This window comes from Lithobates pipiens, unplaced genomic scaffold (assembly GCF_037356315.1).
Source record: "Lithobates pipiens isolate NorthernLeopardFrog02 unplaced genomic scaffold, aLitPip1_a1.2 Scaffold_4, whole genome shotgun sequence".
Classification (NCBI taxonomy): Eukaryota; Metazoa; Chordata; class Amphibia; order Anura; family Ranidae; genus Lithobates; species Lithobates pipiens.
In genome coordinates this window covers 2901153-3189510 of record NW_027507852.1, presented here as the reverse complement: position 1 = coordinate 3189510, position 288358 = coordinate 2901153, and the positions used below count along the sequence as shown (strand labels likewise).

At 44.9% G+C, this 288358-nt stretch overlaps 1 protein-coding gene across 2 annotated transcripts; it reads right to left on the bottom strand.

Moving 5' to 3' along the window:
- Positions 1-118957: 118957 nt before the first annotated feature.
- Positions 118958-228567, bottom strand: LOC143956699 (uncharacterized). 2 transcript variants are annotated; one of them, XM_077466896.1, is made up of 19 exons: positions 228465-228567; positions 222387-222522; positions 212423-212584; positions 202340-202646; positions 192488-192615; positions 175715-175764; positions 165193-165351; positions 165029-165114; positions 151416-151548; positions 150757-150845; positions 149258-149297; positions 143566-143645; positions 142827-142866; positions 137444-137529; positions 135757-135796; positions 132281-132336; positions 127577-127604; positions 124894-125058; positions 118958-124792 (listed from the first exon to the last, which is right to left on the bottom strand). In XM_077466896.1, the coding sequence occupies exons 3-19, from the start codon at positions 212557-212559 to the stop codon at positions 124407-124409; spliced, it is 2010 nt and encodes a 669-aa protein (XP_077323022.1). In that variant the 5' UTR covers positions 212560-212584; positions 222387-222522; positions 228465-228567; the 3' UTR covers positions 118958-124406. The 2 variants fall into 2 exon arrangements, with proteins under 2 accessions (XP_077323022.1, XP_077323023.1); XM_077466897.1 differs by lacking the exons at positions 150757-150845; positions 151416-151548.
- Between the last annotated feature and the right edge of the window lie 59791 nt (positions 228568-288358).

Here is a 288358-nt window from a genome sequence, read left to right as displayed (position 1 = left end):
TGGGGAAGATCTTCTGCCCAGAATTAGGCTCACCAGACCCCCAATGTCCAAGGCCTTTGGCCTTGGTAGAAACACCCCGCCTTGAGCCGTGTCGATGACCATACCCAGGTACTCAAACCTGGTAGCAGGCTGTAGGGACGATTTTTCTAGGTTTATAATCCAACCTAGGTGTTCCAGGAGGTCTAATGTTCTGGTAACACTGTGGTTCAGGAGCGCTACTGTTTTCTCTATGAGAAGCAAATCGTCTAGATACACCATGACGGCTATACCCGGAGCTCTTAGGGTTGCCAAGAGAGGGTCTAGAATCTTTGTGAAGACTCGAGGAGCCGTAGCAAGCCCGAACGGCAACGCCACAAATTGAAAATGGCGCCACTCCACCGTGAACATTAGATACTTTTGGTGTGTGGAAAATATTGGCACATGAAGATATGCATCCTTGATATCTATTGATGCCATAAACTCTCCCCCTTGCAGGGAGGAGACCACAGCGCGTATTGACTGCATTCGGAAGGACCGGATGCGTAAAAACCGGTACAGATCCTTCAGATCCAGGATAGGTCTGACACCTCCATTTGGCTTTGGAACGGTGAAGAGATTCGAGTAAAAGCCTAAACCCTGTTCTTTTGGGTCCACTTCCACTATCACCCCCTGGGATAGTAAGTGATCTAAGGCCAGGAATAGTAGTCTTACTGGATCCCTGGGGATCCTTGACCTTAGAAAGCGAGAAGGTGGAATCTCCTGAAACTCTAGCTTGTAGCCCAGAGATACCGAGGAGACTACCCACTTGTCCCGGATCTCTTCCCGCCAGGCTCCCGCAAACTGCAGGAGCCTTCCCCCCACTCGGCTGAGCGGGGGCACCCCTTGACAAGGAAGCTTTGGGGCTCTGCTTGGCAGGCTTTCGCCCCCAAGTCTTTTCCTGCCTCTGGGCCCGGCCTTGAGCCTTTCCTGTAGGGGGAGGTTGGGAAGGCCGTCGCCACTGCTTAGAGCTTGATGCTCCGGGAGAGAGAGAACGCCTAAATGATGGACGTTTGCTCCTTTTGATTGGAAGGAGAGTAGATTTACCCCCTGAAATTCTTTGGACGAACTTGTCTAATTCTTCTCCAAATAAACGTTCCCCCTTAAACGGGAACCCAATCAAATGCTTCTTGCATGATAGCTCAGCTGCCCAATTTTTTTGCCATAGGGCCCTTCGCATGTGTACCAAAACGAGAGACAAACGAGATGCTTGTTGGACAGAATCCAAAATCGCATCAATCATAAAACACAGCATTTGAGGTATTTCTGTATAGTTCTCCACTTTCTCACTGGGAAGGAGGCCAAGCATCTGCTTAACTTGTTCCTTGAGGAACTGACACAACCCCACGGCTGCGACTGTAGGTTGCACTACTGCGCCAGTCATGGAAAAGGAGGCTTTCAATAAAGTTTCCAGCTTCTTATCAGTTGGATCTTTAAATACCTGAGCATTATCCAAAGGACAGGTCAGGTTTCTATTCATGCAAGAAACAGCCGCATCGACAGATGGGACCCCCCATTTCTTGGCAAAACTTTCCTCCAGAGGATAAAGCATAGAAAACCTTTTAGGAGGAGCAAACAGTTTAACGGGATGTCCCCAATCCTCATACAACAAATTATCCATTAAGGGATGAATTGGAAAGGAAAAGGCAGTCTGTGGGATTTTCCTGATTCCCAGGGAAGAAACAGAGGACGTAGCGACCTTAACAGCAGGCATTCTGAATGTGGTACGCACCAATTCAGTATAATATTGCACCTGTTTTCTGAGCGCCTGGGAGGAGGGGACTCTCTCCTCTTCCTCTGATTCATCCGACTGCTCATGATCCCTGTCCCAAGATAGGGATCTCTCCTCATTGTCAGAAGTGTCATCTGAGAGAGGAATCTCAGCAGAGGGAGGGGATCTACCCCTTTTCCTGCTATCTTTCAGGGAAGCTGAAATAAAATTCATGATTCTCCCTTCAAAACCCTCCAATGTAGCCCTAAGGGAGTCCTCAGTGACATATACCAGGGCTGAGACATTAGGAGAGGCTGCAAAACCTGACAGGGGCACTGACTCATCCTGTGAGGCTGGCTCCAGTCTTGCGGGGGGGATGGTAACCTACAGGCATTTTTAAAACCCCTAGACCTAGGCGGTGATTTACCAGTGCCCTTGTTACCTCCCACTGAGACCCTCTTATGAGGAGACATAGTCCTAAGCTACAAAGCAGAGGTACTAGTACAAAGTGCAATCACTGTTGTGCTCAAAGTCTCACAATAAATATATATGCTTAAACTGCACAACCTGATGCTGAGTAGGTGTCTTAGGTTTGCCTGGATCCAATCCCTTGGGATGCTTACTGCCCACAGCTCCTGTGTCTCCACTTACAGCCCCCGGGCGCTCTGGGCTTTTTTTTTAATTGCCGCCTGGCGCCTGCGCAGTAGAGCGCCGTGCACACCAACGTGCACGGCTTGCAACCACACTCCCCCCCTCCATTAGCATGGGAGCGCGCTTATCGCGTGTGCACGAGGACCACCGGATGTCCAGGGGTTAAGGGGACCACCATCGGAGCCGCGCGGGACCCCCAGACTATGTGGGACCCCTGTATTACCTTTATTGTGGCGGGGATTGCAGTGGAGACGTGAGCCATCTGGGAGAACCAGGCTTCACTGAGCGTGTGTATCTGAAAGGCATGTAAGTATGCATCATGCTGCTCTTACTCCCTCTAGTGGTGGAAACCAGGTAAGACATAAAACTACTCAATGAAGAAATCCATAATATACATTTATATGGGATTAACTTCCCTTACCTGTCCTCGCCGCAGGAATTGCTGAAAACAGACAGATTCCAGCCTTCACCCATCACGGCGGGCAGAGTTGTGCCAATCTTCAGTTTTTTTGGGGTTCCTTCTCAGAAGAACCTCCTACCTGGACCTTGTAAAAGACTCTGCCAGAAACTTTCGTGCCACTATGTAAATAGCATACCAAGTCTGGTTTTCCCAGAGCCCAGTCTTCCAATAGGAGAGGACTTACAGGCAAAACCTTGTTTCTTCCGATGACGAGGCCCGGGTACCATACCATCTTGGGAGTCAAAATATCGGCCTGAGATATGGTTCCGGTTTGTTGTAGCCCTTAGGCCCCCGCAGGGACCTGCACAGAGCTTTCTTCAGAGCACATGTTTTACGTGACCAACCACCATAGACACTGGCGAAAAAACTGAGGTGCCTCCCAATTGGGAGGGGTTATATAGGGGAGGAATTCTCCTTAATTGGGGGTTAACCAGTGTCCAATCACCAGAGGTGCCTATATAACCCACTATGTAATGAAGCTCCTGTGTCCCATGATGTATGATCAAGAAATAAATATTTTTACATGTATGTGTGAAGTGTCAGAATTGGCTTTGGCAGCTAGTGGTTAAAGCGGAAGTAAACCCGCTGACTTCTTTTTTTTACACATGTAAAGGAAAAGACATAATAAGCTAGTATGCCTTGTTCTAGTATGCCTTGTTCTAGTTTTTCTTTCTTTCTTTCTTAAGCAAATTTTAACAGGTTTCGGCCTAAAACACCAGCAACATTTTTTTAAAGGAACATTTGTTAGTTTTAATAAAAGAAACATTCTTTGTTCTTGTTACTTTCAAGCAGTAGGTTATGACAGCTATGCACGTCTCGGTTTTCACATACTTGTAATGGCAGTGACAGAAGTGTAGAGCTGCACATACCTAAGGCATTTTTACTTTTAGTAACCATCCATCATTCCCACACACCCATGTAGTGACAATGGGTGTGAACATGGCATGGGATTTCCTGTCTGAGGGAGCCATGAGAGCCAATGAGTAGCTGCAGCTTTAGTTAATTAGTTGGGTTGATAAACAAACCTTGCGTCTCCAGTATCTGTGCCATGTACAACATCATCATCAGATTCATGTTTTTTGGATTCGAACCAGAGCAAATCAGATTTTGTTGTTGTGGGACAATAACAAGAGTTTCTATAGACTTGACAAAGTGAGCCTGCAGGTTAACTGGTAAAATGGAAAAAATGTGTTCCTCACAATATGCAAACACAGTGGTATCACTCTGTAGGCAGTTGCAGTCTGCTTCTTCCACTGTAGGTGGCACTGAAGCGGCATCATAGCTTAGAGAAGAAGTCAGGATAAACTTGGTTTCTCTGTGGTTTCCTGGTTCCTGGAGACAGTGTTCTGGTTGGCTGTGCTACATAAAAATAACCCTTTGGCGGACATCTTGGGTCAGCTAAGTTTTTTTAAATCCCTGCTCCCCAGGCTTTGTTGTGCATTCGCACATGATTAGTGTAGGGACAGGTCTCCAGCCTGTCAGGGACATTCACAGTGGCAGGGAGAGGTTCCAAACAAGAAGGGAAAGCTTTGGGCTTGCAGTTGCCTTGGACATCTTCCCGTGTGGATACAAGACAGCCAGGCCACATTCTGCCCCTCCAATCAGTTTGGCTGATACTTGCTCCGCTACACACTGTTGGCATTCGTGAGTGCTTCAGGTTGGGTCCTCTCTCACCAGTTTTGTTGTGAACTATTTGCCTTGATTACAATACAAGTTTTGCCTTTTCTGCAATGCAAGTTCTGCCTTTGCTGAAATACAAGTTCTGCTGATTGCACCTGGACAGTGTGTGAATTATTACCATTGTACCATGCTGCCCCTACCCACAGCTGTGTCATTGGCACTGTCTGAGCACATCAGTGGACACTGGGCACCGTTCAGGAGCAAAGCACTGTCATAAACCCTAACAATCTTTCAATATGGAATAATCCAAACCTAGCAGCTAACACTATGGGTGTGATTTATGTAGAGGTGCCCCAGTAGGGGCTGCTGAGTGTAGTAATCCGTCTGTCACCCTGCCCAGCCAGGCACACAGTTTTCAAGCATCCAGAGACATGAAAGCAGTCCTTGCACTTGCTTTTTTTTGTATTTTATTGAGGGGGATTTAACTTGGATGGGGATGGGAAACTTATGAGATGTCCTGGTAATTGTCAATCGAAATGGTGGACCAACTATACACACCACGGTATATACAATTTCCTCTTCTCCTCCTGCACTTCCTTGCTTGCAGACTATCACTCCTCACTCCTCCAGCTCATCACTTGCTTGCACTTGGCAGACTAGCAAGCACTGTAGGCCTGACACTGGCTCAACCAGGCCATCTTAGTCCTAAGACTAAAACTAAATCAAAATTTGCTGCCAAAATTAACACTGGCCCTGAATAAATGGTACAAAAACATGCTCAGGCTCTGAGAACAATTTCTTCTAACCATCTAAGAACAGATTGGTGAAGAACAACAATGCCTTTTCCAGCATTATGGATCTCCTTACCATAAGGCAAAAGTGATAACTAAGTGGTTTGGGTAGGTGGGAACAAAAAATTTAAATTTTGGGCCCATGGCCAGGAAACTACCCAGACCTTAATCCCATTGAGAACTTGTGGTGGACCGGTGGTCATGGCCAATCCGACCTCAGGAGGCTGGTGAGTGAACCAAAAAAAAACCCACAAATTCTGACAAGCTGCAAGCATTGATCAAAAAAGACTTAAAGCGGGAGTCCGCCGGGAGTCCGCGTTTTTTTTTTTTTAAAAGCCAGCAGCTACAAATACTGCAGCTGCTGACTTTTAAAATAGTGACACTTACCTGTCCAGCGCGCCCGCGATGTCGGCACCCGAAGCCGATCTCTCGATCGTCTCTTGGGTGCTGCCGCCGCCATCTTGGGTATGGGAATCAGGAAGTGGAGTCTTTCGGCTTCATTTCCCGGTTCCCTACTGCGCATGCGCGAGTCACGCTGCGCAATAAGGATGGACCCGCTGCCTCTGGGATCTGTGTGTTTCCCAGCAGGCAGCGGGGGACTTTCGGAAAGGGGCGTAATCTACGCCCCTTTCCGCAGAGAGCTATCCCGGAAGTGGGTGCAGATACCTGTACTGTACAGGTACCTGCACCCCCCTCCCCCCTGAAAGGTGCCAATTGTGGCGCCGGAGGGGGGGAGGATTCCAATGAGCGGAAGGTCCACTTTAGGGTGGACCTCTGCTTTAATCAGCATTGGCAGATGCTGTCAAAATGAATATTGGTGTAATTTTGGCCATAGCTGTACAAGTACAGTGCCTTGCAAAAGTGTTCACCCCCTTGGCTTTTTACCTTTTTTGTTACATTACAGCTTTTAGTTCAATGTTTTTTTAATCTGAATTATATGTGATGGATCAGAACACAATAGTCTACATTGGTGAAGTAAAATTTGAAAAATATATACATAAAACTATTTTTCAGAAATAAAAAAAAGATAATTGGCATGTGCGTATGTATTCACCCCCTTTGTTATGAAGCCCATAAAAAGCTCTGGTGAAACCAATTACCGGTACCTTCAGAAGTCACATAATTAGTGAAATGATGTCCACCTGTGTGCAATCTAAGTGTCACATGATCTGTCATTACATATACACACACCTCTTTGAAATTTTGTTAACCACTACAGATCCGCGCTATTGCCAAATGACGGCATTAGCGCGGACCTACATTTCCGGGACTACGTCTATTGGCGTCGTCCCGGTTACGAGCGGCCTGCGCGCCCCCTGAGGGGCGCGCGCGGCGCGCTCTGTGATCGGCGAGTCCGTGAGACTCGCCTGATCACCGATCCGTGTAAGGGGTCGATCCCGACCCCTTATCACGTGATCAGCTGTCAGCCAATGACAGCTGATCATGTGATAGAACGGAGCCGGTAATCGGCTATTATTCCTCCTCGCATTGACAGCGCGAGGAGAGAAAAAAAAAGCCGATCGCCGGCGGCCGTGATCGGGACATGAGTCCCGATCACGGCCATCAATACAAGGGACCACCTGCCACCTGCCTGTGCCCACCTGCCTCCCGCAGTGCCATCCTGAAGTAAAATAAAAGCAAAAGTAAGTGCCCCCCGTCAGTGCCCCCGTCAGTGCCCATAGTGCCCACAGTGCCACCCACAGTGCCACCCACAGTGCCACCCCACAGTGCCACCCACAGTGCCACCCACAGTGCCACCCAATCTGCCTCAAAGGTGCTGCACCCCAGTGCCGCCCATCAGTGCCCAGCAGTGCCGCCCATCTGTGCCCAGCAGTGCCGCCCATCAGTGCCCAGCAGTGCCACCTATCAGAGCCACCTATCAGTGCCACCTATCAGTGCCCATCAGTCCCATCTATCTGTGGTACCTATCAGTGCCCATCCGTGCCACCCATCCGTGCCACTTATCCGTGCCACCCATCCGTGCCATCTTATCTGTGCCCATCTTTGCCCATCAGTGCCGCCTTATCTGTGCCCATCGGTGCCGCCTTATCTGTGCCTATTAGTGCCACCTTAACTATGCCTATCAGTGCCCACCGGTGCAGCCTATCAGTGCCCACCAATGCAGCCCATCAGTGCCCACCAATGCAGCCCATCAGTGCCCACCAATGCAGCCTATCAGTGCCGCCTAATCAGCGCACTTCAATGAAGGAGAAAAATGACCCGTTTGCAAAATTTTATAACAAACTATTAAAACATGATTTTTTTTTTTTTTTTTTTGCATCTTTTTTTGTTTGTTCAGCAAAAAATAAAACTCCGAGCTGTAACTAAATACCACCAAGGAGCGTCCATCTTCTTGGTGGCTCTCGCTGCTCCGGCGCTGTGATTTGCCGGAGCCGCGATGACGTCACTCCCGCGCATGCGCATGGGAGCCGACACTCGCGGCATGTCGCCGCGATCTGCGGCTTGCCCAGTGCGCCTGCGGGCCGCTATCTACGGCTCATGCCCCGTAGACAACGGTGGCTGTCTTCAGGTAAATATCTCCTAAACCGTATAAGTTTAGGAGATATTTCTTGGACCTACAGGTAAGCCTTAATCTAGGGAGATCGTAGTTGCGGTGTGTCAGAACAACGATCGCCGCGATTACGCGCCACCGGGGTTTTGATATCCTGATCACGTCATATGACATCCGGTCAGGATATTAAAACCACTTTGCCACCGTCATTTTGCTATATGGCCGGCGGCAAGGGGTTAGGAATTAAACACCCCAGCTCTACGTATCTAAAGAGATGAACTAAAACAGCTAGGTTAACCGTCAAACGATGTCTATAATTCAATTGCCTCGGATTCAATGTGGTCTGCCTCATGGACTACTATCTCATTCAGGGGAGCAATATACCACACACTCAATGTGGGAGAGGGAGAAGTTCAGGTATAATGGGCCATGGGCATGAGGACCAACCGGCCCATTTGTGGGTAAATAAATGCATAGTGTCCATAATCGTATGGTGAATGCGTTCCATAAGATGGATGGTTTCCATCCTCTGGAGGACATGGGGCCAGGGTACTGACTGTGAGCACCAGTTCAGAGCTATGGTCCACTGGATAGTTTAACCAGCTTCTGGGTGGGAGGGGGTACTTCTGGAATTGGAGCGAATAGTAGGCATGTTGGTGCTGTTAACGTGATACTGGACCCAGTGATCTGAGCAACCCTGGAGGCTGCCAGATTCCAAATGTGTTGAAGGTGTGGGCAGCTCCAAAAAGTGTGGAGCAGGGTGTCCGCATTCTGGCAATCCCTGAAGCACGTATCTGATCTGAAACCCTGGGGTAGAATTTGTGGACTCTGTCTGGGGTGAGATACCAACGTGTGTGTAATTTTACAACAGTTTCTTTTACGGCTATGGAACAAGAGCATTTGTGTATGTTTAAGAGCATGTCCTGCCATTCCTCTGTTGAGAATTCCGTGCCCAAGTCAGATTTCTATTGGCTCATGGCTGTGGATTTCCCTGGTAAATGTAATTCGTTAAGGTATCCAGGGCTCGAGTCCTGCAGGAACGCATGGGAACAGCGTTTCTGTACTTTTTCCACAGCAGAAACACTTCCCTTTTGCATCCCTCCTGCAGGACGCAGCTGCTATAGTGGCCTGGTGTACCGATGGGGGTGCGGGGTGTCGGTCCACCCCGTGCCACACATTGCGGGGATTGTCAGGCTGGGCAGCATGTCCAAGAGGGGAAAGTAGCCGGGCAGCTCCTTCAGCCCTCGTTGCTCACCCAGCCACCTATTTGGTTCAGCAAGCGAGACGGGAACTACCCATGTGACCATGAAGGGGGAAGGAGCTGCAATGGATCCCAAGCCTTTTGCCTGATGTCGCCTGACCGGGAAAAGGGTGAGTGCTCGCCCGTGCATCAGCCCCCCTGTATGCATAGATAGGAGGAGCGGTGGGACAGTGTGTAAGCTCTGGTGTCCACTGGCGTTTAGACAGGGGGATTATTTCACACTTGCCCCATCCCATACTTTACAGTGTTCAGGCATGCTAACTGACTGCTCAAGCCTGAGAACTGTTACACAGCTGCTCACTCTCGAGTCCCGCCCAGTGCTCTCCAGTTCCACCCTGCTCTCCATTTCCCCCTGCTCTCCAATCCCTCCTCCCCAGTGCTCTCTAGTCCCCCCTGCTCTCCATCCCCCAATGCTCTCCAGCCCCCCAAGTGCTCTCTAGTCCCCCCTGCTCTCCAGCCCCCCCAAGTGCTCTCCAATCCCCACACAGTGCTCTCTAGTCTCCCCCTTCTCTCCATCCCCCAATGCTCTCCAGCCCCCCCAAGTGCTCTCCAAACCCCCCACGGTGCTCTCCAGCCCCCGGTGCTATTCATTCCCCCTCCCAGTGGTCTCTAGTTCCCTGCGGTGCTATCCAGCACCCCCTCAGTGCTATCCAGTCCCCCAGTGCTATCCAGTCCTCCTCGTGCTCTCCAGTCCCACCCTGTTCTCCATTCCCCCTCTGTGCTCTCCAGCCCTCCCATGTTCTCCAGTCCTACCAGTGCTATCCAGTCCTATCATGCTTTCCAATCCTCCCATGCTCTCCAGTCACCCCCCAGTGCTCTCTAGTTCCCCCCTCCAGTGCTCTCTAGTCCCAGGCCCAGTGCTATCAATTTCCCCCCAGCCCCAGTGCTATCAATTCCCCCCCAGCCCCAGTGCTCTCCAGTCCCCCCCAGCCCCAGTGCTATCCAGTCCCCCAAGCCACCAGTGCTATCAAGTTCCCCTCCAGCCCCAGTGCTCTCCAGTCCCCCAGCCCCAGTGCTCTCCAGCCCCATAGTCCCCCAGCCCCAGTGATATACAGTTCTCCAGCCCCAGTGCTATCCAGTCCCCCAGCTCCAGTGCTATCCAGCCCCCCAGTGCTCTCCAGTTCCCCCCGGTGCTCTCCAGTTCCCCCGTGCTATCTAGTCCCCCATGCTATCTAGTCCCCCTGTCTTGCACCCTCTCTTCCTCCCCCTCCTCTTCTCTCCCCTCCTCTTCCTCTCCTAAAACCCCTCCCCCCACTCCTCCTCCCTCTCCTCCTCCCCCTCTCCCCCTGTCTTGCCCCCCTCTCTTCCTCCTCCTCCTCTTCTCTCCCCTCCTCCTCTCCTAAAACCCCTCCCCCTCTCCTCCCCCCTCTCCTCCTCTTCCCTCCCCCTCCTCCTCCCCCACACTCCTCATCCCTCTCCTCCTCTCCCCACTCCTCCTCCCTCTTCTTCTCCTCCTCCCCCATCTGCAGCCACCAGCCATAGCCGCTGCAGGGCAAAGGGGTGGGGTTGGGGTAGAGCCAGGGGGTGGCAAAATGATGTTTCGCATAGGGTGTCAAAAATCCTTGCATCAGCCCTGCACAGCAGTGCCATTAATTGTTAATGACACCCTCACCCATCTGCTGAAATGTGCCTTGGCTCCGTGTGATTTTGTAAAAGGGTTTAGGAGTTTCTTCTGCATTTTAGCAAATAGAGCAGCCAATTGAAATTAATGGGCTGCTCTACACAAGAACTACATCTTTATCCACCATGTGAGTACACCTTTGCATTCTTAAACCCATGCTAACCTCTGCACCCCAAACTTCCCCCATACTCTCCACTCCCCCTCCCCCTCCCCTTTAACTCTACCTGCCTCCTCTGCTCATCTTTGCACCCACCTTCCTTACCTCTATACATCCACTCCTTGCTCACCTGTGCACCCAAACTATAATTCCTTCTCTGCCTACCTCTGCACACCCCACACTACCCTCCCCCCACCAATTTGCTTACCTTTGCAGAACAGGCTGATGATAGGCTTAATGACCACAGTTGTAGGAAGGACTTTCAAACATGCCCCTTTACCTCTCCAGTGGGCAGCATTCAGTATAGGTGATGGTGGATATGACCTCAAGGGTGCATGATATACATATGAATACCACATTTATTTACATATGAATCCTGCCGGTCTGACGCTATTTACATATGAATGTTATCACTATTTACATATCAATGTCGGTATTTACATATAAACACAGGGTTTGCAGATGAGTCATCTGTACACAACAATTGGGCAGAGCTGGGCAGTATTATTAACAAAACTTCACACTGAGATATCAGGACACAGCACGGGACTAAAACCCCAAGGGACAAGGGAATTTAAACTGGGATAGTTGCCAAGTTTTAGGCAGTTGCTTTGGGCCCAACAACAATGACAGGGCCCAGGACAGCTTCCCCCTTTGCCCTGCCTTAAAAACAGCCCTGTGTCCCACACTATTTGGAAGACCCCTCGGGGGAACGAACAACCTGCCTAGGTGTTTTGGAATTGGTTTGCCAAGATATGCAATAGTTACTCTTTCCCAGAGAGTGAGGACACGACTGATCCTCATCTATCCTTTAATTCTGTCTCTAGGCAGTATGGAACTCAGTATGGAACACAAGATTGCATCTTTTAAATTCTGTAGGGTTTCCCCTGCTCTAATGTACTTGAAGTTTGAAGTAGGCGCCCCGACCTCGATAAGATTTCAAACTCTAAAACTCTAACATTAAATGTGAGACCTCCATGTGAGCCTTCACTTCTTGGTTTTCAGCATCTAGATATAATTTGTCTGACTTTGGAAGCCACTGTTGGCCACGCTGTATGAGGTGTTGGATCTCAGAAAGGAGAATAGGAGGTTCTCGGATCTGAGACTGTACCTGCAGATATCATGGCTTGCAAGCCACCGGGCAATTATTGTCCTCATCACCACTGAACGACTGTGGATCCTGATGATAAGGATCCTGGAGACTATTAGGTCTGTTCAATATACATATTGGCTAATCTGCAGACCCAGCTGAATATCAGAAATTTCACTGCTTCCACCTCTGGGAAGCCACCAAGGTTACTGTCAGATCAATATCCTGATAGCTTTATTTGTTGCCTAATCCTTGAAAGGCTCGTTGGTTTGGAGACCATCCCTTGACTTCCAAAGTCTTTGTACCTTACGCCGTCTGGCAGGAAGTTCTAGGAACCCGAACCTAAAGGGCTGGCAGACCTGACTGGGAGATACCTCTGACAGAGATTGACTAGTCTTGCATTCCTTCATAAAACGAAGATAGGACTTACCCATTTTGCTGAGTCTTTGCAGCATAGCTGAGGCTCTATTTGATGCGTTTTGGAAGGAATTTAGTCTGCGACCACTGTAACTGTGACTTTGGACATCTTGTCCTCCATTGGCATGAAATACTCAACAACTAATAGATTGTGATGACTGGTATGCCTAGTAGCTGATAAGCTGAAAGATTTGTTAGCTTAGCTCCCTTCAAAAAAAGTGACTTGTCTCTGTGGAGCCACTGTTCCTGGTGCAGGATGCAAATCTTCCCTTACTACAAAAAACAGGTAATACCGTTGTCAACCTTCCATTGGGCCCCTTGGACCACAGGTTACTACAAGTTAATTCCTTACCCTTTTGCGACCGTGGGATGCAACCAATGGGAAAGAGATATAATTTGTTGAGATACTTATACAGGCAGGCCAATGCTGTAATGAGTAGTTGGTCTCTCGATGACGGCTCCTCCCATTTCGATCAGAGTCTGAACTAGAACTTTTTTTCCCAGGACCTGGAAAACATTGCACTGGGTTGTTGCCCCAACAAGGCTCACCAGAAGTCCTTGCTCCCACAAGACGGCCACTACTGGACCTAATAGTGGTAAGGTCACAGTCTGTCAGATGATCTCCTAGTGAACTCGAACGGCCAAGCGAAGGTACTTGCAGAAACATGGGTGTCTCGAAGTGTGTATACAGTACACACACACACACACATGAACACACACACTTGCTAGGTCTAAAAACCATCTACAATCTTCCCCTAGGCTTCCACTATTGCGACCTAAAAAGTAGTGCGAATTTGATGAAACCTTTATGAGAATTGAAGCAATGCCTGTGTATTCTTGCGGTCCATGGCCCCAAGTCACATCAAAGTGGGATCAAAGTAGTGCAGGGACTACTTTGACATCACTGCGATTTGAAGTCACACCACTAACGGTACTCCTTGGAGATAATGGGGAACAATCTGTGGAAGCCAAGCCTTACTGATGGCTGGAGAGATTGCTTGCAATAATGCCATATTCGGTTTTGGATCCTAATCCTTCTGCTTGTTGACCAAGTTCTACTTTTAACTGAACATGCAGTCACAAACCTTGTGCTCTAATGCGTCATGGAGGGAATGCAATGAGTTTCAGGAGAGGAATGAAAAATTCCAACGGCTTCCTTAATGCACAGGACCCACGGATCCTAAAGCTCAGATTTTACATAAAATTCTGTCAGCTGACCCTACTGGGCGACTTAGGTTTAGGTAAACAAATAAAGATGATTATTGATTCTTTATTCTCCTCTATAGTTTTCCCAGGTTTTAACCTGTCATTCAATCTTCGTTACTTTCTTTGGTGATTAACACAAGGGATTAATCCCCTCTTCTAGATATCACCGAACAGTCAGTCACCACTCTGACTTAAAAGCGGTATGATACTTGTGGGATGAGCCATAAGGGTTAACTGACCACAACAGATTACCAGAGAAACAGCATAAAGTCTTGTATCCACAGTGGCTGAACTGCATCCCTGGCTACTTCATTTTCACTCTAGGATCCGCCATCATAGAGAGTTTATCACTGACCAGAGCCCTGATTTCATCTTGTCTGGGGTCCTGACAGTCTGGCTACCGAAGTGAGCTCCACCACAGGTCACAAAACACTACTTAATAGTAGTATGAACCTTCTTCATCTCCAGATCCATTCGCTGTCTCAGGATCTCAGCAAATGATATTGCTTTTCTTCTGGTGGAATGGCACCCCTGGCTAATCTGATGAAGCCTGGTTGACTTAGTTCCTGCGCATTATTGCAATACAGATCCACACAGTCAGTTTGGACAGAGTTAAAAAACATCCACTTTTTGCTTCTGATATGCCAACTTGTCATAGCAATTTCCTAGAAGCAAGCTAAGGCTGACCAATCTGGCCAGTCAACAGCTTCTGAGGTAGAGGTTGACTTTAAATAAACACAGCTGTTTGATTTAGGCTTGGTATGGAACCATTAGTGGCAGTAATGCCGCATACACACAATCAGACAATGTGATCATGTGTGGGCTCCAGCGGACTTTTTCTTACCAAAAGTCCAGCGGACTCAGCTTTCGAGCGGACAATCCGCCCGTCTTTGTGCTAGTTTGCCGGACTTTCCAAATGAACGGACTTGCCCACAGACTCACTCCGTTCATTTTGGACACGACTTCAGGTACGACGGGACTAGAGAAGCAAGTCAATCTCGCTGCCTCCATCGGCGAGATTGACACCTTGCGAGTCCCGTCGCCTGGTATGGGCTTTAAGGGTAACCCCTACGCCAAAAAACAGCGTGGGGGGCCCCCCCTAAAGTCCATACTAGACCTTTATCCGAGCACACAGTCCAGCCAGTCAGGAAAGGGGATGGGGACGAGCGAGTGCCCCCCCGAGCCGGACTAGGCCGCATGCCCACAACATGGGGGGTGGGTGCTTTGGGGAAGGGGGCGCCCTGCGGCACCCCCACCTCAAAGCACCTTGTCCCGATGTTGATGTGGACAAGGGCCTCTTCCCGACAACCCTGGCCGTTGGTTGTTGGGGTCTGCGGGCGAGGGGCTTATCGGAATCCGGGAGCCCCCCAGATCCCTGCCCCCCACCCTATGTGAATGAGTATGGGGTACATTGTACCCCTACCCATTCACCTGAGGGAAAAAGTGTCAATTAAAAAAAACACACTACACAGGTTTTTAAAGTAGTTTATTCTCCTCCGCGCTTTCCGGTTCTTCTAGCCGGGCTCCTCCGCTATCTTCTGCTCTTTTGCCGCTCTTGTGCTAGCAGAGGAGCCCGGCTTTCTCCTTCGTCGTCGTTGCCATCTGGGGGTCTTCTTCCGACTTCTGGTCTACCGATGTTGACACAACGCTCTCTCTCGCTGTAATACCATGGACACGGTGCACGGCGACTTATAAAGGCATAAGGGGTGGGGTCACCGGGTGATGTCACATGGTGACCCTGCACCCTTATGACGTCACAGTCCCGGGGCATGCTGCAAAGTCCGGCGGATAGTCTCTTCCCATTTGCCACTGCCTCTGGCCTGCAACTTGGTTTTGCATTTTGGCCTACACACCAGTTATCACCAGTCCAATATGATTTTTGTAGATATTTCCTTGGTCTGCCTCTTCTGGCAGTTAAATACATAGTGGTTCCTTCGGGGCTAAAGAGGATCTGTCCCTGTTGCAGAAGCAGGCTGACTCTCCTCTTGCTGAGAAGTGGTGTTGGTGTTGAGTGCTGGAGAGATTTACAATCCATTATGCCCAGAATGTGCACTCTTTTATTATATAGAATATACCTACCTGCCCTTACCTTAATAAACGTTGCTGGTCTCTAGAAAGGCTGATTGCTACTGGTCCACAGAAAGACTGGATTCATGCCTGGGAGTATTTGTTTAAAAAAAAAAATCCATCAGTAGTAACCAATACAAATAGCAAACCACATATCCCTCAGTGGTGTACCACAAATAACAGAAGCAATTACACATTGCTAACAGGTAAGGATTAAATAAATATAACTAAGCAGATCCTGATTTTCATTTCAGCATCAAGGTCAGCATGTAAATGCAGAGAGATAAACGCATAACAGTCATAGTACTGTTGAGTCAATGTAATCACAGGTTAATAGCCATCAGACAATTAGCAGCACTAGCAGGTTAAACTTACCTTAGACACATGTACAGTCAAAAAAAGGTCCATACAACAACCAAGCATTAAAGAGGAAGTAAAAGCTCCCACTCTGATGTTTCTTTTCATTTAGACCATTACAATAATTATCAAACTATAGCCACTGTAATTCAGCCCAAATCGCATATTACTTACTGCTTAAAGAAAACGTATTTCTAGGGGTAAGGCAGCGCCATCTTAAGTATTGTCTTCTGAGTCCACAGTAGAGTGTATTTCTGCCCTTACATTGAGCACTTCCTGTATTGTTAAAGCCTCCTTCTCAATCAAATGTTTCTATGGCAACCCTGCTTCCCTGCTCATAGCTGACTTGTTTAATTTCATAGTATTTACTTGTGCCGATTATCTAGTGTTTGCCTATGTCAGTCTTATCAGCTTCAGCTTCAGTGCTGTCCAATGCCTTTTTTTCCACTCCATGTGAGGTCGCATGGTCACACGCGGAGTAGTAGGAAGCTCTGAGTGATTATGCAGTCTCGTGGGATTTCAGTGTTGTGCCGTAGGAAGTCCTGATAATAGACAGACAAGCGTGCCGTAAATCATGGGAGATCTGGGCATGCTCAGCGACATCATTCTAAAGAACAAAAAGGATTACAAAAATACTATGCAAGTAAGGAGATATCTACAAGCAGTGTTCATTAGGGTTTTTGTGCTGATTTACATGGGACAAAGTTGTGGGGGACTGTTTACAACCACTTTAATACACAGTAAGCCCAGCCTGCAAGTCCAGGCCCTGCGTTAATAGGAAAGACTCGGCATATGGTTTGTGTCTGCAATACTGCTAATGCTGATAGCAGGTGTCCTGAAGCCTTCCAATTAACTCAGCGAGGCCTGGCCCTACAGGCTTGACTTATTAGAATAGAGATTTCGGAGTGTGGTCCCCAACCAAGACCCACCAAAGAAAAAGAGCACTTGGACTATCTCTGTACAAATCAGGGTACTTTTGTATAAGAAGAAATATATAAACAAACATAAAAATTTAAATAATTATTAAGTGGACAGGAAGAAGTGAGGATCAGTGATGAAAAGGAAAGGCGCAGGAAGGAGTCACACACATAAGAGTGTGCAAGAAAATAATCAGGGTGAAAAAATAGGTGGAAGGGAAAAGGGGGGGGGGGGGGGGACCGGCAAAGCAAGAAAAGGAAGGAGGGGGGAGAAAAAAAATAGGAAGAGGGATGAAAGGCAATGAATGAGAACATAGGGGCATGAAGGTGGATAGTGAAAAAAAAAGGGGGGAGGGGAGAGGTCACACCGCAATATTAAAAACACTGGCACTGATGTATGGGTAAGCAGCTGCCTTCATGTTATTATGTATATCTCCTTGTTTCCCCTAAACGACATATATTGTATTATCTATGCCCTTTCACTATGAATGTTCTTTTTTTATATATATTGTTCAGATGTATTTCCTGTATTTCCTGATGAAAACTGGTCTAAATACTACATCCTCTGTAATTTTAGAAATAGTTTTTCTTGTATTAATAAATAATTAAAATTTTTATGTTTGTTTATATATTTCTTCTTATACAAAAGTACCCTGATTTGTACAGAGATAGTCCAAGTGCTCTTTTTTTTGGTGGGTCTTGGTTGGGGACCAGACTCCCAAATCTCTACTCTAATAAGTCAAGCCTGTAGGGCCAGGCCTAGCTGAGTTAATAGGAAGGCTTCAGCACACCTGCTATCAGCATTAGCAGTATTGCAGACACAAACCACAACCTGTGAGGCAATAGTAAACAGACTGAAACTTATGGACATATGTGTGACATATGCTTGCAACAGTAACTGAATACTATAGATTTGTGCACCATGTGGTGCCTTACCACCTGCATGCTTCATGATCCAACCGGAAGACCAATGAGTGTCCATCCATTGAGTCATGATGAAGGAGCAATCTCTAGAGACCAGATACCATTACCCCCCTTATCCTGGATCTTGGGGGGGGGAGTCTCCCCCATATAGGTGTTCATGTCTGCCCATGCAGCTTCCTCAAAGGAGAGGCTTGAACCTGTGTGGCTTGGCCAGATCAATCCGGCAAGGTGAGGGAAAAGAAAAATCCTGATTTCAGCAGTAGCATAACTGGCTGTAGCAGTGAGGGAAACAAAAGAGAATGTGGCCTGTAGGGAGGAGACTTACTTACATAGTGTAATCAATCCTGGAATAGGGCAGGGGGGTGGAGTCTACCCATACATACTGTATATGCTGTCATGCTGTGTCAGGAAAGGATTTTTGAGGTTACTATATTTATATTATGCATGATGGATAAAATGGACCCTCAAAGAAATAAGGAAATGCCCATAGAAAAAGCTCTGGTGAGCTTTTTATTATTACTCTTTTATTATTTTTTTTCAAATTCTTTATTTATAAAGAGAAGGTAGCCAACAAACTGCTTCATTACAGTAACAGCTGTAATGTCACACAAAGAATGTCATAAATGGGAAGAACATAAAAGACGTGCAAATATAACTGTATGCAGAGGTTCCAGAAAAAAACTGAAAGATGACCTCTTTAGAATGCAGATAAAAAAAATGAGAAAATGCCCAGAAGCTCAAACTGAGGCGCTCATGAGTGTAGAGGTTACTCTGGAGAGTAGCTGACAGCAGTGTCAAACATCACAATGAAGGCAATGTACAAAACACTATAAGGGATAAGACACTTCCCCCACTACTGTACTGCGTAGTATAAAATCACAATAAATGTACGAGCTGGAAACTTGTTTTTTATGTGATAAAGCTGAGGAGAAAGGAGGGAGAAAGTAGGAAAAAAACGGGAACAGGAAGTGATTACAATGCTGGCCAGTGTGACCCCAAGAAGGGCAGGGAGAGGTTAATTCCCAGGACAGGTTTTAAGGAAGTCACATTATTGTGTAGTGTTCCTGCCTGTTCTGAGCAGTAAGCACTAAGTCTACCATAGTGTTGGTCTCTTCTACCTTGTTGAACAAGATAGAAGAATCGATCGGAGTCTTTCGATTGCAAAGTGATACAGGCTTTGGAAGCATTAAGTAAATGAAGGAGGACCGATCTCTTAGAGGTCTCAGGCTGGGTTCACACCTATGCGAATTGGATGTAGTTTTCACCACATCCAATTCACATAGCAGGAGAATGTGGCCGGCTCTCTATGGACCCGGTTCACATATCTCTGGGGCAGCTGTGGAGCAGTTAGCACAGAAATGCTGTGTGTCTTTGGCTTTGTTTCAGGGATGAATTCAGGCAAAGATTCGGCCCTGATTCGTCCCTGAAATGGAGAACAGGGACACACAGAATTCCTGTGCGATCCGCGGCCGTTTCCAGTGTGAACCGAGCCTCAAAAGGAATGTCAGAACAATGGCAAAGGAAGAAGGCAGTTTCCTCTGGAACCGGATAATTTGTAAACTTTTATGTAAGTCTAGGTACTTCTTTCTAATAATGGGGTAATTTCAGACAAGGCCAGAAAATATGTAATAACGTTTCCCCGTTCCCCTCGGCACCTCCAGCATCAATCCAAGATTTCAGGGAAATAATGTGCAGTACCATCTGGTGAGCAACTTATAGTTACTTTCTTGAGTGTGTGTGCATATGGAGAATTTCAAGGGAAATTGCAAGATGTTCCGACTACTCTACCGAAGTCTGCTTCCCATTTACTAAGGCATGGCCGCTTAAAGTCTTTGGGGGCGGGGAGATCAGTAAGGAATACATGTTGGAAAGAGTGTGAGAAAGAATCCTGCTATCTGTACAATATGACTCAAATGTTGTTAGCGGACGTCAAAACCTTGCAGGGGATCCTAATGCACAAAGAAAATGGTGGAGCTGTAATGCCTTCCAGAAATCCAAGGTGAATTGTCCAGTTGGTTGCATCAAAGACTGCTGGAAGCCAAACTGTGGGGACCTTGAGTGGAGAGTGAACAAGTCTTGCTTTTTGACTGCTGGTGATTGCTGGGTTGCATTTTTAGGTTCTTTTTGGGGCTTTTCCTTGTAGCCTTTTAACACCTTTTTCTGATACTTTTTAAACAGCTTTTTTTTCTTCGCTTCCTTCAGCCTACTAATTAAGGGGAGTGGTTAATTGGTCACAGGTGCTTGAGGCCTGTATAACCTTGTGCAAAACTCATTGTGAGGCTGCTCATCTTTGAGTCTGCTCGAATTCTGTCCAAGTGGAACTGGTCTAAGGCTGGATTCACACTTATGCAGTTTTAGTGCTTTTTACATTTTGCAGATTTGCACTACAGTCCATTTAACATGGTTTCCTATGGAACGCGTTCTGTAATGCAAATCTGCAAAAAAGCAAAAAGCACTAAAAATGCATAGATGTGAATCCAGCCTTAGTGGTGAGTTAAAAACCAGAGTTAGTGGAACTGGTCTAAGTGGTGAGTTGAAAACAGGAGGTTGTAACAGGGGTCATAGTACCTGTGTAGTGTGAGTACCTGAGTGTTGTCTGAGTAATGTGTGGATTGTTAGTACTTGTGTATTGTGTACTGTGTATTGCGAGTGCATGTATGTCTGCGAGTACACGTAGGTCTGCAAGTGGTCTACGAGTGCACGTAGGTCTGTGATTACACAGGTCTGCGAGTGGCCTGCGAGTGCACGTAGGTCTGCGAGTGGCCTGCGAGTGCAGGTAGGTCTGCGAGTGGCCTGCGAGCGCACGTAGGACTGCGAGTGGCCTGCGAGCGCACGTAGGACTGCGAGTGGCCTGCGAGTGCACATAGGTCTGTGAGCGGTCTGCGAGCACACGTAGTTCTGCGAGTGTACGTAGGTCTGCGAGTGGTCTGCAAGTGCACGTAGATCTGCAAGTGCATGTAGGTCTGCGAGTGCATGTAGGTCTGCGAGTACCTGTGTATTGCCTTGTTGAGTATAAAGCCCCATACACACTCAGATTTTCTGCTGATTTTTATCTTCAGATTTACCAAAACGATATAATATAAGGTCAAACCTTAGGAGTTTCAATTTGTATGCAATCAGGCAGGCGCTTGCACTACATGGTTTTGCTAAAGTTGAAGACAAAAACCAGCAAAAAATCTGATAGTGTGTATGGGGCTTTAGTGTCAGGAAGCTAGTTGTTAAGTAATTTGGACAGGGTATAATCCTCAATCCTCATTAAATTTAATAGGTACGATGCCCGGCGGGTGTGGTACATCTTGCGGAATGTATGCGTTCCTTGATCATTCGATCGAGGGTGAATACTGCTGTGCAAAATGTAAGTGCATTGTTTCCCTGGAAGTCCAGGTTCTAAATCTGGGGAAGCAACTGTCAGCACTGAGAAGTCCCTCCATACTAAAGGAGAGCCATGAACGTACACGGCAGGTGCCGGCTGGGGCCAGCATAGAGGCGGGTGGAAACAAAGAGGTGCAGGCACTAGCAAAGAGTAGATGGGTGAGAGTCAGGAATGGTAGAGGGGGAAGTGCCAAGAGGCCGATCCAGGGCTGGAGCATTCCAATGAGTATGCTCCATTGAGTGACATTGGTGAAACCAGTCAGGGACCAGCACTGCTGGAGCTGAGGGACTCTCCTAGCTGCCTTGGGAAGAACTCCTCCAGTGAGAGTGGGAGGAAAAGGAAAGGAAAGACAGATTCTGGTGGTAGGGGACTCAATTCTTAGAAGGACAGTGAGGCCAATCTGCAACAAAGACCTGAGGCACCGAACAGTATGTTGTCTACTGGGCGCTCAGGTTCGGCACATCACAGACCTGGTGGACAGATTACTGGGAGGGGCTGGGGAAGACCCAGCTGTCAAGGTGCACGTTGGCACCAATGACAAAGTCAGAGGCAGATGGAGTGTCCTAAAGAATGATTTTAGGGACTTAGGAGCTAAATTGAGGAAAAGGACCTCCAAGGTAGTATTCTCAGGAATACTAACGGTACATCGAGCGACACCAGAAAGGCAGAGGGAGATTAGGAAATAAACAAGAGCTGGTGTAGTAAGGAGAGGTTTGGGTTCCTGGAAGACTGGGCAGACTTCTCAGTCAATAACCGGTACTATAGAAGGGACAGACTTCACCTAAATGTGGAGGGTGCAGATCAGCTGGGAATGAAGATGGCCAAAAAGTTAGAGGGGTTTTTAAACTAGAAGATGGAGGGGAGGGTCCAGAGGTAGAGATAGTCAGTGCGGAACATATTCCAGAGGGTGGTATTGGGGCATTAGTGGTATTGGGGCATCAGGAACGGCCTCCCGGCAGTTAGCGTCCGCTCTGCAGCCGTATTTCGGCTATAGGGCGGGCGCGAAGCGGTTAATATATACTGTATATTTTGTTAAGGATTCTTTCTGTTAGATGAGAGAAGTAACAAAATTCTATCGTCATAATTTTTGTGTTTCATGGGGAAAAAAATGAAAACAAAATAAATACATATATGCCAGAAGTATTAGAGCTGTCATTGCTGACTAGATGTTAAGTTTTTATTCTTCACTTTCTGGTGAGTTGCTGAACTGTAAAATCTGAAAATGCTGAACTCTAACTTGCATGCTTCTTCTTGCTCAATGTCAGTGACTATCTGGAGAGACTATTCTCTCCAAGGTAAAGGTCTTCAGAATTGGATAAATTGACACATAGCAGCCTCAATACATTGGCAGTTCCTGAATAAAGTTTATTTGCTATATTTACACCTTCATGTTTCTTCCCAGATCTTCTTTATCCCAGCATACCGTATATATCCACCCTTAGACTGTCTCCTGGCAACCCCGGCTATTTGAACAAACCACGACAGGAGTGCTGCCAGCATCGTTGTTAGAAGGCTGCATAGAGGGAGCCGATAATGATTTCCACCTGTGCTCCAAAAGTCATCAAACACCAGACAAAAGAAAAGAGTGAGTCACACATCTACCATCCCTAACTTTGTATTTTACCCAGTATTGTTCTAGTGTGCTTCTTTTTTTCTTCCCAGGGTCCAGTTGAGAAATGTTTGCCTCTTTCTAGTCAATAGCGACTTTCTGCTTTGGATAGTGTGGACGGAGGGGTAAGTGTAAATCAAGTCCTATGCCTACTCCATGTGAACAGATTCTGGTGATTCTGGAATGTACTGAAGAAGATGGTAAGATAAAAGAACACAAAGGTCATTAAACATTTCAGTTTACTTAGTGTATACCTGTTTGTTTATTCATGCTAGTCATGTCATGTAGCTTCAGTTAATGTATGCCTGTCAATGTAAAATATTAAAGAAAAACATAAAATTAAGAAAATGGGATATTCTATCCTATGTACAAATGCATTATGCTGTATGTATATGTAGCACGGTCCCCTTGAGGACTTCTTGGATTTACTTATTCTTCTGCATCGCCATGACCTTGTGAACATTCCAACCCACCTGACAATCTGGGTTCAGATATCTTCCATAACACCTTTAAATGACATGTCACACAAGTCAAATATGTTTATAGTATATACCAGTGATGGTGAACCTATGGCACACGTACCACATCTGGAACACAGAGCCACCTCCAGGGGAGGGCTGGGCCAGGGGGCAGGGATGCAATTGCCCCCTGGGCTGCTCTGATATGCGGTGGCAAAGGCTGCTGTGTCGTCAGCTCAAAACCGCAACATGCACAGTTCTTGAGCTGGCCGAGTCCAGTACTGTGAGCCAGCGATGTCTTCATGTCAGGGCTGACAGTCTGTGTTACACAGCACAGCCCTGCCCAGCCCCTCCCTACTCCATGCCATTGGCTGGCAGAGGCTGGACCTGCTCTCTGCTCAATCTGAGCAGTTGGCTGGAATCCAGTGAGGCTCCTGGGAGGCTGGGACCATCCAAGTAAGTGAGCTCCTCCTCTCTCCTCCTCTCTGCAGCCAAATAGTTTTTTTTCTATCAGCCTGTGCCAGTACCTTGCCCTCCTAGGGCTAGGTGGTATGATGTGGGCTCTCACTGACATGCTGCAGTTTGGCTGCAGTGCTGGTGTACTGGCAGTCATGTTGCCCCTGGGACATAGAGGATGCACATTTTTACTGCATGTTCTGAAAGTGCACAAAACGTCCTGCATGCTGCATGTTTGGTGCACTTTCAGAACATGCAGCAACAATGAGTAACCTAAAAGAAGTCTGAGGGGGTGTGACACCCGCCAGTACACCCGCACTGCAGCCAAACCGCAGCACACCAGTGTGAGCCTAAATGCTTGTATTCACTTGCAGCAGCCATGGCCACTCCTCTGAAAAGTGATCCATGCTCAGGTCACTTTTCAGAGGCATTTGACAGGCAGTGAATAGTTGATATCACATTTCATCCCTGCCTGCTTTAACCCCCCTAAATGCCAATCCCTGCAGGTAATGACACAGTTCACTTTGAACTCCACCTTATTTCCATTACTCTCTGTAGGTATTAGATGTGGTCTCACCTTTTTGTTTGCACATCTAATACCAAAGGGTACTTTCACACTGGGGCGATGTGGGCGGTAGTGGTACAGCGCTGCTCGTTTTAGTGGCGCTTTATCATTGTTTTAGTGGTGCTAGCCATGTTGCATTCATTTCAATGGGCTGGGCACCTCTCCCAAACCGCCCCAATAATGCTGCTTGCTGGACTTTTCAGAATGTCCTTCAAGCGCACCGCCCCAGTGGGAAACCTGGGGTGGCATAAGAAGAGCTTTACAGGTGCTATTTTTTAGCACTGTAATGCCTGTACAACGCCTTCAGTGTTAAAGGACCCTAAAGAGAGTTCTGGAAATAAGGTGGAGTTCAAAGTGAATTTCTACACCTAAGTGGAGCCCCCCTTTCAGAAGATTTGAGGATATTATTAAACCCAGAGACTGGTGGACTTAGGCCACAATATACAGATTGAAATTCTGCCGGTTCAGCAGACATTTCAATCTATCTCTGTGCAGACTGGTTGTACAGAATTTGACTCCATCAACTGACAGTACAACCAGCGTGTCTTTATGTTTTTTAGCGATCAGTGCTGGCTGCTATAGCTGCCAGCAGTGATCACTGTATTCTGATGGCTTGGAAACTTTCACCTCAGAGCACACACCGACACACAGCTCTTACGGAAGCTTGGTAATTCAAGTTCTGGGCTTCCCTAACATTACAGCCCTGTGGGGCTGTCACCAAGTCTGGGCAAGAGCTGGGATATGACATTACTTACCTCATATCCCTGCCACTCCTAAACCTGCTCCACTGCAGCACCAGGCCCACAATGCCCTTAATCTGTCCGGTGCTCCGGCATGCGCCTGCATGTGCATTTCTTACTATCCGCAATTGAGACAGGAGGAACCTGCACCCTGGTGAATCTGGTGTTCATGCCGGGGAGACAGCAGGACTTGCGTGTTTAGCCTGCTGCGCTTACTGTGACTCTCAGCTACTCTGCTTGCTTGGCTTGCCCAGTGGTGTGGTGCTCACTCACCAGAGAAGCTCCGGACTCCACAGGTAGTGCTTAGTGTGGTGACAGTGACAGCACAGTCTTTAGTCTTCATCTTCCTGCAGTCTCATTGGTCTGTGTACTGGGTGTGGGGAAGGGGCAAGCTCTTTTTCTCAGTCTCTCTGGAGGCAATCATGCAGTCTCTTTCTGAGAGACTGCTCCATTCTCTGAGAGACTGCTCCACTTCACACTGCCTGTACAGAGACTGACTGCTTCACAGTGCCTGCACAGAAAGTGACTGCTCTCTCTGTGCAGGCAGTGTGAAGCGGGGTCTGTGCAGGCAGTGTGAAGCGGGGTCTGTCTCTGTGGAGGCAGTATGAAGCGGGGTCTCTCTCTGTGGAGGCAGTATGAAGCGGGGTCTCTCTCTGTGGAGGCAGTGTGAAACGGGGTCTGTGCAGGCAGTGTGAAGCGGGGTCTCTCTCTGTGGAGGCAGTGTGAAGCGGGGTCTCTCTCTGTGGAGGCAGTGTGAAGCGGTCTCTCTCTGTGGAGGCAGTGTGAAGCGGGGTCTCTCTCTGTGGAGGCAGTGTGAAGCGAGGTCTGTGCAGGCAGTGTGAAGCGAGGTCTCTCTCTGTGGAGGCAGTGTGAAGCGGGGTCTCTCTCTGTGGAGGCAGTGTGAAGCGGTCTCTCTCTGTGGAGCCAGTGTGAAGCGGGGTCTCTCTCTGTGCAGGCAGTGTGAAGCGGGGTCTCTCTCTGTGGAGGCAGTGTGAAGCGGTCTCTCTCTGTGGAGGCAGTGTGAAGCGGTCTCTCTCTGTGGAGGCAGTGTGAAGCGGTCTCTCTCTGTGCAGGCAGTGTGAAGCGGGGTCTCTCTCTGTGCAGGCAGTGTGAAGCGGGGTCTCTCTCTGTGCAGGCAGTGTGAAGCGGTCTCTCTCTGTGCAGGCAGTGTGAAGCGGGGTCTCTCTCTGTGCAGGCAGTGTGAAGCGGTCTCTCTCTGTGGAGGCAGTGTGAAGCGGGGTCTCTCTCTGTGGAGGCAGTGTGAAGCGGGGTCTGTGCAGGCAGTGTGAAGCAGGGTCTCTCTCTGTGCAGGCAGTGTGAAGCGGTCTCTCTCTGTGGAGGCAGTGTGAAGTGGGGTCTCTCTCTGTGCAGGCAGCGTGAAGCGGGGTCTCTCTGTGGAGGCAGTGTGAAGCGGGGTCTCTCTCTGTGCAGGCAGTGTGAAGCAGTCTCTCTCTGTGAAGGCAGTGTGAAGCGGGGTCTCTCTCTGTGCAGGCAGTGTGAAGCGGTCTCTCTCTGTGCAGGCAGTGTGAAGCGGTCTCTCTCTGTGCAGGCAGTGTCAAGCAGTCTCTCTATCTTTGGGGCAATGTGGAGCAGTCTCCCTCTCTCTCTGTATGGGGAATGTGGTGTAGATGAGTGGTGAGCTGATTCAGTGGTTCGATGGGCCACTTGACTGGACTTGCCCCCTAGGCCTAAGGGCTGCCAGCCCTCCCCTGGCCACCTCTGTGGGCACGGGAGAGAGTCCAGGTTGGTGGCGGTGAGAACACAGTGGCAAGGTGCAGGAATCTATCTGCACGAGTGAGTGGGTGGCCCCGCAGCCTCCGCAAACCTCCTCTTCAACAGTGGGGCCTGGAGAACAGGCTGACTGGGGCCCAGAATACAAGGACAGGTGAGAGGCGCAGGCTGTGAGGGAGCCCCTGGATGGAACAGAGCAGAGAGCTCCACTGGATCAAGGACAGAGACTTGCATGGACGATAAAGGGCACAATTATACATAGACTACCTGCAGACAAAGACTAGGGCAGGGGGGCAGAGCAGGGACTGCAGATAGGGACAGAGCTAGGGGTCTCTCTCTCATCTCCCCTCACTCTCCTCTCACTCTCCTCTCAGCCCCCTCTTTGTTCCCCCTCTCTCTGTCCCCCCTCTCTCTCTGTCTTTTTCTCTCACACCCCTCTCTCTCTGTCTCCCTCTCTCTCACCCTCTCTCTTAGTCCCCTTCTCTCTCACACACCCCTCTCTCAGACCCCCTCTCTCTCAGCATATCTCCCACACCCCTCTCTCTCACACCCCCCCTCTCTCTCTCTCAACCCCTGCTTTCACACACACCCCTCTCTCTCACTCCCTCTCTCTCTCTTTCACAACCCCCTCTCTTAACCACCCCCTCTCTCACACTCCCCCCTCTCTCACATCTCCTCTCTTTCTCTCTCACCCCCTCTCTCTCAGAGCCTCTCTTTCTCAGCACCCCCTCTCTCTCTCATTCTCCCTCTCTCAGCCCTCTTGCTCTGATTCTCCCTCTCTCTCTGCCCCCCACCCCCCTCTCTCTCTCAGCCCCCTCTCTCTCTTTCTCCATCTCTCTCTCATTCTCTCTATCTCTCTCTCAGCCCCACTCTCTCACTAATTGCAGTTCTGACACTTTGAAGTATAGAAGTTGGTTTGGTGTTGCAGTTTGGGCACTCGGGCTCAAAAAGGTTTGCCATCATTGGTATATACACTTTTACTGGATTAAATGATGTGTTGTCGTTACACAGAAAGAGGGAATTGGTCAGCTGAATGCTGGATAACTGCCCAGACTCAAAAGAATAATTTTCCTAAAATGCAGCTTAAAACAGTACCACAGCCCAAAAGCACAATTTACACATATATACAACAAATTACTACTTGAAGCATAACCTGTAAAGGCAGTAAAAGGTTAGCTATCTAGGACAGGCAGTCTAACACTAAAGGGGAACCCCAGGCCGGCCTATTCAACCTTTATATCCTAATGAGAGATCAGACGAAATAGGGGATAGAGTAGGGCCCTTTATATGGTAATGACAGCAGTGTGCAAGATGCAGGCCTGATAGTCTTCAACGGCAGTTGGAGCTCATTATATTGTATTCAATAAGACACAGTGGTGTGGTAATAGCCGAGGGGCTTAAACAAGCTAGTGATACTCCTTGAAGTTGTTTTAAGTAAAGGTGTCTATGTACAGTGTTCCAAACAGTAATGCAATAAAGTGTTCCCAAGGTAAAGATGTCTGTACACGGTGTTCAGATATAGTAGCAAAGATGGGTTGCAAAGGATGGGCAATTGCCCTCTCACCAACGACCATATCGGCTTAAACCTTGCAGACATCAATCCTGGAAGAGACATCTTTCAGCAAACAACCAGCGATGACGATGACGAACTGCAGGCAGGATTAGCCCCTGCGGAGCCAGGTTGGAATCACTCATTTACCGAGTGGTAGGCCGCAGCCTCTTCCCTTCCTTACGGGGAAGATGTGCACACAGCAAGGCCCAGGAAGAAGAGAGCCCAGTGTGGATCTATGGACCCTTTTATAGTTCCTCCCAGAAGTCTCTTCAGGTTGTAGCAAGGATCGTTGAGATGTGTGGTCCAGCTGTCATGCAAAGGAAACGCTGGTCTGAAAGACTACTAATCCCACAATCCTTTCTGATAAGGCTCACTGATATAATGACAGTCACTGGCCCCCAGCACTAGAGGGATATGTCTATAGGTAAAGAATGATGGACAATTATACCATGTTATGACTGTAGTCCACATCGCAACATCCCCCCCCCCCCCACTTAAAAGTCTTTTGGTCCTTAAAGACAGAACACAACCTGTAAAATCACTTTTTCAAGTAAAGTCATATCAATTTCGTTACAGGCCAGTAATCGATTAGTGGCCCACCCAGTAGTGTCAGGAGATGGATCAAGGTCATCCATCCTCCTAGCAAAGGTTCAATAAAGGATGCAAGTGCGTGACTAGAACATTGAGCGGTAGGAATAAGTTCATCAGAGTTTTCCCCAAAGGTGTCGTAAGTCAATCTCTTGGGAGGGCAGATCTTCTGTCTCAACCAGAATAGATGTACTCCAATGGCTCTGGTCCTTGCTCTGATCCCCAGAAACTACATCCAGATTCTGATTCAGGCGTGGGTTCAGGTTTAGGCTCAGGGCCAGGTCCAGGTTCAGGTTCAGGCTCAAGTTCGGGTTTAGGTTCCTTCCAAATTTCAAAGACCCTCTTACCTTCTACTTCATCACCATGGGGAGTTGGGATTTCTATCACCTGAGGCACCCGTAGATGGTCATTGGACTCTATCTTAATGCTCTTGTTTCCTCCCAGGGTCTGCCAATTGGCAGGGTGGTCTTCATGGAGGGAACCCATAACCATTCAAGGGTTAGTTCTTCCTCTTCGCTTTTCTTATCTGGAGGCAGGGGTTCATTGCCCGGACATCTCCTAGGCCTTAGAATAAGAGACTGGTAGGCCTCTGAGAAGGGGGGTGGAGGCACTCAAACAGCCTCGGATATAAGGCAACAAAGGATTTTGGTAACAAGTTTTCAAGGAGCCAGTCTTTCCTTCAGGGCGGATCTGATATACTGGAAGTCCTGGTAAGCGTCTACAGACAATTTAGGGCTGGGACTGCCATTGATCAGCCAACTTATGCTTTCCGGGCACTCCTAAGTTGCGCAATAGCACCTGATCTCCAAGTTGCAGGTCCTGTACCCTCACTTTAAGGTCAAAGTTTTTCTTGTTCCTCTGCTCCCTGGTGGTAGACGCTTCCTTAGCCTTCTCATAAGCAGTCTTTAGGCTCTTCGGGAAGTCTGTTGACGTACCTTTGGTAGGAAGCCTGGGATGTGTGATCTAGTGAGGTCCCAAAGGCCAAGTCCCCCGGCAAGTGAGCTTCCCTTCCAAACATCAGCCTGTAGAGGGAGTATCCGGTTGAATCATTCGCTGTACTATTGTAGGCATTAACCATGGCAATGTGGTCTCCCCAATGTTGCTTCTTCTCCAAAGGAAGGTTCCCTAGCATGTTCAGAGTACGGTTAAAGCGTTCGGCTGCGGATCCCCCTGAGGAGTAGTTCTTGACTTTTGAAAGGTTCAAGCGCTCACACAATCTTCGGATGAGTTTACTCTCAAAGTCTCGACCTTGATCCGAGTGAAAAACTTCTCCACCAGGGTCTTGGCTACAGTACTGGCTTGCTGATCTCTAGTGGGGAAGACCTGAGCGTAACGGGTAAAATGATCTGTCATGACTAGGACATTACTCCACCCACTCAGGTCAGGTTCCAAACATAAGAAATCAACACACGCCAATCATTGGTCCCTGACTCTGTAGATGGCCCACAGGTGGTCTTCCTCATCTCCCTGGGAATGTTCCTGGGCTGATTCCTCCTGGGGCTCATCCCGCTGGCTGCACGACAGTCTGAGATTGGAGTGTCCATCTGCCAGGCTTTTCCCGCATCTTGCTGAAACGATCATTGTTCATCAGTGAAGACACAGAGGGCTCGGAGGTATCCGAAGATATCCCTGTCCCCACAGAGGGCTCAATCTGCTGTGCGTTTGACTCTGCTCTTAAGGGGGTCCACCTGTTCTGGTAAGGGTTCCCACTTATAGAGTGTCTTTCTTCAGATTGAGTCCCGTCTTCCTCTCTCGATTATTCTCAGTGAATGGTGATGGACATTGGAATACACAACCTTAAAGGACTTTGCCGTTCATCTATATTAATTTCTTAATTTACTAATTCATTTTGTACACTTATCACCATTTGATCCTTGCACATATGGACATTTGTTTGAACTGTCGTCATTGGAATAGTTGCTATCCTAATTTTGTGTCACTTTAAGCGTGATTGTTTATTTTTAGCACAACTTGTTTTATAATACTTATTTGCGCCATAGGGATATTTGATGGTTTATGTTGCAGCTCTTTTGTAATTTTTGTGTTTTCTAGCGTGGTATTTATTTATTTTTATTTGGTTACCTCAGCACATAGACTAGGCCACCAGAATTGTTGGGAAAAGGCCCAAAAGAGTTGATTCTTCTCAGGGTAGCCAGCAGCCTTGGGAGAATGGTAAGTCTGGAGCATGGCAGTATGGAGACTCTCTGGGACAAAGCAGCGGTCACAAGGTTTCTGAGGAGGAGCATGGACCTGAGCAGCAAGAATTTTGTCACCCAAAGGAGAAGTGATACTGGTACAAACCATAGTCAGAATACAATCAGGAGGAATCACAGGAACTGGAACCAACTCCATGTTGGAAGTGGAGGAAAATTGTCGTGACAAAGCGTCAGCCCTTGCATTCTTAGTACCGGGTAAGAATGAGACAATGTAATTGAAACTAGACAAGAAAAGAGTCCATCGATCCCTTCTGGGAGTAAGGCATTTAGCCTCAGACAAGAATGTGAGATTCTTATGGTAGTAAGAATGAGAACCCGCACAGTTGTACCTTCGAGAAGATGTCTCTATTATTTCAGGGCTAAAATGATCGCTAAGAGCTCTCTGTCACCAATCTCATAATTGCACTGCACAGGTGACAATTTCTTAGAAAAGTAGCCACAAGGATGCATAGCACTCTAATGCCACGTACACACGATCAGAATTCACGTCGGAAAAAGCTCTGATGGTTTTCCTGTCGGAAATCCAACGGAATTTCGCTCAAATTGTCTCACCTAAACATGGTCACACCAAATTCTGATGGTCAATAACACCGCTACATACAACACGTTTGACGGCACTATAAAAGGGAAGTTTAATGCTTCCGAGCATGCATTGAATTGTTTCCGAGCATGCGTCGGAATTTTGCGTGTCGGAATTGCATACACGCGATCGATAAATCCGATAGAAAGGTTTTCCGTCTGAAAAATTAAGAAAAGGCTCTCAATCTAAAGACCATCGGAAATGCCAACAGAAAAAGACCGATGGGCATACACACGGTCGGAAAATCCGATGAAAAGCTCCCATCGGACTGACTCCATCGGAAATTCCGGCCATGTGTACGTGGCATTAGAGGTAGGACATTAAGAGGGAAGGGCGCCAACTTCAGTCTCAGAACCATGAACCTCAAGGATAAAAAGGAACGTAGGATCAGGATGTGCCAACACAGGAGCAGAAACAAAGGCAGCCTTGAGACTCTCAAAGGCCTTAATGGACTCCGGAGACCAACTCTGTGGGTTACAGTCCTTTCTGGTCATATCAGTCAGGGGCTTGACCAGAGATGAGAAGTTACAAATAAACTTCCGATAATATTGGCAAAGCCAAGAAAACCCTGCAGAGGATGTAAACCCATGGGTTGGGGCCAATGTAGGACTGCTGAAAGTTTCCCTGTGTCCATCGAAAAACCAGCAGTGGAAATGACATAACCCAGGAATTTAACATGTTCACGATGGAATTTGCACTTCTCCAATTTATAATAGAGATTGTTCTCTAGGATTTACAGATGAAAATTGGAAATTGCGTCTGCAACATATTCCTCCATGGTCTTATCCTCCAAGACCGACAAAGGGTAAACCCAACCACGGAGGGGGTATGGCACCAGGTTGAAGGTCAATTGCGCAATCATACGATCGGTGTGGAGGCAAACTACCAGCTTGACCTTTCTCAAAGACATTGCTAAAATTGCGGTACTCCTCTGGCAGGGAGGAGAGTTAAGAGGTGCACAGTACCTTGGCTACCTTCTGGAGGCATGTCTTACTGCATTGTGGCGACCAGGAGAAATAACTTGGAATTGGATTATCTTATGGTGAAAAGCCCCTATGGCCATGAACAATGGAACAGTCTCATGAGTCACATGGGCAGGCTGTAGAGGTCTTCCATCAAGAGCCTCAATGGCAAGTGGAGTGTCACGCAGCTGCAGTGTAAACGAGTGCTTCGATACAAAGGCAGCATCAATGAACATGCCTGCAGCCCTAGAGGTGATTAGAGTCTGTATCTCGACGGACGACTCATCCCAAGAAAGGGTAACCGAAACCAGGGGCTTATCCTTGTGGATAACTGTGGATGAAACAACAACACCTAAGGTCTGTCTGTAACAGGACTCCAAGGTTTGGGCATTCCCTGGATGGGTAAGACAAGACTTCAAAAAGTGACCTGCCTGGCCTCTCTCCCTCCACCTAAGGGTTCTCTTATCCACTTATCCATTGTTGTAAACAACCTCTGTGGCCAGAGTACGGAATTCAATGGCTTAATTGGCATCAGTTCTCGTACTCTGTTTGATGGCCATGAGGGACTTGGCAGCAGAAGCGCAGCATGCATGAACGTCAAATACCCTTTTATAAGAAGTCACAAACTCAGGGTAACTCAAGACAACAGGTTTTGCGTCTCCCATAGAGGGTTTGCCCAGGCGAAGGCTCTCTCAGAAAGCAAAAGATATCACAAAACCTACTTTGCTTCTGCACGTGGGAAATACCTGGGGCAGCATCTCAAAGTATATCTCAACCTGGTTGAGAAACCCTCTGCATTAGACTGGATTGCGCCCAAATCACTGTTGGAAGCGGAGCAGAACCAGACATACCTTTTATAGAGGTAATACTCGGGGCAGGTGCCTGCACAGAGACTGGAGCAGCAGCAGGGACAGCCTGCAACACAAGTTGTACCGGAGCATCCACAGTGGGAGATTCCAGGTGAGTCGTACTCAGGAGTGTTTGTAATGCCATGGCAAACTGATCCATACCATTACAAACGCTCCTGAGTCGCACGACTCACCTGATCCATGTGGTGGGTGATCCTGCTCATCCAATCTGGAAAAAATATTACCAACAAGTGGATTGACTCCATCTTCTGAATTCATGGCCTCCGCTTACTGTCAGAAACCATGAATCAGACTGAGACAGAAGTACAGTTAAATCACACTTGTTTATTAATAATAATAATAATAATAATAATAATAAAAAAGGTAAACAGAGTAAACGTAGTCAAAACATAGCCAGAGTTCAGGAACCGGAACGGATAGTCAGACAAGCCAAAATGTTAGGGAGCCAGAGATGAGCGTAGTAGAACAGCAAGAAGGCTCTTGAGCCAGAAGGAATGTCAGCCAAGCAAGTCTTTGACAAGAACACAGGAGAGCGTCTCTAGAGATATGACCAAGGCGAAGCAGAGATCATCTGGACTGGATGGCTTAAGTAGGCAGAACTGACGAGCAGGCTATCAACAGGTGAGTCACTATTGAGAGATAGGAGCTAGCAACTAGTTGACAGCCAAGCGGCCAGCTTTGAGAAGGAAGGGCTGAGCCCAACCCTGACATAAACCCGTCATATGTGCACTTTTGAGTACCAAAAGTCTCCAACTCTCAAACTCTTTTAGTTTACACAAAGGGATGTGCTTTAAGTACTTGTTGTAGAAGTCCTAATACAGCAAAGTCACTTGAGCTCCTGTATCCAGCAAAGCTTAAGTATAGATACCTTCCACTTGTATCAAGACTATCGGAGAAGTAGAGTCGGTTTAGTAACTCGGTCAGAAGGGTGTGCATTGATTTCTCGAGTCTGTCTGTCCATCCCTGAGGGTCTAGTTTTTCTTTTAACAGGCAAGGGAGGGGGGAGGGTGGTAGACAACTCCTATTTCTTCTTCTTAGTTTTAGAGCGCAGTTTTCCCTTGGGACTCCCAACTAGCTCCTTCCCTGAGGTCCCCTGGAGTTTCCCACCGGCTTTTGGAAAAGCAGCTTCTGTAAGGCTTTTAGAACGTCAGTGAGTAGTCGGGGACTGATTCCAGCCTCGGGGCATTCAGCTTGAAAGTGTCCAATTTCTCCACAACTATAGCATTCCTTCTCTCGCACTCGGGAGAGATTTGATCCACCTTGATTAAATCCCTGTTCTTGGGCCTCTGCCTGGGTTTCCATTACTCGCATTAAAGAATGATATATCTGAGTTTGGGCTACCTGGGTCATCAATTCAGCTGGTCCGAGTTCAGCAACAGACTTGTTAGTATCTGGGACTGCCAGCCCAGCCTGCTATGACTCGGTTTCACTGTCCTCAACCGAGAAACCCGCTTCTACAGTTCGGGCAACTACTTTCTCCCTCTTAGTAGCAATAGAGCTTAATTCTCTCATTCCTTGACTCTTTTCTTCTAGTAGAGCTTCTTCTTCCCGTACTTCTCTTATCAACTCAGGATACGTGAGTACCACCTTGGTTCTCTTCAGAAGTAACTTTAAGAAAATAGGATGGTTCAGTCGGGCCCCTTGCAAGACCCGATCTAAACGAGCTTGGTCAGCATCTTTGGGATCGATGTCCTTTTTAAGAATAATCTGGTTCAACATTCTGCCTACTCGGGAGATGTACCCAGAGAGGCTCTCCCCCTTTTGTTGATGAGTGTGACTGAATTTGTACTTCAGATCTGCAGTTGTTTCCACTCTTCCGAATACAGCATACAAAGCATCTATATAGTCCATAGCAATACAGGTTCTATTTCCCATTCTCAAGTTACGGATTACATCGGCAGCAGGGCTCGAAGACTCTCACTGAGCCGTTGTCGTTTCACAGCCTCAGGAACACTCCACTCCTCCATAGCTTGAATGGCCTGACTCATCCAGGTCTGAAGCTCATCTTCACCGATAGGGGTTGGCAACTGCCCTGAGAAAAATCTGAGCCTCCTGTAACTCTGATTGGCATTCCCCGATCCATTCCCCACTAAGTTATCCACTAGCTGGCTCATATCAGTGTAGAATTAAACAGGTGGCCCCAGTGGAGTCTGTCCTAACCAATCCTAAGCCCCTCTCCTTTGTACTTGATATTCCCCTGTGTAGAAAGTGAGTCACCATAACCTGATGCCAATAACTGCTGACCTGTATAGATTGATAACTCTTTCTGTCACCAACTGATATATTATTGCACTGTTGCTTACTCTTTCTGACAATATACTTTACTTGTACTCAACCAGTCTGTTGTCTATTTTTTTGGTGTCCTTCTTAGCAGTGTGCAGGATATTCAAATTTGTGTGTGTGTAGGCAAGTTGGAAATAACCAGTTAGGTGCTGTCCCAGATGGGAGTGTATGAGTTAATGCTTTCTCAGTTCTTTGATCTTTTTACGGCGTTTCCTCTGCGCCTGACCCCCTAATCCAGTCTTATATAAGAGGGACAGTGGTCCGGTACAAGAGTCTCCCTAGCAGAGAGTGCCCAGGAGGGGAGTCCAGGGTAGAGAGAAAGAGAGCGACCCAGTGCCCTTAAGTGAAGAGACCAAGAACAACACCCGAGAGGAGCAGAAGAATGTCACTCATTAATACCTGAAAATAATGTAATCAGAACTTGGGGTTCGCCCAGAAGACACCAGCTGCTGGAGACTGTTTATGAGACTTTTTTCTCTGTATTTAAATGAACATTCCCTTTGCAAGTATGCTGGGGCAGCACATAGCCTGAGTTAGGGTTAGGGATGTAGGAAAAAATTAGGTATCTGAATGTTGGACTTTGTAATGCCTTTTGCACTTTTTTCAAGTAAAGTTTTGAAACCTTGTTTCTGCCTGGTCTGAAGTTACCAAAAATGTGTAATGCAAGTAACTGGCATTATCCCATGGTTCAGGTCACTAAGGTATTTTGGGGTATGAAGATGTCCATACAAGTTAGTATGCTGTGAAGACACAAGTGATTACCTAGGGTAACAGAAGTCTAAGAAGCAGCCTGTCAGTACTGTGTACCTGGTACAGATGCAATGGCCTCTCGCAGCAAGGGAGATGCTGTCGGCACTTCTTCCACCAGCAGTCTGTCTCCCAGAGCAACAGGAGCAGATATGTGTCGTAGAGGTTCCCATCGAGTACAGAGGTATGGAAGTTCAAGAGTTGAGTGCACTTGTGGAGACCACGCTAGGTGCATGAGGGGGCCTACGCCGATACTGAGAATGGTAGTGGAAAGCGCTGGACAGGTGGATGTGGACAAGGCTCAGCATGTCCCTCCCAATTGCAAGTTAGCGTGAAGTTGTACACTGTCATGGGACCCGAGAGTTAACTGGAGAATACCTATGGTGCAAGGATACACAGTGTACATTCATCTCTAACAGCAGAGGCCTGTCTTGAAGTCAAGTATTCCCCCATAGCAACCTCAGCCTTGTGTCATGCCACAGAAGAAAAGTGTGTAGTATAGTGATCCCATTACAGGTGCCTAGCATAGCCCAGAAGAACCCATCCAGGGGTAATCCTCTCATGTGACTCTTGCTTGGCACCCAACTAGGAGGGAAACATGGAGAATGTCAATTCTACCTCACGATCCTACCTCCCCTACCTACATGTGTACAGGTTCTTGCAGCAATTCTCCACTCAGCCAGGTGTATCAGAAGAGACAAACATATTTGCAGTGTTGTGACAACAGAACAGAGAACCTGATACATCCAGCAGCTCCTCTGGGGGTAAGCACTTCACCTTTCTGTATTCATTAATACGTTTGTTATTTTAATGCAAGCAGCATTTAATTAGACTCTTCAGATCGCTGTAAATCAGATCTCAGTGGTAGTAAGGAAGAAGTAGCACAAAGTGTCAATCAGTTGCACTTAAGTGCGAGGAGAATGCTGATAGGAGGAGGGAGCAGAGTAACAGAGATGGGTTCATCAGTCTGCTGCTTCTTATTTATTGCTGAGTCACAGGTTGGAGGTGGGAATAAGACTTGTATGAGGTTCTAAACTACAGCAGTGTATCATCAAGTTTTATTTTTTGTGTGCAGTGCGACAGAGCTATGTAGAAATGGAAGGACAATAGGCGCTAAAAGAGGCGCTAAAAGAGCTTTAAAAAAAAAAGGCCCCATTCATCTCTCTAGATTCTTGTAATGAAGTAGTTAATTCTCAAAGATCCCCCAAGATAACAACAAATACTTTGAAGTTACAGTAAGTATCAGACAGTTTATAACAGCTTAGAAACACCTTTTTCCCGTTTTCTGTATATTACTGTGCATAGCTCTCCACATTTTTTGGGGAGAGATTTGTAGAATAAAAACAAAATTTATCGCCACCATGTGCCAGATGTGTTAGGTACAACATCAAGAATACAATGTGTACATATATATATATATATATATATATATATATATATATATATATATATACACACACACACACACACGCTATATAAATACATGCTTTCTGTATTTACCCCACTAGGAAGATTCCCCTACCGTGGAGACACAACAGGAAATGAGAGGAAATCCCTCCAAAGTCAATGGAATTCCCATATTAGATTTCCCTTTATTGGAGGATTTTCCTTACCTCTTGATTTGTTGACAGCTCAGCATTTACCCCTCATGTTTTGTGTCAGCGACAACGGTCACCCTACAAAAACAGGAATTAATCTCCCTAGCAGGGACACAGACAACTATAACAATTTGTCAGAGGGACTATCCCTTTCCTACTCTATACCAATAAAAAAAAAAAGATGCCTTTACATACACTTTAAAGAGGAAGTAAAACCTGATGAGATAAGTTACGGGATGATTGTGTAGGCTGGCACGGTGAAGTGTGATACATTTAGATATTGGGATCAGTTTCTGATTTAGGTACGCTTTTAAGGGACATATGTCAAGAAACGTTAATTTATCATTTTATAGCAGGGATAAGCAATTAGCGGACCTCCAGCTGTTGCAGAACTACAAGTCCCATCATGCCTCTGCAACTGGGTGTCATGCTTGTGGTTGTCAGAGTCTTGTTATGCCTCATGGGAATTGTAGTTCTGCAACAGCTGGAGGTCCGCTAATTGCATATGCCTGTTTTATAGTGTCCCATGAGTAGTGATGGCCGAACGGTTCGCCCGGCGGTCGTTTCGCGGCGAATTTCCGACTTTCGCCGTCCGCGGGTTCGAACGCCTTTTTCCGTCGTTCGCCCCGGCGGACTTACGTGTTTAATGTATACAAGAACTTTAACCTTTCGTGACACGTTTATCATGTGTTACAGGACAACCAATTGAGACATGACAGCTCATGGACACTTGGACATTCCCCCTAACCTATAAATACACCCGATCCGGTGGCCATTTTACATTCTTTCTTCTGTCACTGTAGGGAAAGGATCCTGTGTGGAGTAGGGACAGAGAAAACGCTAGCTATTTGGTACACAAAAGTTCTTTTCAGGACTGGTATAGGTGTTAGGTCAGCAGCCTGAGTTTCTTTTGTCAGTTTAGATAAAGGGACAGAGCGCTGTATGCTGCTATTTTAGGGACAGCTCAGCCAGATTAGTCTTTCTTCATCATCATCATCATCATCATCATTAGCTGTTACTATCAGGTCCACAAAAGAGCTGTTCCAGCTAATCGTTCCAGCCTACTCTTTTTTGCCAATTTGTATAGGGACAGGCAGGAAGCAGTGTGTCAGGCAGTGAGGATAATTTTAAAGACTTGCTGTTACTATTAGTTCCACAAAGGTTCTTTTCAGGACTGGTATCAGTGGTACGGTAATAGGCTTGTACACGTATAATATTCTTTCTTCCAAATATAGAAAGAATATTATACTTGACTGCTGCCCTTCTGCTGCAGTCTGCTAATCATTCACAACTCACTTGTTCCACAAAGCTCTTTATCAGGACTGGTAACTTGGTCTGTCTAGGGTGCTACGGTACATAGGCTTGGGTGCGGTACAGTCTGCTGTTCTGTAAGGACCGCTATCGGTCCACAATACATAGGGTTGCCGTGCACTACTGCTGACCGCTGCCCTATACTGCAGCAGTCCTTCATTGGTATAGGGACTGACGTACAGTCTGCTAATCACTAACACACAACCTGCTTGGTCCACAAAAGTTCTTATAAGGACTGGTAACTTGGTATAGGGTGCTACGGTACATAGGCCTGAGTGCGTTACAGTCTGCTGTTCTGTAAGGACCGCTATCGGTCCACAATACATAGGGTTGCCATGCACTACTGCTGACCGCTGCCCTATACTGCAGCAGTCCTTCAGCGGTATAGGGACTGACGCACAGTCTGCTAAACACTAACACACAACCTGCTTGGTCCACAAAAGTTTTTATAAGGACTGGTAACTTGGTATAGGGTGCTACGGTACATAGGCCTGAGTGCAGTACAGTCTGCTGTTCTGTAAGGACCGCTATCGGTCCACAATACATAGGGTTGCCGTGCACTACTGCTGACCGCTGCCCTATACTGCAGCAGTCCTTCATTGGTATAGGGACTGACGTACAGTCTGCTAATCACTAACACACAACCTGCTTGGTCCACAAAAGTTCTTATAAGGACTGGTAACTTGGTATAGGGTGCTACGGTACATAGGCCTGAGTGCGTTACAGTCTGCTGTTCTGTAAGGACCGCTATCGGTCCACAATACATAGGGTTGCCGTGCACTACTGCTGACCGCTGCCCTATACTGCAGCAGTCCTTCATTGGTATAGGGACTGACGTACAGTCTGCTAATCACTAACACACAACCTGCTTGTTCCACAAAAGTTCTTATAAGGACTGGTAACTTGGTATAGGGTGCTACGGTACATAGGCCTGAGTGCGTTACAGTCTGCTGTTCTGTAAGGACCGCTATCGGTCCACAATACATAGGGTTGCCGTGCACTACTGCTGACCGCTGCCCTATACTGCAGCAGTCCTTCATTGGTATAGGGACTGACGTACAGTCTGCTAATCACTAACACACAACCTGCTTGGTCCACAAAAGTTCTTATAAGGACTGGTAACTTGGTATAGGGTGCTACGGTACATAGGCCTGAGTGCGTTACAGTCTGCTGTTCTGTAAGGACCGCTATCGGTCCACAATACATAGGGTTGCCGTGCACTACTGCTGACCGCTGCCCTATACTGCAGCAGTCCTTCATTGGTATAGGGACTGACGTACAGTCTGCTAATCACTAACACACAACCTGCTTGTTCCACAAAAGTTCTTATAAGGACTGGTAACTTGGTATAGGGTGCTACGGTACATAGGCCTGAGTGCGTTACAGTCTGCTGTTCTGTAAGGACCGCTATCGGTCCACAATACATAGGGTTGCCGTGCACTACTGCTGACCGCTGCCCTATACTGCAGCAGTCCTTCATTGGTATAGGGACTGACGTACAGTCTGCTAATCACTAACACACAACCTGCTTGGTCCACAAAAGTTCTTATAAGGACTGGTAACTTGGTATAGGGTGCTACGGTACATAGGCCTGAGTGCGTTACAGTCTGCTGTTCTGTAAGGACCGCTATCGGTCCACAATACATAGGGTTGCCGTGCACTACTGCTGACCGCTGCCCTATACTGCAGCAGTCCTTCAGCGGTATAGGGACTGACGCACAGTCTGCTAAACACTAACACACAACCTGCTTGGTCCACAAAAGTTTTTATAAGGACTGGTAACTTGGTATAGGGTGCTACGGTACATAGGCCTGAGTGCGTTACAGTCTGCTGTTCTGTAAGGACCGCTATCGGTCCACAATACATAGGGTTGCCGTGCACTACTGCTGACCGCTGCCCTATACTGCAGCAGTCCTTCATTGGTATAGGGACTGACGTACAGTCTGCTAATCACTAACACACAACCTGCTTGGTCCACAAAAGTTCTTATAAGGACTGGTAACTTGGTATAGGGTGCTACGGTACATAGGCCTGAGTGCGTTACAGTCTGCTGTTCTGTAAGGACCGCTATCGGTCCACAATACATAGGGTTGCCGTGCACTACTGCTGACCGCTGCCCTATACTGCAGCAGTCCTTCAGCGGTATAGGGACTGACGCACAGTCTGCTAAACACTAACACACAACCTGCTTGGTCCACAAAAGTTCTTATAAGGACTGGTAACTTGGTATAGGGTGCTACGGTACATAGGCCTGAGTGCAGTACAGTCTGCTGTTCTGTAAGGACCGCTATCGGTCCACAATACATAGGGTTGCCGTGCACTACTGCTGACCGCTGCCCTATACTGCAGCAGTCCTTCATTGGTATAGGGACTGACGTACAGTCTGCTAATCACTAACACACAACCTGCTTGTTCCACAAAAGTTCTTATAAGGACTGGTAACTTGGTATAGGGTGCTACGGTACATAGGCTTGAGTGCGGTACAGTCTGCTGTTCTGTAAGGACCGCTATCGGTCCACAATAGATAGGGTTGACGTGCACCACTGCTGACCGCTGCCCTATACTGCAGCAGTCCTTCAGCGGTATAGGGACTGACGTACAGTCTGCTAAACACTAATACACAACCTGCTTGGTCCACAAAAGTTCTTATAAGGACTGGTAACTTGGTATAGGGTGCTACGGTACATAGGCTTGAGTGCGGTACAGTCTGCTGTTCTGTAAGGACCGCTATCGGTCCACAATAGATAGGGTTGACGTGCACCACTGCTGACCGCTGCCCTATACTGCAGCAGTCCTTCAGCGGTATAGGGACTGACGTACAGTCTGCTAAACACTAATACACAACCTGCTTGGTCCACAAAAGTTCTTATAAGGACTGGTAACTTGGTATAGGGTGCTACGGTACATAGGCTTGAGTGCGGTACAGTCTGCTGTTCTGTAAGGACCGCTATAGGTCCACAATAGATAGGGTTGACGTGCACCACTGCTGACCGCTCACCTATACTGCAGCAGTCCTTCAGCGGTATAGGGACTAAGAGTTTTGTCACAGGGTCATTTAAAAAATGACATGCAGAGGAAGAGGCAGGCCCTTCCGCAGGGGTGGTAGGGGTAGGGCAGGAGCAACAGGCTTGAGCCAAAGTGGGAAGTTGCAGAAGGTGCGTTCAATTACTTTAAAGGATGCACCAGACTTGGTTGAGTGGCTCGCTCAGCCTTACTCTTCTGCACCCTCCTCATCCTCTCGATCTGCACCCTCTTCTTCACTCTCTGCTATGTGCACCCCCAAAGACACTACCACCAACAACACGACCACCACCACCACCACCACATACCTTCCGCTTGAGTCACTGGAATTATTTTCCGATCCATATCAAGAGGACATTTCTGATGCGCAGCCACTCTTGGTATTGGATCAGGAAGAGGAGGTAGCAACAAGCGCTACTCAGCAGTCTGACGCCAGTACCCAGATCAGCCCAAGGAGGAGGTTGGTCCCCGGTGTTGCTGCCTACTCTACTTATAGCGGTGGGGAAGGTGACGTTGATGATGACGTGTCTAGTGATGTCACGTGGGTGCCCACAAGAGAGGAAGAGGAGGGGAGTTCAGAGGGAGATATGGACCAGCAGATAGGGAGGAGAAGCAGCAATGACTTACATTGCACAGCAGGGACAAAGCAGACTGCAAATGTATCAGGAGCGAGTCATCGACCATGTACGGTCACATCTGGCGCTCCCAGGACACCGGCACATGGCTCCGCAGTGTGGGCTTTTTTTAACGTGTCCGCTGCTGACAATAGCGTTGCCATCTGCAATCTTTGCAGTCAACGCGTTAGTCGCGGTAAGCCCAATACTCACCTAGGGACGACCGCCTTAAGAAGGCACATGAGCAGCCATCACCGAGCCCAGTGGGAGCAACGGAACACACAAAGCCACACTGCAGGCTCTCACCGTCCAGCCTCGTCTTCTACTTCTCCTTCTCCTCTCTCCTCACAATTGTCCTCCACTCCACCTTCCATCACGCCAAGCTCACATTTTTCTGCAAAAAGGCAGGCTTCCGTGGGCCTAATGTTTGAGCGTAAAAAAATGATGACGCCGGATAACCCTCTTGCCCAACGGTTGGCGGCTGGCTTGTCAGAACTCATAGCCCGCCAACTACTGCCATATAAACTGGTGGACTCGGAGGCCTTTCGCAAATTTGTGGCCATTGGAACACCACAATGGAAGGTCCCAGGAAGGAAGTATTTCTCAGAGAAGGGCATCCCAGAGCTATATGGCCATGTTCAGCGGCAAGTGAATGTATCTCTGGCACACAGTGTCGGTGCCAAGATACATCTGACCACAGACACGTGGTCTAGCAAACACGGGCAGGGAAGGTATATCAGTTTTACTGCCCACTGGGTGAACCTTCTGACGGCCGTCAAGCATGTAACCCGTGGCACCCGTGTAGATTTGGTTTTACCGCCACGGATTGCATGCAGGCCTGACTCTTCTTCTCCTCCTCCTACTCCATCCTCCTCCCTCTCCTCCTCAGCTGCCTCCTCCTTTTCCGCTGCTAGCGTCTCTTCCACTGCACCGCCCAAGCTCCCCAGAACCTATTCCACATGCCAGGTGAGACGTTGCCATGCCGTGCTGCGTCTGTTGTGCCTGGAAGCAAAGAGCCACACTGGCCCGGCACTCCTTTCAGCTTTGCGTTCACAGGCAGATGAGTGGCTAACACCGCTCAATTTGACAGTTGGTAAAGTGGTGTGTGACAACGGTGCCAATCTGCTTAGCGCATTGAAACAGGGCAAAATCACGCACGTGCCGTGCATGGCACACGTCTTAAACTTGGTCGTGCAGCGATTCCTTGTCAAATACCCTGGGGTCCAGGACATCTTGCGGCAGGCAAGGAAAATCTCGGCCCATTTCAGAAGATCTTACACGGCCATGGCTCGCCTTGCTGACATTCAGCGGCGACACCATCTGCCGGTCAGACGTCTTATTTGCGATTGCCCGACGCGATGGAACTCAACCTTCTATATGCTTGATAGGCTGCTCCAGCAGAAACGTGCAGTTAACGTCTACCTGTATGAACTCTGCGAAAGAAACGGTTCTGGGGAGCTGGGTTTTTTTTCACCGCGCCAGTGGCTGCTCATGCGCGACACATGCAGACTTCTGCGGCCATTTGAGGAGATCACCAAACTGGTCAGTCGCAGCCATGGCGCCATCAGTGACATGGTACCTTATGCCTTCTTTCTGGAGCGTGCATTGCGTCGTGTCATTGATCAGGCTGTGGAGGAGCAGGAGCGGGAAGATGAGGAAGTCGCAATGCTGGATGAATTCCCAGGGGGGGCTACTCTATCTGAGACAAGTCAACAACAGGAGTCTGATGAGGAGTCAGAGGAGGATGGTGCCGGGGCGGATGAGCAGGAGCAAGAAGAGCATGCTTTAAACCTTTCTGGGATCCCTGTTGTGCGAGGATGGGGAGAGGAGAATGAAGAGGACGACATTATCCTGGATGATGAGCAGGAGCCAGGCCACCACACCGCTTCCACTTTAGTGCAAATGGGGGCCTTCATGCTCCAGTGTTTTAATAGGGACCCCCGTATAAAAAGCATGAGGGTCAAGGACCAGTACTGGGTGGCAACGTACTTAGACCCCCGGTACAAACACAAAATGGCGGAAATGTTACCGCCGTCGCAGAGGGCTGTCAGAATGCAGCACTTCCAGGCCTTGCTTCGAGAAATGCTGCATTCTGCTTTTGCGTGCGCTGGCAGAGGAGCAATTCCCACTCCCAGAGAAGGATTTGCGGGTACCAATCCAACAGCGCCTGCAAGAAGAGGCCGGTTTGAAGATGTGTTGGTGACTTCGGATATGAGGTCATTCTTTCAGCCGACCCATCGACAGGTGTCATCCGGATCCAGCATCAGGGAACGCCTAGACCGTCAGGTGTCCGACTACATTGGGTTAACGGCCGATGTGGACGCTCTGAGGAGTGATGAACCCCTAGACTACTGGGTGGGCAGGCTTGACCTCTGGCCAGAGCTTGCCCAATTTGCAATCGAACTGTTGGCTTGCCCCTCATCCAGTGTCCTGTCCGAAAGGACGTTCAGCGCAGCAGGGGGGATTGTGACCGATAAGCGTACTCGCCTAGCTCACCACAGTGTTAACTACCTCACATTTCTAAAAATGAATGAGGCATGGATCTCGGAGGAATTCAACACATGTGATCAGTAGACCATGTATATGTCTATAAACAATTTTTGGAATCAAGCACACAGACCTTCTTAATTCATTTGGCTCACTTCCCTGACCCAAAAAAGCACACCGTACTATATGCCCCTACCCTCCTCTTTGAAGAGGTTGAGCGGTGTCATATTTCTACTGGGGCTGCTTATTATGAGGGGTTCCCACCATCCCTGTGCTGTGCTGACTTCCTCCTGGGTGTTCTTATTATGAGGGGCTCCCACCATCCCTGTGCTGTGCTGACTTCCTCCTGGGGGTTCTTATTATGAGGGGATCACACCATCCCTGTGCTGTGCTGACTTCCTCCTGGGGCTGCTTACGGTGCTGCTGTCAGCGCTGTATGTCACGGAGCTGCTGTCAGCGCTGTATGTCACGGAGCTGCTGTCAGCGCTGTATGTCACGGAGCTGCTGTCAGCGCTGTATGTCACGGAGCTGCTGTCAGCGCTGTATGTCACGGAGCTGCTGTCAGCGCTGTATGTCACGGAGCTGCTGTCAGCGCTGTATGTCACGGAGCTGCTGTCAGCGCTGTATGTCACGGAGCTGCTGTCAGCGCTGTATGTCACGGAGCTGCTGTCAGCGCTGTATGTCACGGTGCTGCTGTCAGCGCTGTATGTCACGGAGCTGCTGTCAGCGCTGTATGTCACGGAGCTGCTGTCAGTGCTGTATGTCACGGAGCTGCTGTCAGCGCTGTATGTCACGGAGCTGCTGTCAGCGCTGTATGTCACGGAGCTGCTGTCAGCGCTGTATGTCACGGTGCTGCTGTCAGCGCTGTATGTCACGGAGCTGCTGTCAGCGCTGTATGTCACGGAGCTGCTGTCAGCGCTGTATGTCACGGAGCTGCTGTCAGCGCTGTATGTCACGGAGCTGCTGTCAGCGCTGTATGTCACGGAGCTGCTGTCAGCGCTGTATGTCACGGTGCTGATGTCAGTGCTCTGTATTACGGTGCTGCTGTCAGTGCTCTGTATCTCCTGCACCCTCTTGTTTGCCTACCCTGGTCCCTGACCTTCCCTCTCCTCCATTGCCTTCATTAGCTCCATAGTCCTGAATTGTCAGAACAATTTCCCAAATAAAAAAAAAATGCTTGTAGTTATCGATCCCAAATTCACCTCATACATGTATTATGCTATTGTCCAGGTGGTGGGACTACGTGCTACCCCCTAATAATTACCCCGTGGCCGCAAATTCGACCTAAAGGTTTGCGAAATTCGCCTCCCATTGAAGTCAATGGAGCCCGCGGCGAACGGTCGTTTTCGCGAACGTTTGTGTCCGTTCGCGTTTCGCGTTCGCGAAACGTCCCGTCGGAAGTTCGTCCATCACTACCCATGAGCAGATAAATATTCAAACTCACACATCACTGGGCACAATAGGTGATTTCTTCTCCTCACAAGTTACTGGATAGATTTGCCTTTTGTTTTAGTGATATTATTAGGGCTCAAAATAGGGCTCTCAATTATATCCTCTAAATTGGTTCCATGGGTTACCACCTCCTTTGATCTTTTTTCTCTCAGTCACTTTCTCCCAATGCACCATCATTGGGATTTAGAGAAAAAACTCTCATAGCATGATACTGTAATTTGCTTTTATTAAAAACCAACCCAACTTAAAATGACACTCACAATGACATAAAAAAAAAAAAATGATGCCCATCAATGTACCAGATAAGCCACAACATCAGAACCACCAATACCGGAGGGACCGGTGAATGTGGCACCCATGTGTGGATTGTGTCACATCCAGCAGGTCACTTCCAGATTGGCATCTGGCACCCCTTCCATTTGCCTTGCAGACTCACCCTGATGTTTTTTGTCCTTAAGACTTTATGAAAAGGGTAAGGTTTCATGACACGACAACCAAGAATCTCCCTGGAAAAGCTTAAGCCCTTCACTATTGGTGGTCATAATGCCACCATAGACCACATTATAAAAAAACATTTGAAGGGGCTCAATCCAACCAGGAAAATCCACCATTAAAATTCATTACAACCAATTGTAGCAAGGTCTCCGGCACTGTCCAGTCTAACGAGGATCTCCAAGGCCAAAGACAGCTGATATCCTTCAATATGTAGTGGGTTGTGAGGCATAGTGGGTGCAAAGATGGTGAAAGTCATTGGGTGCCAGACACTTCTTAGATGTAAAAGAGGAGTTATTTATTTTGAAAATCCTTTTTGCATTTTTGGGGGAAAGAGGGTTAGGGCCAGGACACACTTAATCAGTTATAGATTCAATTAGCAGACTCCGAGACTTCAATAGGAGGACAGATGTGCAGGGAAAGGCCCCAGAAAGTGTAGGAATTCTGTCTCCTATGGCAACAGTCCTTTAACAGTTCCTAACTCAAATGTAACAGTACTTTCAGCTTCACTACAACTACCTCATATAGTTCTTCAACACTGAGCTCCTGGTCTCTCACTAGACCCTCTGATTCACTAAGTCTGAATCCCTTGGGTTGATGGTGGTATCTCCCTCAAGCATCACCCACGCTTCCTTGCTGGGTCTTTAGCTTGGCACTCCATATTCTTCTCAAGCTTCACCCCTGCTAACCAGCGAGGTCCCTGGCTTGACTCACAAGACTGCCCTGCAAGCGTCTCCTCCCCAGGTTGGGTCCCTGACTTGATCACCGCCTGAAGTTTCCTGATTCTCCACTGTGCCCGTTCGGCAAGAATATGGTTCCGGTACTTTCTTCAGTTACTCACTGTGGTCCCTGGTAAAGGTGGGTGGTCCCTTTGTGGCGACAGCTTCCCTTCTACCTCCGACCACTGACAGGTTCTCTGGCCAACAGGTTGAACTGCAAGCCGCAGTACCAACCCTGTGCTGCCCTCTTACTTCTGGGTAGGCCCTCACACAGCCTGGCAGCCAGATGCCCCTGGGATAGGCCCAACCTCTGGCCTAGTAGCCCAGGGCATGCGACACACGTGCACCTAGACAGCCATCCAGGTGGCACAGAACAGCGATCACCTTACCTCACCCGAATATATAGGTTCTCTCAGCGGGCCAAGGGATTCAAGAAAACCCCTGCCCATTGGCTGAGATACCCCATATACCCATAACCTGGCCTTGGGTTGCCCTTCTCATATCTAGTACCACCAAGTTCCCACTACCTAGTGGTAGAAGAGTGTAGTGCTGGCTCCTGATGAGCATGTACTATATGTTTTTGAAAATTAATATTCCTGAAACCACAGTTGGGTTTTAGGGCTAATTTTACATTTTTTTTTACAAAATTATGATTTCAGTACCAGTCCAGCTGGGTTGCACTGGGTTCTCCTTGGCCGCAAGTGTCGCTGTCACCGCCGGCAAGTGGTAGACCGCAGTTTAGCTGGGTGTATTAAGTTCCACATTTTCTCGGAACCAGCCCAGTGGGAGTATTCTCCTGCTGTGCATTCTGGGAGGTGGTATTTAAGGTGCCGACATCACGTGTTACAGTGTTCTGTGCCAGAGGATTTTCTGTCTGTTTGGTTCTGGTCCTCCTGACCAGCCCCCATGGCCCTCCTGGCCTGGGGTGCAGTTCCATGCATTTCCAAGTCTCGGGGCTGGATAGCCCGAGGCGAAGCAACTGCAGGGACAGGCCTGAATGGATGTCGAGGCCTGGTGATTCAAGGGTGGTCCGGTGCTGTCTCATCTAGGGAGAGGTCCAGCAACTGGAGCATCCAGTGGAGGACTCTTCAGGAGAAGGCTATGCACAAGGCTGGCTTCTCTGAAGGAGCCTGGAGGCTCAGTTGAAGGATACTTCATGGATCCACACTCATACGATATCGCCGGACCGGCTGAGAGATACTGGTACCGTATGCTCTATAAATTTGTCTATGTCCCTCAGTTACACTCAAGTCTGTGGCAGAGACTTTTTCTCAAGTATTCTACGCTCAAGTCTGTGGCAGAGACTTTACTTTACTTAACACCCTACTGGCTGCTAGGCCTAGTGAGAGGAGGTCTATCTGGGGGCTGTGACAATCCAGCCGTGAAACAGTTATTCTCTGGATTCTTTAAAGAAAGACTTTCAATTTTTGACAGTCCAAAGTAGCTGAACTTCCTCCTAACCATCTACCCTAACCTGAGAGATCTTTTTCCTATTTCAAATAAATAACCCAAAAGAAGATCCAGTGTCAGTTTCTGCATTTCTTTGGGCCATCTACCACCGGAAACCCTAGACAGAGATGAGGTCAAGAAGGTAACGGTAAGCCCAATAAAACCAGCAGTTTTACATGTACCCTCACAGACTGCAGGGCCAGCCTGTCCACAGTGTCAAGTAAATTACTAATAAGAGTGCAGCCAGCCCCCTGTCATCCATCTCAGTGTCATCTGTGCTGCCACTAACACCACCATACCTCATATCAGTGTCCTGATCTCCACCATACCCTATACCAGAGTCCTGATCATTGCCATACACCCCAAAACCAGTGCCGATCACTGACATATGCCATACCAGCATCCTGATCATCACCATATGACTTGCCAATGTCCTGATCACTGTCATATGTCATACCAATGTCCTGACCACTGTCATATGTCATACCATGTCCTGATCACTGCCATGCACCATACCAGCATCCTGATCTCTGACAAACTTCATACCAGTGTTCTGATCACCACCATATGCCATACTAGTGTCCTGATAACTGCCATTTGCCCTACTACCATCCTGATCACCACCATATGCCATAAAAGCATCCTGATCACCACCATACCCCATACCAGTTTCCTGATAACCGCCATGCCCCATACCAGCATCCTGATCACCACCATACAGCATACCAGCTTCCTGATCACTGCCATACCCCATACCAACTTCCTGATCACCGCTATACCCCATACAAGCATCCTGTTTACTGTAATACCTCATACCAGTGTCCTGTTCATCGCCATACCCCATACCAGTCTTCTGACCACCACCCATACATCATACCAGCTTCCTGATCACTTCCATACTCCATACTAGTGTCCTGATCCCCACCATACCAGTGTCCTGCTCAACGCATAACCAATACCAGCATCCTGATCACAGCTATGTTCCATACCAGTTTCCTGATTACTGCCATACCCCATCAGTGGGGTCACTAGGGTTGGTGTCACCTGGTGCGGTAAAATATGGTGTCACCCCCCTCCTGCCTAGGCTGCCCACACCTTGCAGGCAGAGCGCGGTCATGGGGCGCACCCAAAACCAGCCCCTGTAAATGATAGTATAGGGTGGTATAATGACAGGTTGGATTAGTAATAGAGTGGTATAGTGGCAGGTTGGGGTGGTATGGGGTAGGTTGGATTGGTATATTGGCAGGTTGGGCTGGTACAAGGCAGTTTGGAGGTGGTACAGGGTAGTTTGGGGGAGGTACAGGGCAGGTTGGGGTGGTACAGGGCAGGTGGGGGTGATGCAGGTTAGGGTATTATAGAGTGGCATAGTTGCAGGTTGGGGTGGTAAGGGGTAGGTTGTATTGGTATATTGGCAGGTTGGGGTGGTACAGGGAAGTTTGGGGTGGTACAGAGCAGGTTGGAGTGGTACAAGGCAGGTTGGGTTGGCACAGGGCAAGTTGGGGGTGGTACAGGGCAGGTTGGGGTAGTACAGGGCAGGTTTGGGGTGGTACAGAGCAGATTGGAGGTGGTACAGGGCAGGTTGGGGGTGGTATAGGGCAGTTTGGGATTGTACAGGGCAGTTTGGAGGTGGTACAGGGCAGTTTGGGATGGTACAGGGCAGGCTTGGGGTGGTACAGAGCAGGTTGGGGTGGCACGGGGCAGGTTGGGGTGGCACAGGGCAGTTTGGGAGTGGTACAGGGCAGGTTGGGGGTGGCACAGGGCAGTTTGGAGGTGGTACATGGCAGTTTGGGGTGGTACAGGGAAGGTTGGGGTGGCACATGGCAGGTTGGGGTGGCATAGGACAGTTTGGGGGTGGTACAGTGCAGGTTTGGGGTGGTACAGGGTAGGTTGGGGTTGGGACAGGGCAGGTTGGGGTGGTACAGGGCAGTTTGGGGTGGCACAGGGCAGTTCGGGGTGGCACAGGGTAGTTTGAGGGTGGCACAGGGCAGTTCGGGGTGGTATAGGGCAGTTTGGGGTGGCACAGGGCAGTTCGGGGTGGCACAGGGCAAGTTGGGGGTGTCACAGGGCAGGTTGGGGTGGTACAGGGCAGGTTGGGGTGGTACATGGCAGGTTGGGGTTATACAGGGCAAGTTGGGGGTGGTAGAGGGCAGGTTGGGGTGGCACATGTCAGAAACCATGAAACAGACTGAAACAGAAGTACAATCAAATCACACTTGTTTATTAATAAAAAGAAAAAGGTAAATAGAAAAGAGCGTAGTCAAGCATAGCCAGAGTCCTGTAGCCAGATCGGATAGTCTGCCAGTCCAAAGTTCATTAACCAGATCGGGGTAATCAGCCAGGCCGGAAGTCAGGGATCCAAGGAGAGCAACTGCAAGCAGGATAAGGTGGGATGTCAGCAAGACAGTCTTGAAACAAACAGCAGGAAATTGTTCCCTGTGATGTGACCAACGCAAAGACAAATGAAAAAGTGAGCAGGAAGGCTTTAAATAGGCAGGTCAGACGAGCATCATCGGGAACAGCTGGTAACTTTGGAAAGAGAAGAGAGCTGGCAGTTAGCCGACAGCTGAGTGGCCAGCACAGAGGAGGAAGGGCTAAGCCAGCCCTGACAGTAACAATTCCCCAATGGAGAGAGGCCCTGGACTCACCTGTCTATGGATTTCATTGTGGAATTGCCCAACTCCCAAGGCAACACTGTTATCCTTATGGTGGTTGACCGGTTCTCAAAGATGTGTCATTGTATTCCACTTAAGAAGTTGCCCACCTCTAAGGAACTGGCTTCCCTTTTTGCTCGGGAGATCAGGTAGGTCAGTGTTTGTAAGGTAGGTCAGTGTGTGTCAGGTAGGTCAGTGCATGTCAGCCAGATAGGTCAGTGTATGTCAGATAGGTAGGTCAGTGTGTGTCAGCCAGATAGGTCAGTTTGTGTAAGGTAGGTCCGTTTGTGTCGTATGTCAGACAAGGTAGGTCAGTGTGTGTCAGGTAGGTCAGTTTGTGTCTGTGTATGTCAGATAGATAGGTCAGTGTGGGTCAGATAGGTCAGTGTGTGTCAGGTAGGTCAGTGTGGGTCAGGTAGATCAGTGTATGTCAGCCAGGTAGGTCAGTGTGTGTCAGGTAGGTTGGTGTATGTCAGATAGGTAGGTCAGTGTGTGTCAGGTAGGTCAGTGTATGTCTGTCAGCGTGTGTCAGGTAGGTAACACCCCCCTCCATGCCACCCCACTGCCCACTGCACCACCCCCCCCCCCCCCCCCCCCCCCGGTGCTCTGTCTTGACCTGGTCTTTTTGCCACCTAGCAACGCCCCTGCTGATCACCAACATACATCAAACCAATATCCTGATCACCACATTACCAGTGTCCTGACCACCACCGTACCCCATACCAGCATCCGGATTTTTGCCATACGCCATACCCTGATCACCGCCATATCAGCGACTTGATCACTGCCATACCCCATACCAGCTTTCTGATCACCCGCATACACCATACCACGTGTTGATCACTGGCATACACCATACCAGCATCCCGATCAGTGCCATACCCCATACCAGTGTTCTAATCACTGCCAAACCCAATACCAGTGTCCTGATCACAGCCATACCAGTGCCCTGATCACTGCCATACCAATGTCCTGATCACAGCAATACCAGTGTCCTGTTCACTGCCATACCAGTGTCCTGATCACTGTCATACCAGTGTCCTGATCACTGTCATACCAGTGTCCTGATCACAGCCACACCAGTGTCCTGATCACTGCCGTATCAGTGTCCTGATCACTGCCGTACCAGTGTCCTGATCATAGCCATTAAAGTACCAGTGTCAGCAGAGGCAGTGTCCTCAATTATTCCCACTATCCCCCAAAAATGTAATAGATTGTCAGGACATTAGATGCGTAATGTTTTGCCCCTAGAATACCTTATGCCACGTACACACGATCGGAATTCTCGTTGGACAAAGCTCTGATGGTTTTCCCAACGGAATTCCACTCAAGCTGTCTTGTCTACACACAGTCACACTAAATTCCGACTGTTTAGAACGCAGTGACGTACAACACATACGACGGGACTAGAATAAGGAAGTTCAACAGCCAGTAGCCAATAGCTTCCGTCTTGTAGTTGAATCTGAGCATTCATGATTTTTGGCGTGTCAGAATTGCATACACACGATTGGAATTTCCGATAGAAAGTTTTTCCGTCTGGAAGATTGAGAACATGCTATCAATTTTTGGCTGGCTGAAATTCGGACAGCTAAATTCCGATGGAGCTTACTACCTGTCGCATTTTCCAATGAAAAGCTCTCATCGGTCTTTTTCTGGTCGGAATTCCGATCGTGTGTGTGCGGCATTGAAGACAGCAGGCCCCTCTGTGTGGCTAGGCTGTGAAAAAGTCTCACATATGTAGTATCCTCATAATCAGCATGAGTAGCAGAATGTGTTTTAGGGTGTAATTCTAAGTATGCCCATGATGCGTGTGAGAAATATTATATTGACAACTACTGTATATGTAAACTAAATAATTTTCATTAACCATTTTCCAAAAACTTGAAGTCTTCAAAAGACTCCTTATACCTCATAAAAAAATTGCCTTCCAAAATGTGATCATTTTGTGGGTGTTTCCACTGTCCCGGTGCTCCAAAGCCTTCAAAAATGTGATAGGTAGTCAGAAAGTAAGATTGGTAATTTATAGGCTGTAAAAAGTCTCACACGTGTGGTTTGGGATGTATTTCTGATGCCGCGTACACACGATCGGACTATCCTGCGGACTTAGTCCGCTGGACTATCCTGCGGACTTAGTCCGCTGGACAATTCGCCCATGTGTGGGCTCCGAAATGTCTGGCGGACTTAGAAAGAAGCCTTGACTCAAAATTGTCCGCCGCGTCTGTGTGCTAGTCCGCCGGACTTTTCAAATGAGCGGAGTAAAGTCCGTTCATTTTGACCGTGATGGGACTAGCGAAGGCAGTCAATGCCGCCGCCTCCATCCCCGAGATTGACACCTTGTTTGCCCCTTTGCCTGGTATGAATGGGGTTATTTTGTTGGTGTTTCCTCTGTCCTGGTGCTCCAGGGCCTCCAAAAATGTGATAAGTAGTCAGGAAATTTTAGATTTTAAATTTATATCCCAGGAACTACCAAACGTTTTGGGACTCCTTCTTCCGAGGTGTCTTTAATATAAGTATATACAACTTTCCAGATTTTTGAGTGATAAATCATATCATGAAGCTTAAGAACATCAGTGGGCCATGCGTTATTATTCCCTGACACCCAACCCAATGGGAACAGACCCCCGGAGAATCCCCCAGGATGCGGTCTGAAGAGACGGGGACTGTGTGATGATAGAAGATGGATATAACCTCAAATGGGAACTTGGATCAGTGGGACCACTGTATAGTGCAGAAAATCACTGCACCAACATAGTCCAGACTGAAGATAGTTGTTTGGTGATGAAGCCAGGTGGTCAGTATTTCCAAGCTCAAAAGCAAGTCCACACCTGTTTGAGCTTGTAATTGTACATAAGCCCATGCTGTGTGCAAGAAATAACTTGTTTAAATTACAACTTTGTGAAAAAAAAACACATTTTATTTAATTTCTTCATTTTCCAAAAAACTGTGCCAAAATATTACAACTCCAAAAAGGGTTCATTTTGGGGGTATGTGTACTGTCCCGGCACTTTAGGGCCTCAAGAAATGAGATAGGCAGTCGGTATGTCAGGACGGACTGATCAATTTTCAAATATACAGTATCCCACAAAAGTGAGTACATCCGTCACATGCTAGATCGAGGTGAGTGAGACAGCACTGAGCAGGACACCTGGGCAGGCGATGGGCAAATGATGCACCAAAAAAAAAAAAAAAAGCCAACTAATCCATATGACTCTTACCCTATATATATATATATATATATATATATATATATTTATATATTATTACATGTCTTTGGTATAAAAATAGGATTTTTATAACAGCTTACCTGTAAAATTCTTTTCTTTGATGTACATGTACATCAGGGGACACAGATCCATAATAACTATGTGGGTTATATTGGCGTATCAGATGCTGGACACTGGCACGCCCCTTAAAGCGTGTACTTCCCCCATATAACCCCTCCCATTACTGGGAGTCCTCAGTTTTGTAGCCAAGCAATACAAGTGTATAAGAAGAAAGAAGAAGGGAGGGACCGCTGTGTCCTCTGATGTACATCAAAGAAAAGGATTTTACAGGTAAGCTGTTATAAAAATCCTATTTTCTTTTCTTACATCAGGGGACACAGAGCCATAGTAATAACTATGTGGGATGTCCCATAGCAATGGCAACTGAAGGGGGGAGACAGAAACAGGAGGCCAGAGGACTCATACTGCAACCTGCAGTCTATGCTGTGCCCAAAGGCAATATCCTCATGACCTTTAATATCGATTTGATAAAATCGGATAAACGTATGATCCGAAGACCAAGTCACGGCCTTACAGATCCGAGCCATAGAGGCCCGATGATGCACCGTCCAAGAGGCAATAATCGCCCTAGATGAGTGTGCTCCTAATATGAGAAGGAAGAATTTTCTTCTTTAAGTTGAAGCTTAAATAATCACTTGACAAATCCATTTGGAAAATAGTGGATCTTGACGCTGCCTGTCCACATCTTGGACCCTCTAGCAGAACAAACAAAACCTGCGTTTTGTAAACCTGAGCGGTCGCCCTTAAGTATACTCTGATCGCTCTTACTACATCAAGAGAATATAGTGCTCTCTCTTCCCCAGATAAATGCTCTGGGGAAAAAGAAGGAAGAATAATACCTTGGTTTAAATTAAACACTTTTGGCAAGAATTCAGGATGAGGACATAAAATCACCTCATCCTTATGCATGATGAAATATGGCTCTTACAAGACAGGGAAGCAAGAGGGCATAGGAAATGATACTGACAAGGCCTGGATCTGGTTCTTGATAGAAGTCAAGGCCAGCTTCATTTCAGATTCCATGTGCAGGAATCAGGAATCCAGCCTATTGACATACAGTACTTCCTGGGGTGCCAACCCCTGGATCCATACCAAGAAACCTATGCCTCCCAGATTCTAAAGTAAGTGATTCTGGAAGCTGGCTTCCTGGCCTTAGTCAAAGTAGACACTACCGAAGGAGATCACCCACAATCTTCTATAGAGTGGGATTCAACAGTCAAACCTGTTAAACTCTATGTCCGTAAGGTAGGATGAAATATCTGACCTTGTGCAAGAAAGTCTGGCTATAATGGCAGAGTCCAAAGGACTCCTACTGCCATCTTTATGATCTCAATAAATTAAGATCTTCTGGGACCCACTGGGGCCACTAGAATCACCTCCTCTTGTTCCTGCTTAATCCTGCACAACCGGAGGAAATGCATAGATCAGTGAAAACTGATCCCCTGGGAAGACAAGTGCGTCTGTTCCGCCTGCTAGCGGATCCCTTGATCGACATAAAATTGTCGATCTTATTAATGAATCTGGACGCAAATAGGTCCATGTCTGGAATACCCCATCTGGCATATTGCTAGGAAGATGTCGGGGTGAAGAGATCATCCTCCCGGAAATAATTGTTGGTGTCTCAAGTAGTACGCCTGAAAATTTTGAATTGCCAATGGGCAAGGAGTGTTGTGTTCTGCCAAAGCTAGAACATTATTCACCTCCTTTTTTGGGCTGCATGACTTCTCGTACCTCCCCTGGTGATCGATGTAAGCCACCACTGTGGCCCTGTCAGACTGAATCCTGTCAGGACAGTCCCATAGTCTGACCGCTAAGAATCTAGGGCCAGATATACTGTCTGAAACTTCCAAAAAAGTTGATAGGCAAGGTCCTCTAACCTGGACCATCTCCCCTGGACAGAATCTTCTTCCAGGGCTACTCCCCAGCCTAGAAGGCTGGCATCTGTTGTTAACACCTTCCAGGATAAAGATTTTCCCTCTTGCTGGATAACAACCACCAATTTAGTCTCTGACCTCTGTCAGGAGTCAAGCATATTGGAAATAAACAAGGCCAGAATCTTCTTTATTACAGACCGACAGGATGGTGTCTTGAAGCAGTCTTTGAATAAAAATGCGCGTAAGGGACGGCCTTGAAGGAGGCCACAATTTCCCCTAAATATCTCCTGCAGCCGAATGAAAGAATTTTCCTTTATCCTGATAAGTTGAATTAGTCCTACAATGGAACTGATTCTTGTCTGGGGTAAGAATACCTTCTTCTGTATGGTATCTATAACCAGCCCCCAAGTAACCTCCTTGATGGTTTTAAGGAGAATCTTCCTAGGCTGGGAATCCAACCTAGAGATTTCAGATATCTACAGCTGAGATCAGACTCTGGTTTTAGACCTGAGCCTGGATGATCTATTAAAAGCAGATCTTCTAATAGGCTAGGACCGTTATGGCTTGAGCCCTTAACCTGGCTAAAGGAGGGGCCAGAATCTTTCAGAACACTCGTGGTGCTGTGGCTAAGCCGAATGGCAGTGCCACAACTGAAAAAATAATTTTATATTACACAACGCAGACATTTCTGGTAAGCGGGAAACTTTGGCACATGGAGAAATGCAACTCCCCTCCTTGCAGGATGGACACAGCCGATCGAATTATGAAAAGATCGGATGTTTAAGTGGCGATTCAGAGCTCCGAGATCTAGAATGGGTCTTACCTCTCTGTTTGGCTCTGAAACCTCAAAAGGTTTGAGCCAAAACCCCCTGTTCCACTAAGGGAAACTCTGATATCCCCGACTGGGATAACAGCTGATCCAGAGGCCAGAAAGAAAGACCTCTCTTTTTTTTTTTTTTCCTGGAACCTTAGGAGAATTCTCTGAGGAGACGGATATAAAGACTGCTGCATCAGCAGCCCCAAGGACCCCACAGGCAGTACCCAAACAGGGACCCGAACTCCGGACCCTCAGATCGAAAGCTGACTGAGCCATCTGGGCTCTTAGAACTCTAGATGTAACCTAGAAAAAAAAATCGCAGAAATCCCTCTGCTCGTAACATTGTCACTGCCAGACCTTGAGAATCGCAGGAGCTTTCCCCTCACCCAAACGAGTGGGGTGCTTCTTCATGAGAAGGCCTTAGCTTTCTGCTTTATGGATCCTGGTGCTGCCCTTGGGAACTTTCTCCTGAACCTGACGAATGAGACCATCAAGACTGCCTAAATGCAGATGCCCCAGGCATAGGAGAGGCTGCGCGATTAAAGGAGACATGTGTAACCTCCTTTTACTGGTAAAGAGAGCTTTACCCCTTTTGGATTTACTTATCCACTCTAAATAGCCATACCCCAGGAAGGGACAAAAACTGGCTAAGGGTTTTCACATGGTGCTTCGGCTGATCAATATTTCAGCCACGGACCTCTGCGAGAATGCACTAGTCCAAGTATAAGCCATTAGTCTTTAAACGATAGCAACTGTGAGACACATTGCGCCAAATACACCAGCCCCTTGCCGGGCCTGCTGATCAGGCAGAATTTTCAGGTATCTCACACCTGTTCCTTAACCCCATTGGAGTCCACATTTTCCAATGCATTGGCGTGACTCAAAATGTGCTCCACCAAAATAGCGGAGCAGACGTTAAAGAGTTAATGGGCTGAGCTACTCCAATTGTAGCAAGAACTGCAAAAGACATCCTGTCTTTAAAAGGAAAATCCAACCTTAACTTGCTGGATCCTTTAACATCAGTGCATTATCCACTGGACATGTGAGACTCTGCTCAGGGAGGTGATTGCAGCATTAATAGCTGGAACCCCCCATTTCTTCATAGAAATGTTCCCATTCAGAATACATAGCTGTGCATGAATAGGAAAAAAAACATTCCCAGGTGGGGGAGGTTCAAATGAACCTTATTAGGAGGTAGATACCGCAACAAAAGGGTTAAGTAAGGGAGTAGACAAACACCTGACTTGTGCGGCTTCTCCCTCCCTGTTAGGATCCTTCAAAGAGGAAAGATAAGTATTTTCCAATATTTGGGAAGATCTACCTGATGCCCAGCCTCCTGCACCTCAACAAAAGAGCCCAGAGGACTAGATGGGAATCTGCTATGTTTAGTCCTACTATGGAGAGACATCATAGCAATAATCTTTTAAATGGTAGAAGAAAAAAACAGTTTTATTGAAATACACAGGGACAGAAGTGTTCTACCCTTGACAGCTCATCTGACTGGCCATATACCTCTCAGGTAGGGTTGCCATCTCATCCCTTTAAACCAGAACACATATGAATTACACACCTTCTATGGCTAATTTAATGCAGATAAGGCACCAAGTGATTTTAATTACCACCTTAATCAGCCACAGAACCTGCGTAATTAATATGTGTTCGGGTTTAAAGGGATGAGGTGGCAACTCTACTTTCAGGGGAGGATGACATTCTTTTGGAAGGGTTTTTAGATTGTTGTATACCATTAACCCCTTAGAACCCTTAGAGGGGTTCCTGGTCCCTTTGTCATTCATAGCTTACAGTACAAAGCAGAGGCAGGACCAGAAAAAGAATGTTTCACTTGCTAGGCTATAGTACAGTACAATAACTGCTATTAATCCTAGCTATACAGTACAATGTTGTCAAAAGGGAAATGCCTGTGTCACCAAATCTGACCAGCAACCACTCTGCTCTGTCCCTCCACCGCCAGGCAGCAGCTTCTCTCACAGGGCTTTACAATGCTTCCTGCACATGTGGCCGGCGTCTGACGCCGTTAGCCACGCCCCCTGCACAGAATACGCCCCCTTTCCTCTTTCAAAAAAGGAAGCCAAGTCTCCCGCGCGAACGTCTTGCATCATGGCAGGGGGTAAATCCTCCGCTTCAGCGAGCGGCCGCGGCCTGCCAAAAACATTCTTTTTTTTACAAAAAGAACATAAATTGCCACCACTGTGCCATCAAATGCAGCTACTGTACTCATACATTTCTGCCAGTGTGCCCATCAATTGCTGCCACTGTACCCATCAATTGTCACCACTGTGCCAATCAATTGCTGCCAGTGTGCCCATCAATTGCCACTATTGTGCTCATCAATTTCTGCCAGTGTGCCCATCAATTGCTGCCACTGTACCCATCAATTGTCACCACTGTGCCCATCAATTGCTGCCAGTGTGCTCATCAATTGCTGCCAGTGTGCCCATCAACTGCTGACACTGTGCCCGTCAATTGGTGCCAGTGTGCCCATCAATTGCCACTACTATGCCCGTCAATTGCTGCCAGTGTGCTCATCAATTGCCGCTACTGTGCCCATCAATTGCTGCCAGTGTGCCCATCAATAAAAAAAATGTGCATTTATTATTTTTTGTTGCAGAAGCCTGTAAAGCATTACACCAGCGATCAGCAGATCACTGATTCCAGGCTGGTCTCATGTACACTGTCGGTGTATCGGCTTATAAGCGGATACTCCCTGACAGCCTACTATTAAAGTTCATATGCGTGTAAAGGCAGGCGTCCCAATACTTATAGCAATATAGTATATATATATATATATATATATATATATATATATATACACACATGCATGTGTGTTTGAGCTTTGGTGTGCACAACTATGGGCTGTGTGTTGATTTATATTGAGGGGACAGCAAATTTACAGTGTTATACAAGCTGTACACTCACTACTTTACATTTTAGCAAAGTGTCATTTCTTCAATGTTGTCTGTTACTGGTGAGGAAAGATGTTGGACCGCCCAATTAGATGGGTATCCTTTGTAGCCCAAAAACATGCCCCATGGCTCTACTTCTCTTTACACCCCCCGTCCTTGAACCTCCCCCAGATGCCACCATACAACTCAGTGCCGCTGGAGCTGCTTACTCGATTCCCCATGTTCCTGGGAGTGTCAAGTGGGTACACTGTGTGACCTCATTACTTAAATTGTATGTGTGAGTCACACTGTGGCGTGCTAGCTGAAGGACACTCTTACCATCCCACCGGCACACCTCCAAAAAAAAAACTTATGGAGGGAGCGCCACAGGACGAAGGAAGTTCAGAGGAAAAATGCACTGCTGATCCTAGGACTGAAAAAACGTCACTATTATTTATTTGTTATAACTAACAATTCCGAATAGATGTAATCCGAGAGATTTCTTTATGGACTATGGAATGTTCTTTTCTGCTAGAGGTCGGGGTTTAGCACATTACTTCATTGGACTAGTAGATAATCAAAAGATAGCTTCACCTTTCTTGATATGACATATGAAATTTGCTACAAAGGCCTTTTTTTTTAATTTTTTTATTAAAATGTATACTTTTCCATTTCCGTCTACTGCCAATGCCTTCTTTGATTGTTTAATATTGGCAAAAAATATAAATTTGGCTTTCTGGTAACCATGGGAACAGTTGAGCATGCTGTATTATTAACCTGTGTGCCAGACCAGAACTGTTTTGTAAATATAGCCTTATTGTTCCACAGTGTGGTATGGGGAAGGATGGAAGCTCCTTACCTTCTCCAACATTTTAGCTCCTGTGTGCCTCTGCCTGGGGTGCCATCTGGAAGAGGGACAGAGAGCCAGAACTGGATGATGTTGAGACCCATGGTTGCCAACCATCCCCTTTTACTGACAAAACTCAAATATCACAGTATATCTCACTTATATACTAAAACAACATCATAAACAGTTTGTAAATGTTAAAAACACATCCAACCCGTAAACCGTTTTCCTTTTTAATGATAAAAAAAATACAAAGCATAAGCCTATTAGTTATTTACATTGCAACATACAGTATGCCACAGCTTGTGTACCCACAAAGTACTCCTGATTTCTGCAACACAAGTTACAGTCCTACAGATGAACACCAATTTAGGGACAAAGGATCAGTTATTTTTATTATTAACCACTTGCCTACTGGGTACTTAAACCCCCCTCCTGCCCAGACCAATTTTCAGCTTTCAGTGCTCTCACACTTTGAATGACAATTACTCAGTCATGTAACACTGTACCCAAATGAATTTTTAATTCTTTTTTTCATACAAATAGAGCTTTCATTTGGTGGTATTTGATCACCTCTGGGGTTTTTTATTTTTTGTGCTATAAATGAAAAAAGACTGAAAATTTTGAAAAAAAACAAATTTTTCTTTGTTTCTGTGATAAAATTTAGCTAATTATTATTTTTTTCATGAATTTTGGCCACAGTTTATACTGCTACATATCTTTAGTAAAAAATAACCCAAATTAGTGGATATTATTTGGTCTTTGTGAAAGTTAGAGAGTCTACAAGCTGTGGTGCGAATCATAAAAAATTGATCACATCTGCTGTACTGGTGGCCTATCTCATTTCTTGAGACCCGAACAAGTCAGGAAAGTACAAATACCCCCCAAATGACCCCTTTTTGGAAAGTAGATATTTAGTAAGGTATTTAGTAAGAGGCATGGTGAGGTTTTTGGTGTTGTCATTTTTTCCCACAATTCTTTGCAAAATGAAGATTTTTTCTATTTATTTTTTCCCCCACAAAATTGTCATTGAAGTAGGTTGTTTCTCTCACATGGCCTGTGTATACAACAAATGACACCCCAAAATACATTCTGCTACTCCTCCTGAGTATTACAATACCACATGTGTGGGGCTTTTTCACAGCCTGGCCACTTAGAGAGGCCCAACATGCAGGGAGCGCCGTTACATGTTCTAGGAGCATAAATTACACATCTAACTTGTTGACTACCTATTACACTTTTGAAGGCCCTGGAGCACCAGGACAATGACACGTGACATTGACGTGGCACTGATGCCAGATGGCACTGATGGCACGTGACACTGATGACAAATGGCACTAATACGTGGCACTGATGACACGTGACACCGATGACAGATGGAACTAATATGTGGCACTGATGACAGTGAGAGACAGAAATATAACAACCAAAAAATCGATTGATTTGCATTTTAATGAGTGAAATAAGTATGTGACCACTTTGCAAAATATGACTTAGTACTTAGTGGCATAACCCGTGTTGGCAATCACAGAGGTCGCTACACATATTTTCTATGGGATTAAGGTCTGGAAACTGCCTAGGCCACTTCAAGACCTTAATGTGCTTCTTCTTGAGCCACTCCTTTGTTGCCTTGGCCATGTGTTTTGGGTCATTGTCATGGTGGAATACCCATCCACAAATCAATTTCGATGCCCTGACTGAGATTTGATGGTACATGGTCCCAGTCCCTTTGATGCAGTGAAGTTGCCCTGTCCCCTTAGCATAAAAACACCCCCAAAGCATAATGTTTCCACCATTATTTTTGACTGTGGGGATGGTGTTCTTGGGGTCATAGACAGTATTCCTCCTCCTCCAAACACAGCGAGTTGAGTTTATGCCAAAGAGATCAATTTTGGTCTCCTCTGACCACAACACTTTCACCCAGTTCTCCTCTGAATCATTCAGATGTTCATTAGCAAACTTTAGATGGCCCTGTACATATGCTTTCTTGAGCAGGGGGCCATTGCAGGTACTGCAGGATTTCAGTCCTTCACGACATAGTGTGTTATCAATTGCTTTCTTGGGGACTATGGTCCCAGCTGCCTTGAGATCATTCACAAAATGCTCCTGTCTGTTTAGTTCTGGGCTGATTCCTCACTGTTCTCATGATCATTGAAACTCCACGAGGTGATGCCTTGCGTGGAGCCCCAGACCGAGGGAGATTGACAGTAATTTTGTGTTTTTAACATTTGCGAATAATTGCACTGTTGTCACCCTCTCACCAAGCTGCCAGGAGATGATCTTGTAGCCCATTCCAGCCTTGTGTAGGTCTACAATCTTGTCCCTGACATCATTAGACAGCTCTTTGGTCTCCGCCATGGTGGAGAGATTTGAATCTGATTGATTGCTTCTATGAACAGGTGTCTTTTATACAGGTAACATGCTGAGATTAGGAGCACTCCCTTTAAGAGAGTGCTCCTAATTTCAGTTTATCTGTATAGATGACACCTGGGAGCCAGAAATATTGCTGATTGATAGGGATCAAATACTTACAGTAGGTACTGTTTGTAGTAAAGCGACATGGTAAGTATTTTGAAGATCAAATTTTTTTCAACTGTTTTTTAGAAAGTAAATAAAAATGTATTTATTTTCACACCGTTATCATTTTACCAAGTTTGATTCTCACATACAGCATGGTCATACTTAAAGAGGAAGTAAACTCTGATGGGTTTTACCTCCTTCGTTTGCCCCTGCAAAGTAAAAGCATAATCTACTAGGATGCATTGCATCCTAGTACATTATGCGACACTTACCTGCAAACAAAGCCTGTGCCGTCACCGCTGCAGGCCGCATCCATTTTCACCCCTCTTTCTTCCGGGGCCACGGACTCTGGCTCTGTGATTTGCTGGACCCACATGACGTCACTCCCGTGCATGCATACGGGAGCCACCAGTCACAGCACTCGCTCATGAAGAAACAGCACAGGGGGGCGTTTCTTCACAGCGTATGCGCCGAATCAGCACAAAACACGCGCGCGTTTAGGAGATATTTACAGTACCTATAGGTAAGCCTTATTCTAGGCTTACCTATAGTTACAATGACCACAGAGAGGTTTACAACCTCTTTAATATTATACCCCAAACAAATTTTGCTACTCTTCCAGATACCATATGTGAGGCATATTCATTGCTTAGCCACATAGAGGGGTCCCAAATCGAATGAGTACCTTCAGGCTTTTAAAGGGCATAAATTATGCATGTGACTTTTTGACAGACCCTGAAGTGACAGGACAATAGTAGTAATACTGGCTGTAATCAGGCACTGGTACTAACTAATTATAGCTGTTGTTTATACTTGTGATTGCTGTGATTGGTCGTTATATATATATATATATATATATATATATATATATATACACATACATACATACATACATACACACACACATATTTACGCTTATATGCAGCTTATATTGAAAGAAATTGGCAACACTCCTCCAGAAGAAGCTGTTGTTGGCGAAACATGTAGAAGAAACAACAGTGTAGACTACGCAGAAGAAACAACATACCATGATGTTTTGCTATGTATTAAAATAAATAAATAATAACAATAAAATGAATTTTTTTACACGATTTTAATGATTATGAAATAAAAAAATATTTTTTTAAAGTTTTTTTTTTAAAGTTTGTGTTTTTCAAAAATACTAATTAACATTTCTTTTACCAAAGAAACAGTATATACAAACCTTTGTTATTTGCTGAACTCTGTCTAGAATGTTGTTTACCATTTGCGCCTTGCTCTTTGCTAGGAACTGAGAGTCATCAAGGCACAATCCGGTCATAAAGGCACAAAATGTTCCAGATAATAGTGTTTTGAAGGCATGAAACTTTTATGGGTTAAAACTTGGTGTCTATTGAATTTGAGTTGACTGAAGCTTGGAGTAAACGTATTTTCATAGCTGGTAGTTTTATTGCCCATGGCATAAGCCATAAAAGCTTGATTAAAACAGATTAAATGTTCACAATATGGTTTTGTAATGTGATTGAAACCAGTAGGAACAGCAATGCAGTACATCACAGTGTTCTTAAAACAGAGTAGAATAACCCATCAAAAGGTATTTTCACATCATCATTTCCAATCCAAATCTCAAAAACAAATTTCCCATTTTTAGCATTTTGAGCAAAGCAATGCAAACCTTTTCTTTTTTGCTTCTTTGGCCAACACTGTATCTAGCTAAGAAAGTCAGACCCTGTGTGGGTATAATTATTTTTTATCTGAACATCTGTAGAATGACATGACTGGTCATTCACTGCAAAAATCCTTTAACTTTGCTTCATGTCTTTATCTCATTCATTCAGACTTGGGAGGGATATGGCAAGGGACGCTAAGATAGCATTCACTCATCAAATGTAATGTATTAGCATCGTCTGAACAATTTCACAAGCCTCTTGAGGAATTTGATGGACAACAAAGCAATGGTGCTCAGGCTTGTTTGGTATGTTTATTCGAATTTCTCATGTAAAACTTGTTACCTTGGTGATAGGACCATTGTCACATTTCAGACTAGGAAAACTCATTTAAGAGATTAAGTGTTACTTCATATTTTAGTAAGTAAATGTTTAGCATCACAATGGAAATCTAATAGTTTGCATTTTTATCAAGCAAGCAGCTTAGCTGTACCAATGACAAAGTAAATATTCCAAACAATGTGCTTCAGCTTGGCCCTATGTATTATCGCAAAATTATTCTCTAGGAAGAGAAACCAGAGTGTATATTCAATGGGTACACAGGATTAATTCTTGCTGTACATTTACTACAAGAAAACCCAGAAGAGTTGTCATTGATATCATACTGTATATTTAAAAGATGCAGGTAACAGGGATGCCATCTTCATCCTTGAAACAAGTATGGAACCAGTTGGACTGGTGGACTGGATAAACACTTGCATGCATACATGCATAGTCATTTCTGTAAATGATCCAAACTGGTCTAGTATTTTCTTATTTTTTACTTTGCTTCAAACCCTAATTAAAGAGCATAGCTGAGCCTCTGAACTGCGTTGGCATGCTATTTGTCACCTCTTTGCTGCTATTAAAGATTTTTCTGGATTTATTAAAAATTGTCCGTGGTTTACACATCCAGCAGTTTCGATTTTTGTTTTTTTTTCTCGTGGGACACTGCAACTGCTGGACTTCTTGTGGAAATGTTAGATACCTGGCTTCAAAACCCAGAGCAAGTATTCAGAAAATTTACATGGAAAAGTCCATATTCCTCACCTCTATGCTTGTTTTGTGACTCAACTTAACGTATGTGTTGCACCGCCTAGCATTGCCAGAGTGCTAGAGTAGGATGTTTTGTGTTAGTGTAGGTACATTTTCAGGCTTGGCTGGCAGCCAAGCCTGTGTGTTAATCTGGGTCGGGTGAGTAACTCAGGTAGGTTGGATGACTCAGCAACAGCTTCTCTGGTAACTCCTCCCTGCTTGCTGGAAACTTGGAGAAGGTTCCAGAAGCAGTTAAAAGGAGTCTAGGAGGAGCTATCTGGAGTATTCTGAGGGCCCTGACCAATCCCCAATTGAAGAATTGGCAGGGGGCATGCCCCATCAAAAACTCAGTCAGCCCAGCAGGGGCAGTGTGGAGTTCGGTTGGAAGATGGAGATGGCGTGTTAGGCTGTGGCAGCAGGTCAAGCAGGGAGTCAAGAGGTTCCCCAATGCTTGTGTCCAGCCAGGAAAAGGGAATGAGACAGAACTGCCCAGGTTTTCCAGGTTCCAGCGGTAGATTCAACACAGAACAGCTCTGGAGTGGAGTCTGGACCACCCCTATGTCCCTCTCGACATCATGGACATCATTGAGGACTCTCAGAGAGAATGGGAGGAGGACCTGGTGTGGGAGTACTTGTACATCGCTAAGCCTCTGTGGGTGCCAGATTGTGAGAAGACCTGGACTCGGTTTCAGACCATTCAGAAGGAATGGAGGCTGGGGAGAGCAATCCACAAAACCAGAGTGTTGATCGTGAAAGCAGGACAGCCTGCTAGGTCCCTCTATCAGAAAAGCCAAAGGCAGTATGAGATGAATGCCAGATCCTAATTTCTACACCGGAGGGACTGCTGGAGTGTGAAGCTCATAAGGGGAAATTGTTGTTAGGTAATTTGGACACAGTATAATCTCCAATCCTCTTTAAATTAGTAGGTACGATGCCCGGCGCATGTTAAGATGCGACTCAGTGTACATCTTGGGGCATGTATGCGTTCCTTGATTATCTGATCGAGGGCGAATACTTCTGTGCAAAATGTAAGCACATTGTTTCCCTGGAAGCCCAGGATCTGAATCTAGGGAAGCAACTATCAGCACTGAGAAGACCTTCCATACTAAAGGAGAGCCGGGAACATACCCGGAGGGGCCGGCAGAGGCCAGTACAGGGGCGGGTATAGACAAAAAGTTGCAGGAACTAGAAACTAGTAGATGGGTGACAGTCAGGAAGGATAGAGGGGGAAGTGCCAGGGAGGCTAATCCTGGGCTGGAGCATCCAAATAAGTACGCTCCATTCAGTGACATTGGTTAAACTGGTCAGGGACTCTCCTAGCTGCCAGGGGAAGAACGCCTCTAGTGAGATTGGGGGGGAGGAAAGGGTACAGAGATTCTGGTAGTAGGGGGACACAATTCTTAGAAGGACAGAGAGGGCAATCCGCCACAAAGACCTGAAGCGCCGAACTGTATGCTGTCGACGCGTGGGTTTGGCACATCACGGATCTGGTGGACAGATTACTGGGAGGGGCTGGGGAAGACCAATGACCAAAGTTAGAGGCAGATAGTGTGTCCTAAAGAACGATTTTAGGGACTTAGGAGCTAAATTTAGGAAAAGGACCTCTGAGTAGTATTCTCAGGAATGCTACCGATACAGCCACACCAGAAAGGCAGAGGGAGATTAGGGAAGTAAACAAGTGTAGCGGCCATAACCCTTGGCAGGGCGGCCTTAACTTTTGGGCTTACCGGTTCCCTTCGCTTGGCTGGTTCTTTCACGTCTAGGGATTCCCAGAGTTAGTACCCAACAACTTTGGACGCTGACATCATAAAAGTCCTTTAGAAAAGGTTTTTATTTGCAGGGGTAACATCCAACAAACACAGTCTCGTATGGGAACTAAGGGCAAGGGTGAAGAAACTCAGGCACCTGCTAATATCCGAAAGTCTCTAATACCACCCAGAGAGTAGCCACTCGCAGCTGGGCGATTCAAAGCTGAACAAATCTCTAGCCAGAGATTATGGCAGTCAGCACTTTGATCCAGAACTTGTGAAATCTTTGACCTTGAGTAACTTGTAACAGAAGTGAACAGGAACCTTTTTCTTCAGTACCTGGAATGTTCTCTGTCTCCTTGGCAGTACTGAAAAAAACGTGGATTCGTCAGTGTCCTTCACAACCCAGCAACCAGACACTTCTCAGGATGACAGCTTGTTGGCCCTCCTCCGAAGAGTCCTACCCCAGTCACTTACATGAGCTGCGGTGCCCCTCCAAGCCGAGAGCACACCCGGACGCCTTTAATCCTCCCTCAGTTACTGTGCCTCGGACCAGCCGATTCCGACTCTCGGGAACAGACGGATCCTTACCCGAGACTACGCGGGTCTATTGGGGTTAGCCAACTGAAGCATGTTGTGGAGCGACATACTCTCCCGTGACCAGGACCCCTCGTGGGGCTATCCCGGTCCAGAAACAGGAACAGACCGCTATGGCCTCACGAACGACCTTGAACACATGACTTCAACATCTTAAGTACCCTTCCCAAGACTCCTCAGTGGGCCCCGGAGCACCCACTGATTGGCTCATACCTAAAACGTCCAACCAGCCCTGGTTCTGAGCCTGTCATGTGCACCTAATTGTACACATGACCAGGCAGAACTCTAATACAGCCCAGCCAAACTGATGTCAAAGTTAAACCTACATAATTAACCCTCAGAACCCCTTTACTGTTCTGAGGCAAAAACGAAATTTGTACATGACAGACACTTTGCCCGAAGTATTATCGCTATACAAGTGGCTGCATTTCCAGTGCAGACCCCTCAGTAGTAGAACCCCCCCTCCTCTTACGTACAGATGTAGTGCAAATGAACTCGTGTGTCCCCCTCCTGCACTGTGGTGAGTACAGTTTTCTAGACTCAATGATCTGATGTTATCATACAGGCAGAAGACGGTGCAGAATAGAAGTGGGGGGCAGAGGAGACTCTCCAGCAGGAGTAATGCCTGCCCTTTCCCTGATTCTCATCCAAGGACATCCTCCTAGGCCAGCAGCATGGCACAGTCCGGGTGTGTGCACACAGCTATGATGACAAAATGGGCAGGGAAAGAGGGGGTGGGATCTACTGTGGCCAGTATGCCAGCAAGTCTCAGAAGATTGGCAGGAGGGGGTGGACTCTAAGCACAAGGCGGGGAGATGATAGGAGGAACACAGTACTGACGGTCCGCCCCAACCCTATTGCAACGCCACTGAATCCGGGGACAAAACCGGGGACATTCTTGATCCAGGGACAGTGCCCTCAGTCCAGGGACTGTCCCCGGAAACTGGGGACGTCTGGTCACCCTAGTTTAAGGGCATGGTAGCCCACTTTTATTAAGAGGAACAAAATAAAGTTCATACATAACAAATGAAAAATGCAGAGCCACCTGTCTCTCTTCAGCAGTACTGCCACTTAGGCTTTAGGCTTCAGCCCTCTTGGCCATATACCAGGGTTCCCGTACAACTACTGTACCTCTTTTCAGCTTCCTTGCTGTGCAGGCCTTCCACTTCAGGCTCTCATCTGTCTCCTTGTATGCACACAGCTTCAACGCACACAGCGTCTATCTAGAAAGCAGCCCCTCACTGCTCTGATCCTCAGACTTGGGTCTCTGGCTTTCACTAGTGCACACCTGCACTCTCTGGACTCCTGGAGACCTCCTGTCTCTCTGGGTGGAGCCCAGAACCCTAATGCTGCGTACACACGATCAGACTATCTGGCGGACTTAGTCTGGCGAACAAACCGCCGGAAAGTCCACCGAACTTTCCGAATGAGCGGACCTGCCCACACACGACCGGACTATGGTGGGAGTCCGCCGTACTTTTGAAATGAATGGACTTACCCACACACGGAGGAAAGTCCGTTCATTCTGAACGCTTCTCTAGCGAAGGAAGTCAATGTCGCCGAGCGGCCCCCCCACCCCAAAGCACCTTGTCCCCATGTTGATGAGGACAAAGGCCTCTTCCCGACAACCCTGGCCATTGGTTGTCGGGGTCTGCGGGTGGAGAGCTAGCAGAAGATAGTGGAGGAGTCCGGCGAGAAGACCCCCAAGATGGAAGAAGACCCCCGGAGCTGTGCAATAAATTATTTTTAACCCTTGTGTGTTGTGTTTTATTTACATTTTTTTCACAGGTGAATGGGTAGGGGTACATTGTACCCCATACTCATTCACGTAGTTTGGGGCCCGGTATCTGGGGGCCCCCTTATTAAAGGGGCTCCTGGATTCCGGTAAGCCCCCCGCCCGCAGACAGGTTATCGGGAAGAGGCCCTTGTCCTCATCAACATGGGGACAGGTTGCTTTGGGGTGGGGGGGCTTCCCCTTTAAGTCCATACCAGGTGACGGGGCCAGCGACGTGTCAATCTCGCCGCCAAAGGCGGCGACATTGACTTCCTTCGCTAGTATCAGCTACCTGGAGCCGCGTTCAAAATGAACGGATTTTCCTCCGTGTGCAGGAAAGTCCGTTCATTTCAAAAGTCCAGCAGACTAGCACACAAACGGCCGGATTGTCCGCTGGACTCATAGTCCGGTGGACAATTTTTGAGTCAAACTACTTTCTAAGTCCGCTGGACTTTTGGGGAAAACAAGTCCGCCGGAGCCCACACACAGGCGGATTGTCCGGCAGACTCTGGTCCACCGGACCAAGTCCGCCGTATAGTCTGATCGTGTGTACGTGGCATAATCCTAACTCTGCTATAAGCCCAGGACCCACCTGCTCAATCAACCAGCCAGACTCCTGGCTGTTCCCAAAACCTGGTCCCAGGATTGGATATTCCGTCCCACACATAACGCTATGGAATCTCCGGGCTCAAGGTCCCCAACTGGATTTTACAAACTTTGGAGGAAACTGATAAAACAGATTCCTCCACATTAAATACCCCTGAAGCCCCTCAACCTGCCTATTTGAGAAACCTGGGCGACAATTACTAGGACAGGGAACAGTACTGTCACAATATATATACCAAATACACTGCCGCTAACTAACCTGCCTGCCTAATCTAGCTCAATCTTTGTATCTCCGTCCACTATAACACACTATATGGGTGCTGTGTAAGCAGCCTTATATAGTGTGGGGCATGGACTTAGTCCCCCAGAGCCATGATTGGCCAAAGGCACCCTGTCTTTGGCCAATTATGGCTCTCGCTGAGGAGTGTGCTGTGATTGGCCAAAGCATGCAGGTCAGATGTATGCTTTGGCCAATCATCATACAGGAATGCACTGTGGTCTTGTGAATGCATTATGGGGCACTCAAATTTGCTGTGAACAACCCATAAAATTTGCTGTTGGGCGAACTCATACCTGCTGGTGAACATATATGTGTGGTGCTAAAAATATATATACAATATACTAAAGCTCTAAAAATGATAATATGTAATAAACAGATACAGGCATACCCCACTTTTAAGTACACAATGGGTTGTAATAAGATATTATGTAAAATATCCCCAATTATAGTGCAAGTGCTCAGTAATAGATGAATAAAGTGCAAGTGCTCAGTGTGTATATATACACTCCTCAATAATGATAAGCAAGAAAAGTCCATAAACATGTCAAAGGAAAAAGTGAGAAAAAATGGTGTCTTCATGCAATGTGCACTCTCCCCCTTCAGGTGTGCCCTCACCTTAAAGGGATTGTAAGGAGATTTTTTTTTTTTTTAAATAACAAACATGTTATACTTACCTCCACTGTGCAGCTCGTTTTGCACAGAGTGGCACCGAACCTGCTCTTCAGGGGTCCCTCGGCGGCTATCTCTGCTTCCTCCCTCAGGTGCTTCTCACGTTCATGCGAGCTCCCTCGCATGGTGAGAAGTATAGCCGCTCGCTGTATCACACGGCCCCGCCCCCGGCGCTCCACGTCAGTGGATGTGATTGACAGCAGCGCGAGCCAATGGCTGTGCTGCTTTCCATCCATCCACTCCAGCCAATCAGCGGCCAGGCTGAACCTTGGAAAAGACGTCGGGGGACTTTCGAGGGGTCGGGTAAGTAAAACGGGGGGCTGGGGGGGGCGCAGGCACTGTCAGATGTTTTTTCACCTTAATGCATAGAATGCATTAAGGTGAAAACACATTTACCTTTACAACCCCTTTAAGGGCTTTAAAAACAAGCCTGTAGTAAATGGTAACAACTTAGATGGTCATCATCCATATAATGGCTGGTTAATAGTAAGCACAGATCCCATATTTACTCCATATTGAATGCTGATCAATAAAGCCACAACTTTAAAGATCACCTCTCTGGCTCTACTGCCAAACTTAACTGTAAAAAAGAGAAATTGACACTTGAAGAAGAATTCCTTCCTGGCAAATGGACATCCTTTCAGCAAGCACACAGCAGATGTCTAGCACCCTCTGTTTGATGTTTCTGTGCCTGCGTAGAGAGGTGTGTGTTTGTTTCTTCTAATTTCCTCACTTGTTATAATTCTCACCCCTTCTAGTGACCCCACAATAGGGATAAAACATTTTCGCAGAAGGCAGTTTAATAAGACATGTGGCCTCTCACTAAAATTAGCAGAAAAGAGGTTTAACCTTAAACTGCGTAGAGGATTCTTTACTGTAAGCCCTTGTACACACGGTCGGACCTTCCGACAACAAAATCCGTTGGATTTTGTCCGATGGATTTTGTCCGAAACTTGTGTTGCATACACACGGTCGGACAAAGTTGTCAGAAAATCTGATCGTACGTAACGTGGCGCCGTTATTTCGTTACGACGGGACTACGTTCAGGCTAGTAGCCAATAGCTTTGGTCTAGGAATTTGATCTGAGCATGCGTGGCACTTTGTCCGATCGGAATTCTCTACATACAATCGGACGAAGTCCGATCGGATCATGTTGTCGGAAAGTTTTATAGCCCAGCTCTAAAACTTTGTCCGTCGGATATTCTGACGGAAACTGTCCGATGGAGCCCACACACAGTCGGATTATCCGACAACAGGGTCCGATCGGACATTTTCCGTCGGAATGTCCGACCGTGTGTACAAGGGCTAAGAGTGGCAAGGATGTGGAATTTCCTTCCATAGGTGGTGGTTTCAGCAGGGGGCATTCATAGTTTCAAAAACTATTAGATAAGCACCTAAACGACCACAACATACAGGGATATACAATGTAATACTGACATATAAACACACCGATAGGTTGGACTTGATGTGTCTTTTTTCAACCTCACCTACTATGTAACTATGTAATTATGTGTATATATGGTATAAATATTTACTGTGAAGATATTGTGTATATTTTTGATACAGTAATTTATTTGTAACATAACATTCCAGTTTGGAGCCCTTACTCCTGAGCCCAGGATCACCTTTTTGTAAATTTCCAGCCATGGGGACAGGCTAGATGTTGGGGAGGGAGGGGGGTGGTTTTAGGTGATTTCAGCACCCCCTAGCATTGCTCGAGTGCTAGAGTAGAATGTTTTGTGCTAATGTAGGTAAATGTTCAGGCTTGGCTTGCAACCAAGCCTGCTTGTTAATCTGTGTCAAATAAATGACTCGGGTACGCTGGATGACTCAGTATATATATATATTTAGGGGATTGCGCCTCCCATTCACTCTCTCGGGGGATCAGGAAGGAATTTGTTTCCCCTGCTTTAGCAAATTGGATCATGCTCTGTTGGGGTTTTTTGCCTTCCTCTGGATCAACTGTGGGTATAAAATTGGGTATATGGGCTGGTATGATATTTATTATATATATATATATGTATGTATATGTGTGTGTGTATATATATATATATATATATATATATTTTTTTTTTTTGTGGTTGAACTGGATGAACATGTGTCTTTTTTCAACCTGACTAACTATGTAACTATGTAACTATTTATACTACCCCCTTCTCAGTAGAGTATGCTTAATAATACTTATATTCAGTAAATAATCACTGTGCCCCCATATTATCCAAAATATATACACCAGACATTAATTTATAATTGCAAAAAAAATATATATATATATATATATATATAGCGTCCTTATTGTGCGATATTTTAATTTGATTGCTCCAACTGTGCCATCTTAATCACTGTTCATCTTCTAATCAAAAGTCCACTTGTGTCAACTAAAATAACCAAATCTGTGCCACCGTCACCAAGCAGAATGGCCACTCACCAGATGTCCCCAATCAGTAAGCCTTCGGTTCATTCAACGGATAACCAATCCACAACGCATTCCTCCCGTTAGCAATTCCTCAACGTCCATATATTCATACAAAATTAAATGGAACCAGTATAGTGTAAAATCGTTTTAACTTTAATGGAAAAATCTATAAAAAAACACACTGCACTCACATTTCAATGTGTCTATTGGCCGACACCAAGCCTTTCCAGCAATTGCTGAAAACTTTGAGAAGGTTCCAGAAGCAGTTAGGTGGAGTGTAGAAGGAGCTAGCTGAGGGCCCTGACCAATCCCTAACAGAAGGGATGGCAGGGGGCAGACTCCCTCAAATACTTAGGGTCAGCCCAGCAGGGGAAGTGTGGAGTCTGGTTGGAAGATGCAGATGGAGTGTTAGGTTGTTGGGGCCTTTGAGAGTAGCTCCTCAGTCTGGAGGGTGGGGGGGGGGGGGTTTACTCAGGCCTGGGCTTGGGTGCAAAAGGGACCTTTCTCATTACATACAGAGGGATCCTGACCAGGAGGTGCAGGAGCAAGGGGAGGACAGTGGGAGAACACTGCTGGGCAAATCTCCAGGGAGAAAGACAGCCAAGAGGGCTGGTGAGTGTTGCAGTCAGAAGACTGAGGCATGCCTGAAGGGACTGGGTGCAAGCAGTCTAGGATGGATGCAGAGCCAGTCTAGGAAGACTGTGGAGAAGTAGCCAGGAGGGCTAGTGCATGGGGCAGCTGCAGCCAGGCGGGCTGGCAGTGCCTGAAGAGGTGGTACTGGGAGCAGCAGCCACAGGATAGGACAGCTAGCACTAAAGACCTCTCATTTTACTACACCAAAGGGGCCAGCGGTCCCTGCCTGCAAAGGGCATTTGCTATGGTCTGATCACACATTTGTCAGACCATCCTTAAAGTGCCAACTGCTCCTGGAAGTTGTAGTTCTACAAGAAAGTCTGTGCTGGATGTAGAAGAAGAGGAGTGTGTATATACCGGATATAGTTTGTGTCCCTGAAGGGTTTCTACTGATCAAATGGGCATCCCAGAGCATCCCTTCCCCATCCAAGTTTAATTTCCCTAAATAAGAAAAACAAACAAAGCTGCAAGGACTGCTTCTTGTCTCAGGGGTGATTGATATAAATTCATGTGCCTGGCTGTGCAATGTGGGAGATAACTAACATTCAAAAACAGGGGGGCTGGGGGTAGCGCTACGCTACATATGTATAGGAAACATGTTTTTTCTTTGTGTTGGGTAGAGTTATGCCCCGTACACACGAGCGGACTTAAGTCCGACAGACTTCCAAAGGAGTTCCGTCGGAGTTCTGCTGGAATTCCGACGGAGTTCTGACAGACTTTTCGGCCGAACGGACTTGGCCACACACAATCACACTAAACTCCGACGGATTCGAACGTGATGACGTACGACCCGACTCGAATAAGGAAGTTCATAGCCAGTGGCCAATAGCTGCCCTAGCGTCGGTTTTAGTCCGTCGGAGTAGCATACACACGAGCGGAGTTTTCGAAGGGGACCGGGTCCGGCGGAGTTCCTTCGGGAAAATTTGAAGCATGTTCCCTATTCTAAAGTCCGTCAGACTTTGGTGAATCAAAAGTCCGTTGCAGCCCACACACGATCGGATAGTCTGACGGACTCGGTCCTTCGGACTTTGGATGTTGAAAAGTCTGCTCGTGTGTACGCGGCATAAGGAAGAGTTTTTCATTTGCTGTTTGTAACCTACCTGTTGGTGAAATGTCCCATTATGTTCCGTTTATACAGGAAGTTTAATGGAAATCTCTGCAAAGTGACAGAAACTCACTTTTTGCACAACTCTATAATTGTCAGCTACACTTTAAGCCAAAACCTCACCTTAACAACCAGGAATTTAGCATTTGCAGCAGCATAGGTCAACATTGCCAGCTTGCATTTTTCTCTCATGACAGGTTTCCTGTTTCCAAAAGAAAAAAATATATATTGTGACTTTTACAATTATTTTTTTTACTTTATTAAATGTAGTGATTTGTAGATTAGCCACAAGAAAATAACTGTGGAACTATATAGGTGGTCAAATGTTAACAGTCAGCTGACTTGTAACTAATATAGTGAGAAAGAGCATTAAAGCATATCTAAACCCAAAACAAATATGTAATATATTACAGCTTAACAGTCCTTAGCCCCTGTACACACGGTCGGAGATTTCGACGACCAAATCCGTCGGATTTTCTCAGTCGGATTTTGTCCGTCGGATCTTGTCCGAAACTGTTGCATACACACGGTCGGACTAAGTTGTCGAAAAATCCGATCTTTCAGAACGTGATGACGTAGATGGGACTACATTCAGGCTAGTAGCCAATAGCTTTGATGTAGGAATTTGATCTGAGCATGCGTGGCACTTGGTCCGATCAAAATTCGATACACATGATCGGAGTATGTCCGACCGGCCCAGTTTGTTGGGAAATATTTCCAACATGTTGGAAAATTGGGTACGCATACCATACACAGTCGGATTATCCGACGACACGGTCCGATAGGACACATTCCGACGGATTCTCCGACCGTGTGTACAAGGGCTTAGAGGTGGTGGCTACAATCGTTTTATCCTTTCAGGCATTGGTGCCTTTATTTTCACCTGGTAAACCTGCAGATAATACTTCCTATTCCTAGGTGGGTATGCTCTCTTCTCCATTATATCTATGGCAGGGACCCTGATTAACACCCAGGCTAGACCTCAGACATGGCTGCCTTTGTTCATCTCATTATATGATGGGATTAGTAGTTTACATATGAATATAAAATAGTTTTTTCTTTCCGGTTCATTTCACAGGAATTTCCAAGGACATTGCATTTCTGACAAGATACTGTAAACAGGTATTTTCTGTAATCATTAAAAATAAAAAATTTGGCCTTAAAAATGTAAACGAATGCAGGGTCTTTAACTGCTTGCCAACCAGCCGCCGCAATTTTACTGCGGCAGAATGGCACGGCTGGGCGAAACGACGTTATATTACATTGCTTCGCCTTCAGTCACTAGGGGCACATGCGCGTCAGCAGCGATGACCGCCAGGCACTCGCGATCGCTCGCGACAGAGCGAGAACCAGGATCTGTGTGTGTGTAAACACACAAATCCTGGTTCCTTCAGTACCAAGTATGAACACGGATCTCTCTCTTCCCCTAGTCAGTCCCATTCCCCTACAGTTAGAACACCTAGGGGACACAGTTAACCCCTTGATCGCCCCCTAGTGTTAGCCCCTTCCCTGCCAGTGACATTTATACAGTAATTAGTGCATTTTTATAGCACTGATCACTGTATAATTGTCAATCTTCCCAAAAATATGTCAAAAGTGTCCAATTTGTCTGCCGCAATATCGCAGTTCCGATAAAAATATCGCTGCCATTACTAGTAAAAAAAAAAATGATAAAAATGCCATAAATCTATCCCCTATTTTGTAGACGCGCTATAACTTTTGCGCAAACCAATCAATATACGCTTATTGCGATTTTTTTTTTTTTTTTTTACCAAAAATATGTAGAAGAACACATATTGGCCTAAACTGAGGAAAAAAAAAGTTTTTTTGAAAAACAAAAGTGGGATATTTATTATAGCAAAAATAAAAAGATATTTTGTTTTTGTTTATAGCACAAAAAATAAAAACTGCAGAGGTGATCAAATATCACCAAAAGAAAGCTCTATTTGTGGGAAAAAAAAAGACATTAATTTTATTTGGGTACAGTGTCGCATGACCGTGCAATTGTCAGTTAAAGCGACACAGTACCATATTGCAAAAAATGGCCTGGTCATTGAGCAACCAAATCTTCCGGGGCTGAAGTGGTTAAAGACTTTGATAACCTTTCTGACCGTATTTCATATTACTCCCCTATTTAGGGAGCAGAATGAAGCATGGTGTAATCCCCAAAACACCCCCACCCAACCTTTATTTACATGGGGTGCTCCCTGGAAAAGAGGTGTAACTAGAACCTTCAGGGCCCCAGTGCAAGAAATCATGAAGTTCTGGGAGGGCATCCATTGATATCCTCCCAGAACCCTGCCTCCCGCGTGCCCCCTATGGGCACACATCCAGTGCATAAGAAAAAGGGGGGTAGGTGCGCTATGGACCCTAAATGTGAAATAAAATTATAATACTATATGTGAACAACAGAATTAAAACCCTAAGATTAAGAAAAAGGGGCTGCCACTACCATATAAATTCACCCAGAAGGTGAAAAGACGTGAATATGTGCCAGAGGTGGTAGTAACGGCACTGTTACTACCACCTCTGGCACACATCCAGTGCAGTCTGTGACTGCTGTGTCCTGTGGACAAAGCTGATCACAGATAATGATAAAGGGTCAATCACAGCAGCCCTTTATCGTGTGATCAGTTGGTCACATGTAAACAGATTTACCTGTTATCCTACCATGCTATGTCTGCATAAGGAAAGCAGAGCCGTTAACTGGCAAGACTGTCATTATATTGAAACAATAATTGGTGAGTGATTTAACACTTGGGGCACAGCAGCTGCAGAGGATTAGTATTATCAATAGAATTTTAGTCCATAGCGCGAGTATTATGTTTTTTTCTAATGTCATTACTGTAGACCCCTGTTCCTAAAAATGGGGCTGTAGTGTAAATTTAGTTTTTGGCTAAGCTGTAAACAGCTCAGATTTGATTGTATCGTTTATTTGGTTCTGTTCTAAACTTAACTGAGTTGTGCATTTCTCACTATTGCCAGTAGGTGTCACTGGTACCACAGGCCAGTATGAGAATTACAACTAGGTTGAGCTATGTGATGAATATTCTTTCTCCCGAACAGCCCAGTAGGAGGTTCCTGACCACTGTGCATTCTGGCAAGCGGGTATTTATTGGGCAGAGCCATGTGCTCTTGTATCATTCATTACCTCGGGGCCCTCCTGGCCTGAGGGTGTGTTGCTACAAGTTCTGCACGTAGGCCCAGAAGCCTGTCTGGGGCTTACTAATCCTGTGGTGGTCCTTATGCCGCCTACACATGAGCGGATTTTCCAAAAATCTTGGATGGTTATATATATATATAAAAAAACAATGTTGTTTTTATATAATTAACACATATATACGATTATTTACATCCAGCTAATCTCTGTTAGACACACTGTATTTAAAAAGCACTGAAAAGAGAATGAATTTCCTTTTAGTTTAAAATGTTTGCTAAAGCTTACACATTTACAAGCTTTCCTCATAGAGGGTTTATTGTTTTTGAAATCTACCCAGATAGGTTCCCAGAGATAGAGATGAATGACAAAGGTTCATTCACACTATAAAGCATGCCTTCACATGCTTTGGGTAGCTTACCCTGCATTTTTAAAATAATTGTATTGATTTCAAAGGCAAAATGCAGGTCAATAAACTAACAAGTATCTGGGCTTTTTAACACACTGTATTGGTGCGGACAAGTTACTGCCACTCATGTAAAGAAAAGCCCGGTTGTAAAATGAGTTAAACAGAGGGCTGACATTACAGTGTTAACAGGGGATAGAGGATAGGTGGATAATTGGCCAGGGTGGTGAGGGGAGGGGTCAGAGTTAATATAGGAATCGGGCCCCTCCTCCCTGCCACCAGAATGTTGAGGGAAAGTTAACATGGCAGACGTGGAGCAGCTTTTGACGTTGGCTACGGGTGGAAGCAGTGACATGGGGTCCTGGGTGGCTGGAGGAGACTATTGGCAATGTGCTGGGGTGGCAGACAGAGATGACAGGTTACCGGGGGGGTGGGAGGCTATGCAAGCTCAGAGGTCCCGGCCTCCAGAGTGCTTCTCGCCCGACCGCGCCCCCAGGCCTCAGCAGCATGCAGGGAGTCCATTGCGGGCTCCGTCGGGCCCTCCAGAAAAGAGAGCAGTGACGCAAGGGAGGGGAAGACAGGAAAGCACCTCCCCCCCGCTGCGACAAGGCCCAAATAACGGCCGGGCAGGTGGCTCGGGGGGCAGCTAAGCCCGGGAGAGGGCGCGAACAGGTGAAAGTGGGCCCCACCCCTTGCGTTATACACGCTAGGATGGGGCTTCAGCGGGGTAGATCCTAAGCTGCGGTGCCTGGGCCTATTACCCCCATGGCCAGGAAACCTCAGAGACGGAAGGAAGAAGAGGGATGCCAAGACAGGAGGTACACAGCGGGGCTGAGGTTTCCCACACCGGCCCACACAAGTCTTCACAGAAGAGGAGATGACTCATCAGAGGTCGGAAGGTGGAAGGTGAACGGGGGGCGATTTCCTGCGGTATTAGGGAAGGCGAAGCCGGAACAGCAGGCAACCCCTAAAGCCGTGGGAGCAGGAGAGGCTGCAAACAAACAAAACGTCATCAGGTTGGCGGATTGTGCAAAATGTGAGGGACCGCTAGGGGCACGCCTGAAACCGGATGTCCACGAAAAAATATGAAAGGGTGAGTATGTGGAGATATTTTCGCTACTGCCATAAGAAAAATTTAATCTGGATAGGGTGAAGCCAGATGATTCCAAAAAAGAGGATGAAAAGAAGAGGAGGTATAGGCTGATTCCACGGACGTTTGCCAATTGGCTGCAAGCTTTCGCTATCATGGCCAGCGTTATTGGAGAAAAGAACGCCGAACATTGTTCAGCTCTGTTTTGTTACCTGTATTCAGTGGACGAAGCATACCGGGTATACGGGGGCACAACATGGCTGAGATATGATAAACAGTTCCGGCAATGAAGGGCAGTATGTCCGTCACTGAGATGGGACCATAAGGACATTAGCCTGTGGATGTGGCTCACGAGATCGGCGAGGTCCCCGAGTCTGTTTTTTCAGGGAGGCCAGTGGACCTTCTTCCCCCGGACAATAAAAAAAGGGGCATGTTGGCAGTATAATGAGGGAGCCCGCAGGTTTGGGGATCATGCAGTTACAAGCATGAGTGTTCAGGTTGCGGGGGGGGCCCACCCCCCTGTCCAGATGCTTCAAGCAGGGAAAATGTCGCCCCGGAGACTCTGTGCAGAAGAGGGAGAATGCCAGTGAAGGTGGAAAGGATGCAGCCATTCCTTGGTAGGTATCCTGATAACAAATCGGCATGGTTGTTGGAAATGGGCTTTACGGAGGGTTTCAGGATACCAGGTAAGTTGGACGTGGTTCTATTTTTGTCATGCAATTTGAAATCGGCTTTGCTACATTCAGACGTAGTTTCAGCAAAACTGCGTAAGTAAGTAGAATTGGGGTGCATGGGGGCCCTTTCCTATCCGCGCCATTTACCGATTTGGTTGTGTCCCCATTGTGAGTAGTGCCGAAAAAAAGAACCCAATAAATTTAGGCTCATTCACCGCCTGTGCTTTCCAAAATGGGGGTTGGTTAATGATGCCATTAGCCCGGAAGAGTGTACTGTGAGTTATATCTCATTTGACGCAGCGGTAGGCTGGGTTCACCTGTATGGGCGGGGGGCATTGATGGCAAAAACTGACATTGAATCGGCTTTTCGATTGCTCCCTGTTCACCCGGAAAGCTTTCGGCTCTTGGGGTGTCACTTGAACAATGAGTTCTATGTAGACGAATGCCTTCCGATGGGATGCTCCATTTCATGTACTCTGTTCGAGACGTTCTGCTCATTCGTGGAATGGGTAGTGAGGGACGTGACAGGAGTGAATTCTATCATTCATTACCTGGACGATTTCCTCTGCCTGAGTCCGCCATCTTCAAAGGTCTGCAGGGTGCTCTTGGCTACGCTGGAACACATCGCGGATCGTTTCAGCATCACCCAAGAAGACAGAAGGGCCAAGGAAGGTCATTACTTTTCTGGGCATCATCTTGAATTCGGAGGCTATGGAGTGCCAGTTGCCAGAGGATAAGCTGGAGGATCTCAAAAAGGCGATCAAGGGGATATTAGGGAAGCACAAGGTACAGTCATTGTTGGGGAAGCTCAACTTTGGCTGTCGGATATTGCCGATTGGCAGAGTATTTTGCCTACGACTGTTGGCAAGTATGGCTGGGGTCAAGTCGCCAAAGCACTTTGTGTGCCTGTTGAAGGTGCACAGAGAGGATTTGGAGACATGACATTCCTTTTTGGAATCCTAATGGTAGGGCGCTGTGGATGGCCGGCCCGGTGAGCAATTTTGATCTGGATTTGTTCACGGACGCCGCTGGCTCAGCTGGCTTTGGCTTAGGCTTAGGCTTTTTTTCAGGGATGGTGGAGTGCTGGCCCGTGGCCGCAGTCATTGATTGACATGGGGTTTACCAAATATTTGGTGCTGCTGGAATTTTTTCCGGTGATTCTGGTGGGTTGAATTGGGGGGTGCATCATTCTGAAGGTGCGTTTTCACAACTTGGGGGTGGTGCAGATGATTAACAGAGTATCTGCATCATCCCCACCGGTGGTACGGTTACTGCAACACTTGGTGTTGCGCTGCTTGCAATTAAATGTGTTCATTTGATGCAGTGCATCTTCCAGGTGTTGAGAATATTATAGCTGATGCATTATCTCGCTTTCAGTGGGACAGGTTCTGAGAGTTGGCACCGTCAGCGGAGCAACAAGGGGTACCCTGTCCCGACTGGTTGTCGAGGATTGCATTGGGCAGGTCACCGGATGGATCAAGCGTTCTGTGAAGGAGGCTATGTGGGTTCACAGAACAGGGGAGGTTCCTGTTGGCCCAGAGGTGAGGTTGCTGCTGCTGTATTTTATAACCAGGCAAATGGAAGACAGGGTGTCAGGGTCCGTGCTGAGTAAGAAGATGGCAGGATTGGCATTTTTGTTTAAGTGGCAAGGGTTGCCAGATTTTACGAAGGATTTCTGGGTGCGCCAGGCCCTAAAGGGATACAGGTGGACAGTTGGTCAATGGGATCTCAGGCGGCCAGTGTCGTTTGATATTCTTAGGGGTATAATAGAACAGTTAGAGGGGGTGTCTGCCTCAGCATATGAGGTTTTGTTGTTCAGGGTGGCTTTTTTGTTGGCTTTTTTTGGAGCCTTTAGAATTAGTGAGTTGGTTAGCCCCTCCAAGAAAGTGCAAGGGGGGATTTGGTATCAAGATGTGATATGAAGGGAGGAAAGGGTACTGTTGCTGTTGTGTAGATCGAAGACGGAAAATGTGGGAAGGGGTTAGGTTTAGAAGAAAAGGAATTTTCTTCTCATTCTTTCAGGATAGGGGCAGCCAGGTGTGGGATGGATGACGAATCAGTTAAGTGTATTGGGCGTTGAGAGTCACAGAGGTTTAGGTTGTACATTCGCCCTCAGCTGCTAATAGGTCATGAGCCGAATGGGTTGGGTGATGTTGTGAGTGGTGGGGTGTAGGTTGGGTTGTTGAGGTCATGGTGGTGTGTTTTTTTCTTATATTCCAGGTACAGAACAATGCTTAATATGGATTTTGGGCCATTCCTATGTGTGCTGGGGGGCAAGAAGGGCAGATGTGCGGCCAAACAGGCGACAATTGGGTTTCTCCAGACAGGAAGCCTGTGTCCACTGGCTGGGATTTCCAGGAATGTTGTGGAGCAGGATGGTCTCAGAGGTACACCGTTTTGTACGTGTGGATAGGCCGCCCGATGTTTTAATTTTGCATGTGGGTGGTAATGATCTGGGAGTGAGATCCATGTTGGATGTCATGCGTGACATAAAGTTTGATATGTTGCGTCTCCGCATGGCCTTTCCTGACATGATAATAGTGTGGTTGGACATGGTGGCTCGGACATCATGGAGGTTGGCTAGATCTGTGGAAGGGATGAATAGGGCTCATAGGAAGATTAATAGGGATATTATCAGGTTTGTGGTGAGGAATGGGGGTTTGGGGATAAGGCATTGGAAACTGGAGGTGGAGACATGAAGATATTTAAGAGGAGATGGAGTACACCTTAACGAAGTAGGGATCGATATGTGGGTTTTAGGGCTGCAAGATGTCGCTCAGAGAGCTATGAGGGTGTGGAGGGGCAATCAAGGGTAAAGTTTTCCCTTGGGTGCTGTGGCTGGTGTTTGGTCTTTGCAGGTGAAGGAAGATATTTCGGAAGGAAGAGTTCAGGACCTGTTGGTGGAATGGGTCCTGATAGTGGTATTACAGTTAACGGAGGTTAGTTGGAAATTGGTAATGGGTGCACTGCGGTAAGTGGTTGTCTCTGAGCCAGCCTGTCGGCTTGAGGCCTAATAACACACTTGAGAGGTACCGCAGTGTAGTATTTTGATACAGATGGTTATGGAGGATCCTGCAAAGACCAACACTATGAGGAACTGATGGTTTGTTCATAACAGATGTTTTTCATGTTGATGTTAATTGGAATATATATATATATATATATATATATATATATATATATATATATATATTTGTTTAATAAAATAAGGCTGCTACGGCCTATGTTTACTCCAGATGTTGCATGGCTATTATTAGTAAGGTAATTAGGGAAAGTTGGAGTATAAAGGTTATTAGCTTAAAATGGACATCTGTTATACAATGGTCATGTAAGGGCTGCCCTGCTTATAGATAGCCATGGCAGTCAACAGATTCCAACAGGTTCCAACTGGAGCTAAGATTTTGCATTATGTTTAGTGTCAGGTGATTACTTCACAGATACAGTAGTTATAAGGGTGTCCCAAACACCAACCACCCACCCCCTTCTTCACCCCAGGATTGCCTCATTGCTGACAGATCATACATAATGTACATGCTTGAGTCACTACACTCTACAATAGGCAGAATCAAAAGAGCCTCTGTACTTGGATTCCAGGAATATTAGTCACTAACTGTATCAGATCATTTGAGGTAAAGCATAACATAGCATTTGGGATATATTAAAAGTTAAGAAATGTTACAAATGACTTCGGCATGGCGGCGAGTGGATGCTAAAGCTGTGAGCTCCCGGCCGGCGGCACCCGTGCAGCGCAGCAGTATCAGTATACTGGACAAAAGACACATCACCGACGCACCCAAAGGTCTGGGAAACGATCCGCCGCACTCAACACCCGTTCCGCGGCATGGATCGTTATATTAAGCAGTTTAAACAGGCGGCCTCTACCCCGCAAAATCCAAGATGGCGCCGGCGGGACACGCTGCAGACGATTCGTAAGGAGAAAGGGGAATCCAGAGAGGAAGACAGCAGAGGGAGGATGATCTTACGATGCCACCCTGCTCCCCCCTCAGCGATCTGTCTCCCTGTCTCCCACGATCGCTGGCTGCATCACCGGACCGGACAGAGGGATTGTTTGACTCAGAGCAGGCTTCACCATGTGCACATCCCTCCCTCCCTGTTTCTGAACTTCTACATGGCTCCAGCAGACAGGACACTGTGAGTACACATGAAACCCATGCTCAGCAATATGGGGATGCACTGCAGGCTGACCCCACACATAAGTTTTGGGTTTTATTGCAACAGTTGCCCACTAGAAATGACTTTGAAGCACTGGCCACTAGAATGGAGCTAGCAATGAAGGGGGAGATGCAAGCCCTTAAACAGGAAGTCACAGCTATAGATACACAGGTCTCCACTGTGGAGCAGACACAGGAAGTGTTATCTCACAGGGTACAAGAGGTTCAGGCCGCACAGACAGATATCAGTGATCAATATCTCCAACTGCAGTTGCTTATTGACGACCTGGAAAATCGCAGTCGCAGACAGAATATCCGCCTGCGAGGAATCCTAGAGTCTGTCCCGCAGTCTGACCTCCGGTCGACGGTGACCACTGTCTTCAATCGGTACTTGGACCGTCCACCCTGGATCGCGTCCACAGGACTCTTGGCCCTAACTCCAATCTGCCAGATAGGCCCAGAGACGTCCTTTGCTGTTTGCACTCCTTTAATCTCAAGGAAGAAATCCTGAGACAGGCATGGCGAGTGGGAGTGCTGGAATTTGATGGCGCTGCGATACACCTGCTTCCGGATATCTCCCGGCGAACCCTACTGATGAGGCGGGCGCTAAAACCCATTTTAGACGGTATCAATGAGAAAGGTCTCACATACAAGTGGGGTCACCCATTTCATCTGATTATACGAAAGGGGACTGAGACCTTCGCTCTACGTCATCCCTCGGAGTTACCGCACCTGTTTGCCTTTGCCACAATAGACCCAGTCGCTGTACCCAACTGTCTCCTGATGAACGCTCCCTTGAACGCGCAACACCGCCCCACTGCTGGAGGACAACGGTGAGCCAGAGCCGGACGTCGCATGCAGAGAGGTCGATCACGAGATCCACGGGGACCGGCCCTTTGATTCTATGGAACCAGGTACTCTGATATCCCCCCTTCCCGGACATGCCAGACTGTTACTGTTTTTTCTGTTTACAGCCAGTTTTTGATGTGGCTAGCTAGTCACCTTCAGTGATCGGGTCCATTTTGAAGCAAGCCGGATTTTCCCAGAAGAAGGACTCACCCAGCCTCCCGGAACGAATAGGACGCCTTGTGCTCCCTTGGACTTGGGGGGGGGGGACCCGGGGAGGGGATGGGAATGGTAATTGCTTTCCTCCCCCCTCCTTCTGGGTCCCCCCCCCCATTGGGTTCCCCCCCCCCTTTTTTTATGTACTTTTGAGGTCTGACAGATACGCTGTTGATGGGCTGGAAGTGCAGTGTTATTAGCAAACAGTGGACTTCACTACTACTACGCTTAGTGGGGGAGGTACTACCATTATCACGCTGTTTAGTGAGGAAAGGGCTCTAGGCCTCTGTAGTATACCTTATCTATGCTATAATCCCCCCCATCTACTTCACCCCCCCTCTTTTTTTTAATCTCATTACCTCTCCCCCCCGGTCTTCCAGGGGATACCGGAGTTGCTTGTTCGCCTTTCGGGAGGCCTTCGGGTTCCCCGAGTGGCGAGACCTGCTCCCGGAGTGGCCAAGTTTGAGGCAACTTGATGGGAGGGACGCCCTCGCTCCATGGCAAGGGGGTTTTGGCATTTTCTTATGGGGGGGCGGGCCAGGGGAGAGAGGCCATGGTCAGAGCAAGAAAGCAGGATTTTAGTAACCGGTTATCGGGGGGTCTGGGGGGTGTTTATGGGAGGGCATGGGACGGCTCACCTTACATTTCATATTACGTTCCCCATGGGACTTCAGGCTTGTTAGATCCGACACTGGAGCCTTTAATAACCGTCACTGGGTATGGGTCCTGTTATTTTCCGAATCCCCACAGGATGTATCTGGTTTCCCTCTATGGGATTTCGGTTAAATGTACTATTTGCCACGTTGGTGATGTTATTTTGTCATATGATTATAATGTTTTATTGTTTATTTTCTGCTGTTGCTGCGGGGGTCCCAATGGCTGGGGCTCCGCGCTTGACTGTGCCTTACCACCTCCCAATTTAGGTACACTCTGCCCTGGTGGCAGTAGTTCTCCTTACTGGAGATAAACCCCTCGATAGTTCTTCTTCTCTTTTTTCCCCCCTTCTATCTCCCCTTTCACCCAGCTCATACTTGCCGCCTACTTTCACCCTTGTTCTTACCCCTCGCTTTCTCCTTTCCCCTCCCCTCCCCTCCCCCTCCATTCCCCCTCCCACCCCCCTCTCGGGGAGCAGGTATTCCGCCACCATGGCTCTTAAGTTTCTTTCTTGGAATATTAAAGGACTTAATTCTCCAGAAAAGCAAACCAGCTGTTTGTCCGAACTCTGGAGACATAGGGCACACATAGTCTTTCTCCAAGAGACACATTTTCGGGCGGACAGGGTACCAAAGCTTGCTAACAAGCAATTCCCGGTGGCTTACCATAGTCCATCTGCCTCATCCAAATCCAAAGGGACAAGCATTTTACTATCCAAATCACTACACTGGCAGTATTTGGATGAACTTCGAGATCCAGAGGGCAGGTTCCTGCTCCTAAAAGGAAAAATAGATTCTCACACATTTACCCTTGCAAACTACTATCTACCCAATACGAATTAAGCTCAGGCCCTAGGAACTTTCCTAACCACACTCGAGACGTTCTGTGAGGGCATTCTCATTGTGGATGGGGACTTTAATCTTACCTTAGATCCCTCTAAGGACTCTTTGGTACAATCATCCTCTTTACCCCAAAGCGCACGACGTAACCTCAAAGAGTTGCTACATAGCCATTAACTGGTGGCTATCTGGAGGATTTTCCATCCACGAGAACGGGATTTCACCTTTTACTCTCCCACTCACGGATCCTATTCCAGGATCGATTTTTTCTTAATCCAACACTCCACCATCCCCCTCGCCTCTAAAGCAGCGATCGGCCAGATAACGCTTTCGGACCATGCACCGGTTCTTCTGGAACTCACGATTCCGCACTTACACCAGAAGACACCACTTTGGCGTCTGAACGAAACGCTCCTTAAAGACCCCGATGGGGCAGCGGAGATCAGCACAGAATTACGTGCCTACTTTGCAAATAATACAGGTTCCGTGTCTAACCCTCTCTCTGTCTGGGCAGCACATAAATGCTTCATCAGAGGGATCTTTATTAAATTGGGACATACAGCAAAGCAACGCTGTGCTAAAACTCTGACAGACCTACTAACAAAACTCAATCATCTGGAGCAGAGGCACAAAACGAGCTCTGATCCCGCGCTAGAAGCAGAGATGCTCCAGACTAGAGAGGCAATTAGAAACCATTCTCTATATCAGGCTAAACATGTCCTACTCAAGGCGCGCCGCTCGTTTTATGAGTATGGTGACAAGTGTGGCTGCTTGCTGGCCAATGCACTTAGGGCGAAACAAGCACAATCGTACATTCCTGCATTATCAACCCCGACGGGGTCCAAGATACATGCATCCCCAGACCTTGCAGTGGCTTTCCGAGAGTTCTATTCCAAGCTTTACAATCTAGATCAGTCTCAGGCAACTACCACTCCCGCCACCACCATCTCCAATATCCAGAAATATCTTCGAGAGGCAAAACTACCTGTGCTCTCTGAGACTGAACTACTATCCCAACCTATCCGCATAGAAGAACTGACTGCGGCCATAGCAGACACACAGCCAGGGAAGGCCCCGGGACCGGATGGCTTTACGCTTCTGTATTACAAAACCTTTCAGACGCAGTTGGCCCCCCAATTTATTAAAACCTTTAACACCATCCTGGAAGGGCATGGCATCCCTCCAGACATGCTACGGGCATCTATCTATGTGATCCCTAAACCCGGAAAGGACCCGTTGTTGTGCGCCAGCTACAGGCCCATCTCTCTTCTGAACTGTGACGTTAAGCTCCTCACGAAAATCATAGCTTCCAGGCTCAGCTGTTTTATGCAGCACCTGGTGGCTCTAGACCAGGTGGGTTTTATACAGTCCAGAGAGGCGAGGGACAATACCGCCCGGACGCTTAACGTCATAGAGAAGGCGAAGAGATCAGGCACCCCACTTTTACTCCTGTCCACTGATGCGGAAAAAGCATTTGACAGGGGGGATTGGGTGTTTCTCTGGGAAGCGTTATGGTCATTCAGAATGCCTAAATCGATAATGGACTGGATAGCTGCTCTATACTCTAGCCCTACTGCCACGGTCCGGGTCAACGGGATAGATTCAGAACCTTTTGCGATCTCTAACGGGACCAGGCAGGGTTGCCCACTTTCCCCCCTTCTTTTCGTTCTCTCCTTGGAGCCATTTCTTAGACACATAAAAGACAACCCTAATGTTAGCGGGGTTCAGTCGGATTATTATCACCACAGTGGCTGCGTACGCGGACAACCTCCTATTTTTTATCACAAAACCAATAACATCCCTGCCCTCGTTGCTACACGAATTAAAACGATACGGTACCTTATCCAAGTTTAAAGTAAACCTTCAAAAATCAGAGGCTCTGAATGTTTCCGTATCGGAATGCACACTGGCAGGTATACAACCATTTTTCCCATTCAAATGGGCCACCCGGTCTATACAGTATTTGGGCATCAGAATACCAGCCAACACCAAGGAAATTTTTTCCCTGAATTTTCAGCCCCTCTTGATGGCGCTTACAGCGGACCTTAAAAGATGGGACCCACTAGCTCTGTCATGGTTCGAACGCTGTAATGTGTTGAAGATGAACGCAATGCCACGACTTCTGTATCTATTACAAGCCTTACCTATCAAAATACCCCAGACTTTCTTTCATGCGGTTCGCTCAATTTTTATCAAGTTCCTCTGGCGCGGCAAACATCCGCGTATTGGTAGGGCAATGCTATTGCGACCGAAATTGCGAGGAGGTATTGGCTTCCTGGACCCTGCTTTATATTACACAGCAACGCACATGACACGGGTGGTTGACTGGTGTCGACATGGGGAACAGAAGCTATGGGTCAAGCTGGAGCAGGAGATGGCGTGGGTTCCACTGGCTGGTCTGCCCTGGGCGGGGAGGCCATTGGAGCCCTGTGTGACTACTCACCCATTAATTGGCCCCTCGCTCGCCGAGATGGACCGTTTTTTCACCTATCCACCCAATTGCTGGACATCCTGGATTCCCTCCAGGCCTGTATGATCAGGCCTTTACCAGGCAAGCCCCGAAAGGGCTTCTGAGAGCAACCCTATTTCTTGGACCCACGGGCTGGATCCCCATGGGGACCATACTGCTAGAACAAGTACCTGTTGCACTGGATAGCTGGAGAGCTAGACAGCTCATCCACTTCCTTGGATCTTTGCCTAACCACTCGCTCTTTTCTAGACAACTCCACCCCTTTGAGGAACTTTGCCTGGATGATGGCCCAATTCGTGGGTCCCTCTCTAGGTCCTACAAAATCCTGACAGATGCACAATCCTCCACGGATCCGCCCTTCCTAGCTAAATGGGAAAGGCATTTACCATCTACATTCTCCGAACCACAGAAGGACAGAATACTCTTTTTCGCCCATAAGTCGTCACTCTGCAGTAAATATCAGGAGATCTCATATAAGCTGATCACACGCTGGTATCGTACACCGGTGGTGTTGGCCAAAATATTCCCCGGTCAATCACATTTTCTGGGAATGCCCTAAATTACAAACATTCTGGCAACCTGTCCTGAGACTCATTCACAGGTTCACAGACATTTCCTTAGACAATGATCCTGCAGCAGTTCTTCTCAATCTAACTCCCATGTCGAGAAAGCGTTATCATAAGTCCTTACTTAAACATCTCCTTAATGCAGCTAGGGCCTGCATCCCAAGTCAGTGGAAGCAGCAATCTGCTCCAACGGTGACCCAGTGGTTCGCAAGGGTAAATGATATTGAACGAATGGAAGACCTGACTGCCACAATGAGGGATAAATCGGAGGAGCATGGGAACAGATGGTTCTACTGGACCCAGTTTTGCTTTTCAGAAGAATACCTACGCGAGACTTCGTAAGCTCATGATGATTGCTGGAGATCGCTGTTCCGAACTTTGGCCAGCTAATGAGCTGGCGAGCCGAGGGGTCTCTTGCTCCCTGAGAGAGGACCCCACCCTATCCACCTTACCCGCATTACCCCCTTACCGCTTCTTTTCCTTTTCTGCCATTTCATTCCCCAATCTTCTCTTTCCCCTTCTCCCCCCTTTCAGTCCTACTATTTACCTTCTTAACTTAAAAAAGAAAAAATACGGTATGTTCCGACCCCATTTGCCTACTACACAATACTCTTCCCCTATTTACAGATTTCTTACCATTGGCTCTGATTCCCTTGCAATATGATTGTTTGTTTGTAACTATTTGTACCACACATTTTGTGAAGTTGCCTTTGCATTGTATGTCACATACTACTAAATAAAAAATAAAAAAAAAGAAACTTTACAAATTAAGCCTTTTACAGGCCCAGACCAATGAAAATTCTGCTTTATTGCACCCAGTCTGCAGTCTGTCTTTTCTGCAGTTCTGGGCTGTAGAGACCGGTATGCATTCTGTTCTCTGTAATTGTTTATCAGAGTGATGCTAAAGTTATACAGCAGCTGCCTTCTTCCGGTTGTTACATGACTATGGTAAGATAGATGCAAGCTAGCCTTATTACCTTTGCACCTACCCTACTATTATGTTACCATCTTAAATAACCAGACGACACCCTTTTGGAGTAAAATTGGCCATTTTATTAACAATTAACTATAAACATATTATTTAGAACAATTCTTTTCAGATCACGTAACCATGTTGTAGACCTTTGAAGGCACTGAAAAGACCCCAAATTTATAGAGTATCAGCGAGACCACACAAGGTCTCCAGTCACAGCACGCCAACTCGGGGACAATAGCAACTCTCCTCCTTCCAATGCTGATACCCATATCCAAATGCCCAGTTAAACCTCAGTTAACTGGCATCTTACAGAGGATCCCATACCATAGATGGTTTTCTACTATGCCATATTGGTCTTAATTTAGAAGGCCTCAAAAGATCCCAACCGCTACCACTTAAAACAATCACTGCAAAATTTAACAAACCAACATGGTGGGAGCTGCTTCTTCGTCCGGTGACCTCTGACTGAACACTGGACATTGGCCCCTCCCTAAATATACTGAAGACTATTATGGCCACCCCCTCTAGACTGATAACTGAAAACCCCCGGGTTAACCCTTAAGTGGCAAGCTGGCCCTGCTACTCTGTAATACCAGCCCTGCGCTTATTACTGTGTCTTTTGCTATGGGCTTCTCTTAAGTGGAGTTCAGAAATCATTTATGGCTCTCGGCCCTAAAGATACTGAAGTCAATTCACTAACAGTTAAATAACGGCAAATAAAATGCAATAAAACAACAAATGCGGTAAATCAGTTGCCAAAATTCAAATCACTAAGAATATAGCGTTAAAAAACAAATGTGGTATTTTTTCGATTGGTCGGTAATTTATCACACGTGTCCGTGCTTAAGGGTCGTGTAAGGACATTTACTTACGTTTATAACATGTTTTCTTTTTTTCTTTTGCAACAATTTTTTAATCTAACTTTTTTTTACAGTAATCTGTATTTGGAGGCATTGAAATTTGAACTACCTTCTGCTGCTCTCCTTTACCAAATCCATCATGCCATACATTGATAAAAAAAAACATTTTTTTTGTAAATATATGGCCTACTAAAGCTGTTGAAAGTGCTCTTTACTAAACTGTTCTATGTTTTTGATTTTTTTTTTTATAATTGTTTTAAACATTTTTTATTTATTTTTCATGTTCCTATCCAAGTTTAACTTGTTGTAATGATGTATATAACTAAAAGTATAACTAAAAGTATAACACATTTCGAAGATTGCAAACATATGAGTGGATACATTGTAGGCAAAGTTTAAACTTCCCAGTTGTTTCTTCGGAATTGTTTTTTTTAATAGGTGCAAGTTGAGAATTGATACTTAAAACCAACATTTCAAATTCCTGATATGTGCATGCTGTACCATGTACTTGTATGAAAATGTACCCTGTTCTCTTGTATTGCTTCATTTGTGTGAAATCACTGTTTCTTATCAGTCCCTCTGCTTTCTCGTTACAAACCGACCACTTTAACTGTCAGACCACCTCCCTTTTGTACAGATTTGTGACATGCTGTCTACTGAATGCTTCCTATGTCTGCAAGTTTGGAAAGCTAATTGCAGTTAAGGAAGTTCTATTCTATTTCTAATTTCCAGTCAGTCTGATTGTCTTCTTGTATTTATGTCAGATACAAATGGTGCTCACTGGACTTCTTTAGCTAGCCATAGCCCGTGAACCTTTTACAAGAAGGTCCTGCATTTCATATCCTCCACAACTGTAAAAATTCAATATCTCTGTTCAATTATAATTTATTCATAATAGCTAGTCACGCTCATTCCCACCCTGCCTTGTGCTACAGCTAATTCTGCACTCTTTTGATTACTGCTTGAAAACAGTGATCAAATTCTGGATACTCTACAAGAAATATACAGCTGTTCACTTTATTCAAACAAGACTGTAATCATGTATAGTCCAAAATATTATTTATCAGCTGTGCTTCTCAACTGTAAATGCTGTCGTGAGTACAATATTCAGTATACAGTGATATCTTACTGTCTTAACCGATTCCTGACCGGCTCACGGCAGAATGGGTCCCCTGGGAGAAATCCTGTATGGGTACGTCCTTCCCTTTAGTGGCCACCAGAGGGCATGGAGGCGCACGCGCATGCACTGTGGGGGCCCACGATGATCTTGGCCGGTGGGCCCCCTCAAATCCCTGTGCTGTCAGGGAAGAGGAGCCATATTGTTTTTCCTACTAAGTAGGAAAAACAATATGTCTCCTCTCCTAGTCAATCCTATCCCCATAAAGTTAGAACACACATTTAACCCCTTGATCGCCCCTAGTTTTAACCCCTTCCCTACCAGTGACATTTACACAGTAATCAGTGCATTTTTATAGCACTGATCCCTGTATAAATGCCAATGGTCCCAAAAAAGTGTCAAAAGTCTCTGATCTGTCTGTCACAATGTTGCAGTACCGCTCAAAATCTCAGATCACCGCCATTACTACAAAAAACAAAAAAATGATAAAAATGCCATAAAACTTTGCCATAGTTAGTAGACACTATAACTTTTGAGCAAACCAATCAATATATGCTAATAGCAATTTTTTTTTTACCAAAAATATGTAGAAGAATATGAATTGGCCTAAACGGATGAAGAATTTTTTATTTATTTTTTACATTTTTGGGGATATTTATTATAGCAAAAAGTAAAAAATATTTTTTTTTTTCTTCAAAATTGTCGCTCTTCTTTTGTTTATAGCGCAAAAAATAAAAAACACATAGGTGATCAAATACCACCAAAAGAAAGCTCTATTTATGGTGAAAAAAGGATGCAAATTTTGTTTGGGAACAGTGTCGATCGACTGCGCAATTGTCAGTTAAAACAACGCAGTGCCAAATTGTAAAAAGTGCTGTGGTCAGGAAGGGGGTAAAATCTTCTGGTGCTGAATTGATTAAGAGAACTTCTTTTCACAGAAATGTAGTGCTAAGTACTAAGGAACATACAGATGTATTCTGTAAGGCGCTGAAAAGGACAATAAAGTGGATGTAAACCCACTTTTATCCTTTCTAAACTACTGCAATATTGGTTATCTAGAAGGATATACATGCCTCCTGCATGTATACTTACTTATCTGTCAAATGTCTCCCCTCTGTCTGCTATGAGAACCGAAAAAATGCAGATTTTGTGGGTGGGTCTGTTTTACAGGGCTCAGTGGGTGGAGTCGCGATGTCAGTAGACTCCCCGCCCACCTCTACACTCCCCTTATCAACACGCATTCTCTCCTGTGTATTTCTTACATTGAACTTCTGCTATGATCACTAACATCCAGTCAAAACCCAGAAAAGTCCCCACATGAATTCAGCATGCCAAATCATGCTGAGGTGTGGAACAGCCAATCCTTGCAGAGCAACAGAAGAAAGGAGTGGGAGGGAATGAAAAAATAATGCATGTCTCTTAGGCTAGTGCATGAGATATGTAAATCGCCTGTCACTTACAGCAAGATTTGACAGAGTTTTTCTCTGTTTCTCAAGATTTATCTCACTGAACAATAAAAGAGGATTGCTCAGAGCTGGATTAACTCTTTGTGGCAAGACTGGGCTCAAATGATAGGAAATATTATACTCTACATTATGACAAAAATAAAAATAAAAAAATAAAACATGGGTTTACATCCACTTTAATGTACAAACTTCATTAATCAGCAGCATACAGATTTCTCTTTTACACCATTGAAACCTCTTTTTGTTCAATTATACAGAAGTGTCTGTGAGCCAAGTACTGCTGTTTTATATTATACTGTAGTAGTAAAATATAATATATTCCCCTATAGTAGTATTACTTTGTGCTGGTACTAAACAGTGACTGTTGCCAATGAGCTGTGTATTGAATTTTTCTAACGAAACATGTAGTTATTCATTTCTGGTAAAATATGTTTGCTTAGCATGACATTTTGTTTTCTTATAACGTAGTTTGCTATTTGTAGTATCTTAAAAAATAGTTTTGTGGCTTTGGCTTATACAATGCACTAAGTTTTTTTCGCCAGTGCGTTTCCACATATTCCCACAATTTCCAGTCTTTCCCACATATTCCCACTGTATTGCCCACATTTGTTACCTATATATAGCCACAATTGCCATTTTGTTTCTCACATTTTGAATTGGAACAAGAAAAAAAAAAAACGGCATTACACAACCTAATTATAAATGTAAATGCTTCAATCAATGATCTAAATTGTACTTTTTACTCAAGCAATGATTGATGCAATGTAAAATAAAAATTCATTAATTCTGTAAAAAAATAGTGCATCAAACATAAATTAACTTAAAGTGGATGTAAACCTGATTTGTGAAATTTGAGCTGGGCGCATATATCTGCAGTGTTTACTTATCTCTCTCCAAAGTCCCATAGCGTTCTCCTGCTCCGTTCTTCTGTTATCAGCCTGATAACTTTTCACAAGTTTCCTGAGACAGGAGACAGGAGCGTATGTAGGGAGATTTGTTTCATCTCTGAGTATCATCTGAGGCTGCTCACTTCGCTGGGTATATGTGAGGGTTTGTATCTACCTTAAGTCCTCTTTTGTGCATTCATTTAAACTTTTCAAGTGTTCATAGGAATGTAATAAATCTTCTGATTCCTCCACCAGTGTGCCAGCTTTAATACACCTTGTGCATAAATCGAAAAATGCCCACTCACCAGATCAAAATGACCCGCTATTTCTAGATTGCTCAATAAACACTTGGTTAGACTGCAACAAACGCCATTCTGATTCACTTGCTCCAAAGGATCAGTTTTGTGGTATAAAGGGCTTCCCTATGCTATCTCGCCTCTCCTCACCAAAACCATCAATAAACACCTATGGACACTTGAAAAGTTTAACAACTTCACACCCAGGCCAATTCTGACATTTATCTCCTACATGTAAAATTCATAATTTTTTTGCTAGAAAATGACATAGAACCCCCAACTATTATATATGATTTTTAGCAAAGACCCTAGAGAATACAATGGCAGTTGTTACAACTTTTTATCTCGCACGGTATTTGCGCAGCAATTTTTCGAACACTTTTTTGGGGGGAAATAAAACAGTTTCATGCTTTTAAAAAAAAAAAAAACATTAAAGTTAGCACAATTTTTTTGCATAATGTGAAAGATGAATTTATGCCAAGTAAATAGATACCTAACATGTCAGCTTCTTTAGCAAGGCAGTGGTCATCTTGGAGGTGTGTTTGGGGTTGTTATCATGTTGGAATACTGCCAAGCGACTCAGTCTCCGAAGGGAGGGGATCACCCTCTGCTTCAGTATGTCACTGTACATGTTGGCATTCATGGATCCCTCAATGAACTGTAGTTCCCCAGTCCCGGGAACCCTCATGCAGCCCCAGACTATGAAACTCCCACCACCATGCTTCACTGTAGGCAAGACACTCTTGTCTTTGTACTCCTCACATTGTTGCAACCACACACACTTGACACCATCTGAACAAAATAAGTTTATCTTGGTCTCATCAAACCACAGGACATGGTTCCAGTAATCCATGGCCTTAGTCTGCTTGTCTTCAACAAACTGTTTGTGCTCTTTCTTGTGCATCATCTTTAGAAGAGTCTTTCTTCTGGGACAACAGCGATGCAGACCAATTTGATGCAGCTTGTGGTGTATGGTCTGAGCACTGACAGGCTGACCCCCCACTCCTTCAACCTCTACAGCAATGCTGGCAGCACTTGTGCATCTATTTCCCAAAGACAACCTCTGGATATGACGCTGAGCATGTGCACTCAACTTCTTTGGTTTACCATGGCGAGGCCTGTTCTGAGTGGAAAATGTCCTGTTATATCGCTGTATGGTCTTGGCCACCATGCTGCAGCTCAGTTTCAGGGTCTTGCCAATCTGCTTATATCCTAGGTATGGATGCAATGATAGCATTTTTTTTTAACACCGAGTATGAGTACTGATACTTGTTTTTAAGTTCTATGGCGATACCAATTACGGATACCTATCGCCTAGGAAGAGTAGGTAGAGAGGTGGTTTGGGAAGTTGGGAGAGGTGGAGGGGAGTTGGGAGAGGCTGGTTTAAGGGCAGGGTGGGGGGGGGGTAGGGTCATAAGTGAGGATGAGGGGGAGTAGAAGGGTAAGTGAGGGCAGGGTGGGATGGATTGCAGATTGTCAGAGACTGCGGACATGGCGCATAGTATGATGACATCATATTTACATAGGAAATAGAGCCCTCAATAATCAGTGAGGATCCCAGCACAGCTATCAGAGGATTATCAGTATGTTGTGCAGATTAATCTTCATTTTATATCCCCATTCAGGACCTTCACACAGATTGGATGATGACAGTAACCCTTAATTTGCCTATCCCTAAGGCAGACATTAGGTGGAGGTGTGACTGCACACAGCACAGCCTTCAGGTTACCTGCAGACTCACCCAGTAATCCAAACTTGTTCCCGTAAACTGCATTCCTATGAAGGTATCTACCGTCACAGAGGCAGAATAGAGGAATCTTGTGTATTCCAGACTGTACTTAGTGATCACATCCCCACTGTCCCACCAGCTTGCAGAGCATTACAGTGCACATTGATGGATGTCAACACACACTGCAGTCCGAGCAACATACAAAACAGAGTCCACCCCATCCATTCTCCATAGACAGGAGTGAGCGGAGTCCCTGAGAGATGGCTAAAGAGAGGAGGGAGGGGGATCTGCTCTACATGAACGTGACTTGGAGGCTCGATAGGCACCTGAACCCCTTCATTATCATCCATTCAATCCCCCCCCCCGCCCTCCTGTAGCAACATAACTGGTCAGCACCACCTAACAATGCAAGTGCCTTGTTTGCCTCAGTAGATATGACTGTACCTGTCAGTACACCCAGCGCTGCAGAGGACATGCGGCCCTGGGCAGTCCGGGCCTAGTGACAGCTGGCGGGAGGGGGGGTGGGTGGGGAGAGGAATCCCATGGACAACTGACAAGGTTGTTAAGAACGTGACGACCCCGCTCCTTAACAACCAATATTTACCGACATTCATTTCTTTATATTTTAGCTGTTAGCGGGTAAATCCCGCTGGCAGCTGAAAAACCAAACTAGAAGGTATCAGTACATTTCCTTGAGTACCGATACCTTTAAAAATGCTTAGTATTGGCACCGATACTTGTATCAGTGCAACCCTAATCCTAGGCCATCTTTATGTAGAGCAACAATTATTTTTTTCAGATAATCAGAGAGTTCTTTGCCATGAGTTGCCATGTTGAACTTCCAGTCACCAGTATGAGAAAGTGAGAGTGATAACACCAAATTTAACACACCTGCTCCAAAATGTGACACACTGTGACAGAGATAGCCAGAGCCATGATAGAGTGCCTGCTGCCTGTGAATTATCATAATACTGATGATCTTAACCAGTTTCCGATCGCCTGATAGCAGATTTACTGCTACAGGGGGGTCGCGCTGCGCATGATCACTTATATACGTGAGCCTGCATTCCTGGGCGTCCGAGCCAATCAGCAAATCTGTCGGACTCACCTAGTGGTCTGCCTATGTAAACAAGGCAGTTAGCCATTCTGTCAGTATGGAAGACATTGATCCTGTGTTCCTGCAGAGCAAGTACAGGGATCTATGTCTTTCCTTAGTAAAATCACCTGCCCCACAGTGAGAAAACACTTGTTAGGCACACATTTAACCCATTTATTGCCCTAGATTTTATCCCCTTCCCAGCCAGTGTTATTAGTACAGTGACAGTACATATTTTTAGCACTGACCACTGTATTAATTTCACTGGTTTCCACAAAGTGTCAAAAGTGTCACTTAGTGTCCGATTAGTCCACCGCAATATCGCAGTCCCTCTGATTGCTGCTATTACTAGCAAAAACAAAAATGTCCCCGGATTTAATTAAAAAAAATCTGATCACCTTATTTATAATCCTTTGCTTTAGTTGTTTATTGGTTTAGATTTATGCAATATATATATATATTTTTTTTTTTAATTGAAGCTGGTTCTTTATCTGTTCTAGATATAATCAAATCAGGCTCCCTTAAAACAATGATAAACTGGTTATGGCACCATGAACAATGCAAGTTGCATAGACTATGCATAACTTTGCACATTCTTATGTTCACATGGTTACAAATCCCCCCAGGTATGATAAGGTATATAAGGATGAAGCAACTATGCCAATAAAATGGAAAGCAAATCTTGTGCCAGTAACTATGAATGACCAATTCATTTCATCAGTCATGCTATTTTCTGTTGTGCAAAATATCTTGGGGTCTTACCACATAATGTTTTGCCCCCAGGCTAATCCACCCTTTTTTCCACCCACTCTCATATGACCATGGCCTGGTAAATGGATCTGCCAGTCTGTTCATGCTTCTGGCATGGATTTTCTGTATTGTAAACACCATAATGTCAGCTTGTAATGACAGTGGCAGAAGGATGAAAATAAAGACAGAGAAGCTAGTCTATAATCAATCTCCCCAGAAGCAAGACAAATATGAAATATAGAATATAGATGAATAGAACTGACCTGTAGGCGCCATTCAGTAATTATTCTGCATTTAATAAATGCCAAAAATGACTGAATGAAATATTTTCAAGCTATTGCTCTCTTACTTGCAGTCAAAGGATTCTCACATATGTGTTTATGGAGCAATCTCAGGAACTCCAGGGAAAACTCTGTTTTACAATTGAGTGCTTCAAAAGGAATTCTTAACATTATAGAAAATGCGGGAGAAATCACATTATATGTATACACATATTTGACACTGTTGCTTTTTTATGCTGCTTGCGTTCAGCTACGCTAATTAAAAATTATTCGTAGTGGAGTCAAGATGTGTTTCATGGTACTTTAAGAAAGATAACTAGCTAATTAGAATGATATACATCAATGAAATCTAGTATAACCAGGATGATAGTACAATGACAACTAGGTATATGTTATGTTATTTTGCCTAATGCCATTTTTATCCGGTTCCCGACCAGCTCATGCAGATATACTGTAGCAGAATAGCTCCCCTTGACGAAATCCCGTATGGGTACATCCTTCCCTTTAGTGGGCATCAGAGGGCGTGGTGGCACTGCCGGAGGTGCGCGCGTATGCCCGCTGCAATGCGGGGGCCACAATGCTCTTGCTTGGCGGGCACGATCACTGCCGGCCACACAGAAGTGCCAGCACGGAGATTTGTGGTGTTCCTACTAAGTAGGAAAAACAATATGTCTCCTCTCCAAGTCAATCCTATCCCCATAAAGTTAGAACACACTGAGGGAACACACATTTAGTGGCCACCAGAGGGCTTGGAGGCGCATGCGCATGCACTGTGGGGGCCCACGATGATCTCGGCTGGTGAGCACAATCACCGCTGGCCACGCACAAGTGCCAACATTGGGATTTGTGTGTGTAAACAGACAAATCCCTGTGCTGTCAGGGAAGAGGAGCCATATTGTTTTTCCTACTAAGTAGGCAAAACAATATGTCTCCTCTCCTAGTCAATCCTATCCCCATAAAGTTAGAACACACTGAGAGAACACACATTTAACCCCTTGATCGCCCCCTAGTTTTAACTACTTCCCTGCCAGTGACATTTACACAGTAATCAGTGCATTTTTATAGCACTGATCCCTGTATAATTGCCAATGGTCCCAAAAAAGAGTCAAAAGTCTCCGATCTGTCTGTCGCAATGTCGCAGTACCGCTAAAAATCTCAGATCATCGCCATTACTAAAATAAATTATAAAAATGCCATAAAACTTTCTCTATAGTTAGTAGACACTATAACTTTTGCACAAACCAATCAATATATGCTAATTGCAATTTTATTTACCAAAAATATGTAGAAGAATATGTATTTGCCTAAACTGATGAAGACATTTGTGTTTGTCCCAGCAGACAAAGCGCGGCGGCACAGGAAGAAACATAGACTCCCATGGGAGTCTATGCCCAGAAGTGGGTGCAAATACCTGTCTTAGACAGGCATCTGCACCCCCCTCCCCTTGAATGGTGCCAACTGTGACACCAGAGGGGGGGGGGGAGAGTTCCGATGAACAGAAGTTCCACTTTAGGGTGGAACTCTGCTTTAAGTAGCCTTTCCTGGATTACGCAGTGAGACAAACGGGCCCACTGATTGGCTCAGAGATAGAGATTGGTACCCAATGCGTCCAACCAGACTGCGTTCTAAAGTTTCAGTGGGAAGCTCATAAATGCGTGGTGAGGGGACAGCTGATAGCCCTAGCAGCCAAGAAAAAGAAACAACATCAAGCCTTGGTTCGGGAACTGGCGTCCAAAATCTCTAAACTGGAAGCACAACATAAATGCTCGCTGGCCATTGGAGTAGCATCTGAGCTGGCAGAGACTAGGACCCTCCTATTAGAGGAACTGTTCAAAAGAGCAAGGAAACGACAGCTACTGTCCCAAAAGTTTTTTTATGAACATAGCAACAAACCCGGGAGATTATTGGCTAGATTCACGCAAACTCGTACCCTTGCTCACACGGTACACCATATAACAGATTCCTCTGGAGTGTCCCATTTTAACAATGAAGAGATAGCACGCCAGTTCCAGACCTATTATAGCCGATTGTACGACATAAAATCGGACCCCACAACTGCCAATTCGAGAGCCACCCTAATAGGAGATTTTCTACATAAATATAGCCCTAGTCCCTTAGCGATCGAAGATCAACAAGCTCTGGAAGCCCCTCTCTCATCTGAGGAATGGGATAATGCACTGAAAAACATGAAACCAGGCAAAAGCCCAGGGCCAGATGGCTTTACGGCACAATACTACAAGAGCTTAGCTGACATCCTTAGACCTAGATTTCTTAAGGCTTTTAATTCTCTGTCATCTTCCCAGGATTCTCCCAGTAGCTTGCTTGAAGCATATATCTCTGTGATACCAAAGGAAAACAAGGACCCAGCCCAGGTAGTGAACTACAGACCGATTTCACTACTAAATGTAGATGTAAAACTTTTTTCTAAAATAATAGCGACCAGGCTGTCATTTCACGTTCCTTCCTGGGTGGGTCTCGACCAAGTGGGTTTTGTCCCTGGTAGGGAAGCCAGGGATAACACCGTTAAAGCCCTTAACCTACACCATTGGCTTACATCCACGCAGAGCAGGGGGTTCTTTCTATCTATGGATGCTGAGAAGGCCTTCGACCGAGTGGCATGGGACTATATGGACGCTGTTCTCCAGGCACTGGGACTGGGGACAAATTTACGTAGCCTCATCAGTGCTTTATATGCGAACCCTTGTGCACGGGTCAGGGTCAATGGTCACTTGTCGAAGGCCTTCTCAATCCGGAACGGAACAAGACAGGGCTGCCCTCTTTCTCCTCTACTGTACATCCTGACATTAGAACCTCTCCTGCGTTGTATAAGGGAGAATCCAAATATTAAAGGCATTGATGTCCGTGGCAATGAGTATAAAATCGCAGCTTTTGCAGATGATGTATTGCTTTTTCTCTCATCCCCATTGACATCTTTGCCGAACCTGATGCAGACACTACAGCGATTCTCCTTGATCTCTAACCTAAAAATTAATCTTGCAAAATCCTTTGCATTGAATGTGACCTTACCCCCTGAACTAGTGCAGCAATGCCGAATGAACTTCCCTTTCACCTGGAAGGATGACGCCATTACCTATCTGGGCATTCAATTACCCAACAAATTAACAGACCTGTACTTGTTAAATTTTATGGCAGAACTGAAAAAGCTACAACAAGAACTAATTAGATGGAACACACCCACCATATCCTGGTTTGGACGAGCTTCAATCCTCAAGATGACAGTACTCCCCCGTATTTTATATAAAATGCAGACGATTCCAATTCGCTTGCCACAAACCTTTTTTGCGGCATATAAAAAAATGTGCAGGTCCTTTCTGTGGGGATCTTTGGGGCACGGATTAAATGGGCTAAATTGGTCCTCCCGAAATCAGCAGGCGGTATAGGCCTTCCGGATCTTCAAAGATACTATTGGGCCTCCCAGCTGGCTCGGATAGTGGATTGGAAGATTCATGCTAGGTGTAAGGGATGGGTAGCCTTGGAACAAATAATTGCAGGTCTTGACCTGGGTTCAGCGCCTTGGATCTCTAGAAAACACATTACTTCAGGAGTCCACTCCCACCCCCTGATGAGTGCAACATTACAGGCGTTTGATAGAGCCTGTAAGGCCCATGCGGTCTCTACGAAGCAATGTGCCCTGACCCCTATTAGGGGTAACCCTGACTTTGCTCCGGGGTTAACCAAGACGTACTTAGTGGCGGAATGGCCCTATGCAGAGATGCAGGCCAGACACTTTTTCTTTAGGGGCAGGTTCCTCCGCCAGAGAGAATTGGCAGAACTGTCGCGAACCAAATCCTTCCCCTTCTGGGCTTATTTGCAACTTAAACACTACTTGGATAAACCAACGACCAGGCCAAGCTTTGCAAAAACCCCCACCGTCTTTGAATCCCTATGCGCGGAATCCTCCCCACAGCGTCATGTAATCTCAACAATCTATGCATCCATGTTCCAAGACTCAGGTAATATGCTTCAGACAGAACGAGACTTCTGGGAAACCCAGTTGAGCACAGTTTTACCAGACTCTAGCTGGGACCGTATTCACTTTCATATTCATAAAGGTTCACTGAACACGCACATTCAGGAGAACGGATACAAAATTAAAACACGCTGGTATAAAACACCAGAGGTGCTCCACAAGTTCTTGCCCACAGTCTCCGACCGCTGCTGGAGGTGTGGACAAGACCTGGGTACCTTCTTGCATATATGGTGGGAATGCCCAAAGATTCAGCCATACTGGCAGAAGGTACACGAGGTGACGACTGCGGTCTCTTCGCTTCCCCTGGAATTTACCCCGGCACAATACCTTCTTCACTATTCCAAGATACCCAAGAAAAAATACCATAAATCGATAGCCATGTATCTGATAAACGCGGCTAGGTTATGCTTGCCGGTTCATTGGAAAGCTAGGTCGCCTCCTTCGATGAAGGAATGGGCAGCGCGTATTAATCATTTGGCAGAGTTGGAGGAGCTGATATACATCACCCAAGATAGAGCTTCCATTTTTACTATGATCTGGGACCCTTGGCTTAAATACCGCAACACCCAAGAATACCAACTTTTACTGCGAGCAGCTGACTAGGAGAGCCCATTGTTCACGGTTTGATGTAGTGACATTCTAACTACGTCTGTGAGTAAACACCTTAGATGCTGGGCTATGAGGAGCAGATGGGGGGGGCAGCTGGTGGTCTTTCCACCCCCTCCCCTAATAACTGTTTATCTTCCACGTATCCCCTCCCCTTCACCCAGCTTCCCTTTGTCTCACCCACCCCCCATTTCTCTCTCATTCCTGACCTCTCCCCCAGCCCCCCTTCCCTGCCCTTTTCTTTTATTCTGTACTATCTCTATCCCCTTTATTTTCCCTCTTTCCGCTCTTATACTCAACGACACGGGTCTGGGGCATGGGCTGGGGGGGAACCCTGGGGTAGGCTCCCTTAGTACATGCCGCCTTCCATAATAAGCACGCGGAAGATCTATTCTATTCTATTTTTGAGCAGAGACCCATCCTGGGGGTGCAGTAGATGATTGGGTAGGAAGTACTGAAACCGTATACCATCCTCAGGCTGGGAACGTCTTATTGTTATTTTTTCTTATTTACTTTCTAAAAAAATTTATTTTTTTCTTTTTCTTCTTGTTGAAGACGCCACGTAATTGTAATTCTTGGAGGACGTTCTTGACTGTATAGATCTGGAAGATTATGAATCTGCTTGTTCAAGTGTACTCTGTACGGGTTCTCCGATTGGAGCTGTTTTGTACTGTAAAGGCGTATCTGTATTGTTTTGCATTTTCGGAAATAAAAGAAAATTCTTTACGGAAAAAAAAAAAAAAAAATTAGGAAAAGACAAAAGTGACTGGCACCTATTGTTTTTTCAATCCCTCACTACAGCCACGGATCCACTCTGGGGTCATATCAGCCTGCTCTAGCACTAGGGGTTTTCCTTCCCACCAAGGAAGGGAGATCGCTACACATTTATTTATGAAATCTCAGAAGTGGACAGAATGCTTATACTTTTAGTGTAACAAAACCTGGCTTGTATCTAAGCTGTTTTCCCCTTTTTTATAGGTGTACCTGTGAGGATATACTTGAATTTTAGCCTATTTTACTTGCTCACATGTATGTACTGTTCTGGTGCTGGAATGTTTTTCGATCTATGCACAAACAGAGCACATAAAAATGTACCCCAGCACTTCAATTTAATGAGCCCAAGCATAAACTGTTAAAGTAGATGTATTCCCAGCCACCAAAATCTCACCTCATACAACACGATTATATTACTTGGTTAACCACTTCGGGACCGCCGTATTGCCAATGTACGTCAACACAATGGCACAGGCAGGCAGAATCACGTAAATGTACGTGATTGCCTTCTAGCGGGTGGGGGGTCCGATCGGACCCCCTCCCGCTAGATACGGCGGTCCCTTTCGGTGCCGGAGCGATCGGCGATGAGGGGATGGCCGTTGGTTTCCGCCCATCCCCTCTCGATCGCTCCTGGCCAGTGACGAACTTCCTCCCCTGTGAAAATGTAAACACAGGAGGAGGAAGTGATGTCACACTCCTCGTGGCGGTCTTTTTGAACCGGACAGCGAGGAGTGAAGACGCAAGTAAGTGCACCAACAGTCCACTGACACATAGGTACACACAGGCACACATTTCACCCCAGTCACCCCCCGATCACCCCCCCGATCGGCCCCCCGCCCCCCCCCAGTCACAGTGTCACTAATGCAGTGTTCATTTATTTATTGATCACTACATTTAGTGTCAGTTGTGACTGTAAAAAGTGTCAGGGCAGCTAGTGTTAGGCCCCTTTAGGTCCAGGGTAGCCCCCTACCCCCCCCTAATAAAGGTTTAACCCTTTGATTGCCCTCCCAGTTAACCCTTTCACCCTCTTTTACCAGTGTCACTAAGCGATCGTTTTTCTGATCGCTGCAATAGTGTCACTGGTCCCGCTAGGAAGCTAGTTTTTTTTTAGGTTCAACGCCAGGTTTTTATACCGTTAGGTACCCCGATATATAACCTAATAAAGGTTTTAACCCTTTGATTGCCCCTAGAGTTAACCCTTTCACCAGCGATCGCTGCATAAGTGTCACTGGTGACGCTGGTTAGCCAGTTAGTTATTTAGTTATTTAGGTTCCCCGTCAGCTTTTTATAAAGCTTCAGGTACCCCCATATAAATACCCAATAAAGGTTTTAACCCCTGATTGCCCTTAGTTAACCCTTTCACCAGTGATCACCGTATAAGTGTTACGGGTGACGCTGGTTTGGTAGTTCGCTTTTTATAGCATCAGGGCACCCGCCATTTATTACCTAATAAAGGTTTAACCCCCTGATCACCCGGCGGGTGATATAAATTTGGTTTTAGGGTCAGAAAGGGTCTGCGTCGCCCCAGGCAGTGCTAGGTTAGTGCCAGCACCGCTAACACCCACGCGCAAAGCATACACCTCCCTTAGTGGTATAGTATCCGAACAGATCAATATCTGATCTGATCAGATCTATACTAGCGTGCCCAGCAATTTAGGGTTCTAAAAAAACGCATTGTTAGCAGGATCAGCCCAGATACCTGCTAGCACCTGCGTTTTGCCCCTCTGCCCAGCCCAGCCCAGCCCAGCCCACCCAAGTGCAGTATCGATCGATCACTGTCACTTACAAAACACAACACACATAACTGCAGCGTTCGCAGAGTCAGGCCTGATCCCTGCGATCGCTAACAGTTTTTTTTGGTAGCGTTTTATACAGTCGCTGACAGGCTAGGTGCTTTTTTACCTGTGAGTCTCACTACTGTACCCCTAAATTTAGAGCCCAAAATGGCAAAGCGAAGGTACACTAGTGAAGAGGCCTACACGTTTCTGAGCATGACAGATAGTGAAGAGGAAGACACTGATCTGTCAGAATCAGGCTCAGAATACGAACCTGTAGAGGACAGCGCCTCCATGTCAGATAGCTCTGACGACGAAGAAGAGGTCCCTGCTATTGTCAGGCGTACCCGGCCCCGATTTTCTGATGTTGTTGAGGTGCAGGAACCGGAAGTCCCTCGTATGGAGTATAGAGCCAGTACTAGCGCCGCTCATCCTTTTGGTGAACTGGCAAGCACCAGCGGCCTAGTACACCCTGGGCGTACATCCAGCACTGCAGTATCACGTGGTGACGTGGCGAGTCCCATAAGTGCAGTTCAAGCTGGCGAGGTGGCAAGCACAAGTAGTGTCCCGCTGCCACCAAGAAGAAGAAGACAAAGACAGGCCCGTCGTACCCATAGTGCCCTTCCTGCAGAATTCGCCTATCCCAATTGGGTGCCCACCACTTCTGCAGAACCCGTACTTCCCCCATTCACTGCCCAACCCGGTATTCAGGTGGATACAGATGATTTTACGCCACTCGATTTTTATTCTCTGTATCTCACGGAAGATCTCTATAGATCTATTGTGGACCAAACCAATTTATATGCTGGTCAACGCATCGCCGCTAATCCCCAGTTGCCGTCTCTTGCCAGAGATTGGAAACCAGTTACGGTTTCCGAATTTAAGTCGTTTCTGGGCCTTTCCCTCAACATGGGCACACACAAATTTATGCGGATGCGGGCTTATTGGTCCACGCATCCGGCTGACCACATGCCCCTGTTCTCTAACTCCATGCCCAGGGCACGATACGAGCAGATCTTGCGGTTCTTGCACTTCAGTGACAATGAACTTTGTCGTCCACGTGGAGACCCTGAATACGATCGGCTCTACAAAATTCGGCCCCTCATAAACCACTTCAACCAACGTTTTGCAGACTTGTTTATTCCCCAAAAAGTTGTCTGCGTTGATGAGTCCCTGGTTAAGTTTACTGGTCGCTTGTCATTCAAACAGTACATTCCCAACAAGCGTACCAGGTACGGGGTCAAGCTCTATAAGTGCTGTGACAGGGCCACAGGCTATGCATGGAGCTTTATGGTTTATGAGGGTAAAGATAGTTACGTAGAGCCGGAGAACTGCCCTGATTACATAGGAAGCGCTGGCAAGATAGTGTGGAAATTGGTGTCACCCTTATTCGGAAAGGGGTACCACTTGTACGTGGACAACTATTACACCAGCGTGCCACTGTTTAGTCATTTATTTGATAATCAGATTGGAGCATGTGGCACCGTGCGACCTAATCGCCGGGGCTTTCCCCAGCGGCTTGTAGATTCCCGTCTTAGGCTGGGGGAGAGAGCCTGCTATCGGTGTAATAATTTGCTCGCTATGAAGTGGAGGCATAATAAGAATGTTTTCGTTCTTACCTCCCTTCATGCAGACACGACGGTCCAAATTTCTACGGCGACTGGTATTGTGGAGAAACCCCTCTGTGTCCACGAATATAACAAAAATATGGGAGGGGTGGACCTCAATGACCAGATGTTAGCGCCGTATCTAACTTCCCGTAAGACCAGACGCTGGTGCAAAAAAGTGTCTGCTTACTTATTTCAATTGGCTTTGCTGAATGCTTTTGTGCTATACAAAGCTTCAGGCGGAACATTAACCTTTCTTTTCTTCCAAAGAGAGGTTGTCACAGAGCTTCTGTTTCCAGACGGTTCTGTACCTCACCATTCCCAACCAAATGCAGTAAGCCGGCTGTATGAGAGGCATTATTCTTATGTCCTCCCGAGTACCCCTACCCAACGAGCCCCCCAAAAAAGATGTCGTGTCTGTAGCAAGCGCGGATATAGGCGTGACACCCGTTCTTATTGTCCACGCTGTCCTGGCCAGCCTGGTCTTTGTCAGGGTGAGTGTTTTGAACGCTACCACACACTAGTGAAGTATTAGCGTAGGGTACAGCATTTCACAGGCTAGGCACACTAACACAGGGTCTCCCAAGATGCCATCGCATTTTGAGAGACCCGAACCGTTACAGTTACAGTTTACAGTTCAAAAAAAAGTGTATAAAAAAAAAAAAAAAAAAAAAAAAGTAAAATAAAAAAACCAAAAAAAATATAAAATATAAAAACCAAAAATAGTTGTCGTTTTATTGTTCTCTCTCTCTCTCTCTCTCTCTCTCTTCTCTCAAATTTTTTATACTTTACTGTTTACTGTGTTATTGTTAACCATTTTTCATGTTTTCAGGTACGCCATTCAGCTGCAGCGTGGATTTATTTATCTTGACAGCAACAGCGTTTGCTCCCACGATACATAAAGCCGCGACTCCAGTGCTGTAGGAGGTGATTTCACCACCACAGTTAAAAAAGAGCATATATGCCGAAGCATGGGGGCATAAGGGGTGGAGGAGCGATTTTGCTCCTAATGCCGCGTACATACGGTCAAAATTCCGACGGAGGGCTTGCCCGTGGAAAAGTTTGAACGTATGTACGCAGCATAACTTTTTTGCGGGAGGATGCCCCCATGCTTCGGCATATATATATTTTAGGCACAGGTTGTGTTAAAAAATGTTTTATTTTTTACTGTTTTTTTTGGCAATTGCTTTGCAGGTATGGTATGGTAAGGTTTTACTGGGATGTTACTTTGTTTTAACGTTAACCATAATTTGCTTAGCAGGTACGCCATTCAGCTGCAGCGCGGATTTATTTATCTTGACAGCAACAGCGTTTGCTCCCACGATACATAAAGCCGTGACTCCAGTGCTGTAGGCGGTGATTTCACCACCACAGTTAAAAAAGAGCATATATGCCGAAGCATGGGGGCATAAGGGGTGGAGGAGTGATTTTGCTCCTAATGCCGCGTACATACGGTCAAAATTCCGACAGGGGGCTTGCCCATGGAAAAGTTTGAACGTATGTACGCGGCATAACTTTTTTGCGGGAGGATGCCCCCATGCTTCGGCATATATAAATGGTGCATGTATGTCCATCATTAGAAGTGGGTGGATGAAGGGAGGTATCTAATGGTGGGCATACCCACCGATCAATCTCTTTTTTTTCGTTCAGACAACATGACTCTCAGTAAATAGCTTGGGGTGTCTACTTTCCAAAATGGGGTAATTTGGGGGGATTTTGTGCTATTTTGGCATTTTATGGCCTTTGCACCCTTAGAAATCCTGAAGGTGGTGATTGGTTTTCGGGGTGCCGTACGCGACTAGACTCCCAAAAAGTCCCACACATGTGGTATCCCCATACTCGGGAGAAGTAGCCGAATATATTTTGGGGTGCAATTCCACATATAACCATAGCATGTGTGAGCAATATATCATTTAGTGACAACTTTGTGCAAAAAAAAAAAAGTTTGTAATATTCCCGCAACTTGTGGCAAAATATAAAATATTCCATGGACTCAACATGCCTCTCAGTAAATAGCTTGGGGTGTCTACTTTCCAAAATGGGGTCATTTTGGGGGGTTTTGTGCTATTTTGGCTTTTTATGGCCTTCGAAACTGTGATAGGTAGTGAGGGGTAAAATCAAAAATTTGCACCCTTAGAAATCCTGAAGGTGGTGATTGGTTTTCGGGATGCCGTGCGCGACTATACTCCCAAAAAGTCCCACACATGTGGTATCCCCGTACTCGGGAGAAGTAGCGGAATATATTTTGGGGTGCAATTCCACATATAACCATGGCATGTGTGAGCAATATATCATTTAGTGACAACTTTTTGTACATTTTTTTTTTTTTTTTTTTTTTTGTCATTATTCAATCCCTTAGGACAAAAAAAATAAATATTCAATGGGCTCAACATACCCATCAGCAGTTTCCTTGGGGTGTCTACTTTCCAAAATGGGGTCATTTGGGGGGGTTTTGTGCCATCTTGGCATTTTATGGCCGTCAAAACTGTGATAGGTAGTGATAGGTAGTGAGGAGTAAAATAAAAAAATTATGCCCTTAGAAATCCTGAAGGCGGTGCTTGGATTTCGGGGTCCCGTACGCGGCTAGGCTCCCAAAAAGTCCCACACATGTGGTATCCCTGTACTCAGGAGAAGCAGCAGAATGTATTTTGGGGTGTCATTTCACATATGCCCATAGCATGTGTGAGCAATATATCATTTAGTGACAACTTTGTGCAAAAAAAAAAAAGTTTGTAATATTCCCGCAACTTGTGGCAAAATATAAAATATTCCATGGACTCAACATGCCTCTCAGTAAATAGCTTGGGGTGTCTACTTTCCAAAATGGGGTCATTTTGGGGGGTTTTGTGCTATTTTGGCTTTTTATGGCCTTCGAAACTGTGATAGGTAGTGAGGGGTAAAATCAAAAATTTGCACCCTTAGAAATCCTGAAGGTGGTGATTGGTTTTCGGGATGCCGTGCGCGACTATACTCCCAAAAAGTCCCACACATGTGGTATCCCCGTACTCGGGAGAAGTAGCGGAATATATTTTGGGGTGCAATTCCACATATAACCATGGCATGTGTGAGCAATATATCATTTAGTGACAACTTTTTGTACATTTTATTTTTTTTTTTTTTTTTAGTCATTATTCAATCCCTTAGGACAAAAAAAATAAATATTCAATGGGCTCAACATACCCATCAGCAGTTTCCTTGGGGTGTCTACTTTCCAAAATGGGGTCATTTGGGGGGGTTTTGTGCCATCTTGGCATTTTATGGCCGTCAAAACTGTGATAGGTAGTGATAGGTAGTGAGGAGTAAAATAAAAAAATTATGCCCTTAGAAATCCTGAAGGCGGTGCTTGGATTTCGGGGTCCCGTACGCGGCTAGGCTCCCAAAAAGTCCCACACATGTGGTATCCCTGTACTCAGGAGAAGCAGCAGAATGTATTTTGGGGTGTCATTTCACATATGCCCATAGCATGTGTGAGCAATATATCATTTAGTGACAACTTTGTGCAAAAAAAAAAAAGTTTGTAATATTCCCGCAACTTGTGGCAAAATATAAAATATTCCATGGACTCAACATGCCTCTCAGTAAATAGCTTGGGGTGTCTACTTTCCAAAATGGGGTCATTTTGGGGGGTTTTGTGCTATTTTGGCTTTTTATGGCCTTCGAAACTGTGATAGGTAGTGAGGGGTAAAATCAAAAATTTGCACCCTTAGAAATCCTGAAGGTGGTGATTGGTTTTCGGGATGCCGTGCGCGACTATACTCCCAAAAAGTCCCACACATGTGGTATCCCCGTACTCGGGAGAAGTAGCGGAATATATTTTGGGGTGCAATTCCACATATAACCATGGCATGTGTGAGCAATATATCATTTAGTGACAACTTTTTGTACTTTTTTTTTTTTTTTTTGTCATTATTCAATCCCTTAGGACAAAAAAAATAAATATTCAATGGGCTCAACATACCCATCAGCAGTTTCCTTGGGGTGTCTACTTTCCAAAATGGGGTCATTTGGGGGGGGTTTGTACTGCCCTGCCATTTTAGCACCTCAAGAAATGAGATAGGCAGTCATAAATTAAAAGCTGTGTAAATTCCAGAAAATGTACTCTAGTTTGTAGACGCTATAACTTTTGCGCAAACCAAAAAATATACGCTTATTGACATTTTTTTTACTAAAGACATGTGGCTGAATAAATTTTGCCCTCAATGTATGACTAAAATTTAGTTTATTCGATTTTTCTTATAACAAAAAGAAGAAAATATCATTTTTTTTCAAAATTTTCGCTCTTTTTCCATTTATATCGCAAAAAATAAAAATCGCAGAGGCAATCAAATACCATCAAAAGAAAGCTCTATTTGTGGGAAGAAAAGGACGCAAATTTCGTTTGGGTGCAATATTGCATGACCGCGCAATTACCAGTTAAAGCAGCGCAGTGCGAAATTGCAAAAACACCTCTGGTCCTTAAGGTATTTATTGGTCCGAGGCTGAAGTGGTTAATCTATTTTTATTTGAATCCTTAGCTTTCATAAAAATATGAGCTAAAGATGCTGATATAAAGGTCCTTGTTTGGACACTTTGTGTTACGGGGTGACAATGCCTTGCTCCTCTCTTGCAAAGTCCTTTTCTGTAAATCCTCGTGTCACATGCTCTCTCAAAGGAAACCGTAAACGTATGGGCTAATACACATTACCCAGGCATATTCTACAACAATAAGGCAATATGCACTGTGAAAAAAACACATGCAGACGGTTATCACTGTAGTGAATGTGGGCAGGAGCAAGCTGTAAAGAAGCTACATGATATTAGTAGCATTAAAGTGGTTGTAAAGCCCATTCATGAAATCTGACCTAGGCACATATATCTGTAGTGCCTACTTATCTGTCTCCAAAGCCCTAAGTGCTGTGTATTTCTGCTGCTCCATTCCCCTGTTATCAGCATGATCAATTCTGACAATATCACCAACCCAGGAGAAAATTTGTGTGGGGAAGGAGCATAGAGCAAAATTAGCAGAGAGCTTGTCTATTCAGATAACAGCTCAGCATGTTTCTTCATTCATCTGCCTATGTGGAGGGGGAGGATGCCTTTTCTCCAATTAGCTCACATACAGTGTACGTCCAGAACCCAGACCCACTGCTGAATGATGGAGAAAGATTTCTAACATGATATGTATTTTCTAAAGAATGTAGAATGCTAACAATAGCAGATATACATGTAAAACTTATGTAGAGAGTTTTTTTTTCATCTCTGTGTATCATCTGAGGCTGTTCACTTCACTGGGTATATGTGAGGATTTACATCCAATTTAAGATGTAGCAAAGGATAAAAGAAAATTCAAAAAAAAAAAAATCTTAACCCCCCACCCCCTAATTCTCTAAGGTCCCTTTCACATGTGGCAGATTCTGTTGCGATCAGCAGGGGAGCTGTGAGCTGATCAGTGTTGCCAAATGCCAACAGCCAGTATTTTTACTGGCAGCCAGTAAAAAATTGGCACTTTTCTACTGCCAGTAAATGCCAGTGAAAGAAAGAAGTTGCCAGTAAAAAATATGGCTGTGATGCTTGGCCAAGACCATCAGAGTGCCCCCTACAGTGTGTGTTCAGACTGTGCAGGCAGTGTGTCGTGTGAAGTCATGGTGCAACGGGGCAGCCGGAGCCTCATGTGCAGGTCTGCGGAACGGGAGGAAGGCAAGACAGGAGTGCACTGAAGGGACCACTAGGCATGGAGAGAAAGGGTCACTGCGACTCAGTAGGGAACATGTCATGTCGGCGAAGTGTCCTCAACATCTGTGCTGCTGCACACTGCTGTCAGTTTCACTGTGAGAGTCAATTTCATGTGTGTGTGCCACCCATTTTAATTACTTGCCCTCCTGAGTCCTGTCCCTGAGCTACTAATTTACTATATCGAAAATAAAATAAGAAATATGTTTTTGCCTTAATATCTACCTTAAATCACTTTGCTAATTGCATATTGTACTTGTTTGTAGCCTAAATACTGAAATTTGCACTTAAAACTGTAATTTTCTTAACTTTTGGATATGCCAGTAAAAACTTGACAGTAAATTTTGTGTGTTGTGTCAGTAAGTTTCAATCTGGTAGGTTGGCAACACTGGAGCCGATCCCCTGCTAATCGGAGCAGAGCGGATGTCTGCTCAGTATCTGCAGAGCGGACATGGACAGAACCCACTCTGCTCAATGGGCGGCTGGTCACCTAGCTACCTTCGATCTGCTCCACTTAAACAGAACATGGATTCCTCTCTTGTTCTTTTTTTTAAGGGCCTTATTGGACACGGAGGTAGGAGGGCATAAACAGACACAAGTCCGCCTGTCCATAGGGATGAATTGACCTTTCCGATCAGGTCCGCTTGTAAAACTGACAGGTGGAGCTGATTGGGACGCCCATCTGAAAGTGGCCTAAGACATATTTTGCTACATTAATGACAATCAGTAAGGGTTTACATCTGCTTTAACAGACCTGCAAGTGTCTACAAGCTACACTATTCTCTCTTCTCATACAGTTGGTCAGCAGCACTTCCTATGCTTCCCCTATAACAGATAAAGCACATTGTCATCATGGCTGCTGTGACCTGAAATTTTTTTAAAGTGAGGGAGCTAGCTTTTTTTTAAAAAAGGACTAGTGTTGGCCCTTCTGAGCCAGCTGTCCAAAGTCAGTCAAGTGCAATATTATACAAAGATTTCAGTCTGACAAATTTCTGCATTCATTTTCTGGGACTGTGAATTTCCAACCTCCAGGTTCTGCTGCAAACCTGAGCCTCATCCCTACACCTGAAAGCTTAACTGGGAAAGAGACAATTTTATAAAAACGAAAATTTACAAAAAACTTAAATATGCCATGCCTGTCCTAGATTTGTGGGTATCTCTCTGTTAGCATGCTGGACTGCAGAAAAGATTTGAAGGCACTCAAGCCTGGCTCTATTCCACCCAAAAGTGAGAAATCTACTGAAATATTTTTAGCAGAAGACTGGTATATACACCGTTGGTTCAAAAACACTATGCAGGATGGCAGGTTCTTAGGACTTAAAGAAAGTATAAAGAAAAAAAAGAGCTTGAATGCAAGCTTGGGAAAGTTCTTGTGCTGCTTGAGTCTTTTTTTGTTCCTCATTGATGATTGTTGTGATCCCTTACAAATGCTATACAAGAAAAACATGAAAACACAGACATGTGATATAGAACTAGGCTGCCCCCTGGTGAAGAAAAGTGATCTTTCTCGGAATGTCAAAGGGTGAGTCGGCTACTATATTTCACTAAACTCTCAGTTGATGGGAGGATGGTGGACACCACATAAAAGCAACACTACTTTAAAAGAAAAATATTCTTAAATGTTGATAGAGGGAGAGATTTGTTTTTTCCAAAGCCTTATACCACGTACACACGAGCGGATTTTCCGTCAGAAAAATCTTGGATGGTTTTTCAGACGGAATTCCGCTCAAGCTTGGCTTGCATACACACGGTCACACAAAAGTTTGCTGAACTTTTAACCTTCAAGAACACGGTGATGTACAACACTACAACGAGCCGAAAAAATTAAGTTCAATGCTTTCAAGCATGCGTCAAATTGTTTCCGAGCATGCGCGTCAGAATTGTTACAGACCATCAGAATTTCTGATCGGAACTGAAAAAATGAGAACATGCTCTCAATCTTTTGCTGGCTGGAATTCGGCCAGCAAAAGTCCGATGGAGCATACACACGGTTACATTTTCTGACCAAAAGCTCTCATTGGTCTTTTGCTGGGCAAAATTTAGATCGTGTGTACGTGGCATAAGGGCCAATTCACACCATAAATTACACAAGAATGTGTTGTGTGTTCCTGTGTTACTCACCTGCAATGAATAGGCTGAAATTGCAGGAAGCACAGCAAAATTAGTGCATACACTCCTTTATAAAACACACAGCAACCAAATCACATGGTACTACTGTACCATCCAATCTGGTGCAGGCAAACGCACTGCGTTTGCAACCTGCAGTTGGGGTGTCATTAAGTTAACAATGACACCAGCTGCAGATCACAAATGCAGTGCATTTTAAACACGTTGCTGTAAATGCACACGGAACATACCCCATATCCCATACCGCATTCTGGTGTAAACAGACCCTAATTGTTTGATTTAATTAGCCATTCGTAAAAGTCTTTGTTACCTTTTAAATATTAAAAAATATTATAGATGATTAAATGGAAAAAACAATTTGAATAATTTTAATTAATGACTTTCCTACAATTCCCAATATTTTTTTTAAATCTATAAATTGTACAATATATTTTGATGTAATCTCTTTTTTGCACTTTGTATCTCTTTACTGCAACAGAGAGGCAATGAATCTGGCCATGGCTTTTGGAACACTGGCAGTGCATTTGGCCAGAGATTTAGCTCCCTATCTGTAATGCCCCCTGCAAATAGGTCTTCAGTCCTAAATACGCAGGTACCACTTGGTACAGCATTCAGCCCAGTCCAAGCACTGCCTGCCATAGACTTTGACAGGCTCCCTGCAAAACTCTGGGAAGGATGTACTGCTCCTAGATGGTCCTGTGTACAAGAAGGCTAATAAGTAAAAGTAATATATCATTTTGACTCAGTTTAATGTATACAAGTTGCCAATTTTACTGCATTTACCACCTAAAGTTTTTCTTTCACAATAGTTTTATTGAGAAATACCAGAACGAAATATAGAGGATCAATAAGGAATCATAAAAATTAGCAGATCAGAATGTTTGACAGGTAAACGTAAAATTACATAATTCATATAGTACCATGGGTTAAAGTGGCCTTGCAGAGGCATCACCTCAGACATTCAAATGGATTTAGAGATCTATCAGAATCTGGAGGTTAAGAGTAAGATATCTAGGGTTGCCATATCTTGAGAAATTATGTTAATCATGTGATACAAAGGGAATTAATTGTAAGCTGATGGAGAAAAAAAAGTACAGTTTTTAGGTGAAGGCATAATAGGCTTCCATGAAACGGTGCGCTTATGAAGATTGCGTAATTGCAGTAGCTTGGGGTAGGAAGTTTTAGATTAGGGGTTAGGCTCAGGAGAAGTAATGGAGGCAAGCATGGGTGGCAGTAATGGTAGGGGTAGAAAGTAAGAAATGTAAGTGGATAGTAGGGTAGAATACCCACCTGGTAATGCTAGTGGGTTGAGTACTGTGCCCTTTATATTCTGGTGTGGGTGGGTCCCTGAGTAAAAGATTGATGGGAACTGACTACCCCTGAACTAATGCTTGTAGGTCTGCAGCCTGAATAGTAGTAGACCTTCATGCCCTAGACCCAGAGAGAGACTTCATGTGAGGACTAAATGCTGGGGTACTCAAGAAAGAGCATTTGGGAAGATGGCTGGACTTCTTGTAAGTGGCACTAAAATGTTCTGCACTGTAATTAAGAAAAAGTGAGAATACCAACCTGTTGTTCCAAGTTTGCTTATGTTATTCTTCAGTAAATCATTATTTATTCCAGAAGGTGGGCATTGGGCCTGAGGGGTCAGAGATAACAAGGGAATACATTAGAAACTTTGTTACTGTGTTATTTGTTAAAAATGGGTGAATTTTGGAAATGTTACAGTGGTTAAGATGGAAAGATTTGAACAGAGGTTAGATATGGGGATGAAAGGAGAGTGTCAGAATCTAGGATTACACCCACCCTGGCCTGAGGGTAGGGGTTGATCGTTGTGAGAAGAGGAAGAGATTGAGCTGTAGATAACACTGAAGGCCTTTTGAGGTAGGTAGGAGGAGAACAATGAAACATCAACATTTTGGAGGCCAAGTCAGTGCAATTTTATTAGGAGGAGCGGGTGGCCAACTGTGTCAAAGGCAGCAGAAAGGTATGAGAATATGAGTATTGAGTAGTTACCATTAGTTTTAGCAGTTAGTAATGTCAGTTTCTCCACAGTGTTGCAGGTAAAATGCAGGTTGAAAGGGGTTAAGAAGGTTATTTTCAGTGAGGTAGTGGCTCAAATGATTGTAGACTAGGTTTTTTGGAAGTTTGGAGGTAAATGGGAGCAAGAAGATGGGATTTAAAGTGTTACTGAATCCAGATCCTGCATTCACTATAACTGGTCTCCCACAGTACACAGAACATGGAAATACAATAGTTTTAGTAAATATAAACTGATAAACACATTTTTCATCAGCTGTATATAGCAGTTAGAGCAATCTTGTGACTTCTATCAGTGTGTGCTGATAGCTTGTAGGAGGAGTTTTCATTTCTCCCAAGATTGTCCTATCAGGCTTCAAGACTCCTGATCCTCTGTCTAGACATGTCTGGACAGTGCTGATTGGCCCTGTGCTGATCACATGCACCCTCTCAAAAAAAAAACCCCTCTAGCAATACACACCAAACTGTGCAGCCTGACTCCAAAGACTGTAAATATAAAGTTATTTTTTGGAGTCTGTAGAAGAAGGAGACAATCAGAGCACACAGGATCGAACAGCCTTTTTGCACAATGCAGATGATTAGCGCATTATTAGGTTCCACGCTAAGGGCTATAACAAGAATGCTTTACTGCATATACAGACTGATTTTACTGTTGTGGGTTTAGTAACACTTCAATCATTCACCTGGGGTGGCATCTTTATTGTTAACATAGTGTTCCATATTTCAATAAGCTCCCGTCCACTGACCACATTACCCCCAATCACACATTTGTGGGGAGGAGACCCTTGTCCTTTCAAGATTGTAATAAGCTACTTTGTCAATGCAAGTGTTTGGAAGCTGGCAGTGGGTTATAGGGGGATGAGGATGACAGAGGGTAGGGTGTTAGCAAAACAGCAGTGAGGTGCCAGGTGTGATGAGGTTGACAGGGGTTAGGCCATTAGCAAGGTGACATTTGGGTGCCAGATATGATGAGCATGAAGATGACAGGAGGTAAGATGTTAGCAAGCTGGCAGTGGTGTTCCAGGTGTGATGAGGATGACAGGGGGTAGTGTATTAGGAAGGTTGAAGTGGGGTGCCGGGTGTGATGAGGATGACAGGGGGTAGGTTGTTAGCAAGGTTGCAATGGGGTACCAGGTGTGATAAGGATGACAGGAGTTGGGGTGTTAGCAAGATTGCAGCAGGGTGCCAGGTGTGATGAACATTGGAATAAGGATGACAGGGTGTGAGGTATTAGAAAGGTATCAGTGGGGTGCCAGGTGTGATGAGGATGACAGGGGATAGGCCATTAGCAAAGTGACATTGGGGTGCCAGGTGTGATGAGGATGATGATAATAGGAGGTAAGGTGTTAGCAAGCTGGCAGTGGTGTGCCAGGTGTGATGAGGATGACAGGGGGTAGTGTATTAGGAAGGTTGAAGTGGAGAGTTGGGTGTGATGAGGATGACAGGGGGTAGGTTGTTAGCAAGATTGCAATGGGGTGCCAGGTGTGATAAGGATGAGGATGACAGAGGTTGGGATGTTAGCAAGATTTCAGTGGGGTGCCAGGTGTGATGAACATGAGGATGACAGGGGGTGGGATGTTAGCAAGGTTGCAGTGGAGTGCCAGGTAGTAAGAGGATGAAGATGACAGGGGTAGTGTGTTAGCAAGGTGGCAATGAGGGGTCAGGGGGAATGAGGATGACAGGGGAGAGAGAAAAAAAAGGGAAGGCACAGAAAGAGAGAAAGAAGGATAACAAATATGAAAAAAATAAAACATAACACATTTTTGGCATGATCTGTATTATTTATGAATTTAGAAATTGGGAAATCAATGTTTAGACATATCTATTAGCTCAATATACACGTCTGCAGGCTGTAACTGATGCTGCAAAAACATTTGCAGTGGTGTTATCTCGTTTATGGGAGTCATTGCCTCTAGAAATCCACTATAGCCTGTGTCCTGCTTTTATGTGAGGCGGATCATCCATCAGTGACATCCCACTCACTGTGTTCTTCTTTAGTTACTTGGCACGAAGGAGGAGGGAAGGGCTAGGCTGTCATTTAGGATCTGTATATACGCCTAAATGTGTGATGTCAATATCATGTAACCTGACTAGCTCAACTCAAACAGGAAATATTCTCTCCAGCAATAGAGACCAAACTGAGCATGGGCCGCAGGCCTACTCTGACTGTGTCTTATCTGGACTTGTCCAGTGTGACCCTGCAGGATGGGGAGGATTTGTGAGTACAGGATCAAACAGCCTTTTTACACAATGCAGAAGATTAATCACATAAAGAGGAACTGCAGTCTGCTCACATAATTTGTAATAAAAACATCTTTGACATTCTGGAGCTTCACTCCAACCACTTTGCATATTATTTTATATATACTGTGATTCTGTACTTGCCAAATATAGTGCAGAAATCTCCCTCCACTGAGTCTGGTTACAACCATTTTAACTGTGGGCAGCTGAAGCAGCTGCCTGTTCAGTTCCTGGATTTACACAGACACACAGAGGCATACATCCAGCTCTGCAACCCTGCAGCTCTCATTGGCTCTCTTATGACTCATCTCCCCTCCCGTCCTGGCAAACTCTCACGAGAGTGAGCAAGAGAGTTGTGTATGATGTCATAAGCCTAGGCTTTTTACCAGACAAGAAACAGGGAGTGGGCTGTATAAGGTATTTACTGGCAGAAAAAAAAAATGTTTTACTATCCAAAGTTAAAACATCAAGGGAAGAAGATTTAATAGATGGAAAGTTAAAAAAATGACTGAAGGTCCGCTTTAAGTTTCACAGTGAGTATAACAAGCATGCAATTCTGCATATACAGACAGATTTTACTATAGTGGGTTTAGTAACACTGTAAAGTTGTTGAGGAAAGGCATTTTAAGTATTGGGGGGGGGGGGCAGTGCAAGTTTTAGAGGGGTGTAGAAGATCCTGGAAGAGAGGGAGAGATTATAGATTTTAGTAGATGCTGGAAGAGAGGGAGAGATTAGAGATGTGAGTGTTGAATAGAGCAAGAAAGTGACCAGAGTAGTTGTGAGGCAATGGGGTCCAGGGGGCAGGTGGTTAGGTGGGTGTCAGACAAAAGTATAGCAACTTCCTCTGTGATAAACGGGCAAGGGAAAAAAATATTGAATATTGTGTTAGACATGTTATGTTAGGTGTGGGAGATATCTGGAAAGTCAAAAATCTTTTCCCGAATTGCATTAGTCCTGTGTGAATAATTGGCAATCTCCTGGGTAGTAAATTAGTTAGTGGGTGATGGTGGTGGGATACGAAGTAGAATGTTAAGGGTAGAAAAAAAGCTGATGATGATTGGATGAGGTGGTTAAAACTGTATTTTTGGAGGGCAGATTTATATGGGGTGAAGTCTTGCAGGGGTTAGATTTAGATTTACACCCCAGTCACTTAAGAGCACAACTATGTCTTTTGAGACTTCTGGTGTCTTCTGTTTGCCACGGCTTTGGTGTCCAGGGCCAAAATCTGTGTTTGATGATGGTGGCCAGTGTGTCCACAGAGGACTAAGCGAGCAGTTGTTGACAGAAGTGGCAGGAAAAGGGTGAGGTTTTATTGTAAAGGTAGTCTGTTGCAGAGAAGAGAAGGGTTTAAGTGTCAAAACAATATTTCAATAAAAGAAATTAGATGAAGACAAAGGTATGGCTACACATCAATATGAAATTATTTTAAAACTTTGCAACTGTAGTTGACAGAATGCTTGAGAACGGTGGCTGATGAAGATCAGGTTCTTGAAGGTAGAAGTGGGTTCAGCATGGTATAGTTGCCTTCTGGGAAGAGTATAATGAGATGGGGTTGCTGTATTCAAAGCCCATTTTTTAGAAGCACTTGTGCAGATCCACAGGTTAGGATGTTTGAAATTGTCAATTCCGGTGGTTAAAGAACAGTTTAAATAGAAAGCCTCATCCATATTTAATGTTATGTACAAATTGAAAATAGGGTTACAGGTTTCTGCACTTAACAAGTCTGGAATGGGCTGTATCTACAAGTTGTAAACTGAAGTTCTGCAAGGTAAGGTTCTTTTTTTCATAGTGTGCCAGGAGTAAGCAGACTTTGGCGCAGTAGTCAACCCATGTTTTTTTATCCAGCTATGCACCACGTTTTTCACTGTAGGAAGCACTGCTATAGTTAATGCCATGAATCATTGCTTAGACTTCCCCTGTTCTCCTGAAGAGCTGCTTGAATTAATATTGTCCTTTCCTTGTAATGAGCTGCTCACAGTGGTATCCTTTGTAGTTGGTATTTCTAGTGGTTGATCAGTTTGCCTTTCGGTCTCTTGCGCAGGCAGAGCTGCATCAGAAAAAGCTTCTCCTGTGGGGGGACACATTTCTGAAGTATGGGATGGTTGTGAAATATGTCCACTTTTTGTTGGGCCGTGGGAGTTTATACGTGCAGTTTGGCCAGGTTGTGGAGTGATAGGTTTGGTGCTTGGTCTCTGATATTGACTTGAGCTCATCCTAGCATACATTATATTGTTGTCTCCAATTTGTACTGGACCATCGTTGTTAGTGATTTTAACATTAACAGCTGAAATGACAGATGTATAAAGTTTACCATTTACGGTACTTTATTTTTTTCAATATGACAGCAGTATAAAATATTAAAAATGTTCATTTAGAAATGCTTACTCTGAGTTGGTGCAGGGTAACTGGGTCTGGTCCCGCCAGCATATTGATTCCTTGGGTTAATATTGCTATAATGATGAGGTCCTGTTGTCCCGTAAACCATGCTATTATTATCACCTAATTGAAATGGTCCCTTATTGTCAATGACTGATATATTAGTAATATTAGCTGAAACGACAAGAGCATAATGCATTTATTTTCCTTTTCAGTATGTCATTGAAGATTTCGATTTTTTTTTTATCTTGCTTTCAAAAAAAAAAAAAAAAATCGTAACCATTTTATACTAATTGAGGTCAGACTAGATTACACAAAGAGGCATTTTGTCTGGCATGTATAGGTTCGCAATCTGAACTCCTTAAGAAGCATTGGAGTGTTTACTTTCTTCAATGTGTATTTAATATTCAAGAAATTAGCTTGTTCTAAAACTAAACTGGCTTTCGCTCGCAGCACTCCACGGAAACTGCCTTACTAAAACTCACTAACGATTTACTAACTGCTAAAAACAACAGCCAGTACTCCATACTCCTACTACTTGACCTCTCTGCTGCCTTTGATACTGTTGAGCACCCGTTCCTTCTCAATAAACTACATTCCCTTGGCCTCTGAGATTCTGCTCTATCCTGGTTCTCTGCCTATCTATCACAGTGCCCAGTGTCACCTACAACTCTGTCTCCTCCTCTCCATTTCCCCTTTCTGTGGGGGTTCCCCAAGGCTCTGTTCTTGGACCCCTACTCTTCTCTATCTACACCTCCTCCCTTGGTCACTTGATAACCGCCCACGGCTTCCAATACCACTTATACACCCAAATCTATCTGTCTACTCCTCACCTCACTCCTTCAGTCTCCTCACGCATTACTAACTTACTAACTGACATATCAGCATGGATGTCGCACCACTTCCTTAAACGAAATCTCTCTAAAACTGAGCTTTTAATATTCCCCCCCCCCGCCCGTGCCCCCCTCCATGACTTTTCCATCAAAATCAACAATGCAACTATCAGTCCCTCCCCTCACACCAGGGTACTAGGTGTAACCCTAGACTCTGACTTGTAATTTCAGCCTCAAATCCAATCGTTGTCAAAAGTTTGTAGAATTCACCTCTGCAAAATCTCAAAAATGTGCCCCTTTTTAACAAATGAAACCACCAAGCTCCTCATTCACTCCCTTGTTATCTCTCACCTTGACTATTGCAACTCCCTTCTCATTGGCCTGCCTCTCCATAGGCTATCTCCTCTTCAGTCTATCATGAATGCTGCTGCCAGACTTATCCACCTTACCAACCGCTCAGAGTCTGCCAACCCTCTCCTCCAATCCCTACACTGGCTCCCAATCACCCAGAAAATTTAATTCAAAATACTAACCACAACATACAAAGCCATTCACAACTCTGCCCAGAGATACATCACCAATCTTGTCTCCAAATATCACCCAAATCGTCCTCTCTGCTCTTTTCAAGACCTCCTACTGTCAAGCTCTCTCGTCTCCTCTCCGCCTGGGCACACCCTAATCACCTTGTGCGGTGCCAATTCTCTTCTGCTTTCTAGTGCCCTCTGTCTCCCCCCCCCCCGCAGTGCTGCCAGCTTCCTTCCTCTCCTGCTGGCTGCTGCAGGGAATGTTTCAGGATGGAGAGCAGGGGAAGGGGCAAGTAAATATTTCATTTACCAGGGCCTTCCTTTTCAGAATAAAAACAGTGAGTGATCTGTACTGATCGCTCCTGTGTTCATTCTTTGTCAATAACAATTTTATTTAGTATTATTCCAGATACATTCCAAATGCGTGTTCATTCTTAAAGTGGTAATAAACCCAATAATATGAAAATAGTTCATCTGCCCCCCACCCTCCCCTCATCATGTGACCTGGCTATCTCTGAGAACAAGTAACTGTTCTCTCCAGTGTAAAAGGCACAACTGAGCAGGTTGGCTATTGCCTGTGTGTTAGTTGGCCTCCCCAAGCTAGACATTACACGAGGGGGAGGATTTGTGCATACGGGATAAAACAGCCTTTTTACACAATGCAGAGGATTAACTCCTTAATTTCCACAGCGAGTATAACAAGCATGCTATGCTGCATATACAGACTGGTTTTACTGTTGTGGGTTTAGTAACACTTTCATGGAAACATAGTAAGCACCCCCCATTCGTTTACTGTCCAGTGCAGCTGAGGTTGTAGAGAAGGGGACTGGGGAATATCTTTCCTCAGTTCTTTTCTCTGTCTCAAAAGTGGGACATCAGGTGTCTGTTTAGACTGTCATTTTACCAAAGCCCCCCCAATGGGGCTCCTAAAAAACGTGTAAAAAAAATATATATATATATTTACACCACGGACTGTCCTACCGACACCAATCTGAAACTGTCCACTGTCCTTTTGATATACACACATGTGTGTTTGTGCTGGGGGGAACGGACCCCAATGCAATAGGCTGCACATACTTATACTAGTGAGGATCAAAGTTCAGATAACATGATCTTCCCTGAACATTCACACATGTAGCTAGCATGGAAATGAATCCTGTTGCCATATTTTCTTAGGGAAACTTGCACACATCAGCGTTCCTGTCACTCTTTATATATGTTGTATTACTTTTTTCAAATATGACAACACTGTTATTATACAGTTATGTTACATTAACATTTGGGTATAGGTCCAAATGGATGCAGCTGTTTGATTCCTGTGATCAAAGCACTTGCCTGTTGGAGGTGGTGAAGAGACATTAAACTGGAAAAAAAAGAAAAAAAAAACACAAATTAAATGGCAGCCCATTGTCTGACCTTACAAGTAAATTGTATTTTATATCCTTAATGGTTTATAATTTCAGATAAAGAAGCAAGCATTGGATATAAACAAGATCACTCTTTTACAGAACATCCATTTCTACCTGGTCTTTTATGAATCCTTTTAATAATACGCTGGAGCCAATACTAGCTTAATATGTTTATAATAACATTAGTAAGGGTCTGAGGAATTTATATAACTGTATAACCATTTTTGAGCACAGAACAAAAACATGAACTTACAATATTCCATTTTTATTAGAAGGATTCTTTAACTGTTACATCTCAAGTTATTTTTTTTTAAATATTGCAATTGCATAGTTTCATTGTTTTTCTCCATACATAGGCAGTGTGTCTTCCTATGCTCTTATCTTTTCCATTAAAGTGGATGTAAACCTTCACATATACCCAGTGAACAGCCTCATATGATATACAGAAATTAAACAAATCTTCCTACATAAGTTTTACATGTATATCTGCTGTCTTCAGCTTTATATATTCTTTAGAAAGTACACATTGTGTTACAAATTTTCACTTCCTGTTCAGCACTGGAAGTGAAGTCTGGGCATACAGCAAAGACAGCTGATTGGAGGAAAGGCACCCCCTCCACATAGGCAGAGACAAGCAGAGATTTGTAGAGCTGTTGGGTGAATAGTTCAGCTCTATGCTGATCTATTTATAGCAACCTCCCACGACACAAAATTCAGGCTGGTTTTATCAGCTTGTCAGAAGTTATCATGCTGATAACAGAAGAATGGAACAGGAGAAGGCCACGGGACTTAATGCTTTGAAGAGAGCTAAGAAAACACTACAGATATATGTGCCCAGCTCAAATTTCATGAATCGGGTTTACATACACTTTAAGTAGTATTAAACCCTCAGCGTTTTTTAACTTGTTGAGCGCAATAAAAAAAAAAAACTTCCCTGAGAACCATTTGTTAAAAATCTTGTAGGCAGGTGCAGGCTTTCTCCACTGCAGGATGCACTTAACCGCAGTGATATTGCAGTGGGGAAGGACATCAAGAGGATCATGGTTCTTTTATAGTTTTCTGGGTCACTAGGGAAGCAATCCAGTTGGATGCTGGCCACCGATGTGACTCTGACAGCCATCTTAGATATGGCAGAGTCCTTTTAAGACTCTGGCTCCTGGGTTTGGTGCGCATTCTAGCATGTGGGTAGTGTAGGGACAGGTCATCCATCTGTCAAGGACAGTATTAGCAGTAGGGAAAGGTTCCAGATGAGGAGGGAAAGCGTAGGAATTTGCCACTCTCCTGGAAACTTCCCCACTTGGGCCCAGTCCAGCCAGGCTGCATTCGACCCCTTCCACAATTCCACAATCCGCCCGTGTGTGGGCTCCGGCAGACTTTTTTTACCCAAAAGTCAGGCGGACTTAGAAAGTAGTTTTGACTCAAAAACTGTCCGCCGGATACAGCCGTGTGTGTGCTAGTCCGCCGTACTTTTGAAATGAATGGACTTTTCCGCACGGAGAAAAGTCCGTTCATTTTGAGCCTGGCTCCAGGTAGATGGGACAAAGGGGCCGCCCCTTCCCCAAAGCACCCCCCCATGTTGAGGGCACGTGGCCTGGTACGGCTCAGGAGGGGGGCACTCGCTCGTCCCCATCCCTTTCCTGACCCCTACGCAGTTTTTTTGGTGTAGGGCTTCCCCTTTAAGTCCATACCAGGTGATGGGGCCAGTGACGTGTCAATCTCGCCGCCTAAGGCGGCGACATTGACTTCCTTCGCTAGTCCCGGCTACCTAGAGCCGCGTTCAAAATGAACGGACTTTCCTCTGTGTGTGGGCAAGTCCGTTCATTTCAAAAGTACGGCGGAATAGTCCAGTCTGTGGGCAGGTTCCGCTCGTTTGGAAATTTGGCGGACTTTCTGGTGGTTTGGCCGGATAGTCTGATCGTGTGTACGCGGCATAAGAGTTAGAAAGGGGAGTTGAGGGGTGGGGGGCTGTTTAGGCTTAGTTAGTTAGCGCCTGGAATTTCACTTAAAAGCATTCTACAGCTCCAGTGAGAGCCAGTTAAAGATATTAATAGGAGTGCTGGTTGTAGATCTGACCAAGCTTTTAGCAGGCTCCGCCCTACGCATTTGGTAATGCCTTACATCGTCCACCTTGGTTTTCGTTTTGTCAACACACCAGGAAGCACGGGTTGGTTTGTTTGTGTGCGTCCGGCCGGCGCACACTTCTTAAAAGCCTGATACCATACTACTTTTGTAAGTGCAATATTTTGTATTTATTTGTTTGAATTAAAGTCGAAGGTTTTACACTATTCCGAGCCTTTATCTTTTATTTGCTACCGCGGTGAGCCGAAAGTGGTGCACGGGAGGGGAGGATCTGTGAGAGAGTGAGCTGGCTCTATCTTGTGGAAGCCATAGGATTGGATGGATACTTTTGACAGCGTGAGAACCCACTTACTGCAATCTTTCACCTGTTGTGACCCTCTGTAATGGGGGGTCATATCGAGTCGGTAAGGAACCAATCTCTATACTTTTGGTGGTGGAGAGAGCACGATTTGCACCTTTGAAAAGCTTTATTGGAATCCAGCCTTCTAATGCATTTTTAATCACGGGTGGTCGGCTATTGATATGGACACTATTTATTAATATTAATTTTTAATACATTTTTTATTCATTAGCACTACTATTAATTTATGTATTAATTGTGTTTATTTTATTGTGATGATCACTATTATTTGTTATATATGAATTTGTGTTGGGTATAACACTAATTGTGGTCTTTCACCATTTCCCTGATCTGACGATTGGTGACATTTAGTTGTATTCAGTACTTGGTTGCTGTTTTTTTCTCTTTTGGGTTTATATGTACACTCATGTGTTTTATTATTTATAGAGTAGAGCAATTCACATTTTGTTCATTTCTGTCTTTGTGTATATTTGGTGTACATTAGAGTTGCAGCTTCCGAAGGGCCCTTCTTGGGGCTGTTTAGACTTTTTTATCCCGTAGCGCAGTTTGCCCCTTTTTTCGCATCAATAAAATGCATCTGTGTTTGTTATCCATAGCATACGCCTACCCATACCATAACCCCACTGCCACTTTGATGACTCGATCAACAACGTTGACATCAGCAAACCGCTCACCCACACTACGCCATACATGCTGTCTGCCATCTACTCTGTACAGTGAAAACCGGTATTCCTCCGTAAAGAGAACACCTCTCCAAAGGGCCAGATGCCATTGAATGTGAGCATTTGCCCACTCAAGTTGGTTACAACGACGAACTGCAGTCAGGTCAAGACCCCAATGACAAGGATGACAAGCATGCAGATGAGCTTTCTTGAGATGGTTTCTGTCAGTTTGTGCAGAAATTCTTTGGTTATGCAAACCGATCGTTGCAGAAGGTTTCTGGGTGGTTGGTCTCAGACAATCTTGGAGGTGAAGATGCTGGATGTGGAGGTCCTGGGCTGCTGTTGCTACACGTGATCTGCACTTGTGAGGCCGTACTGTCAAATTCTCTGCAATGCTTTTGGAGATGGCTTATGGTAGAGAAATTAACATTCAATTCATGGGCAACAGTTTTGGTGGACATTCCTGCAGTCAGCATGCCAACTGCACACTCCCTCAAAACTTGCGACATCTGTGGCATTGTGCTGTGTTATAAAACTGCACATTTCAAAGTGGCCTTTTATTGTGGCCCGTCTAAGGCACACCTGTGCAATAATCATACTGTCTAATCAGCATCTTGATATGCCACACCTGTGATCTTAATGGATTATCTCGGCAAAGGAGAAGTGCTCACTAACACAGATTTAGAGAGATTTGTGAACAATATTTGAGAAAAATAGGCATTTTGTGTACATAGAAAAAGTCATAGATCTTTGAGTTCAGCTCATGATAAATAGGGGCAAACACAAAAGTTGTGTTTATAATTTTCCTCAGTGTACATTCTGCTTTAAACATCTGAACTCATACAGCCTTCTGTCTCCTGTTGCTGCTATCCAGGGTTCTTGAACACAAGTACACTGTACTAAGTAAGGTACTCACAAAGTACAAGTAAATACATTTGCTTTTTATCAAATGTACCCTTTAGGTTTCTCCAGTTTTTCTATTACCTTTCATGAGGGCAGTATAAATCGTATTTCCCAGCAGCAGTTATTTCCCCTTTACAGTAGCAAGTAACAGAACATGTAAAGGATATTCTGCCTTCCTGATTTGTATGTATTTTTTTATTTTTTTTAATGAATGGGGTTGATTTACTAAAGACAAATAGGCTGCTCACTTTGCAAGGGAATTTTTACTTTGCTCAGTGAATGAGGTGAAGCTCTGTTGACTTCTATATTCTAGTCACGTACAAGCAAAATATATTTTTTTCCCTATTTATTATCCTTGCATGTGATGTGGTATACTTTACAACGTGAGTTTTCACCGTATCCACTAAACTAAAAAGGAAAATTCCATTGTGAAGTGAACAGCATATTTGCCTTTAGTAAATCAACCTCATTGAATCATACATTGAATTGTTAACTTGCAATTAATTTAATTTGGGTTATAATACATTCTATATTGATCTGACTCTGTCTTGATTATGACTTTGTGTGGGGGTCAGTAGTATCTTTACCTGTCATTCAATCAGAAAAAAGATTGCCACTAACTCACATTTTGAGGGAAGAAGGAAGGCTGAGAATTCGAAGGGTGGAAGGAAGGCTGAAAACCTGCAAGTAAACAAGAGCCCATAGGAAAAAAAGAATGTTACTCATATACTGTGTTAGAACCATTCAGATATAAGGAAAATAATGTCCATGTTTCATGATTTGTTAAATAATTGTATCATGTACAATGTGTTTTATTAAGTAACATTCAGACTCACAAAAACATAAAATATTTAGTTCTATCCCCAAAGCTGGCGTTTCTGTGAATGGTCTGTGAAAAGATGACCTGAGTTGGAAATGGAGGCCAATAATCCTTTTTCCAGTTTAACTCCTAGTATTTAAAGTGGATATCGGCAACTGGTCAAACACAATCTACCAGTTGATTGTAGTCATGTGATAGGTAGATTGTGATGTTCCGACAGCTCCTTACCTTTCCACCAGCTTTCATACCTCAATTTCGAGCGGCAAAAGGAATTGAAGAGATGAAGTAAGTCTTAAGCCGCGTACACACGGGCAGACTGTATGGCCAACTTAGTCCGTCAGACAATCCGACGGACAGTCCGTCCTACTTTCGAATGAACGGACTTGACCACACACGGATGCAAAACAGTCCGTCGAAAGTTTGCGCGATGACGTGTACAGCACGTACGACGGGACTAGAAATAGGAAGTCCAATACACAGCAATGCAACCTTTCGCCATGTAAATCCTTTCTGAGCATGCGCCATACTTAGTCCGTCGAACTAGCCTACTCACGAGCGGATTGTCCGCTGAAACCAAAGTACGACGGACAATATTACGGAAATTCCGAAAGACTTAGTCCGCCAGACTGCACGCTGAAAAAGTCCGCTGAAGCCCACACACGAGCGGACTGTCCGCTGAAATGTGTTTCGACAGGACCAAGTTGGCCAGACAGTCCGCCCGTGTGTACGCGGCTTTAGGTGTCATATGATGCTGAGGAAATATTGGAAGGACTTCCTTCACTTTGCTGGGCACTGCTGCATCTCAGGTCTGTTGAGTGAACTTCACAGAGGGAGGTAGGAATATGTGCTGTGGATGATTGGGGGTTAGGGGGTAGATGTTTGTACTGTCTCATGGGCAGGACATGTGCATTAATTACTCCTGACCTCAGCACTGTGTGTCATTTACTACTGACCTCTACACTGTGTGTTACATACTACTGATCTCTGCACTTTGCCTTACTCCTGACCTTAGCTAGTGCGTCACTGACTTCTGAACTCTTTGTTACTTGCTCTTGAACCCTGCACTCTGCATTACTTTTTAGTGACTTCTTTACTCTGCCTTGCATATTATTGCTCTCTGAACTCTGCATTACTTATTACTGACCCCTGAACTTGCCTAATTGTCCTTACTTTTCAATTGGGCCTTGTTATGTTATCTCTGTTAAAACAAGCACTTTGCCTGCGCCCATGATGATCTTTGATATCTTCCATGTTGTTCAGTTAGATCTCCATCTCTCCAGGATTGGCTCTCCCTGAATTAAGGGGTGGGGTCAATGTACTGATTAAATTATCTCTATGTTTAACTGAATTGATATAAACATCCCAATTTTGAAAAGTAAAACTGCAACTTGAACATAATAAAAAGTCCATATTTTTTATTTTTAGAATAACAGAACTAGATGAAGACTCAACATGAATGGATGAATATCACTAAGCCTACCTACATATGACATTTGTCTCATTATTTCTGATCTCTAATTACTGAAAATAACAAATTGCCATAGAACCTTAAAAGGTTTGCAAATAAAAATGTTGCTAACAAGAGAACTTATTGCTTATATTAACCATTCATAATCTCTGTTTAACACACATTTTTAGAATTCCCAGACATGCATTAGTTGCCATAGGAGACAAAAAACATTTCTTAGCATACGTTTCATACTCAATCGTGTCTCAGAATTGTGACTTGTGTACCCTAAACAGATTAGTGATTCATCTTTCAGTGAGAAACAAGACTGATGTGAAGTGTGCTGACACATTGGGGTTAATTTACTAAAGGCAAATAGACTGTGCACTTCGCAAAGTGCAGTTATTCTCTGCAAGTGCAGTTGCTCTAGAGCTTAGTACATGAGGTAAGGCTTCACTTTGCAGAGAATATCCAATCAGGTGCAAGGAAAAAAAAAACTGCATTTCTGCTTGCACATGATTGGATGATGGAAGTCAGCAGTGCTTCTGCTCATTTACTATGTTCTGGAGCAACTGCACTTTGCAAATTGCACATTCTATTTGCCTTTAGTAAATCCACCCCAATGCTGGAGATTAGAAATCACCTTCTAAAAATGCTAATTGCCAGGCTGCATCTTTAGTACTAAGATTCACCAGGGGAGGACTGGGCCGAGAGGCATCTGCTACCTGGACCAGTGCTAAAAAGGTATGTTGGGCTGCAGATGCTTCACTATTGCGACGCTGATCAAGTCACAGTATATGGCAGAGAGAAGTGCTCCAACGCCTAAGGGTCCTTTCACATGAGGCGGATCGGTGATGATCCGCCCCGTGGATATTCGCTTGCTCATCGGGGATTGCTCCGTCGATCCCCGCTGAGCAGGCAGAGGACAGGTCCGTCTCTGCACACTGTGCAGGGACGGACCTGTCAGAGCGCTGCTCTCCCCTATGGGAGATCGGATGACGACGGACCACAGTGTCCGTCCTCACCCGATCCGATGACGGATGGAAAAGTAGGTTTTTCCTCCGTCACACCTTTTCAGATCGGAGCGGGTCAGATGTCAGCGGACATGTCACCGCTGACACCTGACGCTCCATAGACCTCTATGGAGCATCCGTTCAGGTCCGCCTGGAATACTGACAGGCGGACCTGAACGGATCGGCCATGTGAAAGAGTCCTAATTCTTTCCTAATTCTTTTATAGCTCTGAGATTTAGGCCTCTTTCACATGGCCGATCCGTTCAGGCCCGCCTGCCAGTTTTTCACATGCTCCATAGGGGTCTGTGGATGCGTCGGATGTCAGCAGTGACATGTCCGCTGACATCTGACCCGCTCCTATCAGAAAAAGTGTGATGGAGGAAAAACCTACTTTTCCTCCATCATCAGATCGGATCACTGCGGTCCGTCGTTATCCGAGGTCCCATAGGGGAGAGCGGCCCTCTGACAGGTCCGTCCCTGCGCAGTGTGCAGAGAAAGACCTGTCCTCTGCTTGCTCAGTGGGGATCGACGGAGCAATCCCTGCTGAGCAAGCGGATATCCATGGGGCGGATCATCATGGATCCACCCCGTGTGAAAGGACCCTTAGAATGTCTGACTGAATGTAAAGCAGTTGATGCTGGAAAATGTGAAAATGCTCCCCTTAATTCTTCACTACAGGTTTCCTTTAAGAAGCAATACTGTCCATAAACCTCTCACCAAAAGTGGTGGGCATACCCCCTTGGGATTCCCTGAGTCTAGCAAGCATTACGTACAATTTATTTAATGGCAAATGGAGGTAAAGTTTGAAAATGGAAAAATACCTTGTGGGGCATATGGCATTTGGAAACGTGGAGGTGGGAACTGCAAGATAAATATATATAAAATGTTATCATATAGGTTTAACTTATACAAATTAAAGTACATTGTTTTATATAGTATTTCTAGAGCATTTAAAACTTATTATATTATATTTTGAATATTAGCAGAATTTTTGTAATTTTGTACTGCTATTTAAAGTATTTAATAAAACTGTTATTTTAAACTAGATAGGAGATGGGTTTTTCATATAAGGAAACCCTATCTTCCCTGCATTGGGACTTCTCCTGTTACAGGGTTTTATTTTTTGTCAGCTTTCAAAACATCCTAAGAATAATATTAAGACAAAAGTGTTACAAGCCTTTACCCATATTTACACATTTTAATCCAGAGCAGGAAAGGCCATGGCGATCACTAGTTAGGTAGAGCCAATATTTTTTGGGAGTTTTGACAAAGGCAAAGTGTAATGTGTGCATAAAGGTAAAGCACATAGTTAAAGCGGAGGTCCACCCTAAAGTGGACCTTCCGCTCATTGGAATCCTCCCCCCCTCCGGCACCACAATTGGCACCTTTCAGGGGGGAGGGGGGTGCAGATACCTGTACAGTACAGGTATCTGCACCCACTTCCGGCGTAGATTCTGCAGAAGGTACGCCCCTTTCCGCAGAATCTACGCCCCTTTCTGAAAGTCCCCCGCTGCCTGCTGGGAAACACACGGATCCCAGAGACAGCGGGGACCATCCTTATTGCACAGCGCGACTCACGCATGTGCAGTAGGGAACCAGGAAATGAAGCCGAAAGGCTCCACTTCCTGATTCCCATACCCAAGATGGCGGCGGCAGCACCCGAGAGACGATCGAGAGATCGGCTTCGGATGCCGACATCGCGGGCGCGCTGGGGGGGTAAGTGTCACTATTTTAAGTCAGCAGCTGCAGTATTTGTAGCTGCTGGCTTTTAAAAAAAAAAACGGCGGAACTCCCGGCGGACTCCGGCTTTAAAGTATATGTAAACCCTCATCTTGTAAGCCAACCCATTCAGTTTAAAATAGAAATGAAAGGCAAAACATTTGTGCATACATACAAAAAAATAAAAAATTATAAAAATGTTTTTTCATTTTTTTACACGTGATCAAATACTCTGTATGCTCCATAAGGAGCTCAGAGAGGAGAAGCAGCAGTACACTGGTTTTCCCAGTGAAATGCTGTGCAGGGGGAGGGGTGTCAGCAGAGCCAAAAAATTGACCATGCCATGCTCTCATGCTTAGTATTGTCAGTTTTTAATAGGACAGCAGAGGGATTGGCAGGAACACCAGGGTTGTCACACAAAGTAAGCAATACAAAGAGAAGTGGATACTTTTTCATACAAGTACATGGTACAGCAGGCACCTATCAGGGATATGAAATGTTGGGTTTACATATTCTATGAGAATTCAGTGTTTCTCCCTGGTAGGAGATGTATATACAAATAGAAGTGGAATTAAAGGCCATTTCTTTATATTGCTGCCAGTAGCCTGCTGGGCAAAGGTCGGCCAAGGCAAGATATGAGGAAGTGAAGAATATGAGAAGTAAATTGGGCATGTTGGGGCTGTTCTTTATATGTATATGCCAATTGTGTCATATTCAGTGTTATTCTAAATTCTTTAGTTGTAGCCATTTTTATTTATTTATATTTCGGATGTAATTGATTCCCCTTACCATATAAGATGCCCCTGGTTGGTATACTGGTCCTGAACTAGGTTGTGTAAACTGGTTTTGTACTCTCTGAGGGCTGCTTACGTTCCCTGTAAAAGTAAAGCAGAATAAAGCAGTGACTGATAAGGTTGGAGACACAGATTTGAAAGTTAAAAAAACATTAGTCTGTGTGTTTCAGGTTAACATAGTTTTTCATAATAAAGGCCCCATTCACACTTGACGATTCTGACCGTGATTACAAATTGTGTGGCAAGCGCTGTAAAATGTGCCACACACATTCATTCTAAGCAGCACCCCAAATGCAGTGCGATTTTTCTGCTGTTGTCACAACACAGGAGCTTCATTTGAGTGACAAACATGCATAAGACAGCCATTGAAGTGAATGGGCTGTCCTACGTGTGAAAATTGCCCACCCAAAATGTGATTTTTCACACTATGTGAATTATGAAAAGGGCCTTAGGCCGCGTACACACGGGCGGACTGTTCGCCCAACTTTGTCCGCTGAACAGTGTTTCAGCGGACAGTCCGCTCGTGTGTGGGCTTCAGCGGACAGTTTCAGCGGACAGTCTGACGAACAAAGTTTTTCGGAATTTCCGTAAGACTGTCCGCTGAAACTTGGTTTGAGCGGACAGTCCGCTCGTGTGTAGGCTTGTTCGACAAACTAAGTCTCACGCATGCTCAGAAAGAATTTACACGGCGAAGGTTGCATTGCAGTGTATTGGACGTCGAATTTCTCGTCCCGTCGTACGTGCCGTTCACGTCATCGCGCAAGTTTTCAGCGGACTGTTCGTTCGTCATGTGTGGTCAAGTCCGTTCATGCTAATTTTGAACGGACTGTTTGTCAAACTGTTTGACGAACCTAGTTGGGCGGACAGTCCGCCCGTGTGTACGCGGCCTTAGAGGTTGTAAAGGCTAACATTTTTGTTCTAAAATAACAAACATGTTATACTTACCTACTCTGTGCAATATATTGCACAGAGGGGCCATGTACCTTCTTTACTGGGGTTCCCCTTTGGCAAGCTTGGTTCCTCCTCTTCTGTGTGTGCCACCACAGCAGGCCACACCTGCGGTCTCGCTCCTGAGTTAGGCTGTGTGTGCCCATCGACACACACATAGCGCAGCTCGGCCCCACGCCCTCCTCAAAGGGTTTGATTGACAGCAGCAGAAGCCAATGGGGGTTATTTACTAAAGGCAAATCCACTTTGCACTACAAGTGCAAAGTGCACTTGAAATTGCACTGAAAGTGCACTTGGAAGTGCAGTCGCTGTAGATCCGATGGAGACATGCAAGGAAAATAAAAAACAGCATTTTAGCTCGCACATGATTGGATAATAAAATCAGAAGAGCTTCCCCTCATTTCAGATCTACCCTTCAGATTTACAGCGACTGCACTTCCAAGTGTATTTGTAGTGCAATTTCAAGTGCACTTTGTACTTGTAGTTTGCACTTGTAGTGCAAATTGAATTTCCCTTTCGTAAATGGCTGTTGCCTCTTTTTCCTGTGAGGAAAGGAACAGTGACCAGGGCTGCTGCAGAAGGGCATAGTGCTGGACTGAGATAGGACTCAGGTAAGTATATAGGGAGGTGAGGGGGGTATACAAATACTGGGACATTTTTTTACCCTAATGCAGGGAACGCATGAAGGTGAAAAAAGTCTTGCCTTTACAACCACTTTAAATATACTTACCTTTCCAGCAGGCTGTATATTGAAAAGAACCCACTTCTTCATTCACCAACTCCACTTCATTTCCCAGGTGCTGCATGTGTTCTACGTGCAGGCCAGTCAAGTTCCTCCACCCCAAACTCGCTCATACATGTCTTTATGGACCTTGCTTTGTGCACTGGTGCGCAGTCATGTTGGAACAGGAAGGAGCCATCCCCAAACTGTTCCCACAAAGTTGGGAGCATGAAATTGCCCAAAAGGTATTGGTATGCTGACACCTTAGGAGTTCCCATTACTGGAACTAAGGGGCTCAACTCCTGAAAAACAGCCCCACACCATAATTCCCCCCTCCACCAAATGATTTGGACCAGTGCACAAATCAAGGTCCATAAAGACATGGATGAGCGAGTTTGGAGTGGAGGAATATCGTTCAACATCAGTGCCTGACCTCACAAATCCGCTTCAGGAAGAATAGTCAAACATTCCCACAGACACACTCCTAAACCTTGTGGACAGCCTTCCCAGAAGAGTTAAAGCCAAATCAATATTGAACCCTACGGACTAAGACTGGGATGCCATTAAAGTTCATGTGCGTGTAAAGGCAAGTGTCTCAATACTTTTGGTAATCTACTGTATGCGGCAACAGGACAAACAAGACGAAAGGAGGAACAACAGCAGCCAGCAAAGGGAGCAAAAAAGTGGCGGCTTTTCAAGACACGGGCCGCTGGAAAGACATAAATCCACATTTTTTTTATACAGGTAAGCTATTGGGTAAAAGTGAAAGGGTTACTTCCAATATCTATTTGTTTTGGCACCATTTCTTGTACAAACTAGGACAGGGTTAAGAAGCAGAATTTCATGCCTCATTCCCATCCTTCTCTAATTGTATTCTGCTAAGATCCAATCAGAATGGAGTAACATGATTTCCTATTATTTTGGCCTCTTATTGTTTTATTTGCTATATGTGTTTTTTCCTAAATGTCAAACTATGCCTAACCTGTTACGCTTTATAACCCAAACCCATGTTAACAAAAACCAAAGAGTATTTTATTGCTAAAGTTTGGCTTTAAGTGCAATAGTAACCATTCACAATTAATTTTGTACTGGTCTTAAAATATAGTATTTGCACTCTCTGGAGGGTTTTGTTTTCTTTTATGTAGTCCTTTCAATCCGGCACCTTTTCCACATGAAATTTTTGAGCTTAAGTAGGAAATAGGATAGATTTACAGCCTGACGCTTCTGCGCCGATAGGGAAATTATACATGCAAGTATTAAAAAACCAAGTAATCTCTGAAAGGTGATCCTAAACTAGTATAGAAATTCAAAGGCAATGATTAAATCACTACAAATGGAAATCAGAGATTTCTTTTCAATACTTTGAATAATTAAAAAGACATTGAAAGCGGTATTAAACCCAAAAGCAAACTTTTATTATATTGCAGCTTACCAATTCTTAGGTTTGGTAGCTGCATTCATTGTTTAAGCTTTATTTACTTTATTTTCACCTAGTAATCCTGCCAATAAATGTGTTGTATTTCAACAGAACAAGCTGTCTTGTAGATGTAGCAGCTAACTAGTTGAGACAAACCGTTTATGACTAACAGGGGTGCTTACAATGATCAATGATCATCTATTTATGTAAAACTTTGATCCCAAAAGCAAACAAAACTGTTGCGGTAACTGCTTAAAAAAGTGTTAACTGGAGTTTGGCCATGCTCTGTTGCCACTTCATCTAGAGTTGTGTCTCACTAATACAGGAGGTACGTTAGTGTCTGGATCATCATGTGAAAACAGAGGGGGAAAAAAAATAATAATGCAGCCACCACATCCAATGATTGATAAGCTGCGATATATTACAATTTTGCTATTGAGTTTAATGCCACTTTAATATCTGATATTTTCACCTATGATGTATTCAGGTTCAGACTTCAATAAAATTTACCGAATACACACACACATATACATTTATATATATATATATATATATATATATATATATATATATATATATATATATATATATATACAGTGCCTTGCGAAAGTATTCGGCCCCCTTGAACTTTTCAACCTTTTGCCACATTTCAGGCTTCAAACATAAAGATATACAATTTTTATTTTTTGTGAAGAATCACCAACAAGTGGGACACAATTGTGAAGTGGAATGAAATCTATTGGATTTTTGAAACTTTTTTAACTAATAAAAAAATGAAAAGTGGGGCGTGCAAAATTATTCGGCCCCCTTGCGTTAATACTTTGTAGAGCCACCTTTTGCTGCGATTACAGCTGCAAGTCGCTTGGGGTATGTCTCTATCAGTTTTGCACATCGAGAGACTGAAATTCTTGCCCATTCTTCCTTGCAAAACAGCTCGAGCTCAGTGAGGTTGGATGGAGAGCGTTTGTGAACAGCAGTTTTCAGCTCTTTCCACAGATTCTCGATTGGATTCAGGTCTGGACTTTGACTTGGCCATTCTAACACCTGGATACGTTTATTTGTGAACCATTCCTTTGTAGATTTTGCTGTATGTTTGGGATCATTGTCTTGTTGGAAGATAAATCTCCGTCCCAGTTTCAGGTCTTTTGCAGACTCCAACAGGTTTTCATCCAGAATGGTTCTGTATTTGGCTGCATCCATCTTCCCTTCAATTTTAACCATCTTCCCTGTCCCTGCTGAAGAAAAGCAGGCCCAAACCATGATGCTGACACCTCCATGTTTGACAGTGGGGATGGTGTGTTGAGGGTGATGAGCTGTGTTGCTTTTACGCCAAACATATCGTTTTTCATTGTGGGCAAAAAGTTAGATTTTGGTTTCATCTGACCAGAGCACCTTCTTCCACATGTTTGGTGTGTCTCCCAGGTGGCTCGTGGCAAACTTTAGACGAGACTTTTTATGGATATCTTTGAGAAATGGCTTTCTTCTTGCCACTCTTCCATAAAGACCAGATTTGTGCAGTGTACGACTGATTGTTGTCCTATGGACAGACTCTCCCACCTCAGCTGTAGTTCTCTGCAGTTCATCCAGAGTGATCATGGGCCTCTTGGCTGCATCTCTGATCAGTTGGCTGCATCTCTGATCAGTCTTCTCCTTGTCTGAGCTGAAAGTTTAGAGGGACGGCCAGGTAGATTTGCAGTGGTCTGATACTCCTTCCATTTCAAAATGATTGCTTGCACAGTGCTCCTTGGGATGTTTAAAGCTTGAGAAATCTTTTTGTATCCAAATCCGGCTTTAAACTTCTCCACAACAGTATTACAGACCTGCCTGGTGTGTTCCTTGGTCTTCATGATGCTCTCTGCGCTTTCAACAGAACCCTGAGACTATCACAGAGCAGGTGCATTTATACAGAGACTTGATTACACACAGGTGGATTCTATTTATCACCATCAGTCATTTAGGACAACATTGGATCATTCAGAGATCCTCGCTGAACTTCTGGAGTGAGTTTGCTGCACTGAAAGTAAAGGGGCCGAATAATTTTGCACGCACCACTTTTCAGTCTTTTATTTGCTAAAAAAGTTTAAATTATCCAATAGATTTCGTTTCACTTCACAATTGTGTCCCACTTGTTGGTGATTCTTCACAAAAAATTAAAATTTTATATCTTTATGTTTGAAGCCTGAAATGTGGCAAAAGGTTGAAAAGTTTAAGGGGGCCGAATACTTTCGCAAGGCACTGTATATATATATATATATATATATATATATATATATATAAAAGATGAAAGATTACCTGTCCTGTAGACTGAAGAATTTGTTCTGTGACTAAATCCCTGGATTGAAAAAAAAAGAAAACAATGTCTATTATTGACATATTGAGAAATAATTCCTGCAATATATAAAAATCCTCACTCATCCCAAACTCATGCAGTTACTGCAGTCCCCCGCCTTGGCAGATAATGCCTGGTTTATCTATAGCCTGATAGAATGGCTTTTTTCCCATAAGAGCAGGTAATAAAGATTTTGTTTTCTTGCTGATTTTAAATGATTGGATTGAACCAAGTTTGCAGTCCTGCGTATACAGTACAGACATCTATACATAAAAGTTGATTGAATTCCAGAGGCTAAGGGGTTGATTTAGTAAAGGCTAGAATGTGCAATTTGCAATGTGCAGTTGCACTCTGAAAGAGCAGATGCTCCAGAGCTTAGTAAATTATTATTATTATCATTATACAGGATTTATATAGCGCCAACAGTTTGCGCAGCGCTTTAAAACATAAGGGCAGACAGTACACTTACAATAAATGAGTAAATGAGCAGAAGCTCTGCTGACTTCTATCATCCAATCACGTGCAAGAAAAAATTAGTTTTTTTTTTAAATATGCCTTCCACGTGATTGGGTACTCTTTGCAGCTTTGAAGCTTTATCATTTGTTAAGCCCTGGAGCTACTGCACTTTGCAAAGTGCACAATCTATTTGCCTTTAGTAAATCCACCCCTTACTATGGACTGAAAATGTGCCTGTCCTCTTACCGCTTGCCCTTGTTGAAGTGCTTGTCGTTGATTAGGGTTAAATGGTCCTCTATGCTGGCTCTGAGGGTTTCTTTCAATCCCTGTGAAAGAAAAATAGGACAATGCACTGAAGGACTCAAAGTTGAGAAGACAAAACTCAAACTGTCAAGGCTCTTGCACAGGGGTGCCCTGAGCTCATGCAACATCAATTCTGGTGTATTTACTTTATTGGGAAACCTAGGTGCTGTGTACAGCCATGTAGACATAAATGGCTGTCTGGCTGTAATCAAGCACTGACGTTTAAAAAAAAAATATATAAAAAATGTCTATTCTTAGCATACGCCCATTTGATATGAGTATTTACATGAGTATCAACGTATACGCAAGTACAGTCGCACACAGTCATTCATGTCTTTGAGTAGCTGTATGCAACACTTGGACTTTATGGGTGGAAGAAATATGCTAGAATTTATATTGCACTGGATAAGGCCGCCCCTGTACAAGAACCCCAATTATAATAAAGCGCCACTCATTTTCACCTTTTTCTTTTTCTAAATTGCAGCTCCTATATGTACCAATATACCATTAACCTCCCTGGCGGTATGATTAGGTCAGATTTTTGATGCTCAAAGCTCTACAATGTTTTGCATGGAAATTTGGCGTTTTATATTGTAGGCCTGTAATTCTTAGGAATAACTCACTTAAATCTGTCCAAATAAGAGTCTAGTAGACAACCCGGGTATGATAAAGTTTGAAACACTAAATCATAAATTATAATGTAATAAATAACTATAAATAATTGTAGCAGTGTAGTTGCCACTAGTAACAAACATCCACCAAATCACCCCGCTGCCAGACTTCCATATATCACTTTAGAGACAATGAACAGTTATTTGCTCTGTTTTGTTTTTGTTTATTAGGGGATATAACTTGGTTGGGGAAAGGGGTACATGTGATGCCCATAGACCAGACCACTTTGCCATCATATTTATAGGATTTACAGATTAGAGCGTAGTTTGAGCCTGAAGGAATGATGCACGTGGGTAACAGCTACAATCTCTTTCCTGCATCACCATGCAGATTATTGCTCCTCTTCTTCTTAACTCCTGCAGACTATTGCTCCTAGGAATGCCTCATCAATGACCGTGTAATGATGAGGACTTCACCCAAGACCGTGTAAGGGTGAAGTTCCCAGAAATCCTTTCCTTCTGCATAAAACTTATGCTGTAGTACATTAATTTCTTGTCACATCTTCTTCTGTATGCAAAAGAACCCACTCTGAATAGTTTTCTAATACTGACTCTGGTTGGTTGCTGCTACTAAGCCAGAGGCCTGTAGTACCTATCCCCAGAGGCCTAGTAGTTTAAAGAGGAAGTAAACCCTGATGGGTTTACTTCCTCTTTGTCTCCCTGCAAAGCATAATGGGCTACTATGCGATGCATGTGTCACTTACCTGACACAGGAGCCAGCGATGTCACCGCTGACCCCTGTAGTCCGGAGCATCCATCTTCTTCCGGGTATCGCTGCTCTGGCCACTCACAGCGCCGGAGCAGCGATGACGTCACTCCCACGCATGCGCACGGAAGCCACCACTAACGGCATATCGCCCACCAGATGAGGGTGCCCTCCTGCTGCTGTTTAGTACTCCATTCTCCACTTCTCCCAGTCGACAACTCCTCCCAGTGGCATGTTACCTCAGCTTATATAGGAGGCCCACCCCCTACCAATACCAGTTGGGGATTGGTCAGGGCTCCCACATGAGCTGCCTGCCACTCCAGTCCTAGGCCCTTCCCCTCTTCCAGAACATTCTCCCTGGAAGCAGGGGAGGTGCCTCAGAACTAGAGCACAGGTGGTCACACCCACTGCTACACTAACCACTCCCTGCCCCCAGATCAAAACAGACAGGCCTAGCTCAGAGCATAGGCCTGCCGAAATTTACCTGCGTTGACAGTTTCCCTAGCAAAAATCATATGCTAGCACCTACCTATGGTAGAGGGCGCTACATAATTATAATAAATAATAATATAATAATAATAAAAATTATTCAATAATGTAATTGTAGCACTCTACTCCCTTGGGAGCTGCTGGGTGAGTTCATACCTTCACTGTTAACTGTGTCCGTTCTTCCTCCCCTGCCCGAATAGCACAACAGCAGACAGTCCACAAACTTTAAACAAACTTTAGTCTTCTTAGTTGCAGTATGTTACAAAGTTATTTGAGAAATATGAGCTGCCTCTTCCTCCTGGTTCCCGAGAGTAAAAGTCCCTTTCCCATAATGAACTGACCAATGCCCCTCTGAAAAGCACCGTGGTAAATGGATGCTGGAAGCCCCAGTCCTCACCTGCCTATCTGGACTCCTGCGACCCTCCCGTGTCAGTCCAGGAAAGCCCTGGATGATATACCAGTCTACTCCATCCTCTTTGCAGCTACTTCAAGTTCCGCATGGAACCCCAAGCTGGGATGCCTGATCCACTTATCCCAGAGTTACTTGGTGACTTAGTTTCTGTGGAACCATCCAGCACTGAGGTCTCTGAACCCTCAGGCCTTCAGGTTTTGTTCCTGCTATCCAGCGCTGGGGTCTCTGAACCCCCAGGCCTTCAAGCCTGCTCCCTGTGGGTTACATTCTTGTTGCTGCTCTGGATCAAACTCCTCCCATCTCCTCCTAGGAACATGTGACCCCCAGTTTATATGTGAGGCCTGCCCCTGCCAATACAAGTTAATGATCCGTCCAGGGCTCTCCATACAAACTGCCTGCACCCCAGTCCCCAGCCCGCCTTCCTTCTAGAACATTTCAATATAAGGTAAGGGAGATCTTTCTGGGCAGAATGCAGGTGTCCACACCCTCCTATCTCTACTCTGTCACTCCTCCCATCCAAACCAGACAGAACAACCAGGCCTTAAAGTGACAAATGCAAAGAACGTGGTGACGTACGACGAGCCGAGAAAATTGAAGTGCAATAGCCAGTGCGGCTCTTCTGCTTGGTTTCGAGCATCCGTAGAACTTTGTGCGTCGGAATTATGTACACACGATGGATTTTGTTGTTGGAAAATTTGAGATCCAGATCCACTGATAAGGCTGCATTGATGGGCATTTAAATGTAAGTTTCTTTCCTCAAACCTCCCCCCTCAAAGTTTTTTTCCTTAAAATTCCCTCCTAAACTTGGGGTGCGTGTTATACGCCGGCGCGTGTTATACGTCGATAAATACGGTAATAGCTTTTATTCAAAGACAAGAAAAGAGCATGATGTCACCTCTCCACCTCAACCAATCAGAGAACACTTAGCATTCATTAAGAAAATACAAAGCTTTCTCTGAATGGTGCCAAGCAGCTGACCTCCTGTGTTCAGTAAGCAAAAGTCCAGCCACTCAGTGCGGCACTTAGAAGCAAGTGGAGATCACTGGAGTAGCAGTGCCTATTTCAGTGATTTCCAGCTTCCAGGGGTATCAGCCAGGTATGGTATGTACTATATGTAGCCAGGTGCTGGCTAACTTTACCTGTGTCATTGTGGGACATTCTGTAACACCAGCTGCAGTGATCCTGCTTCCCTCTAGTGCTCAGCCTGGACACTGTGTCATCATCTCCAGCAAGTGAGCAAGCAGATCCACCATTGGCAACTCCCTGTTGGCGGAGTGACTGTTGGAGGTCACTCTAATTATCAGCGTTACAGACCTAGCTGAATCCCAGCGCCCAGGCACCCTTCACTGGATGCAGACTCTTCGAGAGCCTGTTCCAAGACATCCTATTCCCTTGAGCCTTGGTATCATCAGGATTGGTGAGCAGGCAGAAGCCAACCCTGTGTACAAATTACAAGGACACTGCATGCAGACACCTTTATCCCATCTCTTTACATTAAAGCCTTGAAAAAACAACACTTTGCATATGCTATTTTCTGTTGCTGCCCGCCATTGCACAGCAATCCTTCTGGGTCCTTGTTGAGCTAGCTGAAAACACTTGTAGCACCCTCTAGCTAGTGTGCTAGTGTACATATTGTTGTTGTTATTGTAGATAAATTGGCTTGGCTGAGAGCCAGGCCTGGGTCAGGGATTAGTGACTCAGAGAGGCTGGGTGACTGATTCGGACAGTTCTTCTGGTGCCTCCACCTGTTTTATGGAACCTTGGAGAAGCTTCAAGATGCAGTAGTGGAGGCTAGGAGGGGCTATTTGGAATAATTTATGAGGGCCCCAGCCATTCCCTAGCAGAAAGGGGTTGGAAGGGGGCAGGCCACATCATAAATAGCCATGGGCCGTGCCAGCAGGGGAAGTTGGGTGGAAGATGGAGATGGAGTGCTGAGGAGGCTGTCAGGGGCCCTTGAGGGCACCCCCTAGACTGGGGGGGTGACTTCAGTCCTGGGGCTCGGGTGCTTGAGGGACCCTCTACAACACATGGAGAAATCCTTTCCTGGAGACACGGGAACAAGTGAGAGGACAGCAGGAGTAGGTTAGCACATCATGGAGATCTCCTGAGTGTCAGCCGGGTGGGCTAGTGAGTGTCAGTCTAGAGAACTGTGGGGGGAAGTTAGCTTGGAGGGCTAGTGAAAGGGGCTTCTGCAGCCAGGAGGGCTGACAGGGCCTAAAGACGTGGTGCTGGGAGCAGTGACCACATAGAGGAAGTGCTGGGAAAGTGTGAGCTGTGTCACCCTATCTATTCTCCAAGTATAGGGGCTGCGAGTCCCTGCTTGTAATGGGCTTTCGCTACAAAAGCAAGAGTGTGCTGGAGGAAGAGGAGGAGCTGTATATAGGGACTGTTTATAAGACTGTATATATGAAAAGTTGTCCCAGAAGTTTGTTTGAAGTCAAGTGGGCATCCCATGAACTCCCATCTCTATCCAAGTCATGAACTGTTCTCTAACTCAAGAGTGACTGTGAAAATTTGGTGTGCCTGGCTGTGCAGGATGGGGAATCCCGCTCTACTTGCGGCTCCCTAGAAGGTGAATCCCATTCTACTTGCGGCTCCCTAGACACTGAACACCACATCTACATCACAAACACTCCTTCACTCTCCTCTTCTCCCCCCACTTAAAGGACTCAATCTCAATCTGCACGCATTAGAGGAACTCTACTCAGAGGTTAAATATTGCATTATTGTAACGTGTTTATTAATTGTGCCACAAACTTTTTGGGCCCGTGGCATCTGGATTTGAAGAAAGCAGTCTGACATAAAAGGTCATTCTTTTTCTTTTCATACTTGGGGTCAAAGGTTCATTTTAGGAACTACTGGTTATTACTGTTTGACTCTGATTTTCTTTGCATTGCATAACCTTTGTATATTTACCAAGAGTAGAAGTTTAACACTGAAAGATATCTGCCAAAGTCATTCTTGCTCTTTTCTACTTCAAGAAACTTAAGTAAAATATGTGTTACTTTGCTACAGTCTGGTGTCTGTGTACTTGTACTATCACTTTGAAATATGTCCAAATCCAGGGTGTCAGCAGGTCTGCAAGGTCAGGGCAACCTTTGGGGTCAGTCATCTACCAGTGGCCCTCATCTGGTTGGCACTATTGTCCTGGCTGGACCAGTGCAGTTATGTATTACATACCCATGCCTGAAATTATTCTTTACTAATTACCAAACATTTAAACATTATGCATGCAGTAGTTTCAATTCAGTGTATTGTTCGCTAATTTTATGACGATGTTCCATTATGTATACTGGTTATTTTAGGCGCAGTATTAATCAGTGCGCTGCTACATGTATAAAAGATATGAAAGGTTACCTGTCCTGTAATTTGGAGTACTTGGTCCATGATGAACAACCTGGATTTAAAAGACAAAGCATTAATCAAGCTACATAATCATTTTATAGTATAATAAAATGTGTTTTAAAGGTCTTAGGTGGAGTGACTAAGGCCGCGTACACACGCGGGGACTGTTCGCTCAACTTTGTTCGTCAAACAGTTTCAGCGGACAGTCCGCTCAAAATTAGCATGGACGGACATGGCCACACACGACGTACGAACAGTTTGCTGAAACCGTGCGCGATGACCTGAACGGCACGTACGACGGGACTAGAAAACGACGTCCTATACACTGCAATGCAACCTTCGGCGTATAAATTCTTTCTGAGCATGCGCGGAACTTTGTTTGACGAACAAGCCTACACACGAGGGGACTGTTCGCTGAAACAAGGTTTCAGCGGACAGTTTTTCGGAAATTCCGAAAAACCTTGTTCAGCAGACTGTTCGCTGAAACTGTCCGCTGAAAGCCCACACACGAGCGGACTGTCCGCCGAAACACTGTTCAGCGGACAAAGTTGAGCGAACAGTCCCCGCGTGTGTACGCGGCCTAAAAGTATCTACTGTATCTATTATTGTCATCTGGTTAAAGTGGAAAGGGGAAGGGTTTAAAAAACTACTATTTGAGGACATTTCCCTTTACTTCTTGCCCCAGAGATGCACACGTAAGTTAGAGTAAATCTCCTAAGGTGGGGTAATTCCCCTCTTAGCTGTCCCTGGAACAGGTGTCCCCATTGGAACATTTCCCATAACTCCTGTTATGAGTATAACTACAATTTTGAATTTTCCCTCACTTTATTTCTCAGTGATCACAGTAGAAATAGAGAGACAAATTTCCCCAAAGTGGACAATGACACTTTTTGACAGAGGGTCTAACCCTTCCCCACTCACTAGCGAACGAAAAAAAGAGGTTTTGCCTAGAGATACGCTTCAATTCATGATACTTATAGCATCTAAAGTAGCAGTATTTCATTGACTCTTCTAAGTAAATTCGTACATAGAAAGGAAGAGTGTGCAGCAATGTTTGGGCTTGAGAACACAGATGTTTTATCACTGGTGGCCTCAAGGGACATAAGAAACCCTAAGGGCCGGTTCACACTGCAGGCGAGGCGAGGCGACTCCGACTTGCCTCGCCGCGACCTGCCGCGACCTCAGCGGCAACTTGCAGATGACTTCTGTATAGAAGTCAATGCAAGTTGCCCCGAGGTCGCCCAAAAGTAGTACAGGAACCTTTTTTCTGAGTCGGAGCGACTCGAGTCGCTCCTCTCAGAACGGTTCCATTGTACAGAACGGGGGCGACTTGCGAGAGCGAGGCGAGGCGAGTCGTGTCGCCTCGCATCGCCCGCTGTGTGAACCGGCTCTTAGTGGTTTACCTAGGTAGTATCCACTGAACACTATACTAATTATTATGGGTGGAGCAACCCTTTACTGGCTTACCATATATGCTAAACCAGAGATGTGTTTGTTTGTTTTTTACCTACATTTGTCCTTGGTTGGATTGCTGATGGTAAACGTTGGCTATAACCTCCTCTTAGATGACTGCTGCCATAGTTTTTTGAAGGTACAGCCCCTGCAAGTGAAAATGATTTCATTATATTGCTATAATCTGTCAAAAGGGGTTCATACTGTAGTTCTTTGGTGAAATACAGTATAGTGTTTGTAATATATATATACATTATATATATATATATATATATATATATATATATATATATATATATATATATATATACATACATGCACTATGTTACCAATAGTATTGGGACGCCTGCCTTTACATGCCTTTGGGATGAATTTGAGCGGAGACTGTGAGCCAGGCCTTCTCATCCAACATCAATGCCTGAGCTCACAAATGCACTTCTGGAAGAATGGTCAAACATTCCCATAGACACACTCCTAAACCTTGTGGACAGCCTTCCCAGAAGAATTGAAGCTGTTATAGTTGCAAATTGTGGGCCAACTCAATATTGAACCCTATGGACTACGACTGGGATGACATTAAAGTGCGTGCAAAGGCAGATGTCCCAATACCTCTGATAAAATAGTGGGTATCTCATCTGCAAGTTCAGAATAAAACTAAACAGCACAAAATCGTGATCTGAAAAAAAAGTTAAGTATACTTCCCATATCCCCTTCTTACCCAGCTTGGCAGATGGATGTTCTCCAATGGCCATAGTCTCCATTGACCTAATCATATCTGACATATCTTTGGTGTTTGGTACACTTGCGCTTTTTTGAACATCTCTTTTGCAGCTAGCAGAATCTGTACAATCCTTATATCAAGACATTGAAAACATTTATTAATGAATACTATCATGATTGTCATTTAATCCTACTAAAAAGATATACAACTTAGCACAGCATATGACCTAAATAAACGTCAGCACATACGCACAAAATTCCTTTATAATGTTTTTTTTTTTCATGGCAAACTTCTGTTAAGTAGCTTTTCAAACTATAAACAAAATGTACAAAAAGTATATGTGAGTAAAAGCGAACACCTAATCTCTGTACTGAGTTGAAATAAGGGGCTTAAAGAGCTGGGGTGGAGAAAAAGCAGTACACTTATCTTCCCAGTGAATGGCTGTGCACGGAGGCATGTCAGCACAAGTCTGATCATTGGAGAAAATTGACCATGCTGGGATGGATGTGCTCTCATGCCTAGTGTAGGCAGTTGAAATAGGAGAGAAGCGGTACTGGCAGGATCACCAGGTATTACACCCAAAGGAAGAAATACAAAGAGAACAGGATGCTTTTAACAGAAGTGCATGATACAACTGACACATATCAGGAATATGAAATGTTGGGGTAACATATTCTTCAAGCTTAACCTGGCCCCATGGTTATTTTTATTTTTATATTTTTTAATGATCTAATTCAGTTGAGCATTGGCAGCCACACACTAATCGAAATTTGACCGGTCTCTGCTGAACTAGCCAAATTTTATTCGGTGTATGGCCAACTTAAAGTGGTTGTAAACCCATGGGATAAAAAAAAAAGCAACATGCAAGGCAAAGGCATAATGAGCTAGTATGCATAGCATACTAGCTCATTATGAATAACTTACCTGAAAACGAAGCCCCCGAAGCGGTCCTCCGTCTTCATGTCCGCCACTGCCATGGATCCCGGAGTGACTTCCGGGTCTCGCTGCTCCGGCGCTGTGATTCGCCGGAGCAGCGATGACGTCACTCCCGTGCATGCGCACGGGAGCCGACACTCGTGGCATATCGCCGCTATCTGCGGCCTGCCCAGTGCGCCTGCGCGGCGCTGTCTACGGCGCCTGTCTTTTTGTAAATATCTCCTAAACCGTATAGGTTTAGGAGATATTTCTTGGACCTACAGGTAAGCCTTAATCTAGGTTTACCTGTAGGTCAAAGTGGTTTGTAAGGGTTTACAACCACTTTAATACTAAAAAGACAAAGGAAAACCAGTGAGGAAGGGACATACAGGACTAAAAACCTGTTGGACTTTTTAATAACTGTTTATGTTCTTTTATGGGGCAACACAAAGATTAGCTAATACTGTATAATATAGAAGCAACATTTTAAGAAACACAACTGTAGCCCTGGAAGGTGCAGAGATTGGGAATGGCAAAAATAAAGGAAAATCATTTAATAGATTAAAATACATTCAGCTATATCAAAATCAAGATTTCAAAGCCACACAACGTAGCATGTTGTCTGTCAAGAAAAAAAGGGAAAATAAAGGTATCGGATGCTTTGTTGTATATTCATTAAAACAGGATGTAGTAAACAAATACACTTGAGCCCCTTGTCTACATTAAAGGAAGAAGTAGGAAATTATTTTTTAACCACTTCAGCCCCGGGCCATTTGGCTGCCTAAAGACCAGAAGACTTTTTACAATTTGGCACTGCACTGCTTTAACTGGTAATTGCGCAGTCATGCAATGCTGTACCCAAACAAAATGTGCGTCCTTATTTCCCACTAATAGAGCTTTCTTTTTTTGGTATTTGATTGCTTCTGCGATTTTTTTTTGCGATATAAACGGAAAAAGACTGAAAATTTCGAAAAAAAAAAATGATATTTTCTACATTTTGTTATAAGAAAAATTCAAAAAACTCAATTTTAGTCATATATTTGGGCCAAAATGTATTCAGCCACATGTCTTTGGTAAAAAAAAAAATGTCAATAAACTATATCTTTAGTGGTTTGCGCAAAAGTTCTACAAACTAGGGTACAGTTTCTGGAATTTACGCAGCTTTTAGTTTGACTGGCTCATTTCTTGAGGGGCTAAAATGGCAGGGCGGTACTAACCGCCCCCAAATGGCCCCATTTTGGAAAGTAGACACCCCAAGGAAATTGCCGAGAGGCATGCTGAGACCATTGAATATTAAAAAATGTTGTCCCAAGTGATTGAAAAATGACAAAAAAAATATTTTTTTTTTTACAAAAAGTTGTCACTAAATTATATATTGCTCATACATGCTATGGTTATATGTGGAATTACACCCCAAAATACATTCTGCTGCTTCTCATGAGTACGGGGGTACCACATGTGTGAGACTTTTTGGGAGCCTAGCCACGTACAGGACCCCGAAAACTAAGCACCACCTTCAGGATTTCTAAGGGCTTAAATTATTGATTTCACTCCTCACTACCTGTCACAGTTTTGAAGGCCATAAAATACCAAGATAACACAAACCCCACCCAAATTACCCCCCCACCCCAAAGCACCTTGTCCCCATTTTGATGAGGACAAGGGACTCTTCCTGACAACCCTGGCCGTTGGTTGTCGGGGTCTGTGGGCGGGGGGCTTATCGGAATCCAGGAGCCCCCTTTAATAAGGGGGCCCCCAGATCCCAGCCCCCCACCCTATGTGAATGAGTATGGGGTACGATGTACCCCTACCCATTCACCTGGGGAAAATGTGTACATAAAAAAACACAACACAGGTTTTTAAAGTACTTTATTAGACAGCTCCAGGGGTCTTCTTCCATCTTCGGGGGTCTTCTCGCCAGGTTCCTCCGCTATCTTCTGCTCTTTTGCTAGCTCTTTTACTAGCGGAGAATGATGTCACAGTCCCGGAGGATGCTGGGACTGTGACATCATAAGGGGCAGGGTCACCGTGTGACATCACCCGGTGACCCCGCACCTTATACCTATATAAGTCACCGCACAACGCGTCCCTGCCATTGCGGCCAGAGAGAGCGTTGTGTCAACATCGGAAGGAAGAAGAAGAGAAGAAGGAGAAGAAGGTGGCGGCGACAGCGACGAGACCAGGCCAACGCTAGTAAAATAGCTATAAGAAGATAGCGGAGGCCCGACAAGAAGATTCGAAGTTGGGACAAGACCCCGAAGTCGGAAGAAGACCCCCAGACAGCGGCGATGACGAAGAAGAAAGCCGGGCTCCTCCACTAGTAAAAGAGCAGAAGATAGCGGAGGAAGCCTGGCTAGAAGACCCCCGAAGACGGAAGAAGACCCCTGGAGCTGTCTAATAAAGTACTTTAAAAATCTGTGTTGTGTTTTTTTTATGTACACTTTTTCCCCCAGGTGAATGGGTAGGGGTACATCATACCCATACTCATTCATATAGGGTGGAGGGCGGGGATCTGGGGGCCCCCTTATTAAAGGGGGCTCCCGGATTCCGATAAGCCCCCCGCCCGCAGACCCTGGCAACCAAAGGCCAGGGTTGTTGGGAAGAGGCCTTTGTCCTCATCAACATGGGGACAAGGTGCTTTGGGGTGGGCGGGCCGCAGGGCTCCCCTTCCCCAAAGCACCCCCATGTTGAGGGCATGGGGCCTGGTACGACTCGGGGGGGGGTGCTTGCTCGTCCCCACCCCCTTTCCTGACTGGCCGCGCTGCGTGCTCCGATAAGGGACTGCTATGGACTTTGGGGGGACCCCCACGCTGTTTTTTCTGCGTAGGGGTTCCCCTTTAAATCCATACCAGGTGACGGGGCTAGCGAGGTGTCAATCTAGCCGATGGAGGTGGCGACATTGACTTCTAGTTCAGTCTACCAGGAGACACGTTCAAAATGAACGGACTTTTCTCCATGTGCGGGCAAGTCCGTTCATTTAAAAAGTCTGGCGGACTAGCACACAGACGGGCAGATTGTCCGCCGGACTGCCGAGTCTGGTGGTGGACAATTTTGAGTCAAGACTTTTGAGAAGAAAAAGTCCCCCGGAAGCCTACAAACGGGCGGATTGTCCGCCGGACTCTGGTCCGCCGGACCAAGCCCGCCGGATCGTCCGATGGGCATAAGGGCGTAAATTTTTGATTTCACTCCTCACTACCTATCACAGTTCCGAAGGCCATAAAATGCCAAGATGGCATAAACCCCCCATATGACCCCATTTTGGAAAGTAGACACACCAAGCTATTTGTTGAGAGGCATGGTGAGTATTTTGCAACTCTCATTTGTTTTTGAAAATGAAGAAAGAAAAGAAAAATATTTATTTATTATTTATGTGACAAAAAGCGAGATCTGCAAAATACTCAACATACCTCTCAGCAAATATCCTGAAGTGTCTTCTTTCCAAAATGGGGTCATTTGGGGGTGTTTTGTGCTATATTGACATTTCATGGCCTCCGTAACTGTGATAGGTAGTGAGGAAGTGAAATCACCATTTTACGCCCTTAGAAAGCCTGAAGGCGGTGATTGGTTTTCGTGGCCCTGTACATGGCTAGGCTCCCAAAAAGTCTCACACATGTGGTATCCCCGTACTCAGGAGAAGCAACAGAATGTATTTTGGGGTGTAATTCCACATATGTCCATGGCATGTTTGAGCAATATATCATTGACAACTTTGTGCAAAATAAAAAAATATATATTTTTCCCGCAACATGTGTCAAAATATAAAATATTCCATGGACTCGATATGCCTGTCAGCAAATAGCTTTGGGTGTCTACTTTAGTGATGGACGAACTTCCGACGGGACGTTTCACGAACGCGAACCGCGGACATGGCCAAAAGTTTGCGAACTGCAAGGTTCGTGGCGGACCCCGTTGACTTTAATGGCAGGCGAACCATAAAAACCTCCAGGACATATTTTCAGCCACAAAATACTTACTAGCTGTGCACACATAGTCCCACAACATGGACATTGACATAACGTAAAAGTATTAAGTTAATCTGGGATCGACAACAAGCATTCTTTTTTATCTGTGAAATTTTGACAATTCAGGAGCGCATGAAGGCCATGGAGGAGAGGCAAGGTCAGGCCAGTCTATGAAGGAGTTGCAGGAGATGATCAGTGCCACAGTCAGGGCTGCACAGTCCTGTGCCAGTGTCCCAGTGTGCCAACCTGTGCTTGAGCCCCTCCCTCTGCCCGTCCCTTACCCCCACCTATGCAGGGCCCCACTGCGGTGGTCCGGAGGTGCCAGTCCAGTGCTGATACTCAGCCATGGTGCTGGCACTGCCTGCTGATTGGCTTCTCCGCTGCTATCTCCCTCACTGTTTGAAACCAGCACCGCTATAGAGACTGAGCACTGACACCAGCACCGTGATAGAGAGCACTGACACCAGCACCGAGATAGAGAGCACTGAGACCACACCAGCACCGAGATAGAGAGCGCTGCCACCACACGAGCACCGAGATAGAGAGAGAGCACTGACACCAGCACCGTGATAGAGAGCACTGACTACCAGCACCGAGATAGAGAGCACTGATACCAGCACTGAGATAGAGAGCACTGATACCAGCACCGAGATAGAGAGCACTGATACCAGCACAGAGATAGAGAGCACTGACACCAGCACCGAGATAGAGAGCAGTGACACCAGCACTGTGATAGAGAGCAGTGACAACAGCACCGTGATAGAGAGCACTGACACCAGCACCGTGAGAGCACTGACACCAGAACCGTGATAGAGAGCACTGACACCACACCAGCACCGTGATAGAGAGCACTGACACCAGCACCGAGATAGAGAGAGAGCACTGACACCAGAACCGTGATAGAGAGCACTGACACCACACCAGCACCGTGATAGAGAGCACTGACACCAGCACCTGATGCTGGATCCGGATGAGACCTGTCGATGCGTCGGCTGAAAGAATGATCTCATATCAGAAGTGACCAACACATCTTCAAACCGCCCTCTTCTTGCAGGCGCTGTTGGATTGGTACCCGCAACTCCTTCTCTGGGAGTGGGAATTCCTCTGCCAGCGCACGCAAAAGCAGAATGCAGCATTTCTCTAAGCAAGGCCTGTAAGTGCTCCATTCTGACAGCCCTCTGTGATGGTGGTAACATTTCCATCATTTTGTGTTTGTAACGGGGTCTAAGTACGTTGCCACCCAGTACTGGTCCTTGACCTTTATGCTTTTTATACGGGGGTCCCTGTTAAAACACTGGAGCATGAAGGCCCCCATTTGCACTAAACTGGAAGCGGTGTGGTGGCCTGGCTCCTGCTCATCATCCAGGATAATGTCATTCTCCTCGTTCTCCTCTCCCCATCCACGCACAACAACAGGGATCCCAGAAAGGTTTAAAGCATGCTCTTCTTGCCCCTCCTCATCCGCCCCGGCACCATCCTCCTCTGACTCCTCTTCAGACTCCTGTTGTTGACTTGTCTCAGATAGAGTTGCCCCCCTGGGAATTCATCCAGCCTTGTGACTTCCTCATCTTCCTGCTCCTGCTCCTCATGCTCCATAAAGAAGGCATAAGGTACAACGTCACTGATAGTGCCATGGCTGCGACTGACCAGTTTGGTGATCTCATAAAATGGCTGCAGAAGTCTGCATGCGTCGCGCATGAGCAGCCACTGGCGCGGCGAAAAAAAAACCAAGCTACCCAGAACCTGTTCCTGAACCTGTGATGGAAGGTGGAGTGGAGGACAATTCTGAGGAGAGAGGAGAAGGAGAAGTAGAAGAGGCTGGACAGCGAGAGCCTGGAGTGTGGCTTTGTAGGTTCTGTTGCTCCCACTGGGCTCGGTGATGGCAGCTCATGTGCCTTCTTAAGGCGGTCGTCCCTCGGTGAGTGTTCGGATTACCGCGACTTATGCGACTTATGCGTTGACTGCAAAGGCTGCAGATGGCAACACTATTGTCAGCAGCGGACACGTTAAAAAAAGCCCACACTGCGGAGCCATGTGTCGGCATCCTGGGAGCGCCAGATATGACCGTACATGGTTGATGCCTCGCTCCTGATACATTAGCAGTCTGGTTTGTCCCTCCTGTGCCATGTAAGTTTCGCCTGCTTCTCCTCCCTATCTGCTGGTCCATATCTCCCTCTGAAATCTCCTCCTCTTCCTTTCTTGTGGGCACCCACGTGACATCACTAGACACGTCATCATCAACGTCACCTTCCCCACCGCTATAATTAGAGATCTCGGAGTAGGCAGCAACACCGGGGACCGACCTCCTTGGGCTGATCTGGGTACTGTCGTCAGACTGCTGAGTGGCGGTTGTTGCTACCTCCTCTTCCTGATCCAATGCCAATAATGGCTGCGCATCGGCAATGTCTTGTGATGGATCGGAAAATAATTCCTGTGACTCAAGCGGAGGGTATATGGTATTGGCGGTGTTGGTGGTAGTGTCTTTGGGGGTGCACACAGCAGAGAGTGAAGAGGGTGCAGATCGAGAGGATTAGGAGGGTGCAGAAGAGTAAGGCTGAGTGAGCCACTCAACCAAGTCAGGTGTGCCCTTTGACGTAATCGAACGCACCTTCTACAATTTGCCACTTTGGCTCAAGCCTGTTGCTCCTGTCCTACCCCTACCACCCCTGCGGAAGGGCCTGCCTCTTCCTCTGCCTGTCATTTTTTAAATTACCCTGTGACAAAAGTCACAGGGTATATAACACCCCGCTTCAATCTGTCGTTTTAGGGGGCCACTGGTCTATCACACCAGTTATAATACTTTTTTCTAATTGTGTTTGTCACTCTTTGTAGTATTGCTGCAGAACCACTCAGCAGTCACAATGCTGCACAGTGGAAACGCACTATACTATGCTTTCTATATTTGAAAGTATTTTATACGTGTATTACACCCCTATATACTGCACACCAAATAGTACACCTATACCAGTCCTTAAAAGGACCTTTGTAGACCTAGTAGTAGCTAGTACTAGCTAGCTAGTAGCTAGTGAATTACAGACTGTCCCTGCTCCAAACACCAAACTGTCCCTCCCTACACTGAGAAACGACAGCTGCAGAATCGGTCAGCAGCACTACATGCAGTGCACTATAATATGCTTTCTATATTTGAAAGAAAGTATATTATACGTGTATTACAATCCTATATACTGTACACCTATACCGATCCTTAAAAGGGCCTTTGTGGACCTAGTAGCTAGTGAATTGCAGACTGTCCCTGCTCCAAACACCAAACTGTCCCTCCCTACACTGAGAAAAGACAGCTGCAGAATCGGTCAGCACTCAGCAGCACAGCAGTGCACTATAATATGATTTCTATATTTGAAAGAAAGTATATTCTAAGTGTATTACAACCCTAATAGCAATAGCTAGTGATTAAACTGACTGTCCCTGCTCCACACAGCGGCCTTTCCCTACACTGACAAAAGACAGAATGTAAAATGGCCGCCAGATCAGGTCTATTTATAAGGTAGGGGGTATGTCCATGTGCTGAAATGTCTCAATTGGCTGCCCTGTACCCCATGATGGATGTGTCATGGGTCAAAGTTCTTCACAATGTAAACGCATATGTCCGCCGCGAACAGCGCCAGAAGTCCGCTGGTTTGGCGAATCGCGAACGAGCAAAGTTCGCCGTGAACCGACCATCGGGCGAACTGAAAGGCCATCTCTAGTCTACTTTCCAAAATTGGGTCATTTGAGGGGGTTTTGAACTGTCCTGGCATTTTATGCACAACATTTAGAAGCTTATGTCACACATCACCCACTCTTCTAACCACTTGAAGGCAAAGCCCTTTCTGACCCTTTTTGTTTACATGAAAATATATATATATATATTTTTTTTTGCAAGAAAATTACTTTGAACCCCCAAACAATATATATATTTTTTAAAGCAAAGGCCCTACAGATTAAAATAGTGGGTGATTTTTTTTTTCACACAGTATTTGTGAAGCGATTTTTCAAACACATTTGTTTTTGGAAAAAACTATTTTTTTTTAAATTTTAATGCACTAAAACACACTATATTGCCCAAATGTTTGATGAAATAACAAAGATGATAGGCCGAGTACATGGATACCAAACACGACATGCTTTAAAATTGCGCACAAACGTGCAACAGCGACAAACTATATACATTTTTGAAAGCCTTTACAAGTTACCACTTTAGATTTACAGAGGAGGTCTACTGCTAAAATCACAGCCCTTGATCTGACCTTCGCGGTGATACCTCACATGCATGGTGCAATTGCTGTTTACATATGACACCAGACCGACGCTTGCGTTTGCCTTTGCGAAAGAGCGGGGGGGGGGCAGCGGTGGTTTTATTTTGTTTTGTTTTTTTATTTATTTTGCTTTTTTATTTTATTTTTAAACTGTTCCTTTCATTTTTTTTTTCTTTATCATTTTTATTGTTATCTCAGGGAATGTAACATCCCCTATGACAGCAATAGGTAGTGACAGGTATTCTTTTTTGAAAGAATTGGGGTCTATTAGACCCTAGATCTCTCCTCTGCCCTCAAAGCATCTGACCACACCAAGATCAGTGTGACAAAATGCTTTCCCAATTTCCCAATAGCGCTGTTTATATCGGGCGAAATCTAAGTCATGAAATGCTTGTAGATTCCGGTTTCTTAGGGCATGGAGATGATTGGAGCAGTTTTTGTCTCTAATCAGCTCTATGGTTAGCTGGCGGAACCACCGGCAACCAGATACGGTGCCAACAATTAGTCGCTGAGGTCCACCCCTCCCATATTTTGGTTATATTCTTGTACACAGAGGGGTTTCTCCACAACACCAGTCTCTGTAGGAATTTGGACCATTGTGTCTGCGTGAAGGGAGGACAGAATGAAAACATACTTATTATCCCTCCATTTCACAGCGAGCAAATGAGCCGATCATATCGAGGGTCTCCACGAGGACGACAGAGTTCATTGTCGTTGAAGTGCATGAATGGCAAGATTTGTCCGTATCGTGCCCTGGCCATGGAAGCGGAGAACACGGGCGTATGGTGAATTGGGTCAGTGGACTAATATGACCGCAACTCACTCTTTTTAGTTACGCTATGAGGAGGGATAGGCCCAGAAAGGTCTTAAATTTGGAAACTGTAATTGGTTTCCCATCTCTGGCAAGGGAGGACAACTGGGGATTAGCGACGATGAATTGACCAGCATACAAATTACTTTGGTCCACAATAGATCTATAGAGATCTTCCGTGAAAAACAGCAAATAAAAATCAAGTGACGCAAAATCAGCTGTTTCCACCTGAATTACGGGTGCCCTGCAATTCTGGTACCTCAACAGCAGCAGAAGAAGATTGGTGTCTGATACACCTGACCTTGGCAGGGGCCACAACTCAGTCGTCAGAGCTATCTGTCATGGAGCTGCTGCCGTCTACAGGACTGTATTCTGTGCCTGAATCTGACAGATGAGTAACTTCCTCTTCACTATATGTCATGCTTAGAAACGTGTAGGCCTCTTCACTAGTGTACCTTCGATTTGCCATTTTGGGCTAAATTTACTGGTACAGTAGTAAGATTCACAGGAAAAAAAGCTCCTAGGCTGTCAGCAACTGTATCAAACGCTACCAAAAAAACTGTTAGCGAATGCAGGGATCAGGCCTGACTCTGCGAATGCTGCAGTTATGTGTTTAGTGTTTTGTAAGTCACAGTAAACGATCGATACTGCACTTGGGTGGGCTGGGCTGGGCTGGGCGGAGGGCAAAAACGCAGGTGCTAGCAGTTATCTGGGCTTTTCCCATTAACACTGCATTTTTGGGAACCCTAAACTGCTGGGGACACTAGTATGGATCTGATCAGATCAGATATTGATCCGCTAAGGGAGGTGTATGCTGCGTGCAAGGGTGTTAGCGCCACTGGCACTAGTCTGACGCTGCCTGGGGCAACGCAGGCCCTAACTGATCCTAAAACCTAACTGATATCATCTGCCAGGCGATCAGGGGGTTAAACCTTTATTGAGTAATTAATGGCGGGCGCTCTGACGGTATAAAGAACAAACTAACAAACTAACTAACCAGCGTCACCCGTAACACTTATGTCCGATCGTGTGTGGGCTTCATCTGACTTTTTCCGTCGGAATTTCCAACACACAAGTTTGAGAGCTGTATCTATAATTTTCCGACAACAAAATCCGATCGTTTAAATTCCAATCGTGTGTAGACAATTCTGATGAACAAAGTGCCATGCATGCTCAGAATAAATTATGAGACGAAAGCTATTGGCTACTGCCCTCTTTATAGTCCCGTTGTACGTGGTTTATGTCACCTCGTTCTGAACGATCAGATTTTCCGACAACTTTATGCGACCATGTGTATGCAAGACAAGTTTGGGACAAAATCCATCGGAAAAAAATCTGACGGATTTTGTCCTCGGAATGTCCTACCGTGTGTACAGGGCATTATACGGTGATCACTGGTGACAGGGGGTGAAAGGGTTAACTAGGGAGCAATCAGGGGGTTAAAAAATTTATTAGGTAATATATGGGGGTACCCGACGCTATAAAAACCTGGTGGTGAACGTAAATAGCTAACTGGCTAACTAGCGTCACCTGTGACACTTATACGGTGATCACTGGTGGCAGGGGGTGAAAGGGTTAACTAGGGGGTAATCAGGGGGTTAAAACCTTTATTAGGTAGTATATGGGGGTACCTGACGCTATACCTGAAGGTGAACCTAAATAACTAACAGGCTAACTAGAGTCACCTGCAACACTAATACTGCGATCAGAAAAAAGATTGCTTAGTGAAACTGGGGTCAGGGGGTGAAAGGGTTAACTGGGGGGGATCAAGGGTTTAAACCTTTGTTAGGGGGTACCCTAGACCTAAGGGGGCCTACCACTAACAGCCCTAACACTTATAACAGTCCCAAATTTACACCAATGCAGTGATCAGTAAAAAAAATGAAAACTGCTATGGTTGTCATTGTGACAGGGGGTGCAGGGGGGGTGATCGGGGGGTGATTGGGCGGGTGATTGAGGGGTTGATTTGTGTGCCTATGTGTACTGGTGTTGGTGTGCTGTTTGTGTAACTAACAGGTATGTCTTCTCTCCGGAATGAAAAGGCTTCACGAGGAGAGATGACATCACTTCCTCTGCTTCTGTTTATAGTTTCAGAAGCAGAGGAAGCTTCTCATTCGTCAGGAGCGATTGTGAGGGAGAGGCCATGAATCAGTGGCCTCCCCCTCAGGACAAATCACTTCTGGAACGATGCCAACCACCTCGGGGACCCCACGGGAGGGGAGTAACGCATGGGTACATTACTCTGCCTGTCCATGCCATTCTGCCAGTGTATAATGGCGCGAGGTGGTCCTGCAAGTGGTTAAAAAAAAGATACTCACTTCCATGCTGCAACATTGGTGTGATGCTGCAGCTGTTCTATGATGTCTCTAAGATAGGGTGACCAGATGTCCCCGGTTTCAGGGGACTGTTCCCAGATTGAGGATACTGTCCCTGGACCAAGTCTGTCCCTGGTTTTGTCCCCGGATTTGATTTCAACAGGAGCTTGGTCAATTTTCAAAGACAATCAGTGCAGAATTAAAAAAGAAATAAATCTGAATTATACCCCCCCTGCTCCTACTAGCTTAGGGGGTGTATTTTTTCCATTATCTGTGTCCCTTCCTGATGATGATGTGCTGGTCAGAGCAGATGGACTATTTCTTCAGTTTTCGGCACATGCCCATTCAGCTCACATGTTATTCTGCCTTGGCTCAAATCCCAGCCAGCCGCCTGCCTGCTTATCAGTGCCTTCAAGGCTTCAACACAGGTGTGCTTTGGGGGTGTCTGTGAATAGACTACATTGCACTGTGTCTGTGTCTCTGGCATAGTGGATGGTATCAGAACTCACAGGCAGCGTGGGGCACTTATTGGTTAGAAGTTAACAAAATCAGCACCCAGCAGTCATGTTATGTGACACACTGTGACAGAGCCCGCCAGAGCCACGATAGAGTGCCTGCTGCCTGTGATTCATCATAAAGCTGATGATCTTAACCAGTTTTTGATCCGCCTGATAGCAGATTTACTGCTACAGGGCAGTCGCGCTGTGCAGGATCACGTATATACGTGATCCTGCATTTCTGGGTTTCAGAGCCAATCAACGGATCCGGCGGACTCGCCTAGTGGTCTGCCTATGTAAACAAGGCAGTTCGCCATTCTGTCAGTATGGAAGACATTGATCCTGTGTTCTTGCAAAGCAAGTACAGGGATCTATGTCTTCCCTGCCCCACAGTGAGAAAACACTTGTTAGGCACACATTTAACCCATTGCTTGCCCTAGATGTTATCCCTTTCCCAGCCAGTGTCATTAGTACAGTAACAGTACATATTTTTAGCACTGATCACTGTATTAGTGTCACTAGTTCCCACAAAGTGTCAAAAGTGTCACTAATCATCGGATATTCCGATCGTGTGTGGGCCTCATTTGAAAATCCGAAATGCGTTTCTGGAAGAATGGGCAAACATTCCCATAGACACACTACTAAACCTTGTGGACAGCCTTCCTAGAACAGTTGAAGTTGTTATAACTGCAAAGGGTGGGCCAACTCAATATTGAACCCTACGGACTAAGATGCCATTAAAGTCCATGTGCATTAAAGGCAAGCATCCCAATACTTTTGGTAATATAGTGTATGTGCTGTTGTATGTTTCTTACTCAAACAGTTTTGTTTAAAATGACCATCATGTTACTCACCATCATGTTTTGTACAGCTTTTACAGCATCTCTAATCTCCTTGTCTTGGAATGCAGATTTAAATGTTTCCCATTGTTTACAGCATTCTGTAGGAAGATAATATTGTTACTCATCCTCTAACTCAAGCTTGACTGCTTTTTTGAATAAAAAGAATCTTTACTTGCCAACAAAAGAAGGTCTTTGTTGCTTGTCATTATCCCAGCAACGCATAGTAAATGCAATGGCCTTTTCTAGATTCTTCACAGAGTTTATATTCTCCAAGGATTCAAAAGTAGGACGCTGACCTTGAGGTATGCATATACTTATCAATGAAGAACACCAAACTGTCAAATTGAAGCAAAACAAGAACATGAATATTTTCAAGTACCATTGAGCCTTATTCATTACTCAATTACTCAATTTGCTAAGATTGGAGAGTGTAAAATCTGGTGCAGCTGTGCATGGTAGCCAATCAGCTTCTAACTTCAATTTCATTTAAGCTTTGACAATAAAACCTGGAAGCTGATTGGTTTCTATACAGAGCTGCACCAGATTTTGCACTCTCCATAGTAAATCAACCCCAATGAATCCTACTTCACAGGACACAGGAGAGTTATTTCTTAAACTATTGGATTATGTTCCACCTCCAGGTGACTGGACACTAGCAAATAGCAAAGGTTGACACCACACAGCATATCCCTCCCCCACCGTCAGGAAGACTGTCGGACCTAGTCTGCCAGAAAGTCTGGTTGTGTGTACGCAGCAAGTGATGGACCTGTCACTCTATGCTGAGAGAGCCTTTTCTGCTTTGATGATAGAATTTTCTTCTTGAACTGTCTTTCTCTGTTGAGCCTTGGTTCTCTAAAGCAGTGGCAGTTATCCAGAGAGGTCCCTACCCTATGGATGTTTATACACCAGAGCAAAAGTGAGGCCTGGAGTGAAAGAGCAAAAAAAAATAGCGAAGGGCTGGCATGACAGTGGGAACGCGGACAGGGCAAGTGAAAATAAGAGGGCTTACCTGATTAGAGGCAACCTGGAGGAAAGGAGGAACACATGTTGTTAAAAGGAGATGGTCCCTCCCCAGTATCCAATGAATAGTGTGGCAAGGTAGCAAGCTTGTCATGACAGAGGTGGACAGGCTTTCGTCCCAACTTAAGGCAGAGGCGGCATCCAGAGGAGTGGAGTGGCTGCAGGAACGGTTCTCATCTGACCTTGGTGATCGGGCCTTCGGGTCAGGGACAGGGGGGTTGGCATCCACACAAGTTTGGAGGGCGCTTCTCCCCGGACTCCTCCCCCAGAGCTCAATGTCATACCGGCAGTTCCTTACGAGCCCCTTCAGGACAATCCGCGAAACGGTCTGTCAGCCTACTGGGTGGTGGTCCTGGAAGGAATCCCCTTCACAGACAGAGCTCAGTGGGCGGGGCCTCTGGGAGTGTCTATGTCTCTCCTTGGCCCACCCTGCATCAGGAACAGCAACCAGCGGGCTTCGCCCCTGGCGATGAGTCAGTCGGGACAGGGCCTTGGCGGGGGAATTGCTCTGCTGCCGCCGGATGGCTCTCCTGTGACCTGACAGCACCAGCGGAGGTCTGAGACACAGAGGAGTGGAGTGGGGAGACAAGCGGCAAGATCACAAGGCCCAGGCAAAGCATCAAGGAAATCAGTGGGCAGATCCAGTGCAAAGAGGCGTGCCAACAGCCGCACGGATCCTAGGCATCCAGGGCCACATCTCCTGGAGGGCTGTTGAAGAGGGAAGAAGAGGTGACGATTGAGAGATCAGAAGGACGAGCTGTCCATGTCAGAAGGGGAGGAGTCGCATGGACGCCCTGCAGTGATGGAGGCAGGACCTTCGGCTGGTGGGACCCTTCCTATACAGCCTGGTAAGTCAATTTTTACTTCTACATGTTCTGCATGGTCTGAAGGGGAAGAGGATGTGAGTTTAAGAGGTAGGCCTAGGTCCTGTACGGAGTTTGCTGACACGTGGCCAGAGTTGCCAGCGCGGTCTTCCCCTGCAAGTTTGGTCCGCGTTCACGTCTCCGGGCCAGATGAGGGGTTGCAGGGGTTCCTTTTGGGTTTGAAAGAACTGGTCCAGAGGTTTGAACCTGGGACAAGTGCCCAGGCCAATCCATCGGGAGCCTGGGTCCTGCTTGTGTATGGGGAGGCAGCAATGGGGGCTTCAGGGTCCAGGGCTGCTCCCCCTGAGACGGCGGCACCCGTGGTAATGGCAATCGTGGTGCCAGGACAGTCTGCGGTGGCAAGCAAGTCAGAATCGGGTAGACAAGGTTGAGATGGTGGGGGAGGCCGCTACCAAACAAGATACCTTTAGGCTGGCTGACTTGGCAAAATGTGAGGTTTATGTGTGTTTTGAGGGGCCTCCGGACGCACATGTTAAAGCGGAGGTCTGGAAAAAAAATTGGAAAGGTGAGCATGTGGAGATATTCTCGCTGCTACCGCTGGAAAAATGTAATCTGGATAGGGTCAAGCCAGAGGAAAACAAGAAGGAGGATGATGAAAATCGGGAGTACAGGCTTATTCCATGGACTTTCCTTATTTAGCTGCAGGCTTTTGCCACTATGGCATGTGTGATTGGGGAAAATAATCCGGAACACTGGCGCTCTTCTGTTATCTGGATGCCGTCAGGGAGTCCTACAGAGTCTACGGGGGATCTGCGGGGTTGAGATACGTCAAGCAGCTCCTGCAGTGGAGAGCGATCCGCCCATCCTTGCTGTGGGACCACAAGGACATTAGTTTGTGGATGCGACTTATGACCTCGGGGCCGGCCCCTAATCTGGGGGGGGGGCGGTGGCTCATCTACCTCCAGACAACCGCAAAGAATAGAGGTGTATGGGCAGTATAATGAGGGTTCCTGCAAGTTTGGGGGGGCTTGCTGATACAAGCACGAGTGCTCCGGCTGCGGAGTTGCTCACCACTTGTCCCGCTGCTTCAAGCAGGAGAAGGATCATGCCAATGAGTCTGCTAACAAAAGGTGAAGGTGGAAAGGATGCAGCCTTCCTTGATAGACACCCAGATAGGGAAGCCGCATGGTTGTTAGGCTTGGGATTCTCTGAGGGATTTCACATACCTTGTACTCTGGACATGGTTCCACCAGTGTCCTGAAACTTGCGTTTGGCCAACTTTCAGAAGTTTCTGAGAAATTGCGTAAGGGAGTTGCGTTGGGCCGCATGGTTGGCCCTTTTCCTTTGCTATCTTTAGTGGATTTGGTTATCTCACCCTTAGGGATCGTGCCCAAGAAAGAGCCCCATAAGTTTTGGCTTATTAATACCAGGGTCGGTCAATGATGCGATTGACTCAGAGGCATGTACGGTATCCTACACTTCCTTTGATGCGGCTGTTTTCTGGGTGCGACACTATGGGCAAAGGGCTATGATGGCAAAACCCGATATTAAGTCTGCCTTTAGACTGCTTACCATTCATCCAGATAGCTTTTGTTTGCTGGGATATCATCGGCAAGAGGAGTTCTATGTGGATCACTGCCTTCCTATGGGCTGTACTATTTTATGTGCATTGTTCGAGAAAGTTCAGCTCCTTTGTGGAGTGGGTAGTGCAAGATATCTCTATTTTTTTATGCTGTTCACCTCCCGGGAGTTGAGAATGTCATAGCTGGGGCTTTGTCTCGATTTCAGTCGGACAGGTTCTGGAAGTTGGCGCTGTCGGTGAAGCAACGTGGGTTACTTGTTTCCCGAATGGCTGTGGAGGATTGCCTTGGGGTTGATGCCGGATGGATCAGACGGTCTGTAAGTGATATGACGTGGGCTACATATAGTAAAGTATGGCACATGTGGTTGTCTTTGTTGCAGCAGGCCAAGATGGAGCAGGGGTGCCTGGAAGTGAGGTTGCTGGTCCTGTACTTTGTCTCGAGGAACCTTGAGGAGGGGGCATCGGTGTTGGGGGAAAAAATTGTCAGGGTTGGCATTTTAATTCAAATTGCAGGGTTGCCGGGACCTCACTAAAGATTTTTGGGTACGTCAAGCTCTGAAGGGGTATCGAAGGTCTTGGAATCGATGGGACTCTACGCGCCCTGTTTCATTTGAGAAACTGCAGAAGGTTTTAGCCCAATTGGTTTCACTGTGTTCATCAGCCTATGAGGATTCTTTGTTTAAAATGGCCTTCTCCCTGGCGTTTTTTGGTGCTTTTCAGGTCGGCGAACTAGTCAGCCCTTCCAAGGGGGTGTGTTGGCTCAGGAGGTCCCCTGGGGGGAGGATATCTGTGTTTACAGGGTATTGTAGGTTTCTGTTTTAAAAACAGATTTGTTTTAAATTACTTCTATGACCCTTGGTCATATCTTCCAAGCAAGCTTCATGGTCTACCCTGAATCATACCACCATGATCAGCGATGATGAGGAATTCTAACACCCTTCTAAACATATTCAAATGTGTTGATCTACAAAACTAGGCAATCAGTCTACTTTATTGCTGCTACCTGCTCTATTTTTAAATTGATAAGAGTGAGCGGAAAGCATGCCATGTCTTCTCAGGCCCACCATTTAGAGCTATGATATGCTAAGGTGAACTGGGTACACATTACTGCTTTACATTAAATTCTCCCATATCATTTACCTATTAAAGCCATGGGGAAACCCTAGATTGTATGTTTTTTTGACAGGAAAAGAAGTTTTCTCTTTGAGATTACAGATGCAATAGTTCTTGGTGGAATTCTTTAAAATATGGTGAGGTAGCCTAAAAGAAACCAAGAAATCTACCGCAAGAATAATTTTGATATGCAGTGTGGCTCTTAGAAAAGTTTTGAGGTGGTGAGATACTAGCTAAGGTGCAACTGTGTTCAGAGTATAATAGCTTTAAAGGATAAGTTCACCTTTGTTCACTTTTTTTCCCTAAATTCCAGCTCCCTTGTGTACCAATATAGCATTCACATACTTTGTTTTTTGCAAAAATATCAACGCTTTCCATTAATTCTACACACACTTACTTCACTTGTCCTCATCCATGTTTCCAGACGTATCCACTAGTAATGCCTTGCTTCCTGATCAGACTAAAGGTCATGACACAGGAAGGAGTTGATCAGCTGACCTCATTAGCATTAGCCTAGCTACATGTTTTTAAATGAAATGCAATCAATCAGTGATCACCCTTCTCACTAAATACAAAATATACAAACAGATTGCATAGTGTATGGCCATCTTCATACAAGTACATAGGAGGGAGTGGGCAGAAACACTCAGCTGTCAAGCCCTGTTTACATCTCTGCATAGCGGGAACTCGCGTTCCCACATGCGTCTTTTTTTTTCTTTTTTAGTGAAGTGGGAGGCGTTTTGGAGCATTTTCACTCATCACATCCACCTGAATGGGCTGCCCTACAGGCAGCAATCGCCCCAAAGAAACTTCAGAACTTTTTTTAAAGCGGAGCTTGGTGCATTTTTTACTGCAATTTTTGGTGTAACGCATTTCTGAAATGCAAGGAAATGCACAGAAGTGAATGGAGCCTCATTGTTCTTGTGTTACCGCACAAATTTCACTTTCAGACCCCATTCGCATCTAGCAAAGTGGGAGTGCACGTTTTCTGGCTCGTTTTTCCTGTGACACGCATAGGGCAGGCTGTTGATTTCAATAGGCTGCACTACATGTGGTTAAAGGGACATTTTGACGTTTTGCGGGTTGCGTGTTTTTTTACTGCATTTGTCACTAGTTTTTTCACATGGAAAACTGTGTGTTGGCTTCCTTGTTTGGTGTACCATTACCAATTAATGCCACTGAAAGTGCAACTAGTAACTTTAAAGCGGCAGTCCGCTGTTTTTTTTTTTTTTAAAAGCCAGCAGCTACAAATACTGCAGCTGCTGACTTTTAAAATAATGACACTTACCCGCCCAGCGCGCCCGCGATGTCGGCACCCGAAGTCGATCTCTCGATCGTCTCTCGGGTGCTGCCGCCGCCATCTTGGGTATGGGAATCAGGAAGTGGAGCCTTTCGACTTCATTTCCCGGTTCCCTACTGCGCATACGCGAGTCGCGCTGCGCAATAAGCATGGTCCCCGCTGTCTCTGGGATCCGTGTGTTTCCCAGCAGGCAGCGGGAGACCTTTGGAAAGGGGCGTAGATTCTGCGGAAAGGGGCGTAGCTTCTGCAGAATCTACGCCGGAAGTGGGTGCAGATACCTGTACTGTACAGGTGCCTGCACCCCCCCTCCCCCCTGAAAGGTGCCAATTGTGGCGCCGGAGGGGGGGAGGGTTCCAATGAGCGGAAGGTCCACTTTAGGGTGGACCTCCGCTTTAAGTGTATAAAGATGGCCATACACAATCTCCTTTAGATCTACCAAATTTATATAATAGGAGGAAACACCTATCTAGTCCATCACTCTGTACCCAATCAGGCAGGCCCTTACAATACATAGTTGATGGTAGATCTAAAGAAGCTTGTACAATTAGAATGGTGAATTTTACACAACCCAGGAGACCCTTCTCCTGTTTTCAATACTACAGCTCTATCCATATAGGCTGTTATCTCATCTCCTGCACACTTAAAAATGCCAAATGAAAGAGCTATGCAAGATTAAACTCAAAGGCTAATTTCCTCTTTGTTCACCTTTTTTTATAAATTCCAGCTCCCCTATATACCAATATAGCATTAATGTACTTTTTTTGCAAAAATATAAAAATTTTCCATTAATTCTACAGACACTTCACTGCCTCACTGTCCTCATGGATGTTTGTACAATCAGATTGTCTAGTGTATGGCCATCTTTATACACCTAAAATTACTAGTTGCGCTTTCAGTGCCATTAATTGTTAACAGCCCACCAAACACAGAAGCAAACACACATTTTGCCATGTTAAAAAACAAAGGGCAAATGCTGCAAAACGCACAGTAAAAACCGCAACCCACAAAATGCCAAGATGTCCCATTAACCACATGTAGTGCAACCAATTGAAATCAACAAGCTGCCCATGCCTGTCACAGGAAAAACAAGCCACAAAACATTCGCTCCCACTATGCTAGATGTGAACGGGTCCTGAAAGTGAAATTGGTGAGATAACACAAGAACAATGAGGCTCCATTCACATCTGTGCGTTTCCTTTCATTTCAGAAATGCACTGCACCAAACATTAAAGTAAAAAACGCACCAAGCTCTGCTCTAAAAAAAAAGTTCTGAAGCTTCTTTGGGGCGATTGCTGTGTGTGGGGCAGTCCATTCAGGTGGATGGGCTGCCCTACGTGTGATGAGAGAAAATGCTCCAAATCGCCCTCCCCCCTCGCTAAAAAATAAAAATAAAATAAAAATGTGTATTTAGTGAGAAGGGTGATCACTGATTGATTGCATTTCATTTAAAAAACATGCAGCTGGGAGTAGGTGGGTGGGTGGATGATGCAGGGTGTGTGCTAATGAGGTCAGCTGGTCAACTCCTTCCTGTGCCATGACCTACAGTCTGTCCAGGAAGTAAGACATTACAAATGGATACATCTGGAAACATGGATGAAGACAAGTAAAGTGCGTGTATGTAGATTTAATAGAAAGCTTTGATATTTTTTCTAAATAAGTACATTAATGCTACATAGGGGGCTGGAATTTAGAAAAAATTCTAAAAAAAAAAAAAAAAAAACGTGAACAAAGGTGAACTTAGCCTTTAACAAGTCATTTTCAAACTTGCACCACAATTGCTTCATATCTGGTTAATACAGTACCTTTAGGGCTGATTCACACCTGAATTTCACAAAAACACGCACTGAAATAGCACTGGATCGCGCAAAACATAGTGCATGCACTACTTTTTAAAAACACATCGTACCAAATTGCATGGTACAATGTGATCTGATGCAGGCAAACACACTGCATTTGTGATCTGCTTTTGGGGCGTCGTTAGGAATATATTGTCCCCCAATGTGTTTTGAATGTGGTGCGGGAAACGAGCAAGGAATGTGGGTTTCCTGCACTGTGTTCTGGTGTGAGCAAGCCATTAATAGCTGTTGAAAATTTGTCTGACATAGTTCTTTTACTGTAGAAGACTTTATTCTGTATCTTACACGTATTAGGCCTCATATACACGGACGTTTTTAACAGCGTTTTTTTTTTTAGCTTTTTTTGCTGCTTAACCACTTTCAGACCGGACCAATTTGCTGGTCAAAGACCAGACCACTTTTTGCGATTCGGCACTGCGTCGCTTTAACTGACAATTGCGCGGTCGTGCGACGTGGCTCCCAAACAAAATTGACGTCCTTTTTTTCCCACAAATAGAGCTTTCTTTTGGTGGTATTTGATCACCCCTGCGGTTTTTGTTTTTTGCGCTATATACAAAAATAGAGCGACAATTTGGAAAAACATTATTTTTTACTTTTTGTTATAATAAATATTCCCCAAAAATATATAAAAAAAATTTTTTCCCTCAGTTTAGGCCGATACGTATTCTTCTACATATTTTTGGTATAAAAAAAGGGCAATAAGCGATTATTGATTGTTTGCGCAAAAGTTATAGCGTTTACAAAATAGGGATATTTTTATTAATAATTCTTTATTATTATTTTTTTACTAGTAATGGCGGCGATCAGCGATTTTTATTGTGACTGCGACATTGTGGGGGACCCATCGGACATTTTTGACACATTTTTGGGACCATTGTCATTTATACAGTAATCACTGCTGTACAAATGCAGTGATTCCTGTGTAAATGACACTGGCAGTGAAGGGGTTAACCAGTGGGTGGCAGTGTAGGGGTTAAGTGTTCCTAGGGGTGTGTTACTAACTGTGGGGGGGTTGGGTTTTCATTTAGTGAACACTGATCTCTGCTCCAATCACATGGAGCAGAGATCAGCGTCACTAGTTGCTAGGCAGAATGAAGAAATGCTGTTTACAACGGCATTTCTTCATTTGGCCGATCCGTGAGACGATTGCGGGGATGCCCGCGGCGATCGAGTCCGCGGGTCCCGCGACCGGACTCACGGGGTTCCCGTCCAGCGCGGGAGCGCCCTGCCGGCGGCGCGCTCCCGATGGCAGGGCGGCAAATTTAAAGGGAGGTCCATGTACGCCCATTTGCCTGCCCGTGCCATTCTGTCGACGTACATCGTTGTGCGCTGGTCGGCAAGTGGTTAAGAAGGCAACTCCATGTTATTCAATGGGCTCATACACACCATGGCATTTTTGAGCTGTAACAGGCATGGCCGTTTCTAAGCTCCAAAAAAAAATGTTTATAATGTGATGGGATTTTTTTTTTAAACGCACCTTAGCGTTAACGCTTACAAACGCCGTTAAATGCAAATTGACCCCAGAGCAAAACGCTAATAAAATCGCGTTTTTAGCGCTGATTTTTTTCCAGACGTTGTAACTAGCTTAACAGGCCGCTTTTTGTAACATCTGTGTGTATGAGGCCTTAAAGTTAACCCTTTTAAACAGCTGAAAGTGAGATACAGTATATTCAACAATCAAAAAATATAGCTGCGCTAAAACTTATAAAACAAGATTATAAAGTGACATAATTGTTCTAATTCACAAAAAACATGCAAAAATAGTGCCAAAGTAATGATTTCCAGGCATATAAGCAGTCCAAAGAAAAGGAAAGATGGATAGGATGCTGAATCTTAGTCCATTTTCGGTGACTCTCAAAAAACCACCCTTTACACACGTAGCAGGTGCACCCAGAATAGAAAGAGATTATCCACCACCAAATTAGAGGAGGCTTACCAGCTGTCAAGATCTCTTTTTAAGGAGATCATACGGGCTTGTAAAATGTTACGTTCCTGGTCCCCACACTGGGCTCTGTTGGTAACACCAATCTATCTGCTCCCTCTTTATGGTATATCTCGTTCCACCACAATCATTTAGTACGGCAAAGAGAGAAGAAAAAAAGCTCCCATAGCATAATTCCGTAAAGATTTATTAAAATATAAAAAGTAAAGTAACAACTCACGAATTCCCAGCAGAGTATAAGCGTATAGCGTATAAAAAACGAGCCGGCCGGCTCTCTCTTGTTTGCACTGCCCGCCCTTCCGGATTAACGTGGAAATGCGGTGACGTCAGCACGCCGCTAACCCTACGTCGTTTCGTCAAAAGTGACTTCTTCCTGGGGAGACCTTTCTACTCTGGGTGCACCTGCTACGTGTGTAAAGGGTGGTTTTTTGAGAGTCACCGAAAATGGACTAAGATTCAGCATCCTATCCATCTTTCCTTTTCTTTGGACTGCTTATATGCCTGGAAATCATTACTTTGGCACTATTTTTGCATGTTTTTTGTGAATTAGAACAATTATGTCACTTTATAATTTTGTTTTATAAGTTTTAGCGCAGCTATATTTTTTGATTGTTGTATATTGTGTGTGTCTCGCATTGGGTTGCAGCAAGAACTTACTACTGTCAGTATTAACACTAATATCAAGTTTTTGTTTTATTTACACTTGATTTTTTCATATATATTTGTCTAGCACTTTGTTTAGACCAGCGCTGTTTTTCAAAGGTTTTATAGATACAGTATATTACTTGTAGCTGCATTTACACCAGTGTTTCTCAACTCCAGCCTTCAAGGTGCCCCAACAGGTCATGTTTTCAGGCTTTCCACTATTTTACACAGGTGATTTGATCATTTTAACTGCCTTAATAATTACCACAGCCATCTCATCTAAAGGAAATCCTAAAAACATGACCTGTTGGGGCGCCTTGTGGACTAGAGTTTAAAAACACTGATTTACACTATAAATGAAACATAGCAGACCACAAGCCATAAATTATTGCTTGTGTACATGTGCAATATCTTACCCGGATAAGGGTCATCACCTCTGAGTACCACAGCCGATAAGATGGCAAAACTAAAAGAAAGAAATGTGTCAATAATATAAGGAAAATATAAATGCAAGCAAACATTTTTATTTTATAATTATTTAAAATTGACATTTTTTTTGTAAGAAAGCTGCAGGCATACAGTATATATTTGTCACCACGGCAAAGCATTTTTTTTATACAACATGCAGTTTGCATATTACAGAACATGACAGAACTCCAGATAATGTTCTACAGTGGAAAATGTGTTAGTATTAAAAAAAAAAAAATACATGATTAATATATTTATGTCAGATGTTGAAGTGGGCAGGGCTTGTAGTTTGTAATTTAATAATTGAATTGATCTTTCAAGCCAAAACACCCAAAATTATTAGTTGTCTGTTTCTATCTTGCTTTAAGAGAGAGCAGAGCGGGGTTGGTGGCAGGGACAGTTCTGGATTGAGAGTGGTGTAAGGGAAGCGTTTGGGGGGAGAGGCTCAGACAGTGGAAGATTGCTTACCTTAATGCAGAGAAAGTATTAATGTAAAAAAAATCTGCCTTTAGAACCCCTTAACTACTTGCCAATGAGCTGCCGCCATTATACTGCGGCAGGTCGGCACGATCCCGCAAACCGTAGCTGTATGTTGGTCCCTTTAAGCGGGATAGCAGGTGTGATCGTGGGCAGGAGAGCCAAAACAGGGACGTGTGTGTAAACACAGAAATCCCTATTCTGTGAGGAGAGACGAGACCGATCGTACTAGCTAGGAACAAAAATCTGTCATTTCCTCTAGTCACTCCCATCCCCATACAGTTAAGCCCCGTACACACGAGAGGACTTATGTCCGACAGACCTCCAAAGGAGTTCCGCCGGAGTTCCGACGGAGTTCTGGCGGAGTTCTGGCGGACTTTTCGACCGAACGGACTTGGACACACACCATCACACCAAACTCCGACGGAGTCGAACGTGATGACGTACGACTGGATTCGAATAAGGAAGTTCATAGCCAGTAGCCAATAGCTGCCCTAGCGTCGGTTTTAGTCCGTCGGAGTAGCATACACACGAGCGGATTTTTCGAAGGGGACCGGGTCCCGCGGAGTTCCGTCGGGAAAATTTGAAGCATGCTTAATTTCTAAAGTCCGTCAGACTTTTGCGAAGCTAAAGTCCGTTGCAGCCCACACACGATCGGATAGTCTGACGGACTCGGTCTGACGGACTTTGGATGTTGAAAAGTCCGCTCGTGTGTACGGGGCTTTAGAACACACACTAGGGAACACACTGATAGCACTGATGGCTGTATAATTGTCAATGGTCCAAAAAAATGTGTCAAAAGTGTCCGATCTGTCCGCCATAATGTCACATTCCTGATAAAAATTGCTGATCACTGCCATTTCTAGTAAAAAAAATTAAAATAAAAAAGTAATAATAAAAAGGCCATATATCTTTCCCCTATTTTGTAGACCAGGGATATGCAATTAGCGGACCTCCAGCTATTGCAGAACTACAAGTCCCATGAGGCATTGCAAGACCCTGACAGCCACAAGCATGACACCCAGAGGCAGAGGCATGATGGGACATGTAGTTTTGCAACAGCTGGAGGTCCACTAATTGCATTTCCCTGTTGTAGACACTATAACTTTTGCGCAAACCAATCAATATACGCTTATTGTGATTTATATTACCAAAAATATGTAGAAGAATACATATTCGGCCTAAACTGAGGAAAAAATTTGCTTTTTAAAAAAAAAAAAATTGTGGATACTAATTATAGCAAAAAGTACAAAATATTGTTTTCTTTTTTCAAAATTGACGCTCTTTTTTTGTTTATAGCGCAAAAAATAAAAACGCAGAGATGATCAAATACCCCCAAAAGAAAGTTCTATTTGTGGCGCAAAAAATACGTCAGTTTTGTTTGGGTACAGCATTGCACAGCTTTGCAATTGTCATTTAAAGCGACTCAGTGCCGTATCGCAAAAAATGGCCTGGTCATTGAGCAGCCAAATCTTTCGTTGCTGAAGTGGTTAATTTTGAAAGGTCAACACTATGGAGTGTATATTTGTCATTGACTCAACAAGAGATTCACCCAACATTCACCCCATATTGACTCAATACATTTTTAAAAATATTTGATTTTCCACATTCACTGTATTTATCACAGTGGTTTTTGTTCCTTTTATAAACAAGATTTGCCCATGTTTACATTTCATCAAACAAGATTCACCCAACATGTGTTTTTCAATGAGAAAGTGCTTTAACCACTTCAGCTCCGGAAGATTTTACCCCCTTCCTGACCAGAGCACTTTTTACAATTTGGTACTGCATTGTTTAACTGACAATTACACGGTCATGCAATGCTGTACTGAAAACAAAATGTGCATCCTCTTTTTTCCACAAATAGAGCTTTCTTTTGGTAGTATTTGATCACCTCTGCAGTTATTATTTTTTGCGCTATAAGCAAACAAATGAGCAACAATTTTGAAAAAAAAAACTATATTTTTTACTTTTTGCTATAAAAAAATATCCCCCCAAATATTAAAAAAAAACGAATTTCTTCATGAGTTTAGGCTAATATATATTATTCTACATATTTTTGGTAAAACAAATTGCAATAAGCAAATATTGATTGGTTTGTGCAAAAGTTATAGCGTGTACAAACTATGGGACAGATTTATGGCATTTTTATGGCATTTTTATTATTTATTTTTTACTAGTAATGGCGATGATCTGCAATTTTTTGTGGTACTGCGACATTGTGATGGACAGACACTTTTGACACATTTTTAGGACCATGGACATTTATACATGGACATTTATACAGCAATAACAGTGCTATATATATTACTGTGTAAATGTCACTGGTAGGGAAGGGGTTAACACTAGGTGGGTGATCAAGGGGTTAAATGTGTGTTATCTAGATGTTTTCTAACTGTATGGGGATGGGACTGACTGGGGGAGGAGACATATCGTTGTTCCTACTTAGTACACGATTGCACCTGTCATCGGGTCCCCCACCATGCAGCGGGTGCATGCTCTCTGGCAGCTCTTAAAGGAAAGGATGTACCCATACGGGATTTCGCCCAGGAGAGCCATTGTGCCGCAGTATAAGTACGTGAGCCGGTCGGGAACCAGTTAAGGTACTATTTATCACACAGTAAATGTAGATTTATTCTAAAATTCACTGAACAGTCTACCATGCACAATATTCCAAATGTTCCCTGCTTTGGAGTGGGGAACTGTGTTCAAAACAGCTTCAGCATTTCAATGTTTTTTTTTTTTTTTACTGTTAATCCTCTCCCCACACAGTTCCAGCTGTATACCATACAGTAGGTACACGCTGACAACCCTGCTGATCTTCAAGGTGATCTCTAGGCCAGTGGTCATCCTGTCCTCAGGGCCCACTAACAGGCCAGGTTTTATGTATTACCTTGGGGAAATGCAGACTAGAATACTGCAATCAATGAGCAGCAAATGCTATCACCTGCGATGTATTTCAGTTATCTTGCAAACCTGGCCTGTTAGTGGGCCCTAAGGACAGGGTTAATGACCACTGCTCTAGGCCACCATTAACCATTTACATAATCAGCTTGAATGCCTGGAGGAGCAAACTGATCACATAGAGCAACATCTCTGTGCTCTGTGCTGTTACCAATAACTCAAAAATGGTTTTACAGGGTGAATAAGATGCAGCTATACATATGCTCTTTCTAAAAGTTGAGGATTTGGAGGACCACTCTAGGCAGAAAAATATTAAATTCAGAGGGGTACCCGAATCGCTTTCTTTCTCTAAAATTGTACCTTACCTGCACCACCTGTTTCACAAACGGATCCCCTCACTCACAACGAATGGTATGCTTATTGATTGGGCCCATAGAATCCACAAGCCAAAACACCTGGCAGCTTCCATCACTAGAGATATCCTTGCTCGTGAGCACTTCTTCCACACTAAGAAAAATATCATGCGAGTGGCGAGATCCTTATGCTCCCTCCCGGAGCCTTTTGTCAAAATATCGCTTTATAATGACATCTTGACAACCACCTCGCAGGCACGCAAGGCTTTTCCCCCGGTCACCTTTGTTCTCAATGATCATAAAATCACCTACCAACGGGGCTATCCCACAAAGTTACTAGTAACTTATCAGAACCAACAGGTCTCCATACTGACCCCTAAACATGGGATCAAGCAGCTGCACAACTAGGGTGTCACCCCACATATACCCCAGCTACTCCAAAGCCGAAACCATCCAAAATCTCCAACCCCTGGGAAATGGGGGCTCAGTCGTAGCTCTCAGCGTGCCCTTTTATTCATTGATCCTCTCCGCGGGGGGCACATGCTTCAGACTAGATGTGATATAATTTAACTCTGCAGTGGAAGAGTGAACGCAATGATGGTAACCCTTCCACGCTCCATTGTTGCAGTGTGCTAAGCACACCTCCTACTTGTAGGTTACTAGCCACACGTTCTTTTTTTCAAACTGCTGTACCTGGCTTGATTTTCTGGTTAATACACTTGTTTGGAATTGCATTGTTCTTGTATATTAGTGCAGAGATCTCTGTAACACAGAAACCTTCACATTGATAATTTTGGTCTTTAGCATTCATTGTGTTCTGTCAGAAGTCTTGTTATTTCCTGCACCTCTTGTACACTCCTAGCATGATTAGAGGGATCTCTCATCACAGTGCTGTCACAACATCTACCCTGTCAACCTACCATGTCCCTCAAAATTGTCTCATTGAATGCCAAGGGTCTCAACAGCCCTTTTAAGATATTCTCTGTGTCCAGGAGACGCATTTCTCGGGAACGTAGTCACCCAAATGCTCTCACAAATTGTACCCCCATTGCTTCCAAGCATGAGCTGATAAGAAAGCTAGGGGGTTATGATCGCAGTCTGTTCCTCAGTGTCCTTTACTTTTACACATGTGGAGCAGGACACCTTGGGCAGATTTTTGATGCTTTCAGCCTCATTCAACAATCTATCTATAAGTCCACATTACTAAAAATTCAACACTACCCCAGAGACAAAATTGTCATTTGCGTGATTTTGATGAACTCATAGATCCTCAAGCTAAGTACAGGAAATCCACAGCCTTGTCCTCTCTGATCTCTCTTGATGACTTCTATGACCCCTGGAGATGCAATTACTGTACTGAGAGGAACTACTCCTTTCAGTCACATACCCAAAAAACATATTCCAGGACAGACCTGTTCTGGACCTCCAAAGCCTTATTGCAAAAAATCTCTACATTCACGATAGGAATTATGTGGTATGACCACGCACTGGTAGCCATTACCATATGTACTGTACATCCCCTATCGCTCCCCGACACACTATGTGGTAATTGAACGCCTCACTTCTTAGTGCTGCGGAGACATGGGAGCAGGTTAGATCCGAGATTGATGCCTTTTTTGCCTCTAATGTTGGTTCTGTTTCTAACCCAACAACCCTTTAGAATGCTCATGAATCAATCATTGTTAATCATTGTTCATCATTCTTAAAGTTGGGTGCCCAGGAAAAAAAAAAGTACTCTCACCATTATTTCCTTCCTTAAACACATTAGAACGCTTGAATCCCATAATAAACAGAACTCCCAGGATAACATCGCTGAACTCCGTAAATTGAGAAATAAGGTTAGCTCTTACTAACGAAGAGGCCATGACTTCTACCTCATCTGGTATTCTCAGGGGAAAAAAGCAGGTAAAATCCTAGCTCTACCATACAAACGCAGAGTCGCACAAGCCAAAATACCGCTTCTCTTAGATGCCCAGGGACGTAAATGAAATGCAAAAGACACAGCTGATTGTTTTAGTTCCTTTTATTCCAAATTCTATAATTTACAACTCTCTCCTACTGAAACCTTCCCATCAGCTGATACAAGACTTTTTGACCCCTCTCCAACCCCCCTCTATCACCTCGGCACAACTAGAATCCCTCTCGCAACCATTCACCCATCAGGAATTTATCAAAGCCATCAAAGATCTCCCATCTCACAAAGCGGCAGAATCTGATGGTTTTGTTAACAAATATTGCAAAATCTGCCTGGACCAAATCGTTCCCTATTTCTGTACTTCTATAATACCTTCAACAGATTCCTAACAACTTGTAAGATACCCTCGGAATCACTCGAGGCATTCATAGTCACCATTCACAAGCCAGCAAACCCTCTCATGATCTGTCAAATTACCATCCCATATCTCTCCTAAATACTGATCTTAAACTTTATCCAAAGATCTTAGCTACCCGTCTTGTGACATATACAGAGGGAAAAAAAATTATTTGATCCTCTGAAGATATTGTACGTTTTCTCACTTACAAAAAAATGACAAGTCTATATAATTGTTATCATAGGTATATTTTAAGTGATAGAGACAGAATATCAACCAAAAATTCTGAAAAAAAACATGATGCAAATGTTATAAATGGAGTTGCAGTTCAGTGAGTAAAATAAGTATTTGATCCTCTACCCACCAACAATAATTCGGGCTCCTACAGACTGGCTACTGCATGCGCTCATGTTGTACACAGATTAGTCCTGTCAATTTAAGAAGATGCTCCTAATGACAACCCATTATGTGTATAAAAGACACCTGTCCATAGAATCTCTTTCTTCCATTCAAACCTCACCATCATGGGCTAGAATCGCTAGACCAAAGAGCTGTGAAAGGCTATCAGGGACAAGATTGTAGACCTGATGGATGATCATGAGAAAAGTGAGGTATCTGACCAGAATTACATGGGAGGAGCATGCAAATGATTTCAAGGCAGTTGTGACCACAGTCAGCAAACAAATCATTGGTAACACAATACATCGCCGTGGATTGAAATCCTGCAGTGCCCGCAAGGCCCCCCTTCTCAAGAAGGCACATGTACAGGCCCGTCTGAAGTTTGCCAATGAACATCTAAATGATTCAGAGAAGGATTGGAAGAAATGCTGTGGTCACATGGGCCCAAAATGAAACTCTTTGGCATCAGCATGACTCGCTGTGTTTGGAGGAAGAAAAATGCTGACTATGAACCTAAGAATACCATCACTACAGTCAAGCACGGAGGTGGAAACATTATACTTTGGGACTGTTTCCCTGCTAAAGGTATAGGCTGACTTTGCCGCATTGAGGGGCCAATGGACAGGGCCATGTATTGTAAAATCTTTGATGAGCACCTTCTTCCCTTAGCCAGAACACTGAATATGGGTAGTGGATGAGTCCAGCATGACAATCACCCAAAACATACCACCAAGGCAACAAAGGAGTGTCTCAAGAAGAAGCACATTGAGGTCATAGCATGTCCTAGCCAGTCTCCAGACCTTAATCCTATAAATCATTTATGGAGGGAGATGAAACTTTAAATTACCAAGCAACAGCCAAGAAACCCCACGGATTTAGAAAAGATCTGTATAGAAGAGTGGACCAAAATCCCTCCTGAGATGTGTACAAATCTAATAACCAGCTACAAGAAACGCCTTCCCTTTGTGCTTGCCAACATCATTTATCATGATAAAAATGATAGATTCTTCATTTCTTTGTAAGTGGGAAAAATTACAAAGTCTGCAGGGAATTAAATAATACTTTGTTCACTGTATGCCTATGCTCATTCACCCTGATCAAGTGGGCTTTATTCTGCATCGGCAAGCTTCAGATGGAACCATCAAAAACCTTCTCTGCTGATCTCTCTCTCTGCACTGGCAATACTTGGATTCTGTTCTCTGGAAATTCGTTATCAATGGCCCTTTCCTCCATGCTATTGTGGGCTTATATTCCACCCCTAGAGCTAAAGTATGGACGTTGGGTATACTATTCACCCCCTTTCTGATAACCAATGGGACCCGACAGGGATGCCTATTGTCACCCTTAATTTTCACGCTTGTGATCAAACCCTTGGCTCAAGGCATCTGATCACACCCTCTTATTGTAGGATTACCGGTTTGTCAAGTATCCCACAAGATTGGCTTGGATGCAAATGACATCATCATATGGCTCACTGATCCTTTGGGGTCACTACCTCCACTCTGCTAATTGCTAGAGCATGTTGGGAATTTATCTATGTATAAATTGAAGCATTCTAAATCAGCCATGCTAAGTTTCCCTTCCTCCACATTTTAAGAATGCTATTACTAAAGTTTCCCCTTTTTCCTGGGCTCCCATCTCCTTCATGACGTACTTGGGCTCACTTAACCTCCTCCTCCAGTATGCTTCTACTTGCTAATATCACTCTATGTTAGAAAATCCAGAGATTATCTAAAATGCTCCTCTTGGTTAAAGCCTATTGGGCAGGAAATATAGCCATGTCCAAGATGTTTCTGTTGCCACATACATTACATTTTTTTAGGACTCTTTCAATACCTATTCTATAATACAATTTATCAAAGCTCCTACATCTCCTCAACCAATTCATTAGGGAGTGAACCTTACATCAAATCTTCCCTACTCAGTATTCCTAGAACCTATGCAGGACTCGGAACCACCCAAACTTAACTCATACTACAAAGCAACTATTTTAGACCAAGCCAAAAAATTGTGGTTCTCACATCCTTTGCTGATTTGGCTCCAAATTGAAGTTTCGGGACTTACTCAGTAACCCTCTGTATTATTGGCAGCATTGTGGCTGGGACATCACCCTTCTCACTCTTTTCTTCAAACCATAATGCCACAATGCCAACATGGATAGCTGTACGAAAAGCCTCAAATGGGCTCCATGTCCAAGCATTACTCCAACTTCCGCTCTTGGACCTGCAGCTCTTATCTTCGGACCTCCCTTTACACCGTTGGACTGCAGCTGGTCTCCACAAACTGGGCTAGTTATATCACCAACAACAGCGCCAATCCTTCCAATAACTCTCTGGCCACTATAACATCCCTAAAAAGGATTTCAGAATTTATCTAAGGATCCCTCACATCCTTTAAACTTCACCTCATACATCCAACACCACCACTAAAGATCTAATGGCCTTTTACAACTCAATGTCGAATACGTTTCGGGGCATATCTCACATTTATAACCTATTCTTGAGACCCAATCAGAAAATGAAGTCCCCAGCTATTGTCCAGTAGGAACTGCCCTAGAAACTCAGATTTCCCCCTGCTTCTGGTACCAGGCTGCCCGTACTCCCACCATTTTCTCCAAGAACATTACCCACTGGGAAACCTTAATGAAAATTCTCTATCAACAGTGTTATAGCCCTGTAAGACTGGACCGTATATACCCAACTCACTCCCGCAAGTGCTGACGGAACTGTGGTCTAGATGGATCTATTTTCCACATGGTGGGAATGCGCCTCCATTGCCCCATTTTGGAGGAACATATCCACCCTCATTCAAAATGCTACTTATCTCTTCAATACGCTGACCCTGCATATGGCTCTCTTCGGTCTGGGACTCTCAACCTGGCCCTTGAAATTTCACCCCATCAACACATACATACTTGTTGCAGCTCTCCTCTCCATTTCCAGAAAGCAACCTCACCAACCCACTCTATGAACAACCATTGACATACTCAATGATCATTTATGCATGGAATTTCTGTTTGCCAAAACCCATCTGAGAATTGCGAAATTATATGAACATTGGCAACCCTGGCTGTCAGATCCCAGAGCTGGTTCAAGTTCTTGGGCTCCCAAAACCTCATAGTCTCCTTTCCTAGACCGAGTACAGCCATCTGTGAATTGTCATCTCCTACCTGTTATACCAGTTTATACCCTTTGGTACATGCTTACTTGCCTTTTCTATCCACCCCCCTTCATCTTCCTACTCTCCATTCCTTCTCTTCCTTTTCTCCCTCTCAATTGTACCTCACCCATCTGGGGATATATTGAATTTTCAACTCTACCTTAATATAGTCAATATTACATTGTCTTTTTTTCTTTACACGTGTGTTTTCATATGCTCAGTAATTAGTAGAGCAGTTCTTCCCTGCTATTGTATATGGCACTGTTCAAAGTTTATCTATATATCTTAATAAAGAGTAATGATAAAAAAACTAAAAAAAAAAACTGGTCATCCTAATATATGCCTCGTTTCCATTGAGCGGAACAGTTCGGGTCGGTACATTTTGGAATTGTTAGAATGGTCTGGCCTATTCAGGTGAGCGTTTCCACTGCAAGAAAAAATTCCTTTGACGTGAGCATTGACTTTTTTTCTGTCCACTAACCAGTGGAATGTATTGTGTGATGTCAGTAGCTCCGCCCTAACCATACCGTACCATTTTCTATGGCCCCACATAATGGAAACACTCAAAATAGTGTACCGTACCGAACCAACCCGAATCAATCCGCTCAGTGGAAACGAGGCAATAGAGATCAGTTGTTTTGAAAGTGAAATTATCAATACAATATGCCTAAACCAAATATAAACAGGACTGCCCCGGCAGGGCAAGGGAAGTAAGGAAAACGCATTATTATACAGTATACTCCTTGCAGCTGAAAATTAAAATACAATTATAATTATATCATTTTAAACTGTTAATGTTTGCAGGACACTTCTCTGCTTGCCCTCACTTCATGCATTTTGGGGTACAGAGCTGGTTTCTATGTGCATGTCCTTACCCACCTGTGAATAGGCTGGTGCCCAGCCCTAGGTAGGGCATACTGTATATTTTATCGTACCCACTGGAATTTTTGTTGCTCTTGTATATGCATGGGGAGGGAGGGTGGTTATGACAACTTTCTTTTACTAGTTAAAAATGTGGGTTCTTTGTATAAAATGGAGAGTTGTAATAATTTAATTGCACGACCACTGGAATAAACTCCAGCCAATCAGCGGCCAGGCTGAGCGGCAAAGAGGACGGCAGGGGCGAGCGCGGGACTTTCGAGGGGTCAGGTAAGTAAAACGGGGGGACTGGGGGCGCCGGCAATGTGTGAGATGTTTTTTCACCGCAATGCATAGAATGCATTAAGGTGAAAAAACCTTTACCTTTACAACCCCTTTAATTTTACCACATGCACATTTATTTCTCCTTTTGACTTATTGCAGTTTAAATTACATTTTAACGTTTATATCAAACAACCTCAGTACTTTTGCAAGACTTGGCTATACACTAAAATGGCAAAAGTATTGGGACACCTGCCTTTACACTAATATGAACTTTAATGGCATCCCTGTCTTAGTTCAATATTGAGTTAGCCCACCCTTTGCAGCTATAACAGCTTCAACTCTTCTGGGAAGGCTGTCCACAAGGTTTAGGAGTGTGTCTATTGGAATTTTTGACCATTCTTCCAGAGGTGCATTTGTGAGGTCAGGTACTGGTGTTGAACGAGAAGGCCTGGCTTGCAGTCTCCACTCTAATTCATCCCAAGGATGTTCTATTAGGTTGAGGTCAGGACTCTGTGGAGGTCAGTCAAGTTCCTCCACCCCATACTCGCTCATCCATGTCTTTATGGACCTTGCTATGTGCACTCATGTTGGGACAGGAAGGGGTCATTCCCAAACTGTTCCTACAAAGTTTGGAGCATAGTTACATAGTTAGTAAGGTTGAATAAAGACACCAGTCCATCCTGAGCGAGTTTCTACAATTGTCTCTATCACTGTACATTGCACACTCACATCAGTCCATGCCCTCAAGGAGCCCACAATCCAAGGTCCCCATTCATATACTAGGGCCACTTTTGGACAGAAGCCAATTAACTTACCTGCATTTCTTTGGAGTGTGGGAGGAAACTGGAGTACCTGGAGTAAACCCATGCAGGCATAGGGAAAACATGCAAACTCCAGGCAGGTAGTGTTGTGGTTGGGATTCAAACCAGCGAGTCTTTTTACTGCTAGGTGAGAGTGCTAACCACTACACCACGGAGGCATGAAATTGTCCAAAATGTTTTGGTATGCTGACGCCTTAAAATGCCAATACTTTTGGAAATATAGTGTATGTGTATATATATATATATATATATATATATATATATATATATATATATATCTCTATATATCTATATATCTATATATCTATATATATATATCTATATATATATATATATATATATATATATATATATATATTGTAAGGGATCTTCCCGGGGTAGGGTGTGTTTGGACACAGTTCACAGCAGACTTGGAATTTATAAAGCAGATCTTGGCGTTTATTCGTGGTACAAACAGTCCAGCAAACAAAATATACAGCAACACCGTGCTTTCTAAGTACAACAAAAATAAAAGTCCTAGCCCGGCTGGGCGCTTACTAACAGGTTCTGCTCACCTATCTGACACTTACAAACACAGCGTCTTTCGCCTGGATGTCGCAGGGTGAGTTTTAGCTCCAGCAGTGGCTGTGCTTGCAGCTTCCTTCAACACACAGATTGTTCATTCCCTGGCTGAGAGCAATCACCTGCAGACCCTGCAGGTCCTTTAGCTTCCCAGGCTAATTAGGATCAAAGCTCACCTGATCCCAAACCCAGAACTGGATCGGGGGATGTGGAATGACAGGTCCCTCTACCAAACCTACCTGCCATTCCATATAAACCCAGGCCCGGCAAAATTAAATAACAACTCAGCAGCATATCGCTGCTGAGAAACTGATCCATCCTGGATTTACCATCTCACACTGTGTAGCAACCTAGGTGAGATGTACACCCCCTCGATCACTTCTCCAGTGACATGTCTACATATCCCCCCCCTCTTTTTCAGACCGGAGGGCTGAGCCTTTTGTCCCCACAGACAACTTACCCTTGACAATGCGTCAGCATTTGCCTGTAATTTCCCTGGCCTGTGTTCCACAGTGAAATTAAAGTTTTGTAGGGAGAGAAACCATCTAGTCACTCTTGCATTTCTCTCCTTGTTTAACTTCATCCATGTTAGGGGGGCATGGTCTGTCACCAACTTGAATTTCCTGCCTAGCAAGTAATACTTTAACGATTCTAGGGCCCACTTTACTGCCAAACATTCTCGCTCCACAATGGCATAATTTTTCTCGGCCGGGGTTAGTTTTCTACTCAAGTACGTCACTGGATGCTCCTCACCATTCACTACTTGTGAGAGTACTGCACCTAAGCCTGTGTTAGAGGCATCTGTCTGGACCAGAAATTCTCGCCTGAAATCGGGGGTAACTAAGACAGGTGGTTGGCACAAGGCAGACTTAAGGCTTTGGAAAGCCTTCTCGGCCTCTGGGGTCCACGTGACCATTGCTGTCTTTCCGCCCTTTGTCAAGTCAGTTAGTGGAGCAGCAACTGAGGCAAAGTTCGGCACAAATCTACGGTAATACCCCGTAATACCCAGGAAAGCTCTAACCTGTTTCCTTGTCAGGGGTCTAGGCCAATTCTGTATTGCCTCAATTTTATTTAGCTGTGGCTTAATCAACCCTCTCCCAATAATGTAGCCTAGATATTTGGCCTCTTCTAGGGCTAGAGCACACTTCTCGGCATTTATGGTCAACCCCGCATCACTTATGGCATCCAACACGGCCTGTACCTTACAGAGGTGACTTTCCCAATCAGGGCTAAAAATGACCACATCATCGAGGTAGGCAGCTGAGTAATCACGATGTGGTCGCAGAATCAAGTCCATCAACCTCTGGAAAGTTGCAGGCGCTCCATGTAACCCGAATGGCATCACTACATACTGGAATAGCCCATCAGGGGTGGAGAATGCAGTTTTCTCTTTAGCCTCACCAGAAAGTGGAATCTGCCAGTAGCCCTTTGTGAGATCGAGGGTGGTTATGTACCTGGCGTTACCCAACTTCTCAATCAACTCATCTACCCTGGGCATAGGATACGCATCGAACTTGGAGACCTCATTCAACTTTCTGAAATCGTTACAGAACCTCCAAGTTCCATTGGGCTTTGGGATTAGCACAATTGGGCTGGACCATTCACTCTGTGACACCTCAATTACCCCCAGAGCAAGCATACGTTTTACCTCGGCAGATACGGCTTCCCTACGTGCCTCGGGTATCCTATAGGGCTTAAGGTTTACTCTGCTTCTAGGCTCAGTTTCAATGTGATGATGGATGAGGTGTGTACGCCCTGGGAGGTCAGAGAACTTGTTTTTGTTTTTCTGTAAAAATTCCTGAGCCTCCTGTTTCTGTGACACTGATAGAGTATCACCTACCTTGACTGGAGGGATTGGTGGTGACAAATTATTAACAGTATTTGTCGCCACCAAGGATTCCCTGTCTTTCCAGGGCTTGATCAAGTTTATGTGATAAACTTGGAAAGGCTTCCTTCTACCTGGTTGGTGCACCTTGTAGTTCACCTCACTGACCTTTTCAACAATTTCATAGGGACCTTGCCACTTCGCCAAGAATTTACTCTCAACAGTGGGGACTAGTATAAGGACCCTATCGCCTGGGTTGAATGTCCTGATTCTTGCGGACCGGTTGTAAATTCTACTTTGGGCCTCTTGAGCCCTCTGGAGGTGTTCCCTTACCAGGGGCATTACAGTGGCTATACGGTCCTGCATTTGTGCTACATGCTCAATAACACTCTTGTATGGGGTGGACTCATTCTCCCATGTCTCTTTTGCAATGTCTAGTAGACCCCTAGGGTGATGACCATAGACCAACTCGAATGGTGAGAACCCTGTGGACGCTTGGGGCACCTCCCTAATAGCAAACATGAGGTAGGGTAATAAATGATCCCAGTCACGACCATCTTTTGCCACCACTTTCTTGCCAAATGGATTAGGTCATACATCTGGGACCTCGCTGATTTGTCCAGACTGTAGCTCCAGTTGCGTACCCTCCGGGCACGGACTGCAGTAGTAACTCCTAGTCGGGCAAGTATCTCCTCTTTTAGCCGAGTATAGTCCTTAACCTCTTGCTCACTGAGGTCATAGTAGGCCTTTTGGGGTTCACCTGTTAAATAGGGCGCAATTACCTCTGCCCACTCAGCGGCTGGTAACTTCTCTCGCTCAGCCACGCGCTCAAATACTGTTAGAAAGGCCTCAACATCGTCCTCAGCAGTCATCTTTTGCAGCGCTTTCTGCACAGTCCTTCTCCCAAAAAAAATCTCTGGAGCGGCTCCCATCACTATGGGTGGATTAGTAACCACAGGCGCCTCACGATTTACTATCAGGTGCTCGATAAGTTGTTGTTGGCTTTGGCGCAAAGCTTGCAACTCTTCCTTATGCATCTGCTGTTGTGCCGCCATGGACTGTTCATGTCGTCTATTGGCCTCTGTCTGCGCCTGCTGTTGTTCAGCCATGGACTGTTCATGTCGTCTATTGGCCTCTGTCTGAGCCTGCTGTTGTTGCAAACTCACTTGCATAAACTGCTTCAGCATCTCCTCCATGTTGCTGGACTGTTCTTGGAGTGTAGTTGCAGCTTTCACCCAGGACATCAGCAGCTGTAGCCAAGTCTGTCCACACCGTTGCTCCTAGCAACCGTGTTGCCCGCTACCTCCACCAATTGTAAGGGATCTTCCCGGGGTAGGGTGTGTTTGGACACAGTTCACAGCAGACTTGGAATTTATAAAGCAGATCTTGGCGTTTATTCGTGGTACAAACAGTCCAGCAAACAAAATATACAGCAACACCGTGCTTTCTAAGTACAACAAAAATAAAAGTCCTAGCCCGGCTGGGCGCTTACTAACAGGTTCTGCTCACCTATCTGACACTTACAAACACAGCGTCTTTCGCCTGGATGTCGCAGGGTGAGTTTTAGCTCCAGCAGTGGCTGTGCTTGCAGCTTCCTTCAACACACAGATTGTTCATTCCCTGGCTGAGAGCAATCACCTGCAGACCCTGCAGGTCCTTTAGCTTCCCAGGCTAATTAGGATCAAAGCTCACCTGATCCCAAACCCAGAACTGGATCGGGGGATGTGGAATGACAGGTCCCTCTACCAAACCTACCTGCCATTCCATATAAACCCAGGCCCGGCAAAATTAAATAACAACTCAGCAGCATATCGCTGCTGAGAAACTGATCCATCCTGGATTTACCATCTCACACTGTGTAGCAACCTAGGTGAGATGTACACCCCCTCGATCACTTCTCCAGTGACATGTCTACAATATATATATATATATATATCTCTATATATCTATATATATATATATATATATCTCTATATATCTATATATATATATATATATATATATATATATATATATCAGGCAGACTCCAATCTAAATCCAACACAGTCACTGTACTGTGAAAGTCACCGCGCTCTGAAAAGATTTCTTTAATACTGACAATAAAGAAATTTAGTTTTGAGCAAGAAATTTCAGAGTGTGGTTGACTCTTGGATTTATTTATGTATACTGTATATATTTCAAATGTGTGTGTTAGCATGATTCCTGGACTCCTGCTTTATACAGCCATTAAAGAGACACTGGTGACCTTGCACCACTTCATTCATGCCCCTCCATTACTGACCTAACACCAAGTCTGACTTTCCATCTGCAAACTTGTTCCAGGCCAATAACCCACTCATTAGGTAGTGATTACAGTTTTCCTTTAGGCCTAGTTCTCACTAATGCGATTTCAGATGTGACTTGAGTCGCACATAAAAGCATGACATTGGAAATCACACTGTTTTTAATGGTGTCTATTCATAGAAATGCTACTCAACACAAAGTAATTTTGGAAATGTTCCTGTACTGATTTAGTGCGATTCCAGTGTGCGATTTTTTTGGCCCCAAAGATTATGCAAACCTTATCAAAGTAGTACAACATCATGTAATTGAAAGTCAGATCAAAATCATGTCACAGCAGTGTGAACCTCGCTTAATAAGCAATTCAGAAATGTCAGCCCCAATAATTCTATGCCCACAGGTTTACATTGAAGTTAAATAAAGGACAGGTACCCTGCATAAGGGATAGATTTATGTTTGTTAATGAAAAAATACAAACTTTGAGTACCTGTAAACATCGGAGGCCTCACTTGGGTTGTATCCTTTTTGAAATGCTTCAGGAGGCATGTATTCTAAAGTTCCCCCATTCGCTTCATTGGAGCTACTTATATATTTGGACAAACCAAAATCTGTAATCTGAAAGGAAAAATCTGAATATTCAAAGACAAATTTGACTACAGTCCTATAGTCACCAATACCTGAAACTTAAAATGTCTCTTTGTGCCCATTTAAATTCAGCAATAATCAACTATTGAATTTGTCAGCATTGGTTATTTGTAGTTCAAACAATAAACTGTTTAGAAAGCACTTTATGTTAATATTGCCTATAGCATATTGTGTACATATCTATAATGTCTCTAAATCTCACTAAGCTAAATAGTTCAGCATATCTGGTTGTACCATAACAAGCAATTTGCGGTGCATTGCGCCTTGGTAAACTGGCCCTACTCCTGACGAATGCTGAAGGCAAAGCCTGTAAAATAATTTTGATAGAGCGGAGGCAGATTAGAACATTCGTAAAGCTTTTAATACTGTTTGTGTCTTTTCTAAAGTAGATTCTCTTTGCTCCTTGTTCTGTCTGATGCCTGTCACCTGGACAGGAGGTAAAGAAAGTTAGTGGAGACACCAACAGCAATTTAAACCTAAAGGAGGATCCAAAACTATACTTCTGCAGATTAAGGGGCTCTAGAAAGTATGCTGAACGGAGTAAATTGTTTTTTTCAGTTTTCTTCAGGATTGGTAACTCCTGCATTGGGTTCTGGAGCCCAGAGACTTCAAAGAGCCTTGGGAGGGCAGAAGCCCTGGGTCCAGGTTTTACTGGGGACTAGCAGGCTGTGCGTACAGGTGTGCATATCCTTTATAATCAAGGGTCTGACTGAATTCAGGACACCACACGGGAGACAGGAAATCTCCTTCCCAGAGGTCTGGGTTTGGGTTAGTAAAGCAGGTAGCTGCGCGTGAGAGAATGAGAGAATTCGAACATGAGTACAGTGGTGCTGTGAATCTGGAATGTAGCCTGGATTGATTTTGAAGTGTTGGAAATATCTGTGAGGGTAACACTAAGTTACATGTGAACTTTTTCTTTAACTGCTTGCCGAGCAGCCACCGTCATAATACTGCGGCAAGGTGGCACGCTCCCGTGAATCGCCGTAGCTGTACGTCGGCTCGGGAACTCAATTTTGTTGACGCGTGCACGCTCCCATTGGCAAGCAGAGAAGCCATTTAGCAGGTCCCGCATTTGATGTCCACCGGCCACTCACGATCGTTCTCCGCAGTGACAGAACAGGGATCTGCCTGTGTAAACAAGGCAGATCTCCGTTCTGACAGGGAAGATCACACAGATCCTGTCTTTCTGCTAAGCAGGAAGACATATATGTGTGTTTGCCCAGTCACACAGTCCCACATACAGTTAGAAAACACCTGCAGGGAACACATTTGACCCCTTGATCGCCCCTGATGTTAACCTGTCAGTGTCATTAGTACAATAACAGTTCATATTTTTAGCACTGATTTGTAATAATGTCATTGGTTTCCAAAAAAAGTCTCAAGAATGTCCGTTAGGTGTCCAATCTGTCCATCCAATCAGGCAGTCCCACTAAAAAAATCACTGATCGTCACCATTACTAGTAAAAAAAAAAAAAATTAAATGCCATAAAAATATCCCCTATTTTGTAGATACGATACCTTTTGCGCAAACCAATCAATACACTCTTATTGTGATTTTTTATTTTTTTTTACCAAAAATATGTAGCAGAATGCATATCGGCCTAAACTGATGAATAATTATTTTTTTTACATTTTTTGGGGGGAAATGTTTTATAGCAAAAAGTAAAAAAATGTTTTTTTTTTCAAAAGAAAGCTTTATTTGTGGGGAAAAAAAGGACAAAAATTTTGTTTGGATGCAGCGTCGCACGACTGCGTCATTTTCAGTTAAAGCGGCACAGTGCCATACAGGGCTGGACTGGGACAAAAAATTGGCCCTGGACTTCATCCAGACCGGCCCACTCTAATTTTGCAAACACGCACAAAAACAGTATGCTGTGCACTTGCATGAGAGTGACGTCATCATGGCCCAGCTATCCACACAGCAGGAGCACGCAAAGTGACAGCATGCTGCTGGAGGGCTTTGCTTCAAAGGTAAGTTTGTCACGTGACAATAATCAATGGGAAACGCCGGCAAAGCGCCACTGCAGCGTCACTTTGCGGGCGGTTGTAACCCTTTTTTGGTCGCTAGCGGGGGTTAAAAGCACCCGAATAGCGCTGCAAAAACTACGGCGCACCACCCCAGTGTGAAAGTAGCCTAAGAGTAAAGTGTCCCAGTGCAAGAAAACTACATTCGAAGAGACCATTTTGCACATTTTTTTTGCACTTTCATACCATGGACATAGTTTGGATATAATGGTGTTAATTATAAGCATGCTGAAAATATTTTTGGCACATTTCAATAATTTTTTTGACACTTTTACCTAGACAGGTTCCTGCAGCACCATCATCCTCCGGCCTCCCTCGTCCGCCTCTCTGCCTGTTGGCTGCTCTCCAGGCATCACATGGGTGGCCCTGGCTCATTTCAATTCACAGCGACCATTACAGCGGGGATAGCCGAGTTTTTTTTGGACGAAGCCGAATAGCTGTCAGAGAGGAGGGGGGGCAGGGGAAAGCTGAGCGGTGACGGAAAAGGATGAGCGTGGGCCAGAGGTGACCGAAGATGTGTGCCGTGTCCGGAAAGAGCCGAGCGGGGGAGGAAAAGGACGAGTGCAGGCCGGAGGTGGCTGAAGATGTGTGCCGTGTCTGGAAAGAGCTGAGCAGGGGCGGAAAAGGACGAGCGTGGGCTGGAGATGTGTGCCGTATCCAGAAAGAGTCGAACGGGGGCGGAAAAGGATGAGCATGTCCGGAGGTGGCCAAGCGGGGGTGGAAAAGGCCGAGCGCGGGCTGGAGGTGGCCGAAGATGTGTGCTGTGTCTGGAAAGAGCCGAACGGGGGCGGAAAGAGCCGAAGTGCGCCACGCTACATCCGGAAGCTTGATACCTAGCCGTGGGCAATACAGTGGTGCTCAAATTAATGGCTGTGTGATTTGCTCAGCCATTAATTTGACAGGCTGTCACTAAAACCGGCCCACTGAGCCATCTGCCCACCAGGAAACTCCCGGTAGTCTTGATGACCAGTACATGCCTGGTGCCATATCGCCCAAAATTGCCTGGCCAGGAAGTGGGTAAATCCACAAGTAGGGATGAGCTCAGGTGTGTTCACATGGTCCACTTGCAGAGCCCGCCAGGAAGTCGGCGCAGCGCTAATTACAGGCAGTGAGACATTGCCTGATCTCCCCAGCCACACATCAGGGCAATGTCTCACTGCCTGTGATTAGCGCAGCGATGCGCCGACTTCCTGGCGCGCTCTGCACATGGACCATGCGAACATACCTGAGCTCATCCTTATCCACAAGCACAGGAAACAGTATTTCCTGGTTGGTCTGAACTCACTTGAAAGCACTACACCTGCTCTCCCTCTCTGTCTGGTGGTATTTTTTCCGCTTGCTTTGTTTTTCTTTTTTTGTATAATTCTTAATGAAAATTCATTATGCAAAAAAAAGTTGTATTCATTTTATGTATCTGGGCCCAAACCCATACCGCCTTAAACACTTCCACAGAACATCCCACTCTATGCTGTTGAATGCTTTGGCTGCATCAAGCAACAATATGGCTCTATTTCCTGTATTATTTGTCGGAAGTTGAAGGTTTAAAAATAGCACCTAATATTACTAGCTGTAGATCTGTTAGGGATAAATCCCAATTGATCAGGGTGGACTAATTTAGCAATGTATTTTGATAATGTGGTAGCCAGAGCCTTTGCCAAGAGCTTGATATCTGACGTGAGTAAAGAAATTGGGCGGTATGCGTCCGGGCTACTTAGATCTACTGCCTCTGTCATAGAGGGAGGTAGAGAGCATAAAGCATAATCAAAAGCATAATTAAAAACTTCCAGCAGTTCTGGCAACAATACCTCCCCATATTTTTTTTAAAGATCTCCCCTGGGAGGCCGTCTGCTCCTGGTGCCTTATTATTAGAGGAGTTTTAACTCATCCAATGTCAGTGGGCTTTCTAACACCTCACTTTCTTCATCTGACAGGTCGGTAGGTCAATAGTGTCAAGGAATTTGATCAATTAAATGTGATGGACTGGCCAAGCATGTCTCCAGACCTAAACCCTATTGAGCATCTGTGGGGCATCCTCAAACGTAAAGTGTAGGAGCGCAAGGCCTCTAACATCCACCAGCTCCGTGATGTCATCATGGAGGAGTGGAAGAGGACTCCAGTGGCAACCTGTGAAGGTCTGGCGAACTCCATGCCCAAGAGGGTTAAGGCAGTTCTGGAAAATAATGGTGGATACACAAAATATTGACTTTATTTTTATTTTTTTACACTGAAATGTTAGAGTTAGCGACCAAGGAAGTTACATGAGTTGTAAGTGTGAACGGGTAAATGAGTGGTGTAAGTGGCGACTGAGAGCTTGTGGCAGGAGCCTCAAGGGGGAGGCCGTATTTGCAGAGGCTCGTAGTGCTAGGAATGGGTAAGTGATTGGTATAAGTGGCGACAGAGCTTGTGGCTGGAACCTCGTGGGGGAGGCTGTGTTGCAGAAGCTCGTGGTGCCTGTGAAAAGGTAATGAGTGGTATGAGAGGTGACTGAGAGCTTGTGACAAGATCCTCATAGGGGAGGACATGTTGCAGAAGCTTGTGGTGCCTGAGAAAAGGTAATGAGTGGTATGAGAGGTGACTGAGAGCTTGTGGCAAGAACCTTATGGTGGAGGTCATGTTGTAGAAGTTTGTGGTGCCTGTGAATGAGTAATGAGTGGTACAAGTAGCGACTGAGAGCTTGTGGCAGGGACTTTGTGGGGAAGCTGTGTTGTGGAAGCTTGTGGTGTAAACGGATAATGAGTGGTGTGAGTGGAAACAGAGCTTGTGGCAAAGAACCCTGAGAAGGAGGCCGTGTAGCAGAAGCTTGTGGTGCCTGTAAACAGGCAATGAATGGTATGAGCAGCAACTGAGAGCTTGTGGGAGAAACTTCATGGGAGAGGCTGTGTTGCAGTTTGTAAGTGGGGGGGAATTAGAGTGGCTGTATTATAGATGGAAACACACTGCGTGGTATTGTAAATTAAGTAACTTTAATTGCCAGATAAGCAACAGTGGAAAATTATAATATAATATGACATTTCTGCATGAGGAAGTAAGTATGATACAATTGTAGTCCCACTTTTCCTCTCAGCCAGCAAGACTGTCCTGTCACAGTTAACTGTATGTGAGGAGGCTACCTACATTTTGGAAGCACTATTTTTGTAGAAAGCACTTCCAACTAGTGCAGGATGGAATAACCTGAACACAACTGACATGTGAGTGGCCGAATTGTGTGCAACTGGAGAAAACGAGTGGTCGAATTGTGTGCCATTGGAGACGTGCTTGCAAAGATTGCAAGATAGTAGCGTCATCAGGGAAGCGAAAACAAGGACAAATCATGCCAACTCAAGTCGGAGTTATGAAGCTAGAGTATCGTGTGTGTATGAGTAAGTTCGACCGCATGAATGGTCTGAGTAAAAGACTGGTTGCTTGTGGCAGGAGCCTCATGAGAGAGTATGAGCTGCAGGAAGCTTGTGATGTGTGTGATAACTGGAACACTATGCCGACGCGACCGGTATTAGAATCGGGCAGTCGTAGAGTGTTAGGGTGCCACAACCTCCTCTATAGGGGCCCGCGGTCCCTGCCTGCAAAGAGCAAATTCCTAAGGCCTGGCTGAGCCAGTGTCGGGCCTGACCATGTGCTAGCTGCTCCTAGAGAGAGAGAGAGAGAGAGAGAGAGCAATAGTCTGCAAGCAAGAGTGTGCAGGAAGAGCCTGAAGGAGTGCACAGAGAGTGTATGTAATTGTCCCTAGCAATTTTGCTGTTATTCTACTGGGTATCCCATATATTTCCCATACCCCATCCAAGTTAAATTCCCTCAATAAAATAACAAAACAAAGCAACAGACTGTTCATTGTCTGGTAAGTGAATGCCAGGCCGTGCCGGGCAGGGTGACAGGTGGGCCACATCACTTAGCAACCCCTAGGGGGGTTCTGCTACAACTGTATGATGCATAAGCCATGTACTCATCCTAAGCTTAGTGCTTGGAAAAAAGTATTCATACCCCTTGAAATTTTCCACATTTTGTCATGTTACAACCAAAAACGTAAATGTATTTTATTGGGATTTTATGTAATAGACCAACACAAAGTGGCACATAATGGGAGGAAAAGGAAAATGATAAATGGTTTTCCAAATTTTTTACAAATAAATATGTGAAAAGTGTGGCATGCATTTGTATTCAGCCCCCCTTAGGCCGCGTACACACGGGCGGACTGTTCGCCCAACTTTGTCCGCTGAACAGTGTTTCAGCGGACAGTCCACTCGTGTGTGGGCTTCAGCGGACAGTTTCAGCGGACTGTCTGACGAACAAAGTCTTACGGAATTTCCGTAAAACTGTCCGCTGAAACTTGGTTTGAGCGGACAGTCCGCCCGTGTGTGGGCCAGTCCGCTGTACTTTCGAAATGAGCGAACTGTTCCCGCCCGGAGAAAAGTCCGCTCATTTCGAGCGCGTCTCCAGGTAGGCGGGGCCCGCGAAGGAGACTTCGCGGGCCCCGCCGCCTGGTATGGACTTAAAGGGGAACCCCAACGCCGAAAAAAATCGGCGTGGGGGTTCCCCCAAAGTCCGCAACAGACCCTTGTCCGAGCACGCTACCCGGCCGGCCAGGAAAGGGGGGCGAGCGAGCGCGCCCCCCTCCTGAGCCGTTCCAGGCCGCGTGCCCTCAACATGGGGGGTGCCTTGGGGAAGGGGGGGCCGCGCGGCCCCCCACCCCAAAGCACCTTGTCCCCATGTTGATGAGGACAAGGGCCTCTTCCCGACAACCCTGGCCGTTGGTTGTCGGGGTCTGCGGGCGGGGGGCTTATCGGAATCCGGGAGCCCCCTTTAATAAGGGGCCCCCGGATACCGGCCCCCCACCCTATGTGAATGAGTATGGGGTACAATGTACCCCTACCCATTCACCTGTGAAAAAAAGTACAAAAAAAAACACAACACAGGGTTAAAATATTTTATTGCACAGCTCCGGGGGTCTTCCGTCTTCGGGGGTCTTCTCGCCGGACTCCTCCGCTATCTTCTTGTAGCTCTTTTGCTAGCGGAGGAGTCCGGCTTTCTTCCTCCCCGCCGCCGGCCTCTTCCCCCTCTTCGGTTCTTCTGCCGGGCCACCGCGCCTTCTTATAGCTCTTTTACAGGCGGTGGCCCGGTCTTCTGTCGCCGCTGTCGCCGCCGTCGCCGCTGTCGCCGCCGTCGCCGCCGTCGCCGCCGTCGCCGCCTTCCGTTGTTCTTCTTCTTCTTCTTCTTCTTCTCCAGGAGATGTTGACACGACGCTCTCTCCGGCCGGAATGCCAGAGCCGCGCTGTGCGGCCACTTATATAGTGACAATGGAGCGGTGTCACATGGTATATGTCACATGGGTTGGTCACATGGGTTGATGTCACATGGGGACTATGACATCGTAAGGGGGCGGGGTCACCATGTGACCAACCCATGTGACATATACCATGTGACACCGCCCCATTGTCACTATATAAGTGGCAGCGCAGCGCGGCTCTGGCATTCCGGCCGGAGAGAGCGTCGTGTCAACATCTCCTGGAGAAGAAGAAGAAGAAGAACGGAAGGCGGCGGCGACGGCGGCGACAGCGGCGACAGAAGACCGGGCCACCGCCTGTAAAAGAGCTATAAGAAGGCGCGGTGGCCCGGCAGAAAAACCGAAGAGGGGGACAAGACCCCCGAAGTCGGGAGAAGAGGCCGGCGGCGGGGAGGAAGAAAGCCGGACTCCTCCGCTAGCAAAAGAGCTACAAGAAGATAGCGGAGGAGTCCGGCGAGAAGACCCCCGAAGACGGAAGACCCCCGGAGCTGTGCAATAAAATATTTTAACCCTGTGTTGTGTTTTTTTTTGTACTTTTTTTCACAGGTGAATGGGTAGGGGTACATTGTACCCCATACTCATTCACATAGGGTGGGGGGCCGGTATCCGGGGGCCCCCTTATTAAAGGGGGCTCCCGGATTCCGATAAGCCCCCCGCCCGCAGACCCCGACAACCAACGGCCAGGGTTGTCGGGAAGAGGCCCTTGTCCTCATCAACATGGGGACAAGGTGCTTTGGGGTGGGGGGGGCGCGCCTCCGTCGCGGGCCCCGCCTACCTTGGCACGCGCTCGAAATGAGCGGACTGTCCTCCGCGTGTGTGGGCGAGTCCGTTCATTTCAAAAGTTGCGCGGACTTAATACGACGAACTTAGTTTGCCGTATTAGTCCGCTCAAAAAGTGCCGTGTGTGGGCAAGTTCGTTCATTCAAAAGTTTGAGCGGACTGTTTGACGAACTTAGTTTGGGCAGACAGTCCGCCCGTGTGTACGCCGCCTTAGTCAATACTTTGTAGAACCACCTTTTCTGAAATTACAGTTGCAAGTATTTTTTGGGGATGTCTCTACCAGCTTTGCACAACTAAAGAGTGAAGTTTTTGCAAGATAGCTCAAGCTCTGTCGGATTGGATTTAGAGCACCTATGAACAGCAATTTTCAAGTCTTGCCACAGATTCTCAATTGGATTTAGGTCTGGACATTGACTGGGCCATTCTAACACATGAATATGCTTTGATCTAAACCATTCCATTGTAGCTCTGGCTGTATATTTAGGGTCGTTGTCCTTCTGGAAGATGAACTTTCACCCTAGTCTCAAGTCTTTTGCAGAGTCTAACAGGTTTTCTTCTAAGATTGCCCTGTATTTTGCTCCGTCCATTTTCCCATCAGCGCTGACCAGCTTCCCTGTTCCTGCTGAAGAAAAGCATCCCCACAACATGATGCTACCCCCATCATGTTTCACGGTGGGGATGGTGTGTTCAGGGTGATGTGCAGTGTTAGATTTCTGCCACACATAGCGATGAGGCCAAAAAGTTGCATTTTGGTCTCATCTAACCAGAGCACCTTCTTCCACATGTTTGCTGTGTGCCCCACATGGCTTCTCGCAAACGAGACTTCTTGTGGCTTTCTTACAACAATGGCTTGGAGTGCACGACTAATAGTTGTCCTGTGGACAGATTCTCCCACCTGAGCTCTGCAGCTTCTCCAGAGTTACCATGGACCTCTTGGCTGCTTCTCTGATTAATGCTCTCCTTGCCCGGGCTATCAGTTTAGGTGGACGGCCATGTCTTGGTAGGTTTGCAGTTGTGCCATACTTTTTCCATTTTCAGATGATGGATTGAACAGTGCTCCGTGAGATGTTCAAAGCTTGGGATATTTTTTTTTTTTTATAACCTAACCCTGCTTTAAACATCTCCACAACTTTATTCCTGACCTGTCTGGTGTGTTCCTTGGCCTTCATGATGCTGTTTGCTCACTAAGGTTCTCTAACAAACCTGAGAGCTTCACAGAACAGCTGTATTTATACTGAGATTAAATTACACACAGGTGGACTCTATTTACTAATTGGGTGACTTCTGAAGGCAATTGGTTCCACTAGCTTTTAGTTAGGGTTATCAGAGTAAAGGGGGCTCAATACAAATGCACGCCACACTTTTCAGATATTTGCTTATAAAAAATCTTGAAAACCATTTATAATTTTCCTTCCACTTCACAATTATGTGCCACTTTGTGTTGGTCTATCACATAAAATCAAAAATAAAATACATTTACGTTTTTGGTTGTAACATGACAAAATGGGGAAAATGTCACTGGGTATGAATACTTTTTCAAGGCACTGTATATGCTACAACAATAATAAGTACTAATACTTAGATAAGTGCTTCTTGACCAGAGTTGAATCTTACCCTTATATGGAGTGAATCATTTAATAGAACATTTCTTGGCTTGAGGTCCAGGTGCAATAGAGGAGGAGAAAGGCAATGCAGCCAGTTCATACCTAATGCCACTTCATGGAGAAAGCGATACTTTAAGGCCCATGGAATCTCTTGGACTTTCTGCATTAGTGTGCCTAAGCAGCCACACTCCATCCACTCCATTACAATACATGGTGGTGCTTTCACTATCCCAAACAAACGGATTACGAAATAGTTTTCGGAGGCATGCTTTATCTTCTCAGCCTCAGTAAGTAAATCCTCAAGATGTGGTACATCCCTGTGAAAGGGTAACAGAAAAGCATAATTACATACAAACCCCACTAAACACTCTGGGATCTAATTATAAAGTAGTGAATATGACTTTCACCATGTTTGTTTGTTCAAAGTCCCATCCACAGCACAACATGACCTGTTTTTATAATCTGATTGATTAGGCAATTTATACACAACCTCACTAGAGTGTGTTTTACATCAGGGACTCCAGGCAGCCGTCCCTGGGAAATATATACAAAAAAAGAAATGTCTTTACTTTGACGTTTTAAACACCCAACAGATAGGGCATTCACTAACATTCCTGTGCCTGCTATGTAAAAATGTCTTTACCTGGAAGTCCTTTCATTTTATTCGAATACATGTTCTAGGGAGTAGGGATGAGCTCAGGCGTGTTCGCATGGAACACGTGCAGAGCAAACCAGGGAGTCGGCACAGCGCAGCGCTGTGCTAATCACAGGCAGTGAGACATTGCCCGATCTCTGCAGCTGCGCATCGGGGCAATGTCTCACTGCCTGTGATTAGCGCAACACTGCGCAGACTTCCTGACAGGCTCTGCACGTGTTCCATGCGAACACGTCTGAGCTCATCCCTACTAGGGAGCATTAACTGAAGTCTCCCTGAACTCTAGTTAAAGCAGCCTAATTGCACTTCACATGTTGACCAGCATCCCTGATTGCTGACAAGGCCCAGGGGTTGAGTAAATAATGTTTATGAGGAGGTGTTCTGCACTCAACCTGCCAAAAAAATTTTTTTGGGGAAGGGTTAAAGTGGATGTAAACTTCTGAAATGGAAAAAGAACAGAGCATATCCCTCTAAAGTGTGTACTAGCCTCAGTCCAAAGCATTGAGTGTCATTTTAATTGTAAAATAAATTGTAAATTGTCATTGTGCTTTTAAATGAGAAGATCCAACATTCCAGTTAAAGCAATGGTTCAACTCAAAATATTTTTTCTTTATGGTTGGAAGATAATGGAATCAAAAGGATGAATACTGTAATGGTCTGTGCTGCCTACTTAGCTGGACCACTGGCTTCTCGTTTTATTTTTATTTTTTATACAAGTTAACCCGCATTTCCACATTTCTATACCATACTGCCATGGGTAAGAGACTTCATACTTGGCCTCCACCTGCTAAGTATGTCCATTACAGATAATACTGTCAAGAAAAGCTATTCTAAGGACATGCATACATTTGTGCAATTGTAAATTTACCTACTGTGCATAAGCTGCATGGTGTATGGACCCTAACCTCAATGATGGAAAAATCTTTATTCTATATAGGGAGACTGCATAATATATTCACATTTATTCAGTACCACAAACAGGTCATACTAGAAATAGGTCTTGAAAATGTGGATGTGCATTCTCTGCTAGGAGCCTATTTATCATTTTCATAGTCACTGAGGGTACTGGAGAAGCCACATTGTCTGACAAACATCCAGCTGACATCATTTTGTGTATCAACATGTATAGATGTCAAACTCCTGTCACTTTATATTATTAGATTCGCAGGTTCATTTATTGCTTTCAATATATATATATATATATATATATATATATATATATATATATATATATATATATAATATAATATAATAATATATATAACAATAGGCTGGTTCTTGGTTACTTTACAAATGTAGAAAGTTTGCAGTGAAACAAGATCGAATGCTTTATCATTTTGAATGTATCCGTACAGCTAAGTGGCGACCATATTTTTTATTTTTAATAATGTTTTTTTTTTTAAACTTGTCTTTATTTATATTATTATATTATAATTAGCGACCTATCGGGTCTGGTAGATTGTTAAGCCTCATACACACGATCGGATTTTTGGCAGACAAAGCACCAGAATTTTTGTGAGGTTTTTTTTTTTTTTTTTTAAAGATTGCAACAAGTTCTATTCTAGTATCTTCATTGAAATGTTGTACTTATAATGTCAAAGGCCTTAATAATGAGGTCAGATCTTATATAGTCTACATAAAGCTAGGGCCGACATCATACTCCTTCAGGAGAACCATTTTCGTACTGATGGCATTCCTTTATGTTCTAATAAACACTTTCCCCAGTGGTTTCATAGCACTGCCTAATTCAAAGGCAAGAGGGGTCTCCATCGCTTTTCATAAAAATTTACTGGTTCAGCAGCTGGAACATATAGCTGATCCTAATGGTAGATATCTTTTACTTAAATTTCGGGTTTCAGGATAAACTTTTAACAATTGCTAATCTTTATATTCCGAATCATTATCAGACCACGTCAATTTCTCATTATCTTCGGCTCCTAGCAGATTTTTCAGAAGGTGTCATTATTGTAGGAGGAGATCTCAATTTAGCCTTATGCCATGTACACACGACCGGACTTTCCGTCAGACTAGGTCTGAAGGGATTAGTCCGTCGGACAATCCGATCGTGTGTGAGCTAGTCCGATCGTTTCTCCAAAAAAAAAATCAGACAGACCTAGAAATAGAACATGTTTCAAATCTATCCGACCAAATACGACACAAGGGAAGCTATTAGCTACTGGCTATTGAACTTCCTTGTTTAGTCCCATTTACGTCATCACGTTCAAAATGAACGGACTTATGAACAGACTTAGTCCGTTCGTGTGTGGCCAAGTCCGTTTGTTCGGAAAGTCTGTCGGAACTCCGCCGAAAGTCCATCGGGAAGACCGTCGGACCTAGTCTGCCAGAAAGTCCGGTCATTTGTATGCGGCATAAGAGCAGTGGTCATTAACCCTGTCCTCAGGGCCCACTAACAGGCCAGGTTTTATGTATTACCTTTGGGAAATGCAGACTAGAATACTGCAATCACTGAGCAGCAAAGTATATCACCTGTGATGTATTTCAGTTATCTTGCAAACCTGGCCTGTTAGTGGGCCCTGAGGACAGTGTTGATGTCCACTGCCTTAGAGCGCCAGTTGGACACCTCTGCTCAGCGTTCCAGTATTCCTCACTCCCAGTTGAGAGCTTTCAAAAAACAACTGTTTTATCATAGGTTACTTGATCTATGGCGGATCCTATATCCTAATGATCATAATTATACATATTTTTCATCAGCCCATAAATCCTATAGTAGACTATAGACTATTTTTTTATCGGGCCAAAAGGTTTTAGAGTGGAAGCCTTCTTTGGAAATAGGATTGTTTATTTGGCCTGACCATTCACCGGTATTTTTATCAATATATCCCCCTCAGACTCAGGGCACAAGTTGGTCTTGGCGTTTGAATGATACGCTCATGTCAGACCCACTTTGTCACAAAGCAATTGTGGAGCAACTTTGTCACTGATTATGAACAGGATGAAACAGCGCTACCACTAAAATGGGAAGCTCTTAAAGCAGTATTACAAGGGTTGTTCATCCAACATGGTTCTCGTCTCAAAAAAGAAAGAACCGCGCCTAAAACTTAATTCCCTAGAAACTCTACATAAAGCCTCACAATCTACAGAAATTCTAGCTAAAATATAGTCTACTATGGCATCGTTATTAGAGTTGTTGGAAGCATCTCACAGTTCATATAAACATAGATGTGCCTTAAAGCGGAGTTCCACCCAAAAATGGAACTTCCACTTTTTGGAATGCTCCCCCCCACCCGCGGGTATCTATGCCACTTCCAACCCCCCCCCCCCGCTGTCTTCTGGGAGACACATGGATCCCCAGAGACAGCAGGGACCAGCGGGAACGTGCAGCGCGAGTCGCATGCGCAGTAGGGAACCAGGAAGTGAAACCGCAAGGTGGTGGCGGCAGCACCCGAGAGCTGAGGGACAGATCGGCTGTGGGTGCCAACATCGCGGGCACCCTGGACAGATGTCTATATTTTAAAAGTCAGCAGCTGCAGTATTTATTAAAAAAACAAAAATAACTCTGCTTTAAGTAGTTACAGATATGGGAATAAATGTGGGCGACAGTATATTGCATATATTGCATCCCCGTCCTCCCCATACTTTTATTGCTAGTATTAGGAAGTTGTCGGGGGAAACTGCCTCAGACCCACAATGTCTTCAACAAACATCCAGGTAATATTTTTCAGTTCTTTATAATCTGGCTCAACCATCATTTCTGGAAGATACAGGATTTTAAACTCATTCTATTGAAGACCATGTACAGGAAACTGCTATTCCAACATTAGACGCTGACTATAAGGAAATTATTGGACTACCCTTTCTCAAGTGAGGAATTATTGGGAGTAATTTTGGATAATCCATCAAGTGAGAGCCCTGGTCCACATGGATTTACTCCAAAATGTTATAAAACGTTTAAAGAATATTTGTCCCCATTTATGCTCCAGGTATTTCATTTCATCTCCTCCACTAACCTATTTCTGACTCAAACACTGGACACCCATATCACTTTGATTCCTAAACCTGATAAGGACTTGACACTATGTTCCAGCTATCATCCAATATCTTTAATCGGAGTAGACATGAAAATTTACACCAAACTGATTGAGTCATGTCTCCAATCTCTTATTCCGAGTTTAGCACACAAAGAACAGACTGGAATTGTTCAAAGAAGAGAAACACGTGATAACAAAAAAAACACTCTTGCTTATGATCTATGCCAAAACAGCTAAAATACCAGCATGCCTTCTCTCGGTTGATGTGAAGAAGGCTTTTGATGTCAGATGGCCTTTCCTCAAGCATTCCTTGAGGCAAATAGGGATATGCCCAAACTTGCTTCATAAGATCTTAGCACTATATTCTAAACCCAAGGCTAGAATAAGGATTAATGGATCATTGACTACAAGTTTTTCTATACAAAATGGTACTCGCCAGGGAGGCCCTCTGTATCCTTTGCTTTATGTTCTAGTAATGGAGCATTTAGCAATAGCAAGCAGACAGAATCTTTCTATCACTGGCATAAAGATAGATCAGCAGGAAATAAAACTTTTCCTTGTTCGCTGATGATCTGTTACTCTACATTACCAACCCACATATCTTTGTGCCTTCTATTTTATCTGAATTTCAGAGTTTTGGAGTGCTGAGTAATTTTAAGGTAAATGTATAAAAATCAGAAATTCTTAATATGTCATTTTCATCACACCAAGTGACAACAATGAAGAATAATTTTTTGTTTAGATTCATCTATACTGAAATATTTAGGAATTAATATTCCTTCAGCTCCGATCCATTTATATTCGACAAATTATATCCCTCTTATGCAACGTACTCTTCAAGATCTTAAAAAATATGATTCTAATCAAATTCTAATCTTCATGGTTCGGGAGGATTAACACACTGAAAATGGACATAATACCCTGTTTTCTGTACCCTTTTCAAACTATCCCTGTTCCTGTTCCTAGATCTTTTTTTTCGAATTTTACAATCTGCTTTTACAAAGTTTATATGGGGGCACAAGAGACCTAGATTAAATAGGAAAACATTAACATTACCTAAAGTGAAAGGAGGAGATATACCAGATCTATAGTATTAATATGTTGCAGCAGTTCTGACTAGTTAGTGGACTGGTTTCACCATTCAGATACCAAGCAATGGGTATCAATAGAACAGGGGTTGAATCAGTTTGATCTTCAGGCACTTCCTTGGTTACACCTATCTTCCCGTAGTACTCAAGAAAACATGCTCTCTTATTTAACTTTTCTTACATCTCATTTATTGAGCATTTGGTATAAAATTATTTCGCGGTTAGGGCTTTCTTCGCAAGTAGGACCCATGACACCCTTATTTGGCAATCCTCAATTTCTGCCTGCAGTAGATTGGTTACAGTTTTTAATATGGAATAAGGAGTCTCACCGAAGAGTGAGACAGATTCTCTGTCAGGGCAAACTTCCATCCATAATGAATTAAATTTCTACACATCAGCCCTCACTTATACAATGGTAGGAATAGCAGCAAGTAATGTCATTCCTGTCCTCTACTCCCTTAAACCAATCTTTTGATAGAGATCTAAATTTGTTTGAGTCTATTTTGTTACAAAGTACTAAACTAAAACACGATCTATCAGCAATATATAAGATTCTTATTGCAAAAAAACATCCTGAGCCCCCAGAATTTACAAATAAATGGGCATACGATATTAATGTTCAAATTGGAGCAGAAGAGTGGGAGAAATAATTTATTTTCAAACATTGCTTGTTTCTCGTTGGTATAGATGTCCAGCATCCCTGCATCGTATATACCCAGATGCATCTGACATATGTTGGTGGTGTTCTTCTGCTAAGGGTTCGTTGGTACACATTTGGTGGGAATGCCCCCAAATCCTTATTTTCTGGACAGGATCAAGCAGCTGCATACTACAGTTACAGGAGAGCTAGTCCCCAATACACCACAAATTACTATGCTATCAATTATCCCAGGCTACTATAAAAATATTAAAAAGAGTCTACTTAGACACTGGTTAACAGTGGCAAGATTGGTTATCACGTGACATTGGCGATCAATACAATTGCCATCATTGAAGGAATGGATAATGGGAATGGATTACATTGAGAGGATGGAGACCATCCTAGCACACGAATTGGATACATATGAAAAATGCCATCAGGTATGGGCACCCTGGAGGATTTATAGGGAGTCATCAAGAAATTAGAATGATTTATGGGAATTTAAGCAGAATCTAAATAAGACATAATAATCTTTCAAAACATGATTTTTATGTGTTGCCATCATTTTCCCCCATGTTTTTTGTTTTGTTGTTGTTTTTTTGTTTTTGTTTTGTTTCTTTGTTATGCAAGCTTGTATAATGTATTTGTAAATTGACTGGTATGATTATGCCATTAATGTATGCATATTTGTCTATTTGTATAATAATTTTCCAATAAAATCAAGATTGAACAAAGACTTTTGTCCGAAGGGCATGTGACGGGAACTTGTCTTGCATGCAAACGGTACAAAATTGTCGACAACAAACACGAACGTAGTGATGTACTAGACGTACTACGAGCCAATAAAGAGGAAGTTCAATTGTCAGGTGCCACCCTTTGTGCTCCTTCTGCTAGTTTCATGTTAGTAGAAGTTTGGTGAGTTTTGATTCACACTTTTCATTTCGTGCTTTTCATTTTGTACTTTTCATTTTGCGCTTTTCAGTTCATTTCTGAATGACCGTTCGTCAACCTGCCATGTTGCAGAGAATCAGAGGAGAGAACGTGCTATTATTGGCCATGGAGTTATTGCTTTGACCCAAGTCCAGTCCAGGAACAGGAGGAGGAGGATTTCCTGGAACAAAAATTGGTTGCTTAATCGTGACCAATTATGTCATATGCCTTTGCTGTGGGAGCTCCAGGAGAATAATCCGGATGATTTTCGGCATTATCTCTGGATGACGGACCCCTGCTTTCACCAACTCATGGCATTGTTGACTCCCTATATTAAGAAGCAGGACACATGCATGTGTTATATTTTTGGATGCATAAAATGCACCTTTTGGTTGAGTTCTATTGGCTATTTTGTTTTCTTTTTGTAATGCACAATAAAAAAAATGACTAATACTTGGCTATGTGTTTTACTTCAAATGACAGTTTTACATTATACAATGTAAAATTAACAAGGGACACCAACATAGTTGTATCTTTGAGATTAAAAACTACGGGATAATAGTGTTGTGGTAATTTGGCCAAAAAAATAAAAAATACAAGCATAATAATATTATTCTTGATATCACTAGAAAACAAAAGAATTTTTAATTACGTTTGCCATAACTCCATCAATTTTACCAGCAAAGCAGCTTCATTATTATCCCATTAAAGAAGAGAATTGTGCACTGCATTTCGCCAATTCATAATTTGCCGCATCACAAAACACGGCTTGACCTTGCTTTCGATGCATGTGTGTTTTTACACTGGACTTTTGTGTGACGGACTTGTGTACACATGATACGAAAATCTGACAACAGACCGTTGTCCGCCGAAAATTTACTAGCCTGCTAACCAACATTTGTTGACCGAAACATGGCCAACAATTGTCTAATGGAGCCAACGGTTGGATTTTAAACAGTCTATCATCACACAATTTCCTGCCGAAAATCCAATCGTGTGTATGAGGCTTTAGGCATTACTAGATATATAGCAGTCACAAATAGAGGGCTTTTTAAAAATTGTATGGTGGTAGTTTTGTATATTAGATCTTAAAGAGAAACTTTTGCCTACTGATCCTAAATAAAACATAAAATCCCTAATCCCTGTATGTAAAATAAAATTAAACATACTTACTAGTCCAAGGAGTCCAGTAATCACATAGAGAGTTAGTAAAACTGGCACAATAGATTATGTTATGAAAACAAAAACGTATGGGTGTGTGTCTGCCCAGTTATGTCTATGTTTGTTGCAGTAATTCAAATATTTTACGGATGTTCCACATGGTGGTTTTGTTTGGTTGGAGTGCTGTGTATGCCCTGGTGTTTAGGCAGGGTTGCTCCTATATTTACCTGTCAGGTATAGCTACCTTGGCCAATTGTTTGGGATCAATTGATTTCACTCTAAATCTATAATTAATGCACTTCTCTCTTTTGCCGCTAGGTGGCCAGTTACCCGGTGGCATTATATACAAGAAGGGCAATGCAAGGCCATATTATGGGTATATGGGGTATACCAGCCAATGGGCAGAGGTTTTCTTAAATCCCTTGGCCTGCTGAGAGAACCTTAATTTCTGGGTGAAGTCAGGTGATCAGTGTTCTGTGCCACCTGGACGGCTGTCTGGGTGGATGTGTGTCGTATTGCCCGGGCTGCTAGGCCAGAGTTTGGGCCTACCCCGGGCACATCTGGCTGCTAGGCTGTCTGAGGGCCTATTTAGAAGCAAGAGAGCAGCACAGGGTTGGGATTGCGGCTTGCAGTCCAACCAGAAGTGACGGTTCTGCCGGCTGGAGAACTTGCCATGGTCGGAGGTAGAGGGGAAGCTGTCGCCACTAAGGGACCAACCACCTTTTTACCAGAGACCACAGTGAGTAGCTGAAGCAATTACCGGAGCAGAATTTTTACCAACCGGGGATGGTGAAGAATTGGGAAACTTCAGTGGGTATCAAGCCAGGGACCCAGCTAGTGGAGGTGATGCTTGTAGAGCAGCCTGGTGTGTCTAGCCAGGGACTGAGCAGGCCAGCGGGGTGAAGCTTGGGACATATCATTAGTGCCAAGCTAGGGACCTAGCAGAGAAGGGGGGGTGATGCTTGAGCAAGATACTACAGTGAAGATTGGAGGAGCTCACGGGATGCAGTGGCAGTATATCATCTAGTCTAGTGAAAGAAACTGGGAGCTCAGTGGGCTGAACAACTACAAGAAGTGATTGTAGTGGAAGTGAAGGAACTGTTACACCTTGTGTTAGAAACTGTTAAAAACTGTTGCCATAGGAGACAGCATTCCTACACCTGCAGATGTGGCGTCTTGCTGGATGCCTTTCCCTGCATCGCTGTCCTCCTGTTGAAATCTTGGAGTCAGCCAATTAACATTGCAACTACCTAAGGGTGCCCTGGCTTTAACCCTCTCTCCCAAAGTTCTTCTCAAGAGAAATGCATTCAAGAAGTGTCTGGTGCCCAATCAATCTACCTTGCATTACACCCACTATGCCTTACAACCCACCACATACAGAAGGATGTCAGCTATCTTTAGCCCTGGAGGTTCTTATTACACTGAAGGAGGCCGGAGACTTTGTTACAGGTGGATATGTTGAGTCTTGTGTGTTCTCTGGTACTATTCTCTGGAACCTACAACAGGTTACGTTTTCATGCATTACATTACAACGTTGTCAAGATCACAGTGTAAATAGCAAAAACTCGAATGATTTTATCTGGGAAATGAATTAACCAGCCAGCCAAAAAACTGTATAGGCGATACTTACTCCTTAAGTTTTTTCACTGCTACAGTTATCTGGAGTTCCATGTGTTTCACTTTGTAAACATCTCCAAAGTGCCCCTGGCCAATAAGATTCCATTCTTTTGAAAGTGACTTAATGGATATCTCTTTAATGTTACTCATCTCTCACCGATTCAGTCCATTATATCTAAAAAAAAAAAAAAAAAAAAAAAAAAGCAAAAGGCATAAAGTGATCTGAAAACGTGAATGAACATAAATATATTCTCTGCATAGTTAGAAAAGTGTGTTGAAGGGCTAGTGACCTTTATGAAAACCACAATGAATTGTTTGATGGGTGATTAGTAGCTGGAAAGTGGAAAGGGATTAGCAATAGGCTTGTGCAATTCGTTTCGTAACGAATCGAAATTCGGCCGAATTTTGCATCTTTCGGACATTCGGATGCATCCGAAAGTCCGAATAAAAAAAATAACAAATTACAACGAATACGAATGAAATATAATGAATGAATTCGACATGATTCAAAATTATTTCAACCGCATTCGAAATTATTTCAGCATGATTCAACATTATTTCAACTGCATTCGAAATGATTTCAACATGATTCGACATTATTTCAACCGCATTCGAAAATATTTTGTGACCCGACTTTAGGGCCATGTATCTCGGGGTCACTTGGTGCTAGACACTTCAAATTTGGATATGTTGTAGTGCTAGTATTATTGTGTTTGTATACCAAATTTGGGGTTTCTAGCTATAAGTGACCCCGAGATATGTGGCCCCAAAATCGGGTCACAAAATGTTATTAGTTATTAGAGCAGAGAATGACATTTTGTGACCCGATTTTGGGGCCACATATCTCGGGGTCACTTATAGCTAGAAACCCCAAATTTGGTATGCAAACACAAAAGTATTAGAACTACAACATATCCAAATTTGGAGTTTCTAGCACCAAGTGACCCCGAGATACTTGGCCCTAAATTTGGGTCACAAAATATTTTCGAATGTGGTTGAAATAATGTCGAATCATGTTGAAATCATTTCGAATGCGGTTGAAATATTTTCGAATTTGGTTGAAATATTTTTGAATGTGGCCGATTTTTCGAATTCGGTAGAAAACTAAACGAAATCCGAAAACGAATTTAGGGAGTTAACGAATATAACTAAACGAAATTAATGAATTAACAAATTAAAACGAAACTAAACAATTTTTTTCCTTTTGCACATGTCTAATTAGCAAACTGTCCATTTACCACTTTATAAATATACAGTACCCCTATTTATAGAAATGAAAGTGTTACTAAACCCACAACAGTAAAATCAGTCTGTATATGCAGTAAAGCATGCTTGTTATACTCACTGTGGAACCTAAGGGGTTAACACTGAGCATTGTGTAAAATGGCAGTTTGATCCTGTCTTCTCTGATCCTCCCCTTCTTTTACTTTCCCCAATCCATCTCCTGATAGTACAGAGCCTTGGGGGCACTCTGCACATGCTCAGTTTGGTGTGTATTGTTGGAAAGTTTTTTTCTTTCTTTTTCTTTTTCCTTCTTTTTCTTTTACCTTCTTGTTTTTGACAGGTACCCTATCCCCACTTCCATCACACCTTGCCGCTGCGAGGTACATCATAAATCTGACCCCGTCCTCCTTTCTTCGCCACCGGAACAATTGAAATGCATAGCGCGCTTTGCGCATGTGCAGTAGGGTGTGAAGCCGAAAGGCTGAACTGCCGGGTTCCCTTACTGGCACAGGCGAAGATCGGCTGCGGTACCCACATCACAGGTAAGTGTCCATATATTAAAAGTCAACAGCTGCAGTGTTTGTAGCTGTTGACTTTTAATTTTCCATGTTGTGGGTGGACCTCCACTTTAACAAAAAATATTTCCATGTTCTGTGAACTGTTTGAAACTAGATATAGTGAATGCAGGGTCCTGGGTTTAGTAACACTTTAAGAGGATCATCTGACATCGCAGTTATGACATTAACATAAATTATCCTGTATGTGGAGTAAACCATATTATAGCAAGCAAGATCTATGCATAGCGGACTTCTCTTTCTTGATTTCTTAAAGTGGAATTTCACTCTCTCAATCAACATTGGCCATTTTTAATTCTCATGCTGCTAGTATTAATAAATAGATAGGAAAGTATATCATATTTGCATGGCTTAAGTGTAGTTACACTTTAAGCTAAATTCGCATCTTGGCATTTTTCATGTGGTGCATTTGCAGTATGGTGCAGTACAGCTATATTTTAAATACTTTGCGAGCCAAAAGACCCATGTGTGAGCCGCTCTCAGAAGGGGTGTAAACCGCTAAGAGTGCTGGCCTGGAAGGGAGCTTGTCTCGGCTCCTGTAATTACTGGGTATAAAAAATGTCCCCCTTAGCTGCACATCTGAATGATCTCTCTGATCAATGTGTTAGAAGCAACCTCAGTAACAGGTACCAAAGTGCTGGAGGCCAATGGAGAGAGGGCTTCCCTTGCAGCTCAGTTCCAGACTCCCCTGGAGCTGAGACAGGAGGAGTTAGGCCCAAAGTCGCACAGGCTGCCTGCAGAGTTGCTTGCAGAAAAGGCTCAGGAACACCGCTGATGTGCTGAGGGTAGTTGGTACAAGCCAAGGTTTGGTGCCAGGTGGATAGCAGAGAAGACGAGGTTAGGAGGGAGCCAAGGTCAAGACAGGTAGTGGGCCGAGGAGATCCATTTAACAAGCCGAGGTCAAGGTCAGGAGGCAGGCGGGAGACCGGTCTGGAACAAGGATCACATGAATACAGGAAACACAGGAACTACAGGAAACACAGGAACTGGTAACAGCTGAGATCAAGCAGAACTTCAGCCAAGGGCCGACTTCCTTATAAAGGCCCATGTGATGTGCTGGAGGAGGTGCTGGGTCCTAGAGCCCTTCTGGTTCTCTTACATCTGCTGGGTCCTAGAGACCTCCTTCTATTGGTACCCTGACACTCAGCCTATACTATAATGGGCCACACTCTAACGGGCTAAATCCTAACGCGTTTTGCTCCACGCCTTGGAGCTTAGTCATGGGGATGGAGATCCCAGTCATGAGGGGAAGTTTTTATACATCATTGGCTCTCACATTAGTTCAAAAAAGGGAATGTCAGGTGTGTGCAGGTCTGCTATCCTGCTCTGTAGAGAACACTGCAGATGTTTAATCATTGTAATCAGACTGCAGAAACCTGCAGGACTTGAAAACCATTAGTGCTTAGTAGGGATGAGCTCAGTGTTTGTTCAACTCGAACACCAACTGTTCGCCTGTTCAGCGAATCCAGAACTTTGTGGGCCACTCGAGCCATATTGATGTGGCGCTCACGGCCCACAATTCACTGTGCCATCGCAGTTCATTGCTGGCTGATGATTGGCCAAGCATATACTGTAACCCCGCATGCTTGGCCAATCACAGTGCCGGCAGCGCGGAGAGCCATAACTGGCCACAGGCAGGATGCCTGTGGCCAATTATAGCTAAGGGGGTTTAGTACATGCCCCACACTATATAAGGCTGTCGGCGCAGCATTGTGTAGTGTGTTGGCGTGCAGGTAGAGAGCAGGATAGGCAGGGACAGTGTTATCTTTGCTTGTTAACCTAGCACAGTTACAGTGGGTGTATTGTGCCTCCTGCACAGTATACACCTGAAGCTACCCTTTATTGCTGGTGTTGTTCTGTTTCTGTAACACAGGCATCTGCAGCAGTCACAGTGGGTGTAGTGTGCCATCTGCACAGTATACACCTGAAGCTACCCCTTATTGCTGGTGTTGTTCTGTTTATCTAACACAGTCATTTGCTGCAGTTGGAGTGGGTGTAGTGTGCCTCCTGCACAGTATACACCTGAAGCTACCCCTGATTGCTAGTGTTGTTCAGTTTCTGTAACACAGACATCTGCAGCAGTTACAGTAGGTGTAGTGTGCCTCCTGCACAGTATACACCTGGAGCCACCCCTTATTTCTGGTGTTGTTCTGTTTCTGTAACACAGGCATTTGCAGCAGTTAGAGTGGGTGTAGTGTGCCTCTTGCACAGTATACACCTGGAGCTACCCTAGATTGCTGGTATTGTTCCGTTTCTGTAACACAGACATCTGTAGCAGTTACAGTAGGTGTAGTGTGCCTCCTGCACAGTATACACCTGAAGCTACCTTTTATTGCTGGTGTTGTGCTGTTTCTCTAACACAGGCATCTGGAGCAGTTACAGTCAATGTATAGTGCCACCTGCAAAGTATACACCTGAAGCTACCCTAATTTGCTGGTGTTGTTCCGTTTCTATACCACAAGCATCTGGAGCAGTTACAGTCGGTGTATTGGGCCTCCTGCACAGTATACACCTGACGCTACCCCCAATTGCTGGTGTTCTCATCTCCCTGCAGGCTTTAGTATGTCTGGAAGGCCAACAAGGACAGGCAGACAGTCACGAGCCAATAAAAGAGGGCAAGCAGGCTCTGTGTCTAAAGGTAACAGTGCTGGTCGTGGACGCGGTGCATCGTCATCAGCTCGTGGCCATGGGACACGCCTGTCCTTATTTTCGGCAGCTGGACTTGTTGAGCCGTAACATGCTGAAGACTTGGAAGAGTGGATGACCAAGCCCTCCTCATCCTTCTCATCCACTCTCACCCAGGCTCACGGTACTGGCAAAGCAGCTGCCAACACGTTCTTTTCCCTCGTCTCAATGTCATCAGTCACTCCTTCCCTAGACACACCATGTCCTCTTGAGGCATCCCCTGAACTGTTTGAGCACAGTGTTGGGTACATGGTCCAGGAAGATGCCCTCCCCCAGTGTTTTGAAGGCTCTGATGATGATACCCAGCTAGAGGAAGGCAGTAGTGTGAGCGCAGAGAGAGGGGATGCTCAATAAAAACAGCAATCTGGCAGTCATGTTCCACCAGCTGCAGCATACTGCCAGGTTTGCTCCAGTGATGACGAGGGAGGGGGTGATGAGGTCACTGACTCCACATGGGTGCTTGATAGGAGGAGAGGAGGAGGTACATCTCCAACGAGGCAGGATGCCCACCGGGGGCCAGCTTAAGGGCAGCACACCGACTGAATCACACCACAGAGCTCCGCCTGTGCAGGACGCTGCCTCTGCGCGTTATTCCAAAAGTTCTTTGGTGTGGTTTTTTGAGACGATTGCATTAGATCGCAGCGCTGCTATTTGCAACATATGTCTTAAGCGTATCTTGTGTGGCCAAAACATCAGCCGCTTGGGCACCACATGCTTGACCAGACATATGTTGACCTACCATGCAGCTCGTTGGCAAGCGTACCTTAAAGACCCATGCCAAAGAACAAAGCTGACTTCTCCTTGCTCCTCATCAGCTGGGATCCGCAACCCCACTATACCTTCAGTCCTCTCTGAAACCTGCACTGAGAGGAATGAAGGTGTAGAATTAGGTGTGTCACAGCAAAGTACTTGTGGGCACTCTGCTAGCAGTACACCGACGTCCGATTGTACCAGGCAAATTTCCCTGCCCCAGCTGCTGGACCGTCGAAAGAAGTTCACTCCCAGCCATCCACATGCCCAGCGGTTGAATGCTCGCTTGGCTAAATTGCTAGCACTTCAACTTCTGCCTTTTCAGTTGGTAGACTCGGCCCCCTTCCGTGAGTTTGTGCAATGTGCAGTTCCTCAGTGGCAGGTTCTCAAACTACACTTTTTCTCACGGAAGGCGATTCCGGTTCTCTACCGGCATGTGGAAGGCAATGTCCATGCCTCGGTGGACAGGGGCGGTCAGCGGTAAGGTGCATATTACCACTGACTCATGGTCCAACAGGCATGGACAGGGACGTTACCTATCTTTCACGGCCCATTGGGTCACTCTTCTGGCAGCTGGGAAGGATGCAGGACAAGGTGCAATAGTGTTGGAGGTTGCTCTGCCACCACTCCTCCAAAATGCTACTACTGGTTGTGATACACCTCTCTCCCACACCCCCTCCTCTTCTTCTTCCTCCATGGCCTCTTCCTGTTCTTTGTCCTCGGAACCAGCGGTGCTCCGTAGGTGTTCAAGGGGCTACGCAAGTACGCAGGCAAAAAGATGCCATGCCGTGCTTGCGCTGGTGTGTTTGGGGGACAGGAGCCATACTGGGGCAGATATTTAGTCAGCTCTGCAGGGGCAGGCCATGAGGTGGTTGACGCCACACCAGCTTAAGCCAGGAGTGGTGGTTTGCGACAATGGCACCAACCTCCTCTCCACCCTCCGACAGGGACAACTGACCCATGTGCCCTGTGTGGCTCATGTGTGCCTCAGGAAAACCTCAGGATGTCCTGAAGTAGGCTAGGAAAGTCTGTGTGCATTTCTGAGGATCATATAATGTCAGTGCTCGGCTGGCTGAGCTCCAAAAGGAGTTGAACCTGCCCAAGAACCGGCTTATATGTGACATGCCCACCAGGTGGAACTCAATGTTGGCTATGCTACAGTGGCTGCACATGCAGCAGAGGGCCATCAATGAGTACCTGTGCGAATACGGCACCAGGACAGGGTCAGGGGAGCTTGTTTTTTTTCACCACGCCAGTGGGGCATGATCAGGGATACATGCACTGTCCTGTCACCATTTGAGGAGGCCACGAGGATGGTGAGCAGTGACAGTGCATGCATCAGTGACACTGTACCTCTTGTCCACCTGTTGGAGCATACGCTGCATGGAATAATGGACAGGGCACTTGAAGCAGAACAGAGGCAGGATGAAGAGGACTTCTTTGCCTCTCAAGGGTCCCATTATCCAGACAGTGTTCCTGCTGTCCCACCCATCACACAGGAAGAGGATGAGGAGGAGGAGGATTGTGTCAGCATGGAGGTGGAGCCTGGCACTCAGCATCAGCAGCATCAGTCTTTTAGGGATGATTTACAGTCCCAAGAAACCCGTGGACTTGTACGTGGCTAGGAGGAGTTGGCTGCGGATCATGTCGTCCTTAGTGATCCAGAGGACTCCGGACTGAATGCCTCAGCTAACCTATGCTGCATGGCCTCCCTGATCCTGAAATGGAAGGATGGATCCTCATATTCTTCGGATCAAGGAAAGGGACCATTACTGGCTGGCCACTCTCCTTGATCCACGGTACAAGGGTAAGATTGCGGACCTTATATTGCCATCGCAGAGGGAGAATAGGATGAGACATCTCTGGGAGGCCTTGCAGAAAGGTCTGTGCAACGCGTTCCCAGAGACTGGGAGGTTACAAACTCCTGGTCCGGGACAACGTGTTGCTGAGGTTTCGGTCAGTCACAGAAGGAGCGGTGGAGAAGGTGGCCGTCTGACCGATGCGTTCAGACAATTTTTTAGTCTGCAGCCCCAAGGTATGATCGGTTTCAGCAACCATTGCCAGCGTCTGATTTACATGGTGCGGCAATACCTTGGGGCAAGGTCAGACTTGGACATCTTTCCCACCGAAAATCCTCTGGCTTACTGGGTCTTGAGGATGGATCACTGGCCAGAGCTTGCACAGTATGCAACTGCGCTACTGGCGTGTCCTGCATCCAGCGTTCTTTCGGAACGCACATTCAGTGCTGCTGGAGGCTTTGTAACTGATCACAGGGTGCGCCTGTCCACCGACTCAGTTGATCGACTGACCTTCATAAAGATGAATCAGTCTTGGATCACCACCAGCTACCAAGCACCTGAAGCTGATGTAACCAAATAATTTTTTGTGAAATGTCACATCCCTTCAAGACTGCCTATGCTGATGCTGAGGGACTGTCCTGATATGTTGACTGACTATCCTCTTCCTCCTCAATGACCCCGCTGATTTCTTGGAAGAACATTTTTGGTTCTGGGTGATGCCACCAGCCCAATTTTTCAATCCCTGTTTAACAGGGGCGTGTAATTACAATTTTTGATGCAATGCTTTGCAGCAGGGCTCATTCCTGCACTCCAAATAGAGTATATGGGAGAGATTGCAGTGTCATGGCACCAGCACCAATGCCTAAGGCCCAATTTTTCAGCCCCTGTTTAACAGGGGCATGTAATTTAAATTTTTAATGCAATGCTGTGCAGCAGGGCTCATTCCTGCACTCCAACTAGAGTATATGGTAGAGGTTGCACTGACGTGGCACCAGCACCAGTGCCTAAGGCACAATTTTTCAGCCCTGTTTAACAGGGGCATGTAATACAATTTTTGATGCAATGCTTTGCAGCAGGGCTCATTCCTGCACTACAACTAGAGTATCTGGGAGAGGTTGCAGTGTATAAGCCCAATTTTTCAGCCCCTGTTTAACAGGGGCTTGTAATACAATTTTGATGCAATGCTTTGCAGCAGGGCTCATTCCTGCACTCCAACTAGAGTATCTGGGAGAGGTTGCAGTGTTGTGGCACCAGCAAGCAGTGCCTAAGGCCCAATTTTTCAGCCCCTGTTTAACAAGGGCAAGTAATTACAATTCTTGATATAATATTTCACAGCAGGGCCCATTCCTGCGCCCACCCAGAGTAACTGTGAGGACTTATAGTGTTGTGGCACCAGCACCACCACCACAACCACCAAAGGCCCAATTTTTCTACCACTGTTCAACAATGGCATGTAATTACAATTCTTGATATAATCGTTCACAGCAGGGTGCTCAAGCGCACACCAAGAGTCACTTTGAGGGCTTACGGTGTTGTGGCAACACCAACACCTTAGGCCCCCATTTCTGCAGAGCATATAAGGCAGGCCCCTACTTTCAAACATCCAACTTACAAACGTCTCCTACTTGCAAACGGAAGGAGACAACAGGAAGTGAGATGAAAAAAGACAGATGGCCAAAAAAATTATACAGGGGTGATAACCCTTCCCTATGTTTTCCAAAAACCTTAAAAATAGACTTTTTGACTGGAGCTACACATTAAAAATGTACCAGTTCAAAATTACAAACAGATTCTACTTAACACAACAAACCTACACAGTCCCTGTCTTGTTTGCACCGGCTGTATACTGCTGTTCTGAGTATATAGGCCCGGGGGCCCCACACCTTCCTTTTTTTAATATGGGTACGGGGTTCCCCTTAATATCCGTACAAGACCCAAAGGGGCTGGTAATGGGCAGGGGGGGGGCTACCCATGCCATTTTTCTCAATGATTTGCATCCATATTGCCAGAACCAGATATTATATTAAAACCGAAAGCAGTTTTAAATTACTTTTTTTCCGTTAAATGTCATTTTGTGCAGGGACTGTTTTAAACACGGCAAACACGTGGCGCCTCACAGGCATACTATAGACACACCCCATTCACAATATTTAAAGGAATATTTCACTTTTTTTTTTTTTTACTTTAATCGTCATTAAAATCAGTGCTCCCGAAAAAACGTCAGTTTTAAAAAAATAATAAAAATTGGCATTGACCCATGTCCCCTGGGGCAGGAGTCAGGTCCCCAAACCCCTTTTAAGACAATATCTTGCATATTAGCCATTAAAATTAGCACTTTTTATTTCAAACGTTTGAGTCCCATAGACTTCAATGGGGTTCTAAAGTTCGCACAAATTTTCGGTCCGTTCGAAAGTTCTGGTGCGACCTGAACTGGGGGGGTGTTTGGCTCATCCCTAATATATATATATATATATATATATATATATATATATATATAGATAGATAGATAGATAGATATAGATATTTTTTTCAACCGCTTCTAAACGCAAGCGCAGCTAAACGCGGCATGTAAAAGCGGTAAAACAAACGTTTTAAATGTGGGTTACTATCTGTCAAGTTAAGTCGTTCAGGAGAGGTAGTAAAAACGTCCCGTGTACATTAAGCCTAAAGGGATAATGAAAGCAAAAGTAAACCCTCTTTTCAGCCAAAGAAGCTGCCATTTTTAGCCTTTGTTTGATCTCCAACTGCCATGGTGCTGCACATATAATTAATTATTACACCAGCCATTTGCTGGTTTAGTTGAGAGCACAAGCAAATGAGACAGTTAGCATTCCCAACATGCCAGGAATGTAACTGCTTTTTGAAACCGTTAAATTGTTGGGTTTAGTTCCGCTTTAATAACAGTCACATACATTTTGAATATGTAAGAATTCCAGACACTTACCATAACTGAAGATATTAGAGAAAAAGTTCATGTCTATACATTGATGGATACTGTATCCAGGCCCAGCCTTTCACAGAGAGGGTTCCATATGCACTGAGAGAAAGATGGTTCTGTCTGGATTATTGCAGGAGCATACCTGAGGGTGGAGAAGCAGCAGAGGGTATGGATTATGGAGCATGCCAGAGACTTCATAGAGGCACATGTGTCAAGAAGGTGCTTAAAGTGCACTATGAGTACCTGGACGACACAAAATGCAGGGGTCATTACAGTCACAGGGCATGTCAGCAGGAAGAGTTGATATGTTTTGCTGCTGTGATGGTAATCCCCTGGGTCCTTACCTCCTGATTTGGTTCAGCACTCTTCATGCCCCATGCTGTAGTGATAAAATGTAGGTTGAACTGTAGGTGGGAGTGCAGATGGGAAGGAGTGACTTCAGGATAAGTTGGATGTAACCGTGTACTTTACTGTGCATGTTTTTCTCCATTGGCGGGTATTCCTGAGTGGGCTCTGGACTTGCCCTGCACTCCAGGCACAAAAAATCTACATTCAAATATATTGGGGATGGGAACTCTGATGTAAGGGGAGGCTCTCTGGGGACCCTGATGTAAGGAGGAGGATCTCTGGGGACCCTGATGTAATGATAATATATATAATGTATAATGTAATATATAAACATATTCATATATAAAACTTTTTTTTAACTTCGCTGCTATGGGCTCAAGCCCCAGATTTTTTGTAGACCTAGCAACACCCCTGGCTAAATCACTGCTATGCAACCAGGCTTGTAAACTAAAGGTGAACTCCAGGTATGCATAGTTAGGTCCAGCTTAAACAAATGTAACTATGTGTATACTATACCTGACTAATGCCCCTGGAAGCTGGAAACCACTGAAGTAGAAATTGCTACTCCAATGATTCCAATTGCTCCTGAGTCCTGTGCTGGTGTCATTTAAAGAATATATTGCATTTCATGAAGGAATGCAAATGTTTTTCCAATTGGATGAGGTGGAAAGCGAGATGTCATTATTCTGCCTTTCCACCTCGTCCAATTAGATAACAATTTGCATTTGTTCAATGGTGCTGATGCGGAGCAGCCGACCTCTCGTGTTCGCCATGAAGCAGGCTGACTGCTCAGCATGGGACCCAGAAGCAATTGTAGATCACTAAAGTAGCAGTGTCTACTTTTGTGTTTTCTTGCTTCCAGGCGGAACAGTCAGGTATGGTTGGAGATATATATATATATATATATATATATATTAGTTACATTGGTCCTGGACCAATGTAGCTATGTAAAAACATACAATACTTGGAAGTCTTCTTTAAGAAGGATTTGAGGATTCCTTTCATTGTAAGATCCCTGCCTAGCCATGATGACCTCAGTTTGCCAGGAGATGCGCGCAGGGGCACTGAGGTCACTCAATCACACAGAATGCTCAGGGGTCACTGGAATCAAGGGATGCACTGGGGTCACTGCTGACAGAGGATGCTCAGAGGTCACTGGAATTAAGGGGTGTACTTGGGTCACCAGCTGATAAAGAATGCTCAGAAGTCACTGAAGTCATGGGGCACACAGGGATGCTCTGGGTCACTAAAAGACACAGGATGCTCAGGGGTCACTGGACACAAGGGGCACACTGGGGTCATTGGAGGGACAGTACACTGAACACTAGAGGACACAGAGGAAACAGGCTTGGAGCACAGATGAGGTTACTGCAGCAATGGAACTTGACTTGGGTTTAGGGAAACGTTGCTTGAACTCTGGGCCACACATTGCTTTGCAATTTAAAGCTGCAACAATTAGGAGAGCTATCTCCTGATTGTATGTGGGACCAGTGTCTATTTATTAAAAGTCAGCAGCTACAGTACTTGTAGCTGCTGACTTTATTTATTTCATTTTTACCAAAAATCCTTTTTAACAAATTGTTAGTTATTGCCTACAAAAATAATTTTGTTCCTCCACACTGATAAAGCTGAACTCCAGGCTGACATAACAGACACAAATACATCTCTGTACTTACTAACAGGTCCTTAAGGAGGAACTTAATTCATGTTTTCCTCCCCTCTTACCTTTTTTTTTTGCCGGTGTTATGCAAAATTCTCAAATTCAGCCTGCCAGCGAATCCAGCGGTGTGCTGCTACGATACGCTGCTCCACTGCCATGCGCCTTGTCCTGTGCCATCATCTTCATTCCTAGCATGTTCAGGAGCCGGCTGCCTCTTCCTGGTTCAGGCAGCCCATTCCCCTGGTGACACACTGCTGAGTCCCCCTCCTCCAACAGTGAATGGAACATCAAGCATATTCATGCCACATATCCCAGAAGGCTTCAAAGTGGTGGAAACACCATTCTTGCCGAGGTGAAAATGGTGGCTGGAGTGTGGGTCAGTCCAAAAATGTAAAACAAAGGTAAACCAAAAAAAGATATTTGGAGGGGAGAGAACAATGATGCCCAGTGCATCCAGTAATTGAATTGCTTTAAAAGGGAAGTTCATGAGTTGAAAGAAAACAATTATACTCACCTACAGTAGGTGGATGCAGCATTGGTCTGATGCTGCACCTGAACTGAGTGCTTAAAGACTACTGATTGCTTGGCTCTTGGTCTACAGCGAGCAAAGAGAGAGCAGTCAATGGCTCTTTGCTCTGTCCCTGCAGTGCTCACTGGAGTGCCAGCCTGTGGAGGGGGCAGTAGCAGCTGGATCAGGCTCTAAGCTGCTCGCTGAGAGGTTGAGCCAGCTGCCAGTCAGGCATCTGGGCAGATCCCAACAATAAAGTCAGGATCGATCCAGAGCTTGGACCAGCTGAGTGACGTCAGCCGACAGTGCAGAACTAAGTAAACTCCTGTGACTCACAGGAGACGTAGGGCCAAAAGAGCTTTGGCTCTTCTTCTCCTTTAAGTGTAGTTTTTCAAATACAAGCAGTGCATAGCTCCCAACTGTCCCTGATTTCGAGGGACTGTCCCTGATTTGGAGCACTGTCCCTCTGTCCCTCATTCCTCTTCATTTGTCCTTCATTTTGCTCTGATTCATATAGATGTATATAAAATGCACTTTTTATAGATCAAAAAGTGTTTCCCAGCACTAAACCTTTCATCTGATTTCTAAATTGCTGCATTTGTAAATTACAAAAGCCAATATAAAGGAATATTAGTGGTAAAAAAAAGCACTTGTGTGTTTAACCAATCTTTTTTTTTTTGTACAATTCTCCTTTAAGGGGGCGTGGCAGGGTGTGTGTCCTATGTCTGCATACTTTTGCTGATAGGTGTCCCTCATTCCCATCTCAAAAGGTTGGGAGGTATGGCAGTGTAAATACCTAACTTTGACTTGATAGGTACTTGAGGGTACTAGCGGAGGAAGAAGCAGTAAGAGGCACCAACTAGCTGTGGTGAAATGCAAGGAGAATGCTGATAGTAGGAGAGAGCAGAGTGACAGGAGAAGCTTATTTGTTTCCTGCTTTTCTTTTCGCCGTCACATGCAGGGAGTGGGGAGTAGACCTGTAAGCATTACCAAACTGCAGAAAATAAAAATTGTGTCTCCCTTACTGTCAGATAAGGCTGCGTTGTGTAGCAGACATGTGTAAATCTCAGTACTGGATAGACAAAAAAAATCAAATACAGTACTTTGGCACACTGGCGTAAATAAATTTGCGCATTCATCAGTACAATGTGTTTTTTTTTTTCTTCAGAACTATTGTTCTGTCGTTTTCTATGGGCTCATGCCTTTGGTGCATAAGGATCAGTAAAATTGCTCCTCATTTAAATCTGTAAATTCTGAATAGAAAAATCTGCACCTGAGGTTAGCAATTTACAAGTTTATGCATGTAAAATGTATGCAGGTATATGCGTATATGTGTGAATTTTATTTGTATAAACATGCACATGTTACTTACCTGTACATATGTGACTCATGCGCTTTACGCACCATACCTGCGTGTTTTTAGGCGGGATCTTTCTGGTAGCAAGATCCTGCGTTTATGATCCGTAGTTTTATTACAGTCCTGTGCATGGAGCCTAATGCCGCGTACACACGGTCGGACTTTCCGATGGGAAGTGTTCGATGTGAGCTTGTTGTCAGAAAGTCCGACCGTGTGTATGCTCCATAGAACATTTGCTGTCGGAATTTACGCACACCAATGTTTGAGAGCAGGTTCTCAAATTTTCCTTGTCGGAAAGTCCGATCGTGTGTACACAAGTCCATCGCACAAAAGCTTACGCATGCTCAGAATCAAGCAGAAGGAGCTGCACTGGCTATTGGACGTTCTTTTTCTCAGCTCGTCGTACATCACGCCACCGCGTTCCCACGTTTGGAATTTTCGACAACATTTGTGTGACCGTGTGTATGGAAGACAAGTTTGAGCCAACATCCTTTGGAAAAAAATCCACGGTTTTGTTGGCGGAAATTCCAATCGTGTGTATGCGGCATTAGGGCCAGTTCACCTCATGCCTGCACAGGAACGTGCTGTGTGTGACTCACATGCATTTCTGTGCAGTGCGATTTCAGCCCATTTATTTTGCACAGGAACGCGCTGTGTGACTCACGTGCAGTTCTGTGCAGTGCGATTTCAGCCCATTCATTTTGCACAGAACGCTCTGTGTGTGACTCGCATGCAGTTCTGTGCAGTGCGATTTCAGCCCATTCATTTTGCACAGAATGCTCTGTGTGTGCCTCGCATGCAGTTCTGTGCAGTGCGATTTCAGCCCATTAGTTTTGCACAGGAACGCTCTGTGTGTGACTCACATGCCGTTCTATGCAGTGTGATTTCAGCCCATTCATTTTGCACAGGAACGCGCTGTGTGTGACTCACATGCCGTTCTGTGCAGTGTGATTTCAGCCCATTCATTTTGCACAGGAACGCGCTGTGTGTGACTCACATGCCGTTCTGTGCAGTGTGATTTCAGCCCATTCATTTTGCACAGGAACGCGCTGTGTGTGACTCACATGCCATTCTGTGCAGTACGATTTCAGCCCATTCATTTTGCACAGAACGCTCTGTGTGTGACTCGCATGCCATTCTGTGCAATGCGATTTCAGCCCATTCATTTTGCACAGAACGCGCTGTGTGTGACTCACATGCAGTTCTGTTCAATGCGATTTCAGCCCATTCATTTTGCAGAGAACTCGCTGTGTGTGACTCACAGGCAGTTCTGTGCAATGCGATTTCAGCCCATTCATTTTACACAGAACGCTCTGTGTGTGACTCACATGCAGTTCTGTGCAATGCGATTTCAGCCCATTCATTTTGCAGAGAACTCGCTGTGTGTGACTCACATGCCGTTCTGTGCAATGCGATTTCAGCCCATTCATTTTGCACAGAACGCTCTGTGTGACTCACATGCAGTTCTGTGCAATGCGATTTCAGCCCATTCATTTTGCAGAGAACTCGCTGTGTGTGACTCACATGCCGTTCTGTGCAGTGCGATTTCAGCCCATTAATTTTGAATAGACTAAAATCACACCGCACTGCACTCGTTTTTAAAATGCATTGTGGGCAGGTGTGGATAAAGCACTGTGTTTGACCTGCGTTTGGGGTGTCGTTAATTTTCTACTGACACCTGCTACACATTGCAAATGGAGTGCGTTTTGCATGCAGTCTGAATCGCACAGGACTGCACAGTGCGTGCATAGTGTGAACCCGCCCTAAAACAACTTTTATATGGGCATTTTATCTGTGTATTTAGCTGTTTGCCTGGAGTTTTGCCACAAACTGAAATCCAGTTCTATATCCAGTGAAGAGCTGGTGTCCTTTATGGGAATAAATAGCATATGTACAATATACAATAGTATCTCTATTCAGAGTTCTATTAAAGTAACATTGTTAGCAGTGACATTTATCATGTACAGGTGATTATCTTTTCTTCCTGACTGAAAACTTTAGACCCAGATACAGCCACGGTGTCAAAGAGTCACATGCTAACAGGAAGTCATGTATCTTTCAGAGTTTGTTTCATTTAGTTGTGTGCTCCATGGCTGAGCTTCACAGGTCCTAAAAGTTAGAAAGTCAGGACTCCTCTCTCACCAAGTTTATGAAATCTTTCCATCTCCCCTCCACCCCTGAATAATAGTGGTATTAGTGGGGCTCACTCACCTAGTCGCCTGTGTGACATACTTGTACGTACTGTACAGGGACGTCTTACCACAGTGATGCAATCATTTCTCCTCCTAGAAAGGGCGTCACTGTGGAAGGGGAAGTCTTACTCCAGTGTGAGCGTCTGCCGAAGAGTTTGCTGCTTATTTTCATACTGTCACTGGTTATGTACAACATTGTCTTGAGGGGAGCATTGAAACAAACCCCTAACTGATACTGACATCCAACTTCTTACCTTAGGCAGGAAAACACTGTGCATTTTTGTTGTTGTTAGAAGTGTTAACGTAAACTAATACCACATCGATTATGGAAAATCCTAAAATGAAAATATTTCTTTCTTTTCTTCCCACTAAGGTTTTTATTGAAAATAAAGGAGAACAAACACAATAGAATGTATTACAGAAACAAATCATACAAGATGTATGATATAAGACATGTTACGTTAACATTGTAACTCTAATAAGGGCTCTTTACACTTGCTTCAGCTTCAACAAGGCTTCAACAAGGCTTCGGACAGGCTTTGTTAAAGCTCTTTGAATGCTAGCCAAAGCTTCTGTCACTAAATAAAATGTTTAGCTTACAGTCCTGTAAACACCTTGCTTTTGCTTTGCTTTGCTTTGGCTTTGCTTCAAAAATTATATCCCATGTAGCTTCAGTGGTGCTTCAAAGCGTCTTCAAAGCCTCCATAGAAGTCTATGGCAAAGCTTGATTGAAGCCTCACCGAAGCCTCACCACAGCCCCACGGAGCCTCAGTGAAGGCTCATCAAAGGCTCATCGAAGCACCAAGCAAAAGCAGTGTAAACAGTATTGTAAGCTAATCATTTTATTTAGTGACAGGGGCTTTGACTGACGTTCAGAGAGCTTTAACAAAACGTGTCCGAAGCCATGTTTTGAAGGAAGTGTAAACTAGCCCTTAAAGTAATTGTAAGTGCCGGTTCACACAGGAGTGACTTGTCAGGCGACTTAGCTGCCTGAGAAGTCGCGTTCCGTTCTGTACTATGGAACCGTTCTAATAGGAGCGACTCAAGTCGCTCCGACTTAGAAAAAGGTTCCTGTACTATTTTTGAGGCGACTTCAGGCGACTTGCATTGACTTCTATACAGAAGTCATTTTGCAAGTTGCTGCTGAAGTCGTGTGTAGGTCGCGTCTGTGAGTCGCGCTGCAAGTTGTGTCGCCCCTGTGTGAACCGGCACTAAGTGTTTTTTTGTTTTTTTTTTAAATAACAAACATATCATACTTACCTCCACTGTGCAGCTCATTTTGCACAGAGTGGCCCCGAAACTGCTCGTTTGGGGTCCCCCACCAGCTCTGGAGACTCCTTCCCACATCAGATAACCCCCTGGGAGAAGCGCTCTCCCGGGGGGAAGGTTACCTTGCGGGTGCGCTCCCGAGTCCAGCATTTGGCATCCATAGACACTGAATATATGACTTCACCCTGCCTCCCGGTGCCCACGTCACTGGGTTTGATTGACAGCAGTTGGAACCAATGGCTGTGCTGCTATCAATCTATCCAATCAAGAGCCGAGAACCCCGGGCAGAGAGACAGCGCGTCCCTGTCAGGTCAAGTTCTAGGACTCACTAAGTAAAACGGGCGGGGGTGGTCACTGACAGGTTTTTTTTTGCATTAAGGTGAAAAAACACAAAGGTTTACAACTGCTTTAAATATTTAACATCAGGTTAAACCCTAGTAGTGAGATATTGGAAAGGAACCTTATTTCCATTAGGAGATGTTGGTTTCAAAGGTTCTGAGTATTGGGATAAGTACTTTAGAAAGGGGTATCTAGGGAGTCTAAGCCCTTGTACACACGGTCGGATAATCTGTCGGATTGCGTCTTATCGGACCGTGTCGTCGGATAATCCGACTGTGTGTGGTATGCATCGGACTGATTCCGTCCGAATCTCCGTCCGACCCAATTTTCCAACATGTTGGAAATATTTCCTGACCAACTGGGCCGGATGGACCTAATCCGATCATGTGTAGAGCATTTTCATCGGACCAAGTGCCACGCATGCTCAGATCAAATTCCTACATCAAAGCTATTGGCTACTAGCCTGAACGTAGTCCAGTCGTAACGAAATTTTGTCATCACGTTCTGAAAGATCGGATTTTTCGCCAACTTGGTCCGACCATGTGTATGCAACAGTTTCGGACAAGATCCGACGGACAAAATCCGACAGGCAAAATCCGACGGATTTGGTTGTGGAAATCTCCGACCGTGTGTACGTGGGCTAAAGCATTTTCTGCTGAATTTTGTCTTCAGATTTACCAAAACCATATATAAGGTCAAACCTTATGAGTCTCAATGTGTATGCAATCAGGCAGGCCCTTGCACTACATGGTTTTGGTAAATCTGAAGACAAAAATCAGCAGAAAATCTGATAGTGTGTATGGGGCATTAGTGATCCAAGGCATATGACGTGGAAATTTTGGAAATATTTATTTTAATTTGTCCTTGTCTTCAGGTTTAATGAAATAACGTTTTATTTCCTAGAAGGTGCTAATTGTTTTTCTCTACCTTACTACGCCTGCTGACTTGTTTGTTTTATTTTGGTGACTTTCAAACGCAGAAACATGCATTCAGGAAGTGTCAAGAGAACACAGGTACAATACAAACACGAGCTAGTAAAAGCTTGCTCAGTGAGAACTGCATGAAATACTGAACTGCATTTAGTCTGTTGTAAGCATTAACCATTTCTCTACCTCATGCCTGCAGCTTATCGCACATGTTAAAATCTACTAGAAATTATTTTAAACCCCCAAACAATTATACATTTTACAAAAGCAAATACCCTGGAGAATAAAATGGTGGTCATTTTTCATATTGCAGGATATTCATGTAGATATTTATTCATATTTATTTCATAATTCATATTTTTTTTGTATATATTTCATATTTTTTTTAAGAATAAAGTTTTATTGAATGATATTTTACAATGACAGTATTAACAGCAATGCAAGACTTTTAAACCTTATACCATAACCAAGATAATATATGCAATATCTGAGAATATCGTTGACAAGGCATAATCACCCAACATGAAAATAGCTCAGAGAAAAGGATTATACAGAGACTACGAATTACCCACAGCTGCAAGCTCAATTGACCACTTGGGTGGCTATGTTTCTTAATTAATATTTACTTCATATTTTCTAGAGAAAAAAAAATACACTAAAATTATTTATTTCTAAATCGCAAAGAAATACTTTATCCCTTTCATGCCTAAGCCTATTTCTGACATTTGTTGCTTACAAGTTAAAATCTATATTTTTTGTTAGAAATTACTTAGAACCCCCAAACATTATATGTATTTATTTTGCAGAGAATCTAGAAAATAAAATGGAAATCATTGCAATATTTTATGTCACGCTGTATTTGCACAGCAGTCTTTCAAATGCAATTTTTTAAGGAAAAAATACACTTTCATGAATTAAAAAAATAATTAGTAGTAAAGTCAGCCCAATCCCATTTTTTTTGTATAATATGAAAGATGATGTTATGCTGAGTAAATAGATACCTAACCATGTTATGAAATTGCGCACATTTGTGGAATGGCGACAAACTACGGTACCTAAATATCTCCATAGGCAGCACTTTAAAAAAAATAATGGTTACCAGGTTAGAGTTACAGAGGGGATCTAGTTCTAGAATTATTGCTCTCACTCTAACGATCACAGCGATACCTCAGATGTGTGATTTGAACACCGTTTACATATGCGGGCACGACTTACGTGTGCGTTTTTTTTGCTGCGCGAGCTCGTGGGGTCGGGCCACTTTAAAAATATTTTATTTTCTCTTATTTATTTTTTTGCATTGTCACTTATAAAAACAAAAACAAAAAAATCACTTTTATTGCTGTCACAAGGAATGTAAACATCCCTTGTGACAGTAATAGGTGGTGACAGGTACTCTTTATGGGGGGATCGGGGGTCTAAAAGACCCCAGATCCCTCTTTTGCACTTCAAAGTATTCAGATCGCCAAAAATGGCAATTCTGAATACTGTATTTTTTTAAAAACCGATCCCATTGACAGCCGAGTAAACCGGAAGTGACGTTGTGACGTCGCTTCCGTGTTTACACAAAGGAGACTGGAAGGAAGCCGAAAAAACAGTAAAGTCTTACTGTAACCGGAAGTGCCGGATTGTGCCTTGGGTCAGAAGAGCAGCAGAAGGGAGCGGGAGGGGGGTGTCCTCCTCTGGGTAAACAGAGCGACATCGGTTGTTATCCATGAAGAGCTAACTGTCCGCTCCAAAAAAATGTACTGGGATGATGATTTCAGCTGCAGGCATCTTCCTGATATAACTCCTTAAAGCCGAGGCTGCATATGTGCATACGGTCGACAGGAAGGGGTTATTGAGAAAAAGTTCAAACATTTCCAGAGCAAGAAAATCCCTTTACACCGTAGTACTGAAGCAGATAAAGAACAATAAACAGTTTCATAGATTTATGAGACACAGATTGGCAGTTGATAATTCTGGAGAGAGGTGGCAATCATAATTCTCTTCAAGGGGTTGTTAATTTCCCTGACATTCCAAGAGATTATCAGTATATCCTCCATTGTGATAGAAATAAATTAATACCTTGCACCAAAAAAATATATTTGAAAATTAGAAAGTGAAAAAATATGAAAAATTAAAGCTGCTATCCCCCGTGCTAGATATAAAAATTCTTGTGATTTTGGTCATTCAATATAGATGTGTCTAATTATTTATTTAGCTATTCAGCGCCCCCCATCACATTTGCTTCCTATCCTCCATTGTGGTTGCAAAATACGTACTGTCCTGGGACATCTGTTAATGGGGAATGACCAGCATTATTGAGGCAACCACCTCTATCTTCAGGTAGTTGCATGGGGGGCATGGAGCTTTAGTATGTTTTAAAGGGCTGTTTAAAACAAATACCAAGCTGAAGAACACAGCATTACCAACTGCTCTGGAAGAGAGGACTTTAAAGCAGGGTTCCACCCAAAAGTGGAAGCTCCACCTATCTGTCTCCTCCCCCTCTCTGGTCTCACATTTGGCACCTTTTGTGCAGGGGGGGGGGGCAGACACCTGTTTTTGACAGGTCCCTGTCCCTACTTGCGTCAGCTCCTCTCTTCCTTCCATGCCGCCGGGCCATTCAGAGAACTCAGCGTGCTTTGCGCATGCGTAATAGGGAACTGGTTGTGAAGCCAAAAGTCTTTACTGCTGGGTTCCCTTAATATGAATGGCGGTGGCAGCACCCGAGAGCTAATGGAAACATCAGCTGGGGTGCCAATATCGCTGGATTCCAATATAAAGTCAAAAGCCAGCAGCGACAGTATGTGTTGCTGTTGACTTAAGTTTTCCATGGTGGGGGGGGGGAATGGGGGCAGAACAAGTGCCAAGCACAACTGCACTCAAGGAATGTGGAAGCTGCCAACCAGGCAGCAGTCTCTAGTATAATGCAGAAATAGGGATAAAAAAAACAACCCAGACCGTGCATCAAAAGAACTGGTAAAGTTCGGTGGATTATGGAACCAAGATTGCAGTGGAGATGAAAAGTAACTGACCAGTCAGTTAGAGGCTTCTGTTGCTGTGTCGAAGAACTGTTCTTGATCCCGCACTGAAATCCTCAACCTGGTCAGGTAGAGCATGGCATAGCCACAATTATACTGAATGTTAGTTAGCTCCTTCAAGGCATAAGACAATCTCCCAAATTTTGTACTTGAGACAATGTGCCAGAATAGGCCTAGAAGTAAGCCCTGGTGGCAGTGGGCATGTTAGTCTCCTGTGGGCCCACTCAACAGAGAATAAGGGTGTGAAGGCATCCTTGCCAAAGAGTTCAAGAAATCAGGTTTTGACAAACTCAGTGTAGTTTTTCCCCTCTACTTTTTCAGGCCTGCAATCAATACGAAAATTATTACACTCTAAGCTGTTTTCCAAATCATCTGCTCTGGCATTAATGTAAAGGCTAGCTGTTTAGTAGACTCTTAAATGAGAGGGTCAACTGGTCTTCAATGTCACTAAAACCTCTATGGACAGCAGTGGTACTTTCCCTGATTTTTTGGATATTTTGTTTCAATAAGGAAACTTCTTCTCTCAGCCCTCCAAAGCACTCTTTTTTGGGATTGTCAGCAGATACTATACATTTATTAATTGCTTTTAATATTTCTCCCAGTGTGGGCTAGTCAGTGTCATCAGGGTGTGTTGCAGATTAAGGCTGTGTGTCTGAGACTAATTTTGCACTAATGGCTTCCCCTAGCTATATTATAGAAGGCTCCTCCTGATCCCCTGTCTCCATGTCTGTGGCAGTCCTTATCTCCTCTGTATAATGACTGGCCTGAGAGCCTGATAGTTTTTGTGTGAAAGCCAGAAGCTGGCAAAGGAGACATTCTGCGGCATTGCTACAGTAGGACTGTTCTCTTCTAGTGCTCAGCTTCAAATCTATGTTGTCACATTCTGAATGCAGAGTGAAGGAGACCTAGGAGTGGGGCAAAGCATCTTGCGACTTGTAGTAGAGGGAGTCAAGTTTCACATTCAGTCAGACTGTTGTGGACTACAAATCCCAGGCTGGTGAACAAAAGGGAATGCTGGGAGAGGTAATAAAAAGCCTGTGTGGGGATCGCTCTCTTGGGACCACGGCCTGGATCTGCAACCAGTGCCAGACTATGTCATGGCTGAGTTACGGCCTGTGCTACAGAGAGAAAGTCATCGCGAGAGAGTGCCACTACTGATCATTCGGTGGGAGCCTGGAGGCTGCTCTTATCACATCCATGCCAGATCCAGCCGGGTGGTAGCATGGTGCGAAGCAAGATCAAGGGCTGTCCATTGACCTAGATTCTGCAGAGGCCTGCTGCGGAGCCTTCATGACACTTTTCAACTCTGAAGAATGCTGGGATTGGTAGGCAGGCACTTGCCCATTCTTTGTACACCAAAGTACACTGCATGCAGACATCATTGTCTTTAACATTCCATCAAGCTTGCAAGGCGACCCTTGTTATAATGTAACCCTCACAGAGAAAGAGTCTAGTGAACATCTTGCTTGTCAGAACACATTGTGCACATTTTAAAGAGCTAGCTAAAGACTCAAGCTTCTTCCAAACCCACTTATTTAAAGGACTAGAGTATATCCCCCTAACAAGGGATAAGAACATTCAGAGCCACGAAGGCCTAAATATATATAATTACAGAAAAAGGTGAACAAACTGCAAAGTGTTTTTTGTTTAGTTTAAAACTGGAGTTACACATTGAGGGGGCTGTGTTTTATTATTTTTGCATTATTTCCACAATGAATTTTATCTGATTGAACATAAGTGTACTCCACATTCTTGTGTTGGACATTGATGAACTTGTTCCTGTGCATTTTTTGATTAAATTAATTGGTTTTAATTTATTTCTAATTTATTTTTGTTGGGTTCCATTGAGCGCTGATCTTAGTATTTTATTTCTGTCAACCTCTCTCCAGAAGTTTTCAGCTGCACTGGACTCTTGATGAAGCCACGCCTTTGATTTGATTCTGATAGGATAATGTTTCAGATATGACTGTACATTTTAGCGCTGCAGTTATATTTTGTTGATAAACAATTGCTGGACTTTCATGCCCGAGATACTGCTGCCATAAATACTAACGCACGAATGCCCCTACCACTCAAGTTTAACGGAGACCATCGCCATTATAGAGGGTTCCTTAATTAATGTTGTATATACTTTCAAATGCAACCTGCTGCATTTACTTCTGACAGGAAAAAGGTGCTGTATATATTATCAACCTCCTGACTGAGGAAGCCTTAGCCCGGGCCTCCCCTTATGTGAAGAAAGATGATGTCATGCTGGATGATTTCAATTTTTTTATGACTGCTATGAACCAAGTTTTCGATGATCCTAACCATGAGCTACTGCTGAGGCAAAATTGAACAAATTACTGCAGGGTAGACACTTTGTTGCAGAGTACACAACTGAATTCCGATGTTGGATCTCAGATACCAATTGGAATCCAGCAGTGCAAAAGAGTCAGTTGCGTCAAGGACTCTAGGAACAAGTAAAAGATGAGCTTGCCAGAGTGGAACGTCCTGACGACCTTGAGGCTTTTATTAAATTATGTATTCAAATTGATCAGAGACTTACTGAAAGAAGAAAGGAGAGACTGGGAATCCTAGGCAGTAATGGTGGCGTGTGTTTTTCTACTACTCAGTATCCTTCTAAGAGTCCAAGAGTTTTTCTGGATTCTAACACTCCTGAACCTATGCAGGTGGATGCTATTAAAAGATCTATTACTACTCAGGAGAAAGAAAGACAACGTTCAGAGAACTTATGTCTTTATTGTGGAGACTCTAGACATTACACAGTTAATTGTCCCAATAAATTTAAAAGAACAACTGCGGCAATGGATGTTACAATTTCTGTACAAATAAACTCAGTTTCTCAATCTGTCTCTCATTTGATTCAGGAAGTAATAAAGTTAATTCTTTATCAACTCATTTTATCATCCCTATAAGGATATTATCTGTCAAGGCTGGGCTCAGCCCTTCCTTCTCTGAGCTCAGCTGTCGGCTAATTGCCAGCTCCTATCTCTCCACAATGACTCACCTGTTGATGATATCCTGCTTGTCAGTCCTGCCTTCTTAAGCCGTCCAGCCCAGATAATCTCTGCCTTCGCCGTGGTCAATATCACAGAGACTATCTCCTGCGTTCCTGTTAAAGACTTGCTTGGCTGACATTCCTTCTGGCTCCAGATCCTGCTTGCTGTTCCACTACTCTGTTCCCTGGCTTCCTGACTTGTCTGACTATCTGTTCCGGTTACCGAACTTTGGCTATGTTTTGACTATGTTTGTTCTATTTACTTTTATTATGAAACAAGTGCGATTTAACTGTACTTCTGTCTCGGTCTGATTCATGGTTTCTGACATTATCGTTGAAAGTGATGATCACATTACCCAAGTTCTCTATCATCCTGGGCATTCCTAGGTTCTCTATCCATAATCCTTCCATCAACTGGGAGACACGTTCTTTACACTTTACATCTGACCATTGCAAAAAATATTGCAAAGAATCTTATCAAATAAGCCCTCCACCAACCAAAGATTTACAAGCAGTTTTGGCAACTACCCAGTAATACGACAAGCTACCTCCACAATATCTTGAGTTTTGGGACGTTTGTGATAAAAAATAATGCAGATCAGCTGCCTCCTCATCGCTCTTATTTGTCCCATTTAATTGCTTCCAGGGGCAGAAATACCATTTGGTCGCCTTTATTCTTGATCAGAACCTGAACTGAAGGTGCTCAGGGAGTGGATTAATGAGAATCTAGAGTAGGGTTTTATCAGACACTCAACCTCTCCTGCTGGGGCAGCCTTTTTCTTCGTGGCGAAAAAGGACTCCACCCTGCGTCCGTATATTGACTACAGAGATTTAAACAGTGTCATGGTTATGCAATAGAGTTTGTCTGCTTACCTGTTTCCATGTGTTCATCTCTAGAGACCAGCCGACCCTCACCTGACTGCTTTTGTAATCCATCCTCTGGCATGGCTCCACCCTAGCTCCTATCAGAGAACTCTATATTAACCTGTGCACTGCAGGCCAACCCTGCTGATCAACCTTTGTGTGTTTAGCTTCCTGTTACCTGCCGTGTGCTCTTCTGTTGTTCTGTTATCGACTTTAGCGTGTCCATGACTATCCCTGTTTGTCTGTGATCCTGACCTATTGGCGTGTCCCTGACTATTCCTCTCTGCTTGTGGCCCCGACCTTGGCTTTATCCCTCACTATCCCTGTCCTCCCGTTGCCTACTGTGGGTGCAAGCTGGGGGACCCTAGGGGTCGCGACCTGGAGCCATTTGCAGCCCAGTCCATCCTCACCACTAGAGGCTCTGGTGAACACCTGCTGGCTCTTAGACTCCGCGCCCCAGGGAATCTTACGCTCTAAGCCCGGTGGGATCTGTCTTGGTGTTCTGGCGGTCCTGCCTTCCTTATCACCTTGTCTCCTGTCCGCAGCAGTCAGCCGTAGGGTCCACAACCTTGCGGTGCACTCCTGATCCCTACGGTGTGCATCGGTCACCTGGCCTCAAGGTGACCTGACAAACAGGATCGCAATTAAGAATCACTATCCACTCCCACTGATTCCCAAAATGCTTGAGAGACTCCACTCCACCAAGCTCTTTACCAAATTAGATTTACGGGGGGACATACAACCTTGTCCGCATTCGTCCCGGAGATAAATGGAAAACTGCTTTCAGAACCAGATATGGACATTTTCAGTCTTTGGTCAAGCCCTCTGGACTTTGCAATGCTCTTGCAACTTTTCAACATTTTATTAATGATGCTTTTCGAGATTTGCTGGATCAGTTTGTAATAGCATATTTGGATGTCATTCTCATTTTCTGTGATAATTTGGAAGAACACTGCAAGCATGTCTTTATTGTTTTTTAAAAAGATTAAGACGGAATTAACTTTACATCAAACTAAAGAAATGTGAATTTGAACAAACTCAGATCCAATTCTTGGGATACATCATTTCTTCTGAAGTGGTGGATTGGCCTGTCCCTAGGAATGTTAAGGAGATACAGCAATTTGTGGGATTTACCATCTTTTACAGAAGATTTATAAGGAATTTCTCCAAGGTAATTGCTCCAATAACACAGCTGACAAAGGGTTGCCCTTTTTGTGGTCACCTGAGGCATAAGCTGCCTTTAGTAAACTAAAAACTCTCTTCACATCTGCACCAATACTGGTACATCCAGATTCATAATGACCTTTCATTGTAGAAGTTGACGCTTCTAATTCTACTGTGGGAGCTATCCTTTATCAGCGAATTGGAGAAAAAATGCAGCTTCATCCTTGTGCTTATTTCTCTCGACTGATGTCTTCAGCCAAGAAGAATAATGACATTGGAAACAAGGAGTCGCTGCCAATTAGGGAAGCATTTTCTGAGTGGAGGCATCTGCTGGAAGGTGCTAAGCACCCTGTAACTGTTCTCACAGATCACAAAAATTTAGAATTTATTTGTTCTGCTCAAAGGTTGTCATCTCGACAAGCATGATGGACCCTATTCTTCTACAGGTTCAATTTTGTTATCTTGTACCGCCCTGGACCAAGGAAGGGTAAGGCTGATGCCCAATTGCGGATGTTGTCTGGGCATCTCCAGGAAGCAACCCTGAATGCACGATCCTGCCTCAAAAGAACTTTCTAGGGGCCATGAGTTTGAAGACATTTCTTAATCTTCTCATGAGGGGTATGAAAATGACCCACTTCTTAATAATCCTTTACCTCAAGTACAACAATGGTTTTTGGACTCAAGCATATTGCCTCTATGTGCCTGAATCAGTTTGGATAGAAGACCTCAGGTTGGTTCACGACTCTAAACTTGCTGGTCATTTTGGGGTTTCTAAGACAGAAGAACTCTTATCACGTTCCTTTTGGTGGCCTGGGTACAAGAAAGATGTAGAGAGTTATGTGGCTTTTTGTCTAACCCGTGCTCGCAATAAGACACCCCGATCTTCTCCTCTGGGGTTACTTCTACCACTGCCTGTTCCATCAAGACCATGGTGGTCAATTTCTGTGTACTTTGTAGTCGATCTTCCTCTTTCAAAAGGGATGACCACCATCCTGGTAGTCGTTGACCGTCTTACTAAGATGTCTCATTTTATTCCAGTTAAGGGGATACCCTATGCCGAACATACTCCTGAGGTAATAGTTTGAGAAGTTTTTAAACTTCATGGAATTCCTGATAATGTGGTGTCTGACACAGAAGTACAGTTTAGCTCAACATTTTTTTTTTTTTTTCAAAATAGTTTTTATTGAGTTTAGCGAACATACAACAATGTAAATACGCAGTAGGTACAAACGGTACTACAGGAACAGTAGTTATGATAGGTACAATAGGTACAATATAATGTTCATTTTAGTACATAACAGTCTATAATATCAGCTTATAAACAGCAATGATGGAAGGGCAAGAGATATAGGGGGGAGGGGAGTGGAAGGGGGGAGAGGAGAGGGAGCTTAAGGAAAGGAGGGGGGAAGAGAAGAGGAGGGGGGGGATAGGAGGGGAAGAAGCAAAAGAGGACGGAGAGTCATGGGGTTGTCTAGATTCAAAGAGTTAATCAAACATTGTGGTATTGGTCATACCATACCAACCAGGGATGCCAGAGAGTTTTAATGCAGTGATGGTTGTGTTTCCCTCTAGAGAGAACAATTTCATATGTATAGTGCGTTTGGACTACCATGATAATTTCATCCAGTGATGGGGCTGCAGTTGTCTTCCATTTTCTTGCTATTAAGAGTTTTGTGGCTAAGAGAATGTGTGTGGTGATTAAACGTAGGTCTGATGGAATGTCGTTAATGTTAATATTGAGGATTGCCAGAGAAGGAGTTAGTGGAATGTGTAGGCGCAGAACTTCATGTAGTAGTGTTTCTACTTTGGACCAGACTAGTTTTATACGCGGGCATGACCAGAAAATATGTAGGAGTGTCCCAGGCAAGTTACATTCTCTCCAGCAAGTATGCGGTGTTTGTTTGTTAAATTTGGCCATTCTATATGGTGTCAAGTACCATCTCATTGTAATTTTTTGGGCGAGCTCCCAAAGTGCGGAGCAAGCAGTGTATGTGTAAGTGGACTTAATTGCTTGTTGCCACTGACAATCTGAGAATTGTGTTTCAAGGTCTGTCTCCCAGTCTGTAAGGGGTTTGGACTTGTAAAACATGTGTTTTCCCTGCAAGGTGGAGTATACTATTGAGATCCCCTTAGAGATATGATCGTTAAGAAAGAGGAACTTCCAAATGTTTAGTGGTAGAGAACTTTCTAAAGAAGGGTGAGCAGCGAGGCAATGTCTTATCCTGTAGTATGTTAGATAGTCCGTCATATGGGTGGCCGTTGCGTGACTGTTGTTGCTTGAGTGTATGCGAATTGGATTTAATTAGAGAGCGAAGTTCCGATGTGTAAGTTGCCATGGCCGATATCCAGACAGGAATGTGGAGGTCGGGAGTAAGTAGTTGTAGTGTTTCAAGGGGGATTGGAATGGGTCGTAGGGGAAGATTTGTCCAGTTAGTGTAGTGTAGTGTTCTACAAGTTTTGACCGTGGCTTGTATGGTAGGTGAGTATAAAGATAATTGTGGAGTCTTAGTGGAGGTGCTAAACAGCCAGGTGGATAGATTAGTACCAGGTGTCATTGTGTGCTCTATAGCTCCCCACAGGGTGTTGGTGTGTGTGTTAAACCATTCTTTCGTTTGGGATATGATGGTAGCAATATAGTAATCCTTAATATCTATGTGTCCCATGCCACCTACTGATCTGTGTTTGATGAGCTTTGTGTGATTGCATCGTGGTTTCTTGCCTTGCCAGAGGAAGCGTGTTAATGCAGATTGTAGTGAATTAAGATAAGTAAGCGGTACTGGTATAGGCAGTGTACGAAAGACATATAACAGTTTAGGTAACGCCATCATCTTGAAAGCAGCTAGACGACCTGCCCAAGAAAATTCATGTTTTGATATCTTTTCCATGTCTTGAATAGGGATGAGCTTCGTGTTCGAGTCGAACGTACGTTCGACTCGAACATTGGCCGTTCGGCCGTTCAGCGAATTCCGAACGTTTTGGCCGTTCGCGTCAAAATTCGAGTGACGCGCGCGCGGACCACAATGCACTGCGTTGGCGCAGTGCATTGCTGCCCGATGATTGGCCAAGCATGCACTGTGACCCCGCATGCTTGGCCAATCGCAGCGCCGGCAGCGAGGAGAGCCATGATTGGCCACAGGCATCCTGCCTGTGGCCAATCATAGCTCAGGCTGTGTAGTGCACGCCCCACACTATATAAGGCCGCCTTTAAGGCGGCCTCCTGTAGTGTGTTACTTTGCATCTGAAGCAGTGGGTGTTCTGTGTACCTTCAACACAGTACACACCAATCGTTTTTGGCTGATTTCCTATCTTGCTGCTGTGTAGTGGTTGTTGTCTGTGCCCTGACTGCAGTATACACCACTATATTCACCTCACCTATATAGCTAGTGATCTAGCTTTAACCACTTAACAACTGCCCATTGCCGATTAACGGCTTCAGGGCGGTTGTTTAACTCAGAGAGGCCGTTAATTAACGGCCTCCCAGAATTCTGCTCTCGCGTGCCCCGAGGTGTGCGCACTCGAGAGCATCCGTGACCGCCGGGTCCATAGGACCCGGCGCATCACGGTAAACGGCCGCTCATAGCGGCCGTTTACCACGTGATTGCTCCGTCAAATGACGGAGTGATCACTTGGAAACAAACCGGCGTCATGTTATGACGCCTGTTCCTCCCTCCCCTTTCTGTACCGATCGGTACAGCGGAGGGGAAAGAGATCGGTGTCAGCAGCGATGTGGGCTGCATCTGCAGTGCCCACATCGCTGCTCACCGAATTTAACCCCTCAATTCCCTGCCAATACTCTGCAATACCAGTGCATACTCTGCAGTACCCTGCCATTACTCTGCAGTACCCCGCCATTACTCTGCAGTACCCCGCCATTACTCTGCAGTGCAGTACCCCGCCATTACTCTGCAGTGCAGTACCCTGCCATTACTCTGCAGTGCAGTACCCTGCCATTACTCTGTAGTACCCCGCCATTACTCTGCAGTGCAGTACCCCGCCATTACTCTGCAGTGCAGTACCCCGCCATTACTCTGCAGTGCAGTACCCTGCCATTACTCTGCAGTGCAGTACCCTGCCATTACTCTGCAGTGCAGTACCCCGCCATTACTCTGCAGTACCCCGCCATTACTCTGCAGTGCAGTACCCTGCCATTACTCTGCAGTGCAGTACCCTGCCATTACTCTGCAGTGCAGTACCCTGCCATTACTCTGCAGTGCAGTACCCCGCCATTACTCTGCAGTACCCCGCCATTACTCTGCAGTGCAGTACCCCGCCATTACTCTGCAGTGCAGTACCCTGCCATTACTCTGCAGTGCAGTACCCCGCCATTACTCTGCAGTACCCCGCCATTACTCTGCAGTGCAGTACCCTGCCATTACTCTGCAGTGCAGTACCCCGCCATTACTCTGCAGTGCAGTACCCTGCCATTACTCTGCAGTGCAGTACCCTGCTATTACTCTGTAGTACCCCGCCAATACCCCGCCAATACTCTGTAATACCCTGCCATAAATTGCCATACCCAGCCATACTCAGAGATACCCAGCCATACTCGGTGATACCCTGAAATACCCAGCCATAGACGCCCCCACCCCTCACCGCCCTCCGGTGCTTCTACCAACTCGCCAGTACGATCAAAGCCAGAATCTTTTTTTTATTTTTTATTTCAGGCTTCCCAGCCTAGAGGTGAGATGTGGGGTCATATTGACCCCCCAGATTTCACTGTAAAGAGGACCTGTCACCCCATATTCCTATTACAAGGGATGTTTACATTTCTTGTAATAGGAATAAAAGTGATCAAAAATATATTTTTGGGAAAAAAAATGTCAAACTAAAATAAATAAAGTAAAATGAACAATAAAAAAATAAAATTAAAATTAAAGCGCCCATGTCCCCATGTGCTCGCATGTGCCACACATGTGAGGTATCGCCGAGAATGTTAGAGCGAGAGCAATAATTCTAGTCCTAGACCTCCTCTGCAACTCAAAACATGTAACCAGTAAAAAAATATTTAAAGCGTCGCCTATGGGGATTTTTTAAGTAGCGACGTTTGGCGCCATTCAACGGGCATGTGCAATTTTGAAGAGTGACATGTTTGATATCTATTTACTCAGCATAACTTCATCTTTCACTTTATGCAAACATTGGGCTAACAAGTGGTTAATAATAGAGCTTGCAGTCAGTAGTGTTAGGAGATAGTGCGTGCTGTCTGCGTGCTCTGTACCCAGTACATACCGCTATAATATAGGGCAGGCCCCTACTTTCAAACATCCAACTTACAAACATCTCCTACTTGCAAACGCAAGGAGACAGCAGCAAGTGAGATGAAAAAAGATGGACGACAAAACAAATTATACAGGGGTGATAACCCTTCCCTATGTTTTCCAAAAAGCTTAAAGATAGTTTTTTTGACTGGAGCTACACTTTAAAAATGTACCGGTTGAAAATGACAAACAGATTCAACTTAACACAACAAACCTACACAGTCCCTGTCTTGTTTGCACCGCCTGTATACTGCTGTTCTGAGTATATAGGGCCTGGGGGCCACACGCATTTCCTTTTTTTAATATGGGTACGGGGTTCCCCTTAATATGCGTACAAGACCCAAATAGGCTGGTAATGGGCAGGGAGGGCTACCCATGCCATGTTTCTCAATGATTTTCAACCATATTGCAGGAACCAGATATAACATTAAAACCGCAAGCAGTTTTAAATGGTGTTATTTCCGTTTAATGTCATTTTGTGCAGGGACTGTTCTAAACACGGGAAACACGTGGCACTTCACAGGCATACTACAGACACCCCGCAGGCACCATATTTAAAGGAATATTTCACTTTTTTTTTTTCACTTTAATCGTCATTAAAATCAGTGCTCCCGCCAAAACGGTAGTTTTTAAAACTTTTTTTTGCAGTGACCCATGTCCCCTGAGGCAGGAGGCAGGTCGCCAAACCCTTTTTAGGACACTATCTTGCATATTAGCCGTTAAAATGAGCACTTTCCAATTCGAACGTTCGAGTCCCATAGACTTCAATGGGGTTCTAACGTTCGTACCGAACGCGGGGGTCGTTCGCAAGTTCTGGTGCGAACCGAACCTGGGGGTGTTCGGCTCATCCCTAGTCTTGAAGTAGCGTTTGTTTGATGTCAGGATAGTTACGGGAAAAGAGTAGTTTCGTAAATCTAGTAATATGTATACCCAGATAGGGTAAACCAGTGTCAGTCCAAGAGTAAGGGAACAAATTTCTAAGAAGGTTACCAGTGGTCGCATCCAAACCCATGTCTAGAATAACGGATTTATGTTCATTCACTTTATAATATGATAAATCACTAAACCTTTTCAATAATGATTGTACCGAAGCCAGGGAAGAAAGGGGATCCGTGATCATCAATATGACCTCATCAGCAAATAAATTAATTTTGTGTTCTATTTGGCCAATGGTGAATCCTTTTATGTTGCAATGTGTTCTAATGTGTTCGGCCAGGGGTTCCATCATTAAGTTAAAAACTAGTGGCGATAAGGGGCACCCTTGGCGTGTGCCATTAGTGATCTGAAAGGGTTTAGATAACATTTCAGAGGTATATACTTGGGCAGAAGGTGACGAGTATAGAGCAAAAATTGCAGAGAGTATCGTATCTTGGAATCCAAACTTAAGTAGGGTTGCTTTCATATATTCCCAATGTACTCTATCGAACGCCTTCTCTGCATCTAAAGACAGAAGCAGAGAAGGCGTTCTAGTGAGCTCAGCATGGTGTACCACATTAATTATTCTACGGGTAGCATCAAAGGCTTGTCTCCCCTTAGTAAATCCGGATTGGTCTCTATGTATTAAATGGGGCATTAAGTCTATCAGTCTGTTTGCTATAAGTTTGGCGTAGATCTTGGTGTCTACATTTAGACGAGAGATTGGCCTAAAATTCTGTGGATGTGACGGGTCCTTCCCTGGCTTCGGCAATGTAATAATTAGAGCAGATAACATTTCTGGAGGTAGAGAGGAGGAGGAGGCAGCGTCGTTGCATACTCTGGAAAAGTAGGGACTGAGGAGCGAGCTAAATTTTTTATAGTATTCACCAGTGAGACCATCTGGGCCTGGAGATTTGTTGGATGGCAGGGCAGAAATGGTGTTAATAATTTCCTGTGGTGTGAATGGAGCATTCAGTGACTGAAGTTGATCACTTGAGAGTCTGGGAAGTTTTATTTCTTGGAGAAAGGTGTCTATGTCCTGAGGAGAGGGTTGTGTGGTATTGGGGTCTGATTTTAAATTATAGAGGGATTCATAGTAGTGGCTGAATGCGTCTGCGATAGCAGAGGGATCTATTACTTTTTTGTTCGTGGTGGGGTGAAATAAAAAAGGAATTTTAGTCTTGGAGTAATGACCTTTAATTCTGGTAGCCATGGCTCGACCAGCTTTGTTACTAGTAGAATAATGTACAGCTCTAAAGTAAGTATGTGCTTTTTGGTAATTGTCAAGTAGGTGAGCTCGTAATTCTTGTCTAAGGTGATCTAGTTTAAAAGTGGACCTTCCGCTCATCGGAACCCTCCCCCCCTCCGGTGCCACAATCGGCACCTTTCAGGGGGGAGGGGGGTGCAGTTACCTGGATGATCCAGGTAACTGCACCCCCTTCCGGGACAGCTCTCTGCGGAAAGGGGCGTAACTTACGCCCCTTTCCGCAAGTGCCCGCCCCTTCCCGCAAGTGCCCCGCTGCCTGCTGGGAAACACACAGCTCCCAGAGGCAGCGGGGAGCGTCCTTATTGCGCAGCGCAATTCGCGCATGCGCAGTAGGGAACCGGGAAATGAAGCCGAAGGGCTCCATTTCCTGATTCCCATACCCAAGATGGCGGCGGCAGGACCCGACAGACGACCTAGCGATCGGCTTCGGGTGCCGACATCCCGGGCGCGCTGGACAGGTAAGTGTCACTATTTTAAAAGTCAGCAGCTGCAGTATTTGTAGCTGCTGGCTTTTAAAAAAAAAAAAAAAACGCGGAGTCCCGGTGGACTCCCGCTTTAAGTTTAGTGGAGGGGTTAGGATTGGATTGATTTTGGTTTTCCAGGAGTTTGATGTCTGAAGTAAGCGTGTCTAAGCGCTGTGATCTCCTTCTCCTCTCTTTGGCTCCCAATTGTATAAGTACTCCTCTTATGAACGCTTTATGAGCGTTCCAAAGTGTGAAATTATCATTAACAGATTCTTCATTGAGGGAGAAGTACTCCTCCAGTGCTTGTTTGAGGTGGTCTGAATATTGTGGGGAGTTAAGAAGTGAGGCATTAGCTCTCCAGATCCGAGTTTTGGATGTGGTCGGAGAGTCCTCCACAGTTATCATAACCGGTGCATGGTCGGACCATGTAATGGTAGAAATCTCTGAAGCAGATATACGGGGTAAAGTCCATTTGTCCACCAAAAAGTAATCTATGCGTGTGTAAGAATTATGGCGTGGAGAAAAGTAGGAATAGTCTCTTTCCGTAGTGTGATGACATTTCCAAACGTCATAGAGATAATTTTTCCTTATGAAGGGTCCCATTTGGGAGGCAGGTCTAGTGGTGTGAGAGGAGGTATCGATGGTGATGTCCGGGACTATGTTGAAGTCCCCACAAATTATGAGTTGGCCACGTTTAAAATTATTTATTTTCTTCAGAAGCTTGGAGAGAAAGTTAATTTGCTTTTTGTTGGGAGCATATAGGGCCACAATAGTATATCTGACGTTGTTTAAAGAGCAATCTATTGCAAGATATCTGCCATTGGGGTCAACTAGGCTATCGTGTAGTGAAAAGGAGAGTGTGTTTTTAATTGCTATTAGAACTCTGTTTCTTTTTTCAGGCCCCGAGGCTCGAAAAATATTGGGGAAGTGTCTATTGGTACATGGGGGTTCTGCAGTGATTTTAAAGTGTGTCTCTTGAACGCAGAGGACATCACAGTGAGAAGATATTGCAGTTTTACACAGAGACGACCTCTTGGCTGGGTGATTAAGACCCTTAACATTGAGAGATAAGAATTTAGGCATTCTGTGCAATGGTGAAGGAGGGTCGTGAGAGGTGTAGTAGTACTCACAGTTGACGGCTTATCAGGTATTGTCGGTGTAGAAGTTGCGAACACGATGGATCCACTGGTCGGTTGATGGAGCAGGTGCGGAAGTCAGTAAAGGTCTGAGGGTTGTGCTCTCCAAGGAAAGGACGGGTGGGGGAAAAAGCGGACAGTTAATATACACAAGCTGAAACAACAATAAAAGGGAGATAAAAACAATGGAAGGGAGGTGCGATGGTGAGGGGAAGAAAGGTAGCGCTCGGTAGTGAGGTGGTAGGACTACCTAGCAATCTGTGGGGGTAGTGTTCGTGAACAATCTGCAACGAGCAGGCACTGGAACGGAGGTTACAGTGGATTTCTGAACAGTGATACCACTAATCTCATGTGCATTGGCTGGAGCGGATCCTAGGATCAGAAGAGCCATGGAGTTGGGTTGCAGTATGTTGCTGCTGTATTAGCATTATTGGTTCAGGGACAATGCCCCATTCACGGAGAAGCTGTATACCTTCTTCAACTGTATGGATGCTGTATTTCTTTCCATTTCTGTTGATCAGGAGTTTGGTGGGGTAGCCCCATTGATATGGAATCTTGTGGTTATTTAGTGGCTTAGTAATGGTGTGTAGTTGACGCCGTTGCTGATGCGTGTACTGGGATATATCTGCAAAGAATTGCAGTTTTTGGTATGGTGGAGGAAGATGTTCCATTCTCCTGGTTTTGGCTTGAAGCATATCTTTGGTGTGGAAGAAATGTATTCTCATGAGGGTATCTCGTGGGACCTCCACAGATAAGTGATGTGGTTTCGGAGGTCGGTGAATACGATCGATGACCGTTTCAATTGGGGGTAGCTCAGGCAGAATTTAGGAAATCATTTTTCTAGCATAGGATTGTAGATCTGAGGGTAAGATTGTTTCGGGTATCCCCCTGATTTTTATATTGTTGCGCCTCGAGCGGTCTTCGAGGTCCGCCATTTTGGCGCAAACCCATTGTTGTTCTTCTCTGGTGTGGTCGTGAGCATCGACTAAATCATTAACTGTGACAGCCATTGTGCTCATCTGCTGTTCAAGAACATTTACTTTGCTGCTCACAGTGACCATTTCAGATTTGAATGCTGTGACTAGAGAGGTGATATCAGAATGTAAGGAGCTGTGTAGAGAGATCAGCATGTCTTTTAACATGGTGTCTATCACAGGCTGATTAGCAGTGGGGAAGGCCGCAATAGGGGAGGATGCTGGTGTCTGTGTGAGGAGACTGTCCAGAGTAGGCCTTACCTCCAGAGCTGGAGTAGTAGTAGTTTCTAGTCTCATTCGTGACTTAGCTGGGCTGTTGGATGCTGACTGGGGTCCCTGGGATGATGTGGAGTTCACATCTTCGTCTTGTGCCTGCGTGTTCAGGACGTCCGCATCAGGCAGATCAGTATAGGCCCGTTCGTTGTGCTGTGAGGTATCGCGGGCGCCATTTTGAGAGCTCCCGGAGGAGAAGAAATCCATCAATTTCTTCGGATGTCGGTACTCTTTTCGTTTCCGTGATGTTCCGTTCTGGTTCCCGAACGTGTGGGGATCCGGTTGGTTCATTTTTTAGCGGTCGGATTAGCAGTATACGGCCGCTATCATTCGTTCAGTGCAGGAGCTGAGGATTCAGGCTTCCATTCAGCTCGGCAGTTGGCCACGCCCCCTAGCTCAACATTTTGAAGAAGTTTTTGCTCAGCTTTGAGTGTAACAATTAATCTGTCCTTGGCTTTTTCATCCACAGTCTAATGGTCAGACCAAGAGGACCAATCAAACTAGAGCAATACCTTCAATGTTTCGTGAGTTATCCTCAGGATGACTGGGTGGACTACCTCCCTACGGGAGAGTTTGCTTAAAATAACTCTAAACATAGCTCCACTTGCCAAATCCCATTTTTCTTAAACACTGGGTATCATCCAGTTTTTATTCCTGTTCTTCCTATCTCAACTCCAATTCCTGCTGTTATCAACAGACTAACTTCATTACAGGAGAAATGGATTGATACATTGAAGAAGGCGCAGGAATATTACAAGAAGGCCGCTGACAGACATCATAGGTCTATTCCTACCTTTCACATAGGTGACAAAGTTTGGTTATGTACCAAAAATTTGAAGGTTCAGGTTCCATGTGCTAAGTTGGGTCAAAAGTTTGTGGGACCTTTTGAGATATCTGCCCAAATCAACCCGGTCACTTTTGCCTGAAACTTCCTGAAAATATGAAGCTTCATCCTGTTTTTCATATATCAACACTCCGTTTCATGAAAATCGCTTTTCTGGAAGAATTCATCCTCCTCCTCCACCTGTTGAGGTACAGGGTGAAGAAGAATTTGTGGTGGGAAAAATTCTTGACTCCAGGATCTCTAGAAACAAATTGCAATATCTGGTTCAATGGGAAGGATTTGGGTCAGAAGAAAAATTTTGGGGGCCTGATAAGAATGTTCATGCCCCTAAATTAACAAGGGAATTCCACCAGAGGTTTCCTCAGAAACCTGGCCCTAATGCATGCAGGGGACATCCTGGGAGGAGCGTAGTACTGTTGGAGATTGGCTTGAACCTGAGACCTCTGCTGTGTCTGGCAGTGACTCTGCTTGCTGAGCCACCTGGAAAGCTGGACAGTTCCTTAAATAATTCTTTGAATGATCTTGTCTTGAATCTTGTTTGCCTTGAACTCTTTGCTCCTTCCATGAACTTCCTGATTTAAGCCATATTTCTGCACTTTCTGGTCGCCAGAATATTGTGTCTTCACCAGCTAACCTGTCTCTCCTGCTGCCGACCGTATCTTAGCTACCATTCGTTACCGACATTCGGCTTGTTCCTCGACTATGCTTCTGCTGAATGCCAATCTGCAACTATTTGTCACCAACTTATGGCTTGTTTCTCGACTACGCTTCTGCTTCATCCCTACCTGCTATATCTGCTACTGGACCCTGGCTGCTCACCTCCTGGTGGGGCAAGCCCAAGGACCGTGACCTGGTACTAACACGCAGCGAAGCCCATCTCCACCATCAGGAGCTCTGGTGAATACTGGTTAGTGCTTAGACCCCGCACCTCAGGTGAACCCGTGTCATCAGCCAGGGTGAACTGTGTGTCAGAAACCATGAACCAGACCGAGACAGAAGTACAATTAAATCACACTTGTTTATTAATAAAAAATAAAAGGGTAAATAGAGTAAGCGTAGTCAAAGCATAGCCAGAGTCCAGTAACCGGATCGAGTAGTCAACCAGGCCAGGGTTCAATAACCAGATCGGGTAATCAGCCAGGCCAGAGGTCAGGGATCCAAGTGGAGCAACAGCAAGCAGGATAAGAAGCCAGAAGGGATGTCAGCAAGCCAGTCTTTAAACAGATCCGCAGGGGATGGTTTCTTGTGATGTGACCAAGGAGAAGGCAGAGATGAAGTGAGCTGGACAGCTGTAAGTAGGCAGGTCAGACGAGCAGGATCAGAAACAACTGGGTAACTGTGGAGAGAGATGAGAGCTGGCAATTTGCTGACAGCTGAGCAGCCAGCCCAGAGAAGGAAGGGCTAAGCCAGCCCTGACACTGCATGAATATCTGCTCTGCTGCTATAGCTACTGGCCTCTGAGCCTGACTCAAGACCATGACACTGCCTAAGTGATGTATTTAAAAAAATGTAGTCCTCGGCACCCAGGGCTGTCAGTTTTCACATCCCATCAGCAGCATCTGCATCATATGGTGGAAGATTATCTAGGAGCAGAGATGGTTTTCCAGTAGATGATCCACTGGGTTACTGGGTCATGAGAATAGACCACTGGCCAGAACTTGCCCAGTATGTAATTGAGCTGCTGGGCTACCCTGCATCCAGCGTACTTTCCAAATGAGAATCTGTGGAACTCACCCCGACCTGCAGCAAACCCAGATGAATTCATTCCCTGTCCTATGTCTGTTTTATCAGCAATCTCGTAAGGGGCATTTTGATGCAATAAATCTGTTTTTTAACAGTACTTCACTATCAGCCTCTTTTTTGTTTATATCGAGCCTGGTGGATTTTTTTGGTCATTCCCAAGACTGTGTCTATGTGTGGAGAACCCTCTGAGGAGTCCTAGATTTTACCCTACCAAAACCAGATCACAAGATTACAGCGTGTTTGACCCCCAGACTGCAAAGCTGAGGGTCCATTTTTTCTGGTGAGTGGGGTCACAAGAGGGGAGTGTGGTGTACGACACAGCAATATATATGGAGCACTTCAGTACTTTGTATACATATGGAGCACTTTCTATTCATTTGGAGCACTTTAGCACATTGCAAGAGACTGTGGGGTTGATCTACTAAAGCCAAAAGGCTGTGCACTTTGCAAAGTGAAGTTACACTCTGCAAGTACAGTTGCTCCAGAGCTTAATAAATGAGCAGCTCTGCTGATTTCCACCATTCAATCATGTGCAAGCAAAAATTCATTTTTTTATTTTTTTTTCCTTGAACGTGATTGGGTACTATTTGCAAAGTGAAGCAATGCCTCATTTATTAAGCTCTGGAGCAATTGCACTTGCAGAGTACAAAGTCCATTTGCCTTTAGTAAATCAATCCGTGTGTTTTATATTGATTTTTTTATTTGGATGTTTTTGATCACTATTATTACTGTAAGCATTGTATATACATTTTTACTTGACAATTTGAGGTTGTAGCACCTTGTGGACAGCTGCTGCAGGCTTTCATATTTTTCACTTCTTAAATAATATATATTTATTTTGTAAACAACAAGCTGTTGTTTACATACAAAATAAAGGAAGCTTGCAGGGAAAATCAATTTAAATGTCTTTTTTTATACATGTGTCAGTTTTGCTGCAGCAGGCTCTATGCATGGTCCAGATTCCCCATTTTACAAGCAGACTAAGGGGACCCCACAGGCCCTACATTTAAAGGAATTTTTCATTTTTATTGTTTCATTTTAAGCACCACTAAAATCACAGCTCCTTTAAAAAAGTATATTTTTTTAAATAATTGCATTGATGCATGTACCCCAGGGCAGAATATGGGCCCCCATACCCTTTTTATGGCCAATAACTTACATATAAGCCTTCAAATTTTTTCAAGTTCAGGTTCCACAGACTTTAAACACTTGTTGACCGGGCCATAGCTGAATGACTGCTACAGCACGGTCAGATAACTCTGGGAGGGCGTACTATGATGCCCTCCCAGAATCGTGCATCCCCATCCATATTCAGCTATCCCATCCATACTCAGTCAATCCCCATCCATACTTAGTCAATCCCCATCCATACTCAGTCAATCCCCATCCATACTCAGCCATCCCATCCATACTCAGCCATCCCATCCATACTCAGCCACCCCATTCATACTCAGACATCCCCATCCATACTCAGCCTTCCCATCCATACTCAGCCAACCCTATCCATACACAGCCATCCCATCCATGCTCAGATATCCCCATCCATGCTCAGATATCCCCATCCATGCTCAGCCATCCCATCCATGCACAGCCATCTCATCCATGCTCAGCCATCCCATCCATGCTCAGCCATCCCATCCATGCTCAGCCATCCCATCCATGCTCAGCCATCCCATCCATGCTCAGCCATCCCATCCATGCTCAGCCATCCCATCCATACTCAGCCATCCCATCCATGTTTAGACATCCCCATCCATACTCAGCCATCCCCATCCATGCTCAGCCATCCCCATCCATGCTCAGCCATCCCCATCCATGCTCAGCCATCCCCATCCATGCTCAGCCATCCCCATCCATACTCAGCCATCCCCATCCATGCTCAGCCACCCCCACCCCCACCCATGCTCGGCCATCCTATCCATTCTCAGCAATCCCCATCCATTCTCAGCCATCCCCATCCATGCTCAGCCATCCCCATCCATGCTCAGCCATCCCCATCCATACTCAGCCATCCCCATCCATACTCAGCCATCCCATCCATGCTCAACCATCCCAATCCATGCTCAGCCACCCCCATCCATGCTCAGCCATCCTATCCATGCTCAGCAATCCCCATCCATGCTCAGCCATCCCCATCCATACTCAGCCATCCTATCCATGCTCAGCCACCCCCATCCATGCTCAGACATCCCTATTCATATTCATCCATGCTCAGCCATCCACATCCATACTCAGCCATCCCCATCCATGCTCAGCCATCCCCATCCATGCTCAGCCATCCCCATCCATGCTCAGCCATCCCCATCCATGTTCAGCCATCCCCATCCATGTTCAGCCATCCCCATCCACAGTTCATCAACCCCATCCACAGCTCATCCATCCACATTCATGACTCAGCCATCCCCATCCATGCTCCGCCATCCCCATTCATGCTCATCCATCCCCATTCATGCTCATCCATCCCCATTCATGCTCATCCATCCCCATCCACGGCTCATCCATCCCCATCCATGATTCATCCATCCACATTCATTTCTCAGCCATGCTTATCCATCTCCATCCATGGCTCATCCATCCCCATCCATGGCTCATCCATCCCAATCCATGCTCATTCATTCCCATCCACGGCTCATTCATCCCCATTTACGGCTCATCCATTCACATTCATGGCTCAGCCATCCCCATCTACGGCTCATCCATTCCCATACATGGCTCATTTATGCCTCATTCAGGCTCATCCATGCCTCATCCATGCCTCATCCATGCAACATCCATGCCACATCAGTTCTCATCCATGCCACTACAGTGCCTATCAGTGCCACTACAGTGCCTCACAAAAGGTGTAATAGGTAGCCAAATTAGATTTGAAATGTATGCCCCTAGTACACCTGATGGTGATCCATGCATGTTGGGCCTCTGTATGTGGCCAGACTGTGGAAAAATCTCACACGTGTGGTATTGTCATACTCAGGATGAGTAGCAGAATGTGTTTTGGGGTGTCATTTTTGCTATGTGCACGCTATGTATTAGAAATATTGTATAAATGGACAACTTTGTGTAAAAAAAAATGCGTTTTCATTTTCATTCCACATTTTCCAAATACTTGTGGAAAAAATGACACGTTCAAAAGACTTATTATGCCTCATAGAATATATGGTGGGGTATTTGCTTTCCAAAATGGGGTAATTTTTTGGGCATTTCCATTGTCTTGGTGCTCTAGGACTTTCAAAATTGCAAGAGGTATTTAAGAAATTATCTGTGCCTCTGTATGTGGCCATACTCATGAGTAGTAGAATGTGTTTTGGGGTGTAATTTGTGGTATGTATATGCTGTGTGTGAGAAATAACCTGTTAGAATGACAATTCTGTGAAAAAAAATCTTCATTTTGCCAAGAATTGTGGGAAAAAATGACAACTTCAAAAAACTCACCATGCCTCTTACTAAATACCCTGGAATGTCTACTTTCCAAAAAGGGGCAATTTGGGGGGTATTTGTTCTGTCCTGCCTTGTTATGCCCTGTACACATGACCAGACTTTTCAGCAGAAAAGGTTAGACAGAATCATTCTGTTGGACATTCCAAACGTGTGTGGGCTTCAACTGACTTTTTCTTTCTAAAATTCTGACGGACCTAGAAATAGAACATGTTTCAAATCTTTCAGCCGGAACCACTTCCTGTTGAGAAAACTACTCATCTGTATGCTGTTCCGACAAACCAAACACAACGCAAGGGCAGCTTTTGGCTACTGGCCATTGAACTTCCTTTTTCTAGTCCCATCGTACGTCATTGCAAGTCCGTTTTGGCGGAACCCTGCCGAAAAGTCCTTCGGAGTTCAGTCCAACAAGAAGTCCTCTTGTATGTACGCGGCATTAGGCTCCTTTCACACGGGGTGGATCAGTGATGATCCGCCCCGTGGATATCTGCTTGCACAGCGGGGATCGCCGGAGCCAGGCAGAGGAAGGTCTGTCTCTGCACACTGCGCAGGGACGGACCTGTCACAGTGCCGCTCTCCCCTATGGGAGATCGGGTGACGACGGATCCATATTGCTTTTTCCTCGTCACACTTTTTCGGATCGGCTCGGATGTCAGCGGACATGTCACCACTGACATCCGATGCTCCATAGAGCTCTATCGAGCATCCTTTCAGGTCCGCCTGAAAAACTGACAGGCAGACCTGAACGGATCGTCCGTGTGAAAGGACTCTTAGAGCCGGTTCACACAGGGGCGACTCAGATCCGACTTCAGGTCGCTCCTAATCGCCTTAAGTCGCGCTACATGTAAAAATCAATGCAAGTGAATGAGAGCCGTCTTAATGCACACTACTGAAGTCGCTCTGACTTCAGAAAAGGTTCCTGTACTACTTCAATCCGAATTGTAGGCGACTGGTACCCATTGATTTCAATGGAGGTCGCCTCCAAGTCGGATCTCCGTCTATACGGAGGCGACTCTCACAGAATTATCAGCTCTCAAGAGGGAACTCCACGCCAAATTTATTAAAAACAATTGGCGTGGGTTCCCCCTCCGAGAGCATACCAGGCCCTTAGGCCCTTAGGTCGCCGTCTTCTGTTCTTCTGTTCTTCTCTGGCATCCTCTGGGACTGTGACATCATAATGGGCGGGGACATCATCCGGTGATGTCCCTATATAAGTCGCCACACGCCGTGTGTTCTGTCATAGTGAGCGGAGACAGCGACGAGGCAACATCTCCAGAAGAGAAGAACAGAAGGCGGCGATGGCGGCAGCGGCGACAGAAGACCGGGCCACCGCTTGTAAAAGAGCTAGAAGAAGACGCGGTGGCCCGGCAAAGAAGAACCGAAGAGGGGGACAAGACCCCGAAGAGGGGGACAAGACCCCCAAAGTCAGAAGAAGAGGGCAGCGGCAGCGAATAAGAATGCCGGGCTCCTCTGCTAGTAAAAGAGCTAGCAGAAGATAGCGGAGTAGTCCGGCGAGAAGACCCCCGAAGACGGAAGAAGACCCCCGAAGCTGTGCAATAAACTATTTTAACCCTTGTGTGTTGTGTTTTTTTTTTTTACATTTTTTTTCACAGGTGAATGGGTAAGGGTACATTGTACCCCATACTCATTTACATAGGGTGGGGGGCCGGGATCCGGGGGCCCCCTTATTAAAGGGGGCTCACGGATTCCGATAAGCCCCCCGCCCGCAGACCCCAACAACCAATGGCCAGGGTTGTCGAGAAGAGGCCCTTGTCCTCATCAACATGGGGACAAGGTGCTTTGGGGTGGGGGGGGCGCTTGCTCGTCCCCACCCCCTTTCCTGGCCGGCCGGGTAGCGTGCTCAGATAAGGGTCTGGTATGGATCTGGGGGGCACCCCCATGCCATTTTTTCAGCGTAGGGGGTTCCCCTTAAAATCCATACCAGACCTAAGGGCCTGGTATGCTCTTGGAGGGGAAACCCATGCCATTTTTTTTTTAATTTGGCGTGGAGTTCCCCCTTGAGAGCTCATTCTCTGGCCACGGCAAAAGTCGCCTGGCCTGGGGCGACTTAAAGTCATGTTGTAAGTCGCCCCAAGTCGTGTGCAAGTCCTGTTGAAGTCGTGTCCAAGTTGCCTCCAAAAATCGTGTTGAAAGTCGTGTTGTTTGAACCGACCCTTAGTATCTCAAGAAAATTAAATAGGTTGTCAGTACATCAGGTGTTATCAGTTTTCAGTGATTGACACCATAGTTTGTAGACTATAACTTTCACCACGACCATATAATATACACTGATTTGTGTTATTTTTACCAAAGATATGTAGCAATATAAATGTTTGCCAAAATGTAGAAAAATTACTAATTTGCTAAATTTTATAACAAAAAAAAATTTATATTTTTTTTTTCAAGAGAATTTTGGGCCTTTTTCATTTATAGCGCGAAAAATAAAAATAAAACAGTGGTGATTAAATACAACCAAAAGAAACCTCTATTTGTGTGAAAAAAAGGATAAACATTTCATATGGGTACAGTGTTGCATGACTGAGTAATTGTCATTCAAAATGATCCAGGCAATGGAACGAAGTTTCCATGGGGTCAGCTGGAGGAGGAGAGAGCAACAAGATGAAAAGCAGAGTCTACCTTGAGTAAGAATGCAGTCCTAGGTCTTAACACCACCTTGTTCCTATATAAAAGTGCAGAGAGATCCATCTTTAGATCCACAGGGGAACGTACAGGGGGTAAGAGGCCAATGTTCTCTGAAACAAGATCACAATACAGAAACCTGAACCTTAATAGTGCTTAGAACCAAAAACTGGTTCAAATCCAGCTGTAAGAAGAAGAGAATTATGCCTCCCCCATCCAATAATAGACCTTTTTGATGAATTACTGATTCCAATAATCCCCCTGTTGCCCAAGATGGCAAATTGGTTCTTACAGACAGAAGATCCAGACAATCTGGTAGAGCCTGCAGAGTGTCGGCTAGGAGTCAAACCAGGTCAGAGTACGACATCATCCGGGCCAATCTGAAGTAATAAGAATCACTGGAATGTCCTTCATCTAGATCCTGCAAAGCATACAAGAAAAACATTTCTGGGGAGGAAAAGCATAGATCATGGTGTAATGATCGAACTGATACACCAGAGCATCCATTGCTGGAGGATCCCTGTACCTAGAGAGAGCCCTGTACATTTTTTGTTGAACCTGGAGGCCAGGAGTTCCACATCTGATGACCCCCCCCCCCCCCCCCCCAACTGTGACACTGGTTTTGGAACACTTCCAGCCGTAAGGACCAATCCCTTGCTGCTGGCTGAGGATGTCTGTCTTCCAATTGAGCCAATCTGTGGATAGTATAGGAAAGGAACAAAGAGCAACAGAGAACATAGACCTGAAGTGTGCCGGGGTCACGTGGTCAGTATGCCTAAAAGGGGGCATACCCAAGTATAAAATGAAATGAAAGAAAAGGGGATGGGTGGGACGCAAGAGCCTACGACCATGAGGGGAGGAGGCAAAGGAGGGCAGGCCTTATGTAGCCTGACTCCTCCTACAAATACAGGCTGACCTGTGGTCAGCCTTACACTTGTACTCTGAGTCAATCTGTGGATAGTATAGGAAAGGAACAAAGAGCAACAGAGAACATAGACCTGAAGTGTGCCAGGGTCATGTGGTCAGTATGCCTAAGAGGGGGCAAAAAATAAATCCAGTAGGATGAAAGCTTAACAACCAGATTTATTACACATTGAATTGACGAATGACCTGACAAAATTGACAAATGCTTATGGTATCTCAAACAAAGTGTCTCTGAGACAAACCCAGAGAAACAAGACAACCTCCACCTACCCAAATACCAAATAATAAATGGCGAAAAGTCGCAGAAGCCACTCCCACCCTGAATGAATAGCCAAAGTATGATTAGGGTCCAGACCCTGTTTGGCAAAAAAAAGGGGGGCGGCAATGGAGTATGCATTTGCTGCGGAGAGGGGAGCGCTAGGAAAAGGCAACAGAGGACCATCCCAGGCTTTGGCAACCATAGCCTTGACGAGCTGGTATAAAACCAACACCGGGCACCACTCCTTGCTAGGCTGCAAGAACCTGATAACAGTGCCGCCCCCGATTGCTGTGTCTTGCGAGCATGCACATGTAACAGAAAAGGCCAGTTTGCCAAACCAGTTGATTGGCCAAAAGTAAGCGAGACCCTGGGCCAGAAGTGAGACTCCCCTGGCCTCAGGAACCACAAAATGCCAGCTATAGCACTGCCTTGAGCACCAAACTGGTAACCCACGCAAAAGGAGACTTGAGAGCATGTCAGCTATGTCACAAAAAACATGACCCACAATGGGAAGTCTGCTGAGCACAGCAGGAGGTCTAATCTTCTGGATCCCTGAGGATGGTGTAAATAGAGTGTACAGAAAATAAGAAAACCTGACGGGGTCTTCCCACAACTTGAAATGCTGAGACTCAGCTCGATGCGCCCTGAAAGTGCTGTGGGCCGATACAAGCTGGAAGAGGCAAAAAACAGAAAAGCAAATAGGAACTGGATGTTAACCATCAGGACTAGAAAACCTTGACTGGAAAGCCTGGAAAACATGCCAAGCAGTGTCATGAGCCTTCCTGGCATTCAAAATAAAACCTGGTGATCAAGGCTGCTGCGTCAGCCAAATGGAAACCCAATGAATCACAAAAACTTGAACTGGAATCCACGAAACCCCCTGAGCCAGTAGAAGCTCCTGGAGCTGCAATAGGCTGGCTTACCAATCGCTCCATACCATTGCGCAACTCCTGGCCAGACGCAGCTAGGAAATTAAAGGTAGTGTGGAAATAACACACAACTAGGTCAGGAACATAACTTATGAGAGAAACGTGAGCAGACTGAGAAACCCGTGACAAGAATGTAAGCTGCGTGAAGGAAACGTGACTGAACGAGAAACATGAGTAGTGCGAGCTGATAAAAACGTGAGCAGCATAAGAACCGAGGCTGCAAGAAAAGACGCCACCTGCATAAGACCGTGAATTGATGAACAACGAGAGAAACCTGGGAAAATTAGAGAAACCTGGAAAAACGAGAGAAACGTAAATAGCATGAGAAACGTAAATTGCACGAGAAACGTAAATTGCATGAGAAACGTGAGTTTGTATGAAATATGTGAGCAGCGTAAGAACAGACGAGGAGACTTGCCACTGAACAAGCCAATTAAAAACGATCACTCAATCTGTTAACCCCTAGACGTGATGGGTAACCTACAGTGGAAGGACATAGACAACCCAGCTGTGTGAAAACGACCAGAGAACATAACAGACAACCAGCCCATAACAATACCCCTGGTACCTGACAATATAAGGACGTGGGTGCAGAAATGACAGGACCACCAGCGCATGAATGTGAATCTAATGACAACACCACTCTAGTGTATGCAGAAGTGAGCCCGAGCAACCTGTAGTGCCAAGACAGGAAATTAAAAAGGAACACTCAGGGCTAAGGTACCCACAGACCGTGGTGGGTAGTAATAAAGGTGTAACGGTGAACGTGCACATATGACGTATGGACTACAGGCAAGAAGATTGTGGGACGACAATCAATTAAAAATGAAACCTCAGCCCGTATGGATCTGTAGACGTGGCAGAACCTGGATGTAAGCACCAGCTAACGGAAATGCAGCGAACGAAAGGCAATGACATGAAAAGGCATATGACATGAAACATGGGAAAAAGGTAAGAAGCATGGGAAAACGGTAAGAAGCATGGGAAACTTGAGAAACGTAACATGAGAAACGAAAGAAACATGGGAAACACATGAATTGGCATGAGAAGTGAAAAAATTGCATGAGAACCATAAAATTGCATGAGAAACCGTAAATTGCACAAGACCATAAATTGCATTAAAACGTCAAGTGCATGAAAAACTGTAAATCGCATAAAAACCCGTAAATTGCATGAGAAACGTAAAATGTATGAGAAACCTGTAAATAACATGAGAAACCGTAAACAGCATGAGAAACCATAAACTGCATGAGAAGCGTGAATTGCGTAAGAACCGTAAATTGCATGAAAAACCGTAAATCACATAAAAAACGTAAATTGTATGAGAACCGTAAATTGGATGAGAAAACTTAAACTGCATGAACCGTAAATAGCATAAAAACCGTAAATCGCATGAGAAACCGTAAATTGCATGAGAAACCGTAAATTGCATGAGAAACGTAAATTGCATGAGAAGCCGTAACTGCATGAGATCATACCTACCTGGAACCCCCACAGAAAATGTGCCAACACTACACCACAAAACAAGCACTTCCCTGCATGACTCCCCGACCCAACCCCAACTGCAAGCAACCACCCCACGTGCGACCACATGTGAACAACCGAGGAGCCCGTCGCTGACCGTACGGCTGACTGGCTGCAGCCCACGAACATCCGGCCGCCCAGGTTGCAGAAATGCCGAAACCAGGAGCAGCATGCCTCGGATGGCCGTGTGCACAAGCAAAAAGTCAAGCTGGCCGCAGCCCCACCAGGCTGAACCAGTGAAACGGTGGAGCTGGGAGATGCAACCACCAATGCACAACGTGAGGAGAAATTGCCCACCACTGCCGTGAGAACACTGCACCGGGACATACACCTGCCGCAGAGGAGCCCCAGCAGGAGACACCAGCACCAGTACAGCACACACATCGAAACCCCGTCCCGTATAGCCCACGGGTGCGCCAATGCAAATGGATCTACAGTGCCTTGTAAATGTATCCCCCCTTGGCATTTTTCATGTTTTGTTGCCTCATAACCTGAAATTAACATGGATTGTTAGGGGGTTTCGCATCATTTAATTTACAGAACATGCCCACAACTTTGGACAGTTGAGGAGGCAGTATGGACTCTCGTGGTACGGTATACACTTACAACAGTTAATTTACAAAAATATATAAATTTATTATACACAAATACACACATCATAAAAAGCCTTCAATAGTTACTTACTATTGAAGGCTTTTTATGATGTGTGTATTTGTGCATAATAAATTTATATATTTTTGTAAATTGACTGTTGTAAGTGTATACCGTACCATGACATTTGATGCTGCTAATCAAGGAGCATCCACTTGTCTGACACAAATTGGAAGAACTTAGATAATGTAATAATGATCCCACGCTGTTACAGGGTTTTTGATTACTCTCATTAGGATTTGATCGGTGCTAAGATGTTTCAACCATTTTAACAACAAGCTTTTTTGTGCTTATTATATATTGCATAGAACCTGTATGTGGCTTTGGATGATTCCTTGAACTATTTCCATCTACACCTGACTTCAATATCCATTTGGATAACACACTCTCTTCCCACTCAAATTACATGCACTGTTTAGTAAAGACTTCATAGGTGTGTATCACCAATTGAAATGTTTTGATCGTATTTTTTTTATTTAACCACTTCAGCCCCGGACCATTTTGCTGGTCGAAGACCCGACCACTTTTTGCGATTCGGCGCTGCGTCGCTTTAACTGACAATTCCGTGGTCATGCGACGTGGCTCCAAAACAAAATTGGCGTCCTTTGTTTCCCACAAATAGAGCTTTCTTTTGGTGGTATTTGATCACCTCTGCTGTTTTTATTTTTTGCGCTATAAACAAAAATAGAGCGACAATTTTTAAAAAAACGCATTATTTTTTACTTTTTGTTATAATTAATATCCCCCAAAAATATATAAAAAAACTTTTTTTTTCCCTCAGTTTAGGCCGATACGTATTCTTCTACATATTTTTGGTAAAAAAAAATCGCAAAAAAGCGATTATTGATTGGTTTGCGCAAAAGTTATAGCGTTTACAAAATAGGGGATAGTTTTATGGCATTTTTATTATAATTTTGTTTTTTTACTAGTAATATCAGCGATTTTTATTGTGACTGCGACATTATGGCGGACACATCGGACATTTTTGACACATTTTTGGGACCATTGTCATTTATACAGCAATCACTGCTATATAAATGCAGTGATTCCTGTGTAAATGACACTGGCAGTGAAGGAGTTAACCAGTGGGTGGCAGTGTAGGGGTTAAAGGGATTGTAAAGTTAAAAATTTTATTTAAAAAAAAATAACAAACATGTTATACTTACCTCCACTGTGCAGCTCGTTTTGCACAGAGTGGCCCCGAACCTGCTCTTCTGGGGTCCCTCGGCGGCTGTCTCTGCTTCCTCCCGCAGGTGCTTCTCACGTTCATGCGAGCTCCCTCGCATGGTGAGAAGCATCTGCGGGCACGCTCCCGTGATACAACCGGTGGCTATAGCAGCTCGCTGTATCACACGGCCCTACCCCGGTGCTCCGCGTCTGTGGATGTGATTGACAGCAGTCTCTCTATGTGACTTCACTTTTCCGGGTTCCCGCACTCGCCCGGGAGATTGACAATTTTTGGCCTTGTGACGCCCAACATTATGGTGCCGGCTATGTGGGCGAGTTTCCCTTTTTGCTCTAAAATCAACCATTTCACATGGGCTTAATCCTTAACCACTTGACCACTGGGCACTTAAACATCCTTAATAACCAGACCAATTTTCAGCTTTCGGTGCTCTCACATTTTGAACCACAATTACTCAGTCATGCAACACTGTACTCATATGAAATTTCTGTCCTTTTTTTCACACAAATAGAGCTTTCTTTTGGTGGTATTTAATCACTGCTGGGTTTTTTATTTTTTGTGCTATAAAAGAAAAAAGACCGAAAATTCTGTAAAAAAATGAATTTTTCTTTGTTTCCGTTATAAAATTTAACAGATTAGTAATTTTTCTTCATAGATTTTGGCCAAAATTTATACCACTACATATCTTTGGTAAAAATAAGTACGAATTGGTGGATATTATTTGGTCTTTGTGAAAGTTATAGAGTCCACAAGCTATGGTATATGGCCAATATCTGAAAATTGATCACGCCTGAAGTACTGACGGCCTATCTCATTTCTTGAGACCCTAACATGCCAGAAAAGTACAAATACCCCCCAAATTACCCCTTTTTGGAAAGAAGACATTCCAAGGTATTTAGTAAGAGGCATGATAAGTTTTTTGAAGTTGTAATTTCTTCCTACAATTCTTTGCAAAATCAAGATTTTTTTTCCTTTTCTTTTTTTCACAAAATTGTCATATTATCAGGTTATTTCTCACACACAGCATATGCATACCACAAATTACACCCCAAAACATATTCTGCTATTACTCCCGAGTATGGTGATACCACATGTGTGAGACTTTTACACAGTGTGGCCACATACAGAGGCCCAACATGCAGGGAGCGCCATCAGGCGTTCTGGAGCACCCAGGCCAATTCTGACATTTCTCTCCTACATGTAAAAATCATTTATTTGCTAGAAAATTACATAGAACCCCAAAACATTATATATGTTTTTTTAGCAAAGACCCTAGAGAATACAATGGTGGTTGTTGCAACTTTTTATCACACACAGGATTTGCGCAGCAATTTTTCAAATGTGTTTTTTTTGGAATAAAAACTGTTTTGTGCTAAAAAAAACAAAACAGTAAAGTTAGCCCAATAAGTAAAGTTCAAGATGAAGTTATGCCGAGTAAATAGATACCTAACATGTCACCCTTCAAAATTGCACACGCTCGTGGAATGGCGCCAAGTGTCGCTACTTAAAAATCCCCATAGGCGACGCTTTAAATTTTTTTTACTGGTTACATGTTTTGAATTACAGAGGAAGTGTAGGGCCAAAATTATTGCGCTCACTCTAATGTTCGCAGCGATACCTCACAAGTGTGGTTTGAACCCCGTTTTCATATGTAGGCGGGACTTGTGTATGTATTCGCTTCTGCATGCGAGCACATGGGGACAGGGGCGCTTTAAAAATTTTTTTTTTTATTGTTCATTTTACTTTATTTATTTTAGCTTGCCATTTTTTGATCACTTTTATTCCTATTACAAGGAATGTAAACATCCCTTGTAATAGGAATATGGCATGACAGGTCCTCTTTACAGTGAGATATGGGGTCAATAAGACCCCACATCTCACCTCTAGGCTGGGAAGCCTGAAATAAAATTGAAAAAACTGGCAGAGTATTGGCAGGATATTGCAGAGTATTGGCAGGATATTGCAGAGTATTGGCAGGATATTGCAGAGTATTGGCAGGATATTGCAGAGTATTGGCAGGATATTGCAGAGTATTTTCAGGGTATTGCAGAGTATTGCAGATTATTGCTGGGTATTGCAGAGTATTGGCAGGGTATTGCAGAGTATTGCCACGGTATTGGGTATTGCAGAGTATTGGCAGGGTATTGCAGAGTATTGGCAGGGTATTGCAGAGTATTGGCAGGGTATTGCAGAGTATTGCAGATTATTGCTGGGTATTGCAGAGTATTGGCAGGGTATTGCAGAGTATTGCCACGGTATTGGGTATTGCAGAGTATTGGCAGGGTATTGCAGAGTATTGCAGATTATTGCTGGGTATTGCAGAGTATTGGCAGGGTATTGCAGAGTATTGCCACGGTATTGGGTATTGCAGAGTATTGGCAGGGTATTGCAGAGTATTGGCAGGGTATTGCAGGGTATTGGCAGGGTATTGGGTATTGCAGAGTATTGGCAGGATATTGCAGAGTATTGGCAGGATATTGCAGAGTATTGGCAGGGTATTGAGTATTGGCAGGGTATTGGGTATTGCAGAGTATTGGCAGGGTATTGCAGGGTATTGGCAGAGTATTGGCAGAGTATTGGCAGAGTATTGGCAGGGTATTGCAGAGTATTGGCAGGGTATTGGGTATTGCAGGGTATTGCAGAGTATTGGCAGGGTATTGGGTATTGCAGAGTATTGGCAGGATATTGCAGAGTATTGGCAGGGTATTGCAGAGTATTGGCAGGGTATTGAGTATTGCAGAGTATTGGCAGGGTATTGGGTATTGCAGAGTATTGGCAGGGTATTGCAGCAATTGGCAGGGTATTGCAGAGTATTGCAGGGTATTGGCAGAGTATTGGCAGGGTATTGGCAGAGTATTGGCAGGGTATTGCAGAGTATTGGCAGGGTATTGCAGAGTATTGGCAGGGTATTGGGTATGCCAGAGTATTGGCAGGGGATTGGGTATTGCAGAGTATTGGCAGAGAATTGAGGGGTTCATTTTCAGTGAGCAGCACTGTGGGCACTGCAGATCCAGCCCACAGTGCTGCTGACATCGATCTCTTCCCCCTCCTGTACATAAAACTATCCCCTATTTTGTAGACGCTAAAACTTTTGCGAAACCAATCAATAATCGCTTATTGGGATTTTTTTTTTTTTTTTACCAAAAATATGTAGAATAATACGTATTGACCTAAACTGAGGAAAAATTATTTTTTATATATTTTTGGGGGATATTTATTGGGGGATATTTATTATAACAAAAAGTTTCAAAATTGTCGCTCTATTTTTGTTTATAGCGCAAAAAATAAAAACCACAGAGGTAATCAAATACCACCAAAAGAAAGCTCTATTTGTTGGAAAAAAAGGACGCTAATTTTGTTTGGGAGCCATGTCGCACGACTGCGCAATTGTCAGTTAGAGCGACGCAGTGCCGAATTGCAAAAAGGGGCCTGGTCCTTTAGCTGCAAAATGGTCCGGGGCTTAAGTTCTTCCAATTTGTGTCAGACAAAAGTGGATGCTCCATGATTAGCAGCATCTAATGTCATTTATCTACTATTGAAGGGTTTTTATGATGTGTGTATTTGTGTATAATAAATTTATATATTTTTGTAAATTGACTGTTGTAAGTTTTATATATATATATATATATATATATGTAAGTATATCCTACCACGAGAGTCCATGTTGCCTCCACAACTGTCCAAATTTCTAATTAGTAATAGGACGAAGGTACATTCATTTTTTCATAACAAGTAGCGTTTCCATATATGCCCACAACTTTGAAGATGTTTTTTTTTTTTATTTATTGTGAAGCAAACAACAAATAGGACAAAATAACAGAAAAATTCAATATGCATTATCTATTTACCCCCCTAAAGTCAATACTTTGTAGGGCCACCTTTTGTGGCTATCAAAGCTCCAAATCGTTTTGGATAAGTCTTTATGAGTTTGACACATTTTACCACTGGGATTTTTGCCCATTTCTCCTTGCAAAACTGTCCCAGCTCCTTCAAGTTGGATGGTTTGCGCTTGTGAATAGCAATTTTTAGGTCTGACCACAGATTTTCTATTGGATTGAGGTCTGGGCTTTGACTAGGTCATTCCAACACATTTACTTGTTTCCCCTTAAACCACTTGTGTTGCTTTAGCAGTGTTTTTGGGGTCATTGTCCTGCTGGAAGGTGAACCTCCATCTTAGTCTCAAATCACACACATAGTGGTATAGGTTTTGCTCAAGAATATTCCGGTATTTAGCACCATCCATCTTTCCCTCAACTCTGACCAGTTTCCCAGTCCCGACTGCTGAAAAACATCCCCACAGCATGATGCTGCAACCACCATGTTGATGGTGTTCTTTGGGTGATGTGATGTGTTGGGTATACGCCAGACATAGCGTTTTCTTTGATGGCCAAAAAGTTCAATTTTAGTCTCATCAGACCAGAGAACCTTCCTCCATACGTTTTGGGAGTCTCCCACATTCCTTTTTTCGCAAACTCAAAACATGCCATTTTGTTTTTGCTAAAAGTGATGGCTTTTTTCTGGCCAATCTGCCATATAGCTCAACTCTATGGAGCGTACGGCTTATTGTCGTCCTATGTACAGATACTCCAGTCTCTGCTGTGGAACTCTGCAGCTCCTCCAGGGTTACCTTAGGTCTCTGTGCTGCCTCTCTAATTAATGCCATTCTGCTCCCAGTCCGTGAGTTTTGGTGTGTGGCCGTCTCTTGGCAGGTTTGCTGTTGTGCCATGTTCTTTCCATTTGTTTATGATGGATTTGATGGTGCTCATATGGATCATCAAAGATTTGGATATTTTTTTATAACCTAACCCTTGTTTGGAGAGTTCCTTGGTCTTCATGGCAGTGTTTGGTTAGTGGTGCCTCTTGCTTAGGTGTTGCAGCCTCTGAGGCCTTTCAAAAAGGTGTGTATATGTAATGACAGATCATGTGACACTTAGATTGCACACAGGTGGACATCATTTCCCTTATTATGTGACTTCTGAAGGTAATTGGTTGCACCAGAGCTTTTTATGGGCTTTATAACAAAGGGGGAGAATACATATGCACGTGCCAATTATCATTTTTTTATTTCTGAAAAATCATTCTGTATTTCATTTTACTTCACCAACTTAGACTATTGTGTTTTGATCCATCACATATAATTCAAATAAAAAAAAACATTGAACTAAAGGCTATAATGTGACAAAATAGGTAAAAAGTCAGGGGGGGGGGGGGGGGTGAATACTTTTGCAAGGCACTGTAGAGACCTGATTCACAAAAATTTGATTTCCATCAGTCCCTAACTGGTGCTGGAGATCTGGGCACAGAGGTAGTACTATGCTCCACATTTGGTGGGACTGCACTCATACTAATTCTTATTTGGGAACCATGTTAAAATATGTTATTAACTTACAGGCCCTGGCTAGAGACCCCCCAAAGTGGCCTTACTGCCCTTCATGCCTGGGCATCCTTCAATTCTTCCTATTTGCAGGTCGAGTTCTGATCCCTAGAATATTGGCCAACAATGCCCAGCACTCAGAAATGGCTTAATGAACCCAATCACATTATGAGGAATGAAGAACTAACAGCTAACCTACATGAATAGCACTCCAAATGTATGGAGACTTGGTACACTTGGATTCCCTTTTCCACTTCATTACGATATTTAAGCAGCAGTATGGGCTAAATGCATTGTACCTCCAGTTTTCACTTAGGGTTTTTTTCCGTTCCTTATCTTATTTAAGCTGGGGTCAATATAAAATGTAATATTTCCAATATAACAGCTGTGTAAATTTCTTCTATCAAGAGCTTGCATCTTTGTGGGGGGGGGGGGGGGTGTTGCGTTAATATTAGGGGAGCGATAACTGCTGCACCAGTCATGGCTGGGATAGTATAGAAATTAGAACTACACAGAATTAGAACTACTTCTAGAGCTATGTCACCAATCTTGTCTCCAAAAATATCACCCAAATCGTCCCCTCCGCTCTTCTCAAGACCTCCTACTCTCAAGCTCTCTCGTCTCCTCCTCCCATGCTCATCTGCAGGATTACTCTAGAGCCTCTCCCATCCTCTGAAACTCGCTCCCTCCACTGGTCCGTTATCCCCTACTTGCTACCTTTAGGCGATCCCTGAAAACTCATCTCTTCAGGGAAGCCTATCATGTTTCCAACTAATCTCCTACCATTTCCATCAGCTCATTCCCCACGGTTACAACCTTTTTTACCACCTGCCTCACCCTTTTAGATTGTAAGCTCTTCTGAGCAGGGCCCTCTTAATCCTCTTGTATTTTATTGTATTGTCTCCTTTTATATTGTAAATAGGGATGAGCTTCATGTTCGAGTCGAACATACGTTCGACTCGAACTTCGGCTGTTCGCCCGTTCGGCGAATTCCGAACATTATGGGCCGTTCGCGCCAAATTCGTGTGGCGCTCTTGGCCCACAATGCACTGCGTCATCGCAGTGCATTGCTGGATCATGATTGGCCAAGCATGCACTGTGACCCCGCATGCTTGGCCAATCACAGCGCCAGCAGCGAGGAGAGCCATGATTGGCCACAGGCAGGATGCCTGTGGCCAATCATAGCTCAGGCTGTGTAGTACACGCCCCACACTATATAAGGCCGCCAGCGCGGCGGCCTTGTGTAGTGTGTTGGCGTCTGAAGCAGTTAGTGGGTGTTCTGTGTACCTTCAACACAGTATACACCGATAGTTATCGGCCGATTTTCGATCTTGATCTTCTGTAGTGGTTGTTGTCTGCGTGCCCTGACCGCAGTATACACCGCTATATTCACCTCACCTATAAAGCTAGTGATCTATCTTTTATAATAGAGCTTGCAGTCAGTAGTGTTAGGAGCTTGTGCGTGCTGTCTGCGTGCTCTGTACCCAGTACACACCGCTATATCCACCTACATAGCTCTTCTCTATTTGAGCCATCTGCCATCTGCAGGAGTTATTGGAAGTTGTGTGTGCCTCCAGCACAGCACAGTATACATCTGTATATACCCCTTTATCTCTGGTGTTCTATAATAAAGGCATCTGCAGGAGTTAGTGGGTGTTTTGTGCCTCCAGCACAATATACACCTGTATCTACCCTTTATTGCTGTTCTCTAATAGAGCCATCTGCAGGGCTTAGTGGGTGTTGTGTGCCTCCATTACAGTATACCCCTTTATCTCTGGTGTTCTATAATAAAGGCATCTGCAGGAGTTAGTGGGTGTTGTGTGCCTCCAACACAATATACACCTGTATCTACCCTTTATTGCTGTTCTCTAATAGAGCCATCTGCAGGGCTTAGTGGGTGTTGTGTGCCTCCAGTACAGTATACCTCTTTATCTCTGGTGTTCTATAATAAAGGCATCTGCAGGAGTTAGTGGGTGTTGTGTGCCTCCAGCACAATATACACCTGTATCTACCCTTTATTGCTGTTCTCTAATAGAGCCATCTGCAGGGCTTAGTGGGTGTTGTGTGCCTCCAGTACAGTATACCCCTTTATCTCTGGTGTTCTATAATAAAGGCATCTACAGGAGTTAGTGGGTGTTGTGTGCCTCCAGCACAATATACACTACCCAACTGCTGTTTTACCCAACTCCCTTCAGGCCATTACCATGTCTGGAAGGCCAGCAAGGAGAGGCAGACAGGCGCGAGCCGATAAAAGAGGGCAAGCAGGCTCTGTGTCTAGAGACAACAGTGCTGGTCGTGGACGCGGTGCATTGTCATCAGCACGTGGCCATGGGACACGCTTGTCCTTCTTTTCAGCAGCTGGACATGTTGAACCGCAACATGTCAATGACTTGGTAGAGTGGATGACCAAGCCCTCTTCATCCTCCTCATCCTCTCTCACCCAGTCTCAGGGTACTAGCAAAGCAGCTGCCAACGCATCGTCTTCCCTCGTCTCAATGTTATCATCAGTGACTCCTTCTCTAGACCCACCACGTCATCCTGAGGAGTCTCCTGAACTCTTTGAGCACAGTGTTGGGTACATGCTCCAGGAGGATGCCCAGTGTTTTGTAGGCTCTGATGATGACACTCAGCTAGAGGAAGGCAGTAGCATGAATGCAAAGAGAGGGGATGCTCAAGAAGGACAGCAATCTGGCAGTCATGTTCCACAAGCTGCAGCATATTACCAGGTTTGCTACAGCGATGAAGAGGGAGGGGATGATTAGGGCACTGACTCCACGTGGGTGCCTGGTAGGAGAGAGGAGGAGGAGGAGGAGGCACATGTCCAACGAGGCAGGATGCCCTCCGGGGGCCAGCTTAGGGGCCGCACACCGACTGAATCACACCGCAGAGCTCCGCCTGTGCAGGGCGCTGCCTCTGCTCGTTATTCTAAAAGTTCTTTGGTGTGGGCCTTTTTTGAGACGAGTGCATCAGATCGCACCGCTGCTATTTGCAACATATGTCTCAAGCGTATCTCGCGTGGCCAAAACATCAGCCGCTTGGGCACCACATGCTTGACCAGACATATGTTGACCTGCCATGCAGCTCGTTGGCAAGCGTACCTCAAAGACCCACACCAAAGAACAAAGCGGACCTCTCCTTGCTCCTCATCAGCTGGGATCTCCAACCCCACTAGACCTTCAGTCCTCTCTGAAACCTGCTCTGAGAGGAATGAAGGTGTAGAATTAGGTTTGTCACAGCCAAGTGCTTCCGGGCACTCTGCTAGCAGTACACCCACGTCCGATTATAGCAGGCAAATGTCCCTGCCCCAGCTGCTGGACCGGCAAAAGAAGTTCACTCCCAGCCATCCACATGCCCAGCGGTTGAATGCTAGCTTGGCTAAATTGCTAGCACTTCAACTGCTGCCTTTTCAGTTGGTAGACTCGACCCCCTTCCGTGAGTTTGTACAATGTGCGGTTCCTCAGTAGCAGGTCCCCAAACGCCACTTTTTCTCAAGGAAGGCGATTCCGGCTCTCTACCGGCATGTGGAAGGCAATGTCCTTGCCTCGCTGGACAGGGCGGTCAACGGTAAGGTGCATATTACCGCTGACTCATGGACCAGCAGGCATGGACAGGGACGTTACCTGTCTTTCACGGCCCATTGGGTCACTCTTCTGGCAGCTGGGAAGGATGCAGGACAAGGTGCAGTAGTGTTGGAGGTTGTTCCGCCACCACGCCTCCAAAATGCTACTATTGGTTGTGACACACCTCTCTCCTCCACCCCCTCCTCTTCTTCTTCCTCCATGGCCTCTTCCAGTGCTCTGTCCTCAGAACCAGCGGTGCTCCGTAGGCGTTCCAGGGGCTACGCAAGTACGCAGGCAAAACGATGCCATGCTGTGCTTGCGTTGGTTTGTTTGGGGGACAGGAGCCACACTGGGGCGGATGTTTTGTCAGCTCTGCAGGGGCAGGCCGAGAGGTGGTTGACGCCATGCCAGCTTAAGCCAGGAATGGTGGTTTGCGACAATGGCACCAACCTCCTCTCCGCCCTCCGACAGGGACAACTGACCCATGTGCCCTGTGTGGCTCACGTCCTTAACCTGGTGGTGCAGCGGTTCTTGGGCAGGTACCCGGGCTTACAGGATGTCCTGAAGCAGGCCAGGAAAGTCTGTGTGCATTTCCGCCAATCATTTAATGCCTGTGCTCGGCTGGCTGAGCCCCAAAAGGAGTTGAACCTGCCCAAGAACCGCCTTATATGTGACATGCCCACCAGGTGGAACTCAACGTTGGCCATGCTGCAGCGGCTGCACACGCAGCAGAGGGCCATCAATGAGTACCTGTGCGACTACGGCACCAGGACAGGGCCAGGGGAGCTTGGTTTTTTCTCACCACGCCAGTGGGGCATGATCAGGGATGCATGCACTGTCCTGTCACTGTTTGAGGAGGCCACAAGGATGGTGAGCAGTGACAGTGCATGCATCAGTGACACTGTACCTCTTGTCCACCTCTTGGAGCATACGCTGCGTGGAATAATGGACAGGGCACTTGAGGCAGAACAGAGGCAGGAAGAGGAGGACTTCCTTGCCTCTCAAGGCCCCCTTTATCCAGACAGTGTTCCTGCTGTGCCACCCATCACACAGGAAGAGGATAAGGAGGAGGAGGATGATTGTGTCAGCATGGAGGTGGAGGCTGGCACTCAGCATCAGCAGCAGCAGTCTTGTAGGGATGATTTACAGTCCCAAGAAACATGTGGACTTGTACGTGGCTGGGAGGAGGTAGCTGCGGATCATGTTGTCCTTAGTGACCCAGAGGACTCCGGACCGAATGCCTCAGCTAACCTACGCTGCATGGCCTCCCTGATCCTGCAAAGCCTGCGGAAGGATCCTTGTATTCTTCGGATCAAGGAGAGGGACCATTACTGGCTGGCCACTCTCCTTGATCCACGGTACAAGGGTAAGGTTGCCGACCTTATCTTGCCATCGCAGAGGGAGCAGAGGATGAGACATCTCCGGGAGGCCTTGCAGAAAGGTCTGTGCAATGCGTTCCCAGAGACTGGGAGGTTACAAACTCCTGGTCCTGGACAACGTGTTGCTGAGGCATCGGTCAGAATGAGCGGTGGAGAAGGTGGCCGTCTGACTGATGCTTTCAGACAATTTTTTAGTCCGCAGCCCCAAGGTATGATCGGTTCCAGCAACCATCGCCAGCATCTAATTTACATGGTGCAGGAATACCTAGGGGCAAGGTCAGACTTGGACACCTTTCCCACCAAAAATCCTCTGGCTTACTGGGTCTTGAGGATGGATCACTGGCCAGAGCTTGCACAGTATGCAATTGAGCTACTGGCCTGTCCTGCATCCAGCGTTCTTTCGGAACGCACCTTCAGTGCTACTGGTGGCTTTGTTACCGATCACAGGGTGCGCCTGTCCACCGAATCAGTTGATCGACTGACCTTCATCAAGATGAATCAGTCTTAGATCACCCACAGCTACCAAGCACCTGAAGCTGATGTAACCGAATAATTTTTTTTGAAATATCACATCCCTTCAAGACTGCCTATGCTGATGCTGAGTGACTGTCCTGTTATGTTGATTGTCTATCCTCTTCCTCCTCCGCTGATATGTTGGAAGAACATTTCTGGTTCTGGGTGATGCCATCAGCCCAATTTTTCTGCCCCTGTTTAACAGGGGCGTTTAATTACAATTTTTGATGCAATGCTTTGCAGCAGGGCTAATTCCTGCAATAAAACTAGAGTATATGGAAGAGGTTGCAGTGTGGTGGCACCAGCACCAGTGCCTAATGCCCAATTTTTCTGCCCCCGTTTAACAGGGGCATTTAATTACAATTTTTGATGCAATGCTTTGCAGCAGGGCTAATTTCTGCAATAAAACAAGAGTATATGGGAGAGGTTGCATGTGGTGGCACCAGCACCAGTGCCTAAGGCCCAATTTTTCTGCCCCTGTTTAACAGGGACATGTAATTACAATTCTTGATATAATATTTCACAGGAGGGCCCGTTCCTGTGCCCACCCAGAGTAACTGTGAGGACTTATAGTGTTGTGGCACCAGCACCACAACCACCAAAGTCAATTTTTCTACCACTGTTCAACAATGGCATGTAATTACAATTCTTGATATAATCGTTCACAGCAGGGCACTCCAGCGCCCACCAAGAGTCACTTTGAGGGCTTACAATGTTGTGGCAAAACCAACACCTTGTTTCGCCATTTCTGCAGAGCATATAGGGCAGGCCCCTACTTTCAAACATCCAACTTACAAACATCTCCTACTTGCAAACGGAAGGAGACAACAACAAATTATACAGGGGTGATAACCCTTCTCTATGTTTTCCAAAAAGCTTAAAAATAGTTTTTTTGACTGGAGCTACACTTTAAAAATGTACCAGTTGAAAATTACAAACAGATTCAACTTAACACAACAAACCTACACAGTCCCTGTCTTGTTTGCACCGCCTGTATACTGCTGTTCTGAGTATATAGGGCCTGGGGGCCACACGCATTTCCTTTTTTTAATATGGGTACAGGGTTCCCCTTAATATGCGTACAAGACCCAAAGGGGCTGGTAATGGGCAGGGAGGGCTACCCATGCCATTTTTCTCAATGATTTTCAACCATATTGCAGGAACCAGATATAACATTAAAACCGCAAGCAGTTTTAAATGATGTTATTTCCATTTAATGTCATTTTGTGCAGGGACTGTTCTAAGCACGGGAAACACGTGGCACTTCACAGGCATACTACAGACACCCCCCAGGCACCATATTTAAAGGAATATTTCACTTTTTTTTCACTTTAATCGTCATTAAAATCAGTGCTCCCACCAAAACGGCCATTTTTAAAAACATTTTAGGCATTGGCCCATGTCCCCTGGGGCAGGAGCCAGGTCCCCAAACCCTTTTTAGGACAGTATCTTGCATATTAGCCATTAAAATTAGCACTTTTAATTTTGAACGTTCGAGTCCCATAGACTTCAATGGGGTTCTAAAGTTCGTACGAATTTGGGGTCCGTTCGAAAGTTCTGGTGCGAACCGGGGGGTGTTCGGCTCATCCCTAATTGTAAAGCACTGCATAAACTGTTGGCGCTATATAAATCCTGTATAATAATAATAATAATAGTAATAACTGCAAACTTCTCTGCACTGCAGGAAACCAGCAGCAATTCGGCACAGACTGACATGCCTAGCTGGTAGCTGACACATTGCTGATTGCTGTATGCGCTTATGTTTACTCCTGCTGATTCTATTCTTTTTGCCTCTATTTTTTTGTGTCTTTTACAGCAGATCAGTATTGCTCTGTGCTAGCCATCAATAAGTTTGGAGTTAATATGACACTGAATATTCACTACGTTTGTGGAAAAAAAAAGCAACTTTTTGAAACTTCCAGTCTATTCAGTTATTTCAGTGTTTCACATACAGGCAGGTTGCTATGGTAAGACCATGTTAAAAATGCTCTAAGTTTTATTACAGCCTAAACCAAAATGCAAATGGCTTTATTTCATATTAAAAAAAGGGTGTATGTCATTATGATTAGGGTATATTTGAACAAAATTAGGCTCAAGAAAAAATGTATTTATCACCTAAATAATATGTACTACAGTGTTTTATCTTGGTCCTCATGCAAAGTCTCACAAATACTTGCCTTTTTTGCACTTTTAAAGTGGTTATAAACCTCAAATATGAACTATGAACAAAACATATCCCTCTATAGTGTGTACTGTCTCAATTCAGAGCACTGTGTGACTTTTGTCTGCTGCCTCATTCCTCTGCTACCAGTATGACCAGCATGAGTCACTTCTGACAGATTTTCCTGACACCAACAGAAAAATGGTGACAGGTGATGGACTTGGTGTGTGTGTGTGTGTGTGTGTGTGTGGGGGGGGGGGGGGGCATGTCTCTTCCCTCCAATCAGCTTTCAGAGCTCTCCTCACTGAGCTCTACAAAGTGTAACTTCAGCTCTCCATCTCCTCTTTTCAGACAGCTCAGAGAAGCTTTCAATTTTAGCAGCGTGAACAGATGTAAAGAAGCAACAAGACACTTAAGGTAACCCTTCCCCTAATTAGTCCACTGCTATACAGTGTATTAAAAAAACTATTCATACCCCTTGAAATTTTCCACATTTTGTCATGTTACAACCAAAAACTTAAATGTATTTTATTGGAATTGTATGTGATAGACCAACAAAAAATGGCACATGATTGTGAAGTTGAAGGAAAATGATAAATGGCTTTCACATTATTTTACAAATAAATATTTGTGTGGCATGCATTTGTATTCACACCCCCTTTTTCTTTGATACCCCTAACTAAAATCTAGTGGAACCAATTGCCCTCAGAAGTCACCTAATTAGTAAATAGAGTCCACCTGTGTGTAATTGAATCTCATTATAAATACAGATGTTCTGTGAAGCCCTCAGAGGTTTGTTAGAGAACCTTCGTAAACAAACAGCATCATGAAGGCCAAGGAACACACCAGACAGGTCTCAGATAGTTATAGAAGTTATAAAGTAGGGTTAAGTTATAAAAAAATATCTCAAGCTTTCAACTTCTCACGGTGCACTGTTCAATCCATCATCGGAAAATAGAAAGAGTATGCCACAACCACAAACCTACCAAGACATGGCTGTCTACCTAAACTGGCAGGCTGGGCAAATCATCATTAATCAGAGAAGCAGCCAAGAGGCCCATGGTAACTCTGGAGGAGCTGCAAAGATCCACAGTTCAGGTGGGAGAATCTGTCCACGGGACAACAACTAGTGGTACACTCCACAAATCTGGCCTTTATGGAAGAGTGGCAAGAAGAAAGCCATTGCTGAAAGAAAGCCATTAGAAGTCTCAATTGCAGTTTGCGAGAAGCTGTGTGGGGGACACAGCAAACATGTGTAAGAAGGTGATCTAGTCCGATGAGACCATAATTTAACTTTTTTGACTAACAACAAAACGCTATGTGTGTCGGAAAACCAAAACTGCATATCACTCTGAACACACCATAGTGGTGGCAGCATCTTGTTGTGGGGATGCTTTTCTTCAGCAGGGACAGGGAAGCTGGTCAGAGTTGTTGGGAAGATGGATGGAGCCAAATACAGGGTAATCTTAGAAGAAAACCTGTTATGCCCTGTACCCACGATTGGTTTTCCCATTGCAATAAACTCTGAAGGTTTTTCCAACAGAGTTCAGACGAAATTCTGCTGAAACTGTCTTGCGTACACACGGTCGCACCAAAGTCCGACTGTCAAGAAATCGGTGACGTACGATGGGACTAGAAAAAGGAAGTGCAATAGCCAGTAGCCAATAGCTTCCGTCTCATACTTGATTCAGAGCATGCATCGTTTTTGGTTTCTCGGAACAGCATACAGACAAGCAGTTTTCCCGATAGGAATTGGTTCCGTTGGAAATATTTAGAACATCTTCCATTTCTAGGTCCTTCAGAATTTTCGCCGTAAGTCAGATGAGGCATACACACGATCAGAATATACGATGAAAAGCTCCAGTCTGACTTTTTCTGTCGAACATTCCGCTCGTGTGTACGCGGCATTAGAGTCTATAAAAAACATGAGACTGGGGCGGAGGTTCACCTTCCAGCAGGACAACAACCCTAAACATACAGCCAGAGCTACAATGGAATGGTTTAGATCAAAGCATATTCATGTGTAAGCCCTTGTACACACGAAAATGTCCGATCGGACTGTGTTGTCGGATAATCCGACCGTGTGTGGGCTCCATCGGACTGTTTATTGACTGATATTTCGATGGACAAAGTTTTAGAGCTGGGCTGTAAAACTTTCCGACAACATGATCCGATCGGACTTTGTCCGATTGTGTGTAGAGAATTCCGATCGGACAAAGTGCCACGCATGCTCAGATCAAATTCCTGGACCAAAGCTATTGGCTACTAGCCTGAACGTAGCCCCATCGTAACAAAATCATGTCATCACGTTATGTACAATTGGATTTTCCGTCAACTTTGTCCGACCGTGTGTATGCAACGCAAGTTTCTGACAAAATCCGTCACACAAAATCTGACGGATTTTGTTGTTGGAATGTCCAACCGTGTGTACAAGGGCTAAGAATGGTGCAATCAGACCAGTCCAGACCTCAATCCATTTGAGAATCTGTAAAAGACTTGAAAATTGCTGTTCACTGACACTCTCCACCAAATTTTACAGAGCTTGAGCTATTTTGCAAAGAAGAATGGGCAAAAATGTCACTTTTTAGACATCCCCAAAATTACTTGCAGCTACAATTGCAGTGAAAGGCGGTTATACAAAGTATTGACTTAGGGGGGCTGAATACAAATGCACACAGTGGCGTAGCGTGGGGGGTGCCGTGGCCCTGGGCGTGACATTTAGGGGGGGTGCAATTTCATGCTAGTAGTGTCACTGCCTCCTCCTAATTTTAATTACCTGTGTCCCCTGCACTCCGGCCGCCATGTTCAGTGTCCGGCGCCTTGTGATTGGGTGTATGGAGGTCATATGCGGCATGGGGCTGGCCTGTCCATGATTGCAGTTGCTCCTGATGTCCCGCCTCCTCACATGACCCCCATGCGCCCAATCACAATTCGCTGGGAAACACTGAACATGGCGGCTGGAGCGTGGGGGATACAGGAAACAAGCACTGGAAAGTGTGAGCCACTGTCTTCTCCTCCTCCTCCTATCCTGCGGAGTCCGGACCGATGCAGGTCAAGAAGGTGAGGAATGGATGGACGGGGGGGGGGGGGGGGTTACCGTATATGTAGTGTCAGTATAGGAAGACTATAGGCAGGACAGTATAGTGGTCAGTATTGTGGTCAGTATAGTGTAGTGGACAGTATAGTGGAGTAGTTAGTGTAGTATAGTGTAGTAGACAGGATAGTTTAGTGGTCAGTGTAGTATAGTGGACAGTATAGTGTAGTGAACAGTATAGTGTAGTGGTCAGTGTAGTATAGTGGACAATATAGTGCAGTGGTCAATGTAGTATAGTGGACAGTATAGTATAGTGGTCAGTGTAGTGTAGTGGACAGTATGGTATAGTGGTCAGTGTAGTTTAGTGGTCAGTATGGTGGTCAGTGTAGTATAGTGGACAGTATAGTGCAGTGGTCAGTATAGTGCAGTGGTCATTATAGTTTAGTGGTCAGTATAGTGGTCCATGTAGTATAGTGGACAGTATAGTGTAGTGGACAGTATGGTATAGTGGTCAGTATAGTATAGTGGTCAGTGTAGTGTAGTGTAGTGGACAGTATAGTATAGTGGTCAGTGTAGTTTAGTGGTCAGTATAGTGTAGTGGTCATTATTATAGTTTAGTGGTCAGTATAGTGTAGTGGACAGTATAGTGGTCAGTGTAGTATAGTGGACAGTATAGTATAGTGGTCAGTGTAGTGTAGTGGACAGTATGGTATAGTGGTCAGTGTAGTGTAGTGGACAGTATAGTATAGTGGTTAGTGTAGTATAGTGAACAGTATGGTATAGTGGTCAGTGTAGTGGACAGTATAGTGGAGAGTATAGTGTAATGGTCAGTGTAGTGTAGTGGACAGTATAGTATAGTGGCTAGTGTAATGTAGTGGACAGTATAGTGGACAGTATAGTATAGTGGTCATTGTAGTGTAGTGGACAGTATGGTATAGTGGTCAGTGTAGTGGACAGTATAGTATAGTGGTCATTGTAGTGTAGTGGACAGTATGGTATAGTGGTCAGTGTAGTGGACAGTATAGTATAGTGGTCAGTGTAGTGTAGTGGACAGTATAGTATAGTGGTTAGTGTAGTATGTAATGGTCAGTAAAGGAATCAGGTTGGTCATTGTAGTGGTCAGTATATTGTAGTGGACAGTATCGTGATCAGTTTAGTATAGTGGTCAGTGTAGTGTAGTGGACAGTATAGTATAGTGGTCAGTGTAGTGTAGTGGACAGTATAGTATAGTGGTTAGTGTAGTGGACAGTATAGTGGTCAGTGTAGTGGACAGTATAGTATAGTGGTCAGTTTAGTGTGTAATGGTCAGTAAAGGAATCAGGTTGGTCAGTGTTGAAATCAAATAGGTTAGTGTAGTGGTCAGTATATGAATAAGGTAGGTCAGTACTATTGTATTGGAAGGGACTCGGGGAGTGCTAAAAGTCTGCAGGTTAGGGGGCGCAAATTATTTGCCTTGCCCCGGGTGCTGACAACCCATGCTACGCCACTGAATGCACGCCACACTTTTCACATATTTATTTGTAAAAAAATGATGAAAACCATTTATTATTTTCCTTCCACTTCACAATTATGTGCCACTTTGTGTTGGTCTATCACATAAAATCCCAATAAAATAAATTTTCATTTTTTGGTTGTAACATGACAAAATGTGGAAAACTTTAAGGGGTATGAATATTTTTTTAAGGCACTGTGTTCCAACTTAGAGACTCACAAACCTATAGGTTGCGTGGGGACACAGTGGATACAGTGCCTTGGGAAAGTATTCGCCCCCCTTGAACTTTTCAACCTTTTGCCACATTTCAGGCTTCAAACATAAAGATATAAAAATTTTATTTTTTGTGAAGAATCACCAACAAGTGGGACACAATTGTGAAGTGGAACGAAATCTATTGGATATTTTAAACTTTTTTTGCAAATAAAAAACTGAAAAGTGGTGCGTGCAAAATTATTCGGCCCCTTTAATTTCAGTGCAGCAAACTCACTCCAGAAGTTCAGCGAGGATCTCTGAATGATCCAATGTTGTCCTAAATGACTGATGGTGATAAATAGAATCCACCTGTGTGTAATCAAGTCTCTGTATAAATGCACCTGCTCTGTGATAGTCTCAGGGTTCTGTTGAAAGCGCAGAGAGCATCATGAAGACCAAGGAACACACCAGGCAGGTCTGTAATACTGTTGTGGAGAAGTTTAAAGCCGGATTTGGATACAAAAAGATTTCCCAAGCTTTAAACATTCCAAGGAGCACTGTGCAAGCGATCATTTTGAAATGGAAGGAGTATCAGACCACTGCAAATCTACCAAGACCTGGCCGTCCCTCTAAACTTTCAGCTCAGGCAAGGAGAAGAATGATCACAGATGCAGCCAAGAGGCCCATGACCACTCTGGATGAACTGCAGAGAACTACAGCTGAGGTGGGAGAGTCTGTCCATAGGACAACAATCAGTCGTACACTGCACAAATCTGGCCTTTATGGAAGAGTGGCAAGAAGAAAGCCATTTCTCAAAGATATCCATAAAAAGTCTCGTCTAAAGTTTGCCACAAGCCACCTGGGAGACACACCAAACATGTGGAAGAAGGTGCTCTGGTCAGATAAAACCAAAATCAAACTTTTTTCCCACAATGCAAAATGATATGTTTGGCGTAAAAGCAACACAGCTCATCACCCTCAACACACCATCCCCACTGTCAAACATGGTGGTGGCAGCATCATGGTTTGGGCCTGCTTTTCTTCAGCAGGGACAGGGAAGATGGTTAAAATTGAGGGGAAGATGGATGCAGCCAAATACAGGACCATTCTGGATGAAAACCTGTTGGAGTCTGCAAAAGACCTGAAACTGGGACGGAGATTTATCTTCCAACAAGACAATGATCCCAAACATACAGCAAAATCTACAAAGGAATGGTTCACAAATAAACGTATTCAGGTGTTAGAATGGCCAAGTCAAAGTCCAGACCTGAATCCAATCAAGAATCTGTGGAAAGAGCTGAAAACTGCTGTTCACAAACGCTCTCCATCCAACCTCACTGAGCTCGAGCTGTTTTGCAAGGAAGAATGGGCAAGAATTTCAGTCTCTCGATGTGCAAAACTGATAGAGACATACCCCAAGCGACTTGCAGCTGTAATCGCAGCAAAAGGTGGCTCGACAAAGTATTAACTATAGATTTAACTATAGATTTCGTTCCACTTCACAATTGTGTCCCACTTGTTGGTGATTCTTCACAAAAAATAACATTTTTATATATTTATGTTTGAAGCCTGAAATGTGGCAAAAGGTTGAAAAGTTCAAGGGGGCCGAATACTTTCGCAAGGCACTGTACTTTCAGCTGCCATTGTGCTTTTGCTGGGCATCCAGTGTGTCTCTGCTCCTTTAAGGAAGAGTTGGCTCCCTCCAAGCAAACCTGCCCTTAATTTATCCACTGCAATATGTGCTCCAACATGGGGCTTACAAAACTATGTATACAAAGGAGCCTTGACAAGGTACTGGGGCTTTCACATACTGTATATATGTGAATGTGTGCAACTAAACCCTCTGCCTTCAACATGACCTGTTAGACCAGGCTAATTTAATTATTTTACAGGCTAGTTAAATACGTGTGTTCGGAAATTTTCTGCTGTTTTTAATATGCATAACCATACATATCCATGCGCACCTTGCCGTGAAAGCTAGTTATAGGGTTTTTGCTCCACCAATGCACCATTCCTCTGAAGGGGATTCTTAATTCTTGCGGCCTTCTCAAACGGTGACAGGACAGTTAATGCATCCTTTATCAGCAGCCACTGGCGTGGCGAAAATAAGCCAAACTCTCCTGAGCCTGTGCTTGTGCCATACTCACACAGGTACTCATTGATGGCTCTCTGCTGTATGTGCAGCCGCTGCAGCATTGCCAGTGTTGAGTTCAACCTGGTGGGCATGCCACAAATGAGGCGGTTGAATGTCAGGTTGAATTCCCATTGAATGTCAGCCAGTCGAGCACTGCCATTGTATGACCGCTGGAAAAGGCCACAGACTTTCCTGGCATGCCTTAAAAGATCTTGTAAGCCTGGGTACCTGTTCAAGAAATGCTGCACCACCAAATTCAAGGCATGTGCCAAGCATGGAACATGTGTCAAGTGTCCCTGTTGGAGGGCAGGGAGAAGGTTGGTGACATTATTGCTTACAACCATTCTTGGCTCAAGCTGTGGTGGTGGCAACCACTTCTGAGCCTGCCCCTAAAGAGCTGACAGAATCTATGCCCCGGTGTGGCTCTTGTCCCCTAGACAGACCAACTGAAGCATTGCATGGCATCTTTTAGCCTGACTGCTTGTGTAGCCCCTTAAACGCTTAGGGAGCATTGCTGGTTCAGAGGACAATTCAGCAGAAGAGGCCCTAGAGGAAGAAGAAAAGAAGGGAGTGGAGCAGACAGATGTGGCAGAATCAAAACCAGCTTTTTGGATGTGTGGTGGCGGAACAAACTCCAGCACTGAACTCTTTTCTGCATCCTTTCCAGTTGCCAGCAGAGTTACCCAGTGTGGCTAAATGTAACATCCCTGACCATGCCGTCTGGACCACGAGTCAGCAGTAATGCGAACTTTGCTACTGACCGCCCTGTCCAATGAGACCAAAACATTGCCTCACACGATGGTACAGAGCTGGAATGACTTTATGTGGAAATAAATTTCTTTTTGGAATCTTGCACTGTGATACAGCACATTCTGCAAATTCACAAAAGGGGCAGAGTCTACCAGATGAAAAGGCAGCAGTTTAAGTGCTAGCAGTTTGGCTAAGCTAGCATTTAGACGCTGAGCATGTGGATGGCTGGGACAGTATTTTTTTTTTTTTTTACAGTTCAGCAACTGGGGTAGCAAAATTTGCCTGGGGAAATCAACAGGTGGTGTACTGCTAGCAGATTGGGTGCAATTACCTGTGGCACCCATTGTTATACCATCATTCCTCTCAGTGGAGGTTTTTGAGAAGACTTGAGGTATAGTAAGGGTACAGATCCCTTGATGTGGGTCACGTGTTGTTGCTAATGGACTGCCTGGCAGGTCAACATATGTCTTGTCAAGCATGTGGTGCCCAAGCGGCTAGTGTTCTGGCCATGCTTGATCCACTTCAGACAGGTATTGCAAACAGCAATGCTGCGGTCTGCTGCACGTGTTGAAAAAAACCCACACCAATGAACTTTTTGAAGTCAGCGGGGAGTCAGCAGCACCCTGCACCTGTGGAGCTCTGTGGTGGACATCCTTGCCTTGTTGGGGTTGTGCCTCCTCCTCACTTTCCTCCTCTGTTCTCTCAGGCACCCAAGTACAGTTAGTGACCTCATCATCCCCTCCCTCCTCATCACTGGAGCAAACTTGGCAGTATGCTGCAGCTGGGGGAACATGGCTGCTAGTTTCTTGTCCATCATTGGCACCCCCTATCTCTAGCCTTATGTTACTCCCATCCTCAACCTGGGAACCAACATTGGAGAATTCAAATTGTTGCGCATCCTCCAGCAGCTTGTAACTGACACTATGATTGAATAATTCAGATGACTCCCCTGTGCATGATGGTGGGGCTACGGAAGGAGTATCTGTGGACAAGGAGCCGGTGGAACATGCCGCTTTGGCAGATGCGGTGGAAGGCAAACAAGTATGAGCATGTGTGACAGAGGATGAGGACAGCTTTGTTATCTACTCCACTAACACTTCTGCATGTTGTGGCTCAATAACACGGACAGCAGTGGAAAAAAAGGACAAGCGTGCCCCGCCTGCAGAGGATGGACCATGTCCATGACCACCACTTTTTACTATGGACACAGAGGCTGCTTGCCCTCTTTTAGTGGCCTGTGAGCATCTGCCACTCCTTGTTGGTCTTTCGGACATGATGGGGATTTTTTGGAGGATTTATATAATTTTTATAGTGTGGGATTGGAATATGGTGCTTGGGCGCAATACTTTTGTGCTTGGTGCACTATAAACCATTTTATTATAGTTTTTTTTAATAAAGAAAACTCAGAAAAAGGAACAGCAATTCTGGAAAAAAAAGTTTTTTGCTGCAGTTGGAGATTTTTTTTTTCAAAAAGCCAAAAAAAAAAGAAAAAAAAAAGGGGGATCACTGCTGACACAGAAAGAGGAACACCTGCAATGCAAAAGGGGGGACAGCAATTGTGCCACCAAATGCCTTAAATATTCTTAGTGCTGCTGAGGCAGAAAAAAAAAAGGAAACCACTGGTGATGCCGAAAAAGGAATACCTGCGAGGCAGAAGGGGAGACAGCAATTATGCCCAAAATATTCTTAGTGCTGTTGCGCCAAAAAAAAAGGAAACCACTGCAGACACAGAAAGAGGAACACCTGCGACACAGGAGGGGGGACAGCATTTATGCCCTAAATATTCTTAGTTCTGCTACGTCACCAATAAAAAGTATACCACTGCTGTGCTGACGCAGAAGGAATAACACCTGCGACACAAAAGGGGGAAATACTTATAATGCAGCAACAGAATCTGATGCTGCAAAAAAAAGATTCATGAAACAAAAAAATGGGATCTGTGGGGTGACACAGAAGTGTTGTACACACCAAAACTTCAGTAGCACCACTACACTGCACAGTGTTATTCACACTACACTCTGTTATTCATACTACACTGACTGCACTAAACTGACTGAACAACGCACTATCCGCTAACTAACCTGTCTAATCTTCACTAACACGCTACACAACATTTCTGTGTAAACAGCCTTATATAGTGTGGGGCGTGGAATTAGCCCCTGAGCCATGATTGGCCAAAGGCAATCATGGCTCTCACAGTGCATCGTGCTGTGATTGGCCAAAGCATACAGGTCAGGTGCATGTTTTAGGCAATCAGCAGCAATCATTACACTGTGAGATAGCACAAACAGCATGAACAGCTAATGTTCGAGTCGAACCTTAAGTTTGACTCGAACACACAGCCTATCCCTATTGGAGCATTCCAGCTTGTGACAGGAATGGATATTGGGATGTTCCTGTACTGATATTCTCCTGGCTCTCACAACACCTTAGCACTATTGTACCATGACTGTACATGTACGGTAACACACACTTGTAAGATTTGGTGCCATTCATTCATAATGACAGCTCAACACGCCTTAGCAATGCAACTGTATTGTAGTGCACTGCAATGCATGCTGGATATATTAGGGAGAGCAGTAGAGGACCTCCATCTAATAAATGAAAAAAGGAAAGAGTAATATCATATGCAAACCTCTTGAGTCAACCATTTTTTTCTTCCAGAGTAATATCATTTATCGATCAAGTCATACTTCGATAGACATTTATTGTCACTGATTGCTGTAAAGTGACAACGTAATTATTATTATACATGATTTATATAGCGCCAACAGTTTACGCAGCACTTTACAATGTAGAGGGGAGACAGCACAATTACAGTTATGTGCAATACCCCTAAATAACTCCCTACATTGCTGAGCACCCATACTATATTTTTAGAATGAGGAGAAAAAAAGCCGATCACCGGCTTATGTGCAAGGTACATCGGTCCCGAAGAGGAAGCCAATCAGTACCCTCATCTGTGCCACTAAGTACCCCTTGCCAGTGCCACCTTCCAGTGCCCACCAGTGCCACCTATCAATGCCCATGAGTGCCACTTATCAATGCCCTATCAATCAGTGGTGCAAATCAGTGCCTCATCAGTGCCACCTAGCAGTGCTGCCTAGCAGTGTAACCTACCAGTGCCCATCACTGCCACTCATCAGTGCCCATCACTGCCACCTATCAGTGCCCACCAGTGACACCTATCAATGCCCTTCAGTGCCACCCATCAGTGTCACCTTTCAGTATCACCTCTCAGTGCCCACCAGTGCTGCCTATCATTGTCCACCAGTGCCACCTTATAGGTGCCCATCAGTGCAGCCCATCATTGTCCATCAGTGCAGCCCATCATTGTCCATCAGTGCAGCCCATCGTTGTCCATCAGTGCAGCCCATTAGTGCAGCCCATCAGTGCAGCCTATCGGTGCCCATCAGTGCAGCCTCATCAGCGTACATCAACGAAGGAGAAAAATTACCTGTTTGCAAAATTGTATAACACATTTTCAAAAATATATATATTTTTTTTTTTTATTCTGTCTTTTTAAATTTTTTTAACAAAAAATAAAAACTGAGGTGATCAAATACCACTAAAAGAAAGCTCTATTTGTGGGAAAAATATGATAAAAAATGTAATTTGGATGCAGTGTTGTATGACCGAGCAATTTTCATTCAAAGTGCGACAGCGCTGAAAGCTGAAAATTGGTCTGGACAGGAGGGGGGTTTAAGTGCCCGGTAAGCAATGGTTAAACCCCTGATAGAGATGAATTTTGCAATTTTGCATTTTATCTTGTTTTATATACAGTGGTGTGAAAAAGTGTTTGCCCCCTTCCTCATTTCCTGTTCCTTTGCATGTTTGCCACACTTAAGTGTTTCGGAACATCAAACCAATTTAAACAATAGTCAAGGACAACACAAGTAAACACAAAATGCAATTTGTAAATGAAGGTGTTTATTATTAAAGGTGAAAAAAAATCCAAACCATCATGGCCCTGTGTGAAAAAGTGATTGCCCCCCTTGTTAAAACATACTATAACTGTGGTTGTCCACACCTGAGTTCAATTTCTCTAGCCACACCCAGGCCTGATTATTGCCACACCTGTTCACAATCAAGGCATCACTTAAATAGGAGCTGCTTGACACAGTAAGGTCCACCAGAAGATCCTTAAAAGCTACACATCATGCCGAGACCCAAAGAAATTCAGGAACAATTGAGAAAGAAAGTAATTGAGATCTATCAGTCTGGAAAGGGTTATAAAGCCATTTCCAAAGCTTTGGGAATCCAGCGAACCACAGTGAGAGCCATTATCCACAAATGGCGAAGACATGGAACAGTGGTGA

What these genes read in the sequence shown, in the direction of transcription:
- LOC143956699 (XM_077466896.1), bottom strand. Translation starts at nt 212,559, where the DNA reads ATGAGTAACATTAAAGAGATATCCATTAAGTCACTTTCAAAAGAATGG. An exon ending in GCAGTGAAAAAACTTAAGGA is followed by an intron (nt 202,647 to 212,422) that starts GTAAGTATCGCC and finishes ACCCTTTCACAG; the next exon opens with GGATGTACCACATCTTGAGG. An exon ending in ATGATTCACTCCATATAAGG is followed by an intron (nt 192,616 to 202,339) that starts GTAAGATTCAAC and finishes TTTTCCTTTCAG; the next exon opens with ATTACAGATTTTGGTTTGTC.